Source organism: Capra hircus, chromosome 28, assembly GCF_001704415.2.
Source record: "Capra hircus breed San Clemente chromosome 28, ASM170441v1, whole genome shotgun sequence".
Classification (NCBI taxonomy): domain Eukaryota; kingdom Metazoa; phylum Chordata; class Mammalia; order Artiodactyla; family Bovidae; genus Capra; species Capra hircus.
In genome coordinates, this window is record NC_030835.1 from 3,085,713 (window position 1) to 3,374,070 (window position 288,358).

A 288,358-nucleotide genomic window follows, 5' to 3' on the forward strand; every position below is an offset into this window, starting at 1 on the left:
GTTAAATTTTTTTTTTAATGTATTTATTTTTATTTTGGCTGTACGGGGTCTTTGTTACGACACGCAGGCCTCTGTAGTTGCGGCGTGAGCTTAGTTGCTCTGTGGCATATGGGATCATGGTTCCCTGGCCAGGGATTGAACCCACAATCGCCTACACTGGAAGGCAGATTCTCAACCATTGGACAACCAGGAAAGTCCCCATTCTACCCTCTTTTACACAGTGTGTGCATTTCTCATTTGTCTCTGCTTTGTTTGTAGTAAATTGAAAATGTGGATACACACAGCTATATATTTAGCTCCTCCTATTCACATGTGTTGGAAAGTGTTGTCTACATTATGTGAAATAATCACTAAGTCCCCACTTTCAGTCTCCTTATTTTAAAAATCTGAACAAAAACCTGTGATGGGCAAAATATTGTTCTTCTGCTCAATTGCAGCTATTCAAAAGGTGATATTAGAGTTTTGCCACAAGATATATCTACTGAAGAAGCAGACATGGCAACATTCACCTCACACAGATTTCAGATATTTCCACCCAGTCTTTAGCTTGTGTTTTCATTCTCTTAACAGCACCATTCTGAGAGCAAACGTTTTGAATTTTGATGAGGTCCAATTTATCAATTTTTTCTTTTATGGCTTGTGCTTTTGGTATCAAGTCTAAGAACTCATTGCCTAGTCCTAGATCCAAATATTATCTGTATTTTTTCTAAAAACATACAGTTTGATGTTCTACATTAATCTATAATCCACTTAGAGTTAATTTTTGTATAATGTGTCAGTTTTTTTCATGATGGATCCAGTACTATTTGTTGAAAAGTCTGCCCTTCATCCATTCAATTACTATATTGGAAAGATGGTATTAACTAATTACTCCAGCCTTTCTATACATTTAATGCAATTTTCTTCTAGTCATAAAATAACTTGAAAAAACCATATGTGATATTTGTGTGAGATATTTGATTTTGATATCCAGAAGTCTCATTTCCTATTTGAGAATCAATATCTTGTCCCATTGGTTTTCCTTTACTAAGCAGCCTTTCATTGTGGTTATAAAGATTTAGAAAAATGTGGCACAGTGAGAATGCCCAGTCCATGAGTTTCCTAAGAAAAGCGTGAAAGAAGTCGGAGGAAGGAAAAAGAAAAGAAAGACAAGAGAGGGCCTGGATTTCAGCTTTGATTCCATCATTTTTTTCCTGGGTTCCCTTGGATTGTTTTCCTGCTTGTAAATGGGATCACCAGTTCCTCGTCACAGATTCCTTGTGATAAATGCTATCACGTACAGAAAGCATCTAGGTCCCGCTGCAGTGCCCTTCTCGCCCCAGGGGATGGATAGATGGACGAGCCAGACTCTCTTCTGGGAAGCCATGTCTCTTCCCGAGGCTGCAGGAGGCTGGTCTTAGAGGCACATGTAGAGAGCTGAGCAGCTGGCAAGTGGAGAGCTTGGATTAGCATGTTGGATAGAGGGATGGCGGGCCGTAATGTGCTCCCCACCCCACCCCCAACTCTGCACAGCCGCCCTCCGAGCTCAGCTGTGGAAGAGATCAGTGGCGTAAATGGATTAGGGAAAGCCTGCCTGGCCTCTTCCCACTGCCCCCGCACCTGGGGCTCTCCACGTTGGAGATTAGTGGGTGGCAGCTTTGCCAGGGGGACAGACATTTAAATGTCAGCTCTAACGGAGTATATTCAAGGAGAGAGGGAAGAGGAGACCCTCCTTCCTTGCCTCCTCCTCCCGCAAATCAGTTCCGCGCCTCCCTGTGAGTCTGCGCCTTTTCAAAACACAGGGCTTAGTATCTTCCTAGTGATTCTCGCCCTTCGGGCAGGTGCCAGTGATCGTTAGAGACAGGGCTGCTACTGGGGCCAAATCCGACTCTGCATGTGGCAGCCAGTGAGGAACGACGTGAATCACGTATTGGAGGCAAAAAAGGTTGTTAACCCACTTTTCCAGACGGAGAGGGGCGCAGGCGAGAGACAGTCCGCCGCGGGCAGCTCTCTGCGACAGCGCATGCCCAGCTCAGAGGGAGCCGTTCTCAAGGTTCGTTCGTTCATTCATTTATGGACTTAACCCTTAACTGGGAGTTAGTTTATTTACTGATGTGCTCATTCACTGAGAACGAGCCAAAGCCAGCCAGTCTCCCAGTGACCATTTCTTTAGCTTCTCCCGTGTGCCTGGCCCTGCGCCCAGACCTGGGGACACGTGGCAAAACATGGGGCTGTTCTGCAGAGGGGCTGGGCTGCGCATGGGCTGGCATGGCCACACAGGCTCCCGGACTATACAAGGGCTCGGCCGCACGTGTGTCTTTGCAGGTATGAGCCCGGCCTCTGTGACCCTGGCCAGTGCCCTCCAGGTCCGGGGTGAAGCTCTATCTGAGGAGGAAATCTGGTCCCTCCTGTCCCTGGCGGCTGAGCGGCTCCTGGAGGACCTTTGCGATGGTAAGAGAGTGTGTCTGGGGCAGTTGAGGCCCAGGGAGTTGAATGTGAAGCTTCCCAAACAGCTTTCTGATCTGTCATCCGAGGTGTTAGACTGAGCACGGGACACCCGCAAGCCTCCCCCATGGAGCTGCTCTGGGAGGGCAGCTCTGTCTCTTGGACCCATGGAATGCCACAGAGTTGGAAGAAAGTCTTTGTGCCTTGGAATGGCAGCCTTTCCAGGCATGGAGTTTAGGGAGAGAGAGGCTGGGAGCTCTGTGGGGCTCTCCCAATACCTGGGCAGCCTGGGCGGAACCAGAGACAGGAAAGAGGCAGGGGGCAATCATCATCCCCTGCCAGATGCTGCAACTGTTAGTAGACAGAATCCACACATTCAGTGGTCTAAATAGGGGAGGTTAATATGAAGAATTGTTAAGCTAAGATAGAGGAGTAACCGTCAGATATGAGGAAACTTAACATGGTCTCCTAGGACTGAGGGCATACCAGTGAGGGACAAACTTTGAAGGGAAGTCCCCTCTCCAAGTTGGGGTTCAGATCTGCTGGAGGAGCTGTGCTTGCAGGCCACGGTGATGGCGAAGTTCTCTGCTCAACCTGGCTATGGGTGTCTGCAGGCATCGCCTATAGGGGCAGGGTGACTCCCTGGATGTGGGCAGGCAGAGATGAGCCACAGCTCCAGGAGCGAATGCCTGCAGGAGGCCCGGAACCTGCGGTGTCTCTGGAGATAGGCTTGCGAAGCGATCACTTCACAAGGTCAGGCCGAGGGGTGGCCTAGGGACCCAGAGTCCAGTGCAGGAGCAGAGCGTCCCTCTTCACGCACACACCGCTAACCCCAAAGAAACAGCAGGAGAGCCCGCCTCCCGTAATGTCTCTCCAGCGCCCTCTGCTGAGAAAGCTGTACATTTCTCTCGCAGTGAAAGCGAGAGCTCTTGAAGGGAAAGGAGGGAGCAGGTATTGAAACATGGATTTGCAGTTTCCAGGCACTGAATTGATAACTGGGACAAACACCTGAGCGCTCACACTCAGATGTCCTGCCAGCCCGCGGTGGAGTTTCCCCATGTGGGAGATCACACATACACAGTCAGGGCGAGGACCCTGGCTGTGCTGTATGAAGGGAGGCTGTGCGCCTGTACTTTAGGGTCCATCTTCCTCCTGGTCTTCACTCCTCTTCCCTGCCCTGGAGGCTTTAATGAACAGCTAGAGTATGTTCAGAAGACCAGCTGCCTTGGTTTCTAAATTGACTCCAGAGAAATAAGACTTGTGCTAATTTCCAAGCCGATTTGATCGCTCTTTACGTTTTGCCTGGAGACTCTCGGGCCGCCTGTGAACTTGGATGCGCTTGCTAGTTTCCCACCCATTGCTGCAGCCACATTTTGTGACACATGCTCCCATGCCTGCATGTGTCAGGGTTGAATTCCTTCCACTCCCTGGGTCTTGCTTACAGTTCATCTCAGAGAGGGTTTTGGAAGACACCTGCTGGGCACACTCCCACAGATGGTGCTCCAGATGGTGGCCCCATCTCTACACCCCCATACCTGCCTTGGTTTCAGATTCCTCGAACTATGTGGTCTGCCCCTGGTCAGTCTTGCTTTCTCCGACCGGAAGTCTTTCCTTCCAAGACCATGTTTCCCATATAGAGGCAGCTCCTTTCAAGGCCCCTGAGCTGCTACAGGGACAGAGCGGTGATGAGCAGCATGACGCATCTCAGGTAAGACGCGTGGTGTCTTTGCGGCATCTGTGGGCCTGTCCTCTGGGAGAGGCCTGGTCATCCCCAGCTCCCAGCTCAGCCCCAAGGAATACTGAAGCAGAATGGATTTAACAAATGTTTTAATGAATTTTAAATTCCCAGGCTGTCTTGCCAGTAATTTATTAGCTCTTAGGTGAGAACAAGTCAACTTCTCTGAGCCCCAGGTTCTATATCTGTAAAGTGGGGGTAATATGACCTAATCAATCAGCTTATTATACTCAGAAAGAAGTGCTGGAAGAGCTGTAGGTAAGCGGTCTCACAGCAGGTGGCAAAAGCCTAACAGGACCCAACAGATCCTCAAATGGAGTGCATCCCAAGGCTTGAGGAAAGACCGAGGTAGCTGCACCAATGTTTATCTGTATTGTTGACGTTAGTGACAAATTGGAAACCAGCTAAATGTCCAGCGAGAGTGGAGATGAAACAAGACAGCATTACAATGAAACTGTAGAAACTTAATAACTTGAAAAGTAATTAAATATATATAATATAATTCATATTATGTGTATATATTTACACTTATGTGATGTTAGTTGTGTATACACACACACACACACACACACACACACCCCCCCAAGGTTCCAAAAATAAATGTCTGCATCGATTATTTCTGGATGTCAAATCAGTGATGATTTTTGTTTTTCCATGGAGATGTTATACCATGCTGCTTTCTGAGAACTTATGATGCGTTTTAATCAGGCTGAGTCATAGTATGTCATGTAGAGACAGTTTTGGCTACAAGAAACAAACAGCCTAAAATATAGTGGCTGGAACCACAGATGAGTTATTTATATAACAAGAAGTCAAGAGATTGGTCATCAGCTTCAGTAAATGTCATCATTTACTAAAGCTGGATATTTTCATTTTATCCTCCTCAGCTGTTGACTATTTGGCTTTATGCTTGTTGCCTCATGGTCACACGATGGCTGCCATGATTCCACGTATCACATCAGTGTTCAAGACAGAAACAAGGGGGAAAAGAATGGGACCAATGCACGTGCTCCTGTTGACAGTAAAGAACAAACCTTTTCAGAATCCCCCTACTTCATGTCTCTCACAAAAAATGAGTGTCGTGGTCATGAGACTTTTAGCCTCTAGAGTAAGACGCAGCAATGTTTAAAGGGGTTGCAGATGGTTGTTGGGCTAGGCAGCCAACAGTGTCTGCCACACAGGAAAATATGTTTCATTTACAGGACCATGGAATGACAGAAATGAGAGATCTAACTGCATGCTTTTTCTCTTGGATAGATGCATGTCTATTCTTTGGGACTGACTCTCTACTGGTCAGCGGGGTTTCACGTTCCACCAAATCAGGTCTGTGAACAGGATTCTCAAAGTCTTGCCAGGTGATGTCTTTGGATTTATTTAGTCTATTTTCCCAGGGCAGGGACCGCATCTGTTGAGCTATGCACCACCACGCTGTCCTCCTGGGTTCTAGGAAGAATTGCCAATTGATGTTAAAGAAGGGCTTCTGCTGAGTCCAGAAAGAACCTCAGAATCCTACTCAACATGGCACCCCAGGCAGCCACAGTTTGGGACTGGCAAGCAAGATAAGGCTTATATGCCACTCTAGTCCAGAGGAAGTAGGAAGCTAGAGAAATTCATAGAAGCTGAAGATACCAATGTATAGAAAAGGTCTTAAAGCAGCCCTTACTGAAGTGAGATGCTTCCATGAAAGAGGGTTCCGTGCTTAATCCATCTGGGAAAACGTTCCCTACAATGTCTTCTTCTTGAAGATTTATCAGAGTAGTTTATTAAAGACTCTGAAAAGGCTTAATGTGCAGAAACTTTTAAGCTTTATCATAGCATTTTATAACAATTTTGACTACAGAATGCACACGTGTCTGCTTGTAAGTGTAAATATTTGTCTGACACTATGACTGTTTTGTGGAAACTGGTGTAATGAGAGTACACGTTGGAGAACTCTATCCAGGCTGTTTGGCTTCTCTCTTTTCCTCCCTGCCCTCCTGTCTCCCTTCCTTTATTCCATCTCACCCCTGTCTTCTCCAATTCAACATTCCAGGGCTTCCGGTGCTCCTTCCAAAAAGAGACCTGGCCACCTTCCTCTCCTGTGGAATTATTCACAGCTCTCCACTCCCCAGGGGGTTACATTTCACTCCTCAGCACAGAGTGTGTGGCCTATGTAATAGCACACTGCGCTTGCAAGGGCCCCACACTTGACTTACTGCTCTGCATTAAAGTTCTGAGCCGTTTGAACAAGGGCATTGTCCTTTCGCCCTGGCCCTGGCTCTGCCCGTGGTCCCCTTCCTTCCAGGCATGTGCCGCCTTTGCCCCCACTGCTTCCTCCATCTGTGGCTCCCCTCCCACCTTTCTCCCAATCAACCAGAGTGAGCTCTGTGATGTTTCGTTCAAGCTCCTTCCCCATCTCCCTCCTCGCTCCCCAGCATGGGCTAAGCGCCTTCCTCTGGGTTATGACCTTGTCTTGTACTTCCCAAGATCAAAGCCCTTGCCACCCTGTGCTGTGCCTGTCTCTTTGAATGACCGTCTTCATTAGACTTTGAACCTCTTGAAGACAGGGACTGTCTCCCGCCTTATATCTCAAGTAGCTGTGCAGTGTAGGCGCATTGGAGGCCCTGGGATGTGCTGTATGAGTGTAGGACTCGGCAGTCTGCATACATATGAAGACAGAAATTCAGAGCTGGTGTTCCATGGCAGGAAATGGTAGAACAGCCTTCATCTGAAAAATGGCTTGCAGTGTGGATGAGTGTTAGGAAAACATCTGATTGTGAGTCTGAATTTGACACCCTTTCTATATAAATGGTGGCCTCTTAAACGCATGAGGAAAGTGTTTAATAAAATACCCATTTTTCCTTTTGCCTGATGAGTTCATGTGACATGAAGTTCAGTCAACGATTATTGACCTTATGCTGACCACTGGTGATTCCAAAGTGAAAAAGCCACAGTGCTTATGGTCTTGGAGCTCACATTCTAGGGGAAAGACCCAGTGAGAACCACCTAAATAATCTGAGAAAATGATAGGCTGCCCAGGTGAATGTGAGTTAAAGGCTGATCCTGGTTTGATCTGGGTCCTTGGCATAGGCAGAAATCCACTTTGTCAAGCACCCGTTTTTCGTAGGGATTTCAGGCATGTGTTTGGGCTCCCCAGGCACCAAAGGGCGTTCCAGATTAGAGAGCGGCACACTGCACACAGCTGGTGCAGAGATAATTGCTCTGCATTTTGTGGTCTCGGTGAAGCAGCCCGTGTCCCTCCCTGAGCCATGCAGAAGGAGCGGGCATCTGTCTAGTCAATGAGGACATCCGTTCTTGCTGCTCCCCGGGCACGCCTGACAGGGCACTGCCCTCAGGGGCTGCAGCTCGGCCAGCCTCTCACAGGGCTGCCCCGCTCTCCAGCCCCTGCAGCTTTGCCAACCCCTGCACTCCATCCTGCTGACCATGTGCGAAGACCAGCCTGGCAGGCGGCTGCCGCTGCAGTCTGTCCTGGAAGCTTGTCAGATTCATTGGGAAGAAGCGGCTGTCCACCCAACTTCTGCCAATCTCCACGTCAGACAGCTGGTCGGCTTGGTCCTGGGCACTATCTCTGAGGTCAGTGTGGATCTGTGCTTTTCAACCTTGGGGCCTTTCCCCGGCCATGTGCGACTATTAAAATTCAAATGAGCTATGTTATAGTTCATTAGAAGGAAATATAACATTTAATTCCCCAGCCGCATCTACCACACTCAAGTGCTCATTAGCCACTTGCAGCTGGAGAGGGCCATGTTAGACAGGGAAGACCTAGAACTTTCCTGGTATTGCAGTTCTATTGGGCAGCGCTGGTGAAGACCTTTGGGGGAGCCTAGATTTCTAATGTGGCCAAGACCTTTGGGATCTTTAGAAGAGCCTCTTTGCATTAAAATGATTATATATATGACCCATGAGTTAGCTCTCTTATCAAAATTCAAATCTAGGCCTGATGTGAGAACCTTCCCTGACTGTGCCTGCGAGGCCCCCGGTCCCTCCCTCTCCGCTGCGTCGTATGCCTGCAGAGGGCCCCCTTGCTGTGGTCGCCTCATTGTGCTGCTTGCCGCGTTGTGTGACTGCACCCCGCGTGTGCTCTCCAGCCCCTAACAAGGGGTCTGGCACGCACTAAGCATTTGGCTTAGGCTGGGATGCCGTGAAGCAAAGTCAGGGCATTTTGTACAAGAGAGAGAGTGATGGAAGGATGTGTGGGTGGGTCGAGCTGAGTAAGGCGGTGGTCTCAGGTGGAGACGGCCTCAGCCTGGTGTCATGGGCAGCTCCAGAGCAGGAATCGGACCAGCCTTGGTTCCCCTTGAGGCCAGGACAGAGCTGGGACTCAGGTGGGGCAAGTGGGGTGCCAGCTGTGCAGCGCTGCCCTTTAGCAGGGGGCGTGTTGGAGAATTGAGACCGAGACTAACAGGGAGCCCTGTGGGTGGAGAGCAGGGAGTAGCTGGAGAAGCTGCCCACAGTCAGTCAGAAACTGCCTCTGCCAACCTATCCTCCTGTTTTGAACTTCTCTCTTGGCGTGTAAACATGCTACTCCTGTGCACTGAGCCACAGGATTCAGTGGGGAAGGAGGGGCTCTTATTTGAAAAACACTAGAGCCTGTCACCCATCAGTGTGCCATTGTCCCCTGATGGACACTGCGATGAGGCTCAGCACTGTCGTCAGAAAACTGCAAAGTGATTTTGATCACGTATTCAACTCTAACTGGGGCACTGAGCTAGATGAGCTACAAGGGTGTGTAAAGCACATGAGGTCGCAGGCGGCAGACGAGCAAGTGACTTTGTTGCAACGTGGTGTAATAGAGGCAGATGCGAGTCAGGTGCTGAGGGGAGGTGATGAGAAGACACTCGTATCCGCAGTTATGAAGAGGGCAGAGGTGGAGAGGACTGGAAGTGGAGGCGATGTAGCTCTGAGTCTTGGAAGCACAGGGGCGATCATCAGGGAGCCCCTGGCCTGTGGTGGGGGCGCGTGAGCCAAGGCGCAGGTGTGCGTGAGTGGGCAGGTTTTGGGGGCTGGGGGCGAGTGTGTGGTCGGTGGGTGAGCGTGTGGGTGAGCTCGCCCTGGTGGCTACTGTTCTCCGTGCTGGACTCCCAAAGTGAAGGACAGGCTCCTCCACATTGACTCAAACTGACGGCCAGGCTGTCTGTCTTTATGTAAGCGTTCCCTCTTGACCTTGGGATGTGGATGTGTGATGCTCTTGGCCGTCAGGTGGAGAGGAGGGCCGTGGAGGAGAGCTCCTCTGGGCAGCGAGACAGAAGCCACCTGCTCAGGAACAGGCTGCATCGAGCGAGCTGTGAGAGCCAGGCGGCGTGGGCTCTGGGGTGTCCGCGTCACTGCAGAGGTGGGTGCAGCGCCCTGGCCTTCCCCGGGCAGGCTGATGGCATCCACTGTACCGGGTCCTGCCCCCTTTGTTGTTTCATGGCCCGATGTCCATGCTTGGGCTCAGAGAAAGCCCGGGCAAGCCCCATTCTTCCAGGTTGCCCCTGAAGAGAAGGGACTGAGCTTAGGACCCCTCCTGTGTCCTGAGGAAAGCTTCACTTGGAGATATAATTTAGATGAGTTATTTATAGCCAACATAGGTTCTTTTTATATTGGGTTTTTACTGTCCGAGTTGATAAAAACAAATTTAAGCAAACATCATGAAAGAAAAATTTTTCCTTTAATTGATTTCTAGGCGGAATGAAAGGAGAAGCAATTTGTAAAGATTGTTTTTATTGTTGCTCTAAGTGTGTTGGAAGAATGGCTTTTAGAATAATCTTCAAATCTTCTACTGTTCTCTACTTTTCAACTGAATGTGAGATTTGAAAAAGAAAATAATGTTGCTGTCTGTTGTCCCTAAAACAAAGTACTCTGTCTTGTTAGGCTTTATCTCTCCCAAACTCCCCCAGCCCGCTGTGACTGCTATTTCTGTTTATGTCTTTCGCATGAGGAAACAGAAGTTTCAAGCAGCTTTGTCGACATCACACGGCTGTCAAGTCGTGTCGCTGATGTCCGTACCCTAAGTTGCTTAATGCAAGAAAACTGCACTATTTGCTCCTGCCCGTGCCTTTCACTATGATGTTTGGTTAGTTTCAGAGAGAAGCACAGAGACCCAGAGCTCCCTGGAGCCCGGACTGAACACCTCCGCGCACGGTCGCTGTAGCGTCGCTGTGAACAGGTGGGCACAGTGCTGTGAGCTCGGGGTGGGGTATTGGCGTGGGAGCGGCTGAACCCTGCTTCTTCTCTTTTTGATAATTAATGAGAAGTCTCTTGCTTTTCAAGGAAAACCCGACCCTATTCCACTGGCAGGTGAAGAAGCCACATTTAAGCAGATATGGATTCAAGGTGATGAGGGGCCTGATGGCAGTTTGGCCGTCAGGGTGTTCTCTCTCCTCTTGGAACCAAGTTAGGCTCAGTTTGGAAACAGCATGCTGTTATGTAGAGACTGTCTACATTACGTGAGCTGCATGACAAACAACCACAAAACACAATGTTAAAAACAATGATTTATTTAGCTTTTGATTCTGTGCTAGGAATTGAGGCTGCGTTCAGCCTAGAGGGAAGCTGTTTCCACTGTTAACTCTTGCTTCTTCTCTGACTGCTGGCCAGCGCCCTTCCAACTCAAGATCCCCCAGACCTTCAGGAAGGCCGACGGCTCAGCTCCGGTTCTGCTCTCCCAGAAAACTCACGGCCGGCAACTCCTTCCCAAAGGAGTTTTTTGCAAAGAAAGGGAAAGGTGAGCAAAGAGGATTGAAGGGCACTGCCACAGGCGGTGTGAGAGAGAAGCCATGTGTGGCTGACACGGCAAATGAAAATGGGCAGGATCCTGCTGTGGGCCAGCCTCCCCGGGCTGAGACCTACAGAGCTGGACTGAAATGACCTCCAGCCTGGCAATTCAGGGCGACAGGTGTTATGGAGGGGCCTTGCTATAAACTCTGTAGGATAGCAGGTTGAAGGTGCCAGGTCCCACTGTTCAGGAAGTTCATGGCTGTTGATGTGAGGTGGGGACAGGACAAGGGAGGTGGTGAGAGAGCTGACAAGGCCGAACGTGCTTGGAAGGCGCCTTCTGAACAGGTGACGTGTGGAAACAAAGCAGTGGCTGGGGTAGTTGGCGAGAGAGATTCTCCAGGCTGGTTGGCACAAGAGCAGGAGAGTCGGGATGAGTGTGGGGAGCTGGGGCTCAAGAGTGGCAGGCCGGCTTGCCCCGCTGGGAAGTCCAGGCTGACAGGAGAGGCCATGTCGGGGGGCCCCTGCTCACGGCTCTGGGGACCCGAGACTCCTGGCAGGCAGTCTGGTCTCTGCTGAGGGGCCAGCTTGCTACACCTGTGCTGGAGGGTGAGATTGGGGTGGTCCCAGGTTGTACCTTCTGCCCGAAACAGCCCTGGCGCCAGCAGTCAGAGCCACTTCCAGTGTTTAGATAACAAGCGCCCCTTCCTCCATGGGTGATACTGGCATTAGCTGGAAAAATAACCACACAAGGCCACAGCGGCCACAGGGATAGGCACCCCTGGACCTGTGGCAAGCCCTCCAGAGCAGGCTGTTCACGGATGAGGCCGCCTCTGCCTGGCCTTCTGTTGGCGCATCAGGAGCCCTTTGGGAATGTCAGACCCTGAAGCCCCCAACAGGCTGTGTTTGCCTGTCTGTCTGTTGTGGAGAGATTTTCCTGATGTGCTCAACTAACCAGGGGTGAGCAGAGCCTGGCATAGCCTCAGGACATCCTCTCCTGCGCGGCAATGAGCGCCATATTCCGCTTCAGCCCCTGCTGCCCTCCAAGACCACTCTCAGGCCCTCGTGAGCTTGGAGGGATGGGGGTCGAATGCTTCTACAATACTGGCAACTCTCTCAGGACGTGCATTACCCCCGGCTGCACTTTTGGACTCTTGAGACAGAAGTCCTCATGGGTACCCTTGGGAGACACATTAGAAGGCCCACCTAGGGGCTTCCCTGGAGGTCCAGTGGTTAAGACTTCACCTTCCAATGCAGAGGATGTGGGTTTGATTCCTGGTTGGGGAGCTAAAATCCCACATGCCTTGTGGCCAAAAAAGTAAAACACGGAACAGTAACAACATTGTAACAAATTCAATAAAGACTTTAAAAATGATCCACATTAAAAAAAAATCTTAAAGAAAAAGGCCCACCCAATCCTGTGACTCACTGGTGTTAGTTTGGGTGAATTTCTTAACCTTTTGGAACCTCCACTTCTTGCAAAAGGGGCTGAGAATGTGCACCCCACAGGATGATGGCTGGGTATAAATAAAAATGGCATCAGGGCATTTCCTGGGTCACAAGTGTCCTATGAACATGAAGTACTGTGATACTGAGAATAAATACTCAGGCACGCTGCCGATTCAACATCCAGAACAAGGTAAAATGTTTACTTTGAATCTAAATCTCAAAGTATTTTTGTTTTCAAAACCTTGTCGCATATATTTATACATGCAACGTGTTGTATAATTTTGAGACATATAAAAGATTATATGATGATGCATGAATTACGGCACTTAAAATGAAGTGGGTGCTCAAATGAAGAGCTAGAACATCACCAAAGCCACACCTGCTTGTTTAAGACGTCTGCTCTGAGATGCCCAGCCTCACTAGGGCCTCAGCCCAGTTGACCCCATCTCATTGGAACCTGCTTCCTGCTGGTTTTGGGGAAGGGAAGGCTGATTGTGGGCAGGAGGGGGTGAAACCATGGGAGAAGCTCAGTTCTGAAGCTGGGGCTCCAGCCGTGTGGAGCTTGACTTTTATTTCTCTTCTTTACCGAGAGTAACTGCCTGTTTCCTCAGTTCTCCAGGCCGGAGTTTGCCCTGATGGCTGGAGAGGCCCCGGTGACCTTGTATTTGCCTGGATCAATTGTGGTAACCGCTGGGTTAGACTGGGTGGGGCTGAAGGGTGGTGAGCGGCCAGCTGAGCAGTACCCGAGCCTGATCAAGCTCTGAGGGGCTTACCCTCTCCTCCAGGAGCCTGCCAGCCCTTGCCAAGTCACACTGCTACTTGACATCCATCCTTTAGCATCCTCTTCCCCTTTTGGAAGAAACCTCTGTGACTTCTCACCAAGTCCTGCTTGTCCTTCCAGACGAGCTCTGTCTTCATCTTCCTCTTTAGTCAGGAAATACCGTTGAAGCATCTAGTAGGTGCCAGGCAATGCTCCACAGCCCAGATCTCTTGGTATGAAAAAAACAGATATTCCTCTTCACGCGAAGTTTGTGTTCCAGCATTATGCGTTTATTTTCTGGAGAGGAGAAGTCAGTCTCCCTTCCCTTGGTCTGTTGGCTCAACCCAGGCAGACCTGGATCGGGGGTGAGTGACAGGCTGTCTCTCCTGAGGCTCAAGGAAAGAGCTTTGGTGTTGTCAGTCCACTGTGGGTTCAGCCACTGCCCGCCTTGCTCTGAGATGTTTGACTGGGACCCTTCCTGAACCAGCACTCCGGGGAAGAGGGGAGAGATCCTGAGTGAAGGTTGGCAGAGGTTGCAGGGTAGGGAGGGGGAGAAGGAAACTGGAAGGGGCCTGGGCACTAGGGAACAGAGAAGCTGGCAGCCAAAACCCATTACCAGAGGTGGGCAGGCAGGACCACTGGGGATCCAAGCTCTTTGTGCATGCTCTAATGGACCAGAGGTGGGCAGGCAGGACCACTGGGGACCCAAGCTCTTTGTGCATGCTCTAATGGACGGCATTTAGAAAACGCACATTCAAACATACAATCATTACAAATTTCAAGAGGGCAACTGCAAAGCATTAAACTCAAGCGTGGGCAAGTGTGTTACACAGCAACAGGAGACACAGGTGCGGATGAGCGGGAACCGGAGTGGCTTAGAGTGTGCCCCGTGGCTGTGCCTGCCTGGGGTCACGGGGAATCCCACTCTCACAGGGTTCAGTCCAGTGCTGGGGAGTGGAGCCGCTGCTGGCTGTGGGAGGTCATGGTGTGGGGGCAGGCTTGGTCTCAGTGGAACTAAAGCCTCTGTGGTGTCCATCATGACTGTCTTTTAATGAAGACCTTCCTCAGGCTAGGCTTGGGGCACAGGGGGTGCTCAGCCCTCATCCTTAGGGAGCAGGGGCCCTGAACACTAGGAACCGGGGGAGGAGAGAAGGGTGTGGGTGGCTCAACCTCCAGGTTGCAGACGAGAGGTCCTGAGCCGACCTGGAAACCTGTAGGAACTTGCATGAGAGGATGGAGGGGAAGGGCACAGGGGGCAGGGGGCAGTGTGTGCAGAGATGCGGCGGACCAGCCTTTGTGGGGCGGACCGATGGGCTCTTCCGGGCGGCTCGGCGGAGGTGACAGTGGTCGGGGTGGGGCTACAGAGGCAGTTGTATCTGGAATTAATCTGAGCAGGGTGAGGGACAGAAGACAGATGCTGCTGCACTTCCTTGGGTGCACCTCTGCCGATCAGTTTCTTGGTTCACAGCGATCCGCTAAGCTCTAGCCCTGCCTTCTCCTTGGACAGGTGCCCACCCAAGTTCTCTCTGCCCACCCAAGTTGTGCTCTGTGAGGACCTGGGGTCAGTATTGCATTGTTCACTACTCTGGGGGTGTATGGTTCACCGTTGTGGCCCTGGGCAATCCTCTTGGGAAGTGGAGCCCCAGGAATTTTTGCAGGGGAGAGACATCTGCTACATGAGCGCCCCCCCCCCCCCACCCTGCCCCAGCCTTGCTGGCCCCTGCAGAGCCTGGCAAAGAGCAGGGATTTGAGTCCAGTTCCGCCGTTTACTAAGTGCAGCTCTGGGCTGGTCCCTTACAGTCTCTGAGCCTTGCTTCTCATCTGCTGAACAGGAATCATAAACATACTCATCTCTTAGGTTGTTTGTCAGTTAAATGAAAAAAGACGCATAAAGTAGTTAGCACAGTAGCTAGCCCGTGGTAAAGGCTCCATGTCTTTTAGTTAATGTTACGGTTTATACTGTTCTTATTTTCAGACCAAAAAAGCGAAGTCGTACTTGGCTCTCAGGGGCCTCTGTGTGGTGTTGCTGAGCGGGCAGTGCCTGGAGGTGAAATGTGACGTCACATCGACAGTGGGAGCTGTCTTTAGTGCCATTGCACCGTTTGCCAGTCTCGGGGAGCTCACCTACTTTGGCTTGGCTTACCTGAAAGGTGAGTGGCTCCCAGGCTGGCCTGACACCTCAGGTAGCCCTGGTGTCTCGGTGTGTGTGTGGTGAGCGTGCTCAGTCACACACTTGTGTCCGACTCTTTGTGACCTCATGGACTGTGGCCCACCAGGCTTCTCTATCCATGGAATTTTCTAGGCAAGAGTACTGGAGCGGGTTGCCATTTCCTACTCCAGCACGTCTTCCTGCCCCAGGGATTGGACCCCAGTCTCCTGTATTGGCAGGTAGATTCTTTACCCCTGTGCCCACCTGGGAAGCCCAAAGTCTAGGTCCCTGAGTTCCATTCCTTCTAACAAAACTGCTTGAGACTAGGACGCTGCACTTGCCCATGTAGATACAGAGCGCCTGGCCCACGACAGAAATGGAATAAATACTCAGTTCTGTGTTTTTTAATTTTATTTTTATAAGGTGGTCCCTGGGAGGCAGATGATAAGTGATATCTCCTCAGATAAATATTCATATTTTCTCTTCTGGGTGCTATGTTTCTTTTCACTGACACTCTCTTCTTTGTTCCCTCTTCTTGGCCCCTCATGGACCCAACAAAGGTCCCGTGGCACTAAATCCAGACAACTTGCTTCCTGCTGTCTCTCCTAGACTCAGTCGGCTCTTGACTCACCCTTCGGGCAGAGCTCAGGGCTGTGAGTCTGATGCGTGGCGCCTGCCCGGCTGCTTTCCCCTCTAAACACTCTCTACTTCCATTTCAGGTAAAGAGTTCTTTTTCTTGGATGCTGAAACCAGGTTGTGCAAAATAGCCCCTGAAGGCTGGAGTGAGCAGCCCCAGAAGAAGAGCTCCCCAAATACCTTTGTGCTCTTTCTAAGGATAAAGTTCTTCGTGAGTCACTATGGGCTGCTCCAGTGAGTGCCGCAGACTTCTTGGTTTGTTCCTTAGGCCGTTTATGTCTGTCCAGGCTGACATTAGAGATAATGGGTAGGCAAGTGCTTGGCAAATTAATGTGCGCAAACATTACAACAGTTGCTGTGTCTGATCTTCTTTTTGCTGGATTCCAATATGACAGAAGAGGGGGAAAAGTCAGTGTTTGGGGACAAGCCCTGGTCAAAATGAAAACTTTACCCTTTTGTTTCGAACATGTGCCAGTCAAGGTCAAGTTCTCTCTCCCCTGACCCCAACATGCCCCACCTCCCGGCAGCTCAGTGATGAGGATGGGAGGAGAGGGTCACTGCTTTGGGACTGGATCACTCTCTCTGTTCCTTTGCTTATTAGACATACCATCTGACTAAGTATTGGTTTTCTTACTTGAGTCACAAGAACAAACATCTCCATGGATATTGTGGGAAGTGAGTAACCCTGTGTCTTGGGCACAGAATAGCCCTCAGCGAGTGACAGGAGGCATGGTATGGATAAACAAGCTCACCCTTGTGTTACTGGCGTTGCCCTAACGCCAGTGGGTTCTACGCACTTGCATCCCATCTTCTCTCCTTTTTCTGCTTCACAGACTGAGGAGACCCTCTGGCCTTCGTGCTCTCCTCTGCCCTCAGCATGCCAGCAACCTTTATTCCTGCATCTCTTTGGCAGGCATAGCTGGACAAGGCACCAATTTTACCTGCAACTTCGGAAAGACATCCTGGAGGAGAAGCTGTATTGCAACGATGAGACGCTGTTGCAGCTGGGGGTCCTTGCTCTGCAGGCTGAATTTGGCAGTTACCCAGAGGAGGTAGGCGTGGAGATCAGAACCCCTTGGGTGGGCAGGTCACTGGAGAGGCAGTTATGGGACAGTGGGGAACTGTTGTAAATGTGGAGACAGCCTGTGTTCTCAGCACCTACACTGAGATGGGGTAAACAGCCTCTGCCCACCCCCCACCCACCCATCCATCCACTCATCCACCCACCCATCCACCCACCCATCCACCCACCCACCCATCCACCCACCCACCCATCGACCCACCCATCGACCCACCCATCCACCCACCCACCCACCCACCCACCCACCCACCCATCCACCCACCCATCCACCCACCCATCCACCCACCCCCCACCCACCCATCCACCCACCCATCCACCCACCCATCCACCCACCCATCCACCCACCCATCCATCCACCCATCCACCCACCCAACCACCCACCCATCCACCCACCCATTATACACTGTATGGTAGTTCTCATCTAAAGTCTCGCCTGCAGCCAGTAATGTACTAACTTACTGAGCTCGTCATCGCTTTCAGATGTTTTGTGCCATGACCCTGATTAAAAAAAAAAAGACAAACCTTATAACTCAACCTATACACATGTGTCCATGTAACAGAAGTGAGGCAAAAGTTTAGGAAATGAGGTGCACTTGTGTGATACATACTGGTATTTCCTGTTCTAGTCCAGTTAATTTATAAGTGTTGGTTATGAACCACTCACAGGTCACCCAAGGATTACAGGCAGCAGTTTGGAAACCATTTTTCAGGCTTCACCAGTATCTCACTCTCTTCCCAGCACATCTTCAGAAGTTGCCTCTGTGTCTGGAGCCATCTGAGCCCCTCTTTATCCCCTTGCATTTCTCACCGTCTGGTATGGGGTAGCCATTTCCTTATCAGTCTTGCTGTCAGTCTTCTCCATTAGAATGGAATCCGCCAGACGGTGAAGATTTTGTTTGTTTTTTTCTGCCATTTCCCTCACGCCAAAGCAGAGCCTCAAACACGGGGAGTTTGCTCAAGAGCAACTGATCTGAGGAGTGGGTGGATGAGCTGAGTACAGGCTCTTGGTGGGATAACACTGTGGATAAAAGCCATCCATCAGGAAAGTCGGCAACTTGCTTGTCAGGGAAATGTAGTTCAGTTCCCAACATCCTACCCTTCTCTGACCCTCACTTCCCTGCTCCCACTTCACCTACAGGGACCGAGACCTCACTTTCTTCTCTTGGCACGTCCCCACCCTACCCCCTGCCTGGGCAGGCAGTCTCCCAGGGGCAGCCTAACCCACATAACCCCTCCCTGCCCCTTTGACAAAACTCCAGGCCTGTCACTGCTTGGAGCCCCTTCGTGTCTCCTCGCCTCCAGAGCCGGAGTCCTAACCGTGCCTGGGCCTGCTCACCCCTGCCCTCGTGCTGCTACTTTGAGGGGGTCTTGGGAGGAGATAGATGGGGAAACAGCAGAAACAGTGTCAGACTTTATGTTTTTGGGCTCCAAAATCACTGCAGATGGTGACTGCAGCCATGAAATTAAAAGATGCTTACTCCTTGGAAGAAAAGTTATGACCAACCTAGATAGCATATTCAAAAGCAGAGACATCACTTTGCCGACTAAGGTCCGTCTAGTCAGGGCTATGGTTTTTCCAGTGGTCATGTATGGATGTGAGAGTTGGACTGTGAAGAAGGCTGAGCGCCGAAGAATTGATGCTTTTGAACCGTGATATTGGAGAAGACTCTTGAGAATCCCTTGGACTGCAAGGAGATCCAACCAGTCCATTCTGAAGGAGATCAGTCCTGGGATTTCTTTGGAAGGAATGATGCTGAAGCTGAAACTCCAGTGCTTTGGCCACCTCATGCGAAGAGTTGACTTATTGGAAAAGCCTCTGATGCTGGGAGGGATTGGGGGCAGGAGAAGAAGGGGACGACAGAGGATGAGATGGCTGGATGGCATCATGGACTCGATGGACGTGAGTCTGAGTGAACTCCGGGAGATGGTGATGGACAGGGAGGCCTGGCGTGCTGCAATTCATGGGGTCGCAAAGAGTCGGACACGACTGAGCGACTGAACTGAACTGAACTGGGAGGAGAACGGCCCAGGCCCATGGAGGGTGCTGTAAGCCTCGGGCGCCCTGGAGAATCAGTCGCCATCCTCGTTGCAGCCTCTAGTGCAGCCCTGTGATGGCCCCTACAGACAGGGAGTGTGGCCTCCCAGGGCAGTGTTGGGCTGACCTTAGCAGGCTCTATAGATTGAAGGAGTTTCTGAGTCAGACGGAACGAGGTCCAAACCCTGCCTCTTTTGTTAAGTAGCCACGTGGCATTAGATATTATTTCTCTGGCTCAGCTCTTTATCTGCAAAGTGGAAATCTGAGATAAGAGTAGGTCAGAACTACTGTAAGGGTGGCAGGTGGTGATGTATCTCCGAGGCCGTGCACGTCGCAACTGCTGTTTGTAAGTTTTCCTGCCCCACCCCAGACTCAGGAGTGCTCTACTGGAAAACAGAGACCAGCTTTCAGTCTGTGGATTCAGACATACAGCTTTCAACCTGATACCCTAGCTCTACTGCTGGGAGCTGACAGGAACAGTGGGCCAGGTCCACTGAAGGCAGCCGGGCGCACACAGGCCCAGCCCCTTCCACACGTTCCGCAGCCCGGGCCAGGGCCTCGCCCCGGGTCCCCCATGCCCGTCACCTGCCCAGTTCCTGACTGGCCTCACCCAGTTTCTGCCTCAGCCTGGATCTCATCCTTCACCTTCAGCTTCTACTTCAGATCCTGTCTCCCCTCCACCTCTGCATCTGCTCTGGCCTCCAGTGTGGTCCCTAGATATTCTCTGCTGCCCCCATGTGGCCCTTAAAGACAGACCTTTGCCCTTTCTTGCACGCCTGTGTGCATACATGTGTGTGTGTGAAAGCAACAGATTACACATACCCGTTCATTTGAGCATCTACTCGCTCAACCCGAATTTACGGAGGGCTTGCTCCTTGCTTGCATCATCTAAGCCTGTGTCAACCCTGCAAAGCTGGTGTTATTTCCATTGCATTTTATTTTAAAATTTAAAACATAATTTTATTTATCTATTTGTTTGTTTGTGGCTTTCCCGAGTCCCAGATGCTGTGCCGGCTTTGCTCTAGTTGCAGCGAGTAGGGGCTACTCTCTGGTGCACAGGTTTCTCATCGTGGTGGTTTCTCTTGGTGCACGTCACGGGCTCTCGGGTGCGAGGGCTTCAGGAGACTCGGCTCGTGGCCTCAGCAGCTGTGGCTCCCGGGCTCTACAGCACAGGCTCAGTAGGTGTAGCGCACGAGCTTAGTTGCTCCAAGGCATGTGGGATCTTCCTGGATCAGGGACCGAAACACTGTCTTGGGCTTTGGCAGGCAGATTGAAGAACTGTGCCTCTTTGAGGTTAGGTGAGCTAGTGAGAGCACAACTGGGACTAGGGTTAGGGTTAGGGTCAGCTGGGACTCATTTCTAGTGCCAGGCACTGCGGTGGGCACGTCAAAGGGCATAAGGAGGTTTCAGAGTGCAGGCCTCTCCCTGTATCTGGGTCACTGAGTGAGCAGAAGGAGGAGGCTGGCCCGTGCAGAGCGGCAAGGATTTCACGGCAGCCTTAGTTAATGGGCCTCGAGGCTGGGCAGCGCTGCCAGTCAGATCCAGGGAGGAACCTCGTGGGCCCTTCTAAGGGGTGGATATTTTGTCTGATAAATGGTTCTGGTGCCGGGGAAAAGAAACGTGATTTGGAAACCACTGCAGTGGAAGACTGGAGGCACTGATGAATTCTAAGCTGGGAAGTAAGTAACATGATTACATTTGCATTTTAAAAAGGGAGACAAAGACAGTTTGGTACAAAAATAAATCTCCTTAATCACATCATTGCCGCAGAACAAATTTCCTCTGGGTGCATTCTCTTCCAGCCTTTGATCACACTCGGGGATTTTATGCAGTTGTAAACGTTGCCACATTTGATTTGCATTCTGCTTTCTCACTCAGTAGTATGTCTGCCCCTGGCCTTCCTAATGAGCTTTTGGGATAACCGCGTGGTATGCCTCACTAGGGCTGGAACTTGGCTTTCTGATTTGTTTTCCCACTCGTGGGCATCACCTAGAGGCGCCACGGAAGTGCTCATAACCACTACCTCTATTGTTTCCAGTCGCTTCTCATTTTCCTTTTTAAAATAAATGACAAAGAAAGAAAAACTCGTGCTGGAGCTTTTTTAGTTTCATGCTGACTTCTGTTGATCTGACTTCTCTACTTCTAGCAAAGGGATGGCTGGGTCAAAGGTCCTAAATTTTTAAAAATGTTTAATGTCCTAAACAATTTAAAAACATGTTTAAAAAAATTAAAAAAAAAAAAAACATGTTTAATAGACTTCTGTTTCAGAACAGTTTGAGGTCCATAGCAAAATTGGGTGGAAGATGCAGAGCTTTCCTACGTGCCCTTTTCCCCCCACATACGCTTCCCCTACTATCATTGTCCCCACTGTCAATTTCAGTTTATTGCAGCTGATAAGCCTACACACTGATGTATCCTCATCTCCCAGAGTTCACAGTTAATATTGGAGTTTGCTCTTACTGTTGGACATTCTATACGTTTGAACAAATTTATACCGACAGATATCTGCTCTTACAGAATCATACAGAGTAGTGGTGTTTTTTTTTTTTTTTTTTTGCCACACCACGTGGCTTACAGTATCTTAGATCCCCTACCAGGGACTGAACCTGGGCCCTGGCAGTGGCCTAACCACTGGACCACCAGGGAATTCCCTAGAGTAATTTCATTGCCTTGAAACTCCTCTGTGTTCCACCCTCCTCCTCCCCTACCCCTGGCAACTGTTGATCTTTTTAGTCTCTGCCATTTCCGAAATGTCATGTAGTTGGAATCACATAGTATGTAGCCTTTTCAAACTGGCTTCTTTCACTTAGTAATATGCATGTAAGTTTCCTCAATGTCTTTTCAGTGTGATAACTTATTTCTCTTTAGTGCTGAATAATATTCCATTGTCTGGATGTACCAGAGTTTGTTTAGTCATTCACCAACTGGAGGACCTCTTTTGCTTCGAAGTTTTGGCAGCTATGAATGAAGCTGCTGTAAACATCCGTGTGCAGATTTCTGTGTGGACATTTCCAGCTCCTTTGGGTAAATACCAGAGAGATGATTGCTGGATCATATGGTACAAATTTGTTTAGTCCCATAAAAAATTGAAGAACTGCCTTTCCAAAGAGGCTTGACCATCTTGCACGTCCACCAGTCATTGAATGAGTTCTTGCTCTTCCATATTTTGCCAGCATTTGGCGTCAGTTTCTGGATTGGGGCCTTTGTAATAGCATTCTGAATGCTTTTTTGTGTACTGGCTTACCAAGCAATTTCTTCCCCTCAGTGTCTCTGAGCTGAGCTCAGAAGTGGCATGGGCCAGCCCTAGGCTAGAGGATTCTGTCTCCAGCCACATGGGGACTCCTGTGCCAGACCAGGAACATGGGGGTTTAGCGGATGCTCTGCTGTTCCTGTCAACCCCTTGTCAGACCAACGTGCCCATTCCTGGCCCTGAGAAGGCCAGGTGCTCCCAGTTTCCGGTTGCCTCCCTCATGGACAGTTGCCCTCAGCTTGCGTCTTGCCCAAGATTAGGCTGGTATTGGCTTCCTGAGACTAGGATGGGCTGATTCAGGAATACCAGGGAAGGGTCAGCTTCTCTATCTGCCAAGTTCTACCTTCCTCCTCCAGAATGTCTGTGTACTTCTCCGTGCCCCAGAGTCCACACCAGGGAACTCAGTACTGGGTAGTGAGTGATGACGAACCATAACTATCTTCCTGCAGCAGCTAGTGAGGCTGCAGCCTCAGGTTTCCAAAAGAGTAGCCGGTGAAAGCTCAGGCCTGGGGCGGGCTATTGGCGTCAGATCTTCTCTTGTTCGGAGGACGCTTATTGACCCCCTTGTTGTGAGGAGATGGTGCCACAGACAAGGCCTCCCTTGGGAGAGGGGGCCGTGTACTGGTAGCACGTGCAGATGGACGTGCAGAATGAACACAAAGAAACACAGCTTTAGAGCCAGGGTTTCACTGCGCCACTTGGGAAGTGGCGTGACATTGTGGAATGGGTGAGGGCTTTGCTTCTGTTACTTCCAAATGGTGTGAACTTAGCTCTGTTAAATGACTTTCTTTCTCGATCATTTGGATCATCTTGGCAATGACAACAATAGTACTGTCCTCTCATGATTACCTTGAGGACAGAAGGAGCTAGTATGTTCTGGGGACCTCCTGGCATACAAAAGGGGGTCAAAAACAGGTGGCTTCTTTCCCCTTTCCCTTCTGTTTCTGTTGTGTGGTTTGGCTCAATCTCTAATATGGTAGAATATGATATCCCAGTGGGCACTTCCAAAGAGCATCTTTTCGCTGGGGCCCTAACTGAGTTGTGACTGCAGACAGGCTTCTGTTCTGCTCAGAATCGTATAGAAGGTGTCTTGGCTGTGTCCCTTTCCTTCTGCATCTTTCCAGCAGGTAGAGAGCAAAGCCTATTTTCGAGTTGAAGATTATGTCCCTGCAAGTCTCATTGAGAGGATGACGGCTCTCCGGGTCCAAGTCGAAGTCTCAGAGATGCACCGGCTGAGCCCTGTGCTTTGGGGAGAGGATGCTGAGCTGGAGTTCTTGAGGGTGAGGCCTTTGGACTCTTGAGAGGGCACGCAGTCAGCAATACCCTCCAGAGATTTCTCTGGGGCTGGATGTGCTCAGAGCCACAGGGAGGTGCAAGCACAGGACTCGAGACCTTTGGAAGTAGATGGCATTAGAAATGATCCCCCAAATGAGTAGGATTTATTGGGCCAGGGTGGGTATGGCCGGCCCTTTCTTCAACCTTGAATCTCACACAGTCAATATTCTGTGAGTAGGGGTAGGCCACATTTCTCATAGAGGCATTTTTGACATCTGAAGTACAAACTTGAGTGTGAGCCACAAGCGAAGTCTCTTACGTTTGCCGGTGCACAGAGCCTCCAATGAATAGCTTTTGCTCAGTTCACAGCTTAACACCCTCAGTGGACCAGGCGCTACAGGAAACAGAGACAGGAAGGACGTGCTTTCTGCCTCTGGGGAGTTTAAGTTTTGTAGAGAGGACAGAAGGGGACGCAGAGGCGCGCAGCACTGTGATAGCTGAGAACTCCCCAGTGAGAGCAGCCGCGGTACTTCAGGATGGGAGGGGCTGGCCGCTCTGCCTGTGCAGCCAGAGCTGGGGGTGGGGGAGAGGCCCGTGGGAGGAGGACCCCCAGCACCCCAGGGTGGTGTACCTGGCGGGGCTTCTAGGGTTGGGGAGCAGTTTCAAAAGGGAACTCCAGGGTTTTTATATTTCTTCTTACAATGTCTCCTGAGACAAAAATATTCTGTGTTTTCTAGCTTTTGATAGAGACAGCCTTTTGAAAGCAGAACTGCTGAGGTGAGGGCTATCTCTTTTTTGGTCAGTCACTTGGAACTTTCTGCAGCACTTGGTACAGTAGAAACACTTGAGCGTTTCACTTGAGCAGCTCTGGCAGAAAGGCGCTCAGTGTGTTCCCTAATCCAGCCTTTGTTCCGGTTCCTTGCTAAGTGGGGGCAGCATTCCCTTGACAGTAAACAAGGGAGGACTTCAAAGCCATAAGCACACCTCTGGTGGAGAGAGGGTGCAGGACTGCAGAGCCAGCAGGGAGCCGAGGATTTGGGTCTGCAGGCCTCTGCGCAGCCCTGGCTCAGTGTGGCGGGCTCACTGTGTCCCTTCTTCCTCTCACTGAAGGATGACCAGTAGTTGTGAAGGAAGCCACCAACTCTAGGAAAAATGTGGAAACGTTTTTTGGGGGATATCTTTTTCAAGTTAAAGTAGTTGATTTACAATACTCCATTAGTTTCAGGTATATACAGCAAAGTGATACATATATATATATATATGGCAACCCACTCCAGTATCCTTGCTGGGATAACCCCATGGAGAGAGGAGCCTGGTGGGCTACAGTTCATGGGATTGCAGAGTCAGACAGGTCTCAGCGACTAACATACACACACACGCGCGCGCACACACACACACACACACACACACACACACACACACACAAATAGGCTTCCCTCATGCCTCAGACAGTAAAGAATCCGTCTGCAATGCAGGAGACCTGGGTTGGATCCTGGGATCACAAAAATCCTCTGGAGAAGGGAATGGGTATCCACCCCTGTATACTAGCCTGGAGACTTTCATGGACAGAGAAGCCTGTAGGGCTACAGTCCATGGGGCTGCAGAGTCAGACACAGTTGGGTGAATAGCACATTCACTTTTCGCTTCATTCTTCCCCGCTGAGACAGTGCAGTCCATTTGTGTATTTTCACCCTTCCCTCTTTCGTCTGTGCACTCACATGTGTACATGCATTTGTGTTTAAAATTGGATTTATAGTATATGGTCAATTTTGTGGGCTGTTTTTAAATCTCATCTCACTAAAATTTTGAAACTTTCTTTTGAATCAACACATGAGGTACCCAAAATTTTTTCTCAGTATCCTGTTGTTTGGCACATAAATTATTTTAAATATGGGACTATTTTAAACACTGAGATTCATATTTTTTTCTGCTTACGTCTTTAGCTGCATTTCTGCTTAATTTCTTAAGGATCGACCCTCATGAGTAGAATCACAGGGTCAAAGGTTAGAAACGTTTTATGCATTGTTGGCATATACTGCTGCCAGTCTACATCACAGACATTTCTGTTCATTTCTTGTCCCTTCTTCTAGGTTGTAAATGTCCAGAGGGCCTTGGATCCCCAGAACTCAGCACAGAGACCAGTTACTCCAATAAACATTTACTGGATTATTTAATTATAGCTCCTGTGGCTCCCTTTTCCATTATCAGATGACGCCTATTGGCCTATGCTTCACTGATGACTAATCCTGCTAGTTCATCAGATTTGGCAAAAGTCCATTTGGGTACCGCTGATGGCAAGGTTCACACCTATATTAGCATATTAGTCTCAGAACAACTTGCTCAAGGTTAACTTGGTGTTTTCCAAACCTCTTCAACCATGAAACCATTTTTCCACATAACTAGGGATTGCCATATGCCTTTGAAATATTTTCTTTTTGTTGTTGAAGTCATACCGATTGTACCTTGTATTTTTTCCCACTTAGCATTATAACCTATGCATTCCCCAGACGAATACAAATGCTTTGTAAATATCCTTTGTAAAGCTTGCCCAATCATCCCTTTTAAGGTAGTACCTTTGTGTTTAGCGGTTCAGTCGTGTACAACTCTTTGCGACCCTGTGGACCCACCAGGTTCCTCCATCCAGGGGATTTTCCGAGCAAGAATACTGGAATGGGTTGCCATTTCCTTCTCCGGGGGATCTTCCAGACCCAGGGATCAAACTGACATTTCTTGCGTCTCCTGCATGCAGGCAGGTTCCTTACCTCTGAGCCACCGGCTTCCCTTACCTTCAGGTGGTACCTTTTTAGGTGGTGGTTTAGTCACTAAGTCGTGTCTGACTCTTGCGACTCCACAGACTGTAACTAGCTAGCCAGGCTCCTCTGCCCGTGGGATTCTCCAGGCAAAAATACTGGAGTGGGTTGCCATTTCCTTCTCCAAGTACTCTATAAGGTGGTGCCTTTAGGAACATTTATTGCAAGGAACTAGTTTTCTCAACCCAACTCTGGAAGTCTGCACCAAACATCACTCTGATCAAAGGGTTTTGATCTTGGTCATTTAGTATATTTTCTTAAGACAGATTCCCAGAAGTGCAATGATAGGGTCAAAGGAGGGAAGGCCTAGGAAGCTAAAGGTTTTCTACAAATGAGAGGCAGGTGAAACAGACTGGATAGGGAAGTCTGTCCCAGGAAAGCCCCGTAGGGTCCTGCTCTGTTATAGAATGGCGCTGAACCATTTTAAGATTTGTGTGGCTCCAAGTACTTCAATATCATATCCCTTTCTATATAATTAACAAATTAAAAATTAAAATAAATACTAAACAATTAAAAAAATAAAAGAAAGTCTAATAGAGGCTGTTCTACTGATTAATAGTATCTTCTATTGATGATGAATATTCAATAGAATTCTATTCTATTGACTATTCTATTCTATTGATTCATCATCTGTTCTAATGATGACTATTTTAGTGCTTTAATTATTTTTTTTTTAGAAATATCACATCAAATTCTTTAGAAGAATTTACTCAGTTGTTTTGGGTTGGGCCTGCTCTGTCATACTTTAAGTACATGCTCAGTCTGGCCATTGGATATTTCAGCACTAATGTCCAGTAAATACTGTTTCAGATGATGATGGTGACGATGACAGGGTCTTTCCAAAGTTAAACAGCGAGATTCAGGCTCCAGAAATGTGATCAAGATCTTTGTGACCTATCTGCACAGATTACTTATCAGTAAAGGGAGAAAAGACAGAAAAGAGCCTGAGAAAGGAGCTCTCCAAAGCTGTAATTTGTCCTCATTTTTGTGGCCCGACCTGAGGATGAGAGAGACGGGGCAGGCGCTTGTCCCCTCTGCCCTGGGGTAGAGGTGAGCACCGGATCTCACTGCTGAAACCCTTCGGAGAGAGTTTCAAATGTGTAGAGAACACATGCACACATTTTGAGCCCACCTGCCTTGAGCCCGGGCGCACCGACCTTCTAGTAACAACTGGAGTCTACCAGGTGAAGATGAAGATGGCAGAGACCAGAACAGAGACGTGGTTACCATTCAGACATAAAAATATATATATTTATATTAGGTTTACGCACCAGTCTGTGACGATTTTGGTTAGCCTGATGCAGTTCCCAGCTCGGGCTGACCCTCAGGTCCCTGACAAAATTCTGTCTCCTAAACTGGTAAACTGAAGACGGCTCTTGGGCTCTGGGGACCCCACCAAATCACTGCCACCCGATGAGAAATGCCAGGGGTTGCTCCTTTTTTTCTGTAGGATGTTATCTTGCTGTAATAGTGCTGCTGATCATTTGGAAGGCTGCTTTCTGTGCCTGGGCCTCAGTTTTTCCATCTGTAAAGTGAAGGGGTTGTATCAGACAGTACTGCAGCAGGCTTTAGAAAAAGAAATCCCTGTGAGATGATTCAGAAGAGTCTGAATTCTACAAGCTTGTTCAGGATATGATTTTTTCTGGTATCACTTTCATAATTAATATCAGTGTTCCTAGTGTCTCAAGGTACTTCATTAGGGAAGGATTCCTTCATTCTATTAATAAAATAGAGCAACACTATCATATTAGAGGTGCAGAGAAATGCTGTAGTAAGGAGATATGTTTAGCTCAGTGTTTCCAAAACTTATTTGGCAATCTTACTCTTTTTTTCAGAACGTCTGTTAAGGTTTTTTTTTTTTTCCCCCCTCATGGAATGGTTTGAAATCCACTATTTTAGACCAGTGTGCCTGTCTCTTCTTAATTGGCCTTGTTCTCATTCTAGGTCGCTCAGCAGCTCCCAGAATATGGTGTGTTGGTATACCAGGTTCTCCCAGAGAAGACAAGGCTGGAAGGGGAAATGGCCTTGGGGATCTGTGCCAAGGGTGTCATTGTATACGAAGTGAGAAACAACAGCAGAATCGCAACCTCACGGTTTCAGTGGAGAGAAATTGAAAAGATTTTGGCTTATGTGAGTGTCACTCTGTTGACATGACCCCGGCTTTGTTTTCCTTTGATCTCTTACCCCTTTAAAGGTGACCTTCTCCAAAGAAAATAAGCTCACAGCCTGTCAGCTAACCTGTACTCTGTTGACTATGGCATGTTGGGAAGAAGTCTACCAGGGGATTTGAGAGGCCCCTGGAGGCCATTTCTTCTGCCATCTCTCCCCCAGGCCCCTGTCACCTCCCCGGGCAGCCACTAGCCTAAGGACTACACTTTGCCTCTGGCTGAAGTTCTTTTAGTTTGGGGAATCTATTGATTTTGAGAGCAAGGTTGGGAGTGACAGATGGGGAAGGAGAGTTCGAGGTAGGTGCAACGGAGTCTGCAACTTTTGAAACATTTCCCTTGTATTTTAATTTTCCCTCTGTACACACAGTGTGGAGGCATCTGGCCTGTCTCCCATGGACTACGGATGTGAAAATATTTGTCAGTCACTAAAAAAAATTACAATAACAACACACATATTAAGTGTACAGTTTTGAAATAACATTTGAACATCATTTATTTGAATTTAGTTACTATTACTTTTCATACTGTTCATGAGGTTCTCAAGGCAAGAATACTGAAGTGGTGTGACCTTCTCTTCTCCAGTGGACCACGTTTTGTCAGAACTCTCCACCACGACCTGTCTGTCTTGGGTGGCCCTACACAGCATGGCTCATAGTTTCACTGAGCTAGACAAGGCTGTGGTCCATGTGACAAGTTTGGTTGGTTTTCTGTGATTGTGGTTTTCATTCTGTCTGTCCCCTGATGGAGAAGGATGAGAGGCTTATGGAAGCTTCCTGATGGGAGAGACTGACTGAGGGGGAAACTTGTTCTGATGGGCAGGGCCATGTTCAGTAAATATTTAATCCAATTTTCTGTTGATGGACTGGGCCCTGTTCCCTCCCTGTTGCTTGACCTGAGGCCAAACGATGGTGGAGCTAGTGAAGATAGTGGCGACCTCCTTCAAAAGGTCCCATGAATGCATTGCTGTACTTGGTGCCTCCCGAGTGCAGCCTGAAGCAGGTGACCCTGAAGCAGGCCACTGCCGACCCACCCCTCCCCTGGAGACTCCTGGACTCACGGGCATATCTGGGTTAGTCTCTTGTGGGGTCACTGCTCCTTTCTCCTGGGTCCTGGGGCACACAAGGTTCTGTTTGTGCCCTCCAAGAGTCTGTTTTCCCCTGTTCTGTGTAAGTTCTGGTGGTTCTATGGTGGGGTTGATGGTGACCTCCTCCAAGAGGGCTTATGCCACACCCAGGCCTGCTGCACCCAGAGCCCCTGCAGCGGGCCACTGCTGACCCATACCTCCACAGGTCAGTTTTCACTCCAGTCCCAAAGAAAGGCAATGCCAAAAAATGCTCAAACTCCCGCACAATTGCACTCATCTCACATGCTAGCAAAGTAGTGCTCAAAACTCTCCAAGCCAGGCTTCAACAGTACGTGAACCATGAATTTCCAGATGTTCAAGGTGGATTTAGAAAAGGCAGAGGAACCAGAGATCAAATTGCCAACCTCTGCTGGATCATCAAAAAAGCAAGAGAGTTTCAGAAAAACATCTACTTTTGCTTTGTTGACTATGTCAAATTCTTTGACTGTGTGGATCACAACAAACTGTGGAAAATTCTGAAAGAGATGGGAATACCAGACCACCTGACCTGCCTCTTGAGAAATCTGTAAGCAGGTCAGGAAGCAACTGTTAGAACTGGACATGGAACTATAGACTGGTTCCAAATCGGGAAATGAGTATGTCAAAGTTGTATATTGTCACCCTGCTTACTTAACTTATATGCAGAGTACATCATGTGAAATGTCAGGCTGGATGAAACACAAGCTGGAATCAAGATTGCTGGAAGAAATATCAATGACCTCAGATATGCAGATGACACCATGCTTATGGCAGAAAGCAAAGAAGAACTAAAGAGCTTCTTGACGAAAGTGAAAGAGGAGAGTGAAAAAGTTGGCTTGAAATCCAACATTCAGAAAACTAAGATCATGGCATCTGATTCTATCACTCCATGGCAAATAGATGGGGAAACAGTGGAAACAGTGACAGACTTTATTTCTTGGGATCCAAAATCACTGCAGATGGTGACTGCAGCCATGAAATTAGAAGACCCTTGCTCCTTGGAAGAAAACTTATGACCAACCTAGACAACATATTAAAAAACAGAGGCATCACTTTGTCAACAAAGGTCCATCTAGTCAAAGCTATGGTTTTTCCTGTGGTCATGTACGGATGTGAGAGTTGGACTGTGAAGAAAGCTGAGCACCAAAGAATTGATGCTTTTGAACTGTGGTGTTGGAGAAGACTCTTGAGATTCCTTTGGACTGCAAGGAGATCCAACCAGTCCATCCTAAAGGAAATCAGTCCTGAATATTCATTGGAAGGACTGATACTGAAGCTGAAACTCCAATACTTTGGCCACCTGATGTGAAGAACCGACTCATTTGAGAAGACCCTGCGCCAGTCTATGTCTGACGCAGGATACAGCTTGCTTGGGGCTGGTGCACGGTGATGACCCAGAGGGATGTTATGGGGAGGGTGGTGGGAGGGGGTTCATGTTTGGGAACGCATGTACACCCGTGGTGGATTCATGTCAATGTATGGCAAAACCAATACAGTATTGTAAAGTAAAATTTAAAAAAAAATGAAAAAAAAAAAGAAAAGACCCTGATGCTGGGAAAGATTGAAGGCTGGAGGAGAAGGGGACAACAGAGGATGAGATGGTTGGATGGCATCATTGACACAATGGACATGAGTTTGAGTAGGCTCTGTGAGTTGGTGATGGACAGGGAAGGCTGACGAGCTACAGTCCATGGGGTCATAAAAAGTTGGACATGACTGAGCAACTGAACTAAACTGAACTGAGCAATAAATTTGGCATCAGAAACGTTTTATATGTCCCCATAGCAGAGAATGGTCCAGTAGCTAATCAACTCTCCTGTTCTCTGAGTCCATGTCCCATACCTTCAGCAATGATCTCATCATAAAACATGAAGTTATTTGACATGTGGCTCAGTGAATTGTCTTTTTTTTCTACTGAATTTTCTCTTGTGGTTTTCAAATTTTTCCTACTAACAAGATTTCTTTTTCATTTTCTGATTCTTTGGTTCTTATTTTCATCACCATTATCTTACGTTAGAGTTTCCTAAGTGGAACAAAGTGGGTTTTATTCATTTTCTCAGTGTTTTTTGCTTTTCTCCCATCTTGGCTGTTGAAGTTGACATTGTTAAAATGTGATTCTCAATAGCATTTCATAATAAAGTATTATTTTTACTTAGAAAAAAAGCTTACATCTAAAAATAAATAAGAATTGAGCATAATTTTTATTATTAAAGTGGCCTTTATGATATCAGAAAACTGACTTTTTCCTAAATATTTTTGACTTTATCTTTAAAAAAACAGTAATTGATATTTATAGTTGTGGACTTTTCAGAAATTTAATGACTCAAATGACTTGATTTCATTTGAAAGATTATCTGGAGAAACCAGTCCATTCTGAAGGAGATCAGCCCTGGGATTTCTTTGGAAGGAATGATGCTAAAGCTGAAGCTCCAGTACTCTGGCCACCTCATGCGAAGAGTTGACTCATTGGAAAAGACTCTGATGCTGGGAGGGATTGGGGGCAGGAGGAGAAGGAGACAACCGAGGATGAGATGGCTGGATGGCATCACGGACTCGATGGATGTGAGTCCGAGTGAACTCCGGGAGTTGGTGATGGACAGGGAGGCCTGGCGTGCTGCAATTCATGGGGTCGCAAATAGTCGGACACAACTGAGTGACTGAACTGAACTGAACTGAATTATTGAATGGGGGCTACCCTGGTGGCTCAGATGAAAAAGAATCTGCCTGCAATGCAGGAGACCAGGCTTTGATCCCTGAGTGGGGAAGATCCTCAGAAGAAGGGAATGGCTACCCATTCCAGTATTCTTTCCTGGAGAATTTCATGGACAGAGGAGACTGGCAGCCCACAGTGGGGTCGTGATTATTGAATATTCAATACTGTTATTACTTCCTATTTTCTCTATCTCATATTTGATTGTTCAAAGTTCTCAATTCTCAGTGTAATTTCTTTTGAAACATTTGTAGAAGTGCAGACAACCTACCAAGTAATTTTGAAAAATAGAATTTTTGAAGCCATGAATTTAACAGCTCCCTTAAGTATTTTATATTTAAGTTGGTTTAACTTTTACAGATATTTGTTTTTCCCATGACCACAAATAATGTCTTGTTTAAAGCTGGAAAGTCATCTGGTTCACAAAACAAACTTAGTAGCTTAAAAACACCCAGTGACTAATTAGGATTTCCATGTTCTGATGACCAGTCTCTTCCTCAACATAAATATCCCTTTTTATGGAAAAGTCATCATGGGAAGTAACATCACCAGCTGCTTGCCACAAACCCAGCATCTTACACAGAAAATGACTTGAACTCTTCATGCTACAACTTAGGAAGCTAGTTTCAAATTTGCTTAATTACTAGAGGAAGCCAGAATGCTTCAGACAATTGCTAACATTTGTTTTGTCAACCTGAAGAGAGGTAGCCAAGGAAATAGGAAAAAAACTGCCATTTTTCCAATGAATGTGATTTGTAGGTACAGTGGCAGCCCGCCTGTGATAGAGACATCGATTCAGAAGGTTATTCAATCACGAAAGCATTTATTGTGAGATGATTAACTTACCCATGCTAATAACTGTTCTTGGATATTAATAGTAGTTTAAAATGTCTGGAGAGAAATGCATGAAGCCTGGGAGGATTCAGCATTTGTAGGGCTCTCTTTAAAAACAAGGACACAAATTTCCAAAACAAACAAGGATTTAAAGTGACTGCTCATATAAAATAGAAAATAAATCACCACAACTCTTGAATTTTAAAAGATCAACTACTGCAAAATCCCCAAAGTAAAAAAGTTAATATTCTTATTAATTAATTTCCAGATAAACTCTCTAATTCTTTTTTTTTCTCTTTCAAAGTCTTGGTGGCATACACTCTGTACTTTTCCATAGGAGGATACTTTTGTAATATCTTTTTTTTTCTAGAGAGAAGAGAAATCTAGCAAATCTGATTGAAAGCTGTTTTTATTGTTGATGAGATCCATAAAACATGCAGCTTTGCGACAGAGACATTCTTGCTCTTTGAAGCGCCACTGCAGGTTTCTAGGCTACCAACACAGGAAAATCAGATAAATTTCATATTGTGTGATTCCCATCAAAAAAAGAAAAAGACAAAAAATGTGCACCATATTGATAAGGCAGCATGTGTACAGTTACAAAGTACATTCCTGATAGGATAAAAATTCCGCTTAATTAGATGTTTCTGAGAATTAAATTACAGGTTTTCATTTTTGATGACTGGAAATGTTTCCTGCAGACTGGCCTCTGGCTCTGCATTTCAAATCTTATTCCTCTCTGGCGCCGACCCCACATACTTCTGAGGCTGGTTATTGTAGGGCATATTCAATTTTACATGACTACTGACCCTGTGTCTTTATGCTGAGATTTTGGGTGAGTTGGTCCAATGGAAGGACTATTCTGGGATGGCTGGCAATAAACTGTTGCAGAAGAGACTGTAAATCACAGAAATAAATCCCATTAACTCTACATTGCAAGCAGCCCCATCCATTTCCGCCTCTCCTTAGTGGGGTCTGCGTCTCCATCATGCAGTGTTAGCTCTGGTGAGAAAAATAAGACTGAGTTCCAGCGGAAAGAAGAGCCAGTGATTTTAATTGATTGTGGTGAAAGCATCTTTCTTTCTACATTTTATAAAAACACATGAAGCTGTTGCTGGGTCCCTTCCAGGAAACGGCCTTCCCAAGTAGGGGTCTGGAGTTTCAACTTCCTTAGCTGGGCGCATCTCCCTCTGTCTGAGAGAATCTTATCCTGCAAAGATGTGTCAAGCCAAACAAATAAATGAGCCTGCAAAGGAACAGAAGCAACAATAAAATTCAGTTCAGTTCAGTTCAGTCGCTCAGTCGTGTCCGACTCTTTGCGACCCCATGAATCGCAGCACGCCAGGCCTCCCTGTCCATCACCATCTCCCGGAGTTCACTCAGACTCATGTCCATCGAGTCCGTGATGCCATCCAGCCATCCCATCCTCGGTCGTCCCCTTCTCCTCCTGCCCCAATCCCTCCCAGCATCAGAGTCTTTTCCAATGAATTTCTTCGCATAAGGTGGCCAAAGTACAATAAAGTTACTAGGGAAGAAATATTTGAAATGATAAAACATGCTTTGAAACAAACATGATGTTACAGAAACACCAAGTATTTTTGTTCTGTAACAAGACAGATGTAAATACACTTTTTGTGTTTGTGCTGAAAACCCTGAGATTCAAGTTACACATCATCTTATTCACAGAGCAGTTTGCTTGTGTGGAAGTTGGCTTGAAGACATGGATTTCCCATTAAACGATGTTATCAGAGTGGGAAAGAAAAATCTAAACCACTACAGGCAAGACTGTTTTCAGCTTCACGCCAAGAAATGAGATAGCAATTCTACTCTCTGGGGTGTTTAATACCTTAAGGCACTGGGGTCCAAAAGCACAAGAGTTTGGCAAGAGTTTATGGTCTGAAAGAAAGATGTGGTATATATGTGTGCATGTGTGAACAATTCTGTCTCTTTTTTTAGATTTGTTAAAGAAGAGTTATTCAATTTTTAAAAATGACATATGTAAGATTTTTAATACCTGAGTGAACTTAATATAAAATTGTCATGACTGTATACAAGGATATCAGTGCATACTGACAAAGTAGATGGATTCTAGGCAAATATTCAACTTTGGAAAAGTATGCATAAAATGATCAGCCAGTGGAATTTAGACATTATAATTTGAATACTGAGTAAAAATTAGTAAGGATAGTTAGATAGCATCTATGAATGTTTGAGAAAATGCGTTAAATAAAAAATACTAGATAAAATTCAATTGAATTCAAAATCCATTCACATTAGTATAGAGTCAACATTAATTTGTTAATAAAAGTAAAGGATATTTAGAGAATGCTTAAATTATCTGAAATTAGGTTAATGGTAAAAAAGAGTTTTTTAAAGGGGAAGCAATGAACAGTTGTCACCCTTTGTTAATATTTGATTGTGTGAATGGAGGTTCTTGGGAATGGCAACGATCAAAAATTAAAAGGGATTAGCCTTAAGGAGGGAGAAGGCAGTGACACCCCACTCCAGTACTCTTGCCTGGAAAATCCCATGGACAGAGGAGCCTGGTAGGCTGCAGACCCTGGGGTCGCTAAGAGTTGGACACGACTGAACGACTTCACTTTCACTTTTCTCTTTCATGCATTGGAGAAGGAGATGGCAACCCACTCCAGTGTTCTTGCCTGGAGAATCCCAGGGACAGGGGAGCCTGGTGGGCTGCCATCTATGGGGTCACACAGAGTCGGACACGACTAAAGTGACTTAGCAGCAGCCTTAAAGAAGTTCAGGAGTTTCAGAATGCCCTTTCAAGCATAAAACCTGTATTTATAAAGTTATCTTTATAGGAGCAGGCTCAAGGTTCTTATGAAATACCTAGAATAGAGATTTTATTTGGAAGTTATATATAAATTTGTATTTAATATAATTTCTATTACTGTATATTTCATTCTTCTTATTAGAGTTGCAAACATTTAAGGATCTTATCCTGGAAGCTCCATATAGATAGCCCCATATAGATACTCCTCTCCAGTTTATCTCAGTGAGCGGTACAAAAATTATCCCTTTGTGCATGGGCCTTGAAGGTATAAACGTTGAGGAAGTGTTTTGGTTTTATGACCTCAGTTCCTGCTGCATTCTGAGGAGTCTCCGCCTGCCTCCTCATCTGTAGAATAAGGATAATGAAGGGACTGCTCTCATTCTGTAGCTTCCAGGATGAAATGAATTAAGACACAGAGAGGATTTAGAACAGAACCTGGCACATAACAGCATGAAAATATGAGATTACTGATGTGATTTTATCTTTTCTATAAACCTCCTAGCTGAGATTTTGCCTTCCACGTCTGCGAGTTTGGACAATGCAAACTACACGTATATTTAATGGCCTTTCCCAATGCACATGGAAATTAACTTCTTGCTGAGGGCAATGCCTGTACTGAACTCATTTCATATTCTTTTCAGCAGCAGCAGCACAGTCCTTGGCAGACAGCAATTGCTCAATAAAGAAACATTTGATTTATAAATGAAGGGGGAAAAAAGAGGGACTGTATTGAAACTAAGAAAAAATACTGGGCCATAGTCAGACAACATCTGCCATGCTCTTCTGGATGCCTACTACATTGGTATCCAACTGACAGCTCCTGAATTTGCTTATTTTCTGGATAGTTGTGCTTCGATGGATGGGTGAGAAGGATCAGTATATTAAAGTCAGCGTTTGTTCCCCGCAGCGAAAGAAGTTCATCATCACAAGCAGCGTCACTGGGAAAAAGCATGTATTTGTCGCTGATTCAGTCAAGACCTGTAAATATTTGCTGGGCCTGTGCTGCGCCCAGCATGGGTTTAATGCTCAGATGAGTTCTCCTGGAGTTACAAGTGGTGAGTAGGCGCTATGTTCTCAACCTAAAGCTATTTGGGTTTGAAGGCTGTGTGTATCATATTTACTGTTGAGCTCTCGCCATTATTTCCTATTCATTTATAGCAGGGAGCGATATAGTATCGTGGTTTCACCAATCATATTCCCAGAGTGGTCTCTGCGTGTGCATCACCTGGGAGCCAGCTAGGAAGGCAGAACCTCAGGCCCCTAAATCAGAATCTGCACTTGTAAAAGAACCCAGGCGATCTGGATGCAGATGAACCCCAGGCTTGGAATGTGGATGCTGGAGTCCAACAGACTCAGAGCTATGCCAGTTACTAGCTGCGTGACTTTGAACACTCACTTGCCCTTTCTGGGCCTCGGTGTCCTCAGCTGAGCAACTGTCCGTCCAGCAGGTCCGTGCTGTGCCCCAGCAGGGTAGGCCGTGCTGCTTCTCACTCATCTAGAATGATGTTTGATGTTCACGGCTCCATGTGACTAGTTCCGGCAGTTCCTGCTTGAAGGGGTTTTGTTTGTCGTTGCTCAGTTGCTTAGTCGTGTCCGACTCTCTGTGACCCCAAAGACTGCAGCATGCCAAGGGGTTTTGTTTGGCACCAGTCAATTCACAGGGGAGCTGCATCACTGGGTCCTGGCATCCTGGGGTTGGGGATCAACCAGGAAACAAAATTATTGAGCATTCAGATGCAGAACCAAATACAGAATATAAAAGTGGCCTATTATTTTCAGCAAAACCAAATACATATATAAATATGTCTTTGAAGTCACAGAGTAGCATTTCTATGTTTCCAGGGAGCTAGAAATAATGACTGTAAATTATGTCTTACCTGCTATTGCTAAAACAAAGTGCGAGGCATCATCAGTATCTATTTTATTGCCTGATATCAATGAGCATAAAATATTTATGAAGACTCCATGGGCTTACTAGCAAAATTAGTCCTTTTAAGCCTGTTTTGCTCTTGATACACTGTTTTCTCAAACTACAAATTCTGCCATAATAGGGATTTTGGGAAATCTAATGTCTGCATGGCCTCTACTTGCCGTGCCCTTCCAGGCTCAGACAACCAAGATAAGTCTGATTCTCCAGGAATAAGTTCAAGGACAATCCGCTCCCTGCAGTCCTTGCTGGTTCACTGCCTGTGGCCTGCTCCTGCCTTTGTGCAGGCTCCCCCTCCTCACGTGCGGCGTTCAGCCCCTTTTATTCGGGATGTGTCTGCCTCCACTTTTCAGTGAGCTGGGAGTTCCCAGAGGGTAGGGAGAGGGCCCCTGCCTTTACTGTTCCAACATGAAACAGGTGTATCAAGTGGGAGATGATTACTATTAACGCATGTGTTTTGAATGAATGGATGGAAAATTGGTGTGGAAGTGCAACCATTTAATTAATTGTGCCTCTATTTTGATTTTATGCTTGCTTTCAGTTCCCAATATCGTAAATAATATTGCAGCAAACAATTGGGGAAGAAAATGATTTTGCATCTTGTATTATTTCTTTAAGCTAGATTTCATCTAGATCCGGGACACAAAGGCCCGGGCATTTTTAGGGCTTGTTTTCTGAGCGCCATTCCCATGCCCAGCACCACTGTGCCCGTTTCATTGCGTCTTTGCTGGAATAGATATTATCATGTTTATCTTTGTTCATTTATAGGGAGAAATGACTTCTTGGTGTTGTTTCACTTGACATTTCTTTGACTGTTGGGAAGTTGGACATTTTCCAAATGTTTCTTAGTCATTCTTCTGTGAATTGTCTCAATAAGCATATTACTTTATAGTTATATTTGATTCCCTGGGGCGAGAGAAAAATCACCGAGCTTCTACAAGTGCATAAATTCAGGATTAAATCAGAGAGCATCTGTCAGCATCGCCGAGGGGGCCCACAGGCCTCTTCTCATCCTTTCAGACAGATGGCCACAAGCCTCAGGGGTGCTGTGGCCCTTCCACAAGCTTGTGGCTGTCAGACTCCACACCAGCCACCGTCCTGCCCTAGTTCGCTTTCCAGTTTCCTTGTGGCTTCCTCTCTGGTGCACCAATGCTCTCCTTCTTCTGCTGGGGACAGAACTCTGCTGGAAACTCAGGCCCTTGGTGATCTTACTCCTCTGCTACCTTCTGGAGCCTTCCTCTCTTAGTGCACACCCCCTTCTTCCCGTACCGCCAACCTCTATACATAGGGTTCTTTGAAAGCCACAAAACCTTTCTGAGCTGAGTCCCTGTCATCACTTTCTTTCACTACAGTGTCTCCCTGTGGGTATTAAATATCCACCATAATTAGGGCTAAGGTCACTGTCCCCTTAGACCTTGGCAATCGGAGGGGGCTGGACATGCTTCAGATGACTCTCCTGTGCTGCTTTTATCTCCACATCCTCGGCACATCCATTTTCTGGTGTGGGCTATAAAGTCAGCTGAGTGAGTTTTGCTCTACCACCTACAAGCCCTGGGGACCTTAAGCAAATTGTCAACTCTCTCTTAGCCTCACTTTTCCTCATCTATAAAGTGGGTATAATATATCTAACCCACAGTGTTCTTTTGAGGATTAAATGAGTCAATACAGATGACATGCTTACCACTGTGCCTGGCATGTGATAAGCACACAGGATGGGCAGGCTGCTAGTGTGGATATCGCTATCATCGCTGCTCTATCACTTGGTGTGTGACGAGCACGCAGGATGGGCAGGCTGCTAGTGTGGATATCGCTATCATCGCTGCTCTATCACTTGGCGTGTGACGAGCACGCAGGATGGGCAGGCTGCTAGTGTGGATATTGCTATCATCGCTGCTCTATCACTTGGCGTGTGACGAGCACGCAGGATGGGCAGGCTGCTAGTGTGGATGTCACTATCATTGCTGCTGTATCATGTTCAGATCGCGTTCAGTCTTCTTTTCTTGCTTGCCTGTTGTTGCTCAGTTGCTAAGTCGTGTCTGACGCCTTTGCACCCCATCTGTCCATGGGACTTCCCAGGCGAGAATACTGGAGTGGGTGCCATCTCCCTCTCCGTCTCCGTTGCCTACTGTGTGTGAATGATGGTACTGAATGCCTCCTAGACACAGAATGTTCCCTCACAGTATTTTTTTAAAGACTACGTTGGGACTTCTCTGGCAGTCCAGGGATGAAGATTCCTGCAGGCAGTGCAGGTTTGATCCCTGGTCAGGGAATTAAGATCCCATATGCCATGTTGTGAGGCCAAAAAAAAAAAAAAAAAAGAGCTACCTTTTTCAGTGGGTGCAGTGCTGATAGTGAACCAGGCCCATTGTAGGTTAGGGGGATTGTCTACTGGAGGAAATAAATGCTCACAGACAAGCTCTCACTGAAGGCACCTCACTGTGCTTTGGATATGAGTGCAGACACACATGCTCACGCACACAACAGGAGCTACGCAAATGCCACGTGCTGAGCATTCTCTTCTTCTTGGTCGTAACAGGGTCGTACCATCTGTTGATAGTCAGAACATAGTCTTCATTTTCTTTTTTCCAATTACAAACTGGGCTTTGTATAAATCCTAGTTAATTTAAGGAATCCATCTATCAAATCCAGTTTCTTACGAATGACATAAAGAGTGACGTGGTGAGAGTCACTCACGTTCCTGGGCTCACGTCAGGGATTTCATCAAAAGCATCTGTTACCTCTTTCCGCAAGAAGGGAGGGAGGGCATTGTTAAAACTGGAAGACAACACATCTGATCTATTCATATTTCAGAAAATCGGATCTTAAATCTTATTAGTAAAGAAACTAAGCTGTGTAGAGATGAAAGATTGTGTTCCACAGGGCAGAGAGTAATCTTGGGAGCTCAGGTAATCTGCAGACCTATTTGTTAATGTTTGGAGGATGGTTTGTAAAGGCAGCAGGCAGAAAGGAGGGGGCGGCAGTTAATTTTGCACAAGGCTCTGCTGGCGCCATGACACTGCCGTGAACTGTGGCTCAAAGTCCTGTCGGCTGCCTGGGGCTGGAGGGTATCCTGTCTCTTCCTACCTGTGTGTCTGAGTTTCTTTCCTTAGTGAGTGCTAGCTAGGCAGACTTGGTGTTCTCAGGGCTCATCACAGCAGCTCCACGAGCCAGCATGAGGAAAGATAGGTCCCTCTGAAAAAACGGAAAAGCCAGGAGAGCACCTGGGGCCTGTGACGTGTTGCTGCCGTAAGAGTGATGGAACCAGCATCATTCTTGTGGGTATTTACGTTCATCTGTTTCTGCCACATTTCAGACTCTAATAAGTGTGTACAAATGGGCAGTCTGAGTCTTGCACACCTGCCCCAGTCCAACCAACTCACTTGGATTCAGAGACTGTCGTGCTCAGAAAACGCGCTGTTCATACCCGGGCTGGAGGATGCCGCAGGAGGCCTGCTGCGCAGGTCACTGGACAACTTCACCATGGACACCAGCAAGGGGACAGGGGCACAAGGACTCAGAGGCAGGTGGGTTTGACACGTCTGCTCTCTGGGCCTGAACCGCCATGTACTTGGTGCTCTGGAGCAATCCCTATGTGAAGACCTTGTTTAAAGGAGGTCAGATGTCTCAGGGAAGTATGCATTCATTGGGTAATTATCAATTAATTCCATAGAGATTTCCCAAAGGCTGTCTGTGGGCCAAATCGATGCTAAACACTCTAAGGCAGATATCCCGTGTCCCCCTACTATGTTGCTCTATCTTTTGGTGGAGAAAGAGCCAGGTGATGATATGAAATTGATGAAGACAAAATAAACAAGTTGTAATAGCCTTCTCGGGTTTGTCATGAACCAGGTACTGTTCTAAACACTGTACCCATCAAAGACTTTAGCCTTCACAACCCTACAAAGTAGTTTCTCCCATTTTGAGACTTGAACACACACAACTGGCCCTGGAATCTGCGCTCCTAACTGCTACACTGCTGCTTTCTTTGTTGATCAATCACTTGCAATGTAATTTGCAAGGCAAAATAATGAGCTTATCAACATAACTCTACATTATAACACAATGATCCATAAATTTTAAAATGGCCTATAAGTTGGATTGCACTAACATGGTAAGTTCTATAAATAGCACAGATTCACAGGCAGCATGTGATGTTATAGAAGCAATGAAGATGTTAGAGGAGCTGTTCTTTGGAATGAGTTATACATCTGTTTCAGCAAGAGGAAATGGTGGTTGATTTGGATTGTGATGCATATATTACATCTTAAAGCAATTCATAGAAAATTATGGCTCCCAAACTGTTGATGCAAATATGCTTCACCATATACTGCAAACCCAATCAATAATGATGAAGCAAAACTATCTATTACTGTGTAACAAGCAACTCCAAAGCACAGTGGCTTAAAATAACAAGCATTTTGTTATTCTATTTCACACTTTTCTGGGTTACAAATTTAGGGCAGGGCTTGGCTGGCTGCTTCTTCTCCTCTTGATGGTACTCATCTGGACTGGTCTGAAGCCTCCAAGACTGTGTTATTTATGTGTCCAGCCCGCTGGTGGGGATGACTGGGATGGTGAGCTCAGCTCACTTGATAGATTAAAAGCTCAGAGAAGCCATGACTGACTTGAGGCCATCTTGAGAATGTTTTGACTGCAAAACACCCTTCCAGCGACCTAAGAGGTGTACATGCCCATGAGGGGACTGGCAGTGTTGCATGGCAGCCAGCCTTCTCAACTGAAAGCTGAATCAGAGTCCTCAGCAATCTCCTCTACTTTTAGTTTATGAAAGCCAGATTTTCACAACCCTAATGACTCACATCAGTCAGTCAGTTCAGTCGCTCAGTCATGTTCAATTCTTTGTGACCCTGTGCACTGCAGCACACCAGGTCTCCCTGTCCATCACCAACTCCAGGAGTTTACCCGAACTCATGTCCATTGAGTCGGTAACACCATTCAACCATTTCATCCTCTGTCGTCCCCTTCTCCTCCTGCCCTCAATCTTTCCCAGCATCAGGGTCTTTTCAGATGAGTCAGCTCTTCGCATCAGGTGACCAAAGCATTGGAGTTTCAGCTTCAACATCAGTCCTTCCAATGAACACCCAGGACTGATCTCCTTTAGGATGGACTGGTTGGATCTCCTTGCAGTCCAAGGGACTCTCAAGAGTCTTCTCCAACACCACAGTTCAAAAACATCAATTCTTCGATGCTCAGCTTTCTTTATAGTCCAACTCTCATTCACATCCATACATGACCACTGGAAAAACCATAGCCTTAACTAGACAGACCTTTGTTGACAAAGTAATGTCTCTGCTTTTTAATATGCTGTCTAGGTTGGTCATAACTTTCCTTCCAAGGAGTAAGCGTCTTTTAATTTCATGGCTGCAGTCACCATTTGCAATGATTTTGGAGCCCCCTAAAATAAAGTCTGACACTGTTTCCACTGTTTCCCCATCTATTTGCCATGAAGTGATGGGACTGGATGCCATGATCTTTGTTTTCTGAATGTTGAGCTTTAAGCCAACTTTTTCACTCTCCTCTTTCACTTTCATCAAGAGGCTCTTTAGTTTTTCTTCACTTTCTGCCATAAAGATGGTGTCATTTGCATATCTGAGGTTATTGATACTTCTCCTGGCAATCTTGATTCCAGCTTGTGCTTCTTTCAGCCCAGTGTTTCTCATGACATACTCTGCATATAAGTTAACTAAGCAGGGTGACAATATACAGCCTTGACGCACTCCTTTTTCTATTTGGAACCAGTCTGTTGTTCCATGTCCAGTTCTAACTGTTGCTTCCTGACCTGCATACAGGTTTCTCAAGAGGCAGGTCAGGTGGTCTGGTATTCCCATCTCTTTCACAGAGGTTACTGATAACTTTCCATGAAAAGGGAATAACCAGATCAACCTTTGACGGCATCTATGGGTCTGCTGGAGAAGGCAATGGCACCCCACTCCAGTACTCTTGCCTGGAAAATCCCATGGACAGAGGAGCCTGGTGGGCTGCAGTCCATGGGGTCGTGAAGAGTCGGACACGACTGAGCGACTTCACTTTCACTTTTCACTTTCATGCATTGGAGAAGGAAATGGCAACCCACTCCAGTATTCTTGCCTGGAGAATCCCAAAGACGGTGGAGCCTGGTGGGCTGCCGTCTATGGGGTCACACAGAGTCAGACACGACTGAAGCGACTCAACAGCAGCAGCAGCATGGATCTGCTGACCAATAGAGCATGGGACCACCACACATACTCTGGATGGTGGGAAGTTGCCTCCCAGGGGCCTCTTGTCTAAACTTGTTGTCTTTCCCCACAGCCCCTGCCTTGGCCGAGAGCAGCTGGAGCGCCTCTGTTTGATTCAGAAGCCAACAACTTGTGACCCTCTCTCCAGGCAGCCTGCTCAGAGCACGCGCACAGGTACAGGCCAGCCGCTGGCCGAGCAGGGGTAAAGGAAACCGTACACGTTATGCTTGCTTTCAGCCTTTGGCCGTCACTTCATTTTGCTTCTCCAATAATGTTCACAGTCGTTTTGCTTTTCCATGAATCTCAAAACTACTTATGGTTGAGAAGAGCCCTTGTCCACTCGTGGCTTGCGCTGGGCACATTGATCTGAAATGTGTGAGCACTGGCCAAGATTCTGAGCACTCTGGTCTAGTGTGAGGAATGCCTGCCATGGAGAGGCGTGGTTAGAAAAATGCTGCATCCATTTTTGTTACATGCAGTCCCAGAATATCACCTCCCACTACTTACCAGAAAGGGGATTCCCTGGTGGCTCAGATGGTAAAGAATTTGCCCACAGTGCGGGGGACCTGGGTTCAATCCCTGGAAAATTCCCTGGAGAAGGAAATGGCAACCCACTCCAGTATTCTTGGCTGGATAAGTCCATGGACAGAGGAGTCTGGCAGGCTACAATCCATGGGGTTGCGAAGAGTCAAACATGACTGAGCAACTAACACTCTCCCTTTCTCTTACCAGAAAACACATACAGGGCAGGCAGCCTCCCCCTTTGTCATATAATCTCTAGGGAGGTCCCCAGTGGGACATAAAGGTTCCTGAGTTAGAGAAGATATTTATGTTGGATGAGCATTAAGCCTGGGGGCTGGATCTGGAATACCACCAGGTGGCTCTTTACACGACCTGTGTGCCAGTCCCATTATGGTGCCCTGTGGGCGGAAGGGATGTGGAAATCCTTGAGGGCTGGGTTACCGTTTGGAGATTTTTCCATGCGGTCTGTGGTCAGCATTGGAATGTCCCTTAAGGCTCTGTCTCGAGTCCCCTGCAAGACCCAAGCTGGGGGAAAGCTTGCAGGGTGCCTCCGCTGGACTTTGAGGCCACGTCACCCCTGGTGGTGAGGGGCCAGCAAGAGGAAGGCTTTGCTATCTCATCTCTGCGCTTCAACTCTAGTTTTAGCTTTCATTGTCAGCAAGGCAACACAGGCTCAGTGGCTCAGCCGTTTCCGACTCGGTGTGACCCCATGGACTATAGTCCTCCAGGCACTACTGCTGATGGGATTCTCCAGACAAAAATACTGGAGTGGGTCACCATTTCCTCCTGCAGGGGATCTTCTCGGCCCAGGGATCAAACCTATGTCTCCCGCATCAGCAGGCAGATTCTTTACCTTTGTACTCCCTGGGAAGCCCTGTCAGCAAAGTCATCTCTGCTCCCATTCTGTCTCATCCTAAGACCAGTGCAGAAAAGGAACAGCTGTATTAAGTCGTGCAGAACAGCACATGGCCCGCCCTGCCTTGCCGCTGCTTTTGAGGAGCCACTGCTGACCCAGTGGCTCATCTGTGTGTGCTCAGTGATCCACGCCCAGCATTAGGCGTGCGCACATGCGTATGTGTGTGAAATGCTGTTCACACCCTTTGCATCACATCTCAGATCATTTTGGGAAAAAGCACAATGTGGGGCTTTGCTTCCATATCCAGGATCACGAAATAACAGGAGAAGGAGCTTCATAGCTGAACCAGATGGAGAAATTGTGCACGTGACTCTGAGCCGGGACCCACACCGTGGTTTTGGTAAGAGGCCCCCCGGTAGAGGAGTCCCCGTCTCTCTCTCTCTGGGCAGAAAGGAGGTGTGTACCATCTTCCCTTTAGACTTTCCTACTCCCTTTTCCTGCCTGTCCCCTTCCAATTTGCCTTTTTTCAGTGATCACTTCTTTTTCTTCCCTTTAAATATCCCCAATGAGTAATGGGACTTTGGGGACAAAAGTTTCTTTTTAGATCCTATAAGATTTTGGAGTGCGTATCTTGAAATTCTAAGAACAAGGTAGAAGAACAATTTTTCACCTAACACCATTTCTTAGTACATTGAAATTCTTAGTGATGAAGAATAGACAATATTTTTCACCTCTTACAATTTACCACATTTGAAGACACCTAAGAACCTTATTATAACCTTACAAGAAATAAGGCACTGAGAGAAGCTGCTTGATTAAAAATCATCTTTTTCTTATCTCTGATTATGTACTGGAGCAAAATCCATGTGCATTGATAGGCTTTAGCTGTGCTTCTGAAAGGGAGACCATCTACCTTTCTCCGTGTGATGTGGCAGAGTAGAAAGAGCTGTTGGAAGATCCGAGGGTCTAGGTACAAATATCAGCTGCATAACCTCAAGTGAATAACCTAACCTCTCTGAGCTGCAAAATCATTATCATCTTCTTTAATGTAATTGGACTCTAGGTTTTGTGATTAATGAGGGGGAAGATGTAGGCAAAGTCGATCCCGGCATCTTTATATCTTCTATTATCCCTGGGGGACCAGCTGAAAAAGCCAAAAAGATCAAACCAGGTATGTCTTTTTAAATTGCCAGAGATGCTGCTTTAAGGAATTGCTCTTTTTCATTTTCTTGATGGGATGACTGAGATGTCTTATTCTTCCAGGAGGGCAGATACTAGCCCTGAATCACATCAGTCTGGAGGGCTTCACATTCGATATGGCTGTTAGGATGATTCAGAATTCTCCTGACACCATAGAATTAATCATTTCTCAGTCAAAAGGTATGTCTTCACCTCCTTTCAGAAGCTGGAGCGTCTTCTTTAGTCTCAGGAGAGCATCTTTACCTTCTGGGCATGGGAGTTTAAGTCGTGGAGGTCTTGTTTGTTTCTTTCCCCGTGGTAACGGCTTTGACACGAATCAATAAACTCCGCGATTTCAGGGCCAGCGCAGGCTCTGCCGTTGCTCGTCCTGCTGAGTGGGGGAAGCCCGCCTCAGCTCTTCATCAGACGCAGCCGTTGTGGGTTTTGCTGCCACTCTTCTTGCACGACAGGGAGGCTCTGCTTTGTGTCACCCAAGTCCTTATTGAAGGTGGCTGCTGCGGGGTTTCTGCATAGTTGGGGACACAGGTGTGGCAATCAGAAGGGAAGGAGATGGAGGTGGGGGGCTACTCACATAACAAGCGTTCTATTCTTACTTCATCAAGGCTCAGCATGTTACAGACCAATCAAGAGAGTACAGGTTTGTTTTTCTTTTTTGAAGATGTTTTTATTCATCCTTTAGGTAACTGTACGACAATTATCTACTATCAAAAAATAATATTGCTATGTTTATCTGGGGCAGATTTAGTGGGGGCTCGGTGGAAGTAATGGGGCGATAGTAACATCTCTTTCCCTCCCAGTTACCTAGGCCCTCCACTGCTTTTTGGTTGGATGACCCTGCAGTTTGCCAGCAGACTGCCTGCAAAGCAAGGCTCACACTCCAGGAGCTTTGCATAATCCCCTCTCATGCACAGCAATGCTTCAAGCCACACCAGCCAGCAATTCTGGGTCCTAAATGTCGTTGCCCCCTTTGCCTCGCCCACTGGAAAATCTCTCTCATTCTTGCGTGTGTGCACACCATCACCAGATGGCTTTCCCGGGTGCCGCAGCTCCCCCTGGTCCAGAAGCTACGGGGAGTGGAAGAGGGGGCAAAGCTGGGGCCTCAGGCATGTGCCTTTCATCTGTGTTTAGGGCTGACCTAGGCGCCTGCCCAGCCCTTCCAAAACGCCAGGCGCAACTCACTGCTTTAGTGGCTTTTGTACATTGCCACTGTTCTTCCCATGTTATTTTAGCTGTCCATGGCCTCCCTCTACACGCTCCGCAGGAAGGACAGAGAGGAGAAAGCAAACCATCCTTTTCTTAAATCGAGAAACATAATGCAGTTGAGCTGGAGTCATTTGTGTCGAGGGTGCCTGCTAGGATTGGGGGGGTGACCATAAGTGGCGCCCCCAAATCGGTGAGGCTCAAAATCACAGTCTCATATTAGAATTTTAGGTGATAGAGGACCCACAGTGCCTCTGCATTACATGTACTCTCATCCTGGGAACCTGTCACCTGTTAGTAACTCTGCCTGGTCACAGCTGGAGTTCCTCGACACAGCTGCTACCTTCGTTGGAGGAAGATGTTTTCACAGAGACTCCCGCTGCTCACTGTGGGCAGAGGCCTGATTGCCAGGAGTTTCTATCTGGTCAGGGTGCTATTGGGGGAGGGGCTCTAGATTGGAGGTCAAGAACAAGACAGATATCATTCCCTCAGGAGCAGTCAACACCATCTATAATAAAATGAGTTTTAATTACCCGTAGAAGGTCTGCTAGCTTGTATTTCCATTAGGCAGGACATACGTTGCACAGCTTGACATTTTAATGCAATCATAAGTCCTGTCCTCATCTCTTGTCAAGGGCAGAGAAGAAAATGCACAGATGCTTCCAACATTGCCAGAGGACAAGGACAGTAGAATCTGAGTGAAATGGCCAGAAATAAGGCATTACTGAATGGTGGCTCCACCACTCTCTACTGAACACCTTTAGGATTGAACAACTTCTAATCTAATTCATTAAATTAAGTTCATTCATCGGATTTGGGCACTTTCTTGGGTGGTAATGAGTCTGTATCAAAAGTCTTAAACTTACTTCTGTGTCTATATATCCAGATTTAAAGAAAATCTAACTGTGTTCCTTCCTCCTATACACTGGGATCTAGTTGAATCACTGATACTAACATATGAATAGTAAACACGTGGATCCAGGCTCTTAGTACCAAGTGCTAAGCTGTAATCTCTCTCCCTTTCTCTCTCCATATACAAACATCTTTCTCGGAATATAATCTCTAAGCCAACCCTGTGAAGTAGTTGATATTATTTCTATTTTAGATATAAGGAAATTGAGGTCCAGAAATGTGAGTTACCTTGCTCGGGGTTTTACCTATTGGCTCTTCTTCAGGTTCTTTCCTCTGCTTTATGTCAGCTTAAGGGAAGGACATGGGGTAAAAGGGAATCAGTGGCCCAGTCTTCACCCGAAAGGAGTCCACCATCAGTTCGTACAAAGCTGCTCCCAGTGACTGGGCACTTTGGTCTTTGGATCATAGGGTGATCACAGGTGCGATAGGCAGGGACCCTATCCTGCCCTAAAGCTGAAAGAGGCCGGCTTTAAGAGCGCCGCCACATGCTGGTTATGGGGTCTTGGCAAGATTTAATGCTTTTCATTTTGCTTTCTTATGTTTGAGCTGGGGTCACACCTTCCTGGCGGGCATGTAAAACAGATGGAAAGATACATATGTACGTGTGTGTTTGGTGCTCAATGCATGACAAGAGCTTAGTAAGGGGGAACTGCCATTATAACTGTCTTTTGCTCCTGCGTTTTCATAATTGGGTCACACGAGCTCTATTTAAGCTTCTAGAGCACATCCAGAATCCTCCCTTCCTCTACTCTAAATGCATCATCTTTCATGAGGTGCTAAACTCACACGGCTCCCAGCTGGTATGAAAGACCTCTCCATCATTGGAGGAACACATGGTGCCCCACGTAGAAATGCCACTGAGACGCCAGCCTTTTCCCAGGCTGTCAGTTTCCTCTTGGCTTGTGTTTCTAGGTGTTTGCGGCAATACCTCAAGCGAGGAGAAGAATAGCGCAGCCAATTCAGGGGTATTCTCTACAGACAGCCTGAGCGATGGGCCCCGGGGAAGTTTTTCATCACACACACAAGACCGGGAGAGAAACATCGAAGAACTGGAAGTGGCTCAGACTCAGAGCGTAATGCCCAGGTTGAGGCCTCAGCTGTCTGCTCTGCCATTCAAGGTAATCATCCTCTTGCTTCACTCTAGAACCCAGAGTAAAGAGAACAGGCCGTGGAGCCTAACAGCCTTGGCTCAAAAGTTCTTTGTTCTCTATTTGCCACGTCAGGCGGACAGCCAACACACCAAGGAGGAAGAGACAAGGGCTGGCTCTGGGATGCGGAGAGCTGTCTGCTTTAGCTCCCGGGCCGCCCCCCTCCCGCTGCGTCTCACTGATGGAAAGGTGTCCTTGCCCCTCACATCTCTTTCCCTTTTGCTCTGGGCCCCATGGAGCGGGGTCAGCTGCATGTCTTCCGGCTCAGTCCGCCTCAAAGCCCTGTGTCTAGAATGAAACTCTGTTCTTTCTCTCACACACCGCGCCCCCTGTTGTGTGGGTTTTCCGCATCAAGCGATTCTGACACTAATGGGCTGGAATTAGCACCAGGCCCCACAGGTGAAGGACCAGCTCCTCGAAACAGCTCCGCTTCAGACCACAATCAAGTCATTGGCCCCCAGGTTACCCACACTCCTGTCTGACTTGGCTGCAAACTGGAGTTCTCTGTAACCACCTTCCTGGGTTTGTTAATTTCCTAGAACAACTCACAGAACCCAGGAAAACAGTTTCATTCAGAAACGGTTCAGTTTCAAATGGAAATCAGCCATTGCTGATTTATTGTAAAGGATGTTTTTAATGGAAGCGGGCACATGAAGAGACGCACAGGGTGGAGTCTGGAAGGGTCCTGAGAGCCCGATCTTCTGTCCCTCCGGAGTGCGGGTGTGCCATACTTCCTGCGTAGATGGGTTTATCAACACAGCAACTATGAATCCCATACTTTCAAAATGTTTGTGGAGGCTTCAGCACACAGACATGGTGGATCATTAGCTCAACTTCCAGCTCCTCTTGCCTCCCCAGAGGACAGGGAGTTGGGTGGAGCGGAAAGTTCCAAGCTTCTCATCATGGTTTGATTTTCTGGTCACTAGTCCCCATCCTGAAACTGTACAGGAAGCCAGAGTCCACTCTTTAGAACCAGACATTCTCCTCACCCAGAAAATTCCAAGGGATTTGAGAGCTCTGTGTCAGGAGCTAAAGTCAAATATTAGCACCAGAGATTTTTCTTAGCTCACTTCAGCCTGTTCATCTTCTATGTGCTAATTGTATTTTCTGACAAGGCAGACCAAGAAGAAGCTAAGTCAAGGAGGCAGATAGGACAAAAGGCTGGGAGTATGTGGCCCCACCCTCTTGGCACAGTTCATTGAAAGATCCTTCCCCATTAGAAGTAGTTCAATATGGGCAAATGTGTCTTCTCACTGCCATCTCCCCAACTTCTACAGTACCTGGCATACAGTGGGTACTCAATTACCGTTGCATGGTTAGAAGGATGGCTCAACGTCTGCGTGTCACAGCGCTGAGCAGAATGCCTGGGGTGAGGTAGATGGTTTTCTCTTCTGTCCTTCCTCATGCACTCACTCACTGTGGAGTAGAGACCCATGCAGCTGCTGTCGCTCAATGGCTGAAGATCCTCCTGAGGTTTTCTTCTGCTGGGGAGGCTGCTATGTGTCTGGGATCCAGCATGCCCTCACTTGAATGGTGTCATGTGTGTAGGAAGCGTCTGAATGGCTTCAGTTCTCATAACAATATTTGCATCTCAAGTAGAAACAGAAGGGAATCTATTGAGTCCTTGTTAGGTGTTGGGCATCATTCATACTCATTGTTAGAAGGAGATCGCGCATTCCAGTTCTGTGGATTGGGAAACAAGGCTGGAGAGACCAGGAGACAAGTCCAAGTTTCATACAAGGAATCCTCTGTTGGCCCAACCCTGAAACTTACGATTTTTTTTAGCGTGTAACTTTTTCCCTCTCTCTACTGAGAGCGAGGCAGGGGTAAGAGATGCCATCCGCTCAGGCAGGGCCCGTGCCTTCACACTGTCTCTTTTCCTGTTCGTTTGTGGCAGGGTGCTGGTTCTTTCTGTCCTCCATCACCTTCAGAAACCACGGCCAGTGAAATTTACTTCGTGGAGCTGGTTAAAGAAGACGGGACACTTGGATTCAGTGTGACTGTAAGAATTTCTAAGAGAGTTTGAAAAGTAAATAGTTGAAAGATGTTCATCTGGAGCCTTGGTGGGCATTGCACTCATATGCCAGTCTCTAATAACCCAGTGCCCATTGGGTACAACAGCACACCAGAAGTGATGAACCAAGAAAATCTGTGGGAGCCTCAGTGGGGAATAGGAGTTGAAGGTGAAACTGGGGGACTAATGACAAACTTGGGATGAGCAGACACTCCAAGGAGCATGGTTGGAATTAAGGTTGCCCAGGACAATAAGGAAGGGTGGCGGGGCAGGGACTCAGGGACACAAGCCAAAGATGAGTGGGGTTGTCTCCATACATCCGCAGCAGGGACATAGTGGGGCTTCAGGCTCCCATGTCCAAGGCCAGGACAAAGTCAGGTTGGCAAGACTTCTGTTCAGGATGGACACTGCATTTGATTCCTGAGCTCCATCTGGCAGACCCTGGAGGAGTGAGGATAAAAATTGTACATAAATGGTATAGCCCCACTGAACCTTTATATGTATGTACATACATGCATGGAAAAATTAGAAGAAAAAGGGTTAGATCTTTGTCTAGTGACGGTACGGACCTTAGTGATCTATTGTTAAGTTAAAAGCATAGTAATTTGCGGAGCACTGTGTAGTTGAATTCTGCCTTTGCGTACGGAGATCGACACACAAGCGCGTGGGACAGGCCGGGCACCAGCCTTTTGGATCATAGCTGTATCCACCTTTGCTGGCCTCTGCTTATGGAGACACAAAGTGGTACATTGACATGATTCATTTCTGAGCATCTGCCGTGGGCGAGTGCTGGGCTGGGTACAGCACAACTCTCTCATCCAGCTCATATTGTTATACTTCTTATGAGCATCTAACCTTCCTGCTCAGTGGATAAGATAGCCTAAACGAACAAGTGAATATGTAAGATGGTGTCCCATGGATAGGAGGTGATAGGTAAAGTTGCACAGCAGATGGGGGCTCTCTGAGTCAGGGAGGTTGGGGAAGCCCCTTTAGGAGGGGAGCAAATGGCTGGTGAGTTTTTTTATTGTATTTTCCAGGGAGGAATTAACACAAGCGTGTTCTGTGGAGGTATCTACGTGAAATCCATTGTTCCTGGAGGGCCAGCTGCCAAGGAAGGGCGGATCCTGCAGGGTGAGGGATGGGCTCTGTGTTCTGTGGTGTGAGGAGCCCTGGCCTGGGGGTTGCAGCCTGCAAGCTTTGCCCAACTCTCACTCTGTTCCCTGTACAAATGATTGTCTCTCTAGCTCTCAGCCTCTTCACCTGGAAAAGATGATTTAGCCTGGCCCACCTACCTGACACGTAACATGGGGCTCAAAATACTTGGGAAACACAGGTGATTTAAAAATACAAGATTTTTAAATAAGCTTGTGGCCACTTGGCTTTCATGGGAGTAGTGCTCCAGCAAGCCTCCTATCTGCCCTTCCTCAAGCCCACTGCTCTGAAGGAAGGGGGAGGAGTTTTCACTGCTCTCCAAAATGGCCAGAATGGAGCTAAAAAATGCACTGAGATCTTACCTACATACATTTCCCCTAGAATTCCAGTGTCCCTGGCATCAACCGGGTCTCCCTGACCTTTTTTTTGGAATAAAAACTATCCCAGAGAGAGGAATGTTCCCTGTAGGAGACTTGCAAAAACTTTCAGAAATAGTCTCACAGGAGTTGAGAAAAAGCACAAGGCTGTGCTCGTTAGTTGGCTTAACTACTCTGTGCCAATGACAGAAGTTTCTAGACCACTGCGTGTGGAGGTGTTCACAAGGGGCCAGTACTCAGGCCCAGTCGGGGCTCCTCCCAGCTTAGCACCCTGTTCCTCCTTGAGGCTGCATGGAGAGGCGCTGGGCAAAGTCTCCCCAGAGAGTCCTTCCTGCAGCTTGAGGAGCTCGGGGACATGACTTCTTCCCCCTCCCAGGTGACCGGCTCTTGCAGGTGGATGGAGTGAGTCTGTGTGGCCTCACCCACAAGCAGGCTGTGCAGTGCCTCAAGGGCTCTGGACAGGTAAGTGCAACATTTCTGGTTACTGGGGAGCTTCCCATCCCTCCAGAGATTTCCTGGCAACATCAGAAGCTGCAGTTGCCTCTGGGTGCGAGACGGGTAGGCAGGAAACAAATGAGACTTTAGTTTCTGTTTGCTTTTTTTTTCCTTTCACATCTACCTTTTAGCAGCACTTTTCCCTGGAGGTGTCAAAGTCAGGAGGAAGCAGGCAGATGTTCCCAGGCAGGGAAGCTCACCTCCCGTAGAGAGCCCTGAAAATCTTGCTGTCACTTGCCTAGAGTCTGGAATCAGACAGTTGGGCTGAGCTGATGAAGCGAAGGGACTTCTGCCTGGCTCCGGCCGCCCTCTTACACCCTCAGCTCCAGCTGTAGCTGGCCAATGCCTCCATCTGCTCTCAGGGCCTCTCGGCACTGGCCTTGGCACGCACTGACACCCCACCACGGCCCAAGTTCGTGACAGTCCCATCACCTTGTGCAATTATAGGACACACTGCCCTGGGGGTCCTTTAATGACAATGACGTAGAACTCAGGATGCCCAGAGCATTAACTTTAAGTTCTCTTTCTGTGCGGTATGCAGGCAGCATCTGGATGTTATTGTTCTCTGTCCCATCCTCCACCGGGGAGTGGGAGCCTCTGCTTGCCACAGGGTCCTAAGCCAGAGAGCTGGGGGTCTCCCTCTTGGCAACTGAGCAGTTGGCAGAAATGCAGAGAACAAATAGAGGCAAGGAAGGGCCTCCTTTTGCTTCCTTACCCAAAGCATTCTTCTGGTTTGTGGTGAGATTTACTTGTCTTGGTGGCCATGGTTGACATATCTTGGAAACAGTCATCATTTATTAGTACTCTCTATTCTTTGGAACTTTGCTAGTGGGCATGCTTAGGGAATGTATCTGGCCAGCCTACTAGTGGTGATGACAGTAGCGACTGTCACTCTGGGGTCACAGGCTTGGTGCTGAGCAACCGTTGCTGCAGGAGGATGTTGGCAGGGTCGGGTTCCCTGAATGGAAGCTTAGAATCAGAAGCTTCCAGGTGATGGGATCGTGCCCTGGCTAGTGGGAGCATACGGTGTGGGGGAGGAGGGTGGGAAACTGAACCAGAAACCAAGGGGGAGGCCGGATCGACAGGAGCCCGGGATACTGTCCTGAGGGGGTTGAATTTTAGGTGATGGAAAACACTGGAGACTTTTAATCAAGAGTGTTGCACGTTCAACTCATATCTTATTTTAATCCACCAGTAACCTTGAGGGGATGAACTGAAGGAAGAGGAGGTAGGGTCCAGGACGTCAAGGGAGAGGGTGCTTGCCCCAGTTCTGCTGGCCATTGGCAACAGGAGGGGGAATGGAGAAGGGAACATTGTGGGGGATGTTTCTGGTGGAGAACATGCAAGCCTTGGAAGCCAGATGTGTATTTGGAGGGTGGAAGGAAGAGAGCTGGGCTGCTGCAAATGTGGCCCCTGGAGGTTAGCTGAGGGACAGGTCTGGGTTCTGAGAGAGCAAAGGCAACAATAGGAGTGTTTTAGGCAGAATGAGGAGGGGGCAAGGGAGGGTGAGCGAGACGAAGATGATTTGGCCTCGAATATACTGAAACGGAAGTACGTGCATTACTTCCAGGATCATTTGTCCAATAGACAGTTGGAGATGTGGCTCTGGACCCCAACAAATAGACTAGATTGGAGATTTTGATTTGAGATTCAAATGAGGCAGCTACTGGAAGTATCAAAAAAAATTATGAAGCATTTGCAGTGTGGAGGGAGAACCTCCTGGTTTCCATATGAGGTGTAAATTGAGTTCATCCACCCACACTTCTAGGTTGCAAGACTGGTCTTAGAGAGAAGAGGCCCCAGGATTGCACAGCAGTGTCCTTCTGCTAATGACAGGATGGGAGAGGAGTGCACGGCTGTTTCCTTGGCAACAGTCTCGCCTGGAAGGCCCGCAAGCAGTGTCTCGGCGACAGATGGTGAGAGGAGAGAGAATTGAGCGTTACTATTGTCATGTCATCCTATGCTGCTTTTGAATTGTCATCTCCAAAGGGAACGCAGGAAGGCTTCATCTGGGTTCTCAAAAGATAATGAGCAGTGGCGGCTATAATGGGGCCGACTTTCTGATGTGATGGAAGGCGAGCTAATGAAGTATTTCTGGGGAAAAAATGCATTGTCCAAAATATGATGACCAGGTATAATTCTGCCCCAAAGCCTTCTGGGGTTTTCTGATCAGCTGCTGGAATGCTTGTGTATAAGTATTTGGGGTTGAAAATTGAAGTGAAAGGGCCATGCCTTTTCTGACCAAATGTCCATATTTCAGCCAAGATTTTTTTTGGCAAAATCTGAGGAATGCTGGGGTGGGTGAGGAGAGGAAGGTGCTCAGAAACCTAGCCTAGTTATTAGCATTTAAAAAAGCAAATGCTAATACAGGGACACTGTAGCGCATCTTCTGATGGGTTGCCTTTCTGACTTCCCTATGGTTTTGTTTCCTGCTAGTACTGTTGCCTGGAAAATCCCATGGATGAAGGAGTCTGGTGGGCTGCAGCCCATGGGGTCGCTAAGAGTTGGACATGACTAAGCGACTTCACTTCACTTTTCACTTTCACGCACTGGAGAAGGAAGTGGCAACCCACTCCAGTGTTCTTGCCTGGAGAATCCCAGGGACGGGGGAGCCTGGTGGGCTGCCGTCTGTGGGGTCGCACAGAGTCGGACACGACTGAAGCGACTTAGCAGCAGCAGCAGCAGAAAGACACTTATTCCCTTAAAATATCATGATTTGGAGCTTAAGTGCTCTTCAATCCCTTTATGGAGATTTTTCTGAAGGCATAAGTCAGGGCGCATACCCGTGGTAGAGGGGGAAGGCGTGTGCGTGAAATAAGCCCGTCTGCTCTTCCATCGTTCCTCAGCTCAGTCCACGGGGGACCTTTGAGAAACTGACTGCAGAGTGAGCTACGGTGGTCAGATGCTGCTGCTGAAACTGGGCACGTGGCTTCCCCGAACCTAATTGCTTCAGACACTTTCATTCTTGCCCCAAATCCGAGTTTATAAATTAGAGCTCTGCCCCTCTATTGGGATGGTCCAGGCAGACTAGGGGAGGCCTAGAGACCTCTTTGGCTGCCAGACTATAAAAGTTCCTGAGTCTGTGTCCACCTTGGGTGCCCAGAAGGAGTTGTTTTGTCTATGGTCAGTTCACAGGGCCAAACAAAATGGCAGCAAAAACATTTTCATAGAGTTGGCCATAATTATTGTCATGATCTAGTTATTCCAAAAGTTTTTTTCAAGTACACTAAAAGATGACTGGGTTTCTAAAAGGGTAACAGGAATATATGAGATACAAGTTTTATTAAATGATATGGGTCTATTGTAGATGGCTATCCAAAATCACTGCAGATGGTGATTGCAGCCATGAAATTAAAAGACGCTTAGTCCTTGGAAGGAAAGTTATGACCAACCTAGAGAGCATATTCAAAAGTAGAGACATTACTTTGCCAACAAAGCTCCGTCTAGTCAAGGCTATGGTTTTTCCAGTGGTCATGTATGGATGTGAAAGTTGGACTGTGAAGAAAGCTGAGCGCTGAAGAATTGATGCTTTTGAACTGTGGTGTTGGAGAAGACTCTTGAGAGTACCTTGGACTGCAAAGAGATCTAACCAGTCCATTCTAAAGGAGATCAGTCCTGGCTGTTCTTTGGAAGGACTGATGCTAAAGCTGAAACTTTGGCCACCTCATGTGAAGAGTTTACTCATTGGAAAAGACTCTGATGCTGGGAGGGATTGGGGGCAGGAGGAGAAGGGGACAACAGAGGATGAGATGGCTGGATGGCATCACGGACTCGATGGACATGAGTCTGAGTGAACTCCGGGAGTTGGTGATAGACAGGGAGGCCTGGTGTGCTGCGATTCATGGGGTCACAAAGAGTCAGACATGACTGAGTGACTGAACTGAACTGATACATTGTATCTTTACATCTAACTTTGTTGGCTATCTATAATTACTCTGTCCAATATGGTAGCCTCTTGCCCATGTGGCTATTGAACACTTGAGGTGTAGCCAATCCAAATTGATAAAATACATACTCAAGTTTTAAAGATTTAGTTCATAAGAAGAATGTAAAATACCTCATTAATAATTTTGTTCACATTGATTGCATCTTGAAAAGGTAATATTTTAGACATGTTGGGTTAAACTTTGAAATTACCTACGTAGCTTGCGTATGCAGCTCACATCTTTCTATTGGATGGCATTGACCTATAAAATGTATAACAGACGCTGTATAAAAGTGAACAAAGTGAAATCTTTTAACATAAAACAGAAATAATTCATCTATTTGACAATCTGCATTTTGATGCTGGCAAATTTCATCTGTAATTTACTGAAGGATGGATCTCATTCACATCCCATGATACAGGCCCCAAGTTTGAAGTCAAGCTAAAAAAGAATGCCAGTGGCTTGGGATTCAGTTTTGTGCAGATGGAGAGCGAGCACTGCGGCCACCTCAAGAATGGTCTCGTGATGGTTAAGCGGCTTTTCCCTGGGCAGCCGGCGGAGGAGAATGGGGCCATCGCAGTAGGTGACATTATCCTGGCTGTGAATGGAAGGTCCACGGAAGGCCTGGACTTCCAGGTGGGAGGACGTGAGGCGTGCAGTCCTGTTTGTAGACTAAGGTTTGTGGGCTGAGGACGTTCCTTCCAGGGCCACCCTCCCTCAGGGAGGAATACTCTGGGCTCCTGGAGTCACACCTGGAGTCTGAGCTTGAATCACATAAAAAGAGAAACTGGCAGAACATCCTCATATTAAAATTTTCATCTCCATTCTGAAGTATCTGACCTTGAGGAAGCCTTGTTTCGAGTTAGGTTTGTAATGAAACTCAAGATAAAACTCTGACTTCTGTGCTGAAGGTCTCCTAATACTCACTCCCAGAGGTGGGCATGAATCAATGGGCCACTGTAGGTCCTTTTCTCCTCTCCTTCCCATTTCTCTATTAAATTTACAGCGTTGACATGTAGAGTTGTATAGGTTGTTGTGTTTATGATTAAAAAACATGGTAAAAAAGAGAGTAAAAAGTGAACACTAAAGGAGAAGAGGGCAGCAGAGGATGAGCTAGTCAGATGGCATCAATGGACGTGAATCCAAGTGAACTCCAGGACATAGTGAAGGACAGAGAAGCCTCACGTGCTGCAGTCCATGGGGTCACAAACAGTTGGACACGATTTAGTGACTGAACAACAACGATGTTTATGGCATAACATCTCAGTGAAGTATTGTACGTATCAGTCAGGGTCCTGGCAGAAATTGGACCATTTGAGAAAGCTTGATGAAGGTGTGGAGGTTGCTGGGAAACTCAAGGGAGAGTGTAGAGCCCTGGGGCTGAGAGCAGTGGGTGCAGTTATCTAGCCTCTCCCCCAAGTCCAGAGGGAGTGGGTAGAAGCAGTTACGAAGCGCAGAAACTGAGTGAGCTGGCGAAGTAGACTCGCTGACATGAGCTATGAAATTAGCTGAGGGGTATCATGATTCCGTGATAACCACATGGGCAGGAAAGCCAACCTGGACGTCCCCCTCTTCCTCAGGTCTGACCCCTGCTCACCCACTCGTTGGCTGAACCCAGCAGAAAGCTTCTCTGTAGCCCGCGATGCAGGTCCACCTCCAGGGGACAGAGCAAGGTGCATGAAGGAGGGACGGGGAAAGATGGAGAATCCTCGGAACGAGATTAGAGGGAGGATGTCTCCATCCATCCTGCACCCTTCATCTGATCCTGAACTGTCCTCTGAGAACTGCTGCTGGGCCAGCAACTGTATGAGGGACTGGAGACACACAGGCGGACAGTTTGTAGGGGCTCAGAACTCATGGGGCTGGTGGGATAGACAAGAACAACTCTCACTGCGGGAAGTACGTGAGAGAGAAAAGCCCCGCTCCACTGCTTGCACCAGGGGGCTGAGAAGGAGCCCCTCCTGTGGCTGTCCACTGTAGCTGGGGGCGCTGACCTCCTGTGGCTGTCCACTGTAGCTGGGGGCACTGATGGCTGTCCATTGTAGCTGGGGGCACTGACCTTCTGTGGCTGTCCATTGTAGCTGGGGGCACTGACCTCCTGTGGCTGTCTGTTGTAGCTGGGGGCACTGACCTCCTGTGGCTGTCTGTTGTAGCTGGGGGCACTGACCTCCTGTGGCTGTCTGTTGTAGCTGGGGGCACTGACCTCCTGTGGCTGTCTGTTGTAGCTGGGGGCACTGACCTTCTGTGGCTGTCCACTATAGCTGGGGCCGCTGACCTCCTGTGGCTGTCCACTGTAGCTGGGGGCGCTGAGTAGGATCCAGATCAGTGGTTCCCAGGTAGGGGTGAAACTGCCTCTTGGAATTATTTGGTGAAGCCCAGAGACGCTTGCGGTTGTCACAGCTAATGGTATCTAATGGGTAGACCAGAGATGTTGCCCAACAGCCTGCAATGCACAGGACAGCTCTGGCAACAAAGTTATTCAGCCTAAAGTGCCAGCAGTGCTGAGACGTTGAGAAGTCCTGGTCTAGTTAGGTAATAAGAGCTCCTCAGGCAACTTCACACCTGGGGCTTCGAGAGGATGGCTTGGAGCAAGAGGGTCACTATGGTGGGAGCTACAGATGTGGGGGCAGAGAGGAGAAAGTGGGAGAGAGGCAGCAGGTAAGACCAGGTTCTGGGTGCTGAGGGTGCTTATGCTGAGGGTGAGGTGAGCCAGAGAGGGGGTTCGGCAGAAGAACCTGATGATATCTGCATTTTGGAACAATAGCACATTAGCAATGTGGAGGAAGGGAGGGGGTGAGGGTGGAGGGGCCAGGGAGCAGACAGGAGGCCACTGTAGCGTCACAGGTGAGAAGTTCCGAGGGCCCGAGCTGAGCCTGGGCAGAAGCTCGGGGCTGACGGTCAGGCTTTAGAGATTGGAGTGGCGGCGTTTATGTGACCAATAGCTCCTGATATGAGCAGGGTAGAGAAGCAATGAACACTGAAATGGGAAGAGTCATTTGCTAGAATCACTCTTTTTCTCTGAAGAAGAGGCATCAGTATTGGCAGATGCTGCTGTGCAAAGGCCCTGAGCAGACCTTGGTCATTTAAAGCTCAGTGTTGGCTCATAATTTTGTGGCCTTGGATCCATGCATTTGGGGAAGTCAGGCCCACAGCAGTGCTCTCCAAAGTTCTCTGCAGCCAAGACACAGAACGAGGTAGGGAGAGGAGGGGCCTGAGAGATGGTGGGGAACACAGAGGAGGACGCCCCCACAGCCAGGCCAGCCCCACAACTAACCGTAGATTTTGGTTTCTGGTAGGAGGTGCTCCATTTACTTCGAGGCGCTTCACAGCAAGTCACGCTCCTGCTTTGCCGACCCCCTCCAGGTGCGCTGCCTGAGATGGACCAGGGCTGGCAGGTAAGGGGTGCTGCCCTCTGCTCTCTCCACTTGCATCATGTTCAGGCACCCCTTTTTTGTCTGGTGGGTCCTGAGAAGCCTAACTTTTGCCTTCAATAGGGTTCAATGCCGTCTTATTTCACTGGGGCAGGAACATAGCTCACTAACCTCAACTAGTCTGTGAGAAGCTCATAAGGCCCTCTCTCTCTCTTCCTCTCCCTCCTTCTGCCTCTCCCAATATTTGGGTCTTCCCATAGTTGGTTACATATTTAAACCTTGACTGTGAAACTTCTAGAGCTGGGTTCTCTGGCATCAGAGGCAGCCAGGCATCAGAGAGGGGAAACCAGGAACAAGGGGAGTGCATATAAAACCAGATAAAGGGGAGGTAAGAATTTCCATTCTGAAGAATGAAATGGAGGGGGAAATAGGATGGATCTAACTCCACCCTTCTAAAACATGGATTAGGCATGTATAGTCTGGTGCAGAGAAGATAGGCATTGGAATCTGGAAAATTCAGATTGTTATGTTGATGCCTGTATTAGGTTCTTGGGAGAAATATAACAAATAGGATATGTGTGTGCATGTGTGTAGAGAGAGAGAGAAGGAGACAGAGAAGAAGAGAGAGAGAGAGAGATTAAGGAACTGACTCGGGTAATCAAGGGGCTTCAGTTCAGTTCCGTCTCTCTGTTGTATCCGACTCTTTGTGACCCCATGGACTGCAGCACACCAGGCTTCCCTGTCGCGGGGCTTGACCAGTCTAAATTCCGTGGAAAAGGCTGGATGACTGGAAATCTAGCAGAGAGTTGATGGCACAGTGTGACTCTTAGGGCAGTCTGGAGGCAGGACTCATATTTTCTTGGGGGATCTCAGTCATTTTTCTCCTAAGGCCTTCAACTGACAGAATGAGGCTCTCTCACATTATTTGTGTCACTGAAAGTCTACTGATTTATAGACAACTCTCTCATTTAAAAAATACCTTTAGGGTCACATTCAGATTTGTATTTGAACAAATATCTGGGTACTCTCCTGGAGAAGGAAATGGCGACCCACTCCAGTACTCTTGCCTGGAAAATCCCATGGATGGAGGAGCCTGGTAGGCTACAGTCCATGGGGTCACAAAGAGTCGGACACGACTGAGTGACTTCACTTTCACTTTCTATGGCCTAGCCAGGTTGACGCTTAGCGTTACCCATCACATTGCCACCTGCTGAGCCTGCAGGACACAGAGTCTGTGCCAGAGCCTGGAGTGCCGGAGGTGGAGGGGGACAGCTCTTGGGAACCCCTTTGTGAGGGTGAGAGAAGCAGGGCTGGGCAGAAGGGGAAGTAAGTGAGCTTCAGCTGCAATAGGGGCTTCAGCTGAGCCCAGAGGGAACTCTGAAGCTGAGATGGCCCCTCAGAGCTGTCCTTAACTGGAACAAAAGAGCCTGCACCTTTGCTATCTGCACCAAACAGCACTGGGGTATGAGCTGCCCAAGGGAGGGGCCTAACTGGCTGAGGCAGTTCCCTTAAGCTGAACACAGTTCCTGGGAGGGGCTTGCTGTGAGCCGCCAGCAACCAGCAGGCCTCGCTCATGGAGGAGGGTCTGCATGGCCACCTGTGCACCTGTTCCGTTTGCTGCAAGGACCTCGGACACTCGCCTAACTTCTCTAGGTCTCGTGACTCCTCATCTGAGACGTGGATAAGCCGTGTCCACTGCTTATCAGTCACTTACCACTCATAGTCAGCCACTTATCACTGAGGGTGACAGTTGGTAGAGACAGCACAGGGACTTGGTGACCCACGTATTCTAGATGCTTGGACCCTAAGAGGTCATTTTATACCAACTTTGGTGAGACAAGAGCTATAGGAAGGAAATCAGAGAGCTGCTAGTTTGGAAAAGAAGGTAGATGATAGCAATTGTGTTAAGCAGGTGAACAGGGTGGGAGAGGGTCAAATTTCACACACTCAAAGATCATCAGGCCGAGGGGCTGGTACCCTGTGTCTTTGTCCAGATATCTGGTAAATGCCGAGGAAACAGTTGTCCTGTCCTGGGGAAGAGCTTCTGCCAGAGAACCCAGAAGTGTCCAATGGAGAGGGTTTGAGGCGAGGAATGGTGGGCATGCTTCTCTCCTCATGCCTGAGGGCCACATGGAAGAAGAATTTTCATTCATTCACTTGGCTCCAGCGGTCTGATTGAAGACCAAGGAAGGGAGACTTTGGTTTAGAATTAGAATGGTTACAAGAAGGAGGCAGCTATGCAAACATCTGGAGTTGGTCACTTCAGGCAGAAGGAATAGCAAGTGCAAACGCTCTGAGACAGGAAAGACCTGGATTTTTGAAGGACACAAAGATAAGGATTGTGCTTGGACGGTACTTAATGACGGGAACTGCAGAAGCGGGGGAGTTGTGGAGGGGTTGGGAGCTGCATCATGTAGGGCTTGTAGGTTTTGGTGATGTGCTGATTCCATCCTGGCTGCCATGGGAAGCCACTGGGCTGGGGAGGTGGGAGGATGAAGGGTGAAGCAGAAATATGGCCTCCTCTGGCCCGCACTTTGGAGAGGTCACTTAGGTTGCCGGGAGAGACGGAGTAGGACAGGTAATCTGGCAGGGGTTCAGGTAACATATTGCGTCTTAGACTCGGGCTGTAGCCAGAGAGCTGTAAGAAGGAGTCAGATTGAGGACACTCTGGGAGGTAGAGCCCATGGGATGATTTTTAGACTAGACATTGGTGTGAAGACCGGGAGTGGAGCTGGCTCAAGTGACTGAATGAATGGTGGCGCCACTTACCAAGACAGGATGTGCTTGGAGGGAGCAGTTTAAGGTCTGTGGAAAGAAGCAGTAGTTCTTGATAGCATGCAAACAAACGTTTATAGAGCATTCAATGGAGATATCTGCTAGGGCTGGAAAACGTGAATTCAAAATTACCAGCAAATAGTGCCAGTGAAAGCTGTAAATTTGATGAGATCATCTCGGGGAGGAATACCAAAAGAGTCAAGAAGAGGGCTGAGAAGTGAGCAATGCGACACCCCAACACTGAGTAGTCTGGTCCAAAGAAATGAGGTAATGCATGAGACCGAGAAGGAGGCTTGGAGGTGATTCGGATAAGGGTGGAGCTCAGGGTAAACTCAGTGTTTAAGTAGAGTAAACGAGTAAAGGACATTCTCAGGAAGGAGGAGGGTCCCATTATGTTGAACATTGCTGAGAGTTAGAGATGAAGACAGAGAATCATCTTTTGGCTTTAGAAAGACGTAGGTAACTAGAGATCCTAATTAGACATCTTTCAGTTGAGTGATGGAGACAGAAGCCTGGTTCGGGTGGGTGCAAGGAAGAAGAGGTGGACACAGAAATAGCGAGTCTAGGCACTCATTTGAAGAGCACGGAAAAGGGGTGAATTGGTACCAACTGTGGTACCAACTGGTACAAAAGCAACATTTAGATTTTGCTCAATGTGCACCATGGATCCAATAATCTGTAGTATTTCTTTCAATAGACACCTGTGCTCGTAGAAGACAAAGAATTCCCCAGGGCAGCATGCGCTGACTTGGAGCAGAGCCCCAGCCTGGATCAGGGGGACAGCCGGAGGGACAGTGCCTCCCCAGACACAGGGGAGGGCCTGGGTCTCCGGCCAGAGTCTTTCCAACAAGCCACCCAAGAGGCACAACGGGACCAGGACACAGAGAGACCCTGGGCCACTTCCTTGACTGATCCTCGGGATTCCTTCCCTCATCTATGCAGACTTCACCAAGAAATGGAGGCGTCAGCACTGGCTACCTCTTTGGAGAAGGATTTGAGGCAAAACTGTGATTCAGTTTGTGATATCGGGAGACTTGGAAGGTAAGGCTCAGTCCGTTTGCAGACACATTGTAAATTGTATGCATGTCATCGTTAGAAATTACAAGCAAACAATTAATAACATGGCTCAGATGCTTGCTGGGCCAGGAGGGTTCTGGGCATCTGAAGGGGAGGATGAAAGAAGAGGAACAGGAAATCTGGAGCTGAGGTCATCACAACTTGTGAGAGTTTAGGAAAGCAAACCCCACCCCGTGGTCCTCCAGTATCCTTGGAGACTACAGACGGCAGGCCTTGGGATTTCTTCGTCGCATACAAACCTTTGTTCTGCATCCCTCATGGCCTCTTGAAGCTTTGTGATAAGAAAGAGTTTCCCTTGTGTGCACCATCACTTTTATAGCTAATATGATGCTTTATAATCAACAGAAGCTTAAAAGAAAAAAACCACACCTTCAAAACCAGACTGAAGCCTTCATTGAAAAAAAAGATTATTTAATAGCATTTTTTGGCTGTGGTGGATCTTTGTTGCTGTTCGCAGGCTTTCTCTATTGCAGTGAGGCAGGGGCTACGCTTTCCTGCGGAGCGCAGAGCTTCTCATTGCAGTGGCTTCTCTTGATGCAGAGCACGGGCTCTGGACACTCGGGTTTCAGTTGTTGCAGCTCACAGGCTCCAGAGTGCTGGCTTGTAGCTGTGGTGCCGGGGTTTATTACTCTGAGGCATGTGGGATCTTCCTGTATCAGGGATCAAACCGGTGTCCCTTGCACTGCGAGACAGATTCTTAACCACTGGACCACGAGGGAGGCCCTGTAATGCTCGTTTTAATAACCACTTGTTTTTACCTTAGTCTGCATTTTTGTGCTCATCCACCCCTGAGTATTTCCACTTCTCAGTCCTGTTCTGATGGAAAACAATCTCTTTCATTCAGTTTGATGAGTATTTACTACACATATCCAAGGTGTTTGGAAACCTGTTAGGAGCAAAGAGAGGGGTACGGATATGGAGAGAGGGTACGATATTGCCCCTAGGCATGGTGTTTAGTTAGATGCATGGGCACAAAGCAGCCAAACAACGGCGAACAATGTTTCATGTTTGACACTGTATAAACCCACTGACATTAAGTAGCTCTTAACTGTTGGCATCCTAGAAGGCTGATAAGGATAAATCTATAGGGACTAGTAGGTGGCACGAACTATAAAGCAGTTGGGGTAATGCAATTAGACAGCGTTCGATCTGTGACAGACAGAAGCCAGGCATGTTTCCCAGGAGCATCCAGATAGAATTTTTTAAAAGTATGCTGTATTGTGCCGGCCAAACAAAACTAAACTGCATCAGCTTCTCTTCCTTAGAACCTTAGCTTGCACTTGAAGCTCATATAGTTGGTGGCTTCCCCCTACAGGAGGGAAACCATGGCACATGACCAGCACTCTCTGTTCCCCCAGCTCCTGGGCAGGGTCAGAATTAGGATTCCAGGGTGGGGTTGTGGTTCTTTGTGGATCTCCCTTGAATGTCCGCAGTTCAGTTCTGCGGTGACTGCCCCAGGTAACTGCCTCATTGCTTCTGGCATCCGTGAGTGAAGTTTTCTTTCAGTGGTTTAGATCAAAAAGACCACTGACTTCTTGATCATATAGCCTTGGTTTCAGCTCTGCTACTTACTAGCGTGTCTGGCGAATTGATTTCTCTGAGCTTGAGGCTTCTCAAATGTTAATGAAGACCTTGGTAACTCCAAAGTGTGCTGTGGCCTTCGAAAGAAATAACGCATGCAGAGCGCCAGCCCAGAGCCTGGCACACAGCAAGAACCCTACACAACGCAGTTTTCCTTCTCTTTCCTCAGCCATTTCCAGCTAAAGACAGATCCCAATCAATTGAAATGCCCAGCAAACTGCCAGATCTTGCCACCTACCAGGTGGTTCCTTTCCACAGTCAAGTGGCTGCAGCACCCTTGCAAACCCAGAGTGTTCATGGAGGAGATGAAACTCTCCTTTTCTTGCCCTGTTCTCTCTTTCACCGCGCTGTGCACATCCTCCTGCCATATAGCAGTAGATCCCTGCCAAACATGTAGGAAAGCAGCACAGTGTTTGTCTTCCTGTGTCTCTTCTTGCCTCACCCCTCTTTCCCCACATCCGCAAGCAAACCCCAGGTCAGAGCTCCAAGAGCAGTCGGGAGCCTGGGTGGGAGGGTGGATGGAAGGGCGGTGATTCTTCCTGAGGTAAGAATGTCACCAGAATGGCCAGAATGTCACCCTGGAGATCACTAACCCTTCTCCAGACACCCAGCAGCTTTGCTTCTTGCGTCTCAGGCTGATGGCTTCCCTGGATCTCTCTCCTGGTGGGGCCAGCAGCTAGAGCCCCAGATCCAATCTGGAGAGCATGGAGATTATTAGAAAGATTGGAGGAGCACAGTCGTGGAGGTGAGGTGTGGACAGCCAGGCGTTATCCTGTTGCCACCTGCTTCTTGGCAGGGAAGGTGGGACGGGTTGGCTGTTGAGGGGTTCGGGGAGGGGAACAGAATGGGCCTGGGCACCAGGCTGGATTTCCTGTCCTTTGGTAAAGCTTCCACGATGTTCCCTCCCTATATTTACAAAGAAACACATTTTTCTACACAATTTGGTCGAGTAGTTTAAGGTTTCAAACCAATTTCTTACAGTGATTAGCGATTTTAAAATGTTTTCTTAAAGTGAATGTCCTTACAGAATAGAGACCCTTTTTAAACACAGGACTGTGTGCATATTGACATGAAATGCACACTTGCTTGGACCCTGTATCTCTCATGAGCAGAAAGAGTGTCTCTGTGACAGCAAAACTCAGGTTGAGACAGCTGCTCTGGCTGTGCCAGAAGGAGGGCCACCTGTACGGGTGTTTGGGAGCTCTTGGCTACAGGGAGTTGCCAGCGCTGATTTTAAGGGGAAGACGTATTGCAGGAAAGGGAAGGGGAGGGCAGGGGATACTGACAAAGCCGACCTGTTGATATGGGGGTGGGTAAGGAGGCTGATAAACAAGGACCCGTGTATTTGGTGCAAAGATCAACCTGTGTGCATTTCTTCTAGATTCTCCTGCTCATCTTCTCTAACCAGACTCTCTACAGATATTTTCTGAGTACCTTCTTTGCATGTTGGAAGCCCCGTGCAAAATGCTCTGTCATCTTCATGAACTGCTCTTTCTAATCAAAACGGAGTGTGTGGTGACTTTTGGAAACCCCTGGAAGCCTTATTCTTTTGCCATTGCGTCTGCATCTTCGTCGCCAGACGATGAGCCTCGCCGTTCACCTGCTTCCTACGTCACGCAGGGAGTAAATGTCACTCCAGCTAGCTGCCTCTCCAAATAAGCACTTTTGAAATGCTCAGAAAAGGACCTGATATTTGCACAAAGTGCCTTGAAGGTCGCCTGCTTGAGTTGTTCTGAGCCTCTTGCTTTGGACCTTTCCATCTAATTCCTCTGTTGAAAGAACTATGATCGTAGTAGTTACCACGAACTCCTCCATTTACTGAGAACTTACCCTGTACCAGGAGCCTGGCTGGCTGTATCAGAATTATTTAACTTAAGCACTCCAACACTCCTATAAGTTTCGTGACCTTCCCATTTTTTCGGATGAAAAAACCGAGGCTCTAGAGAAGTTAATAAACTTGCCTGAGGTCTGACTGTCTTCCCATATGAAGCATGGGTCAGAGCTCTGCTTTTGATCCGTGTCCTCTGGCGAGTCCCCCACCATCTCCTGGACTCAGCAAGGAGCTTGCCCACTCTCATAACATTCTGTCCTGTAGCACTAACTACCTGACTGTAACATCTGTTCACTGCTCACTCTTCCCATTAAATCATGGACTCCTCAAGGTCAAGGGCCGCACCCTGTTCACTGTTCACCTCCTGGCCCCAGAGGGGTCTCTGGCAGGAACTGTCTGATGCCTGGCTGGCTTGCCTGCGACATGTCATGACGGCATCCTGAAGGCAAGGGAAGGTGGGGAGTGGGGTTTGTGATCAACCCTGGAAGACACGTGGGTTTCTGGTTTCTAGTCCTGAACTGTACAGTGATAATGAGGAACGTGACATGCACCATCCACCTGGGACCCTTTCTCCTACCTCGGAGGATGGAGTGTATCTTACTATCAACCCTTCACTGGGAGACCGGCTACCCTGTGGAGAATGTTTGGAGGCAGGTTCAGGGACCATTCCCTTACCACAGTTCTGTTTCTGGGGTTCTTTCTCACAGTCTTTGCCTCCAGGAGTGTCCATGAGAGTGACAGCGAGTGGGAAGACATCGAGGAGGCTGAGGACACAGATGATGGCCCCCTCAGGTGGGTAGCACTGTGGGTGGAATGAAGCTGGGCTAGATTCTTCTAGAGGGGGTCAGTGTCTCTACTCTGGCTGGGTGGTGGTCCATGGGCATTACAGCATTCCCCGTGCTTCCCCTCTGGGGTCACACCTCTTCATGGGACTCATCATATTCCCTGTTCCAAGGCAACCACCCTATGCCCTGACACTTCACGCTATACCGATGGCGCATTCAGGACTTTCCCAGGGTCATCAGTAAGTAAGTGATGGAGTCGGAATCCAGCCCCAGGTCTCCCACTTCAGGACCCCTTCATGGACCTCCGCTGCCTGCAGCACGCGGCCAGGCCCACTGTCTCTCCTCAGCGCTCGCTCCGTGGTTACTTTGTGCGGTTCTGCCTTCCCGTGGGCTAAATGTATTTCAGAGAAGAGTCTTGATGACACGTGGTGTGGCGCCTCTCTAGAGCCCCTGTGGTTTTAACACAGTGAGCTCTTTCTTGATCAAGAAAGCCAAACTGTTCACACGAACTGCTACCAGAAGCTGGGATGACCAGGCTGGAGTCAGATCAGACTGATGAAGACACGGGAGGAGTAAGTGTCACAGAAACTGTAAGACTGCAAGTGGAGAGGGTTACACTCTCGAATTCTGTTCACGTGCCTACAACCCAGGTAGTTCTGGTATTTGAAAAACGCTGAATGTTCAAGAAGCTTTCGCATCAACGTGTTTTCATGACACACTGAAACTTACCGAGGCACTGGCTGTGCAGATTCAGGTATAATTGAAACACGCTCTTTCACTTTCATTTACATTGTGTCCCAGCTACATTTTCATCACAAATGACTGAACTGGACTCTCAAAGGACAGTTGCAGGCAAGCCGATAAGGTGGGTGGATATTTGAAATTCAAATATGACAAATGGGCTGGCTCTTATCTGAAATAGGAAGCAATGCGTTAATAGAGAGGATGACACGGAGGCTTTGAAGACCCTGCATGTCATTTATGGGAGAGTTGGACACTCTGACAACTTTAGAAGTGATGCATTACAGGTTCACAAAAGTGTAAAGCAAGCAGAGAGCAGCTTATACGTGGAGGGCAATCTTCCTAGAGGGGGCTCCTCAGGGCTGGAGAGATAAAAGAAAATAGGGTGAGCAATGCTTTGGGGATCCATGGGGAAACAGTTAAGGACCGAAAGTGTCAGTACTTACAGAACGTCCTAGGAGATCTGCAGGACCCTGAAGGGAGGAGGCAGAGATCAGAGTCACGAGAGCACAGCTCCAAGCTAGGCTCCGCCACTCACTGACTAAATGACCTGCAGCAAGTGACTTTTTAAACCATCTGGTGAAATGAAGTGAAGTGAAGTGAAAGTCACTCAGTCATGTCCAGCTCTTTGCAACCCCATGGACTGTAGAGTCCATGGAATTCTCTAGGCCAGAATACTAGAGTGGGTAGTCTTTCCCTTCTCCAGGGGATCTTCCCAACCCAGGGATCGAACCCAGGTCTCCTGCATTGCAGGCGGATTCTTTACCAGCTGGGCCACAAGGGTAGCCCCTTTAAACCATCTAAGATGCAGCTAACTGACTGCCCTGTGGAGATAATGAAATCCACCTCATGCTGTTCCTGGGAGTGTTAAATGACAATCTGTGTCACGTGTTTAGCACACTCTGTGGCATGTAGTAAGAACTCAAAAAGTGTTAGCTACTTTTAATCATAAATCATAAAGGAGGACATTACAGCAGTGAGATGATGCAGCCTTATTAATGCATTCAATACACTGTCTTTCTTTTTTTCCTTGTAGACAAAGAGCTTGTGCCCAAGCATGGGGTGTGAGGTGGGGTGAGGAGAAGCACTGGTTCGTGGCAGAGATGTCAAGATTCAGGGTGGACTGAATAGCCCTCCGATGGATGATGGTTTGGGATGTAGTTAAGCTGAGTCCTGCCATGGTCCCTTATTCTCCCTGCCGACAGCAGGTGGGCCTGTGGGCGGTGAGGCTCAAGGCGTGAGTTCCCAGCCTGGGCTCCATGGAGCTGCCCACAGATGTGCTTCGAGGCAGGTGGGGAGCTCTACAGTTAGAATGTTGACTTGGTGCATCTTTTGGAAAAAGTAACTTTTAACATTCTTCAAGTTCTCCAGGAGAATAAATCTCCCAAAGGTTAAGGGCCTCTGTTGTATACATTTTCTCTTTCATCCTGGAAGTACGGAGCCGTTTTGGAGGGTATAATGGGACTTTGCTTATGGATGTAGTCATGCATCCTTTAAAATTGTGTAACAGACTATTTTATTTGGTTCTTTCAGATATTAAGACAGTAATAGTATATAGGTACTTTCTATAAATGACGTCATTGAATCTTCAACTTTGAGTGGCATTCTTATTCCTCTTTTCTAAATGGAGCTTAGAAGGGATTTAATTTGTCTGAGATCACGCAGCTATGAGGGGCAGGTTCACACCGCTGCTGTCTGATTACCCTGCTGGTGCATTTTCACATTTCCCCTAGAATGTGCCTGTCCACGTGGACTTGTATAACACACACGTCTTTCCATCACATGTCATGCGTCCTCCTGCTTCTCTCTTCTGAGGCTAAGACAACCACTGCTGCCCAGTAAGATTAAAAAGACAATTGAACTGTTCTGTTTAGGGAAGGCTGCTGGCCAAATGGCAAAGCAATCCAATAAAAGCTGCTATTGTGTTAGGTGAACAGAAGAAGTGGGACAATCTCCAGAGGCAGAACCTGAGGGTTTCTGCCTGGACATCCTTCTGACCCTGATCACATGGAAGAGCCTCAGATGTTGGTCTAAAGAATGTACCCACATACTCTACGATCAGGAAGGAGGCCAGTGGGGCTCTGAGAAGGTGACCTGGGATGGAAGGTCTGGCCCACTTAAGAAGCAACTTCAAAAAAAAAAAAAGCATGCTTGTCACTTCTGAAACTCATTTTTTGTGACCCTCTTTAGTTCTGGGGTTTATGTTGAATAAAGCTCTGCGTGTGTGTGTGTGTGTGTGTGTGTGAATGCAGGCGCATGCATGGGTCCCTGCGAGCTCAACGTGGGACTTCCTCTGGTGGAAGAATTTGAGAATCAACCTCTCACGTCAAGATAAACCAATAAAGGGTACATTCTCACTGTACCAGAAGTGTGCAGTGGTCACACTTTCTGGGACACATGCTTTGTTGCAGCTGGTACTTTTGGGTTCTCCACTGGTTGAAGGAATTTCCATGGTATTCAAAGTGCCCCCAGATCCCTTGCAGAAATCTGAAGAGAGACTTGGCTCAAAGGCTATGGGAGTAATATGTTTTGTTATCTGTCTGGGTTTTCCCCATGCAATTCCAAATGGTAATACATTCTTTTAAGAATATTTTCCTTTTTGGGCTCTGATTCTAAAAATTATAGGAAAGAAAAATAAGATGGACCCTCTAATAAAAAAGGAAGAGTGAAATGGCGGATCCACTATTACCAGATAGCCACCACCAGAGCAAAAACTAAAGTCCTAAAACTTGGAGCTACCAAGCGTACACAGGAAGCAGGCTTGGTGGGCCGCAGTGTGAGCCAAGGAACACCAAGTGCTATATGACAGGGGCTTACGGCAATGAGTGCGGGGGAAGAGGCCAGCTCCGTAGGCAGAACTGAAACAGCTGGAAAAGATGACTTAGGTTCCAAATTAACTTCATCCACTAAAACTACATAGAGTTTGATTAAAAAAAAAAAAAGCATAGGAAAACTGGAAGAAAATAGACTCTGGTTTTATCAGATCTACAGAGGCGTAGTAACTTTCTCTGGTAGCCTGCAATAGACAAAGCGTGTAACAAGCAAGAATTGCAAAGTTGACAATATTGGAAAAGTTAAAACTTCTGTTTAGTAACAATGACAAAATTAATGTAAAAATAGGAGCAGTGGATAGGGAAACATGTACATAATTGTGAATACAGATTAATGTCTATAATATTTAGAAAGGTCATTATAATTTATAATAGAGCAATAAAGTATTTAAACAGACAATGTATATGATAAAAATACAAATGGTAGACACATTCTAATAAAAAATAATGAATGCTAATATATACATTTGCATCTACCACATTTGCAAAATTTAAAAAGTACTATCCAATTATGGCAAAATTTTGGTGAATTTGGTATTCTCAGAAATACCAAAAGCCATAAGGATACTTATGCCCAATGACCTAACAGTGATATTCCCGAGAATTTATCCCAAAGAAATAATTCAGAATAAGAAAATATCTGTTTAAGATGTTTGTCTCATTATTCTTGAGTAAAACAGCAAACTAAAAATGGCAGGAATGCCTTGGAATATATCAGTAATAATATTAAAAATTATTTTTGGTTAAAAAAAGAATAGAATAGAAATGGTAATAGGATAAAATATGGTAATACTAAAGACAACATGGTGAAAAAGAGCAGTTCTAGTATATTAGCACTATTGAATATTACGCAGCCAAGGAAACAAGTAAAGTAAATACTGAAAAGTCACAACTTAGGAAAATGTTTGACATAACAACTCCAAATTGTATGCTAGTTGAATAAAAAGCAACAGAAAAGCGTGTATGCACACGGAGGAATACAGTGAAGAGCAGGGAAGGTGAGCCAATGGAATATTAGTAGAAATTGCCCAGTGTTCCGGTGATGGAATTAGGGGAATATTTTGTTAAAAATTCCTTTACTTTGTATATTTGTTACTTAAATAATGAATTTTACACTGAAAATTAAAAAAATTGAAACAGCAGAGAGAAAGAACAAACAAAAAGTCAGACACGACTGAGTGACTTCACTTTCACTTTCTTTTATAATAGAAAAGTCTGAAAGGTTATTTGGAAAGAAGTTTACAGGCATCTGAACAGTCTTGTTTCCAACACTCAGGGCTGGAGTCAGCTCCCTCGGGGCCCCGTTGCACAGTTTCATGGCCTCAAGTTTAGGGGATTAATCAAGTAGTCAATGCAGTGAATAAATAACAGTTATTTACAACTTTGCAGCTGCTTGCAGTCCTCTGAACTCTGGTTTCTTATTTTCTCTGGAAAAGAAATGGGTGGCTACAGTTTCTAAATGAATCCACTCTTTCTCCTTATAGGAAAGGACCTTCCCCCTCCCTCCAGGGCTGTTTACGCATTTTGAGCCATATTTCTTGAAGGACTTGTTCATTTGCCTTAAGTGAACTTGATTTCAGCTGCCACTTCCTTTGTTTCAGGGCAAATATCAAAAAGAACAGTGTGGTCCTAAGGGGCTCAGCTCATTGCCTGCAAACTGCTTCCAAGTTTCTGTATTGTGTTCTCAAACCTGACTGTACCTGAGGATCAGTTACAGAGAGTGTTAAAAATAGAGGTCCACTGGCCTCAACCCTGGAGAATCTGAACCAGCAGGGCCGGCTGAAGTGAAACCCAGAAATCTGTACTTTTCCTGTCGGCAGAGGATTATATGTGTGGCCAAATTTGGGAACCACTGATGCAAGCTTTTCAAGATTTTGCCAGGCTCTCCCATCCTTCCTTTTCACCAAAAATATTTATTAAGCTTCTATTATCTGCCAGCACACTATTTGTATTAGGTTGCTCAAACATACACACATTCATCACTAAACTGCAGAGCAAAAATGGCCTTCCCAACTCAACATAGTAAAGAGGTCAATTCTCCCCAGATTAATTTACAGGCCTAATGTGATTCCTATCAGATTCCCAAGAAAGCATGTTGTAGACATCGATAGGCTTATTCTAAAATCCATTTTATAAATTTTATTTTATATTTTTATTTTTAAAAATGTTCTGAAAAGGTGAAAACCCTAGAATAGCTAAAATAATCTTGAAAAAGTAGACTGAAGGGAGAAGAATCACTGTACTAAATAATAAGGCTTACTATATAGCTACAATGATCAAAGTATAATCTATCCTTTGTCAGTATAGTCTATCAGAGGGATAAACATATAGTTCAATGGGACAGAATAAAGAATGCAGAAATAACTCTGCACAAATATTCCCAATTAATGTTTGACAAAGGTACAGAAGAAATTTAATGGGAAAAAAATGGCCTTTCAATAAATGAACATACATACACACACACACACACACAAACCCACAACGAAACAACAACAGAAATCCCCCATTAACCCTACTGATTTTACACCTTAAACTGCCGGGGTCCAGCCCCGGTGGATCCAGGGAATTTGAAGCGTGGATGGCATTGGCGAAGAAAGACTTGTTTATTTATTAATATAAGATTAGATTAGGAAGAAATAGTGTAGTAGGAGAATTAAGTGGAGAAAGAGGGCTGAATAACTTGGATTATGCAGAAGACCAATAAAATTCCAGACAAGGAATTTGCACCATCTACCTTGGGCCACCAGCGCTTGCTTGAATATCTAAGGGTGCCTCACCTTAGGCTCCCTTTCGCGTGAGTCTTAACAGCCAGGGCAAGTAAGTAGACTTGGCAAGCCTCTGCGCCCCAGATGGGAATTCAGCCTGAAATTAAAGTAAAGAGCAGAGGGAGGGAAAGGGAGAAAAGGAGAGAGAGAGACACGGGGGAAACCAGTCCAGCGACTGGCTCCGGCCCCTATTGTTCAGAAGGCCTTTTATACCTTTTTTTGATTGTACATAGAGATCAATGGGTAATACAAAATTATGCAGTGTTAGCAGTCCAGACTCTTATCAAAACCAGGCTTTTCTCTCTGCATACCTAGTTGTATACACAAGTCTTAGGTAACTTACATCATCTTCCAGCCAAAAGGGCCAATTAACATTTTACAGCCTTTTTTCTGATAAGGGTTTGTCAACCAGAAGACTTATTTGTGTTGATCTTCCCAAAGTCTGGTGCCACTCTCAGAAAGCACTAAATAAAGTTACATTCTTACATAGTAAGGACACAAGAGGAGTGCAGTGATATATAACAAAGAGAAAAGTAATTAACTCAAAAGTCTAGTGTTGTTAACATCAAAACTACTATATATCTTTTTCCATATCTTGTTTACATTGATTAACATCCTCCCAGGTGCCTAAAAGATAAAGAATATGGAGGCCTGGCAGCAATCATTGAGTCAACAGTGAAAACCCATCACCAATATGATTTTTAACTCTTTAGAAAAGGCTCTGTATCTTTAAGACGCTTTTAAGCTTTGTGCCTCTCGAGGTTGGGGGGCTGTAAGCAACTCACAAGCTGTAAGAGGTCTGGGGAATCTGTTGGGCAAGCTAGAGAGCTATCAGAGGGGGTTTAACGGAAACATCCCTTTCAAATGCAGAAGACTAAAGCCCTGAGAGTTGACTTTTTTCCAGAGAATATCAGAAGAGTGGAAAAGCAGGCAGATTCTTATTTTTTGGGGGGTTGGATGCTCAGGAAATGCCAGGGCGAACTCCTGAATTCTGATCAGACCTTGTGTATGTCAGCTTCCTTCCTCATGACCTTGTCACGGGCGGAATTCCTCATGCTGGCTCCCAGCATTAAACTGAAACAAACTCAAAATGGATCACAGACTCACATATAATTGTAAAGCCATGAGAATTTTAGAAGAATAAAAGGAAAGGACTGGATCTTGTGTTGTTGCTTTGCGTGCATACTCAGTCGTGTCCAGCTCTTTGCGAGTTCATGGACTGCAGCCCTCCAGGTTCCTCTGTCCATAGGATTCTCCAGGTAAGAGTACTGGAGTGGGTTGCCATTTTCTCCTCCAGTGGATCTTCCTGACCCAGGTATCAAAGCTGGATCCTTTGTGTCTCCTGAATTGGAAGGCAGATTCTTTACCACTGTGCCACCTGGGAAACCCTGGATTGGGTTCTAGGGCTAGGCAATGAGTTCTTACACTTGACATCAAAATCACAATCCATAAAAGGAACAATGAAAAATCTATCCTTTTCTCTGTGAAAGTTTCTATTAAGAGGATGAAAAGACAAACTGTAAACTGGGAGCAATTATCTGCAAGCTATGTGTCCAACCAAAGACTAGGATCTAGAATGTAGCTCTCAAAATTTAAGAGTAGAATACCAAAAATCCAATTAGAAAACAGCAAATGAACAGATATTTCACTGAGGATTATATATAAATGACAAGGAAGCATATAAAAAGGTGTTAAATCTCATTAGTGATCAGAGAAATGCAAAGTCAAACCACAGATATCTTTATACACCTATCAGAATGGTTGAGTAAAAAATAATTACAATATCAAATGCTGGTGAAGATATGGATAAACTGGTCATTCATACATTGCTGATGGAAATATAAAACTGTACAGTCACTCTGGAAGACTGGCAATTCCTTATAAAAATGATACAATTACCATAGGACTTGGCAACTGCATATTAGGCATTTATCTCAGAGAAATGGAAACATATTCACACAAAAACTTGTACATGAATCTTTATAGCAACTTTATTTGTAATAGCCAAAAACTGCACATAATCTGGATGCCCTTCACGCAGGTGAATGGTTAAACAAACTTTGGTACATTCACACCAAGAGGAGTAAACTATTGATTCAGGCTTGAATGCATCTCTAGAGAATTATGCCGGAAAAAAAGTCAATCGCAAAAGTTTTCACAGCATGATTCCATTTATATAGCATTCTTAAAATGACAAAGTTATAGAAATGGGGAATAGATTTGTGGTTACTCTAGATTTAGGAGGAAGCAGGGGAGGAGGGCGGAGAAGGCAATGGCACCCCACTCCAGTACTCTTGCCTGGAAAATCCCTATGGATAGAGGAGCCTGGTGGGCTGCAGTCCATGGGGTCACTGAGGGTCGGACACAACTGAGGGACTTCACTTTCCCTTTTCACTTTCATGCATTGGAGAAGGAAATGGCAACCCACTCCAGTGTTCTTGCCTGGAGAATCCCAGGGACGGGGGAGCCTGGTGGGCTGCCGTCTATGGGGTTGCACAGTCGGAAGCAACTTAGCAGCAGCAGCAGCAGGGGAGGAGGGGCAGGTAGGAGGGAAGTGGGTGTGCTTATAAAGGGGCACCATTCTTATGGTGATAGACTGTTTCATATCTTGACTGTTGTGGTGGATACACGAACCTACTCCTGTGATAAAATTATGTAGAACTTTTTCAAAAAATTGAAACACAGCTGATGTACAGTATTATGTATGTAAATTTTAAGTTGTAGAGAACTGAAAATACACACATAAAAATGAGTACAAGTAAAAGAAATCTGAACAAGAGGGATGGATCCATCAATGTCAATATCCTGGTTGTGATGTTCTGTTAGTTTTGTAAGGTGCTACCATTGGGGCAGACTGAGTGAAGAGCACAGGAGACCATCCGTATTGTTTCATATAACTGCACGTGAATCGACAATAATCTCAAAATAAAAAAGTTTAATTTTGAAAAGTGATCTTCTTTACTCTGCTTCAACCATGCCATGACTGCTCATGTATTGGCAGGGCGTGTTCTGTAGGAAGTTTCAGAATGACCTGAAGGCGGCCCTTTCGTCATTTGAAAAGAGGGAGGGCATTGTAAACAACTGGCGAATGGCAACATCGCCCAAGCCATGGCGCTGCCCTTGGAGGTATCTCAAAAAGAATTCTTGAGGAAGTTCTTAGGGTAAGCCCAGGATTTTCTCAGGACAAACAGTCAGCAGAGGGCCCTGTGTTGGATTCCAGATGCAGAGGTGTCAGATGCTGGGTCTGGAGGGTAGAATGTGGGTGTGAATTTGGGTAAGAAAGGAGAAACTGAAGTGGCCACTTCCTATGCCTATTTCTAGCCCAAAGCAGTCCTGGCCTCAAGACAGAGAGAGCCCAAGAGTTAGATAAGAAGTCAGAGGGAGTCTTACACTGAAAAGGACTGTTCTGGGTGCTCAAAGTTATAGACCTGCCCAAGGTTTTATATGCAAGACGCCCGGGGAAAAAATGCATCTGAGCATTGAGTTTGAAAGACATTAGAAAAGAACAAAGACGTTGCCTTCTGCATGCACCCTATTCTGTCCAGCTAATAAGATGCAGTAAGATGGCAACATCTGGATTTTTGCTGCAAAGCACAGGGCTTGGCACAGACCAAGAGGACCAAATATATGAGGCCTGAAAGGCATGCGTCCAGCTCCTCTCTTAGAATTTGGCAGTGTTTGCAATTCACTTTCTGCCACATCATTATTTGACTCTTAATAAGCAGAGCTGGAAGTAGAAGGCAGGGCATTGTGGCAGGCTCCCCTGCCAACTTAGCAACTCTCCCATCAAAGCCTAAGGACTCTCTCCTTAGGCTTGTGTGTGTGTGCAAGCAGAGCAGTAGACCGTTGCTCTGCAGATGGGCGAGCAACCAACTAATGGATCGATCAATTAATATTTATGGGGCATTGACCATGTGCTAGGCCCAGAAACTAGACAGCTGGGAATCCAGAACGAGGTAAGTGCATGTTCTTTGGCTTCTTAAATAAACTAGTGTTCAGCTTCCACTGGGATTTTTATTGGCCTTGTACTTTCCACAATTTATTTTTATGGAGTCTTTTATGTGAAGTATCTTAAAACTGAACAGAGAGAAAGAAACACACAGAAGAGGCCCGGCAGCTTCTTCCAAGCTTGCAGTCCCCATTGACTCACACTTGGTAGTGCCCGTGTGAAGAGCACCATCCAAAAATAAACCAGGCTGTAAAGCAGAGGTCTGTGCCACGACGAAGCCTGTGGAAGGGTAGTGTGGCTGAAATGATTTTTTTTTCTTTTTGTCAGTGTTGCTTGTTCTTAATTATCCACTCTTCCCTGGCCCCAAGAAAGGCTTAGAAAATCCTGAACTTGAACATGGGCCTTGGGGGCTGTGAAGACATGACTTGGGGTCCTGAGGTTCTGGGTGCAAGCTGTTTCCTGGGATCTGGGAGGCCCTCAAGGGTCCTCTTTGATTGTGTCTGGAGACTCACAGCTTGAGATGAGTGGCCATTTGGGCAGTAAATTCTTGCACTTGAAAGGAGCAGATGCGTCTCAACTCAATGGAGAGCAGAAGTATGCCTGGCTCTCAGAGTCCATCCTGAGGGAGTCTGGGTGCTCAGACCAGGGTCAAGAATGCAGACTGAGGTTCCAGAATCTGCATCACCTCTGTGCTGGTCACTGCTGCTACACTAGTTGAGCTTCCCCAGGGATCCACCTGGAACCGAGCAGGATATAGAAAGGTGGTGTCTGGGGGCAGCAGGGAGGGGGCAACCAAGCCACTCCTCAGTCAGGCTAGAAAGGGGACTTCTCAGTAGCAAAGGAGGGACTTAAATCTTGGCCTGCAAGACTGCTTGTAGTACTGGTGATAGCAAGACTGCCAAAGAATGGCAGAAATTTTGATGAAAAACTAACTTTATAATTCTTCAAATTTTTCACTGGTGAAAACAGAAGCAGCCTCTTGGGTATGTAACCACTGGGAATAGGATATGGTTTAAGAGAAAGTTGAGGGACAGGATGAGACCTCAGGGACCACTTCCACCACGTGTTCATTCAGTGTCCATTCAGTGATCTCCCTGTGCCACGGGTGACACTTCTGTGTTTCCCCATGACAGCCGCGTAATATGTAGGGACACATCAATAGAACATTCTGATTCATCTGTGCTGCTCAGATTTGCGAAACAGTGATGGTGCGCAGACTTTAGGCATGAGACGCTATGAGAACTACAGAAACATCAAACAGGAGCCCAGCTTTTAAGGAGGAATCCTATCCTGATTGGAGGAAGCCGTGGCTGCTGAGGGATGGCCAGGCCTCTGGTGGAGAGTAGACAGCTGTTGTGACTCACCAAGCAGGAAATTGACCCCTATGCCTGGACAGAGGGCGACTGGTTTTGCTCAGTGCCGGCTCAGTTCAATGATCGGGCTCCCCTGGACCAGGCTGTGGGCTAAGTGAGGCAGGTCTCATCATGCCTTAAGGGAATCAGGTTAACGGGAGTGGCTCTGGTCAGGACCAAATGAAGACAGGCGCTCTTGTTAGGATGAAACGATTCTGGCTTGTAGTACTGAGACAATGGCTATACTGAATTCCCCTACACTGACCACCCTAGCTGAAACTGTCTCACTCGACTTAGCAGCTAAATGACCTCGCATTCTGGCACAGGCTAGTGACTCCTTTTGCCGTAGTCTATCCTGCTGGAAGTGCCTAAACACTGCGTGCCTTATCTTGACACTGCAAACCAGCACCCTATCCCGGCTCCTCTCCAATTCAGTAGGAAGCTTAGGGGCAGATGTGGACCAGGCGATCACCCCCGAGAGAACACAGTCCTCAGTGGTTCAGTGGATGCGGCCATAGCTCAGAGAGTTGCTGGCAGTGGGAAGGAGCATACACAGGGCAGTGGACCAGGGACCACAGGAAATCCACCACCCGGTCCGCGGGGATCGCGGCAGTGCTTCGGAAGGCCAGCAGAGGGCAGCACTGCGAGCAGAGGGCTCTGGGGCGGGGCGAGGCTCCGTGCGCAGGCCCACGGGAGCCCCCAGGATTGGATGGCACCGATCTCGCCCGGCCTGAAGCTCCCGCGTGAACCCAACCGGCAAGGGAGGGGGCTGGAGGCGGGCGGGGCGGTTGGGGCAGGCGGGGCGGGGCAGGTCCAGGTGAGGAGGGCCGCGGGGGCCAGGTGGGACGCGGGGGAGGGCAGAGGGGCTGCTGCACAGGAGCGTGCGGGCAGGCTTGGGTCCAGCCATGGTCTTGAGAGGAAGATGCCGCTGGTGCCCACTGAAGAGTGGACTGTGGCCCCAGCCACCACAGGGAGGTCTTGGGGCGGGATTCGGGCAGGCCCTGGGCAAAGTGAGGTCAGGGGCCGCTGAGTCCTTGGGGGAAGACAGCCTGGGCAGTGTGAGGCCCAGCTGCGCTGTGACGTGTCACGGGTCCTGTGTGTCACAGGTTTGGGGCAGGAGTCACGTTGGTTCCGTGGTAAAGAAAGGCGTTGAACTCTCGCTGACGAGCGTGGAACCGCTGTGATTGGTGAGAAGCCATGATCGGGTCTTAGGACAGTTTTTGCTCCCTGGGCTGGGGCGGTTTGGAGGCCAAGAGCGCCATTCTCACTCAAGGACTAGCGAGGCTTGTAGGACTTAGGGAGAAACAGAGCATTAATTCATGATTAATTCCACAGGTATTTTTGAACACCTCCTGTGTGCTAGGACTTTGCTAGATGAACAGCGTCCTTGCCTTCATGGAATTATATTCCAGGTGGGAGAGAGCCACTCAAGGCTGAGTTTTGGGTTTTGCCTTGCCTCCTTTTGCCTTGCTATTTAATGAGATGGGAGAACGCTGTAAGTGGATGGAATCAAAGATTTTTTGAATATATTATGTTGAGACTCCTAACATAATATGTTAGGGTTATGTTGGGGTTTTTCCCCAACATACAACATATGAACTATATACTTGGAAGGATTTTACAGTGAATATGCTTACCACCTAGACCCTATTATTATTTAGCCATGCTTGTTTTTCATCTCTCTGTCCTCTATCTGTCAATCACCTGGTAGATTTTTTTAATTGTGGTAAAACATATATAATATAAACCACCTAGTAGATTTTTAAGTTGGTATGTCAAATATGCCATTGGAAATTTAAGTCTAAAGTCCTAGGGGATTTTAGGGCTAGAATTGGTCTTTGGAATCATTAGCACATAAGTGGTATTTAAATTAAAGGACTAAGTGAAACCACCTAGGTTGAGAGTGTAGATAGAGAAGAGGAAGGGAAGCCAGAGGGAGATGGTGGTCATCCATGGTGAATACGTGAGAATAGTTTGGCAATTAAGAGGATTTTCATCATTTTAACAATAAAAACTTTGGTAGAGTAGAGGGGTCTTAAAGTCAAGTGGAATTTTCTTTTAAGATAGGGGAAACTAGAATATGTTTATGTGGTAGTGGGATTGAATTCAAAAAAAGGGGAAAATGGGAACATTTCAGGGGAAGTACTTGAATACCTCAGAGAGGAGACCCCAGTGCTGGTGAGCAGTTGGCTTTGAAATGAATAGGAACATATATTCCATTGTATCTAGAGGGGAAGCTGAGGAAAGTACAGATGCAGACAGGTGGTAGAGGCACCATCTGTCTATGAAGGCAGCCACTGGCTGAGAGTAAGGGCAGCGGGGGAGAGGAGAAGAGGCGTTAGGAGATACCTGTGACATAGTCCTTCTGGAGAGTGGGAAAGTGAACTAAGGGAAATGGAATTGGATTGCTAGGCAGCGCTGAGTGCCTGCTTGAGATGTGTAGTCATGAACTTAAAAGTGAGATTAACCCAGTGGGTTGTTGGCTTCCTGTGGGTGGGAAAAGTGTTGTGAAGATTAGGTGAGGTAATACATGGAAAACGTTTAATACAGTCACAAGCATATGGTGTGGAGAAGGCAATGGCACCCCACTCCAGCACTCTTGCCTGGAAAATCCCATGGACGGAGGAGCCTGGTGGGCTGCAGTCCATGGGGTCGCTAAGAGTCGGACACGACTGAGCGACTTCCCTTTCACTTTTCACTTTCATGCATTGGAGAAGGAAATGGCAACCCAGTCCAGTGTTCTTGCCTGGAGAATCCCAGGGACAGGGGAGCCTGGTGGGCTGCCGTCTATGGGGTCGCACAGAGTCGGACACGACTAAAGTGACTTAGCAGCCAGCATATGGTGACTGTTACCTGTTTGAATCCTTACTTTGTTTTTCTTTTGTTTATACGAACGTGACTGAGGAAAGTGATGTTTACCACCGGAGGGGAGTCTTCTCCTGTGACACATTCTCTAACCAAAGTCCACCACAGTCTGCAGCTACTTCAAAGTCTAGCTCCTGGTGCAGTTACATTTCTACAACTTGATACTTGAGTATGTTTTTCTAAAAACAGCAGAACTATAGCAAATAGAGCTTTCCATTTCCAGACTGACTCATAGTCTTGGACTGGAGGGGCTGGGGGTTTTCCTCAGTGACAGTTTAAGGTTTTGTGAATTATCTGTTGTTAACTTGCTTCGTTTGCTCTGCTGTAATGGGAGTCTACAGATCTAAGATCAGCAGGGAACATTTTCAGCTTCATAGGTTTTAATTTCCCCCTGACTGCTTGGGCCGATACAGATAATAATAATGGCTGACACTGACCGCTCTTAGACGTGCCGGGCACTGTCTAGAAGCACATTATGTGCATGGTCTTGTTGAATTGTCACCTCGACTCATCGGGGCAGGTACTATTATGATCTCTGTTTTTCAGATGCAAAAGTAGGCTCCGAGGGGTTAAGTAGCTTGCCCTAGGTACACATGGTCTGATATCCAGTTTCTGCTGCAGACTTCAACTTTTTTTTTTTTTTAAGAACTTAGCCATCACTCATCTCTATGCTGAAGTAGTGGAGTAGGCAAGATGATGGACTGAAGCAGGTTGACTGGATTCAGAAACTGCCACCTACTAGCTATGTGACTTTGGGCAAAATATTTAACCTCTGTTCCTTTTTTCTTTTTATCCATGAAATAAGAATAATTATAATACCTATATATAGGGTTCTTGTGAGGATCATATGAATTAATATACTTAATAAATCTAAATTAATGCCTGGTTATGTGAACACTGCACTACGATCTGCCTGATAGCGCCGCCATGGTGGTGTGTCTTCTGACTGATTGACACCCCTGAAATCATTTTCTAAGGTTTTTGCTGCTGGATTTAGGTTGAGTTTGGAAATGCTCTTAACTCAGGGATCATCTTTGTTTTCCCTACTTTTATGACCTCTCTGAGGGAAGCAAACAGATCAGTTTTTTTCTCAGTGCAGAAAACAACTTGGATTTCACTCAGATTCATTTGACCAGTGATATTCATTTAATTTGTCCTGGCATTGCAATACCATTTAGAGGGAAATAAAGCTTGGGGAGTGATATGACTCCATGGTGTCCTTACCAGACCAGCAGCCGCTCACAGGGATTTGGTTAGAAAGGACCATGGACTGTATAGCTAGTGCTGGGCACCGTGTGTGGCAAATGATTGGGTCAAGGGGCATCACATGAACGTGTTCTAAAAAGATCTGTAAAATCAAGACCTGCTGTGATGCGTCACTTCATCTGCTGACTAAGAGCCACTGAGCAGGCTTGGCACAGGAGGCCAGCGGAAGTTCTAAGTGATGTTTTCTGGTGGACAACAAGGAGACTGAAAGCATGGCGTAAAGCAATGGTTCCCAGTGGGTCTGCACCAGAATAATTGGGGGAGTTTTATGAAGCTTTGCAAAATGATATGGTTTACATCCACAGATTGTGAATCAGTAAGTCATGATGGGGTTCTGGCCTCAATCTGGTTTTTAAGAGCTCCCCGAATGACTCACATGTGCAGTTAGCATGGGATATCATTAATGCAAATCAGTGCTTTTCAGGCCTATGTTTTAAAATCACTGTTGAGTTAAACTTTTTTAAAAATACTGATGTTCTCTCTCACCCCAGAGATTCTAAGTCAGTTGACTTGGGCTAAGTCTGGACATTTGGTATTGATATTAAAAAAAAGTCTTGTTAGGTAATTAACCTACAGGCAGGTTTGAGAATCATGTGGCTTCAGACATCATCTTATCAGGAGAGTAGAAAAAGTTTGTATTTCTAAATGTACCAATGCAGATGTTCAATCTGATAATCAAGTAAGAAAGAAAAATGTGAATTGATTGTTGCTGTTCAGTTGCTGCGTCGTGTCTGACTCTGCGACCCCGTGGGCTGCGGCCCACTAGGCTTCCCTGTGCTTCATCTCCCAGGGTTTGCTAAACTCACATCCATTGAGACGGCGATGCCATCCCACCACCACACCCTCTGATGCCCCTTCTCCTCCTGCCCTCAGTCTTTCCCAGCATCAGGGTCTTGTCTAATGAGTTGACTCTTCACATCAGGTAGTCAAGGGATTGGAACTTCAGCTTTGGCATCAATCCTTCCAAAAATTATTCAGGGTTGATTTCCTTTAGGATTGACTGGTTTGATCTCCTTGCAGTCCAAGGAATTCTCGAGAGTCTTCTTCAGCACTACAGTTTGAAAGCAGCAATTCTTCAGTGCTCAACCTTCTTTATGGCCTAGCTTTCACATCCATATATGACTGCTGGAAAAACCATAGCTTTGACTATACGGACCTTTGTTGGCAAAGTGATGTTAACTGCTTTTTAATATGCTGCTTAGGTTTTTCATAGTTTTTCTTCCAAGGAGCAAGTGTCTTTAACTTCATGGCTTCAGTCACTGTCTGAAATAAGTTAATGATTGAACTAGCATTTATCACTGGGCAGTGAAAATTTCATCGTTTTCCCTGGGGAGGAGAATTAACATTTACTGAGAACTTTCTCTGTAGTCTTAATTTTAGGCAATGACTCCGGGAAGTGTATATTGTTTCCATTTTGTAGGTGAGAGCTTTGGGGCAAAGGGAAGTTAAGTGACTTGTCCCAGATTTACACCCAGATGCATGCAGCTCTGTAGCTTAGGTTCCGTTTCCTCAATGGTTCTCAACTCGATTTGGTGTAGGGATCGGCATTTTGCAGAGCTCTCCGGATAACTCTGACATGCAGCTGGAATGAACGGTCTCCGCATGTAGCCTTCTGGTGATCTAAATCCATTTTCTTCCGTAGCAGCACGCTGTCCCTCTGTAGCGTGCCGTGACTGCGTCCCTCGCCCCACGTGTTCACTTATCTTAGCGTCCTTTCCTTTCTTTCCCGCCTCTTGATACGTATGTTTTGAGTGCCCAGTTTGTGCCATCTTTCTTGGTGTGGACATGACAAAAATGGTAACAAGACTGACCAAGTCACCAGCCTCATGGTCCTTCTATTGGTTGTGATACACAGTAAACATATAAGCAGATAAATTTAGACTTATTCCATACACACGCAAGCAAATTTTAAGGTAACGACAGGTGCTTCTAAGAAAAATAAGCAGGTACTACGTGACCCAAACAGCAGCAATGGGCACTCCGGTCGCTTCACATTGTCGCCAGGACTGCTCTGCGTTGCTTTGTGCGTGCATGCTTCGTTTCGGCCGTTCTAGCAGGGATGTGGTGATGCCTCAGTATTGTTTTCTTTTGCATTTTCCTGTTGGCCAGGGGTGATGAGCATCTCTTCATTTGTTTGTGTACCATTTGTATTTTTCCTTTGTTAAGAAAAAAATTTTATTTTAAAATTTTTTTGCCCGTTTGAAAAAGCATTGGGTTGATTTTCTTTTTGAGCTGTAAAACTTTTTATATGTTTGGGATATGCTCTTTTTTTCTAAGATTCCCCTTTTCTTTCCAACCCCTTTGCTAGAATTGCCTTTAACATCTGTATTTATATATTTAATTTTTAAAAATTAAATTTTTTTTTTTTTGACCATGCCACACAACATATATGACCTGGTTCCCTGACAAGGAATCGAACCCAGTTACCCTGCATTGGGAGCGTGAAGTCTTAGGCACTGGACTACCAGGGAAATCCCTAACATTTGTATTTGCATCAGTAGTATTTTTAAGGCAATCTAAGTTATTTCTGTACCTCAGAACTCTTCCATCTTCTACCCATTACCTAATTCTGCATTTTTAGGTAATTATTACATCAGCACAACATTCTGGTGCCATAATATATATTACTTTCCTAGGTTTTCCATAACAGAATACTACAAACTGGATGATTTTAAAAAAGAAAAATGCATTCTTCCACATTTGGAGGCAAAATTCTGACATTAAGTTGTCAGTAAGCCTTGCTGGCTTTAAAGTCTCCATGAGAGAATCTTTCCTTGCCTCCCTCTTCTCATGATTGCCAGTAATCTTTGAGCTCCTTGGTCTGTAGACATTTGACTCCAATTTTCGCCTCTGTTATCACATGGATTTCTTCCTCCGTATCTGTGTCCGAATTTCACTTGTCTTTTAAGGATATCAATCATTGGGTTAGAAACTCATCCTCACCTGGTTATACTGGGAAATGCCCTGTAAGTTCACATTCACAGATACTGGAGGGTAGGACTTTAAAATAGCTCTTTAAAGGACACAGTCACATAGGAGAAATCTAGATGACCTTGGTTTTGGCAATGAACTTTTTAGACACAACACCAAAAGAAAGAAGGAAAAACTTACAAACTGGACTTTATTAAAATTAAAAATTTCTGTGAAAGATATTGTTAAGAAAATAAAGACAAGTTGTACACTAGGAGAAAATGTTTTCAAAACACATATCTGATAAAGGCTTTATAGAGTTGGAATCATACAGCCAATCTGGAATCCTACCTTTTCAGACTGGCTTTTTTCCCAGAGCAGCATTCACTTAAGATTCCTCCATATCGATTTCTGGCTAGATAGCTTATTTCTTTTTATCACTGAATAATATTTCATTGTGGACGTACCATAGTTTATCCATTCCACCGTTGAATTACATCTTGATTACTTCCTTTTTGCCGATTATGAGTGAACCAGCTATAGTCATCTGAATGCATGGTTTTGTGTGGACATAGTTGCAGATCAGCTGAGCAAATAACTAGGAGAACAATGGCTGGATCACATGGCAATACTAGTCTAAGCTTTGTAAGGACCTGCTAAATAGTTTGCTAGAGTGACTGTACCGTTTTGTATTCTCAGCAGTGAATCCACATTCTTGCCAGCAGTTAGTGTTGTCATGTTTTTGAATCCTAACCATTCTGACAGTTAGCTCTTAACATCTTCTTGTAGTTTGATTTTGCAATTCTCCAGTGACACACGCCGCTGAGCATCTTTTCATATGCTTGTTTGCCATTTGTGCCTTTTTTTTTTTTTTGGCCATTCCGAGTATCATATGGGGCTTAGTTTCCTGACCGGGGATCGAACCCCAGCCCCCTGAAGTGGAAGCATGGAGTCCTAACCACTGGGCTGCCAGGGAATTCCCTGCCATCTGTACATAGTCTTGGGTGGAGTGTCAGTTTCGCTTTTTTTTCCTATTTTAAAATTGGTTTGTTTTCTTATTGATTTTTACAAAAATGCTTGTTTATTTATCCCACTCCTGGGCATATATCTGGAGAAAACTTTTAATTTGAAAAGATACATGCATATCAGTGTTCATAGCAGCCTTATGTACAATAGCCAAGGCATGGAAGCACCTAAGTGTCTGCTGACAGATGAATGGATAAAGAAGATATGGTATATATAAACAATGGACTGCTGTCCAGCCATAAGAAAGAAGGAAATAATGACATTTTCAGCAGCATGGGTGGACCGAAAGATTATCACGTTAAGTCAGACAAAGACAAATATGTAATGTCACTTGTTTGTGGAATCTAGATATACAGATGAACTTATTTATAAGACAGAAACAGACTCACAGACATAGACAAATTTATGGTTACCGAAGGGGTGACCATAAGGCAGGGATAAATTAGGAGTTTAAGATACAAACTACTGTATATAAAATGGGCTTCCCTGGTGGCTCAGATGGTAAAGAATCTGCCTGTAGTGTGGGAGACCTGGGTTCATTCCCTGGGTTGGGAAGATCTCCTGGAGGAGGGCATGGCAACCTGCTCCAGTATTCTTGCCTGGAGAATCCCCATGGACAGAGGAGCTTGGTGAGCTACAGTCCATGGTGTTGCAGAGAGTTTGACATGACTGAGTGACTAGGCACAGTGCAGCGTTTATAAAATAGATAAGCAACAAGCTTCTATGGTATAGCACAGAAAACTAGACTCAAGTCCTGTAAGAAGCTGAAATGGAGAATACTGTGTGTGTGTGTGTGTGTGTGTGTTTATATATAATTGATCACTTTGGTGTATACCAGAAACTAACACAATGTTGTAAATCAACTGTAGTTCAAACAAATTTTAAAAGATTTTATCATTTAAAATATTTTCAGTCATATATTTGGGAGGTAGAAGCTTGGGCATCATTATTGGTGGGTTTTATTTAACAATAAGATGTTTGACTTTTCAGTGTTATTTCCAGAGGAGGCTCATCACTTACGTCCACCACCTCAGTATCAGTCACAAGGCCACTGCTGTCCTTTTATTATTTTTTTGGCTTTATGGCATGTGAGATGTTAGTTCCCTGACCAGGAATCAAACCCATGTCCACTGCTTTAGAAGTGTAGAGTCTTAACTACTGAACTTCTAGGGAAGTCCTGATGTCCTTTTAAAAAGAAGAAATCTACCCCCTCCTTCATAAAAGTAGAATTTTCAAAAAACTTAAAATGTAACTCATTAAAATTTGAAATGAAACTGTGTTAAGGATTTTATTCATTTTATTTATTAGTGAAGCAGCCGGGAAGGTGACAGAGGTGGTTCTGAGATCAGTTTGAGGATCTAGTTTTTTATACGTATTTTGAACAAATGTTAAAGAAGGTTGCTAGGTCAGATTTTAAAAGCCTGGTCTTTGTCCAACAGGGCAATAAATTATAATCTTTGGTATTATCTTTCTTTTTTATTTTTTATTATTATTTATAAAATTTTTATTTTTACTTTATTTTGCTTTACAATACTGTATTGGTTTTGCCGTACATTGACATGAATCCACCATGGGTGTACATGAGTTCCCAATCCTGAACCCCCTCCCACCTCCCACCCCATGTCATCTCTCTGGATCATCCCCGTGCACCAGCCCCAAGCATCCTGTATCCTGTATCGAACATAGACTGGCAATTTGTTTCTTACATGATAGTATACATGTTTCAATGCCATTCTCCCAAATTATCCCACCCTCTCCCTCTCCCACAGAGTCCAAAAGTCCGTTCTACACATCTGTGTCTCTTTTGCTGTCTTGCATACAGGGTCATCGTTACCATCTTTCTAAATTCCATATATATGTGTTAGTATACTGTATTGGTGTATTTCTTTCTGGCTTACTTCACTCTGTATAATAGGCTCCAGTTTCATCCACCTCATAGAACTGATTCAAATGTATTCTTTTTAATGGCTGTGTAATACTCCACTGTATATATGTACCACAGCTTTCTTATCCATTCATCTGCTGATGGACATCTAGGTTGTTTCCATGTCCTGGCTATTATAAACAGTGCTGCGATGAACACTGAGGTACACGTGTCTCTTTCAATTCTTGTTTCCTCAGTGTGTATGCCCAGCAGTGGGATTGCTGGGTCATAAGGCAGTTCTATTTGCAATTTTTTAAGGAATCTCCACACTGTTCTCCATAATGGCTGTACTAGTTTGCATTCCCACCAACAGTGTAAGAGGGTTCCCTTTTCTCCACACCCTCTCCAGCATTTATTGCTTGTAGACTTTTGGATCACAGCCATTCTGACTGGTGTGAGATGGTACCTCATTGTGGTTTTGATTTGCATTTCTCTGATAATGAGTGATGTTAAGCATCTTTTCATGTGTTTGTTAGCCACCTGTATGTCTTCTTTGGAGAAATGTCTATTTAGTTCTTTGGCCCGTTTTTTGATTGGGTCGTTTATTTTCCTGGAATTGAGCTGCATAAGTTGCTTGTATATTTTTGAGATTAGTTGTTTGTCAGTTGCTTCATTTGCTATTATTTTCTCCCATTCAGAAGGCTGTCTTTTCACCTTGCTTATAGTTTCCTTTGTTGTGCAGAAGCTTTTAATTTTAATTAGGTCCCATTTGTTTATTTTTGCTTTTATTTCCAGTATTCTGGGAGGTGGATCATAGAGGATCCTGCTGTGATTTATGTCTGAGAGTGTTTTGCCTATGTTCTCCTCTAGGAGTTTTATAGTTTCTGGTCTTACATTTAGGTCTTTAATCCATTTTGAGTTTATTTTTGTGTATGGTGTTAGAAAGTGATCTAGTTTCATTCTTTTACAAGTGGTTGACCAGTTTTCCCAGTACCACTTGTTAAAGAGATTGTCTTTAATCCATTGTATATTCTTGCCTCCTTTGTCGAAGATAAGGTGTCCATAGGTGTGTGGATTTATCTCTGGGCTTTCTATTTTGTTCCATTGATCTATATTTCTGTCTTTGTGCCAGTACCATACTGTCTTGATGACTGTGGCTTTGTAGTAGAGCCTGAAGTCAGGCAGGTTGATTCCTCCAGTTCCATTCTTCTTTCTCAAGATTGCTTTGGCTATTCGAGGTTTTTTGTATTTCCATACAAATTGTGAAATTATTTGTTCTAGCTCTGTGAAAAATACCATTGGTAGCTTGATAGGGATTGCATTGAATCTGTAGATTGCTTTGGGTAGTATACTCATTTTCACTATATTGAGTCCTCCTATCCATGAACATGGTATATTTCTCCATTTATTAGTGTCCTCTTTGATTTCTTTCATCAGTGTTTTATAATTTTCTATTTATAGGTCTTTAGTTTCTTTAGGTAGATATATTCCTAAGTATTTTATTCTTTTCGTTGCAATGGTGAATGGACTTGTTTCCTTAATTTCTTTTTCTACTTTCTCATTATTAGTGTATAGGAATGGAAGGGATTTCTGTGTGTTGATTTTATATCCTTCAACTTTACTATAGTCATTGATTAGCTCTAGTAATTTTCTGGTGGAGTCTTTAGGGTTTTCTATGTAGAGGATCATGTCATCTGCAAGCAGTGAGAGTTTTACTTCTTCTTTTCCAATTTGGATTCCTTTTATTTCTTTTTCTGCTCTGATTGCTGTGGCCAAAACTTCCAGAACTATGTTGAATAGTAGCGGTGAAAGTGGGCACCCTTGTCTTGTTCCTGACTTTAGGGGAAATGCTTTCAGTTTTTCACCATTGAGGATAATGTTTGCTGTGGGTTTGTCATATATAGCTTTTATTATGTTGAGGTATGTTCCTTCTATTCCTGCTTTCTGGAGAGTTTTTATCATAAATGCATGTTGAATTTTGTCAAAGACCTTCTCTGCATCTATTGATATAATCATATGGCTTTTATTGTTCAATTTGTTAATGTGGTGTATTACATTGATTGGTTTGTGGATATTGAAGAATCCTTGCATCCCTGGGATAAAGCCCACTGGGTCATGGTGTATGATCTTTTTAATGTGTTGTTGGATTCTGATTGCTAGAATTTGTTGAGGATTTTTGCGTCCATGTTCATCAGTGATATTGGCCTGTAGTTTTCTTTTTTTGTGGCATCTTTGTCAGGTTTTGGTATTAGGGTGATGGTGGCCTCATAGAATGAGATTGGAAGTTTACCTTCCTCTGCAATTTTCTGGAAGAGTTTGAGTAGGATAAGTGTTAGCTCTTCTTTAAATTTTTGGTAGAATTCAGCTGTGAAGCCGTCTGGACCTGGGCTTTTGTTTGCTGGAAGATTTCTGATTACAGTTTCAATTTCCGTGCTTGTGATGGGTCTGTTAAGATTTTCTATTTCTTCCTGGTTTAGTTTTGGAAAGTTGTACTTTTCTAAGGATTTGTCTATTTCTTCCACGTTGTCTATTTTATTGGCATATAATTGCTGATAGTAGTCTCTTATGATCCTTTTATTTCTGTGTTGTCTGTGGTGATCTCTCCATTTTCATTTATAATTTTATTGATTTGATTTTTCTCCCTTTGTTTCTTGATGAGTCTGGCTAATGGTTTGTCAATTTTATTTATCCTTTCAAAGAACCAGCTTTTGGCTTTGTTGATTTTTGCTATGGTCTCTTGTTTCTTTTCCATTTATTTCTGCCCTAATTTTTAAGATTTCTTTCCTTCTACTAACTCTGGGATCTCCATTTCTTCCTTTCTAGTCACTTTAGGTGTAGAGTTAGGTTATTTATTTGACTTTTTTCTTGTTTCTTGAGGTATGCCTGTATTGCTATGAACTTTCCTCTTAGCACTGCTTTTATAGTGTCCCACAGGTTTTGGGTTGTTGTGTTTTCATTTTCATTCATTTCTATGCATATTTTGATTTCTTTTTTGCTTTCTTCTGTGATTTGTTGGTTATTCAGGAGCGAGTTGTTCAGCCTCCATATGTTGGAATTTTTAATAGCGTTTCTCCTATAATTGAGATCTAATCTAATGCATTATGGTCAGAAAAGATGCTTGGAATGATTTCAATTTTTTTGAATTTACCAAGGCTAGATTTATGGCCCAGGATGTGATCTATCCTGGAGAAGGTTCCGTGCGCTCTTGAGAAAAAGGTGAAATTCATTGTTTTGGGGTGAAATGTCCTATAGATATCAATTAGGTCTAACTGGTCTATTGTATCATTTAAAGTTTGTGTTTCTTTGTTAATTTTCTGTTTAGTTGATCTATCCATAGTTGTAAGTGGGGTATTAAAGTCTCCCACTATTATTGTGTTACTGTTAATTTCCCCTTTCATGCTTGTTAGCATTTGTCTTACACATTGCAGTGCTCCTATGTTGAGTGCATATATATTTATAGTTGTTATATCTTCTTCTTGGATTGATCCTTTGATCATTATGTAGTGTCCTTCTTTGTCTCTTTTCACAGCCTTTGTTTTAAAGTCTATTTTATCGGATATGAGTATTGCTACTCCTGCTTTCTTTTTGTCTCTATTTGCGTGGAATATCTTTTTCCAGCCCTTCACTTTCAGTCTGTATGTGTCCCTTGTTTTGAGGTGGGTCTCTTGTAGACAACATATATAGGGGTCTTGTTTTTGTATCCATTCAGCCAGTCTTTGTCTTTTGGTTGGGGCATTCAACCCATTTACATTTAAGGTAATTATTGATAAGTATGATCCTGTTGCCATTTACTTTATTGTTTTGGGTTCAAGTTTATATAGCCTTTTTGTGTTTCCTGTCTCGAGAATATCTTTTAGAATTTGTTGGAGAGCTGGTTTGGTGGTGCTGAATTCTCTCAGCTTTTGCTTGTCTGTAAAGCTTTTGATTTCTCCTTAGTATTTGAATGAGATCCTTGCTGGGTACAGTAATCTGGGCTGTAGGTTATTTTCTTTCACCACTTTAAGTATGACTTGCCATTCCCTCCTGGCCTGAAGAGTTTCTATTGAAAGATCAGCTGTTATCCTTATGGGAATCCATAAGGATATTTGTTATTTGTTGTTATTTGTTGTTTTTCCCTTGCTGCTTTTAATATTTGTTCTTTGTGTTTGATCTTGGTTAATTTGATTAATATGTGTCTTGGGGTGTTTCACCTTGGGTTTATCCTGTTTGGAACTCTCTGGGTTTCTTGGACTTGGGTGATTATTTCCTTCTCCATTTTAGGGAAGTTTTCAAATATTATCTCAAGTATTTTCTCATGGTCTTTCTTTTTGTCTTCTTCTTCTGGGACTCCTATAATTGGAATGTTGGAGCATTTCATATTGTCCTGGAGGTCTGTGAGACTGTCCTCATTTCTTTAAATTTGTTTTTTCTTTTTTCCTCTCTGATTCATTTATTTCTACCATTCTATCTTCTATTTCACTAATCCTATCTTCTGCCTCTGTTATTCTACTATTTATTGCCTCCAGAGTGTTTCTGTTCTCACTTATTGCATTATTCATTATATATTGACTCTTTTTTATTTCTTCTACGTCCTTGTTAAACCTTTCTTGCATCTTCTCAATCCTTGTCTCCAGGCTATTTATCTGTGATTCCATTTTGTTTTCAAGATTTTGGATCATTTTGACTATCATTATTTGGAATCCTTTCTCAGGTAGATTCCCTATCTCTTCCTCTTTTGTTTGGTTTGGTGGGCATTTATCCTGTTCCTTTACCTGCTGGGTATTCCTCTGTCTCTTCATCTTGGTTATATTGCTGTGTTTGGGGTGGCCTTTCTATATTCTGGGAATTTGTGGAGTTCTCTTTATTTTGGAGTTTCCCCACTGTGGATGGGGTTGTATCAGTGGCTTGTCAAGGTTTCTTGGATAGGGAGGCTTGTGTTGGAGTTCTGGTGGGTGGAGCTGGATTTCTTCTCCCTGGAGTGCAATCAAATGTCCAGTAATGAGTTATGAGATGTCAGTGGTTTTGGAGTAACTTTGAGCTGCCTGTATGTTGAAGCTCAGGGGTGTGTTCCTGTGTTGCTGGAGAATTTGCGTGGTATGTCTTGCTCTGGAACTTTGGGTGGAGCTTGGTTTCAGTGTAGGTATGGAGGCGTTTGATGAGCTTCTATCGATTAATGTTCCCTGGATTCAGGAGTTCTCTGATGTTCTCAGGATTTGGACTTAAGCCTCCCGCTTCTGGTTTTCAGTTTTATTTTTACAGTAGCCTCAAGTCTTCTCCATCTATACAGCACCGATGATAAGACATCTAGGTTAAAGATGAAAAGTTTCTCCACATTGAGGGACACCCAGAGAGGTTCACTGAGTTACATGGAGAAGAGAAGAGGGAGGGGGTAGTTAGCCATGACTGGAATGAGATGAGGTGGGATCAAAAGAGGAGAGAGCCAGCTAGCCAGTAATAACTTCCTTATGTGCACTCCTCAGTCTGGACCGCTCAGAGGTATTCACAGATTTATACAGGGAAGAGGAGAGGGAGGAAGTAGACAGAGGTGGCCAGGAGGATAAAAGAGGGAAATGAAAAGGAGAGAGAAACAGATCCAGCCAGTAACCAGTTCCTTAGGTGTTCTCCACCGTCTGGAACACAGAGATTCACAGAGTTGGGTAGAGAAGAGAAGGGGGAGGGAAGAGACAGAGCCACCTGGTGGAGAAAAAGTAGAGTCCAAAGGAGAAGAGCATGGTCAAGCCAGTAATCTCGCTCTCAGGTAAAATTGGGTACTGAAGATTGGGTTTTTAAATGTACAAAATTGACAACAAATACCAAAAAGCAAAGATTAAAAATCTAGAGTAGAGGTTGGATTTTCAAAAATACAATATTAAAGAAAAGAAGAAAAAAAACAGTCACAAGAATTATTAAAAAACAACAACAACAACCACAAAAAAATATATACGGCATTTGCTTTAAAAATAGGGTCTTTTTTTTTTTGAAAAGTAATGGTAGGTTATAAAAATAAAAAAGGAGAAATAGAGAACTTAAAAATTTTAAAAAGTTTAAAAAAAGAAAAAGAAAAGAAAAAACAATCAACAACATCAACAACAACAAAAAAGAGAATGATCATAAAAATAGTAAAGATATTTCTGGGACTTTCTCTGGTGCTGTGGGCAGTGTGGGGTCGCTTCCAAGGCGGTTTCCTCTGTTTAACTTCTGTTTGCTGGTCTCTTCAGTGTCTGATTTCTGCCCTGTCACGGGGGGGCGGTGGTGGACCCTTTTTTTTTTAGGCTCACTTGTTCAGTCGCGCTGTCGGGGGGGAGGGATGCTGCAAGTGAGCAACACTGGCATGTGCTCGCAGTGTCTCAGCTCCGCTGGGCCTGCCCCCGCTCACCGCGCACACCACTCAGGCTCTAGGTTGCCCGGCCGGGAGCTGTCTGAGGCCGGCCCCAGGCTGCATGCGCCTCCCCAGTCTAAGCGCTCAGGCCCGGCTCTCAGGTAGCCCTCAGAGGCGCAGACTCGGCTGGGCCTGCGTTTTGCGCCCTCCCCAGGCCGAGTGGCCCAGGCGTTTGGCGGGCGCGGTCGCTGCGGCTTAGCGCCCGTCCCTGCTGCTCAGTGTTCCGGGTGGACCGCTGGCGCCCCTTCTCAGGAGGATGGCGACTGTCCAGAGCCCAAGAAGACTTAGCAAAGAAGCCTGCTTGCGGTTTGGTAGGTAATGTCTCTCTGGGCCTCGATTGCCCCCTTCCAACCCTTACGGCTCTGGCTGCCTGTCATCGGAGGGGGATGGTCTGCAGCTGGCTATGTCCGATGCGTCCTTTGTCCTGTGCGCGGTCCTGGTGGTATCTTACGTTAAAGCTTTTTGTGTGGTAGCTATCCCACAGTCTGGTATGCTAGCCCAAGTTAGTTCACTCTGGTTCCATTCGGGGCATTCTGCCCGATTCTTAAAAAGCACTGCAGGCCGCGCCTCCCTGCCCAGCCCCCACTTGCTAGTGGCAGATGCAGGCGTCTGCACTGCTTCTCCGCTGGGGGAGTTACCGCTGGGCTCGTAATCTGTCGGTTTTAATTATTTATTTATTTTTCTTCCCTGTTATGTTGCCCTCTGTGCTTCCAAGGCTCGCCACAGACTCGGCAGCGAGAGTGTTTCCTGGTGTTTGGAAACTTCTCTCTTTTTAAGACTCCCTTCCCGGGACGGGACTCCCTTCCCGGGACGCAGCTCCCTCCCTACCTCCTTTGTCTCTTTTCTTCGTCCTTTATATTTTTTCCTACCTGTTTTTGAAGACAATGATCTGCTTTTCTGGGTGCCTGATGTCCTCTGCCAGCATTCAGAAGTTGTTTTGTGGAATTTACTCAGTGTTGAAATGTTCTTTTGATGAATTTGTGAGGGAGAAAGTGGTCTCCCCGTCCTATTCCTCAGCCATCTTAGGACTGCCCCCATCAGTATTATCTTTCTTTATCCAGATGGAAATTATTTATATCCCTACAGAATGAAAATTTATAGGTTAACATGTATTCTTACTAAGTCTAGGACTTTTAATCAACAGTAAATAATGAGTTGTACAAAGTACAATCCCTTTATATTGTTAATCCTTGGGAGGGCCTTTTAAATACCATTCTCATATAACATTGAAAGGATACACCACCTATGATTTTGCCTTACTTCCATGTTTTAAATAATCATTCTTAACGTACTGTATCACAAAGTTTTAAAATATATGTTTCAAAATAATAACTTTTAGGTTCAGTTATAGTAACCTTACTTCTGTGGTGTAATGGTAAAGAATCTGCCTGCAGTGCAGAAGATAAGAGTTCGATCCCTGGGTCGGGGAGACCCCCTGGCATAGGAAATGGCAACTCATTCTAGTATTCTACAGAGGAGCCTGGCAGGTTATGGTTCATGGGCTAGCAAAGAGTCAGACATGACTTAGCAACTAACACTTTTACTTAATTTCATTTGCAAGTAAACTAATGATAAAAGTCTCCAGACCAAAACAAAACAAAACTCTCTAAATTTTAACCAATAGGAACAATATAACATTATCTTACACTCCTACTATGGCAAAGATTAGAAGAGAAAATGTTTATCCTATGTGAGGACTGTTCTATAGGTTGAAGATGAGCTCCTTGAAGACAGGCTCTGAACTTAATTTTTATCCTTCAGTAATGAGTCCCCAGCACCTAATTCAGAATAAGTTTGGCATAAAAGAATTAATTCGCTGAATCAGTTCAGTTCAGTCATTCAGTTGTGTCCAGCTCTTTGTGACCCCATGGGCTGCAGCATGCCAGGCTTCCCCGTCCATCACCAACTCCCGGAGCTTCCTCAAACTCATGTCCATCTACTGAGTCAGGGATGCCATCCAACCATCTCATCCTCTGTTGTCCCCTTCTCCTCCTGGCCTTCAATTTGCTGAATAACAGTGACTAAATAAATGAGTAATAATACGTTAAAACTGTGAGAACTCGAGTTGTCTAAAATTCCTTTACATTGTATGTTTGACCAGGTGAAAAACAATTGTGTGCCAGCCCCAGGATATTAATTAGACTGTCTGTCTAACTTTCAGAACACGAGGCTCAGTACCTGGAGAAAACTTTCACCCATCTCTTTTGGGAATGAAGACATGTCTTCACTGGAAAATGCTGCGGCGGAGTCTGGTAGGTTCTTATGCACTTTGCACTGTGGCGGGTGTGGGGAGCAGGAGAGTCAGGGCAGTGCTTCTCAGACTGCAAATATGTAGGACCCATCTGTGAATTTGTGAACCTGCACATTCTGATTCACTGAGTCTGTGGTGGGGCCCAAGGTTCTGCATCTCTTAACAAGCCACTGTGCTGAGAATAGCAAAGATTAGACTCTTGTGTTTTATTTTACTCTGATTAAATAATGTTTCCTTCTGATTGTACGTGTAATATATATGTATTACAGAAATACCTATGTACTTTAGAAAGTATGTAAAAGCACAGAAGCACAAAGAAGGATTTTGTGTATAACACTAGCGCAGTGTTTTAATTAGATGCTAACTGTCCCCGGCCGACCCGTGTTGTCACTGTCGTGCATGCCTCCCACGCTAGGAGCTTGCCATCAGTTTTCAACATTTCTCTTGTACCTTTGTTCATTCCTTCCTTGTTCAGCTTAGCCCTTGGTTGCTCTTCTACGCTGCCCCCCTGTGATCAGTGTGGATGTTGCTCCCTCCACCTAGAGGTTTAAGCCAGAGCTCTACAAAGGGCGTTCCCTGCCAGGCTGACCTTCTAGCCTTGCAGGTCTGACTCCAGAAGTATTCTGGTCCTGTTTGCAATCTGAAAGACCTGGAGGCCGCTTTCTTTCTCACTTATTACTTATCCATAACATGTATGTTGTTTCCAGTTTTTGTTCCCTTTGATTATAAATACTATTATTGATTTATTAATAACATTTATAGATTTTGTTCTTTCATTGAATTATTTCTTTAGGACGTGTGCTAAGTTGCTTCAGTCGTGTCCAGCTCTTTGCAGTCCCATGGACTGTAGCCTGTTAGGCTCCTTTGTCCATGGGACTCTCCAGGCAGAAATACTGGAGTGGGTCACCATGTCCTCCTCCAGGGGATCTTCCTGACCCAGGGATCAAGCTGCATCTCTTACGTCTCCTGCATTGGCAGGCAGGCTCCTTACCACTAGCGCCCCCTGGGAAGCCCAATTTATTCTTTAGGATAAATTCTCCAGATGGGGATCCTTGAGCTAATGGATCTGAATTTTGTATTAGTTTTTATTATTAGAAGAGTTTAAATCACATTGCCAGCAATATATTGGTTATACTATAATCTCACCATATTTGGTGTTATCCTGGCAAAAAGAATTGTGGTTAATTTACTTGTTTTGAAATGATGCCTTGAGCTTCCTTTAATTTACATTGCTGTGTTTACTGTCCAGGATCATTTATTTCCTTTTGTGTAATCTGATTTTAAAAAAAAATCTGCTTGATACTTTTCCCATTTTAAGCTAACTGTGCACTAACTGTTCTATCAATTATCTTCTGACCTTCTATTTGAGAGCCTGATGAAATTTAAATTTTAAAGGAATCTTTTAAAATATAATTTGACTCAGCTCTTTCGTATTAAATCCTATACACTCCATGACTTTGTTTTAGCATCTGGGCAAAGAACAAAAAACGGTATACAAAGAATATTTGTCATTAATTTTCTTAAGACACTTGCAAATTAATATGCAAGTGGCCCGACTTGGGTGTGCTTTCTTGAAGAAGTTAAAGTAAAATTAGCAATTCTCATATTTTATTGGTAGAACTTTTCAGATTCTGAATGTATTTTTCTATATTCAGAAAGAACTACATTATGTTATAGTAATTTATAGTTTTATTCTTTATTGCCACTTAGTGAGTTGTCTCTTTTCTCAAGGAAAGAGGATGCTTTGTAAAATTGAAAAGTTAAACATATGGATGAATTTAAAATCCAAAATAAGAGAGATGAAGCAAGAGCCAAACCACTTTATTATTTTAAAAATTTTTATTGGAGTATAGTTGATTTACAATATTGCGCAGTTTCAGGTGTACAGCAAAGTGAAGCAGTTATACATATATCCATTCCTTTTTAGCTTCTTTTCCCGTATAGGCCATTACGTAGCACTGAGTGGCGTTCTCCATGCTATACAGTAGGTCTTTATTAGTTATCTGTTTTATATATAGATTCTGTATGTGTCAGTCTCAATCTTCCAATTTACCTCTTCCCCCCACTCATCTCCAGGTAACCATAAGTTTGTTTTCTACATGCTCTATTTCCATTTTGTAGATAAGTTAATTGTACCCTTTCTTTAGATTTCACATATAAGCAATATCATATGATATTTGTCTTTCTCTGTCTAATTTCACTCAGTATGATGGTTTCTAGGTCCCTGCATGTTGCTACAAATGGCATTATTTTGTCCTTTTTTATGGCTGGTAATAGACATCCTGGAATGTGAAGTCAAGTGGGCCTTAGAAAGCATCACTACGAACAAAGCTAGTGGAGGTGATGGAATTCCAGTGGAGCTATTTCAAATCCTGAAAGATGATACTGTGAAAGTGCTGCACTCAATATGCCAGCAAATTTGGAGAACTCAGCAGTGGCCACAGGACTGGAAAAGGTCAGTTTTCATTCCAGTCCCAAAGAAAGGCAATGCCAAAGAATGCTCAAACTACCACACAGTTGCACTCATCTCACACGCTAGTAAAGTGATACTCAAAATTCTCCAAGCCAGGCTTCAGCAATACATGAACTGTGAACTTCCAGATGTTCAAACTGGTTTTAGAAAAGGAAGAGGAACCAGAGATCAAATTGCCAACATCTGCTGGATCATGGAAAAAGCAAGAGAGTTCCAGAAAAACATCTATTTCTGCTTTATTAACTATGGCAAAGCCTTTGACTGTGTGGATCACAATAAACTGTGGAAAATTCTGAAAGAGATGGGAATACCAGACCACCTGACCTGCCTCTTGAGAAACCTATAGGCAGGTCAGGAAGCAAGCAACAGTTAGAACTGGACATGGAACACAGACTGGTTCCAAATAGGAAAAGGAATATGTCAAGGCTGTATATTGTCACCCTGCTTATTTAACTTCTATGCAGAGTACATCATGAGAAACAGTGGGCTGGAAGAAGCACAAGCTGAAATCAAGATTGTCGGGAGAAATATCAATCACCTCAGATATGCAGATGACACCACCCTTATGGCAGAAAGTGAAGAGGAACTAAAAAGTCTCTTGATGAAAGTGAAAGAGGAGAGTGAAAAAGTTGGCTTAAAGCTCAATATTCAGAAAACGAAGATCATGGCATCCGGTCCCATCACTTCATGGGAAATAGATGGGGAAACAGTGTCAGACTTTATTTTTGGGGTCTCCAAAATCACTGCAGATGGTGACTGCAGCCATGAAATTAAAAGACACTTACTCCTTGGAAGGAAAGTTATGACCAACCTAGATAGCATATTGAAAAGCAGAGACATTACTTTGCCAACAAAGGTCCATTTAGTCAAGGCTATGGTTTTTCCAGTGGTCATATATGGATATGAGAGTCGGGCTGTGAAGAAAGCCAAAGAATTGATGATTTTGAACTGTGGTGTTAGAGAAGACTCTTGAGAGTCCCTTGGACTGCAAGGAGATCCAACCAGTCCATTCTAAAGGAAATCAGTCCTGGGTGCTCATTGGAAGGACTGATGCTAAAGCTGAAACTCCAGTACTTTGGCTACCTCATGCGAAGAGCTGACTCATTGGAAAAGCTCTGATGCTGGGAGGGATTGAGGGCAGGAGGAGAAGGGGATGACAGAGGATGAGATGGCTGGATGGCATCACCGACTTGATGGATGTGAGTTTGAGTGAACTCTGGGAGTTGGTGATGGACAGGGAGGCCTGGCGTGCTGAGATTCATGGGGTTGCAGAGTTGGACATGACTGAGCGATTGAACTGAACTGAACTGAGTAAACGGTAATAGGATGTAATGAATATAAGATGTGATAAGTGGTGATAAAGATGGTGATACTCCGTCTTATACGTGTGCCTCATGTCCTTTATCTGTTCCTCTCTTGATGGACATTTATTGTAGGTTGCTTCTTGTATTCCTTTTAAACCACAGAAATCTTTCATTCAGCTCCTTTCCTAGATTTTCATTTGTTTTGATTATACTTTAAACATATCACTTTAAGAGACTTTGTTAATGCCAACATCTAGAACTCCTATATGTATGTTTCTGTTATCTGTTATTTCTCTCATTTCAGTGTTGAGGATGTATTGGATGGATAGTAAGTGTGAAAAGAGCGGGCTTATTAAGAGGCAGTGGCACTAATTAAGACAAATGGTGACAACTTGGACAATGGTAGTGGCATCAGAAGAGGAGAGCAATATTCAAGAGGTCAAAAAATAAGGCTGCTCCCATAGGTGGGAAGGGAGCAAGAAGCTCTGCCTCCTAGAGGAGGGAGTAATATATGTATATTATTTGGGATTACCTTATAAAGATTTGTTTCTACTCCCCTACTTATTTATTTATTAATTTGCTTATATCAGTATCAGAGAAGGCAATGGCACCCCACTCCAGCACTCTTGCCTGGAAAATCCCATGGACGGAGGAGCCTGATAGGCTGCAGTCCATGGGGTCGCTAAGAGTCAGACATGACTGAGCCACTTCACTTTCACTTTTCACTTTCATGCATTGGAGAAGGAAATGGCAACCCAGTCCAGTGTTCTTGCCTGGAGAATCCCAGGGACAGCGGAGCCTGGTGGGCTGCCGTCTATGGGGTCGCACAGAGTCAGACACGACTGAAGCGACTTAGCTGCAGCATATCAGTATGGACTCATGCATATGTATTTTATAATTTATATTATAATCTAGTTATGTTATTTACTTTGTTCCAGTTGTTCTGGGCCTTGGGCGCTCTTTCAGGTTGACTCCTGTGTCTCTTTGACATAACCCATCCTTTTGTTTTCTGAGCATATAATGGCTTGATCGCGTGATAAGATACTCCAGGCTTATCTTACAATATCTGAAAGTTGCTGTCACATGTACTTTTGTCCTGTTTTCTGGTTGTGAATAAGTTTTGCAGCACTAAATCCCTCATAGGCAGAAGTGAAAGTCAGCGGCAGGTTATTCTAATTTTCATTCCTTTATTAACTGATGGTGGACAGTTTGTCATACATTTATTAGTGTTTAAGTATTCTTCTTCTGTGAATTGCTTGTTAATAAGTCTTCTAGACACTTTTTTCCATGTAACTGACCTCCATAGCATTTGAAGCTCCTTCTTAGGTTTGCAGAGCTCACTGTTCTTTAAATCTTGATATGAGGCAATAGTGGCAGTAATATCCAATGTCAAGGGCTTTAGGAAGCTATGGTGCAATTTTAACATTCATTATCAGGAGTGTTAGGCTTGTATCCCACAGCATTCAGAGCACCGTATCTTATTGCTCAGTTTTTTTTTTTTTTTCTAGTGGTTAAAGGAGTTTCCCAGAGGACATGAGGTAAATTTTCTCTATTCTCAAGTTAGTAATATTTGGTTGCTCTTCTTATTGAATTTTAAGAACTCTTTATATAGCCTAGATAAATTTTGTCATCAGTTATATCATTTCCCTTAGTAAATGCTTATTTTTTGATACTATCTTTTAAATGAATATTCAAATATCAGCTTTTTCTTATATAAACATTGCTTTCATGATTCCAAAAACTGTCTCTACTCTAAAATAATAAAAATAGTCTCTTTTCTTCTGTATATCTTGATTTCTGCTCTTATGCAGCGAGGAGGGATATGGTCTTTCTTTCATGGCAGGTAAACCAATTGCCACAGCCTCGTTTATTTTCCTGGTGTGCAGCCTATACTTTATTTTTTTTATTTTTATTTTTTAAATTTTAATCGAAGGCTGATTACTTTACAGCATTGTGGTGGTTTTGCCATCCATTCCCATGACGCCATGGGTGTGCATGTGTTCCCCATGCTGACCCTCCCTCCCACCTGCCTCCCCATCCCTTCTCTCAGGATCGTCCCAGTGCACCAGCCCTGAGCACCCTGCCTCACGCGTGGATTTCTGGGTGTTAATTTTATATCCTGCAACTTTACTGTATTCATTAATCAGCTCTAGTGGTTTTCTGGTGGAGTCTTTAGCGTTTTCTATGTAGAGGATCATGTCATCTGCAAACAGTGAGAGTTTTACTTCTTCTTTTCCAATCTGGATTCCTTTTATTTCTTTTTCTGCTCTGATTGCTGTGGCCCGAACTTCCAAAACTATCCTGGATAGTAGTGGTGAGAATGGGCATCCTTATCTTGTTCCTGACTTTAGGGGAAATGCTTTCAATTTTTCACCATTGAGGATAATTTTGCTGTGGATTTAGCATATGTGGCTTTTATTATGTTGAGGTATGTTACTTCTATGCCTGCTTTCTGGAGAGTTTTTATCATAAATGCATGTTGAATTTTGTCAAAGGCTTTCTCTGCATCTATTGAGATAATCATGTGGTTTTTATCTTTCAATTTGTTAATGTGGTATATCACATTAATTGATTTGCTAATGTTGAAGGATCCTTGCATCCCTGAGATAAAGCCCACTTGGTTATGATGTATGGTCTTTTTAATATGTTGTTGGATTCTGATTGCTAGAATTTTGTTGAGGATTTTTGCATCTATGTTCATCAGTGATATTGGCCTGTAGTTTTCTTTTTTTGTGGCATCTTTGTTTGGTTTTGGTATTAGGGTGATGGTGGCCTCATAGAATGAGTTTGGAAGTTTACCTTCCTCTGCAATTTTCTGGAAGAGTTTGAGTAGGATAGGTGTTAGCTCTTCTCTAAATTTTTGGTAGAATTCAGCTGTGAAGCCATCTGGTCCGGGGCTTTTGTTTGTTGGAAGATTTCTGATTATGGTTTTGATTTCTGTGCTTGTGATAGGTCTGTTAAGATTTTCTATTTCTTCCTGGTTCAGTTTTGGAAAGTTGTACTTTTCTAAGAAGTTGTCCATTTCTTCCAAGTTGTCCATTTTATTGCGTATAGTTGCTGACAATAGTCTCTTATGATCCTTTGTATCTGTGTTGCCCCCATTTATTTCAGTCCTGTCCCCACTCTCATCTGCGCACTGCCAGTGTTATCAAATGGCAGATGCTCTTACCCGCTTGAGACTGGTTCTGAATCTCGGTTCCTTTATATTGACCTGCTTTTCCGTCCTCACACCAATTCACACTGCTTTGGTGACTTCAGTCTGTAATAAGTATTGCTGTCTTATGGGGCAGGTACACCCAGTTTGTTCTCCTTTTCCAGAACTGTTTTTCCTGTTCTTAGATTTCTGTTTCCTAGTTTGTTTATACACACACACACACACACACACACACACACACACACACACACGCAAATACCCCCACACATCCTACTTGAATATTTATCAGATTTGCATTGAATCTGTGGTTTGATTTAGAGGATACTTGCCATTATTATGACAGGAGTTTTCATTTGTATGAAATACAGGTTATTTGTTCTATTTTTGTAACTTTTAACATAATTTTGCAATTTTCACTATATGTGTTTGGTTTGGTCTGTTTCTGGTTACTGTGTATTTTTATTGCTATTGTGAATGACGTATTTTCCTTTGTTGCAGTATCTGGTTGTTGGCCTATGAATGATCCTAATTTATTGATCTCATGTCAACTCCTCTGTCAGACTTTCTTATTATTACTAGTATTTGACCTTGGAGTCTCTTTAATTTTCTATGTGGACAATTACAATATTTGCAGATAACAATTTACTTGCTTTTCCCCCAGATTATGTCTTTAATGTTAAATAAGTAGTAGGCTTTCTTATATATTCTTTAAAACAATGAGAATGTGTCTAAAAAGTTTTGCCATTAAGGATACTGTTGGTTCAGCATTTTGATTAAATAAACTTGTCTATAAATTAAAGAAGTTTTCTTCTGTTTCTACCTTGAAGTACTTTTGAATTTTTCACACGATTTTTTTATGTTCAGATGATAACAGGGTTTCTGTCCTTTCTTTTGTTAGCAGCTGTCACTATGCCGGTTTGCACAGACGTTTGTGAGCCTGAGCGTGCTTTGCACTCTTGAGATGACTCTCCATCTGTGCGTCTTTCCCACTGCATCGTGTCGCAGTGTTTCATTTAGGGCTTTTGCAACTGTGAACTTGGCTTATAATTTTTCCTCCTTGTATTTTTACATGCATTGTTTTCATGTCAGGATTTGCTAACCTTTTAATATAAATGAAATATCAGTGCTTAAAATTTTTGTTAAAACAATTTGCATAAGAAGGAGATTTTTGTTCATTGGAAATTTGATAAAATATCATCTGGGGATCTGTTTGGGTCTAGATTCCTTTTGCCTCCAGGGTGTGAGACTTTTTATTATTGGTTTAACTTTCTAAATAGTTATACTGTTCAGACTTTCTGTATGTTCTTGAGTAGATTTTGATAATTTATAATTTTATAAAAGTTTCCATTTAATCAAGTTTGTCTAATTGAATTTTCTTCTTAGTTCTTAAAATGATAGTTGGATTTGTGGTTGTGACTTTTTTTTTTTTTTTGCTATTATAAGGTGTAGTGAAACAAGTTGGTATATTTTTAAGTCTTTGATTTCAGAGAAACAGCTTTTGATTTGTTGATTAGTCTGTTATGTTAGGTTATTTTCTATTTGTTATTTTTCTTTATGATATCTTTCTGTTTTGCAAGATTTCCTCAGTTATTCTTGGCCCTTGTTATTGAATACAAAACACATTTTTGTCATTTCTTCTGTCTTTTAAAAACTGTTTTTCAAACTATACATTTCCCCATTAAACAGTTCCTTAGCTACTTCACATTAGTTTTAATACCATTGATATTTCTTAATATATACTTAAAAATTAATTCATGTTATAGTTCACAATTTCTATTTGATTTCCTTTTTTGACACATTCAGAAATGCCTTTTTCCATCTCTTCAGTACTTGTTTACTATGCTTTACTTTTTATTGTTGATTTTTTAATATGCTATGTTATAAATTTCTAAATCATAATCTTTAAGTTTACCATGATACAAGAAACAGTACTCTGAATGCTCAATTCTAAGGTCAGAGAAAAATAACTCCCTTGGTTTCTATGAAAGGTTCTGTGGAGTAAATTAACAGAGTAATTACCAAAAATCTTAAAATAAAGCCAATAGTGAGTTTCCTAGGGATGATTCAAATGACATTATTCAATAAAGTCTAAAACAACTTTCTATGTACACTAACATATTTCTGATTTATTATTAACAATTCAAAATGTAAAAGGAGACTTATATAACACACTATTCTTTATCCAAGAAATAGACTCTGAGACACAGAAGAATTGAATGCTATAGATCCCGATGCATAGGCTCTGTAGGTGGTATATGTTTAGAATTTTCCTGAAGAGTACTTTACTGAGTAATATGAAAGCAGGAACAAAGGGACTGCTCAAAAATCCACTTTCTGAGGAAAATCCTAGAGGTAGGCTCGTGTTTGCTAAGTTATTTTTTCAAAGCAAGTTGAAAAGTGATTAATTAGGAGATTAAGATGAGGTGACTCTAAAATGGAAAAGCAGATGAAAGTTCCCCTCATGTAACCTGACTTTTCTCACTAAGTTTCAGCCTGTCCTCTGTAACCCTTCACATTTAATCAGTTCTTTCCTTTTCTTTGTTCAGGAGAAGATCAGAAAGGAAAGGACTCGGATATGAAAAACCCGAATGTATCTTTGCCTGTATCACCTCATGATGACCTTGCCTCATCAAGTCATGAAGACCTGCATTATTCATCATGTCATGACCACCTGCACTCGTCAAGTCAGGAAACAACACCCAGACTAGTGAATTACAAGGCAAGCCTAGAAGAGGGGTCTCTGCTAATTGGCTATGTTGTTGTTCAGTTACCCAATCATGTCTGACTCTTTGCTGCCCCATGGACTGCAGCACATCAGGCCTTCCTGTCCCTCACCATCTCCTGAAGTTTGCCCAAGTTCATGCCATTGCATCAGTGATGCCATCCAGCCATCTCATCCTTTGACACTCTCTTCTCCTGTGCTAGACCTTTCCCAGCATCAGGGACTTTTCCAATGAGTGAGCTGTTCCCATGAGATGACCAAAATACTGGAGTTTCAGCTTTAGCATCAGTCCTTCCAATGACTGTTCAGGGTTGATTTGATCTCTTTGCTGTTCAAGGGACTCTCAGGAGACTTCTCCATCACCACAGTTTGAAGGCATCAGTTCTTCAGCACTCCGCCTTATTTACAGTCCAGCTCTCACAACCATATGTGACTACTGGAAAAACCATAGCTTTGACTAGACCTTTGTTGGCAAAGTAACGTCTCTGCTTTTTAATATGCAGTCTAGGTTGGTCATAGCTTTTCTGTAAGGAGCAAGTGTCTTTTAATTTCATGGCTGCAGTCATCATCTGCAGTGATTTTGGAGCCCAAGAAAATAAAGTCTGTCACTGTTTCCATTGTTTCCTCTATTTGTCATGAAGTGATGCGACCAGATGCTATGATCTTAGTTTTCTGAATGTTGAGCTTTAAGCCAGCTTTTTCACTCTCCTCTTTCACTTTCATCAAGAGGCTCTTTAGTTCCTCTTTGCTTTCTGCCATAAGGGTAGGGTCATCTGCATATCTGAGGTTATTGATATTTCTCCCAGCAATCCTGATTCCAGGTTGTGCTTTATCCAGCCCAACATTTCTCATGATGTATTCTGCATATAAGTTAAATAAGGAGGGTGACAGTATACAGCCTTGATGTACTCCTTTCCCAATTTGGAACCAGTCCATTCTTCTATGTCTGGTTCTAACTGTTGCTTCTTGACCTGCATACAGGTTTCTCAGGAAGCAAGTAAGGTGGTCTGGTATTCCCATATCTATAAGAATTTTCCAGTTTGTTGTGATCCACACAGTCAAAGGATTTGGCATAGTCAATAAAGCAGAAGTAGATGGTTTTCTGGAATTTTCTTGCCTTTTTGTGATCCAGTGGATGTTGGCAATTTGATCTCTGATTCCTCTGCCTTTTCTAAATCCAGCTTGAACATTTGGAAGTTCTCAATTCACATACTGTTGAAGCCTGCCTTGGAGAATTTTGAGCATACTCTGCTAGCGTGTGAGATGAGAGCAACTGTGTGGTAGTTTGAGCATTCTTTGGCATCGCCTTTCTTAGGGATTGGAATGAAAACTGACCTTTTCCAGTCCTGTGGCCACTGCTGCATTCTCCAAATTTGATGGCATATTGAGTGCAGCACTTTCACAGCATCATCTCTCAGGATTTTAAACAGCTCACCTGGAACTCCGTCACCTCCACTAGCTGTGTTCGCAGCAATGCTTCCTGAGGCCCACCTGACTTCGGACTCCAGGATGTCTGGCTCTAGGCGAGTGATCGCACCATCGTGGTTGTCTGGGTTATTAGATCTTTTCTGTATAGTTCTTCTGTGTAGTCTTGCCACCTTTTCTTAACATCTTCTGCTTCTGTTAGGTCCACACCATTTCTGTCCTTTATGAAAAGGGGAATACATTTTCATCTCCTGGGTGCCTTGCACTTTTTTCTTATCTGATCTATTGGAGCTTTGGGACTTCAATCATGTTTCTGTCCTCATATTCACTTCCAGTAGGTTCCAGAATTAATAGAGATAAAAATCAGTACCCAGAGCAGGAACTGTCTCCTCCACTTTCCCAATTTGATTGCCACTGCCACCCAGGGCTGACAGGTGTGCTCCTGCGTTGAAAAAAATCACTGTAGCTTGATTATTCTCTCATGTAGAGGTCTGTCCATTCCTCTGTGACATGTAAGCAAAGCAGCCATCACATTTGTGGCTGGCAGTCTTTCTTGGTGTATTCCAGGGTTCTCAGTTCTGCTGTTGATACTTTTCTCTGATCTGAATGATTTTCTATTTGGAGAAATATTTGGAAGTGAGAAACTTCATAGGATGTCTTGAGTAGATCCTTTACATAACTATACTGACTGTCTCCTAGAACTGAGTATATCTTATTTTTTAAATTTTTTTATAAGTTATCTATTTAGAGAAAACATATATGATTTTTTTTTGAGGAACTGAGTATATTTTATGGTTTGGATTTTTCCTCTGTATTTTATGACTTGACTTTCCTAGGATGAGTTATGATACTCTTTAAAGTTTCCTTTTAGAAAAGAATATCTTAGAATACTTCCAGGTGTTTTTAGAATATGTTGTGAAAATCAGCTAGTTTTATTAGAATTTGCCTTGCTTACATTTCATGAATTAATTTGGTGTTATAGTCACTTGATAGCCTTTCAGTTATGATGCTGTCCCTAGGAATTGTCTAGACTTCATAGACTTGTGTGTTGATGATTAGATTTAGTAGATAGATAAATAAATTTTTATTCCAACACTCATTTTAAAGGTGAAAAAACTAAGTCCCAGGGAGCTGAAATGATTTGTCTGTGATCATATAGCTCTGCAAGTCACAGAAAAAAGACTAGAAGCCAGGCTTCAGTCTCTTAGCATGACTGTTGTCAAGTTTCACTCATAAATCTCTGGCATACGTAGTGCAGAACAGTTGACTTAGGCTCCTTGGGAAAATGTACCCAATCTTTTCTTTGATATTAATTTGACAAAAAGAGCACTCTCCAAAAGACCTGGCATCTTGATAATTTAAAATATTTCTCTTTGTGCCTTCTTACCATTGTTAACCAAATCACATTTCATTCCATCAAAGACATGTTAGAGTCCTGAGTGGACCTTATTTGAATTACAGCTATCTAGAACAGTTTGCTTCTTTGATAAATATAATCTAGTTTATTTTGAAGCCTGGCTTGAAGTATATCTCAGGTTTAAATTATGCTAGGACTTCTCACTCAGGTGATGTCACTTTTTCTCAGCAAATGAGTTGTATACAAATGGTTTTTTAGCATGTCTTTTTGGAGATGAGAGGGATCTTGTCAAAGTGTAAGCATGGCCCCATTTCTTTTTTTGCATTTCTTTTTCTTGGGGATGGTCTTGATCCCTGTCTTGTGTACAATGTCACAAACCTCTGTATGTAGTTTGTCAAGCACTCTATCAGATCTAGTCCTTTAAATCTATTTCTCACTTCTGCTGTATTATCATTAGGGATTTGATTTAGATCATGCCTGAATGGTCTAGTGGTTTTTCCTACTTTCTTCAATTTAAGTCTGAATTTGGCAATAAGGAGTTCATGATCTGAGCCGCAGTCAGCTCCAGGTCTTGTTTTTGCTGGCTGTATGGAGCTTCTCCATCTTTGGCTGCAAAGAATATAATCAGTCTAATTTCAGTGATGACCATCTAGTGATGTCCATGTGTAGAGTCTTCTCTTGTGTTGTTGGAAGAGGGTGTTTGCTATGACCAGTGAGTTCTCTCGGCAAAACTCTATTAGCCTAAAGAATAGCAAGGAGAGATAAGAAAGCCTTCCTCAGTGATCATTGCAAAGAAATAGAGGAAAACAATAGAATGGGAAAGACTAGAGGTCTCTTCAGGAAATTTAGAGATACCAAGGGAACATTTTATGCAAAGATGGGCTCGATAAAGGACAGAAATGGTATGAACCTAACAGAAACAGAAGATATTAAGAGATGGCAAGAATACACAGAATAACTGTACAAAAAAGATCTTCATGACCAAGGTAATCACGATGGTGTGATCACTCACCTAGAGCCAGACATCCTGGAACGTGAAGTCAAGTGGGCCGAAGGAAGCATCACTACGAACAAAGCAAATGGAGGTAATGGAATTCCAGTTGAGCTGTTTCAAATCCTGAAAGATGATGCTGTGAAAGTGCTGAACTCAATATGACATCAAATTTGGAGAACACAGCAGTGGCCACAGGACTGGAAAAGGTCAGTTTTCACTCCAATCCCAAAGAAAGGCAATGCCAAAGAATGCTCAAACTACCGCACAATCGCATTCATCTCACATACTAGCAGCGTAATGTTCAAAATTCTCCAAGCCAGGCTTCAGCAATATGTGAATCATGAACTTCCAGATGTTCAAGGTGGTTTTAGAAAAGGCAGATCAAATTGCCAACATCTGCTGTATCATCAAAAAAGCAAGAGAATTCTAGAAAACCATCTACTTCTGCTTTATTGACTATTCAAAAGCCTTTGACTGTGTGGATCACAATAAACTTTGGAAAATTCTGGAAGAGATGGAACTACCAGACCACCTGACCTGCCTCCTGAGAAACCTATATGCAGGTCAGGAAACAACAGTTCGAACTTGACGTGGAACAGCAGACTGGTTCCAAATAGGAAATGGAGTACATCAAGACTGTACATTGTCATCCCGCTTTATTTAACTTATATGCAGAGTACATCATGAGAAATGCTGGGCTGGAAGAAGCACAAGCTGGAATCAAGATTGCCAGGAGAAATATCAATAACCTCAGATATGCAGATGACACCACCCTTATGGCAGAAAGTGAAGAACTAAAGAGCCTCTTGATGAAAGTGAAAGAGAAGAGTGAAAAAGCTGGCTTAAAGCTCAACATTCAGAAAACAAAGATCATGGCATCCGGTCCATCACTTCATGGCAAATAGATGGGGAACCAGTGGGAGACTTTATTTTCTTGGGCTCCAAAATCACTGCAGATGATGACTGCAGCCATGAAATAAAAAGACCCTTGCTCCTTGGAAGGAAAGTTATGGCCAACCTAGACAGCATATTGAAAAGCTGAGACATTACTCTGCCAACAAAGGTCCATCTAGTCAAGGCTATGGTTTTTCCAGTGGTCATGTATGGATGTAAGAGTTGGATTATAAAGAAAGCAGAGCACCTAAGAATTGATGCTTTTGAACTATGGTGTTGGAGAAGACTCTTGAGAGTCCCTTGGACTGCAAGGAGGTCCAACCAGTCCATCCTAAAGGAAATCAGTCCTGAATGTTCATTGGAAGGACTGATGTTGAAGTTGAAACTCCAATATTTTGGCCACCTGATGTGAAGAGCTGACTCATTTGAAAAGATCCTGATGCTGGAAAAGATTGAAGGCGGGAGAAGAAAGGGATGACAGAAGATGAGATGGCTGGATGGCATCAGCGACTTGATGAACAAGAGTTTGAGAAAATTCCGGGAGTTGGTGAGGGATAGGGAGGCCTGGTGTGCTGCAGTCCATGGGGTCGCTAAGAGTCAGACATGACTGAGCGACTGAACTGAACTGATATCATATTAATGGATAATAAGACTTAATATAATGAAGATAACAGTTTTTCTTAATTTAAAATGCAAAGTTGATTTAACCTAGTTTTAATACAGATTTCAAATTTTGTGTGTTTGTAGGTGAGGGAGAGAGAGATTTAATCAGGTGAATCAAACTTGGGGAAACAGAAGGGCAAAATATGAAGTATGAGGAAAGGAAGGCAAAGTGTGTATGTGGTGGAATGAGAACTGGGATAACTGCAGATTATCAAGACTCATTATAAACCTTAAGAATTGAAGAAATGTGGTAGTAATTTAGGAAGTGGCAAATAAGACAGATAAAACTGCTTAGAGATTACAGAAGATGACCTGTGTATATATGGGAACTTTTTCTGTGACAGGTGGCATTGTGGATAGAATGGTCTGTGCAATTTATGGTGTGGGTACAATTGGTTATTCCAAGAGGAAAAATAGTGCTTTGAGCTGCTAAGACTAAAAACTCATATACAACAGCTAGACAGTGGTGATAGGTTGTACTGAAAGGGTGTTTTTTTGAAAATTTAGGGTGAAGGTGTGGCAGAAAAAGGTTAAGTCCCATTTACTAATGAAATCACAGTGCGACGAATTCAGGGACTGGCTAGCGATGCAGCTCAGTTGCTCAGTCGTGTCCGATTCTTTGTGACCCCATGGACTGCAGCACGCCAGGCTTCCCTTGCCGTCACCAACCAGACCAGCTTGTGGTTTATCCAGTCTGGCATTTGCCCATGATGTCCTGTGCATATAAGTTAAATAAGCAGGGTGACGATAAACAGCCTTGTACTTCTTTCCCAATTTTGAACCAGTCTGTTTTTCCATTCCAGTTCTTACTGTTGCTTCTAGACCTGCATACAGGTTTCTTAGGAGACAGGCAAGGTGATCTGGTATTCCCACCTCTAAGAATTTTCCACAGTTTGTTGTGATCTTCACAGTCAAAGGCTTTGTGTAGTCAATGAAGCAGAAGTAGTATTCTTCTGGAATTCTCTTATTTCCTCCATGATCCGACGAATGTTGCCAATTTGATCTCTGGTCCCTCTGCCTTTTCTAAACCCGGCTTGTACATCTGGAAGTTTTCAGTTCATTTATTGTTGAAGCCTAGCTTGAAGGGTTTTGAGCATAACCTTATAGTATACGAAACGAATACAATTTAGGGTAGTTTGAATATTCTTTGGCATTGCCCTTCTGACCTTTTCCAGTCCTGTGACCACTGCTGAGTTTTGCAAATTTGCTGACATATTGAGTGCAGCACTTTAACAGCATCCTCTTTTAGGATTTTAAATAGCTCAGCTGGGATTCCATCACGTCCACTAGTGGTTATTTATGTGAAGTTAAAACTTAATAAGTTATATGTTTTGACTTATACTGCAAAATGAATGTGCTTGATAAGAGTTCTAGGTAGTTATTCCATTAATATGCTTGCATTTAAAATTGACTGTGCTTGGGTCCCTGTTCTAGAATGTCAGCTGTATATATGCCCACAAGCATATATATACCCACAAGAAGTATTTCAAGTCTAGGAAATTTTGTGGAATTAAGCAAAACACATACACATGGATATGGAGTAAGACGAGGGGAAAGGATGAATGTTTCACAAAATAAGAATCATCAAAAGAGATGATGCTTCAAAAGAGACCACAAGACATAACACAGTGGATGGCTGGAGATGCTGCCTAAGAAATAGCTGGGAGCTGAGGGTGGAAAATTAGGCAGGGGCCAGACCGTGGCAGGCCTTCTGGACTTTGGACCCGCTGCTCCTTTTGCCCAGGATGCTTTCCTGTCTCTTTGTCTAACCTTCCCTCTACCTTTTTGGCACACGGTGATCAGGTATCACCGTACTTTGTTACCGCATTGTTGTTTATCACAGGTGTAGCTTTTATACGTTTGCTTGTGTATTTTCTCTTTCCCCATGAGAATGTATGCATTCCATAAGGGCGGAGCACATCATGCATCTTATTCAGTGTGTGGCACTTAGAACAGTATTTGCTTGTATTTATACCCCAGAAAAGAACTGTCAGATGAGTGGGTTAATTGAAGCAGAATTGAGGGCAAAAATATTGATTACTGAATCCTTATTTCAAGGAGTTTTTTCCATTTAATTATATTCAGTTTATCTACCCGTGGTCTGGGTACTATACAGGACAGTGCAAAGTCAACAGTGTGGACTAAAGCCCATTTAGTAGCACAACATCTCATGGCAGAGACATTCCTAGAATCACTGGATTTAATTACACAAGCACTGAAATAAAGATGAATGATCTATATTTATTAGTGTGTTAGTAATCTTATATTAACAATAAGCTAAATGAGATAAGCACTCATTGTAAGAATCTCCTCTGGGCTGCAATAATAATCTTTTTTTTTTTTTAAAGAAAAATAAGCTTTATTTTAATGAACTTTTGGAAAATAATTTGGATGATTAAAACTTGGGTGATTCAATAGAAATAATTTATATGTGCATGGTACTCTACATGCTGTTTTGATGGATTGGAAAATATTGAAAGGGAAATATACATTTCAAGTGATTTTCTAAGAGTAGAAATCACACCATGACTGTGATTTCATTCTATTATTGACGATCTTACTGCTCTTCTTGAGAAGCTATAGAAATCATTTTCTCTTAAACTATTGATTCCTAAAATATAGCTATAATTTTTTTCATGTGCCTGTAGGTTTTTCAAAATGAAGTTAACTCAAGGAAGCTAAAAGTCTTTTTTCGAGATTTCCAACATAATGATGATTTTGAAGATCAGTTTAAAGATGAGGCTGAAAGGTATAACTCATACTTATTTAGTAAGTTTTCTACTTATTCATATTCATAGCTAGACCTTTGAGTGAAGGCTGAATAATGGCCCTCAAATGTTTGATTGATTTTAAAAATATAGTACTTTGTAGTAAGTACAATCTGACTTATCTAGAAATAGGATGTATTTATGATCTCATAAATATGATATTAACACAAGAGAAAGGTATTCCTAAAGAATTCAGTTTCTCTATCATCTCAACAATTACCGTTCCTAAACCTTTGTAAGTGTGTGTACTTGAATTAAGGTAAAGCTTAGTACACAACTAAGTCCTATAAGACATTACATGTTTCCAGAAAGAAAATAATGTATACTAGAAATGGAACTATTAGCATGGTGAATACTATATATGAAAAAAATTTAAAAACTCGGAGAAAAAGTAAATTTCCATTAGAAACAAAGGAAACAGCAACTTTAATGCTTATAAAATATTCAAATTTAGGTGTTATGTAAAAATACATTAAGAAAATATTTTATTAAGTCATATTTTCTTAGAGATTTGTAAGTGATATTAGCTACAGTCAATGGAAGAGCACTGCATAATAATGTGTATAGTATACAGCTGTATAAACAACTTTCAGAAGTGCATTAGATGAACAAGAAATAACATTAACTCAAAAGTGTTTTGAGATAATGTTACTAATATATACTAATTATTAGATACTAATTACATGCTAAGCACTGTATAGAAAGTGAAGTCGCTCAGTCGTGTCCAACTCTCAGTGACCCCGTGGACTGCAGCTTACCAGTCTCCTCCATCCATGGGATTTTCCAGGCAAGAACACTGGAGTGGGCTGCCATTGCCTTCTCCAGTGCATGAAAGTGAAAAGTGAAAGTGACGTCGCTCACAGACGGAGCCTTTTTGCGTCTTCCTGTCTGTCTCTGACTCCTCCATCTATCTGTTACCTGTCAGGAAGGAGGCTTGATGGTGAAAGGGAGCTGGTAGGAAATAGAGAGCAAGTGGATGTTTACAGTAACTCAAGAAAAGGGGGAGGAGCAAAGAGTGAGAAGCCTGGTATCACCCACAGAAACAAAAGGGAAAGGCAGTTACTTTGTTGAGGCTGAGGCGTAAAGTACATAAAGGAAGTTAATAGAGATGAGGACAGAAAAGTAGGCAAGGGTGAGACTGTCAGCCTCCTGGATTTATGAGTTCAGGGAGGAGCCTGAGTTTATCCTGAGGTTGGTGGGCAAGTATAACACTTAAATTTTCATTTAGGGGAGAATTTTCTCAGGAATTGGAGAGCAGACCCAGAAGTCAGATTAGGAGCCTTTTGCTAAATGGGGTTGCGAATGAAAGTGCAAAAAGAGCCAAACTGATAGCGCGAGTGAGTAAACTGAGTAGTGGGGAGTTGGAAAGGAAGCAGGAAGGAGAAGTGGGCTAGTATTTGAGAACCTGTTAGAGTGCATAGAGCGGTATTTCGATGGAGATAGAAAGATTAAAGGGTTTCCTGTTTTTAAGGTGAGAGAGAATCAGTTGATTCATATTTATTCTTATGGAAGAATTTGTAGGTAGGGAGAAATTAGTTATGTTTAAGAAAATATTCAACATTCAAAAAACTAAGATCATGGCATCTGGTCCCATCACTTCATGGCAAATAGATGGGGAAATAATGGAAACAGTGACAGACTTTATTTTTTTGGGCTCCAAGAGCACTGAGGATGATGACTGCAGCCATGAAATTAAAACATGCTTGCTCCTTGGTAGAAAAGCTATGACCAACCTAGATAGCATTTTAAAAAGCAGAGACATTACTTTGCCAATGAAGGTCCATCTTGTCAAAACTATGGTTTTACCAGTAGTCATGTATGGATGTGAGAGCTGGACTATAAAGAAAGCTGAGTGCGGAAGAATTGATGTTTTATAACTGTGGTGTTGGAGAAGACTCCTGAGAGTCCCTTGGACTGCAAGGAGATCCAACCAGTCAATCCTAAAGGAAATCAGTCCTGAATGTTCATTGGAAGGACTGATGTTGAAGCTGAAACTCCAATACTTTGGCCAGGTGATGCAAAGAACTGACTCATTGGAAAAGACCCTGATGCTGGGGAAGGTTGAAGGGAGGAGGAGAAGGGGATGACAGAGGATGAGATGGTTGGATGGCATCACCGACTCAACGGACATGTGTTTGAGCAAGCTCGGGGAATTGGTGATGGACAGGGAATCCTGGCGTGCTGCAGTCCGTGTGGTCGCAAAGAGTCGGACATAACTGAACAACTGAACTGAGGTAAACTGAACTGAAGAAAACCTAATTTTAGAAAAATGTCTCAGAGGAGACAGCATAGAGTTGAAAGCCTGAAAGGATTAATTCTGAACATGGAGAAAACAAGGAATAATGAAGAATGTCGATGCACTTAAGTATACATTTTTAAAGAGAGTAAGCTGAGAAAGTTCTTACTTTCTGGCTCACATTTCACAGAAGGGGCTGCACTGTTACTAAAGCAGAGCATCGGGAAAGGCAGTACATGAGGATGGTAGCTCAGAAACTAGGGATGGTAGAGGAAACGGGCTAGAAACATACCAGTGCTTTCCAGATGGTTCTCTGCTGACACTAGAAAGCCCAGTGACCCCAGTACTTTTCTTCTACCACAGCCTAGATAAAGGACGAAAGAAATGAATAGGGGGATTGATCTAAGGTGGCTGGTTGGCAAGCGAAGTGAAAGCTGAAGTTGGAGTTTGTGATCAGATGTTGGGACTTTGAAATTCTCTCTTTGAAAGTGGGCCGTTTCCTGGGGTTGACAATGGAAACGGGTGGTTGGACTGAAATGGAGGTGAATGTCAATTGAATAGTTAATATAGATTATCAGAGATTCTCTCTTAAATACATATGCATTCTCTAAGCCAGGGACAAACATAAATTTCTTTTCTAGTGAGAATGACGGCACCTTGCGGAAAACCAGTGGCTTCTTTCTAAAGCAGAAGTTGAGCAGCGAGGACGAAGAGCTTGCAGGGCCTTCCCATCCTGAGATTCCTACACTTCAGGGTATGACCTCATCCCACTTCATTAGCAGATTCTTGATGAGGCTATGTTTCAGAGGCATGCACAAAGAAATTTCTAATAGTGATGCAGGAAAAGAGCTAGGAAAAACTTTTTCGAAAGAGAAAAAGATGATGTTCTAGGATTTTCCTTTAAAAATGAAGAAACTGTTCCATACCTCACATTAATAAAGGGTACACTTCTATTCTTTCCCTGTCCTCCATCATCTCCCTGAGCTTGCGCAAACTCATGCCCGTTGAGTCGGTGATGCCATCCAAATTACTTACAATTGTATATAGCATATAGAGATATATGTTATGCATTTAGTTTAGTGCTATCAGTTATATAGATCCTCTTAACCCTAGTGATGTGTGTGTGTGTGCACAGGTGCATGCTTGATCTGTTTTAGAATTAGTTAGAGGGGTGTCAGACTCTGTATATCCTCTCATCTCAGACTCCAGGGTCCAGGGGCTCCTAAACGCTTGGTCCCAGAGAGGACAAAAGTTCTTTCTTGTTCCCACCCATGTCCTGTATGTGTTTTGTTTTTGTCCAGTCACTCAGTTGTGTCTGACGCTCTGTGAGCCCATAGACTGCAGCATGCCAGGCTTCCCTGTCCTTCTGTATCTCCCCGCTGCAGACAGATTCTTCACCATTTGAGCCACCAGGGACACCCTCTGTATCTCCCAGAGTTTGCTAAAACTCACATCCATTGAGTCAGTGATGTCATCCAACCATCTTATCCTCCATTGCCCCCTTCTCCTCCTGCCCTCAGTCTTTCCCAGCATCACCGTCTTTTCCAATAAGTCAGCTCTTTGCATCAGGTGGCCAAAGTACTGGAGCTTCAACTTCAGCATAAGTCCTTCCAATGAATATTCAGGACTGATTTCCTTTAGGATGGACTGGTTTGATCTCCTTGTTGTCTCAAGTCTTCTCCAACACCACAGTTCAAAAGCATCAATTCTTTGGCTCACAGCCTTCTTTATGGTCCAACTCTCATATCTGTACATGACGACTGGAAAACCCTAACTTTGACTGTAGCAGCAAAAGCAATGTCTCTTTGTCCCCAAAGTAATGTCTCTACTTTATAATGTGCTGTCTCGGTTTGTGGAGAAGCACCTTTTAATTTCATGGCTGCCATCACTGTCTGCAGTGCTTTTGGAGCCCTCCAAAATAGTCTGTCGCTGTTTCCGTTTTTTTCCCATTTATTTGCCATGAAGTGATGGGACCAGATGCCATGATCCTCGTTTTTGAATGTTGAGTTTTAAGCCAGCTTTTCACTCTCCTCTTTCACCTTCATCAAGCAGCTCTTTAGTTCTTCTTTGCTTTCTGCCATTAGGTTGGTGTCATCTGCATATCTGAGGTTATTGATATTTCTCCCAGCAATCTTGATTCCAGCTTGTGCTTCATCCAGCCCAGCATTTCGCCTGATGTACTCTGCATATAAGTTACATGAGCAAGGTGACAATATACAGCCTTGACGTACTCCTTTTCCAATTTGGAACCAGTCCGTTGTTCCATGTCTGGTTCTAATTGTTGCTTCTTGATCTGCGTACAGGTTTCTCAGGAGGCAGGTAAGGTGGTCTGATATTCCCATCTCTTTAAGAATCTTCCACAGTTTGTTGTGATCCACACAGAGAATTTAGCACAGACAATGAAACAAAAATAGATGGTTTTCTGGAATTCCCTTGCTTTTTCTGTGATCCAACAGATGTTGACAGTTTGATCTCTGGTTCTCTTGCCTTGCTTGCCTTGGCATAATTGTCAGTATATACGCTCAGTCACATTATACAACAGATCACTTCTCCGTCTATCATATCTATTTATAACACAGTAGTTTTTTCTAAGAATTGTGGGTTTTGTGTGATTTCAAGGTGTATAGTCATGATTTTTCCAAAATAAGGACCCTTATTATTAAAAGTAATAATAGACTCTTCACCTCTGGAAAAATAAAATTTCATTAATTCTTAAATGGCTGGATCTTTACTTAAAAGAAAACAATAAAAATAAAATCTCCCTTCACACATATATACGTAACTTAGAGATGTGAATTTTTCTCTTTCTTAGGTATGGAAATTGTTTCTGAAAAGGAGCTAGCTCAGTTAGCTCTGGTTCGACCATTAATATTCAATACACAGGAGCAATCAACCATCAGGGATTATTTTAAAATACTTACAAAAAAAGTATCAGAAGATGAAATCACCCAGGAATTTAATGTAAATATTTTGGTTTTAACCAAGGTCTATATGTGATTTATTTTTCTACTTCTCAATCAGAGAATATCTGTTCTTTTCTTTTCAGGTTGAATATATTGTTTTTATTTTTAAATATTAAATTTGTTTCTAAAGTACTGGATGTACATAGTAAAAGAATAAAATAACATAAAATGTTATAAAACAGATAAAGTCTCTTTTACTCTCTTGATTCCCTATACCACTATTAAATCTGTCATATAAACTTTCAAAAAAATTGCTAACATGTACTTTATTATTTTGCTCTTTCCTTTTATAAAGAATTCCAATAAATAATTCCCAAATATATTATGAGCATATATAGTTCTATCTCATTCTTTTTAAGTATTGCATGGTAGTTATATGAATGAAGACTTTTTTTCTTTAAATAGTCCTCTATGATGAACATTTAGTTTATTACAGATGTTGTTATTATGAAAAACATTGCCCCTCTTCATTCACGTTCCTATGCATAGTCTTCAGAACGAATTCCTGGAAAGACAACCAGTATTTTGTGCTGTCAGATTTTTGGGCCTTTACTCATCTTTTAAGTGACAGATGATTTTCTGTTGATGTTCTAATTGGCATTTCTTAATTTGAGAACAGATAGCTTTCCATATGCTTTTAAGCCTTTCATATTTATTTTCAGTGAACTAATTCCAGTTGTTTGCCTGATTTTCTATTTATTCCTTTTCTTATCCATTATTAACTCTTTATATAATGAAGAAATTATCCTTTTTGTATGTGTTTTGTAAGTATGGTAAAATTTGCCACTTTGTTTTTTGTGTTACATGTGTTTGCATATACATTTACTGTGAAGAAATAGCTAATTTTTAATGGTTGAATGTCATTCTTTCTTTGGGGGGCTTCAGGATTTTCTCTATCCTTTAGGGATTCCCCTTTCATTCTAGGAACATAGCAATTATTTCTTGCTTTTTTCCCTAATATTTTGTGATTTTTTTCAATGCCTAAATCTTTCATCCAGCTAGCATTAATTTGTTATAAGATATTTGGTAGGGATCCAACACCCTATAGCTAATCAGTTGTTCAATGATCCTCTTGTCCCAACTTCTCTTCAGTGATGTGAAATGCTACTTTTTCATATACTGAAGCACCACGTATATTTTATTTTTGTGGTTTTTAAAATTGATTTGTTTATTCATGTACCAAACTTTTAAAATTAACCTAGCTTTGTATTATATTTTACCATCAATTAAGACTCATCTTCCCTCATTACTCTTCATTTATAGAATTGTTTTGCTTCTTTCTACAGTTGCCTTTTTCTAGACTACTTTTAGAATTGGTTTGTACAAGATTAAACTGTAAAAATAGGTGTGGAAATTGTTTCTGAAAAGGAGCTAGTTCAGTTAGCTGTGGTTCGACCATTAATATTCAATACCAGGAACAGTCAACCATCGGGGATTATTTTAAAATACTTACCAAAAAAAAGTATCAGAATATGAAATCACCCAGGAATTTGTGGTAAATATTTTGGTTTTAACCAAGATCTATATGTGACCCTGATATTATCTTATGGCTTAAAACCTGGATCCTCATTCTCCATTGCAGTAGTGGCCAGCATTAACTTATGGTAGTGCCAAGTTGGCTACCCAAGAGCTACTGAAGAGTTTTTAAGAAGTATGCACCCTCAGGCTTTATCCGCAATCGTTCAAATAGGGCCGGGCTGGACACGCATCAGTCCCCTTTGAGTGTGGGCAGGGCTGGACGCGCATCAGCCCCGTTTGAGTGTGGGCAGGGCTGGACGCGCATCAGTCCCCTTTGAGTGTGAAGCAAGGCCTTCCTGGTTAGTTTCAGTCCCTTGTGTTCTGTCTTCATGTGTTCTGTGCTGTTGTTACCATACTGTTCATTGTCTTCCAAAGAGGACTGTATACGTCCATGCCTTGATTACTGTTCTCCTACCTGGTGTGATACCCATTCACCTCTCCTTTCCTTTCCCACACAGCTTTCTGTGCTGCTAACCTCTGAGCCTCGGGAAGGCTCAGTTCAGGTGCTGCTTTCCCTCTGGGAGCTTTCCTTCCCATGCCTTCCAGGACAATCTAGTGCTGTCCTTTATGCTGGTGTGTCTCTACGCTGATCCCTTGGCCACCTCTCTAGCTGCTGTAACTTCTTAAGTGTAAAGCCATTTTCAGATTCATCTTTGTATTGAAGAATGTGCAACAGTGATGAGTACATGCTGAATGTTCACTTAATGTCGAATTCACAGTTGGTAATAAGGTTTTTGAAAAGAAGAATTCTTTAGTGTTCTAACTCTAATTTCTTCATGGGGCAAGGAGTAAATTGTGAGAGTTTATATTTTTGTTTCTGTTAGTTTATTATTTTCATTTATAAAGTGAGATTAAGGGGTTGGTCCTAAGAAGTTAATGTTCTGCATTGGCTTTCTAATTTTTTTTTAATGAAAAAGGAAAAATCTTGGAGTTCAAGGGAAAAAGTGTCTCCGGAGAGTTGAGCATTTCCTTATCAAGCAACTTGTTGATTGATTCACATCTCAAATCTGAGATATTTTATATAGGATTCACATCTCAAATCCGAGATATTTTATATGGGACTTTTCTAGTGGAGTTCTGACTTCTTTACTTACCATAGAGCACATTTAATATCCGGATATGTCACAAAGGGACTTGAGAATCATGAACACCACACAAAGACAGATATTTTTTCTCTCCTTTTTTTTTCTGTCATAGTAAATATATTACTTATATTTCTTACCTTTTAAAGGCTTTGAAAGTTAAGAATCTGCCTGCTGTTTTCCACTCTGGGAATGAACTACACAACAGAGACAAAAATAGATATCGAGATATTCTTCCATGTAAGCTAACAATGGTTTTAATTATTTTCCTATTTACGTTTGATAAAAGGTAAGAACTGGGTTATATGGCTTTCAGTACTAGCCATTTTGACCTGTGACCATGATGAAGACTCTGGAAGCTAGCACTGTGTGACCTGGGCACATTCTTGGTTATCTTAGATCATGAAGAAGGTCAAGTCTTCTATCCCAGGTAAATCTTCTACTCACTGTCACAGGATTCTTTTCCCAAGTCCTTCAGCCCTGTTCTTATGCATTACTGCTTCTAAAACATTGTATGCATTGTCGCATCTAAAACAGAAAGTTTAATACCCTGAGACATGTTTCACTTTTGCTACCCTTACCACCTTCCCTGATCATTTTGTTTAGACACACAAATACAATGGTACTATTTATATCCTTTGTCCTGAACAAGAAAGCTGCCAATCTACCCTCCAACAGGAGGCTTCCCTTTGATTGTTGCCGAAGACTTTCTCATTGCTTTCCGGGGCTAGTCTCTTCCCCACCCAGTTACAGATTCATCTGGCTAAGACCTTCCAAAGAGCAGAAAGAAAGCAACACAATTTTACTCTTAGGATGGAAATCTCATTTTTATGCCTCACATTCCTTTCAAAGTCAAAAAAATTTTCCCAAATTAAATGACCATTTTTCTTCCTACAAAATGACCTTTTTCTTTATCCTGTATCTTGTTTAGTTTAACCACTCATTTGTTCAAGCCAGAGAACCCGAGTCACCTGCAGTATCCAAAGTGGTCACAAAGTCCTTTCAATTCTGCCTTCTTAATACCGCAAGAATCCTCGCACATCTCCTGATTGCCACTGCCGCCAGCCTAGATCGAGCCTGCTCTCGCTCTCGGCCAGTCTCCATCTTCTTCACTGCCTCTACTCCCATCTACTCACAGTCGCTGCTGAAATAATTCCCCTAAAAGCTCTGAAGGCACCAATAAGTTACATGAAGTGGCCTTCTGCTGCATGACCTTCCCTTTCCCAGCCTGCGCCTGTGGCTTCATGACCGCCTCCCTATGGTCAGTTGACCAAGGACAGGAAAACAGGGCCCGGGGAACAGATGGATCTGTGTGATGTGCAGGCACCACCCAGAAGTAGATAGCAGCTGCACCACAGTGCCTTTTCTGGGGCATGCCTGAAAGACAGTGGTGAAGGGGCATCCTCTCAGTTGGTGGAACTTTAAGCAGTGTACTTGGTTGTTCATTTTGCTTGGAAGCAGAAATGGCCAGAGGTACAAGTCTTTATTAATTCATGGGCTGCAGTCAGTTGTTTGGCTGGATTGTCAGAGACTTAGAAGAAACATAACTAGGAAGTTGATCACAAGGAAATCTGCAAGAGATAAGTGTGTATAGATCTCTCTGAAAGGACAGAAACATGAATATATTTGTGTCTTTTGTGAACGTTCATTGAAGGGTGATTTAAGAAGAGGTTTTAACAATCCAGTGGATAGGATGACCTATTCTGTGGATACTAGTCAGCCTCTTTTCCAAATACTCCTGTCATTTCCCAGTGGATTAATGGATAAGGTAGACGTGCTGGCAGGAATAGAGGCTGTGCATGGACTCATCAGCGTGGACTTCTCCTCACCAGGCTGACCTCGCTATGGCCATTTCCCAACGCCCAATCTGCCAGTAGCAGAGACCAACACTGAGGCCCTAATATGACACCATTTCCAGGCATGATCGGCCCCCCAGCTACCTGATGACTGGTTGATTACATTGAATTGCTTCTGTCACGGAAGGAACAACGCTTTTTTGCATACTAAAACAGATACAATATGGATTTGCCTTCCCCGCATACAAACTTCTACCAAATCTACCCGTGGACCTGAAGAACGCCTTACCACCAACACGGTAGTCCACACAGCCTTGCTTCTGACCAAGGAGCTCACATAGAGGCAAATTATTTGTGGCAGTGGGCCCAAGATCATGTAATTCACTGGTCTTGACACACTCCTCATCATTCCGAGGCAGCTGGCTTGATAGAGCAACGGAATGACCTTTTGTAGACACAGTAACAGTGCCAGCTAGGTGGTAGTACCTCACAGGGTTGGAGCAGTGTTCGCCAAGAGGTTATATTTGCTCCAAATTAGGGTCCGATGCATGATGCTATTTCTGCCACAGCCAGAAGTCAGGAGTCAAGGGATGGAGATGAGAGTGGCCCCAGTTACTGTCACCTCTGAAGTGAAAGCAGGAAGTGAAAGTCGCTCAGTTGTGTCTGACTCTTTGTGATTCCATGGACTGTCACGTGGGTAGCCATTCCCTTCTCCAGGGGATCTTCTCACCTCAGGGATTGAATCCCTGTTTCCTGCATTGCAGGCAGATTCTTTACCGTCTGAGCCACCAGGGAAGCCTCACTGTTGCTGCTGCTGCTGCGGCTGCTAAGTCGCTTCAGTTGTGTCCAACTCTGTGCGACCCTATAGACGGCAGCCCACCAGGCTCCCCCGTCCCTGGGATTATCCAGGCAAGAACACTGGAGTGGGTTGCCATTTCCTTCTCCAATGCATGAAAGTGAAAAGTGAAAGTGAAGTCGCTCAGTCGTGTCCGACTCTTCGCGACCCCATGGACTGCAGCCCACCCGGCTCCTCCGTCCATGGGAGCTTCCAGGCAAGGGCACTGGAGTGGGTGCCACTGCCTTCTCCACACTGTCACCGCTGGCGATCCACTAACACACTTTTTGCTTCCTGTCGCTGTGACCTTATGCTCTGCTGGTCTCAAGGTCTTAGTGGCTCTCTTCATTAATGGCATGTGGCATTTGGTAAGGACTTTCTACCTGAAAACTTGAGTCTTCCTTGAAGGGCAGCAAATCATGGAATTATTTGTAGATTATGGAGTCTAGAAGAATTGCTGCACAATATGGAACAAATGACTTAGGCGCTTTGAATAAAGATTCCTTATCTGAAAGGCATGGATAATAATATGACTCTTCAAAGGACTGTTTTGAAGTTCAGATGAGGTGATGCATGGCTTGCATGCTTGCGCTAAATTCTGTTTCTGAGGGGAGCTGAGACTGAACCACCGCCACCTTTCTCCTCTGGCTGCCAGAGCTATTTCTTTCCTGCTAAACACAAGCATGCCTGGTTTTATAGTGCTACACGTTATTGTACTTTGCAGATACTGTGTTTTTTTAATAGATTGAAAGTTTGTGACAACTCTGTGTTGAACACCCTTTTTCCAACAGCATTTCTTCACTTCATGTCTCTGTGTCATGTTTTGGTAATTTCTGCAATGTGTCAAACGTTTTCATTATTGTTGTATCTGTTACAGTGATCTACTATCAGTGATCTGTGACATTACTATTGCAAAAAGATTTAACTTGCTGTAGGCTCAGATGATGGTTAGCATTTTTTTTTAGCAGTAGAGTATTTTTAAAATTAAAATATGTACTTCGTTTTATACAAACATAATGTTATTATTGGACTTCCCTGGTGGCTCAGACGGTAAAGTGTCTGTCTACAATGTGGGAGACCTGGGTTCGATCCCTGGGTTGGGAAGATTCCCTGGAGAAGGAAATGGCAACCCACTCCAGTACTCTTGTCTAGAAAATCCATGGATGGAGGAGCCTGGTGCAGGCTACTGTCCATGGGATCGCAAAGAGTCAGTCAGACACGACCGAGCGACTTCACTTCACTTCACTTCAATGTTATTATTGCACATTTACTAGACTACAGTGTAGTGTGAACATGACTTTTATACGCTCTAGGGGACAAAAAAACTCATGTGGCTTTCTTATTGCGATAGTCCCTTTGTTGCGGTGGTCCGGAACCAAACCTGTGTGGTCTCCGAGCTATGCCTGAGTTCCATGGTTTGTTTCTGAAATCCTTCCCCTTTTTATATTCCCTTTGTATGTCCTGCATCCTTCAGTGTTTTAATAATTATTGTCCTTTTTTTCATCTTTTATTTTTTTGGTTCTGGGACAATTCCTTAAGCTGTTTTCTAAATCACTAATTTGTTTTCCTGTTTTCTTCTCACTTTAGGGATTTTTAATTGATAAATTGTGGTTTTTATTTGAAAGCAAGCTTTTATTACTTTAGATTGTTTAATTTTTACTTATTAAATTCCCCCTTTGACAATAAAAAAGTTACTTCCTACTACAAAATGGTACATCTTCACTGTAAAAATTTAGGCAATAAAACAGTCCCTACTAGCGTTTAGATAAACGCTGTGCTGTGTTCTGCTGTCGCGTCGGACTCTTTGTGGCCCTTGGACTTCCGGTAGCCTGCCAGTCTCCCCGGGGATTTTTCAGGCAAGAATACTGGAGGGGGTTGTCATCTCCTTCTCCAGGGAATCTTCCCCAGCCAGGAATCGAACCCTTATCTCCTGCAGTGGCAGGCAGGTCCTTCACTTCTGAGCTACCAGAGAAGCTCTTATATATGATATATATGTATATGTACATCTATATGACGGAAGATCTCACTGTAATGCTCTTTTACCTCCTTCGTAATTTAATAATGTAACAAATTTATGTCAATAAACAGACATATATATGTATATCATCCTTTTAAATAATAAAATAATGTTTGCTCAGATTTCATTTAAAATACCAATAAGCATTTTTAAAGTATTCTTCTCTTAAAGAAAGGAAGACGTTTGCTGTGATTTCTCAGAATGGCATCCTTTTGTGGAGTACTAGGTATCTTTATATATATAGTGATTGTTTTGTCTATTCATACTTACAAGGAGAGATTTGTGTTTGCTATTTTTGAATTTGAGAAAGGTTCTGTCAGAACTGGTGTAAGCCCTGTTCCGAGATCTTTGTCATAGTGTTTTTGGTAGACGAGTGGGCCTCCTGACTTGAGTACTAGGGACGAGCTACTGGTGAGACCACTGCACGGCAGGGAAAGATCCACTTTTTATTCTCTCTGTGGGAGCAGTTGTGGAACCAGAGCTCCAGATGTCTATGTAAAGTGAAGAGAGAGTTCCTGGGCCACTGAGCCACGTAATTGGCTTTTCCCCTCTCATATTTGTTAATAATAGTCCATATTTTGAGCAAATCCCCTTTGTAGCATCTTTTTGCCACAATACTTTTGCTTTGATGAGCATGCTACTTCACCAGGTGAAAGCTGAGAATGGACGTAAAAGATGGCTACTTTGTGTGCAGGGAGTTGATAGAATTCTAATAATCCTAGAATTGTATCTACTAAACTATCCCAGTCTTTTTTCTTTTCCCAAAAACATTTGTTCCTTTCTGGCCTTTGCTGCTCTGAGCTTCCGGGTTCTCTGGATTTGCAGGAGAAGGCCAGTCATCCACTCGTTCCTTCAGAGGGCTCCTCCTCTGCTGGGTCTAGTTATAGGCTAGGAGATATCTCCCCTGGCCTGTTCCTACTTGGGTCATATGTAACAGCAATCTCCCAAGGTGTCTGGATACTGATGGCATTCTTCTCTTTTTAGTAGAAACTGATTTTTTTTTTAAACCTTACCCTAATTGTATATTTCTAGAAACTCCTATGCCATCTTTTCTATTAGTCAAAGAGATAAATAGATCTACTTTTGTGAAATGGTTTCCTGAAATCTGCGTGTATCGCATATCCTGCTTTTCCTTTACTGTATGTTTCTGGTTTTGTAATAGATGATTCAACACGTGTTCCTCTCGGAGAAAACAAGGACTACATCAATGCCAGTTATATTAAAATAGCCAATTCTGGAGCAGAGTATTACTATATTGCTACCCAAGGACCACTGCCAACTACCACGGATGACTTTTGGCAAATGGTTTTGGAAAATAACTCTAATGTTATTGCCATGATAACCAAAGAGAAAGAAGGTGGAGTTACCAAATGCCACCATTACTGGCCTATTTCTATGAAGAAACCTTTGGAATTGAATAGCTGTCGTATCTTCCTGGAGAACTATCAGATACTTCGGTATTTCATCATTCGAATGTTTCAAGTTGTCAAGAAGTCTGTAAGTTAAAAAGTAAAATCAGCGTTAGATATATATTTCCTTACATATGCACGCATGTCAGGATAGGAAGTTAGGAGGAAGGTGGGCCGCAGCTGGGGACACTTGTTTAAAGTAACTTGTTTTCACTTCTCCCTGGTACCAGAAACTAAGACAGCGCCATTTCTTCTTCTGCCTCCAAACTCTGACTGGGGAGATGCAATGACTGAAAAGGGGAGTCAGGCAGTTGAGAAAGAGTACTGGAAGGCACCTAATCCTGGGGTGTACTTTGGCTACCTCTGCTGAGAGGGGCAGATACGATGAAGTCCTTGAGACATGCTGAGAATCACTGGGCTAGGCATGGTAGCAAACTGTTCGGTGTGCTCACTGGTACTTGAAGTTACTGCGCTCAGTGGATGGTAATATCGAGATGTGTATGGGGTGCAGAAAGGAGGTTCTCTTTTGGTTTGGACAGAAGATTTGCTAGAGGAGGTGACATCTGAATTGAGAATTTACCCAAGTGAGAAAAATGAAAATAGTACGTAGATGATGAAGGTATAAAATAGCATGGGGCAAATGTACAGAGAGATGTAAGTAGTTAAGAGTTTCTGGAATGTAAAAGTTCAAATGCCAGGGAGAAATGAGAGATGAGATGGCTGTAGAAAATAAGCGGAGGAGGCAGCGGCACCCACTCCCATACTCCTGCGTGGAAAATCCTGTGGGCGGAGGAGCCTGGAAGGCTGCAGTCCATGGGGTCGCTAAGAGTCGGACACGACTGAGCGACTTCACTTTCACTTTCCACTTTCATGCATTGGAGAAGGAAATGGCAACCCACGTCAGTGTTCTTGGCTGGAGAATCCCAGGGATGGGGGAGCCTGGTGGGCTGCAGTCCATGGGGTCGCTAAGAGTCGGACACGACTGAGCGACTTCACTTTCACTCATTGGAGAAGGAAATGGCAACCCACGCCAGTGTTCTTGGCTGGAGAATCCCAGGGATGGGGGAGCCTGGTGGGCTGCCGTCTATGGGGTCGCACAGAGTTGGACACGACTGAAGCGACTTAGCAGCAGCAGCAGCAGAGAAAATAAGTAGAGAAAGCTGGAACATGAAATGTTTTGGATTTCAGCTAAGGAGCACAAACTTTATTGTGAAGATAATTAGGAGACATTGAAGAATTTTACTAAGAAGGGTATATGATCAACTTAGGGCAACTAGCAATTCAATAGAAAGCAAAGACTTTGATGCTTTTCTGATAAAATTGGCAGACTTTATATGACTTATGACTTGTGACTTATAAGGAGTGTTCAGAAATTATGCTGTCCAATGTGATGGCCACATTTGACTGTTTTAGATTTAAGTTATTTAAACATATAAAATATCAAATTTAGCTCCTCACTTGCAATAGCCATACTTCTAGTGTTTAATGACATATTACTAGTGACCACCATATGGGCAGCACAGATACAGAGCATTTGCATCCTTGTAGAAAGTAAGATTGGGAAGTATTGGTCTAGAATAATCCATAGAACAATTCATTTCTTGCTCTAACAGACTCAGAAAATAGCAAAGGAATGATTTATAGGAGAAAGTGGTGTTACGTTGCTCTAAGTGGATTTGATTAGCAAGTAGGTAATACATGTGTTCTATAGGAGTGAAGGAGGTGGGAGTTAAACTGGAAACTTGAAGAGTGATGAGATTTGGAATCATCACCAAAGAAGTTGGTTGGAGCACAGGCAATGATCAGGAAAAGGTTGCTGAAGGTGCTGAGGTTGGAACCCATAATTTGCAATAACAATAAAATATGCAACTATGTGATATTTGTTTTCCTAACCATGGGATTCCTGAATAGAGATTATGGGACTGATTCAGGGAGGGATGTTGCTCAGGATGTGTGGCAAGATTCAAAGGGTGAATGGAGTTGACAGTTTGGTAAGAGAATGATTTAGATAATCAGTCATAAAGTCTAAACTTAGGGAGATGAATGGAATCAGCAGCCAGGCGGAAATAGAGGACGGCAAGGGCAGAATTCCATCTAGCCACATTGGTGGAGGCGACGCACAGATCAAGTGGCAGCGTAAGAGCTTCTGCTCAGAAAATGATGTTGGGATCTAAGAACTGGGGGCTTTGGATACTGGCCATTATAGGTGATGGTGAGTCCAAGGAGTAATCACATTGTGAGGACTAGAAGACACGAACGGTCTCCTCTGTGAGAGAGAAATAAAAACGTGAGGCTAGAGAGTCTGTCTGGCTGTTGAGATCCCAAATTTGCCGTCGGAATCTGTGGTAAGGTGATAGTGATGAGAAGACAAAGTTAACAGGCGTGAAACTTGAAGGGGAGTTTTTGTGCAAGGAGAAGAACTAATGAATTGGAACCCGTGTTGGGCAGCAAGGAGTGTGCAGCTAGTCTCTAGACTCTGTAGTGCCTGGAGCACAGAACAGGTGGCCTGGGTTAGAGAGAACTGCAAAGTGCAGTACCCATGGAGGCAAGGCAAGGAAGTAGAGGAAGCCTTTAGGGAAGTGATGATGCCTTCCAAGAGTGTACTGCAGCATGGGGGCCTGAGGAGCACACCAGTCCATCCTAAAGGAAGTCAGTCCTGAATATTCACTGGGAGGACTGATGCTGAAGCTGAAATTCCAATCCTTTGGCCACCTGATGCGAAGAACTGACTCACTGCAAAAGACCCTGATGCTGGGGAAGATTGAAGGCAGGAGGAGAAGGGGATGACAGAGGATGAGATGGTTGGATGGCATCACCGACTCAATGGACATGAGTTTGAGCAAGCTCAGGAGTTGGTGATGGGCAGGGAAGCCTGGCATGCTGCAGTCCATGGGGTGGCAAAGAGTCAGACACAACTGAGCGACTGAACTGAACTGGGGGTCTGAGTGAGAAGGGGGATGTTGAAAAGATAAAGTCGGGAGAGAGACAGAAAGATAGAATTGAGGAGTATGAGGATCACAGTACACGGTGGTGTGACCAGGAAGGCCAATAATAATAATAATGTTTAACACTGATGTCGGGCTTGCTAGCTGTGTGTGAGGACCTGTGTTTGCTCTGTACACCCAAGGATTTGCCTGATGCCTCACTCTCCTAACACTTGATTCCCTGATGTGAACCAAGTACTGTGTCAGATGCTGGAGACAGGAAGCAGACACAGTCTCAGCTCTTAGAGTACTCACAGTCTAGTGGGGACGGAAGACACCAGCTCTAAATGGCATGTGATATGCGCTATGGCAGGAGAAGGGGAGCATGCTTGGAGAATATAGGTCAGGTGGGAGGCCCAGAGGAGTGATCTGTCTGAGAAGATTCAAATGCTCAGGTCCACCTGTGGAGTTGGCAAGGGGGTCCAGAATGGTGGCCTTTGGGCTGATGTTCCCAGACCTCAAAACCATGGGGCTGACGTTTGAAGAGTCTGCCTCATGGTACTGGGTCAGGAAAGCAGTGATGCCCACCTTTGTGCAGATTCTCAGTGGTCAACAGTGTAGGAAAGATTTAATTCCTGAAATATGTGATGAAGTGAGACCTATCCTCAATTTGGTTCCTTCACACGATTTTTAAGCGTCATTTGCCTCATCCAATTTTGTGTACCAATGATTCAAACTTGTGTCTTTCTATTTTCTAACACCATAGAAAGTGGTATTTTTATTTGGAATTTAGGAAAAAAAAAAGTGGTGCATTAGGGAGAAATAGAGAAGGAGTGAGAAATCCTTCCTGAATTTTCCACAATAGTGCCCGGTGAAGTAAAATGAGGGCTCCACATTAGGGAAGGGGTGAACCCTCTGGAAGAATGATGGGTAAACTCAAAGCATCTTACCTGTCAACCCCAGGGAGAGTTCCATAACTCCACTTTCAGGGGGCTCAGCGAAAGAATAAGGACCAAAGTCTACTCACATTGTCGTTAACCACCCTGCCCTGGTTGCCAGAGGAGGTTGCTTCCCATCAAACCCTGATTAAGCAACTTGACAGCACCTACCTGTTTTAATTAAACTTAGTATCGTATTTGGGCTTCTCTGCTGGCGCAGACTGTGAAGAATCCGCCTGCAATGCGGGAGACCTCGGTTATATCCCTGGGTTGGGAAGATCCCCTGGAGGAGGGCATGGCAATCCACTCTAGGATTCTTGTCTGGAGAATCCCCATGGACCAAGGAACCTGGCAAGCTACAGTCCATGGAGTCGCAAGGAGTTGGACACGACTGAGTGACCAAGCACAGCACATCATAATATTGAAACCAAGATATATTGCTTTTCTATATTATTCCCAACATGTTAGCTCATTTCCACTCTGGTTTGGATTCCTGGTTTGTTTGCTTTCTTCTGCATTCTCACGGTGCAGAAGACAGATGGTAGCGTTAAATTTGGAAGGACTACATTATTGCCCCAGCTCTAAACGTATGAGCCTCCTGACCTAGCATACATCTATCAGTCACTCAAATTCTTACTTTTTCATCTGTAAAATGAGGATAACACAGTGTCTGCCACCCCAGGGCTGATGTGAGGATTAAATGAGATAATGCGTGTGAAGTCTTTAGTACTGTTCCTACAGAGCAAGTCCTAAACTCATGTTACCTTTAGCAGCCTTATTTTTACTACTGTCTTACCATATAGCCATTATTATCACTATTTGTGGCATATTAGAAATTAAAAGAAGATCTCTAATATAAGAAGTTGATAAATCTCTCTTCTCTCTCTCCCCTTACCTGTCTTTCTCCCTCCCCACCCCGCCCCCACAGACAGGAGCTAGTCACTTTGTAAAACACTTGCAGTTCACCGACTGGCCAGACCATGGCACTCCTACTTCAGCAGAAGGTTTTATAAAGTATGTTCGTTATGTGAGGAAGAGCCACCTTACAGGACCCATCGTTGTTCACTGCAGCGCAGGCGTGGGTCGGACAGGGGTGTTCCTGTGTGTGGATGTTGTATTCTGTGCCATTGAAAATAACTTTTCAGTAAGTGTGTGAATTAAGCAGATAAACTGATGCTGTTAGTAAACACTGTATTTTTAACAGTCTTCTCATAGCTGGAGACTAATATTCGGCCTTCAAGAGCAACTGAGTCAATAGGAAGCGTGTCAGCTTTGGATACCTGCTTCTGACTTAGCTGCTGCAGGTTCTTGGAGGTGGTTCTGAGGATTAAACTAAACAGATAATGCGAATGAACGGCTTCAGACAACGTCTGGAGTGCAGGAAGTACACAGTGAATGCGAGCTCATCTCTCTTTTCTTGCTTCTTGCACATGCACAGCTTTTAGAGCCTTGTTAAAGAATGGCAGTGCTGTGCGCCTGCCTGGTTTTGGCTGCACTGCACAGCATGCAGGATCTTACTTCCCTGACCAGGGCTCAAACCTGTGCTCTTTGCAGTGAAAACATGGATTCTTAACCAGTGCATCACTGGGGAAGGCCCAAAGTGTGTCTGTTTTTAATGAATAGAAATACATGCATGTGAGCACGCTGAGGGAAAAGTAGACCTCAGAGCTAATGAGAGGTCCCTGGCTCTGACTGCTAGTTTGCCACACTTTAGATTTTGGCGACTTTGTACAAACTGCTCATTTTCTCTGAAATCTAGTTTTCTCTTACATAAAATATGGATAATAATATTGCTGGGTTTGAGTCAACCATTAACAATTCTTTACTTTCTTCCTAAATTTGGAACCAGCTAAGAGATAGACACAAGAATTAGACATGTAGTGATTGCACTGTTACCTTTATAGTTGATTAATTAGGGAACATGACTTTAGATTTGTGCTGCAGAAGCCCTGCCTTTCCTGAACTGCTTCCCTGTGCTGCAGAAGTGAGGAGGGGAGGACATTTGTTTACTTAGCAGGCACTTGGGTTGGGGAGGGTGGTGCCTCTTACCCTGTCTCTAAGGAATAGGAAAGTCCACAGCTCAGTTGTAAGGCAACAAGGGCTGGGAGGCTTTTGCCCTGATAGGCAAATTCTGCGGTTATCTTATTATCAGCATAAATGTTAAATCACTGCTCTCTCAGTCTATACATAGTTATACCCCAACACTGACCAGGTCTCCCCTGTGACAACAAATTGGTTGCATAAATTCTACGTGTTTACACCCTAAGGTCGCATTATGTCGGGGATAGAAAAATGGCCTCTTCCAGGGAATTTCTAAAGGACAGAGGTGGTCTCTTCCTCTCAGAAGCGTGAGCCAATATCTCCCAGCATTTCCCTGTTTCTGGTTCAGTTATAACCCTTCCCTTAAACTAACCACTGTGGGGGATACTGGTCCATGAAAGTCAGTCAGGACTACTCCAGGCTATAAGGTTGAGAATAAAAAAGTAATGGTTTCCCAAAGCAAACTGAGAGTTTTATTACAAACAATGAATTTAAACTCAGTGGTCAAAAAAATGACAAAAATACTAAAAAATGCTGAAAATTTCAGTAGCATGAATCTGATGTTACCTGTTCCTGTAATTAATGTTGTTTTATCCTTTTAACAGAAAATACATTAGCATAATTTTTATTTTATATATTCTTCATAATTAATTTGTTTATATTTGTTCTTATTTTATATAACTTATAGAAATTGTAAAAACTATAAATATTGTATTTTATGTTTCTACGGAGCACTTTCCCCTGTCGTTATGCCTTTTATAAACTCAAAATGTGCTTTATAATAAGTCATCTGTCAGCTTAAATAACTGTTTTTCTTAGCAGTATGTAAAATAGTGATGTATTTTACAGTTAAGGGTGCTTAGATTTGATGGTTCAGAGATAGGAAATGCATCCATTGTTGCCTTATTGGCTTTCCATAGAGGCTTGAGATGTCCAGCATCCTTACTGATGCCCGTCTCTACTCTTTTCAGAAATTTTGTTCACCAGAGCTACTCAAAGTATGGTCTTGGACCAGCACCAATCTGTGACTGTTTGTTAGTTGCAGAGAGATAAGTTTTCTGAAATTGAGAGTAAGCATTTAGAAACTTTCAAAGCAGTTTGACATATTTGAGACATCCAAGAGCATGGCAGTGGGCTGGTCTTGGTAAGCAGGATGCAGACCAGTGTGTGTGTGTGTGTGTGTGTGTGTGTGGAGCTCACGCAGAGAGTCTTCCATGCTGCAAGCTGCTTCTCAGCCATATGTGACTGACACTTTAAGATTAGGCTATCAATTATAACTCTAAAGGGTATGAAGATCTGAGAAAATATAATGATTTATTTCTTTTTCCTGTTATTTTATAGTCAGTTTTATTTATTTATTTTTAAATTTTTATTTTTACTTTATTTTACTTTACAATACTGTATTGGTTTTGCCATACATTGACATGAATCCACCATGGGTGTACATGAGTTCCCAGTCCTGAACCCCCCTCCCCCCTCCCACCCCATGTCATCTCTCTGGATCATCCCCGTGCACCAGCCCCAAGCATCCTGTATCCTGTATCAAACATAGACTGGCAAATCGTTTCTTACATGATAGCATACATATTTCAATGCCATTCTCCCATATCATCCCACCCTCTCCCTCTCCCGCAGAGTCCAAAAGTCTGTTCTATAATCTGTGTCTCTTTTGCTGTCTTGCATGCAGGGTTATCATTACCATCTTCCTAAATTCCATATATATGTGTTAGGATACTGTATTGGTGTTTTTCTTTCTGGCTTACTTCACTCTGTATAATCAGCTCCAGTTTCATCCACCTCATTAGAACTGATTCAAATGTATTCTTTTTAATGGCTGAGTAATACTCCATTGTGTATATATACCACAGCTTTCTTATCCATTCATCTGCTGATGGACATCTAGGTTGCTTCCATGTCCTGGCTATGATAAACAGTGCTGCGATGAACATTGGGGTACACGTGTCTCTTTCACTTCTGGTTTCCTCGGTGTATATGCCCAGCAGTGGGATTGCTGGGTCATAAGGAGTTCTATTTGCAGTTTTTTAAGGAATCTCCACACCGTTCTCCATAGTGGCTGTACTAGTTTGCATTCCCACCAACAGTGTAAGAGGGTTCCCTTTTCTCCACACCCTCTCCAGCCCAGGTCCAGACGGCTTCACAGCTGAATTCTACCAAAAATTTAGAGAAGAGCTAACACCTATCCTACTCAAACTCTTCCAGAAAATTGCAGAGGAAGGTAAACTTCCAATCTCATTCTATGAGGCCACCATCACCCTAATACCAAAACCTGGCAAAGATGCCACACAAAAAGAAAACTATAGGCCAATATCACTGATGAATGTAGATGCAAAAATCCTCAACAAAATTCTAGCAATCAGAATCCAACAACACGTTAAAAAGATCATATACCATGACCAAGTGGGCTTTATCCAAGGGATGCAAGGATTCTTCAATATCCGCAAATCAATCAATGTAATTATCCACATTAACAAATTGAAAAATAAAAGCCATATGATTATCTCAATAGATGCAGAGAAGGCCTTTGACAAAATTCAACATGCATTTATGATAAAAACTCTCCAGAAAGCAGGAATAGAAGGAACATACCTCAACATAATAAAAGCTATATATGACAAACCCCCAGCAAACATTATCCTCAATGGTGAAAAATTGAAAGCATTTCCCCTAAAGCCAGGAACAAGACAAGGGTGCCCACTTTCACTGCTACTATTGAACATAGTTCTGGAAGTTTTGGCCATAGCAATCAGAGCAGAAAAAGAAACAGTGAAAGTGAAGTCGCTCAGTCGTGTTCAACTCTTTGCGACCCCATGGACTATACCCTACCAGGCTCCTCTGTCCGTGGGATTTTCCAGGCGATAGTACTGTAGTGGATTGCCATTTCCTTCTCCAGGGGATCTTCCCAAACCAGGGATTGAACCCTGGTCTCCCACATTGTAGACAGACACTTTACCATCTGAGCCACCAGGGAAGTCCCTGAAAAAGAAATAAAAGGAATCCAAATTGGAAAAGAAGAAGTAAAACTCTCATTGTTTGCAGATGTCAGTTTTATTTTTAAATAAGCTTGCTTAAAAATCCTTAAAACACTGGGAACAAGCTGGCTCTTCTCTTGACGAAAAACTGAGATTGTTCTGTAGTTGAAACATTCTTGATAGAACTTTCCCCTCTAACCATCTTCAGCATACAGCAACAGTTAAATATCAGTTACCATATTATTATGTAATGAAGTGAATAGTCCAAAATTTAACACATTAACCTTCACAAAATCCAAAAATACTTACCATATCACTAAACACACTGTCTGGTTCATCTGGAAGGGGTTCTTTGGCTTTTGTTTTGCTTTTTTTTTTGGTAGTAAGACTGTTTTTAAAAAATTTTAATTGGAGGATAGTTGCTTTACAATGTTGTATTGGTTTCTGACATACAACAACATGAATCAGTCATAAGTATACATACATATCCTCCGTCTGGAACCTCTCTCCCACCCACCACCCCAGACCGCTCTAGGCGGTCACAGAGCACCTAGTTGAGCTCCCTGCCTTATACAGCAACTTCCCATGGAGCTGTCTGTTTTGCATATGGTAACTTACATGTTTCAGGGCTACTCTCTCAGCTTGCCCCAACCTCTCCTTCCTTCGCTGTGTCTACAAGCCTGTTCTCAGTGTCTGGGTCTCTGTTCCTGCTTTGCAAATAGGTTTATCAGTACCATTTTTCTGGATTCCACGTATATGCGTTAACACATGATACTTGTTTTCCTCTTCCCGACTTATTTCACTCTGTGTACCAGTCTCTAGGTTCGTCCACCTCACTAGAACTGACTCAGATTCGGGGTAAATTCTTTAATCTATGTAACTATCTCAGACTGCCTTCTTGTCATTGCAGTTCTACGATCAGAACATAATCCTACACAAAGCAAGCTCCAAACTACATTTGATGACAATGTAGTACTTTGTAATTTCATGCCATTTAAAATTAGTTCAGTTCAGTCGCTCAGTCATGTCTGACTCTTTACAACCCTATGGACTGCAGCACGCCAGGCTTCCGTGTCCATCACCAACTCCCTGAGCCTGCTCAAACTCATGTCCATTGAGTCGGTGATGCCATCCAACCATCTCATCCTCTGTCCTCTTTTCCTCCTGCCTTCAGTCTTTCCCAGCATCAGGGTCTTTTGCAATGAGTCAGTTCTTCGCATCAGGTGGCCAAAGTATTGGAATTTCAGCTTCAGCATCAGTCCTTCCAATGAATGTTCAGGACTGATTTTCTTTAGGATTGACTGATTTGGTCTCCCTGCAGTCCAAGGGACTCTCAAGAGTCTTCTTCAACATGACAGTTCAAAAGCATCAGTTCTTCAGTGCTCAGCTTTCTTTATGGTCCAACTTTCATATCCATACATGACTACTGGAAAAACCATATTTGTGAGCAATTTTGTGCTGTTTAAAATTAGTTAGTTGTGATTGCCAGTAATAAAACGGAAAACGAAAAATTCTTCATACCACTTCATGTTCGAATCACACATATACTGAGTCATCATGTTAGCAGTACCTGTTATTCAGTAAGTTGCGATGCTGAATGCTTTGCTGCTTTTGTTTTGTGAGTTGGTGCTGCTCTGCGTCACTAGCCAGTCCCTGAATTTGTCACACTGTGATTTCGTTAGGAAAGTGGGACTTTATCTTTTTCTGCCACACCTTCACCCCAAATTTTCAGTAAAAAACTTTCAGTATGACGTCTGTCACCATTGTCTGGTTGTCGTTTATGTGTTTTTAATCTTAGCCGTTCAAAGCTCTGATTTGTAAGTCTGCAAAGTATTTATGTTTCCTGTGAAATATTGAACATGAGCTTTTAAATTTAGTATTCTTTAAAATAATTCTTTTGTCTTGGAGCCTATTTCTTTTGTTCTGTATGCGACAAGTAAATTTTAATTGTTTCTTTGCTATGTTAGCCAGAACATCTTTGCGATTAATACAAGTGTGGTTTTAGCAATTCAAACTCAATAATGGCTCTAAAACTCAATATATGAGGAATCATAATTCTAGGTAAAATTCACACCAACTCTCTTGGTCTTCATTTCCTTGCAGTTCCTTCCATTTTTATTGTTTTGGCCACTAAGGCCATGTGCAGGAAAGCTGCGTTTTTCTTGAGATGACAATCCAGTGGCACTTCTTTTGCTATCAGTAAATTAAGGTTAAAAATGAATAATACAAAGTTATTTCCACAATTTGCCTAATCTTAAAATATAAACTATAAAACAGACTTTCAAGAAACAATGGACTCTAAATTCAATGAAGTTGGATTTTTATCGTATTTCCCTTTATGGATCATTCTTTTGGTGTCAAGTTTAAGAACTCTTCACTTTGCCTAGGTCCTAAAGAATCTTCCCTGTGTCATTTCTTCAAGTTCTGTAGTTTCATGCTTTATCTTTAAGTCTGTGGTCCATTCTGAGTTAATTGTTTTTATAAGGGCCGAGGTTTAGGTCAAGGTTCACTTTTTTTTTTTTTTTTTTTGCCTAAAGATGTCCAGCTGTTAAGTTTCCTTTGTTGAAAAGGCTGTTCTTCCTCCACTGAACTGCTTTTGCACCTTTGTCAGAAATGATTTTGAGTGTTTGTTTGGGGCCTCTTTCTAGTTCCGCATTCCGTTTCCCTGATCTACGTATCTCTCCTTCTGCCATTTCCACACTTGGGACTCCCGTAGCTATACAGGAAATTTTAATACAGGGAGAGTGATTCTTTCTCTTTCAAAGTTGTTTCAGCTATTATAAGTCTGTGCCTTTCAATATAAATTTTAAAATTAGCTTTTCGATGTTAATAAAAAAAAGCTTGATGAATTTTGATAGGATGAATTTTACTATGTTGGATCTTCCAATATGAATGTGGCATGCCAACTTACTTAGGTCGTCTTTGATCTTCTTTGATTTCTTTGATCAGCATTTTGTTATTTTCATCATACAGCTTCTGTACGTGTCTTGCTAGATTTATCTTATTTCATTTGCTTTCAAGCTGTAAATGGTATTGTGTTTTTACTATCATGTTCATTGTATGTACATGTATATAGAAGTGCAGCTGATTTTTTCATGTTGATCTTGTATCCTGTGATCTTGTTGAACTCACTTATTGGTTCTAAGAGGGTTTTTTGCCCAGTTTTGTTCTGTTTTTAGATTCTTTGAGATTTTCTACATAGATGATCATTCCAGCTGCAAGTAGGAACACACATCTCTTCCTTCCCAATACATTTGTTTCTTATTTCTTTATCTGGTCTTATTGTGCTACCTGGAACTTCAAGCATTGTATTGAAAACAGGTAGTCAGAGCATACATTCTTGCCATCACTAATATCAGGGAGAAAGCAAATTAAGATCATTTGTTATGTGAAAGACCCTATGAAGTAGATGAAAAGACAAGCTACAGACTTGGAGAAACTGTTTGAAACCACATGTCCAACAAAGGTCTCACACCTAGAATTTGTAAAGACCTCAAAACGTATAAGTAAGCAAGCAATTCAGTTAGAAAATAGGCAAAAGGCATGGAATTTCAATGATAAGGATGTTTCAGTGACAATCACATGTAAAGAGGCTCAGCCTCAGTAGCCTTTAGGTAAATGAAACCAAGGAGATTTCAAACCAGTCAATGGTAAAGGAAATCAACCCTGAATACTCTTTGGAAGGACTGATGTTGAAGCTCAATGCTTTGGCCACCTGATGCGAACAGCTGACTCATTAGAAAAGACCCTGTTGCTGGAGAAGATTGTAGGCAGAAGAAGAGGTCGACAGAGGATGAGATGGTTGGATGGCATCACTGACTCAATAGACATGAGTTTGAGCAAACTCCAGGAAATTCTGAGGGACAGGGAAGCCTGGCGTGCTGCAGTCCATGGGACTGAGAATAGTCAGACACAGCTTGGCAACTGAACAACAACCAGAGAACGAAATTAAAACCGTGATGAAATATCACTAGATATTGATTAGAAAGGCCAATATGAAAAATAATGACAGCACCAAATGCTGGTGAAGATTTGAAAAAAGCTGGATTAGTTATACGTTGCTTATGCTTCCCAGGTGGCTCAGTGGTGAAGAACCTGCCTACCAATGCAGGAGACATGGGACTGATCCTTGGGGCAGGAGGATCCCCTGGAGGAGCAGTGGCAACCCACTCCAGTATTCCTGCCTGGAAAATCCCGCGGACAGAGGAGCCTGGGGGGCTACAGTCCATGGGGTCTCAGAGCCAGACACCAGTGAGCAGCAGCAGCATGCATCACTTATAGGAGTGAGCGTGAAATGGTGTATCCAGTCTGGAAAATAGTTTTAAAATTTCTTAAAAAACAAAACAAAAGCAGAACTAAACTAATCTTACCATATAATCCTAGCAGTAACACTCCTGGGTGTTTATTCCATGGAAATGAAAACTTCAGTTCACATAAAAACCTGTATGTATGTGTTCATAGCAGATCTATTTATCACCACCCCAAACTGGAAAACAGCCTAAATGTCCTTCAACACATCCATACTGTGGGATACCATTTAGTAACAAAAAGGAATGAACTATTGATACACTCAAGTTGCATGAATCTCAAAGCAATTAGCAATGACAAAAAGTCTCCTAAAAGTTGAATATTACATGATGCAAGGAGATCCAACCAGTCCTTTCTAAAGGAGATCGGTCCTGGGTGTTCTATGGAAGGACTGATGCTGAAGCTGACACTCCAATACTTTGGCCACCTCATGCAAAGAGTTGGAAAAGATTCTGATGCTGGGAGGGATTGTGGACAGGAGGAGAAGGGGACGACAGAGGATGAGATGGCTGGATGGCATCACCGACTCAATGGACATGAGTCTGAGTGAACTCCGGGAGTTGGTGATGGACAGGGAGGCCTGGCGTGTTGCGATTGATGGGGTCGCAAAGAGTCGGACACGACTGAGTGACTGAACTGAACTGAACTGATTATGTAATCTGCTTGAAATAACAAAACTGTAGAGATTCAGAACAGATTACTGGTTGCCAAGGGTTGAGGATTGGAGTGGGTGGGTAGTTATAATAGATAACAGGAGGAAGGCTTATGGTGGTATAGTTATGTATCTTGGTTGTGGTTGCAGTTACATGAATCTTCACATGTGATAACTTCGTATACACTAATACATGTATGTCTATGCTGACGAATGATTGCATGTAAAACTGCAAAATCTGAAAAGGCTGGCAAATTATACCAATGTCAATTTCCTGGCTTCAATATATTCTAGTTGTATAGGGTGGTATAATACTAGGTGAAAAGATACGCAGTATCCCTGTACATTTTTTGCAACTTACTATGTATCTATAGTTATTTCAATATAAAAATATTTTAAGGATTAATTAAAATTTTAAGTTATAGTAACAAAAAGTGGTAAAAATAAAGGAACGCTTAACATTTCTCTGATTTGTATGTGCTTTGGGAGGATAGTTGACAGTTGACAAACCTTAAATTTCATGTGGTCTTACTGCACATGACTGGTCCTCAGCTTGCACCACATGTGACTTTTCAAGCCAGTTGAACAGCACCTGAGCTGGTCTGTGTCCTGTTCCACTGATGAGGCTGCTTGGCGCTGCACCACTGTCAGATTGCCATGAAGATTTTCTAAACACTTATTACCGGTTTCTGGACTTAGCTCACGTTGGTCCAGCAACAGCCTTTTGCAGACCTGCAGCAGCTCAGTGGCCACGCTGGGTAGGGGTGTTCTCCACGCACAGGTGCAGAATCTGGGGCTGGGCCAACTGCTGCTCAGGGTCTCCATTTGAGCTGAGAGGGCTCTTTATATGAGAAACAGCTGTGTTACTGTTGTGGCCAGAAAAGGTTCCTATGCTTCAGACTCTTGCAGAATCACAATGCTGCTTTAAGTTCTCCCTTTGGAGAACAGAAAAGTACACACAGGGGCAAATTTGTTGTTATTTCTTTTGGAGAACATTTCTTATTATAAATGATTGCTTCCTGCTTTTTCCTGGAAACCCATTTGAACAAGTCTTCCTTATCCACTAGACTAGGTTAAACATAGTACATGTTCCTATGACTGGAAACGAGAACTTGCTAGTTAAATCTTGAGATATCTTTTACTGGAAAGAAGTATGGCGTACTCCTTAGGCATCTGGGGGTTTTGTGTTCTCCCCCTGTCTGAATAATACAAAATTACTGTCATCCTGTTACAGTTCAACATCATGAATATAGTGGGCCAAATGAGAGAACAACGTCATGGAATGATCCAAACAAAGGTAAGTCACACCACATAAATTCTCTTAAGAACGATAACGATATAAAGATGAGTATTACATTGTAACATACATTGTATAGCACATTGCAATTTGTAAAGCTCTTTTACCTACACAATTTCATTGAATTCTCACTGTTTGAGGTAAACATAAGTTATGCTCTGACATTACTGATGACGTACCTCAAGTTCAGAGCAATGAAGTTTGTTTTATCAGAGAGCAAGTGTAAGAGCCAAATCTGAAACTGAAGTCTCCTAATGCCCAAACACATGCTTAGTCCATAATGTCATGTTATTCAAGTAACATATCTAAAGTTATTTTCCATAAATTTATGAATGGCAATTTTAGGACATTTATTTGCCACTAAAGTATCAGTCATTGGCATGTCATAAAAAAGAAAGCATAAATATCACAGGTAATAGTTATACTAATCATTAAAGGGTCGAGAGAATATGGATAATGGAAACAAACAGCTACCCCTAAATCTTTTTCATGGTTTTTTAAGGCTGTGTTCAATGATATGAAGTATTTCCTTTGAACGAGGGTTGCCTAAGAGATCTGAGGCTGCATCTTAAAAAAGTTTAAATTTGATTCATCCAATGAAGATATAGAGAGACTGATGTTGAGCCAGATTCCCCCCTGTTCAGTTAACTAATTCTAGACCAAAGACTATATTATTATCGTTTATCTTCCTGATGCTTTAAAGAAGTTTTTGGTTAAACGTTAACTTCTTTTTAGGTTAAGGCACTCTTTTTAGGCACTTTGTGGTTAAAAAGTACAAATGTCTTTTCTGAAAGTGGATATTGGTATTCAATTAACATTCCATTGTTTTTCACATATGTGTGTGTTTAGGAGCAGTATATGTTTTGTTATAAAATTGTGCTTGAAGTTCTTCAGAAGCTTTGGACTGTAAAGTAAGAAAGACTTCTATTGCCTCACACTTGAAATTACTAGCAAGTGGCTTGGAGCCTCCTCTTAAAGAACATGTTTGAGCTGTGCTCGAAGGGCTTTGCTTATACAAATGTGCTTTCTTGGTATATCATTTGACTTTCTGACAATTCCCTGAAGGCAGTACCATTTGGTTTGAGGTAAACGGTGTTTACCCACTGATCTTACTTAGGTAATATCAAATACCTTCCCATATTTTCCCATGAAATGAAAGTTATGTAAAGCAACTTCCGTCTATTTGGTTGAAGAGATTACAGAACCCAGTAAAGGATTTAAACTGTATTATTTAAGATTTTATTTGGAAAGACAGCTGGAGGGAGCTGAGAATTTTCAGGATCACAAGATGGTGAGATTATATCATGATTTCTTACAAGCATTTTCAAGACAGATACGTATCCATGTTTTCTAGCTAGAGTCTGTACTGTTAGGTGGTATTTGAACAGCTTAGGTCACTCAAGAACCCCGTTAGAGAGGGTCAAATTGGATTCCCTTCCCCTGTGCTTCTCTACTCCTGTGGGGCCCCAGGGACCTCAAAGGACAAGCTGCCTTTCTAGAGCAGCTGGATAAGGTCTGGGAATTTTCATGGGTGGGCAGAGTTCCTCCTCTCCATCACTGGAGCACACTGGTGAACAGTCCAAAACTAAAATAGATGTTTATGTAGAAAGTCCAAGAGGAAACTTTTGCCCGTTCTTGAGTTCTTTCCTATCCCACCCTAACACTTAACATATTAGTCTGCTTTGTTAAAAGCAAACATTACATTTTACTTGCCTCTTAATCTCTGCCCTTTAGCTTTAGAGGGCAATAAACTTTGATATAAGCTTTATTACGTACTTCTAGGTATCTGTTACGCCAGATATATTTTTCAAACTAAAATCTATGATTATTTTTTTCTTCAGCGTTCCATTAAATCATTTATTTCCATTACTGCCCCACCTCTGCCATGACATTTAGAAGTTGGCTTTGGGAACCAGATTTTGGAGAACAAAATTTATAGTTGTGAAAATGACAACTTCCATATTCTGTTTTTGAAAAGATGTGGCCATTATTAAATTCATCTTATTGTAGGACTTTGCCTCATACAGTTACAGTGATATTTTTGTCAAGGAATTTTAGTGACCAGTTATACTTGATTCTAAACTATAAAGCAAGTGATACATGTCTTTGTGTGATATAATTCAGTTGAGATCAGAGTAGTCTTTGCATTGTACTGAGAAAGTTTCTAATATTAATCCATAAGTCTTGAATTTTTAAGAGCTTATTTTGTTCCCTTAGCTGAATGAACACTTGAATAGGTTGAATTAAAATTGATACTTCTCATTTTAAAAATAATTAAATGCTGGAAATGTAATTTATATTAAATGAATTGATTTTACCTATTTATATTATTTTTATAAATAATAATCTGTGCTAAACATTAATTTTGATGATTGGCTTTTAATGTTTATATTACTAATTTCCTTTTCTGTCATAGTAAAATAATAAATATAATGTACAATAATATTTCTGAAAAGGATTCTATGCTATTATTTAAATTGAAAGATTTACTGTGTATTGCCTGAAGTATTTTTATTATTTGGACCTTGAAATGTTCTTATAAAGAAAATTTCCACAATTCTTGATGGTAAACATGTCTCTTCTTTAATGTGTGCCTTGTATTTTTATAGCTGGACTAATTTTTAGTTTTTCAGGAAAATAAGTAAATATGAAAATACTAATTGCATTTGTTTTTATTTCATTTTGGGGAAGTGAATCCCAAATTGAAAATTTTTGACTAATTGAAATACTAAGATTTATACCAATAATAAATCAATTTTTGCCTAGAATATGAATATGAAACCCCCACTAACTTCTATATGAGTATATAAATGCTTATTTAGAGGAACTTTTACAACATTTAAATATAAGCATATATGTACATATTAGCTTTCAACTTTAAATACATAGTTTAAATCATATGCTCTTGGTGAATTTATATACTGGACCCAACCTTTTCAGAAATAAATGTAGATTGTATGCTCATGTAAGCCTTACCAATTTATTTTTCTTTTGGACCTTTCACCCCCAATTTGTCTAAAGGACTATTGAATTTTCAATTAAGTAAGTTTACAATTGTTACTCAAAGATCATTTCAGTGATTTATTTACACTGAAAAATTTCAAGGAAAACACCTTAAATAACTTCAAAACAAATGAGTTTCATTCTACTTATTTTTTCTTAATCTCCAGAAAAAATTAATTTTCTTCAATGTTATCTTGAAGTTCAAGTAACTAAACCAGAAGATTGGAAAGTATTCATTCAATAGCTCAATGATGGGATGATGAATTGTTCAGTGGAGCACTCAGTTTGTCTACTGCAACAATGAAAAACTAATAACTAATGATCTCATAATGAAACAATTTGAATTAGAAGGAATTTAAAAAGATATCTGATGCAACCATCATATCTGAAACCTCAACATTTTTTAAATACTACTAGCAAGCAACATCATATTTGGAGATGAAAAAATAGTCTTCTGATTAATAAAACAGAACTTCCTGTTAGCCCATAGGTGAGCACTGCTCTACAGTTATCCAGCCAATGCAATAAGATTACAAAATGGTATAATTGGCATAAATGTTAGAAAATTGGAACATATAATCTTTTGGATATTTTGCCCACCTAGAAATAGTGAACTCAAGTATAGTATTAGAAAACTCATTATGAAGTGTGGATAAAAAGATATCTATGCACCAAAAATTAATCTTTCTCTATATCAAGGGTCCGGAGAAGGCAATGGCACCCCACTCCAGTACTCTTGCCTGGAAGATCCCATGGATGGAGGAGCCTCGTGGGCTGCAGTCCATGGGGTTGCCAAGAGTCGGACAAGACTGAATGACTTCACTTTCACTTTTCACTTTCATGCATTGGAGAAGGAAATGGCAACCCACTCCAGTGCTCTTGCCTAGAATCCCAGGGACAGGGGAGCCTGGTGGGCTGCCGTCTATGGGGTCGCAGAGTTGGACACGACTGAAGCGACTCAGCAGCAGCAGCAGCAGCATATCAAGGGTCAGCAAACTAGCCTGCAGCCAGATCTGACCTGTTGCCTATTTTTGTGAACAGAGTTCCAGGACCATCTCTTTGAATATTGTCTGCAGCTGCTTTTGTGCTGCGATGGCAGTGGCAAGGTGACAGAGATCATAGGGCCCACAGAGTCTGAAATATTTATCATCATGGCTCTTTAAAGAAGAGGTTAGCTAACCTCAGATACGTATCTCTAATGGGAAAAGGATCTCTGAGCAATACGGACCAGTTCAGTTCAGTCGCTCAGTCGTGTCCGACTCTTTGCAACCCCATGAATCACAGCACGCCAGGCCTCCCTGTCCATCACCCTCCCGGAGTTCACTCAGACTCACGTCCATCGAGTCGGTGATGCCATCCAGCCATCTCATCCTCTGTCGTCCCCTTCTCTTCCTGCCCCCAATCCTTCCCAGCATCAGTCTTTTCCAATGAGTGAACTGTTCGCATGAGGTAGCCAAAGTACTGGAGTTTCAGCTTTAGCATCATTCCTTCCAAAGAACACCCAGGGCTGATCTCCTTCAGAATGGACTGGTTGGATCTCCTTGCAGTCCAAGGGATTCTCAAGAGTCTTCTCCAACACCACAGCTTAAAAGCATCAATTCTTCGGCGCTCAGCCTTCTTCACAGTCCAACTCTCACATCCATACATGACCACAGGAAAAACCATAGCCTTGACTAGGTAGACCTTAGTCGGCAAAGTAATGTCTCTGCTTTTGAATATACTATTTAGGTTGGTCATAACTTTCCTTCCAAGGAGTAAGTGTCTTTTAATTTCATGGCTGCAGTCACCATCTACAGTGATTTTGGAGCCCAAAAAAATAAAGTCTGACACTATTTCTACTGTTTCCCCATCTATTTCCCATGAAGGGATATGTAACATATATATTTTATAAAATGTATAAAATACTGAAGATCAAACTTACCGGGAACTTGACCAACCAATGCTGATATTCTGAATGAATAGTAAATGCATGAACCATGATATTTTGTAAAGAAAAATAGTGAGGGAGAGGGTTTGCCTTAGCAATAATCAAGCTATTGTCCAAAGTCACAGTAATTAAAACAATGTGATACTGGTATAGGGATACATAAATGGTTCAGTGGAACAAAATAGTCAAAAAATAGACTCCATAGACTCATATAAAAAGCATCACTATGAACAAACCTAGTGGAGGTGATGGAATTCCAGTTGAGCTGTTTCAAATCCTGAAAGATGATGCTGTGAAAGTGCTGCACTCAATATGCCAGCAAATTTGGAAAACTCAGCAGTGGCCACAGGACTGGAAAAGGTCAGTTTTCATTCCAATCCCAAAGAAAGGCAATGCCAAAGAATGCTCAAACTACTGCACAATTGCACTCATCTCACATGCTAGTAAAGTAATGCTCAAAATTCTCCAAGCCAGGCTTCAGCAATACGTGAACCGTGAACTTCCAGATGTTCAAGCTGGTTTTAGAAAAGGCAGAGGAACCAAAGATCAAATTGCCAACATCTGCTGGATCATGGAAAAAGCAAGAGAGTTCCAGAAAAACATCTATTTCTGCTTTATTGACTATGCCAAAGCCTTTGACTGTGTGGATCACAATAAACTGTGGAAAATTCTGAAAGAGATGGGAATACCAGACCACCTGACCTGCCTCTTGAGAAATCTGTATGCAGGTCAGGATGCAACAGTTAGAACTGAACATGAAACAGCAGACTGGTTCCAAATAGGAAAAGGAGTACATCAAGGCTGTATATTGTCACCCTGCTTATTTAACTTATATGCAGAGTACATCATGAGAAACGTTGGACTGGAAGAAACACAAGCTGGAATCAAGATTGCCAGGAGAAATATCAATCACCTCAGATATGCAGATGACACCACCCTTATGGCAGAAAGTAAAGAGGAGCTAAAAAGCCTCTTGATGAAAGTCAAAGAGGAGAGTGAAAAAGTTGGCTTAAAGCTCAACATTCAGAAAACGAAGATCATGGCATCTGGTCCCATCACTTCATGGGAAATAGATGGGGAAACAGTGGAAGCAGTGTCAGACTTTATATTTTGGGGCTCCAAAACCACTGCAGATGGTGACTGCAGCCATGAAATTAAAAGACACTTACTCCTTGGAAGGAAAGTTATGACCAACCTAGATAGCATATTCAAAAGCAGAGACATTACTTTGCCGACTAAGGTCTACCTAGTCAAGGCTATGGTTTTTCCTGTGGTCATGTATGAATGTGAGAGTTGGACTGTGAAGAAGGCTGAGCGCCAAAGAATTGATGCTTTTAAGCTGTGGTGTTGGAGAAGACTCTTGAGAATCCCTTGGACTGCAAGGAGATCCAACCAGTCCATTCTGAAGGAGATCAGCCCTGGGTGTTCTTTGGAAGGAATGATGCTAAAGCTGAAACTCCAGTACTTTGGCCACCTCATGCGAAGAGTTGACTCTTTGGAAAAGACTCTGATGCTGGGAGGAATGGGGGGCAGGAGGAGAAGAGGACGACAGAGGGTGAGATGACTGGATGGCATCACTGACTCGAAGGACGTGAATCTGAGTGAACTCCGGGAGATGGTGATGGACAGGGAGGCCTGGCGTGCTGTGATTCATGGAGTCGGACACGACTGAGCGACTGAACTGAACTGAATACCTGTGTGTGCATGCTAAGTTGCTTCAGTCATGTCTGACTCTTTGCAACCCTATTGATGATAGTCCCTGCCAGGCTCCTCTGTCCATGGGGATCTCCTGGCAAGAATACTGGAGTGGGTTGCTATGTCCTTCTCCAGAGGATCTTCCTGACCCAGGGATTGAACCTCCATCTCTTAAGTCTCCTGCTTTGGTAAGTAGGTTCTTCACCACTAGCACCGTCTGCATGTAATACATGTTGTATGTGAAAAATGGCATTTCAAATCCAGAGCTTCAAAATATATGAAGCCAAAAACTGATAGAACTGACAAAACTCGAAAGATGGAAAAATCTTCAAGTATAGTTAAAGGTTTTACCTCTTGATAGTTGATAGGAATAAGTAGACGGAATATCAGTGAGGATGGAAGAGAGCTGTGGAGCAATGTCAACCTGCTTGACCTAACTGACGTTTGTAGAGTACTGTACCAAACTAAGGCAGAATACACACTTTTTAAAGTGCATGTGGAATATTCACCAACAGATTATATTTGGGGTTCAAAATAGTCTCAATATAATCAAAAAGAAAAGAACTATATGTTTATGGAATTAAATGGAGATCAGTAATATAAAAGTATTTTGAAAATTCCAAGGTATTTGGAAATTTAACAAGGTACTTCTAAATAACTTATGAGTCAAACAAAAAAAGAGAAATTAGAAAATATTTTGAAATGAATGAAAACAAAACAATATCAGCTTGTAAGATGCAGTGAGAAAGTTTAGAGGGAAACTTGAAAACCTTGAGAGAGCTAGAGCAATATTTAGAGGGGAGTCTGTGGCCTTAAATACATATGTTAGGAAAGAAAGGGCAAAGTTAGTAAGGTAAACAAGCATTAATCTCAAGAAGGTAAAGGACAGCAAAATTAGCCAAAGTAACGTTGGAGGAAGTTAGGCCTAGAAACGAATGACGTAACCAATGTATAATAAGGGGAATCGATATGGCTTGATCAACACTGATTCTATTAATAGTGAGACATCTAGAAAGCTGAGAGAAGGCACAAATAATGAAGCGCATGGATGGAAAAAGATTATTATAGAATCTGGAGACTTCATAGAAAGAAAATGCAGCCTCCACGCAAAGGCAACAAAAGCAAAAACAAAAGTGAGAACGTATCAAACTAAAAAGCTACTGCACAGCACACTGTCAACAGAATGAAAGAGGCACCCTATAGGATGAGATAAAATATTTCTAAATCATGCCTGAAAATGAGTTAATGTCCACAATTTATAAAGAACTCATACAGCTCAAAAACAACAACAGTAACAGCAAACAAAAAAGGAAGCTGATTTTTAAAAAATGAGCAGATCTGAATAGACATTTTTTCCAAAGAGGATGTCCTACTGGCCAAGAAAAGATGCTCAGCATCACTAGTCATCAGGGAAGCGCACATCAAAACCACAGTGAAACAACACCTCACACCTGATAGACGGGCTGTTATCAAAAAGATAAACAAGTTTCGGCATGTGGACAAAGGGGAACCTGTGTAAAATATTGATGGGATGTAAACCGGTGCAGCCATCACAGAGTACACCACGGAGCCTCCTTAAAGTGAAAGTCGCTCAGTCGTGTCTGACTCTGCGACCCCATGGACTGCAACACACGAGGCCTCCCTGACCATCACCAGCTCTCGGAGTTCACTCAGACTCATGTCCGTTGAGTCGGTGATGCCATCCAACATTCTCTTTCTCTGTCGTCCCCTTCTCCTCCTGCCTTCAATCTTTCAGTGTCAGGGTCTTTTCAAATGAGTCATCTCTTCACATCAGGTGGCCAAAGTGTTGGAGTTTCAGCTTCAGCGTCAGTCCTTCCAATGAATATTCAGGACTGATTTCTTTTGGGATGGACTGGTTGGATCTCCTTGCTGTGTAAGGGACTCTCAAGGGTCTTCTCCAACACCACAGTCCAAAAGCATCAATTCTTGGCTCTCATCTTTCTTTATAGTCCAACTGTCACATCCATACATGACTACTGGAAAAACCATAGCCTTAACTAGATGGACCTCTGTTGGCAAAGTAATGTCTTTGCTTTTTATAAGCTATCTAGGTTGGTCATAGCTTTTCTTCAAAGGAGCAAGTGTCTTTTAATTTCATGGCTGCAGACACCATCTGCAGTGACTTTGGAGCCTAAGAAAATAAAGTCTCTCACTGTTTCCACCGTTTCCCCATCTATTTTCCATGAAGTGATGGGACCTGATGCCATGATCTTAGTTTTCTGAATGTTGAGTTTTAAGCCAATTTTTTCATTCTTCTCTTTCACTTTCATCAAGAGGCTCTTTAGTTCTTCATTTTCTGCTTAAGGGTGGTGTCGTCTGCATACCTGAGGTTATTGATATTTCTCCCAGCAATCTTGATTCCAGCTTTCCATTGCAGCATTTCTCATGATGTACTCTGTATATAAGTTAAATAAGCAGGGTGAGAATATACAGCCTTGACATACTCCTTTTCCTATTTCAAACCAGTCTGTTGTTTCATGTCCAGTTCTAACTGTTGCTTCTTGACCTGCATACAGATTTCTCAGGAGGCAGGTCAGGTGGTCTGGTATTCCATCTCTTTCAGAATTTTCCACAGTTTATTGTGATCCACACAGTCAAAGGCTTTGGCATAGTCAATAAAGCAGAAGTAGATGGTTTTTCTGAAACTCTCTTGCTTTTTCTATGATCCAACAGATATTGGCAATTTGAACTCTGGTTCCTCTGCCATTTCTAGATCCAGCTTGAGCATCTGGAAGTTCATGGTTCACGTATTACTGAAGCCTGGCTTGGAGAATTTTGAGCATTACTTTGCTAGCGTGTGAGATGAGTACAATTGTGCAGTAGTTTGAGCATTCTTTGGCATTGCCTTTCTTTGGGATTGGAATGAAAACTGACCTTTTCCAGTCCTGTGGCCACTGCTGAGTTTTCCAAATTTGCTGGCATATTAAGTGCAGCACTTTCACAGCATCATCTTTTAGGATTTGAAATAGCTCCACTGGAATTCTATCACCTCCACTAGCTTTGTTCGTAGTGATGCTTCCTAAGGCCCACTTGACTTCACCTTACACAAATCCTGGCTCTTGGTGAGTGATCACACCATCGTGATTATCTGGGCCATGAAGATCTTTTTTTGTATAGTTCTTCTGTGTATTCTTGCCACCTCTTAATATCTTCTGCTTCTATTAGGTCCATACCATTTCTGTCCTTTATTGTGTCCATCTTTGCATGAAATATTCCTTTGGTATCTCTAATTTCCTTGAAGAGATCTTTAGTCTTTCCCATTTCATTGTTTTCCTCTATTTCTTTGCACTGATCACTGAAGAAGGCTTTCTTATCTCTCCTTCCTATTCTTTGGAACTCTGCATTCAAATGGGTATATCTTTCCTCTTCTCCTTTGCTTTTCGCTTCTCTTCTTTTCTCAACTGTCTGTAAGCCCTCCTCAGACAACCATTTTGCCTTTTTGCGTTTCGTTTCCTTGGGGATGGTCTTGATCACTGCTTCCTGTACAATGTCATGAAACTCTGTCCATAGTTCTTCAGGAACTCTGTCAGATCTAGTCCCTTAAATCTATTTCTCACTTCCACTGTATAGTCATAAGCGATTTCATTTAGGTCATACCTGAATGGTCTAGTGGTTTTCCCTGCTTTCTTCAATTTAAGTCTGAATTTAGCGCCACAGTCAGCTCCTGGTCTTGTTTTTTCTGACTGTATAGAGCTTTTCCACCTTTGGCTGCAAAGAAGATAATGAATCTGGTTTTGGTGTTGACCATCTAGTGGTGTCCATGTGTAGAGTCTTCTCTTGTGTTGTTGGAAGAGGGTGTTTGCTATGAACAGTGCATTCTCTTGGCAAAACTCTATTAGCCTCTCCCCTGCTTCATTCTGTACTCCAAGGCCAAATTTGCCTGTTACTCCAGCTGTTTATTGACTTCCTACTTTTGCATTCCAGTCCCCTGTAATGAAAAGTACATCTTTTGGGGGTGTTAGTTCTAGAAGGTCTTATAGGTCTTCATAGAACCATTCAACTTCTTCAGCATTATTGGTCAGGGAGTAGACTTGGATTACTGTGATATTGAATGGTTTGCTTTGGAAACGAACAGAGATCATTCTGTTGTTTTTGACATTGCATCCAAGTACTGCATTTTGGACTCTTTTGTTGACTATGATGGCTATTCCATTTCTTCTAAGGGATTCTTGCCCACAGTAGTAGATATAATGGTCATCTGAGTTAAATTCACCCATTCTAGTCCATTTTAGTTCGCTGATTCCTAAAATGTTGACCTTCACTCTTGCCATCTCCTGACCATTTCCAGTTTGCCTGATTCATGGACCTAACATTCCAGGTTCCTATGCAATATTACTCTTTACAGCATTGGACTTACTTCCATCACCAGTCACACCCACAACTGGGTGTTGTTTTTGCTTTGGCTCCATCCCTTCATTCTTTGTGGAGTTATTTCTCCACTGATCTCCAGTAGCATATTGGGCACCTCCTGACCTGGGGAGTTCATCTTTCAGTGTCCTATCTTTTTGTCTTTTCATACTGTTCATGGGATTCTTAAGTCCTAAAAGACTTGTATCGTTGACATAGACAGGTACTACTTCTTTATTCCATCCTAATGATTGAATCATAGGTGGATCGGGAATGTATGCCCAAAAAGCCGCAGCCGCCCCGTTTTGTATCTGCTGTAACAATAACAATAACATGATCAGTATATTGGTAGGCGTCACCGGAGGTTGTACACGAGCCTCATTCCAAGCATATCGCATCAGCGCCTCAATCTGCCTTTGGGTAGGCAGCTCACTCGTGGGCTCGCCCAGTGTCATGTGGTGCATTTGACAGGGAGTTCCTCCGCCGCGCGTACCAGCCTCTCCGGGATCCAGCGTGGCGCTTCGGCATCCTGTGGAAAAACACAAACATGCTCTCGTCCCCATATTAATACAGGGTCTGGCCCATACCACAGATTGGTAAGTGGATCTTTCCATTGTACAAGTGGTTTTTTGCATGAAGACCGTTCTCCCCAAAAACGTTGGGCTGCTGAATTGCCTTCTGCGTCTAAAGTTAAAAAGTTTAGAACATAAAGAGCATGATTTAAGGCGTTATGCGGTGAAAGGCTATACAGTTCATTCCCCTTTTTTAGTTTTAATAGTTGATGTTTAAGGCATTGATGGGCTCGTTCTACAATACCTTGTCCCTGTGGATTATATGGAATTTTTGTCTTATGATGAATTTGGAAAGAAAGACAAAAACGTTGGAAAGAACGGCTAGTATAGCCAGGTCCATTATCAGTTTTAAGGGTGTGTGGGATTCCTGAAATGGAAAAGCAAAAAAGTAAATGTTGAATACAGTGACGAGTTGATTTTCCAGTATGAAGGGAGGCCATGAGAAAATGGGAAAAAGTGTCGATGGAGACATGAACATATTTAAGACGCCCAAATTGAGGAATGTGAGTGACATCTGTTTGCCAGAGATGATTAGGGCGTAAACCTCGAGGGTTGATACCATATTGAGGGAGAACAAAGAATTGAGGACAGGTAGAGCAAGATTTTATGATTTGTCGTGCAGCTTCACGGGAAATCTTAAATTGTAACTGTAAAGAATGACTATTTTGATGATGTAAGTTATGAGATTTTTGGGCTGCATCGATAGCCGATTGAAAAAACACCTGTTTAGTAAGAACGTCCGCAGTGTGATTGCCTTGTACCAGGGCACCAGGAAGGGTGGAATGCGCACGAATATGCCCAAAGAAACACGGGTATTGACGACGGTGAAGGGCCTGTTGAATTAATTTAAATAAATTAAGAACTTCAGGAGAGGTTGTGCCGATAATTGGAACAATTTTAATCATCTGTAAAGCACCGACCACATAGGAGCTGTCTGTAAATAAATTGAAGGAAGTGGGTACAGTTAGCAATGCTTGATGGACTGCAAATAATTTTACAACCTGGGCAGAAGAGAAACTGGTATGTGCATAATAAGTTTGATGGTTAATAATTAAAGCTGCAGTACCATTAGAAGATCCATCTGTAAATATAAGTGTCGCTTCAGGAATGGGTTGTCGGCAAACTATTTTTGGAAAAATAAAGGTATGAAGGCTAGCAAATTGTAACAATTTATCAGAAGGATAATGATGAGTAATCCGTCCCGGGTAATTTGCAAAAGCTATAGACCAATTATCTGAAAATTGAAAAAGCCAATCTTGTTGTTCTAAAGCATAAGGAATACAAATGAAAGGGGGTTCTATACCAAAATATTGGATGGCCTCATGACGTCCTTTTGTTACAATTTTTGCAACAAGCTCATAGTAAGGGAGCAGATGTTTAGTTGGAGTAGCAGATAGATATATCCATCGCAAAGGTTTATCTTGATAAAGAACCCCTGTGGGTGCTCGAGGGGTAGGAAGTATATACAAACCCCATGATCGTTGGTAATCACAATAAGTAATCTGTTGCTGTCTAATAGCTTCTTCTATTGATTGTAAGGCTGATCGTCCTTCTAAAGAAAGTGTTCGGGGTGACGCAGGGTCAGAGTCACCTTTAAGGATGTCAAATAAAGGCTGCAAGGTATAAGTGGGTAGTTTTAAATAAGGACGTATCCAGTTAATGTCTCCTAGAAGTTTTTGAAAATCATTTAGAGTTTTTAAATGGTCAGTCTGTAATTTTACTAATTGGGTATTATAAACGCGAGGATATAAGGAGAAGCCCAAATAATTATAGGGAAAATGAGTTTGGATTTTTTCATCAGCAATGACGAGACCATTAAGACTTAATTGTTTCTTTAGAACAGAATAGGCTTGATACAATAGATGTTTGTCAGCATGAGCTAGTAATATATCGTCCATATAATGAACTAAATATAACTGAGGAAAACATTGATGAATGGGAGCTAATGCTGTAGCAACAAATTTTTGACATAACGTAGGGCTATTAGTCATTCCTTGTGGGAGGACTCTCCATTGATAGCGTTGCATAGGCTCTTTAAAATAACAGAGGGCAAACTAAAGGCAAATCTTTTACAATCTTGAGGTGCAAGAGGAATAGTGTAAAAACAATCTTTTAAATCTATAATAATGATATAGGATTTGTCAGGTATAGTGGAGGGAGTGGGCAACCCAGGTTGTAGGGCTCCCATATGCATCATCGTTTCATTTACCTTACGAAGGTCTTGTAGCAATCTCCATTTTCTAGACTTCTTTTTAATAACAAAAATTGGGGAATTCCACGCAGAGGTGGAGGGTTCAATATGCCCAAGTCTCAGCTGTTCTTGCACCAGCTGTTGCGTGGCAGAAAGTTTCTCTTGTGTTAGGGGCCACTGATCGACCCATACCGGTTCCTCAGATTTCCAATCAATAGGATCGGCATGTGTCACAGGAGAATCAGAGGTTGCGGGGGACTGCCCGTGAAGGGTTAAGTCTTGGGAGCTGCTCGGCGTTATGCAGAGCCTTAGGCACATCCCTAAGCTCCCTGTCCCGCCCCCCTGAAGAATTTACTATCCTTAAGGCTCCGGGCGTCTCGGTCTTGCAACATTTCATAGAAGATAGATTAGCTTATTGATAGAAGATAGATTATCTATTTGTGATCTGCACACAATGGTAAGGGTCTTGTGATTGTATCTGGAGATTAATATACAATCTTGTGAATGTCAGAAGTCACGTACTTTATCCTATATATACTGCAGCACAATAAAGGAAGGCATCAGCCATTTTGGTCTGATCCTCTCAACCCCATCTTTTGTCTCTCTCTTATTTTTCTTAGCGGGGACGCTCTGTTCTCTCCCTGTGCAGGTGCGACTCTTGCTTGTGCTGGCCGCGGCAAGAGGTCCCTAGGGAAAACACCCCAAGCCCTTTCGACTCTGATTAGATTTTAAATCAAGGGGTAAAATGATGCCTTGATGTTGTTTACCCAAACCTTGGTTTGGGAGTAAGCCCTGATCTAACATCAAATCTGTTACGATGGGTGAAGGACTATATAAATAAACACCCATTTTGCTTAATATATCACGCCCCCATAGATTAACTGGAAGATGGGGCAGAATATAAGGTTTAAATTGGCCTGTATGGCCATCTTTATCCTTCCAAGTAAGAAGGGATGAACTTTGTTCTGGATTGGTAGTTTGGCCAATACCTTGAAGAGTGGAAACAGCTATTTGTTTAGGCCATGTAGTAGGCCAGTATTTTTCAGAAATAATGCTAATATCGGCCCCTGTATCAAGCACTCTGCAGAAAAGCTTACCATCAATGCGTAGCTCAAGTTCTGGTCGTGCCTCGGTAACATTTTGCACCCAATAGGCGTCACAGGACCCAAAACCTTTTTCTTGACGATCTCGGTTAATGGTTTTTCCTTGTATAACTAATGGAACTAAAAGGAGTTGAGCTATACGTTGTCCTGCATTGATTACAATAATTTTTTTAGGAGCGGAGGCTAATATTTTTATCTCTCCTGTATAATCAGAGTCAACCACACCAGGATGAATAAGTATTCCCTTTAAAGACGCACTGCTGTGCCCCAAAAGCAGTCCAGCAGTCCTGGAGGTAAAGGCCCAAACACTCCTGTGGCAAGGGTTTGAACCCCCATCTCGGGGGTTAATACTGTGTAGGAGGTGGCACAGAGGTCCAATCCCGCGCTGCCTCTTGTGGCTCGACAGAGGTCTGCAATGGTTCTTTTGGAACTTGCAGTGTTGCCCCATAACATTGTTTCGGGGACAGCGGCTGGCCCCTCACCCAGTTTCCCGAAACCGGGGGTAAAGGATTACCTTGAACATCCGTTTTAGAGCGACAATCCCGGGCCCAATGCTTCCCCTTTTTACATCGTGGGCATAAATTAGGAGTATTAGCAGGGATTTGTCGTTTTTGAGGGCACACTGCAGCCCGATGGCCAGGCTGACCACAAACAAAGCAACCCGAATTACCTGACTTTTGATATCCTTTCTTGTTCTTGGCTTGTTGCTGAAAAAGTGCCTCTTTAATGCTTTTTCCTTGTGATGCTGCTGCCATAGCAATGCCTTGCATGTAGGAGGGTCCAATGTCAGCACAAATGCGAATGAAATCAGACAGATCTCCCTTTTTTCTATAAGGTCGTAAAGCAGCTTGACAGGCAGAGTTAGCGTTTTCAAAAGCCAATTGTTTTGCGAATACCATCCCAGCCTTTTCATCTGACATTATCTTACCTATAGCGTCTAAGAGCCATGCCACGAAGTCCTGATAAGGCTCATCAGGCCCCTGTCGGACTTTTGAGAGATCTTCTGTCTTAATACTAGAGCTAGGAAGTTTTTTTCATGCCTGTCGAGCCGCATTTGAAATTTGTGCATATGCACCAGGTAAGAAGTTAAGTTGGGTATTAGTAGCCTGGAAAGCGCCTTCACCAATCAACATTTTGTAAGAGGTCTATATACCTTGTTGCCGATTAACATCGGCTATATGAGCACACTGTTCAGCATATTCAGATTTCCATAGTAAATAATCTCCCCCCGAAAGACAGGCCCTAGCTATTTGTTTCCAATCATTTGGGGGTAGATTTTGAGTACCCAAATTTTCTATCATAGCAATAGTGAATGGAGCGGTAGGACCGTATTGTGAGCAAGCAATCTTTAACTCTTTCAATTGTTTGAAAGGCAGCGCTTCATAAAAACGCTGGTTATTATTTTCAAAAACAGGAAAAGCAAGAGAAAAATCGGAGACAACCTCACCAAGTCGTTGTGCTTGTCTCAATGCCTTCTGCAGCGGAGACACAATTTCAGATGGAGGAGGAGGAGGAGGCCCCGGAGGGGGATCGAGACCTGCTATAACGGAAGGAGCATAGGCAGGGGGAAGAGGTGGAGCAGAAGGAGATTTAGAGTTGTTACTAGGAAGCTTAATTCCTGAATTCTGTAAAGCAACAGTGAGGTTTTTTAAACATTCAACCAAATCATCTTTAGATGTTGACGCCCCCTTTTCTTGTGCTAAAAAACCCCAATCTTCTTGATGGTATTTTGCAGCTTCTTCGTCTAATTCTGCTTCATCTGTGGGTGAAAGTGAATCATCATTATCTGAAGGACGCGATAATTTAGAAAACGGAGGGTCGCCTTCAACTCCCTCGGGAACAGCATACCTGGGTTCCGAATCAGGAACATGGAGAGGATTTTCTTCCTGTTTTAATAAATTTCCTAAACGTTTTAATTCATCATTATCAAAGTCCAGACAATCACGAATTAGTGTCCAAAAGGATAAAGTTTCAACAGGGACTTTTTCAGGGCCATGTAGAGTATAATGAGCCCGAATTTGTTCCCCTACCTTCTTCCATGTCTCTAAATTTACTGTGCCTTCTTTGGGGAACCAAGGACAAACTTCCTCAATAAATGAAAGAAAATTGATTAATTTAGGTTTGGAAACAGTAATTCCCCGATGTTTCAACATTACAGATAACATGTGTACAAACAATTGACGACTATGCGTCTGTCCCATATTTATACTCTCAACTATATACCTTACTACTCCTCCTCAATTTAATTCACTTGTATACGTATATACTCACTCTTTTTAGCTAATAAGAGTAGTGGCGAGGAAAACTATCGAATTCGAGCCCCATGTTGGGCGCCACCTGCCCCGGCCAGCACAAGCAAGGAATCGCACCTGCACAGGGAGAGAACGGAGCGTCCCCGCTAAGAAAAATAAGAGAGAGACAAAAGATGGGGTTGAGAGGATCAGACCAAAATGGCTGATGCCTTTCTTTATTGTGCTGCAGTATATATAGGATAAAGTACGTGACTTCTGACATTCACAAGATTGTTTTTAATCTCTAGATACAATCACAAGACCCTTACCATTGTATACAGATCACAATAAGATAATCTATTTTCTAACAATAAACTAATCTATCTTCTATGAAATGTTGCAAGAACTAGACGTCCTGGAGCCTTAAGGGTAATAAATTCTTCAGGGGGGCGGGACAGGGAGCTTAGGAACAAGCCGGAACATGCCTAAGGCTCTGCATAACGCCGAGCAGCTCCCAAGACTTAACCCTTCACGGGCAGTCCCCCGCACTTAAGGTAAGAATACTGAAGTGGTTTACTATTCCCTTCACCAGAGAACCACGTTTTGTCAGAACTCTCCATCACCCAGACCCATCCGTCTTGGGTGGCCCTACATGGCATGGCTCATAGTTTCATTGAGTCAGACCAGGCTGTGGTCCATGTGATCAGATTGGTTAGTTTTCTGTGACTGGTTTTCAGTCTGTCTGTCCTCTGATGGAGAAGGTAAGAGGCTTATGAAATCTTCCTGATGGGAGAGACTGACTGAGGGGGAAACTGGGTCTTGTTCTGATGGGCGGGGCCGTGCTCAGTAAATCTTTTATCTAATTTTCTGTTGAAGGGCAGGGCTGGGTTCCCTCCCTGTTATTTGACCTGAGGACAAACTATGGTGGAGGTAGTGAAGATGCTGGCGACCTCCTTCAAAGGGTCCCATGCAGGCACTGCTGCCCTCAGTGCCCCCAGCCCTGCAGCAGCCCCCGCTGACCCACACCTCCACCAGAGACTCCTGGACACTCCCGGGCAAGTCTGGGTCAGTCTCTCGAGGGGTCACTGCTCCTTTCTCCTGGGTCCTGATGCACACAAGGTTCTGTTTGTACTCTCCCAGAATCTGTTTCCCCAGTTCTGTGTAAGTTCTGGTGGCTCTATGGTGGGTTAATGGCGACCTCCTCCAAGAGGGCTTACGCCACACCCAGGCCTGCTGCACCCAGAGCCCCTGCCCCCGCAGCAGTCCGCTGCTGACCCAGACCCCACAGGAGATACCCACACACAGTTCTGTCTCAGTCTCTGTGGGGTCTCTGGGTCTTGGTTTGCACAAGGTTTGTTTGAGCCCTCTGAGCATCTCTGGCGGGTATGGAGTTTGATTCTAAATGCGATCTCGCCCCTCCTACCATCTTGCTGGGGCTTGTCCTTTGCCCCTGGACATGGGGTATCTCCTTCAAGTCACTCCAGCGCCACACAGCTGCCACTCAAGCACCATGCAGCTGCAGCTCCAGCCGCCCTGCCGCTCCATGGACTCTACAGTCCATAGCATTCTCTAGGCCAGAATACTGGAGTGGGTAGCCTTTCCCTTCTCTGGGGATCTTCCCAACCCAGGGACTGAACCCAGGTCTCCTGCATTGCAGGCGGATTCTTCACCCGCGGAGCCACAAGGGAAGAACTTAAGGAGTTAAAAATAGAGCTACTCTGTGATCCAGCAGCTCCACGCCTAGGTATCCATCCAAAGAAAATTGAGCACTACCTGGAACAATATATGTGCCCTCGTGTCCACAGCAGCATTATTTACTATAGCCAAGATATGGAAAGAAGCAGTGTCCATCCATAGATGGATGAATGGATATAGATGTGAGATACACACACACACACACACACACACACACACACACACACGGATCCACATACACACAATGGAATACTACTCAGCAACAGAAAAGGAAATCTCGCTATTCACAACAACATGAGTGGACCCTGAGGACATTATGCTAAGTGAAATAGGTCAGAGAAAGACAAATACTACATGACCTCACTTAAATGTGGAATCTGAAAAATGAAGCAAAACGAAAACCAAGCCCAAGGATACAGAAGACAGACTGGTGTCTACTAGAAGCCATAGCTGGGGGGTGGACGAAATGAGTGAAGGGGGTCAAAGGTACAAGTTTCCAGTCAGAAAATAAGTCATGGGGATATAATATACAGTTTGGTGACCAGTGATAATAATATGGTCACCAGTATAATATCTGAAAACTGCTAAGAGAGTAGATATTTAAAGTGCTCATCACAAGAAAAAAAATGTAAACTTGTATGGTAAAGGATGTTAACTAAAGACTTATTCTGGGGATCATTTTGCAGTGTATACAAATATAGAACCATTATGTTGTCTACCTGAAAACTTATATAATGTTATATGTCAATTATCCCTCAATAAAAATGTTCAAAAAAGAAAATGAAAGCATATCAATAAGTTTGTGCCAATACACTTGAAATGGACAGATTCCTAGAAAAATACTAAAACTAATAATCAAAATAGAAATTCATAGTAAGTAGGTTTAAAATGTCATAGAAACGGATTCCTAATTAGAACCATTCCTCAATAAAAACTTCAGGTAGGTAGCTTCACTGGCAAGTTCTAAAAAAAATAATTAGAAATTTCTCCAATCTTATCCAGTTCTCCAATAGAAAAAAAGTTTAGCATAACGTTGCTAGCAAAACCCAGAGAGGAACTATGAGAACACACCAGGTCAGTCTGACGCATGAACATATATGCACATATCCAAAGTGGCAGCAAACCAAGCCCAGGAAAAAACTGTTAGAAGACAGTTTTAAAGACAGAGTAATTATTACTTTAATAACACAAAATATACACAAGTCAAAATTTGTGTTTATCTTCTCAATTAATGAGGGAACCCCTAACCTAGTTCTCAGGAAACATTAAAAAATCATTCATAATTTAGTAAAATATAAGCTACAAGAATAAATTTATAGTATAGGGTACATAGCCAATATTTTACAATAACTATTAATATAAACGGATTATAACCTCCATTGAGAATACCAGGTAATCCTTTTGGTCCACTTCAAAGCCTTTCACAAATTTTCATGGCAATATAAAGAGAATCAGCTATCATGATCAAATTTGGCTTATTCTAGAAATGCCAAATTGGTTTAACAATGTAAAATCAATGAATGTGATTCATCACATAAATGGATTAAAAGGGAAAAATCCTACACACACCTCAATAAATGCAGGAAAAAAATTTGATGAAATTTTATATCCACTTTTGATTTTTAAAAAGAAAGCTCTTAGCAAACTAGGAACCAAAGAGAATTGCTTTAATCTGCTAGCAAACAGCTGCGGCAAACTTACAGGAAATGTTCATTTAATAGTGAGACATGGCAGCCCTCCGACAAGTCAAGGGCTGTTTTGGACTTGTCTTCTCAAATGTTGGGTAGCTGTGGAACTGGGGAAACTGAGTCCGCTCCACAGTCAAGCTTGGATAGTAGCTCCAAGGAAATGACTAAGTGTCCCTTCAGGTAAGAGATCATGCCTTCCTTACCGCTGATGATTCTTGAGTCGTTTCTAGATGTTGAGGGCTTCGGCTAATTATACACCATAGAACACCTTCAGCATTCTCAAACGGTATCCTTTCTGCTCAGGATCAGCACTTGGGATGTCAGCAATCCAGAACCAATCTTCTCACAAATCCAACGTAGAAAACTTACTTCACAGAAATGCCTGTTAGTATTTTTATCCTCTCAAAAAATACATCTGAAGAGCTCAGTACTCTAGTGTTAAAGCGCTTGTTTACAGGGAATTCCGCCTGTACGAAGCAGAAAAAGCAGAACATTAAAGCTGTTTGCGACAAAGGGCCAGATCAAAGAGACGCAGCAGTCCAGAGTCTGAGCAGTTCTGGCCCTACAGAACAAGCTGGTGCGTGAGTCCCTTAGTGACTCTCCAAGCTGGCTTGCCACTGGGCATTGGGGTCTGTTGTGGCCTGCCCGGGATGCCTGAGCTGGCATACTTATGTGAGCAGCTTTTTTTAATGAGTGTTCTAATGACCTCTAAGGGGAGACAATGTCTCTGCCCACTGGCACTAACTGCTACCCTCAGAGCTGAGTGATGGCATTTGGCCACAATGGCCAGCCCTAGGTCCTCTGATCAAGTCCTGTGCGGGTAGAGGGGGCAGAGAGACTGCCAGGCTCCTGCCGGAGCCAAGGGGCCTGAGTGAGGCATTTGTAAGGGAGGACTGGGGTTGAGCGGGGCCACTCACATCTCCCCTGGCTCTTGACCTTCAGGGGAGGTATGTTGATGGAAAGATAAGCTATAGAAGCAAGTCATAGAACGCAGTGCAATAATAACAGATAATCTGGAAATACACCTTTGTGGGGATTCATTAAGTGAGAAGAAAAGAGGCCTCTGCTCATCACTGCAAAACGAGGCCAGGACTAGACCTGTGCCTGTGGCCAGGACGGTGTCCCACCCGGGAGGAGTGCGGGGGAAGTGCAGCCACCTGAGCGGCAATGCTGGGGGACAGCGAGAGCCTCCAGATCTGTGGGCAGGGGCACCCTGGGAATCACAAGTGTGCACTACTCGTGCCCTCTCTGTCTGCTCTCACTCCCAAGTTCCCTAGTCGTCCACACCCAGATACATGCGTAGTCGCGCAGGTGTGACCTCCTGCTACTTCCCTGCTTTCCCCTCCACCCACCTTTCTTCTGAGCAGAGCAGGAGGGGACAGTGTCATATTCCACTTGAGACCCTCTCCTTGAAATAGGCGCAGACTTATGAAGCAGTATACACTTTTTTCACTCTCACCCCTAGACTGTTAGAGTGATTGTAACTGTTGATGGGTGACTTTCTTATGAGCTGTCATAGGCTCAACTGCGCTTTCCTCTGCTTTGAGTCATTATTACCAAGTGCGATGCCTAAATGGAGTAAGTTCTCATGAAAGTTAGACGAATGGAGAATGGATGGACGGCAAAGCTGTCATTGCACACCTATCATGGAATCTCACTATTTGGGAGCAATGTTCGTATCATAGGCATTGGTTTACGACATGGTCATACTACCCAGACATGCTCAGGCATGTTCCACAGAAACCAGTCCCACGAGGGTCAACAAGAGGAGAGTTCCTGGGACATACTGCATCCCACAGGCTTCCTGGTGGCTCAGAGGGTAACGAATCTGTGTACAACGCAGGAGACCTGGATTCGATCCCTGGGTTGGCAAGATCCCCTGGAGAAGGGAATGGCTACCCACACCAGTATTCTTGCCTGGAGAATTCCATGGGCAGAGAAGTCTGGGGCGCTACAGTCCATGTGGTCGCAAAGAGTCGAACATGGCTGAGTGACTAACTTCATTCTGTGGGAGCTCCATAGTACACATTAGCATGCTAGCATCAGACAGACCAGGAGAAGGACTTGGCACACAGAAAATGCCATCTCTCTTGATCTTCGGTGTGAAATTATGATTACAGGAAGAAGGACGGATGAATTAAATATTGGATTGTAATAGAAAACTTACTTTTGTCTCTTTAGTGGTTATATAGGAATTCTATTGAGTTTATTAGTGTTTATCCTCCAATAGCTTTTCCAAAAGGAGCTCCTGAGTTCTATATTCCATGTCTGGAATATTTGAAAATGCCTTTCTCGTGTAGTATGACGTTTGTTAGGCTCTGCATAAAATTCACATGTCGTTCTTTTCTCATTTGGAGGGTTTTGTAGATATTGTAGGTATTTGTAGACATTTTTCAGATATTCACTTAACCTCATAGCATTGAATGTTGTTATGGAGGAAGCTGTTGTGTTGAAAACATAATTCTCACGCAAACAGACAGGTAACATATTTCATTGTTCCATTTAACTTGTTAATGGCCAGACCAGCAGGAAGACAAAAGGGCTGGCTGGGTTTAAGAAACAAGAAATTTTTCCCCAAGCACCATATACTCCCGTTTACACCTCTGTTGTCCTCCCATGACCTGTTTCTTCCCCTCCTCCGTCTCTTTGAGGGCTTCTCTCTCCTTTAATTCTTGTTTTGCGGATCCGTAATTCTCATCTGTCGAGTATTCTTCAGCTGCTGGCTGTCTGTTTCCTCTCCTCTGATGTTTGAATAGTTCTGTGGTTGCTCCTTTCCACTCGGACAGGAAACCCTTCTGTCTACAGTGAACTCTCAAGGGTGGCGTGGGTATTGTCAGGGCTGGAAGCTTGGACTTCCCGCTGCTGCCTCTCAACTTGTCCTTATCAGCGCTGATTTCTGCATATGTCCCTGCCCCTCAGTTTCGAGTAGTTCATATATTTGAATGACTGAATGAATATCCATATCTTACTTTTCGGGTGCATTTTCCCAATGCTTTGGTGAAGCCAGCCACCACAAACGCTCGTTTACTGTTAGAGAAACCAAGTGAATAAGCAGCTTAGTGCTGTCACAGAGGGCCCTCAGGAGTCCTCCTTCTTCATGAAGCAAAAAGAGACTGCCTTCTCACGCTGCAGTGCTGAAGACTAGAAATGTTAAGTTGACATTCTCTCCCAGACCATCTCTCAAGAGAGACAGTCTGGTAACAATGAATCACCATCTTGATTGCTGTTGCTGTTTGTATAAGGCATTTTCGGAATCACTGTTAAGCGAATCCTTCTGGACTTGGGGATCCCCTTTTGCTTAGCTTTTTCTGTTGGTAATAGGTAAAGCAAAGGTTGTTGGCTAAAAATAAGTCAGTGTTGGTCAACCCCAGATTCTTCTCTCCACAGGCATAGTGCTTAGATATGTTGAAAGTGCCTAAACCTGTGTGTCCCAGAGACAGGGGGAAGAAGGTGAGCTTCTGATTCAGAGACCTTTCACCCTGGTACCTAAGAAGACATGACTCACTCACAGAGAATGATCAGAAGGAAAACAAGGAGGGAAAGTGACAGTCGTTGAATCAGACCCGGGGCTCACCAGGCCCCTTCAGAACCCTGCCGCCGGCTGTGGCTCTCTGTCCATGCTGGCCCGCCTGTGTGCGTCTGGCCTCGCACAGGCGCAGAGCACGGCGTCCTCTCGCGTGGGTGTGGTCTGTACGTGGGTTCCTCCTGCTACGAGAGGAGGATCACGACCATCTTTTAAGCGGAAGTGGTGGCTCATCTTCCACAGACTGTAGTGAGACCCTGAGGCCTGTTCCTTGTGCTGACTTTTCCTGGCTCGAGAGATCCACATTGAGAACAAGCCATCACTGTATTCCAGGCCGCTGAAAAGGAAGGGTGGGTACCAGAATCGGCAGGCCCCAGTTGCTGGGATCAGCAGTCATTTGTCTCTTTCTTGGTTGTATCCCAACTTCTTTCTAACTCAGGGTCCCTTCAGACAGGGTAGGTCAGCACTGGGTCAGGCTTAGAACAGGCACAGCTCCTCTGAGAATTGTTACACTCTAATTTTCCATGTGATTTTTCTCTTACAAAACAATCCATCCCACCTGAGGAAAGAAAAAAAAAAAAAAAACCAGACCACAATATTAAAAGTTTATTGTTGGAGTGATAATTTACTACTCACCTCTGGATTAACCTTGGTCTAACGCATTTCCAACTTCATTGTATTCACTCTGTATTGTTAGTGCTTAAAGTATTTTCTGTGCCCCGAAGCGTTAATTAAATGAGTGGTTACAGAAATGACAGAAGAGGCAGCAAGGTGAGTCTATTCTACCTTTAAATGTAGTTGAATGCCTGTTGTTTTTTGACGGGTCGAGGAGAGCGGCAACAGCCACCCTGGGGTGTGAGAGCAGTGCCTCCTTGCTGAGCAAGATCTCAGCAGAGTGGCTGCTTCGGTCTGTTACCCCATCTGAAGCTCACAGGAACGCCCGATTGGTCTTTGTTGGAGAGGCGGATTCTAAGTCACATGGAATTATACCCAGAGCTGGCCCCACAGTTCTCCATCCCTCTCCCTGAGCTCTTCAGTGGGGCTCAGGGTTCCCCTGCTTTTCTGCTTGGATTTGGAGCTGACAATGAGCCTCTCTTTGGACAAACACAGCCACACTGACGCTTCCTGTGTGGGCTGATTTTTCACTTGCCAGCAACACTGCCCCCAGAGCCCACAGTGCCCAGGGCACCTATTATTTTGAACTCAGGTGGCTTCTGTGGGACGGGAAGCCCCAAGTTCTCATCCCTCCAGGCTGCTCAGCCCGCTCCCTGGTAAAGACTGATCTGGAATGAGAGGCAGTTTCTAAGTTATCTTTGAGAGGGTGGGATGTGCTCTATCAAGGAAGGTGGGAGGCCGTTGGGTCAGTGTTTGCCGGGACCCTTTATAACCACCTCGAAACGGTTTCCTGCCACTAAGGCAGCCCACCTTTGTTATCCCCCCACCACTGGGCACCCACTCGCCTCTGCCAGCAGTCATAGTGTGTGCCCATCTAGGAGAGTCTGTTACCTCTAATGAGATTACTCTGCTCAAATCCTGGCCTGGCTCCCCTCCATGTAACCAGAGAGCTCCAAACCGGCTGGGTAGGCCAACTGTGAAGCCTTCTCCACTGGCACAGCCTCTGCTTCCTGGGGAAGGAAAGTGGCGGACAGCAGCCCTCGCATCTCAGTCTGGAAGTGGGGAGCTGGCAAACCCAGTCTGCTCTGAGGTCGCCAGGTCAGCCTCCAGGACAAACAGGCCCTACCTAGCCGGGGCCCAGGCACTGAGACGGGGGCCAAGCCGCACGGGCCCCAGGCCAGGAACAGCTGCCCACGGGGCCTTCCGCTCAGGAGGCCGTCGCTCAAGCCAAAGAAGCGCCATGAACCAAGGCCAGGCTTGGAGACAGTCCCAGTGTGTGGAGAGCCCTGAGCCCACAGGGGCCTCAAGCTGAAGGGTCTCCATGGAGGTCGTACCTGCTGAGCGGGGTGCGGTGCAGTACCCTGGCCCGGCCTCCCCTCTCGGGCTCTCTCGTGCAGCTGAGCACGCTGCTGGCACTCAGCAGATCGTAAATCACCGTCCTGCAAGGCCTTCGGCTGGGATAACTGCACAGCTGGAGGAATTTTCTTTTTTTCCCCCCGAACTTAACACATCATAAAACACAGCCGTTTAGGGAATGAGAACAACCAGGAGGTGTTTTTGCCTCAGAGGCTCTGTTCTAGGAAAGCTTGAAAGGTGAGGTTTGGAGTCTGATACATCTCCACTCCCAGTCAGCCTTACCGGAGAGCGTGAGAATGGCCATTTCCACAGGCCCCAGGCGTCTTCTGAACTGGCAGGCTGGCTGCCTGGCCAGGGCCAGCCAGACCTAGGGCAGAAAGAGGCCAGGGCGCTCTCTCCAGGGCCATCTTGGGTTCGTGACAGGGGGGTTTACTGTAAGCGAGTATAAATTTGTCCCCAAATTTGCTCCTGAGTCTCCTCATCCCATTCAGTCTGTCGGCACTTGACCCTGGGTTCTGCCAGCCAAAGACAAGGCCAAGTCCAGAGGAGAGCTCGGAGGTGCCTGGCTACAGTCTGGTTAAGGAGGGAGTCTCTGCCAAGCCACAGCTTCTATTTCCTATCAGATCAAGATTCTCCAACAAGGGTATTAAAGACTTTACTTTCATTTATTAATTCATCGACTTACTCGCTTTTCCTTTTCTTTCAGGTCGTAAATATTATTGAGTATTTCTTAAGTGTCAGGGGCAACCTAAGCAGCAGAAGCAGATAGGTGCCTGCTCCCATGGTGCTTTCAAACACTTCAGGAAGATTTTAATGCCTATAGTTTAAACATCATCTCATGATGATTATTTGAGGAGATGTAAGGTATGAAAGGAAGCAGGTGCCTGGAGACTATGACAGAGGAAGGGGGTCTGTTCTTAGGGTTCAGGGCTAGTGACCAGGGGGCAGTGACGTCTGAACTGAGATCTGCTGGGCAAACAAGAGTTAGTTTGCTGAGGGCCCACCAGACATGCCAAATGGCAGAGACAGAGCTGCCTGCAGTGGGCAGAGACAGAGCTGCCTGCAGTGGGCCTGTGCAGGGGGCGTGGGCTACGTCCAGGAAATCGAGAGACCAGTTCAGCTAGTCAAGCGAGGGTGGAGGGTGAGAGCTGAGGGAGGGTAGTGGCTGGGCTCAGGGGCTCATCTGGGGACTGTGTACCAGACAGTTTCTCCTGGAAAGTAGGGGCAGTGTCATCTGCTTGGAGTGAGAGGGACTGTACGCAGTGGGAGAGTTTAGCAGGAGAGCAAGTTGATAAGAAAGACATGGTGGGTGTGAAGTACAGGACTTTGGGATACTGAAATGTGGGTCCATAGCGGAGTCCACTTTCTCTTCCTTTTCTGAACATCTCCGTATATATGTGCACCTCAAACTTCATATATATGGTTCTTTATACAGATGAACATATGTGATTATATATATTAGATTTTATGTGTATTAGGATTATGCTCTTCATATATATGTATAATTATTTTTTTAGTTGAAGCAAGTAGTATGAGAAAGGTGCAGAAGAGAAAAATGTGTTGCATTCTGGAAACTGCAAGCTGATCAGCTTGACTGGAGCCAAGGATGAGGGGGAGGGGCTGGCTTAGTTTATGTCCCTGAGGGTAACTAAAGAGAAAGAACAGATGGGTCATATTAGCTTCTCAGGATAGAGGTCACCTTAATTGGAGGCTGGGGATGACTGCACGCCAGTGATATAGGTACTGGTCCAGCTGATGTGGCTTGCGGGATGCAGGAGGACTCACCTGCTTGTGCACAGCCTCCTGAGACAATTGCTCTTAGACTAGAGTGCTTTTCAGAATCATCAATCCCATGAGTCTGAGAAAAATGGCCAAGTAAATTACAAACAAACAAAAAGGAAAAACAGCCTCCAAACTCCCTTTTTCTCTCCTTGGGAGGACTGTCTTTATTAAAGTCTCCTTGGAATCTAAAGCTGTGAGAAGTGCCGTAGTTCAGCAAAACTGTAACTGTTTAACCCAGAGCCAAGTCATTGATCCTGTCTTTCATCTTCTGTATTCTGATGCTTGGGCACCTTGGGACCTTGCTGCCAGTTCCTAAAGGTAGTAAACAGCCCACCTGAGAGTATGTTTTTCAACTGCAAACCAACCAATCCAGGGCCCATACCCCGACTACCTCCTTTAGTGGTTCTCACACTTTGGGCCAATATCCATCTGCCTTAATCACCCAGGGCCACATACTTGAAACGTGCCCCAGAAGTACTAAAACTGTTCAAACTAGCCAATCCTAAGCAACCTCATTCTGCCCTGTCTAATCATTCCCATGAAAACCACAATAAAAGCATTTGCCCACAGTTTCCCCCTTCCTCTGCCTCCTGATTGACGCTGGTGGCCCTACATGGCAGGCTGTGTCTCCTGTTTCTAGGGACCCGTGGATGTAACAAAGTCTTTCAAGACAATCATTTCCAAGTCTGCATGTCTTATCATACCTGATTAAAACAAATCCCAGTACCCTTACACAGCCCTATGGGTAGTCTGACCAGGACAGTCCTTCCTGACACCTATTGCTCTACGTAATTTCCTTAATTCTCCAAAGTGTCCCAGTCTGGATGGTAAGTTTTAAAGGGCCATGTCTCCTCGTTGAGAATCCTAGGTGATACGGAGCAAAAGAGGAGGGTCCAGGGCAGAATCCTAGAGATTTGTGGGAAGGAAATGAGGGTTAATGTGAAGTGGGAGAACTTGTCACATCAGAGAAACTGAGACTTGGAAAGTCACAAGAGTAACAATTCGTGAAGAAGCCAAAGGAAGTGAGAACCACGAAGGAGTCCCTGCACCCCCTCCTCCGGGGGTGTGTGTGGGGCGGGGCACAGTGCTCGTGGGCCGAGGGGGCGGGGCACAGGGCCCGTGGGCCGAGGGGGCGGGGCACAGGGCCCGTGGGCCGAGGGGGCGGGGCACAGGGCCCGTGGGCCGAGGGGGCGGGGCACAGGGCCTGTGGGCCGAGGGCGGATGCATGGCAGAGTGGGAAGTGGTGACTGCGCAGCTCACTGCCCAGCTTTACAATCAAGAAGAGAAGCTGGGATGGAGATGGGCAGGAATCCGAAAGGCAACAAGCCTAAGAACATGGTTTATTTTAAGGGGATAAACTCGGTTTTCCTGAATTTTGTAGAGGAAGAGAAGTCACACGACAGAAAAACATAGTGAGAAAGGATCGTCTCTTAAAAAAAATGGTGCTGGGGAAACTCCATATCCACATGCAAAAGAATGAAATTGGACTTCTATTTGACACCATAAATAAAAATCAAAGCAAAATGGATTAAATATGTAAGTATAAGATCTGAAACTATAAAGTTCCTCAAAGAAATCATTGGTGGTGGTGGTGGTGGTGGGGTAGCTTCTTAACATTGGTCTTGGCAATGACTTCTTGGATTTGATACCAAAAGTACAGGAAATAAAACCAAAAATAGACAAGTGGGACTATATCAAACTAAAATGGAAAGGAAACAGCAAACAACAGTGAAATGGCATCCTATGGAATGAGACAAAATACATGCAAACCATCCATCTAATAAGGGGATACTATCCAAACATAAATATCTCCTTCAACACAATAGCAACCCCCCATAATCCAATCAGAAAATGGTCAAAGGGCTTGTGTATACATTTTTCCAAAGAAGGCATACAGATGGCCGCCAGGTGAATGGAAAAGTGTTCAATATCCCTAATCATCAAGGAAATGGAGATCAAAACCACAGTGGGATATTACCTCATGTCTGTTACGATGATAATCAGCAAAAGCAAAAGATAAATGTTGGCAAGAATGTGGAGAAACTGAAATGCTTATACAGTGTTGGTGGGAACGCAGAATGGCGCAGCTGCTGTGGAAAACAGCACAGAGGCTCCTCAAAGAAATTAAAACCAGAGCTACCATATGATCTGGCGATCTCACTTCTGGGGGTATATCCAAAAAAATTGAAATCAAGAAGTCTAAAAGATACCTGTATCCCCACATCCACTACAGCATTACACACAATAGTCATGATATGGAAGCAAATCAAATGTTTATCAACAGATGAATGGACAAAGAAATGATATGTATCATATATATATACATATATATACACACACACGTGTGTGCTGAATCTTTAAAAAAGGAGATTCTGCCACCTGTGACTGCGTGGATGACCTGGAGAACATTATGCCAAGTGAAGTAAGCCAGTCCCAGGACACATACCGCCTGATCCCACTTATATGAGCCTTCTATAATAGCCAGCCTCAGAGAAGCAGAGAATAAAACGGTTGTTGTCAGAGGCTGGGCTGTAGGAGGGGATGAGTTGTTTTCAATGGGAATAGAATTTATTATACAAGATGAATAAGTTCTAGAGATTTTGTTATACAACATCTTACCTGTTAGTTAACAATATAGTGTTGTGTGCGTGCACGTGTGTGTGCGCGTGCTGCTGCTGCTGCTAAGTCACTTCAGTTGTGTTCGAGTCTTTGCAACCCTATGGACTGTCGCCTGCCAGGCTCCTCTGTCCATGGGATTCTCCGGGCAAGAATACTGGAGTGGATTGCCATGTTCTCCTTCAAGGGATCTTCCCGCCCAGGGATCTAACTTGGGTCTCCCGCATCTCCTGCATTGCAGGCAAGTTCTTTACCACTAAGCCAACAGGGAAACCTCATAGTATTGCACTCTTCAAAATATGTAAAGAAGACTGATCTCATGTTATATTCTTACTTGAAAGTGATGTATATTTTAGTGCCTTGGTGCTGTGCTTGTGGGATGGTGTCATAGGAGTATGCATATGTCCAAATTCATCAAGATGTATAAATTAAATATATGCACGCTTTTGTATAAAAATTATATCTCAGTAAAGCTAATAAAAAAAAAGTTATAAGACAGAAACATGGAAAGAGGTCAAGAAGGAATCAGGAAGGTGAGGGATCCAGAGTCCAGGAGGAAAAGTTTGTCTTGAAAAGAGGAAGACTATTTTTCAATAAAGACCCACTGGGGGAAGATAGAGACATTCTGAGGCAAAGGGGAGAGAAAGTAAGAACGTCATTATCAGATGAAATCTCAATAAATTACGAAGCTCATTCCTCAGGAAGTGGGGGTGGGTGTGTGGGCTTGGAGAGAGGAGAAAGATTGGGAACAGCTGCTGGAGGAACCTGCTGGAGGCCAGCAAGGGATGAAAAACTGGGTTATGCAGCAGCCCCAAGGGGCGAGGGGAGGTTTGCAAGGACTGGCTTGTTGAGGAGCTGAGGCGAGCAGTTCCATAGCCTCCCTCTCTGCGTTGCACAGACCAAGCGGCAGAGGGGAAGCGAGGGGCTGGCTCCTCTGGTGTTGGAGCCTGGCAACGTGGGAATGGCAAAATGCCAGGAGAGCCAGGGACTTTGAACCATATGTGAGCTTAGAGTTGAAAATGATTTCTAAAGGAACTTGTGGGATGAGAAAATGGGTGGTCTTTAGGGAGATAAAGAGCAGATGAAGGAGGGCTGGGGAGAGATGGAATTGGGAGCAGATTGTGGTCAATGCGGGTTACGTCAGAGGGACTGGCGATGGAGTGATTCTCAATATTTAAGCTGCTGTGCTTACCTTGGTTTCCTCTCCCCCGAGGGTCCCTTTCAGCCCATTCTTGCTCTATGAAAGTGCATGTAGCCCTCACTTTGCATGGGTCTAATATGCATGAATGTCTGTTACCCGGCTTTCAAGATTTCCTTTTTTTCAGTTTCCAGATGTGTTAGCATCGAAATTGAACAGGACACTTTGTGACACTCTTGGGTATAACAATACTTCCCCCCAACCACGTCCCCTCTCCTGAAGTAGAAGCCTTTGCTTCAGGCCTCCCCCGAATCTCCAAAGGCTCAAGAGTTCATGGTTAGGAAAATGTGAGCATGTAGTACTAAGAAGATCTCTTGGGCTGGGAAACTGGTAATAATTTAAACAACACATCAGTCATACAGCATGGAACCTGTAACGCATGTCAGGATCTATAATGCACTTTTGATTATAAAAATTGAAGGTCATATTTTATATCTCAGGATAAGAGGTAAAACTGACTTCAGACAAAAATAACAAATTGAAGACAAGGGCTCCATGGCTGGGTGGCTGAGCCTGGCAAGATCCTTATCATACTTGAGAGGAAGGATTGAGATGATGAATAACAATGCAGATTATTCTCAGCTCAAAGGAGAAGGTAAGTCAGGGACACAGATTGGAAAGATCAGGGTAACAACTGCAAGAACAGAAAAATGTAATCATTTCAAAACCATCAATAAAGCAAAAATTGCCTGTGCAGGAAAAATATAAATAAAAAGAGAAGCAACGGAAAGGTATGGAAAAAAGAAGCTATAAAATAAGATAGCTGAAGTAAGTCCAAGTTACATCAGTAATCACAAAAAAGCAAACAGATTAGCTTACTTATTAAAAGATAGATGCCATCAGGTTAAAATTTTTTTAAATCCATCCATATGCTGTTACAAGCGACAGAACTGAATAAAATTATGCAGAAAATTAAGGGATAGAAAAAATACATATATCAGGCATGTGCAAACCTAAATAATGATGGTGAAGCAATATTAAGCACAGATACAATAGAATTTAAGGCAAATGGCATTTGGGGGTAATGGGAATTCACTATCCTCAAAAGAATTCTCTGCAATTATGAGCTGTATATTCTTGAATAGCATAGCCCTGGACTATCTAAACCAATATTGTATCAATACGCATACGGCAAAAACCAACAGAATGATAAAAAGTGCAAAGCTATAACCATAATGGGAGATTTTAATTCACTTCTATATAAACAGATAAGAAAATCAGTTAGTAGAGAATCCAAACACTATCCCCTTGCATAATCTGATAAATAAATATACCACCTTGGAATCATTGTTGGGGCAGTTCTCTTAAAAATCTGGTGGACATCCAGGCTGGCACTTCTTTCTGATGGAGACGGCTCCTTGGTAATAGAAGACAAAAACCCCTGTCCTTCAAAAGCTAAGAAGCAATGGCCCCGACGTGAAGTGACTAGGAGCCTCTGGGCGGCAGGCTAAGCGCCATGTGCGGGGTTAGTGCTCTGAGCCTCAGGATTCCCATCTGGAAAATGGGCATGGGAGCCATGGTGTGGTCTGCTAACTGGGAGTACAGACTGGCAAGGGGAGGGGAGGAAAGGAACAGGCTTTGAGCCCATTAAGTCCCATCCATGTGCCAGTGTCCTGATGCTGTGAGATGTTCTTGTGGATTCAGACCAGAATGCTACTGGGTTCACAGAAGGTTTACAAGACAAGTCATGGCTGGATTAGTTAGACAGGGCGCAGGATAAATCAGCCATATGAAGAGTTTGAAATTGGTCCTTTGGGAGGAAAGTCTGGTTTGAACAGGGAGCTATTATTGTCCTGGAAATGAGGGAATTGGGAGTGTCCAGGTCATCAGAGCCCAGCTAATTAAGGCTGGGCTTAGTCACCCAAACAGGAAGTCTGGGAGCCTGATAGCTGGAGGCCAGTGGACTTGATGCTACCCTCCCCCGAGGTTCTGCCAGGCCACAGAGGCTTGGCCCTGGGACACTAAGGGGCTCCATCCTGTGCCCACGCTTGAACCCACTGATGTGTGGAACCACTTACTACTGAGAGCTGGTTCAGGGGCCCTGGTTCAGGCTGTAGATCCCCACCCCAGCCAATGCTTGAAGGCCTACATGACACTCCGTTTTCAATGAAGAAAGAAAGGATACTTCCAGGGAAGGAAGAATCTGGAAGCTAAAGGAATGAGGTCATATTATCTATGCTGTGTAACAAGCTACAAATTTAGCAACTGAACACCCAGTTATCATATCTTAGTTCTTGTAGGTCAGAAGTGTAGGTGGACTCTGCTGGGTCACCTGCCTAGGGTCCCATGAGTCTGAAATCAGCAGGCCAGAATCTTATCTGGAGGCTCTTGGCGGATTCTGCTTCCCAGTTCCCTCAGGTTGATGGAAGGATTTAGGTCTTTGTGAATTTCGATCTGAGGTCCCTGTGTTCTTGCTGGCCGTGATCTGGGTTCTTCTTTAAGCTTGCAGTAACCATCCTCAGGTCCTGGCCCCCTGCTCCTCCCTCTCAGCAAGGGAGCTCCTCCTTCATGCCTAAGCCCCCTGACATGTCAGACTTCTGAACGCCTTGTCTCCCACCAACCAGAGAAAACCACATTTTAGAGGTCCCAGGCAATTATGTTAGGGTTGACGAGATCCCTCCAAGTCTCCCTGTCTTGTCACCGGATTAGCAGCCTCAACGCCATCTGTGAAGTCCCTCTGCCATATAAGTAACTTCATCGAGGGAGGGATATTTCATCATAGTCACAAGTCTTACCCACACTCAAGGGACGGAGGTTGTACAGGGCAAGGGGATTCAGGCTCACCTCGGCCTTCTACCCTTTCCACAGGGCTTGGAGGTGAAATGCACTCAGGTTGGGCCAGAAAGGAGTTTCCTGGCCCCTGGTGAGCTGGGGAGTTTGATTTTGGGGATATTCCTGCCATGCTGGGAATCTACAGAAGCCTGGATCTTGCTGTCGGCTGAGCTCTGCACACCACTTCTTGCTGTATCTGTTACTTAAAGTCACCCTGAACCTACTGGCTTGAAGACCGATGTCTATTCAGCTCGGACACTGCAGGGCTGGCTGGGACAGGACTCCACATGGAGGTGTCAGCAGGGGCAGCTTGACTTGGGACTAAGGGTCAGCTTCAAAGGAGTCTCACTTTGTGGCTGATGAGCAGCTGCTGGCTGGTGGCAGGGGCTGGGCTGCAGCTGAGGGCCGGGGTCTTGGTTCCTCCTTGTGCTTCCACTCAGCCTTCCTCACAGCATGGTGACTGAGTTCCAAGAGCAGCATTCCAACAAGTGGAGGCTACCAGCTCCTTGCAGCCCACCCGAAGAACTGGCACAAGATTGCTCCTGCCCTGTTCTCTTGGTTGAGCCATTCCAGGACCAGATTCAAGGAGAGAGGGCAGAATCCCAGCCTCTAGGTGTCAGGAGTATCATAGAATTGGGGGAACAAAGAGTGTTTAAGAAGGGCCACCCATGCTGTGTGGCCTAGTCAAAGACTCTGAACCTCATCTAGAAAATAGGACAGACACTTTCTCCTCTTGTTAGGAGGAAGGATGAAGCTGGCACAAGCCCAGTCTGGGAGCCTGGGACTTGCACTTTGCAGAGCTGTGGCGCTAGTGCATCTGACCTAAGGGGCCCCAGGAGAAAAGGGGCTGGGCTAGGCTCACACAAGGGGAGGCCCCATGGCCCACCTTGAACACGGCTCCCAGGGCCTGTTTTGGAGAGCCAGATCCCGGGATGCCCGCAGAGAGGCAGCAGTCGGCGCGCCAGCGGGCTGCTTCAGAGCGGCAGAGGTGGGGGCTGGGAGGCCTCCTCCCCGACTCCCACTCTAGCCAGGAGGACAGATGGAGGGGCTTGGAGGCGCCCGAGTGCAGCTGGGCAGCAGCAGCTGGACAGGCGCACCTCCCACAGCTGTGGGTGGTGACTGAGTGCATCCCTGGGCTCCCTGGGAGAAAGGCAGTCAGCCCGCTATTGGGTTAGCACCTGGTCCAGAGGACTCCCAGCAGCCGTCAGAGTGCTGGAGCCCCGGCCCTCTCCTCATCCTGGAGAGGGCCCTGCTCCCTCCAGTAAGGGCAGAGGTCAAGGGCGTCTGTGGCTGGGGGCAACCCACAGCCCCACTCAGCAGAGGGAGGCCCGTGCTGACGCCATCAGATCTGCTCTCCCGGTGGCTGGGCTGCCAGGTCCTGATTCTCCAGAGATGGCAATCTGCTCTCCGGCCGCCAGCTGGGAAGGGGTGGGCTCTCCATCAGCCTCCAGCCTGCAAACAGGGTCTGACTTAGGGTTTTCCATCACTTCAAGCTGTTTGGGGGAGGGCTACACCAAGCCAGGCTCCGGTGTGGAAAGGAAAAAGGAAACTTTTGTTGAGTCTCTGCTTTGTGCCAGGCACTGTGCTAAACGTGTCCTCTGATCCAATGCCTATTTTATAGCAGGGAAACTGGCACTCAGAAAGGCAAAGGAAAGGTCCAGGTGTTAGTTATCTAAGGCTGCACGGCAAATTACTCCAAATTTGGCGACTTAAACAACATCTATCACCTCACAGTTGTGTGGGGCAGGGATCCAAGTGTGGCTTGGCTGGCCCCTGGCTGAGGTCTCTCACAGGCTTCATTCACGTGTTGCCGGGGGCTGTGGTATCATCTCCAGGCTCGACTGGGGCGGGCCTGCCTCCAAGCTTGCCCAGTGATGCTGGCACCCTTCACTTACATGCTGTTTGTTGGCTGAAGCCCTTCTTGAGAGGTTCCTTGTCACATAGGCCTCTCCATAAGGTAGCTCAGGGCCTGGCAGCTGGCTTCCTTCAGAACAAGTAAGCGAGAAAGCAAGAGTGGGCACTCAGGATGGAACCCAGAGTCTTTTTTGTAACAGTTTTGGAAGTGACGTCACATCATTTTCCCATATTCTCTTCATTAGAAGCAAGTCACTAGGGGCACCTTCTGTTCAAGGAGAGGAATTACACAGAGGAGATGGGATACCCAAGGCCAATTTGACCCCACCCATCTCTGACTGCAGCCTTTGTGCCACAAACCCCACCCCACCCTCCACACACTCATACCACACACTTATCACAATACTGCATGTACACATATGTACACACATTCAGAGGTACACAAACCACACACACACACACACACACACACACTCTTACCAAACCACATACATGTACATGTACACACTCACACTCACACCCCATTGTCAGGAGGAGGCTGAGCACAAGGTAGGGTTAGCAATGGGCATTGAGAACTGGGGTTCTGTTGTCACTTAGAAAATCATCTTGGGACCAAAAATAGAATGCTGGGCCAAGCACAAATAAAAATATTAATTTCAGAAGGAAGTTACAGGCTCCGTAGCAACATTCTACAAAATGCAGTAGTTTGTGGATCTCAGAGGAGCGGGCATCCGCTCAGGGCCTGGGGTTTGGAGCCCCTCCCTGGACGGGTGGGCTTGGGCAGGTCGTCCTTTCTGTGCGATGGTGACACCTACGTCACGGCCTGAAGCCTGGCAGCGCCAGGCCCGTAGCGAGTGTGACCTCACCCCATTTCCCTTTCAGACAGTTTGGCTGTCCCCACAAGTCCCAGAATCAGTTTTGGGACAGAAAAAGGAAGCATTGTTTTACAGCTGCTGATGGCCAGGCCCAAGGCGAGACCCAGCAGCGGGGAGGCTGGGAAACATCTGTGTGTGGGTGCAGGTGTGGGTAAGGGCTGTGGTAAGTGTTCGCTGTGGTGTATGTGTGCCTGTCACGCGTGAGAGAGGTGGGATAGGAGGGCGCAACAGGACGCCCACCCCGTAAAACTGCGCACTGATTCGCGGCGTCAGCTACATCCAGTAGGTGGCGCTGTTTGCCCGCGCAGCCGCAGGTCAGCCCCGGCGCCGGGCGAGCCCTGACTGCTGCGCGTCAGATCTGCGCTCCCAGCTGCGCTCCCAGGCAGAAGTCTGTGGCCAACACATGAGCCTCATCTGGAAATTGCTGCCACCAGACCCACCCGAATTCTATTTGAGGATGGGCTTAACATTCCACTTCCCAGCGCTGCACTTGTTAATTTCTGGGAGGAAGGAAGCCTTCATTTGCACCGTGAAAGCACTTTTCATGCAATACTGACTTGGATCTTCACAAATAACCTGTCCAGTGAGGACACTGAGGTTTAGAGGTTCAGCAACCGCCCAGGGCCACACAGCCGGGAGGAGAAGGAAACCTGGAGTGCCTTCATTCCTTGCTATGGGCCCACCTTGGTCCTGCCCTGGGCTCAGTGGAGGGGGCTGTGCTGGGGGCAGGGCAGGGAAGTTGTGGGTGCATCAGGGGTCGCGGACCAAGAGAAGACTGAGGCCAGATGGTGGAGGGGCTTGTGTAATCAGGGCTTTGCTCGTCCTCTGTCTGCTGGGGTGGGGGTGACTGTAGGGCTTGGGAGCCCAGAGCAGAATGAGCGGACATTGATGGCCTCTTTCTTGAAGGGGAAGAAGCCATGGGCATGGCCTGGGGTTGCCCAGCTTGTTCCTGCAGCTGCTAGTTCCTGCCATGTGGGCTGCCCTTCGAGCCCCTGACACAGTTCTGAAGTCCTGAGTCTAGCCAGGCAGGACCCTTTCCAGTGGGACATGGGCAGACTGGGCTCAGAGGCCATGGAGCTGGGAAGGAGCTTTTGGGGAGTTTGGGGGGGGGGCTGGGGCAGGGGGAGAGGCAGGCTGATCCCTCTGCGTTTCTGAAGACTCTGGAGTCCCCTAGTCAGGGAATCCAGGCTTCCCCTCAGTTGCCTGAGATGACCAAAGGTGGCTGGATGGGGAGGTGACCAAGACCCAGCCCGGGCCTGAGCAAGCACCACTGGGGGAGGGGGAGGGGACACCTGATCTGCACCCACCTCTGAGCCAGGTGTGCAGGGCACGCTGCCCGGCTAACTCCTGCGAGAGACCTGATGACGAAGCCACCTTACCCCAGGAAGGGACAGCATAGGAAGGGCGGGGAGGGGGCCACCCAGGCTCCCTCGGCCAACAGAAGATCACGTGCTGCTCTGGGGGCTCAGGCCTCCATGTGAGGGTCTCTGTTCCCCTGGCCCTGTCCACCCAGGCTCAGCATCCCTTTTCCTCATCCTCGGCCTGGCTGCAAGGAAGCTGCCGCTGCCACCCTTCCTTTCCCACTTCTGTGTCCCCAGGGCCTGTCACAGAGGCTCATACTGGATACCCGGACGGCCCTCTGCCTGCGCACCCCCGACAGTGTTAGTCCAGCTATGCCTGGCTTTCTGACTGAAACACTGCCATCCCTTCCCTCTCTTCCCCACCGCTCTGCCTGAACGGGGGGACGTTTCCCTAGTTGGTGATCCCTCTAGGATCACGTCTCTCAGGCTTCAGCTGCCCAGTTCCACTCACGAGAGCTTCAGTGGGAACCTGCTCTGAAGCCATGCTCCGTGTTCCCACAAGGAATGGTCCCCACGCAGCAGGAAAGAGGCCTTTCTGCACTTGCAGCACCTCTGTTCCCGGGGCTGCTTGCCACTTAGAATCTAAAGTGGGGGTGCCTTAGCGCGTCTCTCCAGGCCCCGAAGGCCCAGGCCCTCTGGCCCCTGCCTGCCTCTGCAGCCTGCGCCCTGCCCCAGCATCCCAGCAGTCTGGGCAGTCTGCGTCTGAGCCGTGAGCCACAGTGGGGCTCCTGCCTCTGCTTTGGATGGGCCTTGTCAGGGGGTCAAGGAGTGGGAATGTGCAGGCTGTGGGTAGGACCTGGGAGGTCACCTTGCAAGGGAAGGAACCCCACTACATTTGTCTTTGGGGCCTTGAGGTAAGATAAATTTGGACATACATTTGGACTTTTCCCCCAGTTCCTGGCACACAGCTCTAAAACCTTTGGAATTTCCTGAGCATAGGAGTGTCTTTGGTTATTTGTAAAGAGCATCTTGACCGTACCTGACATTATGTCTCAGAGACACATGGCACCCTGGTGGGCCCTCAAGACAGTTTCAGGATGGTGAGGGGGTGGATGGCCATCAGAAAGACCAAGCAAGAGATTAGAGGTTGAGAACTTTCAGTCCTATCGGTTCTGACACCTGGAGGGTGGGCATGGGGGGCTGGGCAGTGATTTGCTCAATCTCTCTATGTGATGAAACCCCAAGAAAAGATCCTGAACCAAGGCAGCCTGAAGGGTTTGTGGGCGGGTGAACATGTGGATGTGTTGGGAGGGACCCCTGGCACCCCTGCGTCCCCCCACCCCGATCTTGTCCTATGCTCTTCTGCTGGTTGTTCATTTGTGGCCTCTGTAAACTATATTAGTCAGCATAGGATTTTCCCAAGTTCTCTGTGTTGTTCTAGCAAGGTATCAAACCTGGGGAGTGGTTCATGAGAATCCCCAATGTGTGGCCTGCTGAGCAGAAGTGTGGGGAGCCTAAGGACACCTGCCAACTTGGGGCTGGCATCGAGAGCAGAGGAAGTCCTGGGGGACTAAGTCCTTATCGTGTGGGGTCTGCTCTGACATCAGGCAGTTGGCATCAGAAATGAATTGAATTGTAGGCACCCAATCAATGTGGAGAGCTGGTGTTGGAATGGTGCAAGCCTGCAGCCTTCTTCACCTCCTACATTCATCCCCTCCATGACGATGTTCCAGACGCACTGGTGTGTGATCCAGGTGCCATCCTGAGGCAAAGTGAACTCCCAAGCATTAGGGAAGAAAAAGCAGAAAGCCCAGGGGCGACGCATCCTTCTGTGGTGGAGTCATCTGGAGTTACCCGGAGGAGGGAGAGTGGACTGAGACAATCCCCTGGGGAGGGCTTCCCTTGCCCAAGTGCTGTCTCAGGTTCTCAGTCACTCAGTCATGTCTGACTCTTTGTGACCCCTCTTTGTAGCCCCCCAGGCTCCTCTGTCCATGGGGATTCTCCAAGCAAGAATACTGGGCGGGGGCGGGGGGGATTGCCCTTTCCTACTCCAGGGGATCCTCCCGACACGAGGACTGAGCCTGCGCATCTTGCTTCTTCTGCCCTGGCAGGCAGACTCTTCCCACTGCTCCACCTGGAAGCGCCCTTTGCCCAGGGTTCAGCACCAAGTCTCAGGCCGGGGAAAGGGTTCCCACAGTGACTGCTGTGTGGCGCCCAGGGGACATGCTGCCGTGGACACAGCAGCCACAGCCGCACAACCTCTGTGAAGTCCCAGTGGTTGGCAGCGCCTGGAGTCAAGGTAAACTGAGGAATGAGATAACAGGTGTTCCTCCAGTCAGGTTCACTGCTTCACAGTCAAAGTGGACCAGCCTGGGGCTCAGGGCATGTGATGGACGAGTGAAGCAGGGGGTCTTGGTGGCTGGCATGGCTGTTCTGGACACTGAGGTCTTGTTTAAACTGATCTGGCAGGCATGGTGTCTGCACAGTTCCTGCTTGTCTGGTTACAGGCTGGCTCAGTAAAGAGCCTTGTCTGGCATTTTCTGGGTCTTTCACATCCTGTTTTCCATTCTGCAGACTCCCTCCATGAGAAGGGACTGCTGTGAGCATTTGAGAGCTCTGAGGCTTGCTGGCTTTTGTCCTCCAAGCTTGGCAGTGGACTGGAAATGGGAACAGGACATGGTAGCAGGAATCAGGGCTATTGGAAAATCACAAAAACGTGTTTTGACGATGCTGTTGTAAGCGCTCCAGTCTATAAAGAATTCCAAATGGTGTAACGGGGATGCAGTCACAGACCCCAGGCCTAGACGCTCCGGTTCCCAACCCTGCGCCTGGGAAAGATGCTGACTCCCCCAGGCACACAGCGAGGCTCCAATCGTAGAGACTCAGATGGGCCCTCCAGAGTGTGGAGAGGGCAGGATGCAGTTAGTCTCTTTTAACTTATTCAGAAATTCCACCCGAGATCACTTATACATGTAAGACCTGATCAATAGAGTCCTCGTGATAGATAGGCTGAAAAACTTTAGTTGGTCAGCGTGTACGCAACCCATTCGCTCAACTGACATTTGCTGAATCACTGCAGATAGTGATTGCAGCCATGAAATTAAAAGATGCTTACTCCTTGGAAGGAAAGTTATGACCAACCTAGATAGCATATTCAAAAGCAGAGACATTACTTTGCCGACTAAGGTCCGTCTAGTCAAGGCTATGGTTTTTCCAGTAGTCATGTATGGATGTGAGAGTTGGACTGTGAAGAAGGCTGAGTGCCGAAGAATTGATGCTTTTGCACTGAGGTGTTGGAGAAGACTCTTGAGAGTCCCTTGGACTGCAAGGAGATCCAACCAGTCCATTCTGAAGCAGATCAGCCCTGGGTGTTCTTTGGAAGGAATGATGCTAAAGTTGAAACTCCAGTACTTTGGCCACCTCATGTGAAAAGTTGACTCATTGGAAAAGACTTTGATGCTGGGAGGGATTGGGGGCAGGAGGAGAAGGGGACGACCAAGGATGAGATGGCCTGATGGCATCACTGACTCAATGGATGTGAGTCTGAGTGAACTCTGGGAGTTGGTGATGGACAGGGAGGCCTGGCGTGCTGTGATTCATGGGGTCGCAAAGAATTGGACACGACTGAGCGACTGAACTGAACTGAACCGAGTCCTTTCTGAGTGTTCGCTGAAGCCCTGGGGCAGTGCTTCTATAAATGTGGCCACCAGCATCATCACTAAGAAGATTTAAAGTTGGAAATGCAAATTCTCAGATCCTCTCCAGACTCACTCATCAAAAACCGTGAACGGCAGCGACCCCAGCATTGTGCTTCACCAGATCCTTACAGTTGCTTTGGATGCACCCTTAAGTTTGACGCTCATTTTCCTACAGCATGCTCAGCGGTGGGGGTGGAGGGCAAAATGGGTCATAGAGAAATAAAAAGAGAGTTAAGAGTGCAGGAAAGCGGAGAAAGGCACCAAGTTAGGGAAGCAGGCGCAAAGCCGGGTTAGCAAGTTTACTTTCCTTGAAATGTATGGGAAACCACTGACGTTCATGTTGGACATTTAGGAACAGCTTCTTGAGTACTGTGTTGAGGGTGAATTGGAAGGGATCCAGATTAGAATTCAGCCAGTTAGAAGGCTGGTACATGAATAATCCAAACCAAAGATGATGAGAGTCTGAGTTAGGGGAAGCGCAGTGGGAAGGGCAGCGGGCAGCTGGATCTGAGAAAAATTAGGTAAATGTGAACTCACTGGAGGGGTAGGCATCTCAAATGAGTCCCAGGTTTCTGGCGAGGGGACTGGGTGGTGGTGATGTCATTCTTTGGAGCAAGGAACACGAGTGAGTTTGGAAGACCCAGTAATGAGTTCAGTTTGGGACATGGTGAGTTTGAACTGCCCTTGGAACTTCTGGATTGAAATGCAGGTCTGGTGCCAGAGAAGGTGGGGCTGGAGATGTAGAGGGAGGTGGGAAGGGCCCCCTGGGGAGTGTCAGGGATGAGCTGCGCAGGGGCCCCTGGCAGGGCCTTCTATAAGCACAGCCCCTAAGACCATTGCATGCCACCAAATCTACTGTGGCTTGAGTTCAAGGATGTGAAAGGGTCTGGGGAGCAAGGCTCTGCTACTCCGATTGGGTGGGGCCGGGGGATGAAGACAAGGTTCAGTGTGAATCAGGGCTGCCAGAAGCCCGCTCCTCATGCTGGCTGTATCCATAGAGGTGGAACCACTCGAATGAGGGCATGGGGCCTCTTCGGGGCTGCTCAGGCCCCACAGAGGTGGTGTCCCTAGAAGAGCCTGAGATAAAAGGAGAAGGGCCCAGAACCCATCCAGTGTAGTGGTTGAGTGGATGGTTCTGCCCACATAGCAGGGGTAAAGGGAGGGAGCCGATGCATCTGTTTCCTGGTGGCACTTCATCTGGGTGGCTCAGACCTGTACCTCCTGGAGTGAGGCAGCCAGAGGAGGGGGCTGCCAAGACTTTGAAGGAGCCTTCTGACTGTGGAGTTGTAGTCCCTCCCAGGACCCTGTGCCCCAGGGATGTCTTGAGAAACTGGACTCCATTTAGGGGATAATACAGAAGTGGCCCTTCTTACAGGAACTGGTTCTGATGGATCTTGGAAATCACCTCTGCACTGAGAAGGGGGTGGTTCTGTGGCTCATTCCCAGGCAACTGTATACCAAGTATTGGTTGGCAAGGTGGTCAAGGTTATGGCCTTGGTCACGGTGGTCATGGACAGGTTACTGGATGTCACTTGGCTGAGAGGACACCCTGCGACATCGCTCCCTGAATGAAGCGTGGTAAGGGTTTCAGACTTGATTCTATTTTCTTTTCATTCATTTGCTTCTTTGTTACGGTTCTGGTTCTACAGAGGGGGCCTTTTTATTAAAAGGAAATCAGAAGCTGGGAGGTAAGCATCCCGTGACTATTTTGAGGATGAAGAAGGGGGCACAGGCAATTCCAAAGCCATTCATACAGCTTTGAGGTGAACCTGCTAACAAACACGTGGCAGCGTGTGATGCCAGGGTGGCCGAGGGCGAGCCGGGAGCCGGGAGCCCCGAGAAGGCACGCGCCGAGACGTGAGACGTGCGTGCGTCTCAGTTCCTGTATTGGGCCCCTCTGGACTGGTGGTGCTGAGAGACACATGGATGCGGGAAGCAGCAGGCAGAAAGCATGGTATTAGGGTTGGTGTGGTGGATGCATTGAGGTAGGCACAGAGCGCCTAGATATCAGCTGATAATTGATGGATAAATAAAAGCAGTAAGATCCTTCCAAGCCAGGGAGTAGCTGGTGTTGAGGCGTGCAGGTGGTGGAGCAGGCAGGTTTGTGGAGTTTCCAGTGGTTCAGTGCGACTGAAGTAGCCAAAGGAGGCCAGGGGCGAAGTAAGGGCAGAGGTAAGTTGCCTTGCCCCATGCCCTGAGAGGCTTCGCTCTGCTCGGTTGGAGACAAGAGCTCTCAAACGACTTTCTGCAGGGAAATGACACGGCCTGCATTTCAGCAAGACTGCTTCAGGAGCAGTGGTCTAGATAATGTAAGGAAGGTACAACTAGCTCAGTGGAAATGGCTTAGGAGAGGAGAGGGTGGGCAGAGAGAGGAGGTGGGGCCAGTGGTGCTCTGAAGCTGATGGGAAGCTTAGCTCCTCATGCCTGGAAGATTAGAGAAAGCTCTTCATGCCCTCGGTGGTAGAGTTGAGCCCTGGGGCTTCGTTCCTGGGCATGGCTCTGAGGCAGGTGTTAGTCAGGGGGTGAGTTGCCCAAGGTCACAGTGTTGAAAGCAGAGCTCTGCCTCCAACCTGTGTTGCTCCCAGGAATCATGACATTTTTCACTCATTCCACAGTCTTCCCAGTGTTCACGCTCTAAATGCAGCGACACACACACACACACACACACACACACACACACCCTAACTACACTGAATACACTCAACAATTAGCTTTGTTTGAATCAAGTAACTAACGGTTGGTTGAGGGGACAGCTTGTGACCAGAGTCACCAAGCACCCCTGCTTCTCTGCGACGGCACAAAGCAGCCCCACTGGCCCAGGGGCCACTTTCTGGCAGGAGAAGATGAGGGGCAGGGTCAAGTGCTCAAGGCTTTGAAGCCGTTTCAGTTGGGCTTCCAAGCCGAGACATACGGCTGAATTTGTCCGGGGAAGTGCTCGTGCACCCGTCTTCATTTCCTTGGCTATAAAATGGAAGGAGAACCCAAGAAGCTAGTCCCACCGAGTTGGTGTGGGTGTGGCCTGGGAAGAACTGGACCACACGATGGCCACGTGACCACACCTGGTCACGGCAGGTGCCCCTGAAGGGACAGGGCTCATCGGCATTGGCGTCGGTGGCCTCTTCCTCCTGTCATCATCACCGTCATCAGCATCATTGCTGCCATGAACCTCCCCACCTCCTTGCCTTTGCAGCCTTGTTCTCTACGTAAACCTAGGGACAGTGATTGGGGCGAACAGTAATGAATACGAATTGCTCCCTGGCCACCTCGGAGGCTGTCGTTAGCATCTCGGCCTCCCAGTGCTAAGCGTCCTCATCACCGCCTGAGCAGCCGCTGTCAGAGCACGGGAGCACAGGCTTGATGAAGACAGATGACGCCTCCTCTGCCGGGCCTTCGCCTGGGGTAATGGTGTGCAAAAATGGGGCCGAGCATTTATTCAGAACTCTGCTCTCTGCCCAGAGCCGAGTAATTGGAGGCAGGTGCTAACTGCAATTTAAATAAAATGTTGAGTTAATCAGGTCAGGCTGACAAGGACGTCACGAGTCCCCCTTTCAAGTTTCCAACAGAAATTTGAAGGCAACTTGGAGGCCTGAGGAAGTGTGATCATTTCTTAAGTTTCACTGCAAAGACAAGTTAAAGGAATTCATTTTTAAAAGCCTATTTGTTTTCACTTTTGTGATATAAAAATGAGGTGGTTAGAAGACCAGCAAATATATCTGTCTAATCCATCACGTAACTATGTGACGTACTCAATGTGGAGGTGTCACGCTCATCTTTTGGGGGAGCACCCCAAGTGAATGTAGTCAAAAGCCAATAGACCCAGATGCCTGGCCTTGGACAGCAAAATCAGTGCCGTGGGTTCCCAAACTTAGAAGCCAGAATGCCGCCCTTCCCCCCACCACAGTGTCTGGACAAGAGCAAGAGGAATGACATAAGGTCCAGACCTGTCCAGTCCACACAACTTAGGCTCAGAGGGTTTAAAAAAAATGTCTGAAGTCCCGGGACTCCTGGCGCACAGGGGCCCTGCTGGGGTGCAAGCAAGAGGCACTGTCTCATGCAGCCACTGCGGCCTCTGCCCTCGTCGCTCTCAGCTCCCGACCTGCACCACCCACCCCGTGGCCAAGCCCTGTTCATGCTGCTCTAGGACGACAGCAAGCCGCCGCAGGCTCGCTTTCTCCATGCTTTGTCCTGGTCTCAGGCCCTCCAGGAATCCGACCCCCTACTCATCTCCTCCGTGACTGTTGCCCATGGGTGAGGCTGCCTATCTTGAAGCTAACTGGTACTTTCCAAGCCCATCCCTCCTTTCATCATTCCAAACATGATTAAAAATTCCATTTTTATTTCTGGAACCTACCTGGTAGTCCAGAAATTTGACTGTGTTTCCTAAGAAGTCAGGAGTTAGGTCAGGAGGCTGCCCTGAACCTGAAAAGCCTTGTTAGGGAGGCCTTGGCTGGGAGCTGAGCGAGGAGGGGCATGAGACAGTCCCAGCCTTATCTGGATGGTGGCCGGTTCCTAGGGTTCTAAGATAAGCGGTGTGACCCCTTGTGAGGCAGTGTGGGCTAGAGGAAAGTCACGGTCTATTCAGTCCAGAGAAGCTGGGGGATTGAGTCCCAGATCCACCTGTTACTATTAGTGTTGCTTTGGAGGGACATCTAATCTCTTGAAGCTGTTTCTTTGCAGACCTGAGTCAGCTTCAGCAGGAGTTGAATTTATTGGAAGAGATCAGGCCAGGGCTGAAGAAGCCTGGTGCATGGGCTTGGAGAACAGGTAGGAATCAAGGCAGGTGTGGCTGCCGAGGTCAGTTGGGAGGGTGTGGGCCCAGGCTGCTGCCGCCGCCATGCTGGCCCCACTGCCCTCTGCGCCTCTGCCCCCTTCTCACTGCTGGCTGGAGGAGTGCAGGGCACGGCCTGCTGGGCACAGGAGAAGAAAGGCTGAAGGGCTGTGCGTGCACGGCTCAGCTTCGACAGCAATGTTGTGCCCTGTGTCGCCTGAGCCTCAGGCCAAGGCCAGTTCTCCAGGCATGAAAGGGCATTCCGAGGCTTGGCAGCCAACAGAGAGAGTGAGAGGCAGCCTAGTGCCAGTCCATATGTTTTCTGGGGAACCCTAGTGATTAGATAAGGTCCCAAGCTGCAATCAGGACTGCCGGGAGAAATATCAGTCACCTCAGACATGCAGATGACGCCACCCTTATGGCAGAAAGCGAAGAGGAGCTAAAGAGCCTCTTGATGAAAGTGAAAGAGGAGAGTGAAAAAGGTGGCTTAAAGCTCAACATTCAGAAAACGAAGATCATGGCATCCGGTCCCATCACTTCATGGGAAATAGATGGGGAAACAGTGGAAACAGTGTCAGACTTTATTTTGGGGGGCTCCAAAATCACTGCAGATGGTGACTGCAGCCATGAAATTAAAAGATGCTTACTCCTTGGAAGGAAAGTTATGACCAACCTAGATAGTATGTTCAAAAGCAGAGACATTACTTTGCCGACTAAGGTCCGTCTAGTCAAGGCTATGGTTTTTCCAGTAGTCATGTATGGATGTGAGAGTTGGACTGTGAAGAAGGCTGAGCGCCAAAGAATTGATGCGTTTGAACTGTGGTGTTGGAGAAGACTCTTGAGAATCCCTTGGACTGCAAGGAGATCCAACCAGTCCATTCTAAAGGAGATCAGCCCTGGGATTTCTTTGGAAGGAATGATGCTAAAGCTGAAACTCCAGTACTTTGGCCACCTCATGTGAAGAGTTAACTCATTGGAAAAGACTTTGATGCTGGGAGGGACTGGGGGCAGGAGGAGAAGGGGACAACCGAGGATGAGATGGCTGGATGGCATCACTGACTCGATGCACGCGACTCTGAGTGAACTCCAGGAGTTGGTGATGGACAGGGAGGCCTGGCGTGCTGCGATTCATGGGGTCTCAAAGAGTCGGACACGACTGAGCGACTGAACTGAACTGAAAGGTTCTGGATGCCCTTAAGGCCCTTTCTCCATCAACTTCCTCAGGCTGAGTCTCGTGGCCCATGGGGAATCCTCTGATTTTCCCGGAGAAGATTTTGAGGGGCATGTGGCCTAGCCTTACCCAATTGGTTTGGGGTCCAAATGCCTAATATCTGGATCAGAGGGAAACGGAAAGCAGCTAATTGATTGACTGACTTTTATGTCACAAGCCCATGGGTAAAAGGAGGGGCTCCGTCATCTGGGTGATTAATTTGGGCATCTTGGGAGATAATTAGGAGGTCATTTATCTTCTTCTTTTAATTAGGATTTCCATGAAGAAAAGCTGGAGTCTGCTACCAGACATCTTGCTGGTTTGAGAGCCATAGTTCTAGCTGCCCAAACAAGACCAAGGCAACTGTTCACCCTCAGCTTGTTCTACCAAAGACACAAAATAAAGCCAAGTGCCAAGAGTGTGGTGGATTGAGGCTTGTGTCCCCTCCTTACTAACCGTGGGGTTTACTTGACTTTGCCAGGCTTCAGAGGCTTCTCTCCAAATAGAAATCAGGGTCTAGTGTTCAGGGTGACTATGAAGATACAACAAAAGCGTTATTGTAAACTTCCAGGAACAAAAGTTGGCAAAATTTCTCTGTTAAGAGTCAGATAGCAATGGCACCCCACTCCAGTACTCTTGCCTGGAAAATCCCATGGACGGAGGAGCCTGGTAGGCTGCAGTCCATGGGGTCGCTAAGAGTCAGACATGACTGAGCGACTTCACTTTCACTTTTCACTTTCATGCACTGGAGAAGGAAATGGCAACCCACGTCAGTGTTCTTGGCTGGAGAATCCCAGGGACGGCGGAGCCTGGTGGGCTGCCGTCTATGGGGTCGTGCAGAGTTGGATACGACTGAAGCGACTTAGCAGTAGCAGTAAATATTTTGGGCTTTGCAGGCCATACGGTCTCTGTTGTAAATACTTAAATCTGACGTTGTAGCCTGAAAGAGCCCAAAGACAAAACATGGACCTGGTTGTGTTCCAATAAAACTTTACTGACAGACAGTGGGTTGAATTCAACCTGCAGGCCTTAGCTGGCTGAAAATAGTAGGTGTTCAATAAAAGTGAGGTCCCTTCTATCAGAGGAAGCTGAATTGGATGATAAAGAAGTTGAATAACATGTTCAACAAAAGTGGGGCTTGAGAACAGGCAGGAGGAAGAGGAAGGGGCTCAGCAGGTTTCCTCAAGAATGACTGGATTGTGCCACAGCGCGTCTGCCCTGACACATAAGCAACACCAGCCACAGGCAGGCCTAACTTGAACACTCTCTCTCCTACAGGGGTCTAGAAAGAGGCTGGAGAATATCCCGGCCCAGTAGATGCAGGCCGGCCACATGGCTGCATAGAGCGGGGATAGTCTTGGGCCAGGGCTGACCATCCTCCAAAATGGAAGTGCCCCCGCTGGGAGTCCTGACCAGAGGACAGTGGGTGGGGCAGGGGCTCCGAGCTGGACCCTTCCCCGTGCTTCCTCGTCCTGGAAGTTAGCATCTTTGCTCATCCTTGCTTATGCTCTTGTGGACATTTTCTGGGTCCATAGGATGCTTTAGAGCTATTTCCTGAACATATGAATACTTTCTGTGCAGGAGCTCATGCCAGCTCTCTCATCTAGGCTGATATTGCCAGGTATTAACTTTAGTGGTCTCATATTTATAGCCTTTGTTTTGCAATCAGCAAAGGAGTCTTCCGTCCATTTGTCCTCAGCTGGGATCTGGAGCAAGATAAGAGTAAGATGAGAGCAAGGGCTGGGAGCTGGGAGGAGGCTCGAGCAAGGGCCCCCGGTCACAAGGACTGAGTGAGTTTGGGAGGCAGAAGTAGATATGACTGATAGCTGGGTGTATTATTCACCCCTCGTGCAAGGATGTGTGCTCAGCAACTGACTTGGCCCCAGGCTTTCACCTTTCACCTGCCCTTCTTGGCTATAGGAGCAGAGGAAGATCATATTGCTGGAGTTGCTCATGGTCTAGGGGGCTGAAAGTGAAAGTGAAGTCACTCAGTCGTGTCCAACTCTTTGTGACCCCATGGACTATAGCCTACCAGGCTCCTCCCTCCATGGGATTCTCCAGGCAAGAGTACTGGAGTGGGTTGCCATTTCCTTCTCCAGGGGATCTTCCCAACCCAGGGATCGAACCCGGGTCTCCTGCATTCCAGGCAGACGCTTTAACCTCTGAGCCACCAGAGAGTCTTGGAAATAAACAAAAAAAGAAGCCATTTAGGATTACGTTTTTATTTCCCCCCTGCATGTTTGGCTAGTTCCCATTATTCAGAATTGTCCTTGAATTTTAATCTGTTTTGTTTTTAATGACAGCAATATAGACCCTCAGAATTATCCCAAGTATCCTTCTCCTGCTGCTGCTGCTAAGTCGCTTCAGTCGTATCCGACTCTGTGCGACCCCGTAGACAGCAGCCCACCAGGCTCCCCCATCCCTGGGATTCTCCAGGCAAGAACGCTGGAGTGGGTTGCATTGCCTTCTCTGCCACGTATCCTATTAGGTCATAAACGTGTTGAGATCAACATGAGAATATCCCTCAGGGCCACTCCAGTCTCCCCGCACTGAAAGCAGAGGGCTGCTGATGGTGGTGGTGTCTGCAGCGTGTGGCTAGGCTCTGGCAGCGGCGCCCTTTGTGACCCAGGCATGGGATCCAGGTAGGAGAACCCGGCTTCTGGACTTGGTGAAGGAAGACCTGTCATCTTTCCTGAGACACAGCAGGCTGCATCACCTTTTTATCTCTCTCACTTGGCAAAGTGGGCTTTCTTAGTCTGAAGCCCCAGCTGTGTTTTTCAACATCCCATTAGCAGAGGGACTGAGGTTGAAGTCTGGTCCCCTCCTTGATGCTTGACCCTGGAGTCCTTAATTAGTGTGTGACACCAATTGTCCATGATTTCCGCCCAAGCCCTGCTATGATTTCTCCAGCACAAACATGGCTCGGGGACTGCTGATAAGGGGCAGTAGGGCCAAAGCAGAAAGCTCAGCATTTCTTGCGTCCACGGCCAAGGCATTACACAGCTGATGTTGCTAATCCCTTAATGAGGGCCTAGTGGCTGCTGAGGGCAGGGGTCAGGGAAGCAGGGAGGGATGGAAGAGCACAGCCTGGACTGCACAGAAGCCCCAGGAATGCCTTACATTAACAAACCTAGCTCGTGGGGCAGCTGTTCCCACCTCTTCTTGTTGCTTATGGAAACTTGTGCTAATTATAGACAGCAACGTGGCTCTGGAAAGGAAGTTCTTTCTGAAATCTCATGGCCTCCAGTGATAATATTTTAGAGCTGTGACATGAACATCAACGGTCCATTGTAGGTGGCCAGGATGAGAACATGCCGGCCCAGCACAGCCTCTGTACCCATGCCTGCCAGATGGATGCCCGGGGGAGCACCGTCTGGCTGTGCACCAAAGTGGTTCATAAGTGCATTTTTGAAACCAGACAACCTTAGGTTCAAACCTCACTTCTGCTTCTACCCACTGTGGGTTTGACCTATGGCGCATTTCTTATGGGCCCAAGAGAGGGTCTCCTGGCTGAGTGGAGACCTGCCCTTCAGCCTCATCATTGCAGCCTGCACATTCAGGGCATCCCTGCCGTATCTCCTGAAAGATGCTGCTGCTGGATTACAGAGAACCTGAGTGGTTCCTTCTCTCTTTAACCCCAAAGCCCACAGCAGTTGGCAGTTTCACTATCTGCTCACAGCCCTGGGATTTAGCGACAGGTGCCTTGGAACGTGTGCCCCACAGCCCATCCTAAACAACCCATTGAAAATAAGGAAAATAATTTGTTCCCTCTTCCAAAAGAGGTGTAGAAAAATATAGGCCTTATCTTAGATGCAAGCCAGCTTTCTTCAAATTGATCTGTCTCGAAAGAAGTGAGAACGTGCGGGGGTTTTCTTCCTGGGGAGGAGGGGAGCGTGACAAGAGCCTGGAAACTTGGCAGGGATGCCCTGGATCGCAGCTCTGGCATCGGTCCACTTGGCCGTGGGCAAGGGAGAAAACTTCCCGTTGTCCGGACGCAATTCCCTCCTCAGCTTTAGATGAGGCAGGCGCACGTGTGGGTGTGGCACAGATGGGACTCGAGCCAGCAAGGGAGGTTGCACTCCTCCACTTGACCTCACGTCGGTGGACACTTCCCAGCATTTGATGAGCACCACTGCGTGCCAGGCACTCACAGGTGGTACTTCCCAGGGTGACAGGTGACCCGGGAGGAGCACAGTTTTCTAGCCTCTCGCAGGGCCTCCTGATTCTGGCTAGGTGGGGTGGGCTCAGAGGTCCTGGGACCAGCCAGGCAGGAATAGCCTGGCTATGCTCTTGTGAACAGCCACCCATGTGGCAGGCCTGATGGGAGGAACCGTTTCAGAGAAAACTTCAGCAGGTGGCCCTGAGCTCTCGGCACCTGGATCCTGAGCCTCCAAGGACCACAGCAGCCAGGCCTCCATGTAATCAAGGACTCAGGGAGCCCAAGGACCCACTGGGATGGCTAGGCTACAGCTTAAATGGGAAACAGCTATGGGAGATGGGTCCCGAGACAGCAGGGAGGAAGCATTTCTCCAAAAGGGCCAGGGGACAAGAAGGCTGAGTTGCTAGTACTTTCTGGGTCCCCTCTCCTTACGCATCTGTGTGTCAAAGGCCCCCACCTTGCCCTCTGCCAAGCTGTTGCTGAGGCAACCTGGCCCTGCTGAGGGGCTGGGTGTGTAAAGGTGAGACCTTGGGGCTGGAAGCAAACCTGTCAGAGGAACAGTGAGGGCTGGAAGTCCCAGGTGGCCAAGTGGGGTGGGGGGACTGGAGCAAAGAAGTGGGCTCAGAGTGGGGACACAGAGGGCCAGTGTCTAGTCTTGCAGGCCAAGGGCAGTGGGCATTGCAAGGGCTGAGGACACAGCCTGCCCAGTGTAGCCGGAACAGAGCCCCCAGAGGGGAAAGCGAGAGAGCAGCCCGTTCCATCCGGGTGTGGGGGTCTCTGAGTGCTGAGGATGCTCAGATTTGGGCAAGCAAATATCTGAGAAGGGGCGCTCGCTGGTGCCAGGTGCTGCTCTGGGGCCTGTACGTGAGACTTCTCTCTGAATCTCCACCTGGGCCCTGCAGCTTGCTTTAGTGGGGAGAGTGTGAGGAGACAGGGCAGGAAAGGTCCCCTCGCTTGACTGGGGTCACACAGTGGCTTGGAAGGGACCCAGTAGTGTGGACTTTCGCTCTGTGCACCCCTTGAGCCCCATGCAGGCTGAGGTATCTCTTGGTGGTGGGAAGAGGTGGTCTGGGGGCCAGAAGGATCTTCACAGAAAGGACCACCACCATCCAGGAGCCCGGCCAGGTCGCTAGACCTTCCTACCTACCCACCTCTTCCAAGCCCTCCCTGCTCTGATGGACCCAGTGCCAAGGCCAAGCAGGCTGGAGGCAGGCGTTGCTGGGGAGGCAGGGGGGCTTGGTACAACGCCCCAGCTGGAAAGCGATGTGGGAAACTTCTGCTTGAGGAGAGCTGCTCAAATGGGCCCCTGGGCCTCTGGGTTCAAGGTCTCGTTTTCCCACTGCCTCTACAAATGGGAAAGGGGCTCCAGCAGCCGAGGCCTGAACAATGGTCCTGCTGACTGCCCGGCTCACCACCAGGACGCGGGGCCCCGGCGGCCAACCACTGCCCTCTGAAGGCAATGCCTTTGAAAGTCTCCTCCTGGGAAACTGGGCACTAGGGCCTGGGACCTTCATGCTGCCCCATGTTCCTCCTTTCTCCGCAGAGCGCTGAGCTCACGGGAGAGGCTGGGCAGGAGAGAGGGCGTCAGGGAAAAGGACTTCTGGGAGCGGGGGTCTTATGCAGAAAGGTGAGAGGAGGGGGGACGCGCATGGCACAGAGTGGGGAAGAGAAACGGTGTAAGCCTGTCTGTGGGCAGGAGGGCTGGGGGCTGTGTGGGGCACATCAAGTAGGCATGCCTGGCAGGCGAGGTGGCAGGCGAGGGGTGCCTGGCAGGAGAGGGGTGCCTGGCAGGAGAGGGGTGTCTGTGAGGTTGTGGGTAGGAGGCGCTCTCAGGAAGCAGGGCTGCGCTTTGAGTGGAGGATGGATGGGTGAGGGAGCAGGAAGCAGGTAAGCAGGCTGGTCTCAGGACCCAAGGCTTTAGTTGCCACAGGGGAGCCCTCCAGGTTTGGGAGGAGGCCACGGACGCCTGTGGAGCGTGGGGGGCAGTGCAGGAGCACGCAGAGGCAGGGTGACTAGTCGGGCCCCAGGCCCTCCTTCTGTGAGGCATGATGGCCTGAAGGAAGAGCTGAGGGCCAGTTCTGTGGGGCGGGGTCACTGGAGGAGGGCCCGGGGACTCCATAGCAAACTGAAGACATGGCGAGTCTGGGGCAGTGTCTGCATGCAGTCGGTGCTTATAGACTTGTTGGCTCTGTGACTGGTTGGTTTGTGGTGCCAGTGGGCACAAGGGTGCTCAGGAGGGGCATCAGTGTGTGTGAGACAGAGTGAGTGAGGTGGTGTGTGCGTGCACCGCTCTTGTCTCTCCGTGGCAAAGTTGGAGCGTCATCTTCATCGTGACCAGCAGGGGGAGCTATGGCACTGAGTGGCCCCTCCCCCCACCCCCCTTTCCTGGAAACACTTCCAACAGCTGAATACATATTTTTACAGTTTTGAGTGGGTGCCCATCTCTGGCATTGCTTCGATGGTAGTCTGACTCCGGTCCTAGCTGGCAAGCCGTCCACACCTCGCTGCCTCCTGTGCTGATAATACCGCAGGATGTCACGCGCGGGGCAGCCTGGGGTTCCTGGTCCCCTCAGCCCTTCTCAGCCCTGAGGAAGGGCAGACAGTCCCCGCTGAAAGGCATCTGGAGCGTGTATGAAATAAAGTCAGAGAAAGGGAAGGTGCCCGGTCCACCCAGGAGGAGCAACAGGGAGCCTGAAGGCCAGGGGCTTCTCTGGAGCAGCACACCCGGGCCTCTGTCCTCCCAGGTTTGGGGGCCTCAAGGCTGCCTTGCAGGGTGTGTTTTTCTCGGCAGTGGCAAACAGTAAGAACAGGAGCCCTGGGAACGCTGCTGGGACCCCCAGGCCACACCTGGAGGGGCCGCTCGGCCTCTGCTAATTTTGTACTCACTGTATTGTGAACTCATGCAGCAGGGAGAACGCCCTAACAAGGCAAGGGTGGGTGCCAGAGGGCCCAGAGGAGGGGTTCACTTCGGCTGGGGGTTGGGGGAGCTGCCAGGCTCAGCTTCGTGGAAGGTTTGTCTGAACTGTGCTCTGGAGGATGAATGAGTTGGCTGGGCAGTGTTCCATGGTCAAGGCCTGTGTTGTACAAGCAGGAAGTATCAGTTGGGGGGCAGGTGGTAGAAGGTCACATTCTGTGCTGAGAGCTGAGGCCAACCACCCCGATGGGGAGCTCAGGCAGCTAAACTCACACATGTTGGACCCCGGAACCAATGGTAGATTCTCAGGGAGGGGCTCACTCCTAGGACAAGGGGTCTGGAAGGGATGGAGATTGATCACTGAAGCCAGGAGGGGTGGTCCCGAATCCTACCTGGGTATTTTTAGAGTCAACATTAAGACAAACTAAACTTTCAAATGTGAGCCTTTCCAGGGACAAATAGCCAGCTTCTCTGGAGCTGGGAATTCCAACTGTAAAAGGGAAATGAGGGTAGGGAGGGGCGATGATAAAGCCTGATAGGGCTGTTGCGAGGGTTAGACGAGACATTCAAAGTCACACATCAGCACCTCACACACAGCAGGGACCAACAAATGCTAACCATTATTATTATTCCAGGGTTTCTGCAGGTTAGGAAGTTGGGACGAAATTTAAGTATGGTATTTAATTTTGTGTCTTTTTATCTAGCATGAGTTTTATGGATGGAGATGAAGGTCAGTTGAACTTAGTCACTTGCCCTTGCCACTCAGCCTTAGCTCAGCAAAGCTGGTAATTGACCCAGACACCATCGCCTCTCACCACCTGAGGGGTAGGCCTCGCTGGGGCCAGCCGTGCTCGGCAGGACCATCTTCAGGTGCTGTGGGACTCAGCACCTGGCAGGCGCTCAGACCTGGTTGCCTGAGTGGACACAGAAAGTAGCTGTGTGTTTAAACATCCTCTTTTGTGGCAGCAAAGAAGGGGAAAGAAACCCAAGCAGCCTAGCCCTCCAGGGACCCCCTGTGGCCTGGACCATCCTGCTGCCTTGGATTAGTTTGTGATCGGCCAGGCTGGGTGAGAGGCAGTAGGAGCAGCCCAGGGGTCTTCAGGCCAAGGGCAGGTTGAGCAGCCTGGAGGCTGCAGGCTGCGCTGGTCCCTGCGTGGGGAGCATCTGAGTACCTCGATGGCTCTGGGGCACAGGGCATGTGGCCCAGGTGGGGGCAAAGGAAGAGTGTGGGATATGTGAGGAGCCTTCCTGCCAATCCTCAGGGTGGTCTAGAGGTTAGGGGATGGGTGTTAGGGGGTACCAAACAGAGGTAGGTCATAAATGTGGTGTGCAGGTCAAATTTGTCCAGTCAAGGTATTTGATTTCACTTACAGTGTGCTTCTCAAAAAATTTTTTATTATGTCCCACCCAGCATTTTGCTATTAAAAAAATCCAGGTTTGAAGTTTCTCTCGAAAAAATGGAGGATCTAACCGCACTGTGAGAGAAGAGACAGCCTGTGTAGGTGGGGAAAGGGCTACTGCAGACCCCACTGCCCTCTGTACTGCCCCTCTTCACTGCTTATGTGTCCCCCGCTGGACCACTCTGTTAGCAGCCCCCACCATGGATGGGGATGTCCTCCTCCAGCCCTCGGCCCCTCCCCAGGACCCTCCATCTATGATCCTAGTTGCCCTGGAGAGGAGTATGGGAGTGGTGACAGGTGCCCAAGGTCATCAGTCTCAGCAGTGCAGAGTGGAGTAGGGAGTAAATGGGGGAGCAGCGAGAGGGCTTCCCCACCTCAGAACTGATGATTTGGGTTTGGGCTGGAAACCTGATGGCAGGGACCACCCCAGGACCCTGTGAGTGGCTCAATCTCTGATTCTCTCATTCTGGGGGAGAGAAGTCTGGAGCTGAGTGACCCCAGTCACAGTGATAGGGAGGAAAGCTCCACTCACTCTGGAGAGGTGAAGGGAAAGGGCAAAAAGAGGCTCCTCAACTTTTCAGAAGCTTCCAGATAGACCACAAGCTTCCAGGACAGACAGCAGACAGGGGAGCAACTGTTCTTAACCCCAAGCTGAGGGGGGAGGCAGGGATGTGGAGAAGAGGCTCCACAGTTCCCTGGGGCAGGCATGCCTGGGAGGAGCTCCCTGGTGTGAGGACCAGGGGCGAGCGCCGGGTCAGCCTGGGCTGAGCAATGCAGCGGGACCCGCCATGGCAGGCCCCCAGGTGACCCTGGGCACCGAGATGAACCTGAAGATGATGGGGTGGGGAGGAGACAAGAGAGAGACACTGAGCCGGAAGGGGAGAGGGAGAGAGACAGAGAAACAGAGACAGACCCAGGTGAGAGATGGAGACAGCGAGACACAGATGTAGAACAAGAAAGAAAAGGAAGCTGGATGAGCCTCTTGCGACCTGTCGGTTCGACCTGACTTGGGACCAGCCGGGGGCCCACCCCTCTGCACTGAGACCTGAGAACAGCTCGTCCTCTCGTCTCCCCTCCAAGGCCTGGCTCGTGGCCGTGTCAGGGCTTGTCCTGTACTAGTGATGCTGGCGCGCACCAGGTGTCCAAGAACTCTCCTTATCACAGCTCTGTCTCCTGCTAGATCCCTGCCCTCCAGGGAAAGCACACCAGGGAAGCTTCAGCCAGCCTGCAGACATCTGGGAAAGGACCGCGAGGGCTGTGTGGGTTCTGCTGATGCCCAGTAAGATCGGGCGAGGCCAGCGCTATCCCCAGAAGCAGCCGGGCCGGGCAGGAAGGCTCGGCAACCTGTCTGAGCCCAGCCTCGGGCCTCAAGCCCTGCCCGCCGAGAGGGGCCTGTTGTCGAGGACCCACGGACAGAGGTTTTGGGAGGCACTGATGACAAAATTAAAACCATATTTTTCTGTGTTGGAAGACTGAGCTGTGATAAATTTGGAAAGTAATAAATATCAGAGCTTTGCAGACCATTTCCCGGCATCTCACAGCACACCAGCCGGAGTGGCACGCCCCCAGCTGCGTGTGGCCTGGACCAGGGGCTGCTCCAGTCGGTAAAGGTGGGGCCGTGCTCGGGAAGGCTGAGTGCATTTCATTAGATGCTGGTGGTGGGGTGCTTCCAAGTGGATGGTTTGGAAGCCCACGAGCAGGCCATGTTGGGGCGGGGGAAATGCCCTCTTGGGAGTTGTGGCCAAAACAGACCACGGTTACTCACAGTGTGGTTTCCAGCTGCTTCCAAGTCTGCCTTGGCCAGCTGGGACTGTGTGGTAGGCCTCCCCCCGTGGATCTCAGTTTCCCCAGCTTCTCCAAGACATCGGCCAACCTTCTGTGATGCGGACGTTCTTCCAAGCAGGCTCGAAGGAGGCACCCAAGGCTTCCTGGAGGTAGAGCCTCTGCACTGGATGGTTCCCTGTGTCATGAACCGGCCTGAGTAACACTGAGTAAAGCATCAAAGAACTCACAGGCATTGGAAGGGCTCTGCTTCACCTCATTTCTGTGGCTGCTCATGGCCTTTGCTGGCTGGATAGATATATAGAAACTCCTTTTGTATGAATACCAGGATAAGGGAGATCAGAGGGTGTGGGTGCAGAGCCTCTGGCAGGACAGTCTCGGGCCACGCCATGTTCAGGTACCCACTTCAGGGGGCTGTCCTCCCCAGCTGCAGCTGGCTGGTGGCCTCAAGGTGCCCTGAGCCCACTCTGCCCTTGGGATTTCCTGGCTTTTCTCTGTACCTGGCACAGAGCTGTGCATGTAGCTTGACCTCTCCGGGCCCCCCTTTTTCCCTCTGGAGCCCTGATTGGGCCCCAGGATTCCCCTGATCCGTGAAGACTTCCTGTGGCCCTGAGTCCCATGAAGAATCTCCTCATGGGTGGCCCTTGCACAACGGCGCCCGTGGCAGGAGCGGCCAGTGGCACTAGCTCCGCCCCTGCTCTGACCACCGTGTTTGCCCATCTCCTCCCTGGCTTCAGAGGCGATGACCCAGCTCACGGGCTTGTCTCACGCGTGCACAGGCGCCGTGCATGGACCAGGCACACAAAGGCATATAGTATTTTTGCCTCCCTTCCCCTTGCTTGTTTCTGTTTAAAAGCTTATAACTGTACAGCATGCTTACTTTATATATTGCCATAATCCCAGCCTTATTTCTAAAGGCTTGAGCAGCCTAGAGAAGCTAGTTTGAGTTTGGGATGAATAACATTGAACCATTCAAGCTAAAATGGAGCCATGAGAATCCCACTGGACGGGGCGGAGTCTGTGCCCTTGCTCTGCAGCTGCCTTGAGGCACCGCTGCGATAGCAGTATCCAAAGGGGCAGAATCAGGCTCCCGGAAGTAACTCAGTCCCTCACGTTACACAGAGGGGAAGGACTTCCATCACGTGGGCTCTTGTTCTTTTTCTGCTTCCTGGTCTCTGTGAGGTTCGGACACCACAGCTGAAGGACATTTTCTGATTATATTCTCTTAGACATTCCCGCCCAGGTATGCCCATAACTCTTGGGACAGTGATGACCAAGGGTACTGCCTGGGGGGCTGCGTTCCATAGCCTACCTACAGTGGGGAAAGCCCACATTAGAATGCGAGGAATCTTGCCAAGAGTGGCTCCTAACTTACCTGAGTCGCTGAATCAAAGTGTCTGGGCAAAGGCTACAGGTATCCTGGAGAAACGAGGTGGGTTTAGTCATCATTTTTTTGATGACTAAAGCAATTTATTTTAAAGAAGGACTGATGACGGACGTTCCTGTGGGAGCAGGTGTGTAAGTCACTTAGAGTAGGTGTCTGATTTCCTTCTATGACTGGTTCATTTTAATAAAGCATGTTCTTCTGATTGTCAAAGTTACCTATGCTCATCACACACACACACACACACACACACACACGGATAAAAAATAAAAAAGAAAACAACAATCACAAATGGCAGCGCTCAGAAGCATTTTAGCAATATTCTGGCAAATTTCTTCTAGTTCTAGACACCTAACTGCACACAGGAGAGGAATTTCTTTAAACACTGTCGCTATCACATCACCATTGTGCCGTATTATGCCATGGGAGCTTCTTTTTGCAGACATATTTGCCTGCATTTCTGATCATTTCTGTTCATAGATTCCTGGAAGGGCCATCACGGGGCTGAAGGGTGTGAACATGTTGACTATATCTTGCCAATTTGTCTTCCAGAAAGTGCGAGTCTCTTTGTTTTGTCTCCAGGAGTGTGATAGTACCCACCACCAGTCTTTAGGAAAGGATCAGGGCTGGAGATGACTCAGAAGGGAACCTGCGCCCAGTTATCTAGTGACCTGATGCCAGCGCAATCCTCTCGTGACACAGAGCTGCCTGGCAGGGGTCCTTCTGCTCAAGTGTCAGGGACAGAGAGCTGGCTTCCTGTAGAAAAGCCTACACTTCTGCAGGTTCTTAGGTTGGCTCTGTGTGCCTTTGGCTACCAGGCAACTTCCCACAAAAGACTGAGGCAATGGCGAGTCTGGTGGCAAGTGAGCCCCATTCCATGCCTGTCAGTCCTGGTAGACCTAGGTTCTAGTAGTTCTTCTTCAAGTTGGGAAACTTCTTTAAGAAAAAAACACCGAAGTATAAACACAAAATTAGATCTGAAAAATGAACATTTCCAATGTGGCCAGAATCACAATAAATCAGACATTTTAAAAAGGTGATAAGTAACATAAGTATCATTAAATCCTTCAAACACATAATTTTGACTCACTTCCAGCCGTACTCCTATAACACTTTCCTTACATTTGGCTGAGCATCCTTTGTTCTCTTCATGTGACGATGATTTTCTACAGCCATAATAAAAAGATAATTTAGTCTTTCTTCAGAGCATGGCTGATCAAAAATAGCAAAAGTGTTTGAGCAGTTTAGAAAAATTGCTTTCAATTTCATGACTCACTGGGAATGACATGTAAATTATTTTTTAAATTAAATTTTGGGAATATTTGCTTTATGTTTCTGTTTGTATCTGAGGAATAAAATTTTAGGGCATTTCAAGCTTTTGCATGGTTTTTATCCTTAAATAGTCTTTGAATGATGATATTCACATCTTTGTCCATGTTATGGTGGCATTTCTATATTTTGTGTTTTTTTCATTGTCAGTTTTAGTGAATTCAGCAAGAAATTTAAATATCTTCCCATTATCTTCCTGGGAGTCACTGCTTTTAATTCACTCCTTTCAACTTTCCAAGACCCTTTTTATTATTGTCATTAGAGAATTAGCTCTTCCTTTTCGAGGTAAAATCTGAACATTTAAAATTTTAATTTGATTAACAATATTTTTTTGATTCCATTGTACATCTTTAAAACTTGTCATATTCCACTGATGTTTTTCTCAGTTTCTTTTTTTTAATTGAACTCTAGTTGCTGTACAATTTTATATATTACAGATATACAATATAGTGATTCACAGTTTTAAAGGTTATACTCCATTTATAGTTATTGTCAAATACTGGCTGTATTCCCCATGCTGTCTGATAAATGCATCCTTGTAGCTTATTTTATGTTTAGTAGTCTGTGCCTCTTACTCTCCTACCTCTTGCCCCTCCTTGGGTTCTTCTTCCCACCGGTAACTACTGGTTTGTTTTGTATATTGTGAGTACGCTTCATTTTTAAGTTTCTTAATTAAAAATCTAAGTACAAAAATTTATTTGTACAAATAACTTACTTGTTTTATTGCAACATTTTAAGATGACTTCTTAAATTATAATTTAAACAATATATTCCCAACTGACTCTCTCCTTAGCTGGATACGAAAATGCCTGGAGTCCCACCAGCGCCACATAATGGGGGTGGGGATGTACATGACAGAGGGTACCCCCAGCACAAAGAGAAAGCAATCTTACGTTTTGTATTGGGCTTCCCTGGGGCTCAGATGGTAAAACTATCTTCCTGTAGTGTAGGAGACCTGGGTTTGATCTCTAGATTGGGGAGATCCTCTGGAGAAGGGAATGGCTAACCACTCCAGTATTCTTGCCTGGGGAATTCCATAGACAAAGAAGCCTGTCAGGCTGCAGTCTACAGGGTCACAGAGCCAGACGCAACTGAGTGACTGACACAGGGCTTTGAAAGGGGCCCCTGCAAACTCAGAGCCTGGCTTGTAAGTGTCACTAGCTTGAAGGTGAGTCCACCCGTGGCATCAATCTTGGATTGCCATCCCTCTGCACTTCGGAATCTCTATTCAAAGGACTTGCAGTCTTTCCAAAGCCTTAGCCTGAGCTGATGACAGTGGCTTAGCAGCCCAGGTGAGATGGACTTGACGAAGTTCATTATTCAGCTTCACCAGGGGAGCTAAGAAGACATTTCTGTAACTCCTGACAGACCTGCTCTCTCATTTGAGGAATACCTACCAATCTGTGTTTGTGCTTGGGTTCAAGAGCTAGGAAGAAGGCCTGGATATATTTTATGGATCTATCTCTCTTATAAATTCCTTAAAATAGCTTCAGGTTATTTTTGTCTTTAAAAATCAATATAATTCAAGAAAAAGAAAAAACAAGCCTTTGACTGGAAGCCATATCTAATAAAAGACTTATATAGACTCTACAAGGAATTCTCACAACTCAACAGTAAGAAAATGCATGCCACTGACTAGGAGGAAATGTTTTCAAAAGACACATCTGATAAAGGACTATGTCAAATACACAGAGACCTCTTAAAAGTTTACAGTAAGAAAGTGAACAACTCAAGTGAAAATGGGCAAAAATTTATATATACCATGTGATTCTAACCAAGTGATATCCTAGAAGAGGGAAAGTAATATTGAAGAAAAGGGGATAGTAAAAAAAAGATCGATAATTGTCAGGGCCTTCTGAGGAGAGAGGGGTGAATAGGGGAAGCACAGAGGATTTTTAGAGCAGAGAAGACCCTATGACATTACAATGGTGGATGTATGTCATTACAGGCAGAACTTGGAGATACTGTGTATTCAGTTCCAGACCACTGCAGTGAGGTAAATTTTGCAAAAAGCAAGTCACAAATCCTTTGGTTTCCCAGCACATATAAAAATTATGCTTACATTCTACTGTGGTCTATTATGTACACAATACCATTATGTATAAAAAACAATGTTCAGTTCACTTCAGTTCAGTTCAGTTGCTCAGTCGTGTCCGACTCTTTGCAACCCCATGAATCGCAGCATGCCAGGCCTCCCTGTCCATCACCAACTCCCGGAGTTCACTCAAACTCATGTCCATTGAGTCGCTGATGCCATCCAGCCATCTCATCCTCTGTTGTCCCCTTCTCCTCCTGCCTCCAATCCCTCCCAGCATCAGAGTCTTTTCCAATGAGTCAACTCTTCGCATGAGATGGTCAAAGTACTGGAGTTTCAGCTTCAGCATCATTCCTTCCAAAGAAATCCCAGGGCTGATCTCCTTTAGAATGGACTGGTTGGATCTCCTTGCAGTCCAAGGGACTCTCAAGCGTCTTCTCCAACACCACAGTGCAAAAGCCCCTTAATTAAAAATGCTTCATTGCTAAAAAATGTCAACTATTATCTGAGACTTCAGTGAGTCAGAGTGGTAACACCAAAGATCACTGGTCTCAGATCACCACGACACACATAATGAGGAAGTTTGAGGTATTTCAAGAATTATCAAAATGTGTCAGACAAGCAGTGAGCAAATGTTGGAAACAGAATGGAGCCAATAGGTGTGCTCACTGCAGAGTTGCCACAAACCTTCCTTTCGTGGGAAACACAGTATCTGAGAAACACAGTAGAGCAGGATACACCTGTGTCCATTTGCCCAAACTCATGGAATGTATCGCACAAGCATGAACCCTGATGTAAACTGTGGACTTTGTGTGATAGCTGCGTTAAGTACAGGTCCATCGATTGTAATGAAGGTACCACTCTGCTGGGGTGGGTATTGATAACGGGGATGGTATGCACATGAGCGCAAGGACACATGGTCGATCTCTGTATTACTCTCAGCTCAATTTTGCTGTGAACCTACCTCTCTAAAAAAATACAGAGCTGTTAAAAACAATATATTCTGTGAGTTTATACTTTAATCGCCACTTCTAAGTAATTCATTCAATCCATCTTTATTAATCAATCTCTGAGGCCCAAGGGACATAGTCAAGAAACAGGCTGAAGAGATTCCTAGGGTCACAATTTAATTCTGCAGAAAGACCATCATCCGGGAATGAAAATAACCGAAATTATAATAATAGCCGTGAGTGGTTTCTTCAGTCATCTGTATTTCACAGAAATAATGAGCGAGGTAGGGATGGGGGTGGGGGCACGAAATAGTCTACAGGGTGAGGGCATTTTTCCCAAGGAAGTGACACCTGGCCTGAAGGGTGTTTGGAGTCACTCAGGTCAAGAGAGTGGCAGCAAGAGGCCAGGGGAATAAACACAGCTGGAGGAGGCCCTGAGCAGGAAGGGGCCGGGGTGCTGAGGCACAGAGAGGAGTCTGGCTGCAGCTCAAGTTGCAAGGGGTTGACTGTCCAGAGCGGGTGATTGTGCACGGGGCTCTGCAGAGGGGGCAGGGCCAGCCCTGCTGTGCCAGGGGGCCTGCACCAGGGCTCTGCTTTCTCTCCAGATGGATCAGAAATATTCAGAAGGCTTTAGTGAGGGGTGGACAGGATTGGACTGTGTTTCGAAAATGTTATCCTGGTTAATGCCCAGAATGGGTCAGGTAGGGGAAAGAGTGGATATGGAAGACTAGTCAAGAGACACCGTGGTGACCGAGGCAGGAAAGCATGTTGGCCAGTGTGGTGGGAGAGAAATGGACACAGCCAGGAGAGCTTCTTAGACTGGAGACAGGGGACAGCATCAGAGAGATATGGGGTTCTATCCTGAGACAGAGGATGCTGGAGTGGAGGAGACCTGGGCATGAGGATGAGGCGGCCACTGTGGATCTGCCGAGTGCGATGGGCTGCCTGCAGCCAGACACCCACACGCCGTCTGGGCTGGAGGCATAACTCTGAGCAGATAGACAGTGATTGGAGCCATGGGGCGGATGAAATCATCTAAAGGGAACGTGTGGGCTGAGACGAGCAGGGAACAGGGCCCCCATGGCCGCCTCCATCCTCTGTCAGGACATCATCAGTTCTTCGGCAACCAAAGCTGGAGCCTACATTTGCTCCATGCTCTCCAGGTGACAAAGGCCTCACATCAAACCATGTTCCCGTGATTCCTCACCAGACCCTTAGAGGCAATCGTGCTTGTACCCACCGGGAGGCTTTGCAGTGCAGAGGAGAGAGAGCAGGGCTGGGAATCACAGAGGCCGAGGCTCTGATTCATGGGGTCCTAATCCTGACCCCTGAGAGTCGCGGAGATCCAGTGACATGCTGCATTTATAAAGCACCAGGCACTGCGCCCGACACATGGCTGTTGAGGTTTTAAGGGACTCATAAATAACACCCCATTACTCTCCTCCTCTGCTCACATCCAACTGAGAAATGAGACACTGGGGCCAGGGCAGCTGAGAAATGGATGCGCGACGGCATCCTTGCGGCCCTGCTGATGGACAGCAGGCTTGGCTCTGCAGTCCACGTGGGCGCTCACCTCTCTGCACCTGCCAGCATCCTCCCCATCACATGGTCACATTGAGGGGCAGCCCACCTGAGAGGCTATGCGGGCCAGCAGAGCAGTCAAACTCAGCCGAGAGCAATGGAAGTATGCTCAGACATGTCACTCTCCCTGGGGGGCAATCCTCCAGGCGCCTGGAGCTCCCCTGCGCCAGCCCCTGGACCTTATTATGCTGAGCAAGTGTCTGTCTCTGTCATCCTAGACTGGTGTGTTCCTGACTCAGAGGAAGAGGAGAAAGAAGAAAAGAAAAAAAAAAAAAAAGATCTTCCACATACTATAAAAACAAGCAGGGATGTATCATGAGGGAGAATGAAACTTGTGCATGAATTTTAAGGATTATAAGCAAGACTTCAAAGAATTTTCTGATTGCTGCTTCTTTCTGTCTGTGCCCCAAATGCCCCAAATGACTTCTTTATTCACTAGAGATTCTTTGGATAAAAAGTTCGAAATGTGCTGACTTCACCCATTTAATCATTTCCTTGTTGTTTCTTTGGTAGATTTTTTTTAAAATTTATGTTTATCAAAGTCATACATGTACATAGTTTTAAAAGTTAAAGGGTTCTGCATGACTTATAATGAAAACCAGCATTTCCCTCCCCCCCGCCGACCCTCCTCCCCAGAGGCCATCGCTTTGAATCCTTCTGGTGCTTTCCTTCTAATTTTAAAATAACATGCTTAGACTTGCATTTCTTGATTTTCCAGTTTAAATGTTATTTGATGAATTCTGAATATGGAAGAGGAGGACTTAGCACTCTAAAGCCACCCTCCCCCCACCCCCCCCCATGCAAATACACACTCTCTTCACCCTCCCGTCATGGTAGTTTATAGTGTGATTTTTGGCCAAATCAATATTCGCTTTTACGTAGTTATGACTATGTTCATATTATTCACAGCTAAACCATGTAGAGCACATTTCCTATCTAGTACAGCATTTTGTTTTGCTTGGAATAAAGAGTTGCCAAGTTTTCCCTTTGTTTAGGGTTTGATTACTAGTCATTCGTAGGCTCTGGGCTCAAGGAGGCTCTCCTTGCCCTTAGCACAGATTCATAAGCTCTCCAGTGTGGACTGGCCACTCCTTGTACTGATCCCCTCCACCTCGTGGTCTTGGGGTCCTGGACACCCCTTTGACTTCCCCGAGTTGAGTCTCTTGGTTTTCTCCTGTTTTGATGAACTGCCTCCTCCAAGAGGTTCCTGAGAAATGTTTTATGTTAATACCATGTTTTGAGAGTTTGTACAGGCAAGACTTAGCCATTCTACCCTCACGTTTTATTGGCAGCTTGGGTGAGATGCTTGACCCTCAGACTTTGAAGCCGTTGCCCACTGCCTTCCGGCTCACAGAGCTGCTGTTGAGAAGTCAGATTCAGGCCAGTTTCCTCTCTGAAATCTTTCAGACATTTCATTCTTATGTTGCTCGGGTGTGGGGTACCATTTTACATGGGGGTTTTCAAACTGGAGGCTCATGAGTGTTACTCACAATCTGGTAAATATTCTTTTATTATTTTCTACCCCTCCAGCTTATCCTCCCAATCTTTTCTCCTTGGTTCTCATTTCGAACCCATTCTGCCTTATAGTCATGGACCTCCTGAGCTGATTCTCTAGAGTTTGCAGTTTTTCTCTCCTGTGTTTCATCTCTTTGGTTGTGTTTTGTCTTTTGAAAGATGTCTTAACCTTTCTGTTGAAGCTTACTGTATGCTAATTTGTTTTACATACCTGCCACGCTAATTTCCAAAAACACTTCAAAAATTCTGAACGATTCTTTTAAGACTGTCTTTATTTTGTCAGCATCCTGCTCACTCATTCCATGGATCCGTGAATTATCTTCTTGTTTCCTGGATATAGCACTTGTAATTTACATATATTAGTCATTTTTCTCTCCCCCACTCTTTGAGGTGTCTCTGTTTCCTCTAAGTTATTTTTCTTCTCTGACTTGATGTAATAGTAAGGCTGTAACAAACACATTGGAAGCTCTGTGTGTCTGGGTGGGGCTTTGTTGGAGAAAGACTAACCTGGACCATTTTACTGGGTGGGGGTGAGGGATTGAACTGCCAGTTCTGAATAGATTCTATTGGGCTGGCCCAGTATCCCCAAGAGAAAACTCATCTAAAATCCCACTGAGTTCTTAGTCCTCAAGGAGAAAGAGGTACAGGGTGTGAGTTTCAGCATTCAGCACGTTCACTTTATCTCTGCGGTCAGCCTGGTACCCTCACGTGCATCTGCGCCCATGGTTCCTGAATCCAGAGCCCCCAGTACCTTCTTGCTAGAGAGCAGAGCCCCATCTTCCGCCCGATAACGGGGAAGTATTTCCTGACCTGTACAAATCAGGGCAAGGGACCATGGGCCGAAACACTCTCAGACTGATTTTTAACTAGCCCTTTGTTTTCAGCTCCACTCACATTACCACCTGCAGAAGTACTTGCCGCTTGCGATCTTGACCCTTTTCTGGGGGACTCTGCTCTGCTTCCAGGCTCCCCCTGTCACCCGGGTAGGCTTCCCGCTTCTCACATCTGCTCCGTCACGGGCACTCAGGCAGCTGCTTTCCAGGCTCCAAGCTCTTGTCGCCGTTGCTTCCTCTCCATTTCTTTGTCCTCACCTTATTTTCCCTCCTTCACTGTCATTTAGTAAATGTCCAGGAGAGACTGGATTAGCACCCTGGGTAGCCCACGGATCTTTCTTTGCCTACTCTCTTCTGGAGACTCCTGCCATCCCACCCTGCCCTGCCCCTACCAGCCCAGGACCAGTTCCCTGTCTCCCTCTGCCTCGCAGATGGGTGGAAGATGAGAGATTAGAAAATCAGCAGGCTCTGAGCCCAGCCTTTTGGCTCTGGGGGGTAGTTGGCATCCACTGTGCTGTGCTTGACCTTTGGAGTCGGGACAAACCAAGAATGAAGGAGCCGCGCTGGGGCAGCCAACACCACTGCCTTCATCTTAATGGTCTCTTCCAACCCTTTACCCATTTTTCCATCAGACTGTTTTCTTTGTGTGATTTGTAAGAGTTGTTTTTGGCTATGAATCCTGTGCTTGTTAGAAAATTCCAAATGCTTGTTGTTTTTAAAAAACTTTCTTTATGATGTGTTTTAATTTTTGTGAGATTAAATCAGTTGTTTCCTTTATGGATTCTGGGTGTTGCATCTTCCTTTCTGTGGAACGGAACCCCCACCCTAAAGTTGTATAAATAATTCTCTCCCTAAAGCTTTCAGGGCTTTTTCATTTAGCCTTTTAAAATATTTATTTTTCATGTCAAAGAATGCATCTTAATGTAGCCCAATAGTCAACACAGAGACGTCTCACAGGATAAGTTAACAATCCTTCCCTTTTTACTTCCAGGCCAACTTCTTCAGGTTACCAGCCTTAGCAGTTTGAGGTCATTCACACCCCTCTTCTGAGTGCTAAGATGCTGCAGTCATGTCCGCATCTTGTTGCGACCCTATGGACTGTAGCCTGCCAGGCTCTATCCATGGAAATCTTCAGGCAAGAATACCGGGTGGGCTGCCATTTCCTTCTCCACCCCTTCTTTTATGCTCATTCAAATGCACATTCAGATTTATGGGATTTAATTTTGCTTTGTTTTTATCAAAATCGGAAGATAGCACTTTAATATCTCTGAAACTAATTTTAAAGCTTTATTTATTATAGATTCTGCTGTTGCACTTTAAGAACATTTTTTATAAAAATTTTAATGGAGATAGCTATAGATTTACATGTACTTGTAAACAACACTGCGTCTCTTCCATCCATTTTCCTGCAAACCTGTAAGATATCTTGTAATATCTTACAAAACTGTAGAGATATCTTGTGATATCTTGTAACATCTTGCAAAACTGCTCAGTGTCACAGCCGGGGTAGTGGCTCCAGGGATGACCAGGGGCCCTCTCCCCAGCTTTATTTGGGCTTCTGTGTGTGTGTGTGTGTGTGTGCGTGTGTGCACATGCACAGCATTATCATGGGGGCAGGTTCGTGTATTCACCACCACAGTCAAGACACAGAACAGTTCATCACCAGCAGCATCCTTTTCTGTCTCCCTTTTATGAGCACACCCACTTCCCTCCTGCATGCTCCCTGCAGCAACACTTCATCCGCCTTCCTCCCGTCCCTAACCCCTGGCAACACTAAACTCCTCTATTCCTATAATTTTGTCATTTCAAAATGTTATATAAATGAAATCTGTAGTGTAATAGCTTTCTGGATTGCTTTATTCATCAGCGTAATTCTTTGGATCATCCAGGCTATTGGGTCTCCCGATAGTTCCTTCCTGTTTAGTGCTGAGTAGGATTCCATGGTATGAACAGACCACTGTTTGTTTAACATTCACCTGTTAAAGGACATCTGGTTTGGATTTTAGTTTCGGGCTACTGTGAATAAAGTTACTACGAATCTTTGAGTACAGGTTTCTGTGTGAACACAAGTTTGATTTCTCTGGAAAAATGCCCAGGAATGAAAAGATGAGGGTCATATGGTAATGCATGTTTAGTTTTATAAAAATTTGCCATTTTCCATTTTCCAGACTGTGAAACTATTTTTAAAAATATTGTTTGAGACCCTTTGGGGCTCATAAACTCAGATCGAGCCTTTTTTGTTTCCACAGCTCTAGCACACCTCATAGAGTGGATGTTGCGCAATCGAATTCACCATCCCGGCGGCCTTGGTCATTTGGCCACCATCAGTGATGTGTGACGCACTTCCTCTTACAGAGAGTCTCACATGCTGGCCTTGGTCTCCATAGGCTAGAGTTTCAGAATTGATAGATTTAGTAGATGTGGCATATTTCTTTCCAAAAAAATTATGGGAATTCAGTCTCGCAAGCGATGTATGAAACTGGCCATTTCCCCACTTCCTTGCTAGTAGTGTGAACTGTCGGTCTTGGTTTTATTCTAATCTTTTATTTTTTAAGTTATTTAAATCCCTGTGGGACGTACTTTGGAGCGCATTATAGACTAGAGGTCTAACTTTATCCTCCTCCCCTAACGTCTTCCAGTTAGCTATTATTGCACGGCAAGCTAATCTCCAAACTTGGTGGCCAAAACAAATAATTTGTTACTATTACATCTTCTGGTTATGGGATTAGAAATTGGGACAGGGCATAGCAGCAATGACTTCTTGGTCCATAATGTCTGGGAACTCAGCTAGGATGCCTCATACGGTTGGGGGCTGACCCAGGACCTTCCTCCATCTCTCTTTCCCATTGACTGTCCATGTGGTGAGCTGGGACTCCCTCACAGCATGTCTGCCTCAGGGTATCAAACTTCTCACAGGACAGCTCAGGGCTCCAGGAGAGAGGGAGCAGCGTCAGCTGTCTCTTAAAGTCCGGGACTAGAGCTGACATGGTGTCACTCCTGCCGCCCTCTAGAGGTTAAAGCAGTTAAAATCCACCCCAGGTTCGCAAGTGGAAGCAGACTCCACCTCTCAACAGGAAGAGTATCAAGGACCTTATAACCGTCTTCGATCTGTTGCACAGGTATTGATGCCTAATTCTGCTAGTTCTATTTATTTCATTATTCTTTTCTCATTTATGGGCTTCCCTGGTGGCTCAGATGGTAAAGAATCTGCCTTCAACGCAGGAGACCTAGGTTCAATCCCTGGGTCCCCTGGGGAAGGCAATGGCAACCCACTCTAGTGTTCTTGCCTGGAGAATTTCATGAACAGAGGAGCTACTTTTTTCTTGGACTCTATTCCCTTCACTAATTTGTTTTTTCCTCAGCTAAAGCTGTTATGTTCTGATTCCTACAGCGTTATAATATATCTTGATACCTAGTAAGATTTGTGCACCATTATTGGCTCCCCTAGCCTAGAATCAGCCCTCATACAAGCTGATCATTTTGTAAATTTGCCTTTCCAGGTTCCCTGCTGCTAGGCTATATGGCCCAGCATCACTTGTCTGACATCCTAAACTGGGAGCCAGTGATGTAAAGAATCAGGGACAGTGCAGAATTATTTCCAGAAGCAGTAGCAGCAGGAATGTGGAAGTATATATTCGAGCGATGTTTTTTGCTTCGGGATTTGAAGACATGTATTTTCCCCTTTGAGAGATGGCTAGTGCGGCCTGGTCTGTCTGTTTACCTGAATGGGGATCCCCTGGACTCAGATACTGGCATCAACTCTAAAGTGTGGACCAGGGCTGAGGGAGAAAAGAAAGTTGTTCATCCCAGTGAGAAGAACTACAGGGCCTCCTGCCTCGGAAGCTTCAAACAATCAGCATTCACACAAGGTGTGGTAAGTGCTCTGAGCACACAGCAGGCTGCCTCCCCTTCATTATGGCTTATTGCTGTCGTCCTTTAGTCCCTCAGTCATGTCCAACTCTTCTGAAACCCCATGACTGCAGCCCACCAGGCTCCTCTGTCCATAGGATTTCCCAGGCAAGAATACTGAAGTGGGCTGCCATTTCCTCCTCCAGGAGATCTGCCTAACCCAGGGATGGGACCCACATCCCTTGCAAGTCTCCTATATTGCAAGCAGATGTTTTTACCGCTGAGCCACCGGGGATGCCCTCATTATGGCTTACAAGCACACTGAATGTCTTTTTGGAAAGGTTGGTGTGTGAGGGAAGGTTAATTTGGGGCAAATGCCTCAGATGTGCAGGAAGACTCTGAGTAAGACAACCATCGCAAGAAACACGCCAGGCACTATTAAGCCACCTCAAGGCCAGTGAAGGGAGGGAGACCCAGACAGAAGTAACGCTAGCTGCCTCGGACACGTGCTGTAGTGTCCGTTTCCTAGATGTAGAAATGAAAGAGGAGCTTAAGAGAAGAAGCTGTCACACCTTTGCATGGAAAGCTGCAGGCTCAAATTGTGAACCATTGCTTCTTTCCTTCAAAGGACTGAGCAATCAGCGCTGCTTTGGTTTTGATTTTCCATGTGAAAGAAAAGGGCAGAAACATAGTTTTTTTCCTGAGAGCTACTGTCCACAGACAGGAAGCCTGGGGAAGATTAGAGGGAAGATTGATGTGTGACATTTTAATACGGGGTTTGGGAAGGATTGCTGTTTTTTTATAAATCCATTTCTTTTGTCCATAGTCTCAATAGATATAGATTTGCCACTGGTGATAATTTAACCATAACATAACCTCAGGCAAAATCCTGTCTGCCTTTAATGAGAAGCCTCTCAATAGCCCATAGCAAAATCGGCATGTGTAAGTCTTCCTAGATGGTGAGGGACTCACTTTACCTATTTCCAGGAGCTGGGGAAACATGTTATGGCTGCTAAGATGGAAGACAAGTTTCAGCGGCTATCTGTCTGGATCTATAGAGTGATAAGTCACAGTCACACTTCTAAGGGGACCAATAGATGTAAATATCATCTATAAAACGTTAGTAGACGACTGTTAAATTGGGCCGCTGTTCCAGGGCATGTGGTGAGGAAGACCTGTGCTGTACTACACTCTGAGCACTGAACAAGGATAAGGGTGTCCCTACTTTCAGCTTTTATGAGTTGGAACAAACAGTATTTACCAAGTAATAGAGCAGAGAGCTAGATTGAAAGAAACGGTTCTGTTTGATACAATGGGAGCACAGGGGCCTGCAGGGCCTACGTGTAGCACACTTGTTGGGTGTGGCCATGTTAGCTGGAAGGGCCAGCTTTTCTGCTGACTGTTCGGTGTCCATGCTGAGTGCATTACTATGGGATGAAGGGGAAACAGACATAGAGAGACCTTGTCCTATTAGACCCCCTCCCTCACTTACCTCTGTAGCCTCCGTGAGTTTAGTCTCTCATCTGTCATTGGCCTCTAAGCAAATTCTCAAGTTTCGGTTCCTCCCTGCATCCCGCTCCTTGGTTTAGGACATTCACACACACACAGGCACACAGCTCCCTGTGCCTGCAGAGCTTTCCCACGGCATTAGCCTGGGAACACCTGGCTTTGTGCTTTCCATCTACTACCTGGGCAACAGTCAAACCCCAACAGGACACAAACACGTGCTGCTGAGTAGGTCTCCCCTCTGCCCAGGTGCCCGCTCCCTCAGATCTCAGCACAGTGGCGCTGCCTCAGGAGGCTTACCTGCTTCCCGTAACTCAGTTACACTCTCCTGGGAGGTTAATCTTGGTTCCTAGGAAAACTGTTAAGTATAGATTTATTCATGATTATTTATTTGGTGTCTGTCTTTCCCGTATAGTTGTACCAGGAGAAGAGAAACACTGTGCATTTTGTTAATCACTTTTCTCAGGGTCCAACTTAGACGCTGATGCTTGGATGTTCCATCAAAGTTGGTTGTCTATGCTCATCTTGCTGCTTAAAGAATAAAGAATGATGTGTCCAAGTTGGTTGTCTATGCTCATCTTGCTGCTTAAAGAATAAAGAATGATGTGTCCTTTTCTTAGGGTGCTGAAACAAATCATCACAACTGTGGGGCTTAAAACAAGAGGAGCTTATTCTCTCCCAATTCTGGAGGCCGGAAGTCTGCTGTCAAGGTATCATCAGGGCTGTTCCCTCTCAAGGTTTAGATACTGTCCTGCTTCTCGGTTTCTGAGGTCATTGGCCACCCTTGCCACGGCTCGGCTTGTAGGAACACCACTCCAGTCCTTGCCTCCATTGTTAGCTGACATTCCTCCCCTACGTCTATTTGTATCTCTTCTTCTTCTTGTAAAGAAACCAGTCATATTGGATTAAGGGCTCACTTGACACCAGTATGACCTCATCCTAAATTAACTAACTATGTCTGCAATGGGCATACTTCCCAATAAGGCCACATTCAGAAATTCCAGGGAGGACATGAATTTGAGGGCCTACAATCCGATCCTTCGCAGCTGAGGTGTCTCCCTTTCAGCCTTCAGCTGTTGCTGGGATAATGCTCCTGGTGCGCTCTCCTCACTAACGGATCTGTCCTGACTTCCTTGGGCTCCATGAAGGAGCAAGTTGGTACCTTTCAATCTATGGCAGAAAGTTGTGGAGGGGCAAGGAAAGGCCAAGGGCTCACTCCTGAGAGAGATCCAGTCTTTTACTGACAGTCCAGAGAGAAGGATTGGATTCAAATCCAGGTTTCTCAGAAGTTAGTAAGCACTTGTTTTTCTGCATACTCTGCAAGCCACTGTAGCGTCTGCAGGCTGGGAGGCATGGCTCCTCAGCATCGAGAATGAACTTGAGGTCTTCCTTGGTGAGGACAGAGCATCTTTATAATAAGACATTGGTACATTCTTCTGGGTTCTTCCTAAATCATGAGGTTTGAATTACACATCATCTGGGTAGTGGGATCCAAATCCATCCTGGGTTTGCCAGCTCCAGGGCCTAAGTACCTGACCTTGGGCATGACATATTTGAAGTCTAGAACACATGGGCCAGAGCAGTGGAAAGTGAGCCTCAGACAGGCTCTCCTCACACCTTGGGGTCAGACATGTTCTTGGGCAACTGACAAGCCCTTGCCTCTAAAAGACTCACACTCCATTACATTTTGCCATTGCCAACATAGAGGGTGGATGGGCTTGGTTTGGTTTCCAGGAAGCAAAGAGAATAAATACAAAAGCGTTTGTACTATAGAAGACAGTGGCGTGGAGAGGTATGGGGGGAAGAAAGAAAGTGAAGTCGCTCAGTCGTGTCTGACTCTTTGCGATCCCATGGACTGTAGCCCAACCAGACTCCTTGGTCCATGGGGATTTTCCAGGCAAGAATACTGGAGTGGGTTGCCATTTCCTTCTCCAGGGGATCTTCCCGACCCAGGGATTGAACCTGGGTCTCCCTCACTGCAGGCAGACACATTACCATTTGAGCTCCCAGGGAAGGTGATTTGAGGGGAGTTGGAGCATTTTGTCTAGTTGGCTCTCAAGTACAAAAAATCTGTAGCAGGATTGACGAAGGCATAAAAGTAATGACCTTGTCAAATAAAACCATGGATATCTTTACTGAGCTATAATTCACATATCACACAACCACCCCCCCTCCATTTAAAGTGTACAGTTTGATGATTTTGATACATTCACAAGCTGTGAAATTTCAAATCAATTTTAGAACATTTTCATCACCCCAAATAGAAATATTTCATTTTTTAGCTCGAATTCCTCCATTCTGCAAGCTGTAATAAAGTACTGAGCTACTTTCTGTCTCTGCAGACTTGCCTATCCTGGGCATTTCACATAAATGGAAATATGCAGTACGCAGACTTCTGTGACTGGCTTCTTTCGCTTCCCATCATGCTTTTAAAGTTCACCCACACTGCAGCATGTGTCAGTATTGCGTCCCTTTTCTGGCTGGATAGAATCCATTGTATGGATATACGGAATCTTGTTTTACCCATTCATCTTTTGATGGACATTTGGGTTTCACCCCTTTTGTCTATCATGAATAATGCTTTAATAAATTTACATGCAAATTTGTATGTGGGCATATGTTTTCATTTCTCTTGAGTGTATACCCAAGGGTGAAACTGTTTGGTTATATAGTAACTCTATTTTTAACATTTTGAAGAACTGCCAGATTATTTTCCATAACAGTTGCACCATTTTACAATCTTATCAGCAATGTTTGAGGGTTCTAACTTTGCCAACGCTTGTTATTATCTGACTTTTTGATCATAGCGAGCTGAGTATGTATGAAGTGGTGTCATGGTTTTGATGTGCATGTCCCCGATGGCTAATGTTGACTCTCTTTTCACGTGCGTATTGACCTTTTGTATGTCTTCTTTGGAGAAATGGCTATTCAGATCCTTTGCCCGTTTTCTAACTGGGTTATCTCTCAGTTTATTATTCAGTTGTAATAGTTCTTTGTTTATTTTGGATGCAAGTATCATATAAAATATAAGATTTGTAGAAAGTGTCTCCCACTCTATGTGTTGGTATTTCACTTTAATGATGGTATCCTTTGAAGCACAAAGCTTAAAATTTCAACGAATTCTAAAATATCAATTGTTTTCTTTTGTTGCTAATGCTTTTGGTGTCATATCCAAGACTCCTTTGCAAATGACAGGCCTTGAAGAGTTAGGCCTATGTTTTCTTCCAAGAGCTCAGTAGTTTTATCTTACATAAGGTCATTGATTCATCTTGACTTAAAAACCACAGATATGTTTTACAATAATGAGATGTTTGGAAAGAAAATGCAGGACAACTTACCCAATGACCAATTTGTGGTCTTTAGCAAATTTATCTACTTGACCTACTCATTTCTGTGTGCTCATTTATTTACACAAACATATAATAATAACAGTAATACAACAATAATAGCTATTGTAGCCACAGATTAAATGGTGTACTAATCTCCCTCACAATAGGGACTTGGTAGTGAAGGGTTGGGGGCTCTCAGTGCATCACAGCCTCTACCAGAAAATCCTGCAAATTAGCCCTTGACCTAGAAAAGTAACCGTTTAATTCAGCTTTGAGGACCAATATACAAAGGCTGTGCTCATGTTTTCACTCCTCTTATGACCAAGAAGCTGCCACTACTTTCCAGAACTTCTGCTGTACTTCTACCTGCCCCCAGCAGGGGCAGTCCAGGATAAAGGGAAGACAGTGGCGGCGTCATGCCAGCGGGACTGTTCTCACTCTGGATTCACTATGGGAATAAGAATCCCCCATGCTGGTCTGTTCAGGGCATCTGGAGTTGGAAAAAGCAGACGGAAGCAAGGCCAGTTCCCTTGTAGACAGCAAGCAACAGCCAACAGACGCTTAGCCAGAGAGTGGGAGCCAGACAGAGGGCTGGCTAGTGTCTGCATTTGGTCTATCTGGAGGAAGGCCCAGGAAAGGCCATGCCAGGCAGGGTTCTTTTTGTTAGTGATACAGATACAGAAATCTAACTTCTCAGGGTACCTGGAACTGTCTGAGCACAAAGAATTGACTAAAAATAAACAAGCTGTTAAGATATTGATGATAATTACAATAATGGTGGTAGTGATGATGACGACATAGCTAACATGTGCTTTGGAACTTCTTTGTGCCAAGGTCTAGGCTAAGTAGTTTGCATAAACTATCTCTACCAATCTTCTTCATAAACCGCTAAGGTAGATACTATTTTTATCCTTTGTAAGAGAAAACTTACCATGAGTAGGCTGGGTAAGTTCTTCAAGTTACATAGCCAGTAACTGGTGAACCATTATTTAAACTTAGCCAATCTTACACTAGAACCTACGCCCCTCTCCTAGTCTTCCTTTTCTTGTTAAAGGGTGCCATCCTTCACTTAGCTGCTCAAGCCAAATCTTCTAGGAGTCAGCCTTTAGTCCTTTTATTTGCAAATATTCTATAACTAATTTATCAGCAAGTCTCATAAATTTTGCCTTGAAAGTTTCTCTTCAACGTGACCAATTAGCCTTATTCCCCAACCTGCCACTGCATCAGTCAGAAAGAGCTAGGTTATGCCTCAGTACCAAGTAGATCCTAATTCTTGGTGGCTTAAAATAACAAAAGTTTTCTTGCTCTTGTTCTACATGCATTGCTGGTTGATAGGGCTCTGCTCCATATTATCTTTACTCAAGGAGCCAGGTTGACAGAATTTCTAGGATTCAGAAGGTATAGCAAAGAGAGGGCAAGGTGTGTGCAAGCTCTTAGAAGTATCTTCTCACATGTTTTGGCTGAAGCAAATCATGTGTCCACGCCTAATTTCACAGGACTGGGGGATGCTGTTCTATCACAGACCCAGGGGAGCCCTAGAGACCCAGGCGAGCAGCAACATCACCGCCACAGCCACTGGGGACCCAGTCTGCACTCTGTCTTACACAGAGAACTTGAACAGCCTCAAACGCCCTTGCCCTCCAGGTCTTTCTTTGTGTAGAGATGGAATGATCTAAAACATAGATCAGATCACTTTCCTCTCAGGCTTAGAGTCCTAAATAGCTTCCGCGACATTAACAGTAAAAACCAAAGTTCTCACCCTGGCCTACAAGGCTCCAAAACAAGGGTCAGCAAACTACAATCTTCTGACCAAATCTAGTCCACTGCCTGTCTCTGTCAATAAAGTTTTATTGGTACACAGCCACACCCACTCATTTACATATCTCCTGTGGCTGCTTTCATGAAACAGCAGCAAAGTTGAGTAGATATGACAGAGATTGTATGGCTGCAAAACTTAAATATCTAACTACCCCCTTACAGAGATAGCTTGTTGACTCCTATTGTGAAAGACCTGGACTCTGCCTCCCCCGACCCCCAGTCTCTTCTCTTCCCCCTCCCTGTGGCTCACTCCCTTCAGCCATACTGGACTGCCTATTATTTCCCGAACTGTCCAGGCCCCTCCCACTTCAGGACCATTGCACATTCCACCCTTCTTCCTGGAAGCCTCTTCCTTCACTTTTTAACACTATTTTGTTCCAAGAATGAATGGCTGATTTCTTTTCTGATGGCACCTTCTCAGAGGGTTCTGCCTGATCCCCCCTGCAAGAGCAACCCCTCAATCTTGTCACTCCGTTACTTCTCATATTCCTCTCCGCTTGACATTGCAATACGGATTTTATTCATTTATGTCTTTCCCATCTTCTTCCATATTTAAGTTTGTGAGGTCTTAAAGTTTTGGGTTGAGGGGCCTGGAATTGTCTCGGTACCTGGGTAATCTCTTACAATCTATGCCTTCTGTGTCTCTCATTCTAAACTGATCAATACCCTCCTGAGGAAGGGATTTTTAATTTTTGGCCCGAGCTCTAAAGACAGTACATTTCCAAGAGATTTTCAAGATCTTTTGATGTTTGAGGATTTTAATTTTTGCATTTGAGGATCAAGGACAATGGTGGTATTATGATGCCTCTATAAAAACACTTCAAGCAAATTCCGGCCATCTCTGGGAGGCAAACTTTGAACATCTCTGCAGTCACCAGGGAGAACAATCTTCTGTAACTTTGAAGCCAAATAGGATTTCTGAAAAGGAAGTTACAGTCAATTGAAAACTCTCAGTGGAGCATGAAGAGCCCAGGGTTCCCTGTGGTGGAGCTGCAGCTGGGCCTGCCCAGGCTGGATGTGCCCTTCTCGGCTGGAGGGAGACCGCACAGATGGCGCGGTGGGCAGGCTGGAGAGGGGATGAGTCTTGGATTTGACCGTGTGCTCAGAGACTGGCTTAGAAGATGAACTATGCTTTCCTCGACCTTGTTGTGAATGTGGCCAGCTCAAATGAATTTAGGTGACTAAGACAGAGACGACAGAATAAAAACAAACTGAGACTGCCCTATTTTTCCTCAGCAGAGATACACTGGAATGGGGTGCTCAGTGGTAACGAATCCACCTGCCAAAGCAGAAGATGCGGGTTCAACCCCTTGGTCAGGAAGATCCCCTGGAAAAGGAAATGGCAACCCCATCCAGTATTCTTGCCTGGGAAATCCCATGGACAGAGGAGTCTAGCTAGCTACAGGCCACAGTGTTGCAAAAGAGTCAAATAGGACTTAGCTTAAACAACAACAATACACGGGAATATATCAGAAACAAAGAACGGAGATTACTGAGGGCTGGGTGAACGTCTATGGGGGAAGGTGGTCCGGAGAACCCTTTGCCCAGTCCTCCTGATAGGAGCTCCTCACACCACCCCTTCCTGCCTGGCCACACGGAAGGAAATGCAGGGGCGCCGAGAGGTTCCGCTGCCTTCCTGGATTCCGGCCACTCTCATATGATCTCCTGCCACCCACACCCTCGTCTGCCTGTTCAGGGGCTGGTGCTCTGGACCATTCCCTGGAGTACCCGGGGGTCTGCCCTGCCTCACCCCAATGATAGCCTTTCCTCCTGTTGATCAGCAAATTCCAAGCTTAGCTGACCATTCCAGGCCATTTGCAATCTGTGTCCAAGATCACCTCCTCTTTCTCTCTGCCATGGACTTATGCTGTGTTTAACCAATTCAGCCTCCAGCTATTTCTCAATGATTCCGGCACTGTCCTGCTCCCTACTTTGGTTCATGGTTTTCCAAACTCCCTGGTATCTCCTACTTCTGTCTACAGGAGTGTGTTTAGCCTCCAAGGCCTTTATTCCGAAGGCCTCCTATTGCATCGGCCTCCCATTTCACCTCACCCGTGACATTCCATCTGCTTCCTGTAGCCCTGTCACGGGCATCCGTGCCTCTGGCATGGCAGCTTCACACACCTCCCTTCCACGGAGCTCCATAGAAACAGACCATGGCTTATTCATCTTCATTCCATTCCCTTTTGCTGGCCACCCAAGGGACCTGGTGCAGACAATGAGTTAGAGGGTGTTTAGCAGATGAATAAATGCTCTAAGAACAGGGACTAGCACTATAATTCACATTGGATTTACATGTGGCTTTCCCAGAAAGCTTGGCATCTCTGAGGTAGTGGGTCAAGGTGGAACAGGGCAAGATACTGTGAAAAAGCAGAAAACCTAAGCCAGAGAAGGCGCTGGGGCTGTGGCTCGCGTGCAAGGCTGGGTGACTGATTGCAGTGAATGACTAGGGTGACTGGTTGGAGCAAGGACTGGAGTAACTGGTCAGGGTAAGCGATTGGGATTATCTGCTGAGTCCTGCGCAGGGGGACTGAGAGACTATCTGGCTCTTCCAGGGCAGGTTATGGAGTGCTGACTGATGTAATCCCAGTGGAACATACATGAGTACTCACATCTCTGTCAAAGGTGCGAGTCTCAGAGGAAAAAAGAGGAAGCAAATCTCAGCTTCAGGGATCAGATGAGCTATGCCTTTGGAGGCTTTGACGCTTCTCCTGCGGTGCCCTCTGATGCCCTTAGAAGCACCTCCAGGCGGACCGAGCTGCTCTCACCTGGATGTGTAGGGGAGCTTGTCCTTGCACCTGTGCAGTCGGGAAGCACAGCCCTCACCCCATCCTGGCTCCTTTCTGTGTCTTGTCGACCCTTGGCCATGCCCAGGGTGTCAGCCACACACATAGCCCAGACCTAGACAGCACTGGGGTCCTCTCCTCACTCCAGCCCTCTCTCTCAAAGGTCAGAAACCCCCACAGGCACCATGCCGCAGTCGGTCATTTCAGAAAGTTCACTTTGGCACGGTTCAGACAAGGGCTATGGTTGGCAGGTGGCCTGGTTCCTATTCCGGGTGCGGACTAATGCCCTACCAAGAAACCCGTGTTCTACAGAAAGGCCCAGCAGGTCCCTGGATGGGTTCAAAGGCTGCTCCCCTCCAGGGGCTGAGCAGAACAGCTCCACCCCAGAGGCCGTGCTGGACGCCAGGAGCTGCAGTGCCGAGGGAAGAGAAGCACTGTTCCTGGAATCAGGATGGCCACCGGGGCACGGGGATGGAAAATCTGAGGGTAGGAATCGGATGAAGGGGAGAAGCCACGACAGGCAGCTGTGGAGGAGAGCACAGTTCAGGGCAGGCCAGGCCCACTGCCCCGCCGGATGGGTTTAGAGTCATCTACTTCCCAGCAGAAGAAGGCTCAGAGGCCAGTGCTACCCCCCGGATTGCCTCCATAATGTGGACAAAAAAAGGCAAGGTCAACCAGTCCATTCTAAAGGAAATAGTCCTGGGTGTTCATTGGAAGGACTGATGCTGAAGCTGAAACTCCAATACTTTGGCCACCTCATGTGAAGAGTTGACTCATTGGAAAAGACCCTGATGCTGGGAGGGATTGGGGGCAGGAGGAGAAGGGGACGACAGAGGATGAGATGGCTGGATGGCATCACCGACTCAATGGACATGAGTTTGAGGGAACTCTGGGAGTTGGTGATGGACAGGGAGGCCTGGTGTGCTGCGATTCATGGGGTTGCAGGGAGTCGGACACGACTGAGCGACTGAACTGAACTGAACCCCCTTTTCCATTAGCAAAGTCACATTTGTTTCCATATCTTTGGGGGAGGGTCAGAATAGGGGCAAGTGTGATATAGCCAGGGTGGAAGAGTCCTCATGGCTCCCAAAGACACAAGGTGAAATCTATCCTTGTTTTCTAAAGATGTCACCTCACAGCCGTGTCCTGAAACAGCCCGGAGTCCTCCTGGGCCCACTGAAGCCCATGTGGCCGCCGCCCTCCCATCCTGGTGAGTGCCACTTTTTGGTTGCCAGTCCCAGCTCTGCCCAGCTTACATCCTTATCTCTTCTCTTACCACCTCTCATGAGAGCTTCTTCTGCCGTATTTCCCCACCAATGCTCCTGCCACATGGCTTCTGGGAAGGTCGCTCAAGGTGGAAATCTGTGCACACGCTACGCCTACTTTCTGGAACACCCTTCTTGTGCCCTGCTTTGGGCGAGGGCAGGAGTGATGGGGAGGAAGTTAGGATATCTGGGAAGGACTTGGGGCTGGATCCTGTTGTCTGGTGATTCTCAAACTTGCTCATGTGGTAAAGGTCCTGGAAGACACGGGCTCCTTCTTCAGAAAACCGCAGACCGCTGGTAGATTTCATTCTAGTGTGACCACAGGAAGGCACAGATTGAATTCAGAGATGGTCCTCGATACGCAGGACTCTCACATTCCTTATGCACATGCAATTCATGACACATGTATGATGTGTTATTATTAAAACACATTTCCAAGGTTTTCATACCATGTGCACTTGCAATTTGCACAGTCACTTTCCAATATGCTTGGTTTAATAAACTAGAGCATGTGGCTGTATACATCTTATCACCTTGCTGAGCCCTGAGCTGCTTTACCTACAAGGTGAGCACAACAGCAGTTCCGCAAGGATTCAGTAGATGAACCTCTAGTGCACCCTGGAGCTGCTCAGGACAGGCCGGCAGCCTTTTCACTGCCACTTTTCCATGCATACCGCTGGCCCCTCTACTTGTGACCTATGGTCCCAGCCGGGACCGTGGTCTCTTTCAAAAGCACATATTTAATCATTTTTCCTGTCCAATATCCACTTATCTTCCTCATCCCAATATCTCTGTGGGGAATTCTCCTCCCTCTGGGTGAAGGGTTGAAGAAATTTAATGCAAACTACTGGCCTCCCATAGGCTTCCCTTGTGGCTCAAGGGTAAAGAATTCGCCTGCCAAACAAGAGATGTGGGTTCAATCCCTGGGTCAGGAAGATCTCCTGGAGAAGGAAATGGCAACCCACTCCAGTATTCTTGCCTGGAGGATCCCATGGACAGAGGAGCCTGGGAGAGTCTACAGTCCATGGGGCTGCAAAGGATAGGACACAACTCAGTGACCAAACAACAGCAACAGATGGCCTTCCATCGAGGCGGCAGGGCTCCTTTCTGGACGCTGCCAGGTGGGTCTGTGGAGGGAGCCAGGCTTATTCCCGAACTTATCATTAGAAAATTCTCAGGTTGTTGTTGCTTTTTCTCCATGTGAAAGAAAGTTGTGGGAACCACTGGGACCCAGGATCTCTGAGGCCCGTGTGTCATAGATATCACTCTGACCAGTGAGAGAGGTCCCAGAGGTACGTGATCCAGAACGCTCGAGTTCTCACAGGTCACTGGGAGGCAGACAGGTCAAAGGTCTGTAAAGTTTTGCAGAAAAGGGCTTATTTTGGTTCCTGAGAGACTGGGTTCTCTGATACCACACACAGAGGAAGTTCACTTCTGCCACCCAAGGGGCAACATGACTGCTCTTACCAGCACGGAAGAGCCATTGGAAGCCAGGCAGAAATCCTTAGCAGAAGTCCAGGGTGTGCTGAGGCTGGGGAGCTGCAGCCGTAGAAGCGGGAAAGAGAAGCAGGGGAGACTCCGGAGCATCAGTGTCCGCTCCCCTTGCTCCCCCAGGCCAGGCGCATCTGGTTCCACTAGGTCTGCCTGAGATCCTCTGTTTCTTTGTCTAGAAAGTGGACACACTACTTGCCTCCTGCCACCATGGAGGTTAAAATGAAATAATGTATCAGAAATGCCTGGAACATCGAGGGCCTTCTCCCTGTGGCAGATAGCATCAGAGCAGGCAGAGGAGGGCTCCAGCACGCGCCAAGTTCACGGTATCTGCTTTGGGCAGGGGACAGAAGGAGCAATGTCATTGTATCTTCCATGATTAGGGACCAGAAATTACAGCCAGGAGAAAAAGCGTTTGTGAAAATGTTGGTAACGAGGGTGGGGAAGCCCAGGAGTAGCATAACAGGATTTGAACCACAACATGGGGACTGACCATAGACACAGGACTAAAGACCAAGCCTGAGTTCAGCCCCTGTGCATTTATTCCCTGAAGCTGATGGCTGTGTGAGCAGGTGGGTAGGTGTGAGTACGTTATGAATGTGTGGAGATTGCTAGTCACAACTAACTCATGCTGGAAAATTCTTCTCCTAATTAGTCATTTCTGTTGAACTTAAACTGCCCAGCAAATCTCATTTTGAAGTTTTTCCAAGATGTGATTATGTTCTTTCCATATAATCTCTTTCTTTGAGAGTCCTGGTAAAAGAAGGCTAATTGGATGCTGTTTGTTTGTAGTAAGAATACACAAAACCAGGTGGAACCAAGTGGCCTTGTGCTTCCTGCTGTGGGGCCAAGGCCAGGACCACGGCCCTGACTGGGTCTGTTCATCCATGACCCACCCCTGGGAGGGAGGGCGCTGGTGGCGGGCAGTCCTGAGCAGGACCAGAAAAGTGAGGAGGACAGAGGACTCCTCTCACTCACACTCTGCCCTCCTCCTGGGAGTCAGCAGCCTGCCCTCAATCAGCTTTTGGCCTCGCTCTCAATTTCCATTTCCCTTTCTGACAACACAGGCCAAACTCCCAGAAGAAGAAAGATGAGTTTCCAATGCAAAACAGAATCTGTTTGAACCAAGCTCAGGATAGTTTCCTGACTTTCATGAGGAAGGGGAAGAGCTTTCAGGTCAGGAGACCAGAGGTGCTGCTAGGCGTGGAGGCATGGAGGTAGTGGGGATGAGTGTGTTTAGGTTGGACAGGAAAGCTTGGGAGCAAGCTCTGGGCATTAGGGTGGGCCTGCTGGGGGAGAGCTGGGAGAATGGAGGCCTTTCATCACTGTCCTGACCCCCATCGTGCAACCCCTTTTCATTCTGCCAGAGGCCCTCTTGACCTGCTAAAATTGAGGTGGGGGCTGGTGGTCTCCAGCATCCTAAGGGACATACCATATTCAGTCCTCAGGGGAGGCTGTGGGGGCCAGAGGAAGAGGAAACTGGCCTCCACCTGTTGCAGGGCCAGTCCTGACCCAGGATGTCAAGAGAGAAAAAAGCTGGGAGGGGAACAGAGTAAAAGAAAGGCAGAGAGAAGCCTGCCACAATGACCCAGAACACAGGGTCCTCCCCGGCTTCCCTTGGCCTCACCCTGGAAAGGCAAAACACCCGGGTTCCCCAGTGAGGCAGCCTGAAACAGGACCCAGAGTGGGTGTGGACTTGAGAGCTCAGTTTCTCCAGCAAGCAGAGCCAGTGTAGCTGAAGTGATGGCCAAACCCTCAAGAGCTAAGCTCCCCTGGAAGGGGAGGGAGCAGAGAGAAGACACTGCCAAGTTCCCCAAGTTTTCTTTCCTCCTTTGCACTCCCCACTCTTCACACACACAGGCCCACAGAGTCTTGCCCGTTTCCCCCTCTTGTCTTTGGAAGTTGTGAGGTGGCTACTGGAGAGAGATGGATGAAGTCGAGTGTACAACCCACAGTCCATGTGGCTCCTCTGGATGTCAGTAAAACCTTCATCGAGCTGGGGGGAAGCTCAAAGGTTTGCTCAGATTGCTAGAGGTATCAGAAATCCAGGCTCACGAGCCACAATAAAACTACGAAAGAAAGCGACAAGCCTACCTACCTTGTGAGGGTTGCATGCTGGCCCAGATATGCCTTTCTTCTGACAAATCTGCAGAAAATGCAACCCTCTGACTGCAGTTCATAGGGGAAGAAAGACCTCAAACTACATGGCGAAAAGGTCAGGGAGATTTATCCATACTGGGGTGTGCTTAGTCACTCAATCGTGTCTGACTCTTTGTGATCCCAAGGACTGTGGCCCACCAGGCTCCTCAGTCCATGGAATTCTTCAGGCAAGAATACTGCAGTGGGTTGCTGTGCCCACCCCCAGGGGATCTTCCCAACTCAGATATCGAACCCAAGTCTCCCTCATTGTGGGCTGATTCTTTACCATCTGAATTTGAACAAATAGAGTATTTAGAGAAAGCCCCCATATAAAGCATGGGAAGGATTTAACAAATGTCCAGGCACCAATACAAACATACTTTAGCAAGAAAATAAGATGGAAGGAAAAAAATAACAAGGGAAGGAAAGAAGGGAGGGAGGGGATAGAGCTTGGAAAACATCGATGAGAAAGATATTCTGAAAGAAAATGTCATCCAAGAAAGAAATTCCTTTAGGTACATCTGTTTGTCCGCTGAGCATTCTCTATCCTCTACCAGGCCCTCTTCTGCACACAGACATGCATCACTTCCCTTAACTCTTATAACACTTATAAGAATTAAAGTGTTATGGAGGTAGACCTCATTATAAACCACATTTTATAAGCCTCGAGTAAATTGAGGCTTTTAAAGAGAAATGAGAAAACAGACACAGAGAGGGTAATTAACTTGCCCAAGTGGCAAGTCTAGTATTCAAAATCATGAAAATCTACATAAGTTACATGATTACCCAAAATCTTGACAAATGCATAAAGGTACAAAAGAAAAAATAATTTGTAATTCTACTGCCAAAAGTTAACAACATCTTCCTGTCGGTTATCTATTTAAATTTATTTTTATAGCAGCTCTTAGTGTACTTTACTACAAAAATTTTTGAAAAAGAAAATTTAAAACTACTTAAAATCTGTGAATTGAAATTAACCTTTCCACAATATCTGCTTTCTTCTACCTCTATGGGTCTAACAGGAGAAGGCAGATACTTTACCACGGAGACACCTGTAAAGCCCATATTTGCTATTGTTTAAAAACACTGCTCTGGAGCAGTGGCTGCATGGTGCTGGAGTGACTGTGAGGAGATACCCCACGTCTAAGAGCAGATGGGAATGGTGGCTGCGCGGTGCTGGAGTGACTTTGAGGAGATGTCCAACGTCCAAGGGCAAAGGAGAAGCCCCAGCAAGATGGTAGGAGGGGCGAGATGGCGTTTAGAATCAAACCCCATACCCACCAGAGACACTCAGAGGGCTCAAACACACCTTGTGTGCACCAGGACCCAGAGACCCCACAGACTGAGACAAAACTGTGTGTGGGTGTCTCCTGTGGGGTCCGGGTCAGCAGTGGACCACTGCGGGGGCAGGGGCTCTGGGTGCAGCAGGCCTGGGTGTGGCATAAGCCCTCTTGGAGGAGGTCGCCATTAACCCACCATAGAGCCACCAGAACTTACACAGAACTGGGGAAACAGACACTAGGAGGGCACCAGGACCCAGGAGAAAGGAGCAGTGATCCCTCGAGAGACTGACCCAGACTTGCCCGTGAGTGTCCAGGAGTCTCTCAGAGGGCTGGGTTGGCGGTGGCCTGTCACAGGGTTGGGGGCACTGAGGGTAGCAGTGCCTGCATGGGACCCTTTGAAGGAGGTCACCAGCATCTTCACTACCTCCACCATAGTTTGTCTTCAGGTCAATTAACAGGGAGGGAACACAGCCTCATCAACAGAATTTTATTTAAGATTTACTGAGCGTGGCCCCGCCCATCAGAACAAGACCCAGTTTCCCCCTCAGTCAGTCTCTCCCATTAGGAAGCTTCCATAAGCCCATTATCTTTCTCCATCAGAGGGCAGACAGACTGAAAACCACAATCACAAAAAACTAACCAATCTGATCACATGGACCACAGTCTTGTCTAACTCAACGAAACTATGAGCCATGCCATGTAGCCACCCAAGATGGATGCGTCATGGTGGAGAGTTCTGACAAAACGTGGTTCACTGGAGAAAGGAATGGCAAACCACTTCAGTATTCTTGCCTTGAGAATCCCATGAACAGTATGAAAAGGCAAAAAGATAGGACACTGAAAGACGAACTCCCCAGGTCAGTAGATGCCCAATATGCTATGGGAGATCAGTGGAAAACTAACTTCACAAAGAATAAAAAGATGGAGCCAAAGCAAAAACAGCACCAAGCTGTGGATGTGACTGGCGATGGAAGTAAAGTCTGATGCTGTAAAGAGCAATGTTGCATAGGAACCTGGAATGTTAGTTCCATGAATCAAAGCAAATTGGAAGTGATCAAACAGGAGACGGCAAGAGTGAACATTGACATTTTCGTAATCAGCGAACTAAAATGGACTGGAATGCGTGAATTTAACTCAGATGACCATTATATCTACTACTGTGGGCAAGAATCCCTTAGAAGAAATGGAGTAGCCATCATAGTTAACAAAAGACTCCAAAATGCAGTACTTGGATGCCATCTTAAAAGCAACAGAATGATCTCTCTTCATTTCCAAGGCAACCATTCAATATCACAGTAATCCAAGTCCATGCTCCTATCAATAATGCTGAAGAAGCTGAAGTTGAATGGTTCTATGAAGACCTACAAGACCTTCTAGAATTAACACCCAAAAAAGATATCCTTTTCATTACAGGGGACTGGAATGCAAAAAGCAGGAAGTCAAGAAATACCTGGAGTAACAGGCAAATTTGGCCTTGGAGTACAGAATGAAGCAGGGCAAAGGGTAATAGAGTTTTGCCAAGAGAATGCATTGGTCATAGCAAAAACCTTTTTCAACAACACAAGAGAAGACTCTGCACATGGACATCACCAGATGGTCAACACCGAAATCAGATTGATTATATTCTTTGCAGCTAAAGATGGAGAAGCTCTATGCAGTCAGCAAAAACAAGACTGGAAGCTGACTGTGGTTCAGATCATGAACTCCTTATTGCCAAATTCAGACTTAAATTGAAGAAAGTAGGGAAAACCACTAGACCATTCAGGTATGACCTAAATCAAATCCCTTATGATTATACAGTGGAAGTGACAAATAGATTCCAGGGATTAGATCTGATAGACAGAGTTCCTGAAGAACTATAGACGGAGGTTTGTGACATTGTACAGGAGACAGTGATCAAGACGATCCCCAAGAAAAAGAAATACAAAATGGCAAAATAGTTGTCTGAGAAGGCCTTAAAAAAAGTTGAGAAAAGAAGAGAAGCAAAAAGCAAAGGAGAAAAGGAAAGATATACAGATTTGAATGCAGAATTCTAAAGATTAGCAAGGAAAGATAAGAAAGCCTTCCTCAGTGATCAGTGCAAAGAAATAGAGGAAAACAATGGAATGGGGAAGACTAGCAATCTCTCCAAGAAAATTAGAGATACCAAGGGAAAATTTCACGCAAAGATGGGCACAATAAAACACAGAAATGGTATGGACCTAACAGAAGCAGAAGATATTAAGAAGAGGTGGTGAGAATACACAGAAGAACTATACAAAAAAGATCTTCATGACCCAGATAATAACAATGGTATGATCACTCACCTAGAACCAGACATCCTGGAATGTGAAGTCAAGTGGGCCATAGGAAGCATCACTACAAACGAAACTAGTAGAGGTGATGGAATTCCCGTTGAGCTGTTTCAAATCCTAAAAGATGACGCTGTGAAGGTGCTGAACTCAATATGCCAGCAAAGTTGGAAAACTCAGCAGCAGCCACAGGACTGGAAAAGGTCAGTTTTCATTTCAATCCCAAACAAAGGCAATGCCAAAGAATGTTCAAACTACCACACAATTGCACTCATCTCACATATTAGCAAAGTAATGCTCAAAATTCTCCAATCCAGGCTTCAAACAGTACATGAATCATGAACTTCCAGATGCTCAAGCTGGATTTAGAAAAGGCAGAGGAACCAGAGATCAAATTGCCAACATCCGCTGGATCATGGAAAAAGAAAGAAAGTTCCAGAAAAACATCTACCTCTGCTTTATTGACTACGCCAAAGCCTTTGACTGTGTGGATCACAACAAACTGTGGAAAATACTTCAAGAGATGAGAATACCAGACCACCTGACCTTCTTCCTGAGAAATCTGTATGCAGGTCAGGAAGCAACAGTTAGAACTGGACATGGAACAACAGACTGGTTCCAAATCGGGAAAGGAGTACATTAAGGCTATATATTGTCACCATGCTTATGTAACTTATATGCAGAGTACATCATGAGAAATGCTGGACTGGATGAAGCACAAGCTGGAATCAAGATTGCCTGGAGAAATATCAATCACCTCAGATATGCAGATGACACCACCCTTATGGCAGAAAGTGAAGAGGAACTAAAAAGCCTCTTGATGAAAGTCAAAGAGGAGAGTGCTCAACATTCAGAAAGCAAAGATTATGGCATCCGGTCCCATCACTTCATGGCAAATAGTTAGGGAAACAGTGGAAACAGTGGCTGACTTTATTTTGGGGGCTCCAAAATCACTGCAGATGGTGATTGCAGCCATGAAATAAAAAGATGCTTACTCCTTGGAAGAAAAGTTATGACCAATCTAGACAGCGTATTAAAAAGCAGAGACATTACTTTGCCAACAAAGGTCCATCTAGTCCTATGGTTTTTCCAGTAGTCATGTATGGATATGAGAGTTGGACTATAAAGCTGAGCTCCGAAGAATTGATGCTTTTGAACTGTGGTGTTGGAGAAGAGTCTTGAGAGTCCCTTGGACAGCAAAGAGATCCAACCAGTCAATCCTAAAAGAAATCAGTCCTGAATTTTCATTGGAAGGACTGATGTTGAAGCTGAAACTCCAATACTTTGGCCAGGTGATGCAAAAACTGACTCATTGGAAAAGACCCTGATGCTGGGAAAGGTTGAGGGCAGGAGGAGAAGGGGATGACAGAGGATGAGATGGTTGGATGGCCTCACTGACTCAATGGACATGAGTTTGGGTAAACTTCTGGAATTGGTGATGGACAGGGAGGTCTGGCATGCTGCGGTCCATGGGGTCACAAAGAGTTAGACACAACTGCGCGACTGAACTGAACTGAACTGAACTGTAGTACTTGGTATATATAACTTGATTTTTGTTTGTTTCTCGGATTGAATTATTTCTTCGTTACCCATTATACTTCATTTCTTAAGAAAGGTCTGTTTAGATTGTCATTATTTTGTCTGTTATACAATAGGTACTTTTATGTGCAGATTGAAATTTTTCTTCACTTCAGTAAACTAGAAACATTTGTATCTTCAAATACATGTTTTGCTCTTATATTATGATTCTCTGAAATATCAATTTCCCCCTGTTGTATTGTCTTTATGTCTTTGTATTTTATCTTCTCTTAACAATTTTTATCTGCTTTCAGGCAGATCTGTCTTATATGTCAGTTGTTTGACTTTTAGTTGGATGCACTACAAAATTCTTACCACTATTCTCAGAAACATTCAAAGAATATATTAAGATACTTCATCCCAAAACCATGAAAAATATTTTCTATGGAAGGTTGCTTAGCAGAGAGCATGAAAGTATACACAGAAGTTAAAATAATAATATTATTATCCCGATGTCAAAATCATTATATAATATACAGCTTGGTGACTATATTTAATACCCATATTGCACATTTGAAAGTTGTGGAGAGAGTTAGATCTTTAAAGTTCTCATCTTAAGAAAAAACATTTTGTGTGACCATGTATGGTAACTAACATTAACTAGACTTTTTGTAATGGTTATTTCACAATATATAAAAATGTCAAATCATTATATTGTACAGCTAAAACTAACATAATGTTGCATGTCAATTATACCTCAATGAAACAAATTTTAGAAGACTTACAAAAATTAAAACATATACATAAATTAAAATAATATTATGTATTATTATTCCCAAATTTCAAAATTCCACATAAAGCTTAAAAGAAAATCTCCGAGGACTTGGAACAATGTAATAATAAGGATGCGGATGTGTTAGAGAAGAGCAAATGAACTGGAAAATGAAATGTTGAAGAGCTGCCGCCTATCAGTTCCAGGAAATGAGACAGAGAAAAGGAAGGGAAGCAAGTCAAGAAGCCATAGTGTTTCCATCGTCTAAACAAACATCTTCACACTAACAGGAGCTGCTGAGTGCTAAGCAGGAAAGATGGGGGAAGAGGGAAGGGAAAGTCGAAATCCTTCTAGAGAGAACGAAGGAGAAAGCTACAATGAAGGAGGATCAAATAGGACCTCTGGCCAACATCACCGCAAACAGGAATTAAAGGCAGAGGGGACGTCAGCGTCCTAAAGGAAAATTACTGTATGCTTCTGACCCTGACAATTAGATGTAAGAGTGAAAGTCAGATGTTTCCAGTCTTAACAAGGATTCAGGAATTTTCTCTCCCATATGTCCTGTCTTAAAAAGAAAAAAAAAAAAGGCAACCAGATTCTCCAGACAAAACAAAAGGCTTGAAAGAAAGTCATGGTACAAACATGAGACAAGCTAAAACTTGGCATAATTTTAAGCAAAGAATGGCATTTTTAAAAGGGAATCTATTTGACTTTAAATCTTAGAATATTCTCAGTAGAAGAGCAAAGATTCAGTGACCTAGGAAAACATTCTTGTCCTTATGTAGATGTTTGTCTAATAAAAATAGCTGGCTGAACCACAGGAAATTGCCACATTTTTGGGAGGTAAAAGGAGATTGAATATAAGGAATTTCATATGGTTCATATGATTCAACTGAATGCATAATTATACTGTCAAAAGTTCTATTTGTTGGGCTTTGACGTTCAGAATCAACATATAAATAAAAGCTGAGACACAATGGCAGTTTCAGAGCAAGATATAAATGATAAAAATTTTGAAAATGTTAAAAGCCATGCTCTGTTTAGGAGGTGGAAGTTGGAGGAAGGTAGAAAGAAGTTCAGGGACACAAAATCCCAAGGATACTGGAATCCCAAGATAGGGATTATACTTAGTGAATCAAGAAATAGAATGGATATTATAACGTAAAACAAATAGGTACATACATTAATACAGAGAACTAAGATTTTCACTATATGTCAAAGGAAATATGGGTTAAAAACTAAAATAAAAACCCTATTTCATTAAATTTGACTTGGAAAATCACAACAAATTCATAATTTTATGTGTAGCCACCTGTCAGTCCATCCATACAGCTTCCCTAGATCTGCCTGAAGAAATGGCAAAATGCCAGTAACAAGAGACCTATATGGTGACCCATAGACTACAGAGGAAGTGACATTATGGGACACCTGAGCTAGGCTCTAACAAAACCCGGCTCTTCTTCCTGGTTCTTTTGGTGTTATTCACTCTTGGAACCCATCCATCTCGTTGTGAGAAGGCCTAAGTAGCCTGTGGAAAAGCCCCCATGAAGAGACCCCAGCCCACAGTCCCTGCTGAACTCCTAGCTGATAGCCAGAGTCAGCTTACCAGCCTTGTGGATGAGCCATCTTGACAGTTGACCTTCTAACCCCTAGGCTTATGCCAGGGAGAGAAATGAGCCACCCTGTCCAGCTGAACTGATTCATGAGCAAAATAAAGGACTGTTGTTATTTTAAGCCACTATAGTTTGAGAGCAACTTGCTATGCAGCTAGAGACAACTCATATGAAGCTCATCTAAGAAAAAGATATAAACTGATGCAGGGTTCAATAACTGAGGCACCTTAATATGAGGAGATGCCAGCCCCAGCCCTGACTGTCAGCTGACAGCCTTCTCTGAGCAAACCGCTCTTACCATTCTGGCAAGTCTGGAGCATTAGAAAACAAGAGTGAGAACCACCTGCCCTCTGTCGGATTTCCAAGTTAAAAAAATTGTGCCTCTGTCACCATATATAAACATTTTTGGAAAAGCGTAAAAAGTGTTCTTGTGGTAATACTGTGTTTGAATTATGGGATCCACTAGAGCTCCAGATAACTCCTTTGCAAATGTCAAGGGTTTCCCCTATCATCCAGGTTTATAAAACTCTTTCTACACAGCTTGTGGGAAGCGCTGGGCTGTCAAGAGCATTTAATGAGGGTTTATAACAATCTGAACATTATTCTGCTGCCTTTCGTAAATCATGTCCATCCCTGTGTCAACGAAGTTGGTGCCTCTCAATCCCCTGGGGGGTCGATTCAGCAGCTGTAGGTGGTCCTACCAGTCTATACACCCAACAAGGTATGCCCTTGAGAAGAAAGTGTTAGGAAGGGATGATGCTGGTTCAGATCACAATCCATCATGTCCCTGGGGTAGATGTAAATTCAGACAATGAATATCGAAGCCTTAGGCTAGTTTGGCAACCTTCTAATTTTACTGAGGCTCCTACTTATTTCCTATAGGACGAGCATGAGTTTGCCAGAGAAAGGGAGGATCCTGTGCCTGGTAGCACTCCGAAGTCCTTTCTGCACTATAGTTAGCCAAATGGAGGCTGAATCTATCTGTCTACTGAGTTGAGGCAGCCTGTCTCTAGCCCTGAACTCATATCCCCTCAGTGTGTCTGTCCTTGCAGCCTGAACTAACCCAGGAAACCTCTTGGGAGATAAACCTCACAGCACCCCCACCCCCCACCCGCCCCATCATCCTCACACTTGTTATACTTGGAATACGGGCAAGAGGTCTGCCCATGGAGCTAGGCACGTCTAAGTCAGCAGCTCAGCTCTGAGCCCCCTACTAGCTGAGTGATCACTGTGAAGGTCCTCTTTCTTGTAAACTTGACTTCTTCATTTGAACGATGAGCCACGATACCCTCCCAAAGGCCCATGTGATAATGGAACTACAGCAGTTACTTAACAGAGTGCCACACAGGACACGTGCCTGAAGGGGGAGCTAGGTGACACAGCTTGGGAATCTGGGGATACATCTCATTTAAACAAACTTTCAAGACGAGGACCCAAGGTCTCCACTGACCTGTGACCGTCAGAGATGACTTGTGACCTGAGAAGTGCTGGCTGAATGCATTGTTTTCTCTGCCTTGCACAAAACACCGCTCTGTTTCACACTTGAACACACAGCGGTTGGAAACCAGAGCCCCCCGTGTGTTTTATGGACTCCCCTTGCTCTTGAATTCAGCATTATAAAGAGAATTTTCTTGGCCCCCAATGTCTGCTTTCCCCATAGTCACAATTCCCCAGTTTCTCAGTAAGCCATCTGCAAAGCCTGCTATCATATGTCATATTCCCCGATGCTTCCTGTGGCCAGGATTTTTGGGCTCCCCTGAGACTGTCCCAGGCCAAGCCTGTCAGCCCTCACCTCTGTGACGACCCCTCCCCCGCACCCCTCCCTCTACTGGGCTCTTTGTCCTGACCAGGGTTCCCTTGAAGAAGGAGAGATTTGCTCTCTCCCTGAGACCTGATTTCCACCCCTTCCTCAGTCCCCACCCTGCGTGTTGGGTTGAGTCATGAATTTTGTTTTTTATGAAGTACAATTTGTCTCAGCAGGCTTTCCAATCACGCTTCTGTCATTTAAAAGAACTTTTATTCAGATTATGTGGACTGGTTTATGTAGCTTTGTGGTCAGGACTATTTTTTCTTAAATTTTTATTTTTTATTGTATATGAGTTTATTTTTCCCTACCATATAAATATTAAGATTTGCACACAGTAAAATTAACTCTTTTGGATGTATAATTCTTACAGTTTTATGTACGTAAGTGTACGTAGATAGATTCTTAAAACCATCGTCACGTGGGGGATACAGAATAATCCCAACATCCTGAAGAATCCCTGACCCCTACTCCAACCTCGGCAACTATTGATTTATGTTTTTGTCCCTGTCATTTTTCCTTTTGCAGATTGTCACATAAATGGAATCATACACCTTTTGTTACTGGCTTCTTTCAGTTTTTGAGTATATACTTAATTATAAGACAAATGCCACAAGGATGCTGAAAGCTAGGCAGAAATTTTTTTCCTGCTGCAAAATCAAAGTGATTGAGCTGCTACTTAGACCAGGTAGGAAAGCCTGGGTGTGGGGGTCCCGTGGTGGGACTGAGGCCTGCTGTGGGTGCCAAGCAGGCGCCCAGAAGGGGACGATGGTGCTCAGTGACTGATGGCCCGCTCTGTGCTGGCACAGCCTGGGGCCACACTACATTTAATCTCCACGCGAACTCTGCATGTCCTGTCTTCTTCAATCTGCTGATGAGGAAAAACAGTCAAAGAGGCTAATATGTTGTACAAGGTTGTGTGTCAGAAGCAGGTGGGGCTTAAAATCAAACCCAGTCCTCCCAATTCTTCTCACTGCATTCCCAGGGCCAGCTCTGGGTCAGCAAATGCCTCCTATTCACACTCTGGAGACAGATGGTTCCTGAGAACCTGTCTTAAAATTGACATTATGAAGAAAACGCTCCTGGACACCAGTGAATTTAGCTCCAGGACTTAGAGACCTCTGCCAGTGGAGAATCCCTGACTTCCTCCCAGGGCCTCGGTGCCCTCGTTGTGTAAGGGGCTGATGCTGCGTGCTGCAAAGTGTCCTTGGAGGCTCCAAAGAGACGCTGCACATGCTGCTCAGGGCATCTTTCTGACTGTTCTGCAGGTCCAGGTGAAATGGAATCAGAGATGGCTGGCCATGCGGCCCTCCCCATGCCAGGGCCCAGGGGAGCCCGCCATCTTCCAGGCCCTTTCTGGCCCTGGGCTCTCTAGGGCAGGCACTGTCAACCAAATGCCTTGCAGTCATTCTATGGAGCAGTTCTGCTTTCCTTTCCAAGGGCAGACCATAAAATGGCTCCTTTTCTTTTCTTCCTACAGATTCTAGGGGATTCTTATCTATATGGAAAATGTAGCAAACAGCACAAACTTAATCTGCTTAGTATGAAATTGAGGTGCTTGAGCTCAGCTGGCTCTGGGCCTATGGTCCTTTTTAGACTGTTTTGGAAATAAAAAATGTGTTAGGGTCAGCAAATCCTTTCCCTCCAGACCGCCTCTTAATTTTTAAACCCCTTTGTACTTCAAGGGAAATGCAAGCCTTATGTTTCCAACCCATTTACCCTTCAGTCACTAAAGCTGTTGTGAAAGAGTTATTGAAGGTTTGGACAGTTCTTTTCTCAGGACAGGAAGTTGCGTTGGTTTCCTGTGAGCAAGCTCTGATTTCCAAAGATCTGAGAAACGGCCAGAACCCCCAGTCCAGCAGGATTTCAACAGCCAGAAGGAGGGCCTTCTTTAGCCAATACTTACATTTTGGTTCTTTTCGATTCTATGTCCCTTTGAAGAAACAACTCAGCAAGGATCATTAATTTATTTTTCCAAAGAGCCATTTCAAGGCCAAATTGCCAACACAATTCAACAGAGGTACATAAACGTTTTTGCAGTAAAATCTGAAATTGGGCAAATTCCCCCTGTCTCATGTTTCTTTGTGGGTTTAGAATTGGATTAGAAATCAAGGCAGGCTCTGACTTTTTCTGTAGCCTCCAGTGATCTGCAGCTGTCTTAGTGTTGCTGGGATGGTTTTCAGATTAGTCTGAAACAATCAGAATAAGAGAGGAGCTTACCTAAGAAAGGGTCTGGGGTCTTAGGGGTAAACCCAACTGTAAAATCAATGGAGGTCTTAGTGACAGTGGTTCAAAGTTATTGATTTGTGCCTCAGGTTTTCTGAGTAATGGGCTTCAGGTTTGGTTCTGGTTTTATTCCACATGTGAGTTACCTCTTCCTTCTGGCCTTCCCATGAGGGAAAGAAATCAGCTGGCCTGTGAGGTCCAGAAGGCCCTGGAGGGGCCCTGTCTATTTTGTTCCTATTGTATCCAACTTAGAACCTGGAATACAGTTCTAATTTGGTATATCTGTTAAAAGGTAGAATGAAAGAATGCCCGACGCCCCTGCTCCTTTATTTCCTGTAGTAAAGGTCTTAGGTAACTAAGCCTCCTCACTCTTCAGCTCCCCTCTCTGGTGTGGTCCCAGAACTTCCCTGTCCGGCCTTCAGACTGCTATAAATCATGCCTCCATTTGTAAGTCAGCTACGAAAAGTATAAAAGAGCTATTGAGTTTGAAATTCTTAAAACTTGTTTATTGGCTACTTCCAGGTTCCCCCTGGTACTTACATGGAGACAGTTTCTTTATTAGCTGCACATGGAGGGACCACGTATGACAGACATGTCCTAGGTCTATAATTTCACCTGCCAAATGGGGATGGGGAGACAGTGAGGGTTAGTGGGGGTGGTGTGGTGAAACTGGCTTTATAAGAAAAACAACAGGCCCCAGTGACGTGGCACAGCGGGCATAGGCAGCAACAGGCAGACCATGAGGGGCAGGCCTGGCTCCCATATGCACGAGTCTTAAGAGCTAGTGTATGATGGCTGTCCACGGGGTGGCCGGGGTGGGTGACATTTAGACTTCCAGGAAGGCTGGGAGGTGGTAGGCTTGTGCTAAACCCCTAGCAAGATTCAGAGTTAGGTCTCCAGTCTGGGGGGACTACTCTCTCGAGCCAAAATTAGCTCTAACTCAAGAAGAGCTGGGATTCATTGAAAATCATCTTTTATGAAGCAGTTAGAAACTCAGTTGCCAGAAAGAGAACACAAGGCCAGAGCTAGACCAGCAGCAGTTGTGACCCTCAACACAGCCCTAAGTGAAGAGTTAGGACTACCGAAAAGCCCCTACTTGACATCAGGACTAGGGTGTGAAGAGCAGAGGGGCAGAGGCTGACTGAAACAGGTCGGGCACACCCTTCCTGCACCCAGCTTCCCTTCTCACTTAGGTGATTATGACTTAAAACGCTTGACAGTTTGGAAATGAAATCAGAGCACAAGAGAAAGACCACAGCTCTTCTTGGAGAAAGAAGGTCCTTTCTGGAGAAAGAGGATTTTCAAGCTGCGCGTGGATTGCCTTTCGCTCTATCTGCAAACTCTGGATTCCCTGCCATGGCATGGCTGGGTCTGCTCACAGGCTTCTGCTTTGATGAAAACAACCACTCAGCCTGTGGTTGTGGATGCTTTACTCTCTTTCATCTCCAGTTTAATGCTTATAAGATCCCTGAAGGGTGGGACCCCCTCCCCCACCCCACACTCACTATTTACGTGTGGGAATACAGACGTAAGTCAGTAAATGAGAAGACGCGTGACTGGTCAGAGGCCAAAGGCTTGGCCAAGCCCTTGCTCATCTCTGTGGATTCCCAGGATGACCATCTGCTCCATGGGAAGCCCACGTCATCTTTGCCACTTGAACTCCCCCCCAGAATCCAAACACTCAGTTCCTAATCACAGTCACAGTTGCCCCAGGTCATCTGCCCACAGTCTGCAGAGGGATCCAGGCTTCTGAGGCTGCAACCACTACGGCCTGGCCTCTTCACTCCCCAGTGGGCATGTCCTGGTGGCTGCTGCCTGGGGTGTCCAGCCCTGGCTTGGCCACTACTATGGCCCCAGCATTGCCTGGTGGTTGTCCTACCCCTTTCTCAGGAGGCTTAATGCAACTGGGACAAATTCACAGGGAAGTGGCCCCCTGCCATCCAACATGAAGTGGTGAAGGCCAGAGGTGGGCTCTGCAAGGGATTAAATGTGCTGAAGGGAACTTTCCAAGAAGTTCTCAGAGCATGCATTCTAAGCCTCAAACAATAAACCTGGAAATAAACAGAAAAGCCAGGACCTAAAAGTACCTAACCACAAAGGATCTAAAAATAGTTTCCTAAATATCAACCAAGCAGGGAGGAAATTCAGAGAAAGTAAGAGCATTTGACAATATAATTAAAATTAAAATAACAAAGTGTGCAGACTCAGACCACACCATTCTCAGAGGGAAAGTCATTTCTTTAGATGGCAATTTGAAAAAAAAAAAAAAAATGCTAAAGGAGCTTTAATGACCTAAAAAATTAACAAAGAAACAAAGATGTTGATTCACAGAACAAAAGGAGGGGTGGGGAAGAAAGATCAATGGCACGGAAAAAACTGAACTAGAAAGAGAGAGAGCAAATTAATGTGGGTTAATTCCTAGAAAAAATGTTTAACAAAGCCACAAGGAAAGATTTTTAACAGAAAATAGAAGCTGACATACTTAGAGATGAAAAAAGGCTGATGAAAATTCGGAGTAATTATAAAGGTTTGAGGCCACAGCATACACTTTCAGAAAGTAAACAGAACCCCCGGGGATGGGGGTGAGGGAGTGGGGTTGGTGTAGGGGGTTGGGGGGAGGACCGGGGTCGGGGGTGCCTTCAGAACCAGACTGCTGGATCTGAATCTTGTTGCTCCAAGCTACTTAACTTCCGTTCTGCCTGGTTCCTTCCATAAAATAGGGAGGATAATGATAGCCTTCCTCTAGTGGGTTTTGCAAAGTTTCAGTGAGTTAATCCAGGTCACCTACGGGAACATTTCAGGGAGAGAAGCTGTCTGAGTGCCACATGATGCCAGTCACGGAGCTCAAAGCAGTCCACAAGGCCTGCACGATTCTTACCCTATTTTACAGAGAAAGAAGCCACTCAGGGTCATGTAACGTTCTTAGAAGGATTTTTCCAAGTTGGGGAAGGATCGTAGAGCTGTCACAGGGTTGAGAGAAGACTCAAGGGGGCGTGCCCTGGGGAATAGCTGACGTCACAAGTGGGAGCTAAAGGGAGGGACATTGTCATGGCTAGTTTTACATGTCAAATTGACTGGGCTCAGGGATGCTCAGAGAGCTGCTGCTGCTGTGTCCGACTCTGTGCGGCCCCATAGATGGCAGCCCAGCAGGCTCCCCCATCCCTGGGATTTTCCAGGCAAGAGTACTGGACTGGGGCGCCATTGCCCTCTCCAGCTCAGAGAGCTATACAGCATTATTTCTGGGTGCATCTGTGAGGAACAGATTAGCATTTGAACTGGTGAAATGAGTAAGGAAGACCCACCTGCCCAATGCAGGTGCATCATCCAATTTGCTGAGGGCCTGAATAGAAGCAAAAGGGGGAAGAAGGATGGATTTGCTTTCTCTGCTTGAGCTGAGACATCCATCTTCTGCCCTTCAATATTTGTGCTCCTGATTCTCAAACCCTCAGGTTTAGACAGTTTAGACACCACTTTACTGGGCCTTCAGCTGGTGCCCGGCAGATCATTATCTTCTCAGCATCCATAATCACATGGGCCAATTCCTTACAATAATCTCTTTCTCTGTGTGCAGGTCAAGAAGCAACAGTTAGAAATGGACATGGAACAACAGATTGGTTCCAAATCAGGAAAGGAGTACATCAAGGCTGTATGTTGTCACCCTGCTTATTTAACTTATATACAGAGTACATTATGAGAAATGCCGGGTTGATGAAGCACAAGCTGGAATCAAGATTGCTGGGAGACATATCAATAACCTCAGATATGCAGATGACATCACCCTTATGTCAGAAAGTGAAGAATTAAAGAGCCTCTTGATGAAAGTGAAAGAGGAGAGTGAAAAAGTTGGCTTAACTCAACATTCATAAAACGAAGATCATGGCATTTCGTCCCATCACTTCATGGCAAATAGATGGGGAAACAATGGAAACAGTGAGAAACTTTATTTCTGGGGGCTCCAAAATCACTGCAGATGATGACTGCAGCCATGAGATTAAAAGACGCTTGCTCTTTGGAAGAAAAGCTATGACCAACCTAGACAGCATATTAAAAAAGCAGAGACATTATTTTGCCAACAAAGGTCCATCTAGTCAAGGCTATGGTTTTTCCAGTGGTCATGTATGGATGTGAGAGTTGGACTATAAAGAAAGCTGAGTGCCGAAGAATTGATGCTTTTGAACAGTGGTGTTGGAGAAGACTCTTGAGAGTCCCTTGAACTGCAAGGAGATCCAACCAGTCAATCCTAAAAGAAATCAGTCCTGAATATTCATTGGAAGGACTGATACTGAAGCTGAAACTCCGAAACTTTGGCCACCTGATGTGAAGAACTGACTCATTGGAAAAGACCCTGATGCTGGGAAAGATTGAAGGCGGGAAGAGAAGGGGATGACAGAGGATGAAATGGTTGGATGGCATCACCGACTTGATGGATATGTTTCTGAGTAAGCTCCTGGAGTTGGTGATGGACAAGGAAGCCTGGCATGCTGCAGTCCATAGGGTTGCAGAGTCAGACATGACTGAGTGGCTGAACTGAACTGATGTATCAATGTATCTATCCTATTCTGTTTCTCTGGAGAATCATGACTAATACATTCAACTCAGTATAAGTGTGCTAATTTAAATGTTTGCACATTTAACCACCAATGTCTGTTTTCTTGAGTATTTTCCCCTTTCTCTCAGCTTCCAAGTTTGGGAGCAATGAAGAAATGGCTTGACTTTAATGTTTCTCAAAACCTTAGTCTGTTATAGAAACAATATCTTGTGCCTACGAGAAGAAGACTGTTACTGCTAAGGAAGAAAAGGGCTTCTTCTAGAGGCTAGAAAAGATCTTGATTGGTGATATAGGCATGGAGGGAGTGGGCACATGGAGAGACCAGGATGCATGGTGAGAATGGACATGCCTACTTCCTGGGCAGAGACTGCTGGAGTTTCAAGGAGGCAGTGAAGCCCCCAAAGAGTAACTGAGTGCTTGGAGGCATGACAGAGAATGTCACAAGCTTCTTGTGCCCAGGACGCGCCTCAGAGGCACAGGCAGACTCCGAGTGATGGGAGGCACAATGATGGTGCAGGTGAGCTGAGGGCAGCTTGAGGTCTGCAGGAGCCGTGGCAACAAGCAGGAGGGGCCTCTGTGGGGACCGTGGAGACCCAAGGTCAGGAACCGATGAGACTATGCTCATCTTGGCAGACTTCCAAGAAGACAGAGAGCTCAAGGGCTGTGCACTGCTTAGCTTTTAGTCTCCTCTTAAACCACCACGACCTTGGTGAGGGAAAGAAAGGACAACTGATGAAATTTATTTTTTTTCACAAACTTAGTAGCATGAGACTTTCAAATAGAAATTAAGTAGAATTGGATTTGTAGACTGAGAGTCTGCCTTCTATGTTAAGAAACAAATCCACCCCACCACCCCCCGCCCCACTGGTTCCCTGGTGGCTCACATGATAAAGAATCCTGCAATACCGGAGACCTGGGTTTGATCCCTGGGTTTGGAAGATCTCTTGGAGAGGGAAATAGCTACCCACTCTAGTATTCTTGCCTGGAGAATTCCATGGACAGAGGAGGATTGTGGGCTACAGTCCACATGGTCAGAGAGAGTCAGACATAACTGAGCAACTAACACTGATTCTGCTAAGTCGCTTCAGTCGTGTCCGACTCTGTGCGACCCCATAGACAGCAGCCCACCAGGCTCCCCCGTCCCTGGGATTCTCCAGGCAAGAACACTGGAGTGGGTTGCCATTTCCTTCTCCAATGCATGTAAACGAAAAGTGAAAATGAAGTCGCTCAGTCGTGCCTGACTCTTCGTGACCCCATGGACTGCAGCCCACCAGGCTCCTCCGTCCACGGGATTTTCCAGGCAAGAGCACTGGAGTGGGGTGCCATCGCCTTCTCCGAGCAACCAACACTAGAGGTACTGAATGTAGAGGTCCTCTGTCACTGAACTGTTTCAGAAGGGACTGGATAAACCTCTGCTGAGGACACTCAGAAGAAATGCATACAGCGTCCAGAGACTGGCCCACCTAGAAATCCTGTGATTGTATGAATTCAATAGGTAGAAAGATGACAGCTGCCAAGAAAGACTCCGGGGGAAGTCTGAAATTTTCTGACTCCAAAATATCTCCTTCTGTTGCAGGAAGGAGGACCCCCTCCAGGGCCCGAAACTGGGCTCTTGTCTAACAGTCGGACATGAATTGTCCGAGGAGACACGTGTGCTGACAAAGCAAGAGATTTTATTGGGAAAGGGCACCTGGATGGAGAGCAATAGAGTAAGGGAACCCAGGAGAACTGCTCTGCCACGTGGCTCACAGTCTCAGGTTTTATGGTGATGGGATTAGTTTCCAGGTGGTCTTTGACCAATCATTCTAATTCAGAGTCTTTCCTGGTGGTGCACACATCGCTCAGCCAAGACGGATGCTAGCGAGAGGGATTCTGGGAAGTGGATGGACACACGGTGTCTCCTTTAGACCTTTCCCCAACTCTTCCGGTTGGTGGTGGCTTATTAGTTCCGTATTCCTTACCAGGATCTCCTGTCATAAAACAACTCATGCAAATGGTTACTATGGTGCCTGGCCAGGGTGGGCGGTCTCAATCAGTGTGCCTCCCCTAACACTTCTACCAACTAAAACTCATGATCATTGATCCATTTCTGATGGAAATAGTCATAGAATATATGAGGTTGATGAAGGGAGATATAGAATTTGGGAATAGAAGATGGTGATGCCAAAGCGAGGTTCTGTGCGGGTCATTGAAAGGGAGTGGCCAGCATGAGGACAATGCTATACCGCACGAGTGACTAAACGGGGTTTGCACGGTTGAGGGTGCTCGCGGGTGTGTGCAGCAGATGTGCCCCAGGGGAGTGATGGCAGGGTGTGCACACGATGAGCGTGACTGGTGGCATTGTGTCAGGGGGTACAGGGTATGGGTGCCCACTGGAGAGGAGGAGTGGGGTATGCAGCTGGGGGCTGACTATGTGTAGAGCATAAGGCGGACATCCTGGTGGGCGTTGGTTGGTTCAGCGGTCTTTCCTCTGTGAGATACCCTTGTGGGTACTTGGAATTGCACCAGATTGATTTTTAAAAAATGATCTAACTTGGCCTTCTGTAAGCTTTTTCTTCAATTCTAGAATACTATCAGCTATTATCTCTTTAAATATTGTCTCTCTTGTTTTCTTATTAGAGAACTCCTGTTAGTTGTGTGTTGAAGATTCTTAATCTATCCCCCATGGTCTTAACTTCTTTGTCATATTTTCCATCTCTCTCTCTCTCTTTTTTTTTTTTGCTTTTTTTTTTTTAACTAACTAGCTTATTAAAGATTTTTGAGTTTGGTTTTCTCAACCATCACTTGTCTTTGATTCTTATTTCTCTGTTAATCTCTTCTAACATCATTTCTTTTTGTTTCAACAACTCTACTTTCTGCTTTCTAATTTTTTTTGTATGCTCCTATCCTATTGTATAGTCTCTGCTGTTTGACTCATAACCTCCTATTCTTATTTTATGAATGTAAATTCTTAAAAGTTACATTTATTCCTTCCTTTGTCTCTAGAGGAATTTTAAGCTTACCAATTTCAAAGTCCTTTTCAAATGACTTTGTTATTTTCATTTTCTCTAGAGGTTCATTCTCCCATTTATTGGATTTGTTAACTGTCATTCACAATGTTAAACTTTCTTGTTTGTTTCATACTTTTGGCTTTGAGGCTCATCTTGCTGTGGGTTTTATTTTTCTGGTTATTATTTTTAAAGTTTTCTTTCCAAATTCTTTTCTTATTGCATGGTGGTTTTCCAAATTCAGCCAGCCTTCTTGTGGTCTGTATCTCAGAACAAAGTCTTATGAAAGGGCTCAGGGTTCCTACCCTTTGGGAAGAGGAAGTCCTGGTCCCTGGGCCTGTGAATGCATCCAGTTGCACAATCCTAGGGACACCATTTACATGGAATAAAATGTCAACAGGGCCTGCTAGAATTGTGCAATAAGATGGCCCTCATGGTAACCCATTTCCAATCTTGAGATGCCCCTTCTCTTGTCTTTGACTTCTTGCAAGTACCACTTTTCCGAGGCTCAGAGAAGATACATCTCTTCCTTAAGGAAATTCATCAGGGAGTGGGCCAATGCCCATGCATTTTTCTGCTGCAGTGTGGTGCGACACAGAGCTGTTAAAAAATGTCACAGAAAGTAAGAGCGTCTTTGAAATGTGGCACTGAAGGTATGTCTAGGATCTCCTGAAAATAGGTTACTCACATTTTCCCGCATGTGCACTAGTTTGTGGAGAAGGAGGATGATGAGAACACACTAGCTGGAATTTCACTGCCTCCAGACTGTCCCATGTCTGCTATAGTTGCTGGAAGGACTGGATCCTGAGAGGATATCAGAGGTGGGACTATGTTTGTCCCAGGAGACTTGTCTGTGATTCTTGCAGTTCCTTTCACCGCTACTGAGATTGAGAAGGGCTACTCTCCTCCAGTCAGAACTCTCTCTGGCTTTCAAACAGCCCCAGGGTTGTGTTGCACAGATATTGGATGTGATTTTCCAAAACCACACTTCACTTTGAGTTTGTATCACTGTCAGGCAGCCTTCCCCACTGCTTCAGAGGGGGAGGATGGAGCCCAGCTGAAGACTTAACAAATATACACATAAGCCTTTGCACATTTCCTTTCTGATACATGACCTAATGGGTGCAGTAACCCTGGAAATATTTGATCTTTATGCCATGAGTCCCCAAGGTCACTGGTTTACTGGAGACCAATGCTTGAAGTCTCTCCTGCTAAAACCCAATCACCAAAGGAAAAAAAAAAATCTCAGGGTTACCATGGGAACTGACATGTTCAACCAATCTGATTTCAGGAGACAGGTTCAAGCCCCCTCCTCTGGGCAAGCCTGTCATATGGAGTGGAGGGGCTGCCTGGTTGGCTTCACCATGCTTAGCAGGTGCCTGACGCACGGATGGCTCTTGGTGACTAAAGGGATACCCTTGAACCCGTGATAATAGGCCTATCCATTGTCACCACTCAAGAACGGCAAAGGGGAAAGGAGCAAAATAGTTCGTTTTCAGTGGATCCAATCCAGAAGATGACAATCTGCATGCAGTCTGGGTTTTCAAAGGAGATGAAGCTGCTTTTCTAAATGTTTTAGGTCTGGAAAACTTCAAAGGTACTCGGCCAAGAAAGTCCTGTCTTAATTTTTAAATCCTGGTCTATTTTAAGAGAAATGTAAGCTGCCTGTTTCTGATTCACTTATACTTGATTTGTCAAAACACTCTTGTTTTAAGAGGTATTTGTTGTCCAAAAGTCCTTGTGACCCCTGCTGGAAGTACTGCACCCTAAGTCAGGAATTGGTTCTGGGCAATTGCCCTCATTTCAGATCCACGTCTCATCACCCTGGAGGGCTCCAAGGTCCTAAATAGCACTGCCTGTCTTCCCCCCTCTTTTAGACGTAGACAGGGACTTTAAAAGAAGAGGCTGTGGCTGGTTGTCCTCAGATCCCCACCCAAGTCTTAGAGGTTTGGCTAAAAACCTTGAACACTCTTCCCAGAGGAGAGTAAATAGAGCCTTGTAAAAATACAGCAGTTGTGTGCCTTTGACTTTACGAAGTTTATGTACTTGAAGTGTAGCATGATAAATGAATGTGTTTTTCTGTGGTTGCCTCTATTTGGTCTGCTGTATAAGAGTCTGCATTCATTCGAAGGATATCTAGAATGACAAATCGTCCTTTTAAAAAGTATTTTTAAATTGAAGAAAAATTTACATGTAGTTAAAGGTACAGGTCTTAAGGGCATAAATACAGGCTATCTGACAAACGTATACACCCATATAACCAACAATACAGTCACATTATCCAGTATTTCCATCATGCCAGAAAGTTTACCTCTGCCTCCTTCCAGTTAATTCCATCATCTGTAAGCAGCTGCTTCAGCAACAGCAGCTGCTGTTCTGACTCCTGCAACTGTGGCGGCCAGCTTGTAAGATTGCCTCCCAAAGACGTCCATTTTGGTATTTATGCCCTGTGTATCCCCTCCAGTGATGTATGTGTTGCACCAAGTGACGTCTTACTCCTTCTGTGGGTAGGGTGGGTTATAGAGACTACGACTTCTGTGTTTGTTGCACTCTCTCCTGGACGCCCATCTCTGGAGGAAGCCAACTGCCATGGGACAGGTCCCTTAGAAGAGGCTCATGAGGCAAGGGACTAATTTCACCAGCCCACAACCATCAAATACCTTAGGTCTGCCAACAGCCACGCCAGTGAGCTTGGAAACAAACAGTCCTCAAGTAAAACTTTGAGATGACTGCAGCCCTGGCCAACACCTTGAAACAGCCTGTGAGAATCTAAACTCAAGACATCCTAACCCTCAAAAACATGAGATAATACATGCTTGACAGTTTAAGCTAATAACTTTTGGCATAATTCGTTATGCAGCAATAAATAACTAACGTAATCACTGTTGATTTGTTTTGCTCTTAAAGTTTAAGAAAATGAAATTGTACAGTCTGTATTCTTTTATGATCGGCTTCATTTGTTTACCAGAACACCTGCAGGATCCATTTGCACCCTTGTGCAGATCAGTGGTTCGTTCTTTTCCAGTGATGAGTAAATTTCATTGCATGAGTATGTGACAGTTTATTTACCATGTCCTATTGGTAAACAGTTGGGTTGTTTCCAGTTGATGCTTTTTGGAACGGAGGTGAATAAAGCTGCTATGAACATTCTTATATAAGTCTTTCGTTGAACATACGTTTTCGTTTTCTTGGGTAAATACCTAGGAGTCCAATTGCTGAGCCATTGCTGATTAATAATAGAAGACTCTTCAAAATGGGTTCCAAAGTGGCTGTACCATTTTGAACTTCTTTGTGCAAAAGTATCTACTGAAGGCTTCCTCCTACTTACTTTTTTATACTTTTTCAAGTTTTTAAGGTAGAGACTTAGATTGCTGACTTTTAAATCTTCGTTCTTTCTAATATAAATATTAAAAGATATAAATTTTTCCCTAAGCAGCAGCAAGAGTCTCCCAAATATATCATTTATGCCTCCTCAGCTCAGTGAAACATCCTCTGTTTGAGTTTCGTCTCCACCTCCTTGTATGATGGCTAAAAATTGCTTCTAGGCAGAAAACCAGGGTGAATGTGGAGCTCACTCTATGTGACTCCTTTTTTTAAAAGATCACAGACCTGTCTTTTCCTTGGCTCAATTTTCGAAAACATTTTCCTCATATATTTTGTGCAGCCTGATAGTTATTTTCATTAGGAGGACAATTTTAGAACCAATTACTTTGTGATGACTAGAAGCAGAAATCCTGACTGATCATTTTTACATTTTGGTTCAAGGGCTCAATCATTTCTTTTCTAGTCATTTACACTTTCCTTTCAGTTTTGGCTCATTGACATCTGGTTTTGGAGAGCAGTCATTGACGAGCTCAGACATGAGCTACTGGAAAGGTAGTCAGTGTTGTGGAAAAACATGGGCTGTGGGAAAACCTGACTTCAAATCCTAGTAATTTTAGCAAGCCTACAACTTTAGGCTAATTGAACTAATCAGTATGAGCTTTCTCATCTGAAAATGGGGATAGTAATATGATATGAATACTGATGCTGAAAGATAACATCTATAGAATGATCACTCTGGGCCAGGAATTTTGCTAAGGGTTTTCAGCTTAAAGTTTCTTTGTGAGGATAGACATAATGATACATGCAATGGTCAAGTGGGCCTGGGGCATGGAAAGAGAAAAACAAAAGATTCTGGAACTCAAGCAGATCTGACTGCCCTAACGACCAGTCTTTGCCTAAGCATTATCAGCTGGTCCTCAGTCCTCATTATGGTGATATCATTTTGTCCTCACCATCAACAAGGGAAATGATAAGCCTCATGGAAGCATGAGTGACCGAATGACTCCTGGATGTTAGTTGCTAGATTTCTCCATGAATATATTGGTAATGGGATTATATCCATTACAACTTCTCAGTAATATTTGTAGTGCAATTAAATGTTTGAATGATTAAAAGTTTAAATAAGTTATGGAAGGGAGGACTTAGTTAATATTTTATTGCGTCGTTGAGTTCTGTTTTCTTATTACTTAGCAAAGTAGAGAGTAGCAGCTTTCTTGATCAAGACTGTTAAGTAAACCTCAAGGGTTGTATCAGTCAGTATGGTCTAGGTTCCATTTTAATAACAAACAGTTCCTAACTCTCAGGGAGTCAGTGCAACAGTCTGTTTCTCACTCTTGTTACATGTCAAGTTCGGGGCATGGAATTCAGCTCATTGTAGTTTCTCAGGAATATGAGGTTATCAAGGCTACTTTTCTGTGTGTGCTTTCATAAGCTTTGAGACGAGGGGAAGGAGTAGAGAACCCACTTAGCTGTCAAGGGCTTCTGCACATTTCATCAGCTAAGCAAGTCATTTATTCATACATAATAAATAATGAGCAGGAAAATTTTAGTACATACCCAGGGAGGTAGGCCCTATTGACTACACTATATTTTTATGTTTCACCAAGCCAGCTCGAGCCACTTCAGCCACACTTTCATTTGGCAGCACCTGGTATTCACAAGTGTTTTTGCCAAAGAACCATCATGACTTTAAAATGATTATTTGTCTGTTAGACACACGGTACATGTTTTTCCTTAAGACTCTCATAGCTGAAAAGACTGCCTTTCAGTCAGGGTCCATGTCTCACTCCATCTTTTATAACAAAGGTTTTCAAAACCATGAAGTTTCATTTTAGCCAATGAAAAAAGATGTATCAAGCATAAAAAGTTAAAACCTCTGTCACTAAATCAGGACTGTGTGCTTTCCTTGGTTCCTAATTACTTTTGAAACTTTCTTAAATTGACGAATGATTACAATATCATATAAATCTTAATTCATTTGTATACCAGATCAACAAACTTTTTCGGCCATTAACAACTGTCATCAGATTTTCTTACATTGCATATGTGATAGAAGGATTAAGAGAGGTCAAGCCTATTGGTCTGTAAGATTGCAGGGAACATACAGATATGTATATGTATATACACACACACCAGTGCAATAGACTGATGCATGTGTGATGCGATACATTGATGCATTTTTGTCTCCTTTTTTTTTCTTTTGAGTGACAGCACATATTCACAAGCTTTACAAACACCGTGGGGGACAGTGGGGTTGTGTTGGCAGCACCAGCTTTACGGCCATAGTACCCATCCAACCCCACTGAGCCCTGTGCTCAGAAGGGCCTCGTGTGTAGCTTAATGCTCTGGCGTTTCTGTCTTGAGTTTCCTAATAATGCTTTAATAAGGGGCCCCGCATTTTCCTTTCACACAAGGTCCTGCATATTTGGCAGCCAGTCCTGTAGATGGGGCGCTGACTATTTGTCTAGTTTCCTCATTGGCAGATGTAAAGACTGAGGTTTACCAATGCGGCCACGACCTGCAATTGGGAAGTGGAATCAAACCCAATGATCCCCATCAAGCAGATGCTCAGTCTCCAATCGGACGGGACTGGAAGGGAGGCCCTTATTCCAGAAGCATCCCAGTTCACCTCAGGATAGCCCGGACAGTAAGAAAAATCTTCCTTACTGTTGTAACTTTGGAAGATGTCAACTTGGATGAGTCCAACTCCTTTTCTCAGAATTCATTTTCAGCTATGTTTCTGATTAGCGTGGGTCACACGAAGATTCTTGGGAGACTAGGAGGGTTGACAAGAGGCTCCTTGGAAGAAAAGCTATGACAAAACTAGACAGCATAATAAAAAGAAGAGACATTACTTTAGTGACCAAGGTCCGTCTAGTCAAAGCTATGGTTTTTCAGGTAGTCCTGTATGGATGTGACAGCTGGACCATAAAGAAAGATGAGCACTGAAGAACTGATGCTTTTTAACTGTGGTGTTGGAGAAGACTCTTGAGAGTCCCTTGGATAGCAAAATCAAACCAGTCAGTCCTAAAGGAGATTAGTCCTGAATATTCATTGGAAGGACTGATGCTGAAGCTGAAGCTCCAATACTTTGGCCACCTGATGAGAAGAACTGACTCATTGGAAAAGACCCTGATGCTGGGAAAGATTGAAGGCAGGAGGAGAAGGGGATGACAGAAGATGAGATGGTTGGATGGCATCACCGACTCAATGGACATGAGTCTGAGCAAGCTCCGGGAGTTGGTGATGGACAGGGAAGCCTGGCATGCTGCAGTCCATGGGGTTGCAAAGAGTCAGACATGATTGAGCAACTGAACTGACTGACTGAGGAGGGTTGATGGGGAAGTAGCAGCAGACACTTGTTGCTGACTAATGATTTACCAGAATGGTATGAAGCCATAACCTGATCTGTTCCTCTAAATTCAAGGCCAAATATATGTGTTTAACCTCATGATGGAGGGACCAGCTTCTGCAGGTTCTTGTCACCAGGGCAGAGACACCAAGAGGGGACACATTTTTAGCCCAGCCTCCCACCTGTAGGTTCCAGCCTCCTTGTGATCGTCCCTCCCTGACAGCCTTCCCTGTGGACTGCAAGCTCCAGCATCAGCCTGGAGGACAACAGCCATGCAGAGACTGCTTAGCCAAACCGCCTCCCGTGACTGGGTTAGAGCGGTTCCCTACAACGGAGCGTAAATGTATATGGATATAAAATCTCCTATTGGTCCCACTTCCCTGGGTGAACCCCAACGTCACACTTAGGTCACACTGGAATTGAGGATCCTTTAACTTGCGCGTGTAGGCTCCAACTTGACTTTTGGATGCCATCAGTTAAGTTCAGTCAATGGCTCAGTCATGTCCGACTCTTTGTGACTGCATGGACCGCAGCACGCCAGGCCTCCCTGTCCATCATCAACTCCCGGAGTTCACTCAAACTCATGTCCATTGAGTCGGTGAGGCCATCCAACTATCTCATCCTCTGTCGTCCCCTTCTGCCCTCAATCTTTCCCAGCATCAGGGTCTTTTCCAGTGAGTCAGTTCTTCACATCAGGTGGCCAAAGTATTGGAGTTTCAGCTTCAACATCAGTCCTTCCAATGAATCTTCAGGACTGATTTCCTTTAGGATGGACTGGTTGGATCTCCTTGCAGTCCAGGGACTCTCAAGAGTCTTATCCAACACCACAGTTCAAAAGTATCGATTCTTCGGTGCTCAGCTTTCTTTACAGCCCAACTCTCACATCCATACGTGTCATAAGGAACAAGTTTTCTTCCCTGTGCGTCAGTCCTCTGCCTGCATTTGCTCTTCTCCAGCTGAGAGATCCTCAGTAACTTCAGGTGCGCTGCTCTGGAATGCATGAGCCCTTTCCAAAGCTGCCGCTCTTATGTCTAGTCCTGCTGTCTCAGCAGGACACGTAGGACTTGACTAGACTGTCCAGATGAGACCTGCGCTTTATTAAGTCCTTATTACAGACCCTCACACAGGGCTCAGACAAAACATGTTTATTAATGACCCCTAGTTCTTGCCTGAGTTCACAAACACACTTTGTTTTTTTCTGCCTGCAGAAGGGAGAGATTGGCCCTGGGAGAAGCTAACCCACTCTGGGTTTGTTTGGTTTTCTGCCTGGAGACTAAATGCCAGGCCAGGCTGAGCCTCCTCTGTCTCCTTATCACTCATCAGACATACCAGGCTTGGTGGGCTTCTGTTAGCCTCAGCACTGCGCCATGCAGGGGTTTCGGCTGCAAGAGGGCTTCAAGGGCCTGGCAACGACATTGCCTCACTTGTGCAGTGCCTGCTCACCCACACCCTCACTCCCAGAATGGACATGGAGTGAAGCCACACTAGCTGGCTAAGGTTTTCCACTTGATTCTCTGTAGCTAACTGGCTTCCTAAGTCATCGAACATTCCAGACCCTCACACCCTCCCCCTGCCCCAGTCTTGCCCCATGACTCAGGTCTCTGACAGACAGATGTAAAAAGAGGACTAGAAATGGACCCATCTTTTTATATGCTTCTTTACTACTGTTATCCAGGGCCTGCGGTTCTGTCTTTTGGCCTCACTTATCTGTCCAGAAAAATTGTTCAGCCCTCTTTCAGACTTTTTCATTATAACGATGTGGCAGTAAGACTAAGTAGTCGACCTCTGGATCCCTGAAAAAAACAGCTAACCCCCAAATCTAGGCAGAGTCCAAACCCCACTTTATCCTTGGCCCACCCAGATTCCTTAATTTCTAGACACATATGTACACTGTCTACAATTGTTAAGCTCTCCACTGCTTACTCCTATGCTTTTAATGACTCTCATAACCTTGGAACAAAAATATCTTTCAAGAGAGACGATCCCAAGAAAATTCATAAGATATTTCTGAGATCCCAGAGGAGAAAGACAGAGGGCAGAGCTGAGGTCTTAGAGGTTGACTTATGTATGTTTAGTATTACTATAAGCTCTGACCCTGCATCAGGCATTGCCAGGATAGTCATTCAGAATGACTGTTGCTTCTATGACAGTGTATTTCTGTCCCTAGACAATTACTATGGAGATAATTAAAGGCAGATTTGGGCTTCCCTGGTGGCTCAGGCGGTAAAGAATCTGCCTGCAATGTTGGACACCCAGGTTCAATCCCTGGGTCGGGAAGAGCCCCTGGAGAAGAACTGGCAATCCATTCCCCTGTTCTTGCTTGGTGAATTCCATGGACAGAGGAGCCTGATGGGCTACAGTCCACGACATCGCAAAGAGTCAGGCACAGCTGAGCGACTACACACACATAGAGGATTTGTTTATAAATTTCTGTGAGCTTCTAAGACCTGGGTGAGTTTGAAGGACTACATCTCAGAATGGAACTGACATTCTCTGACTTCTCTCAGCTAGTCTGGGAGTGAGCAGGAACTCACCAAGTCATGGAAAATGCCATTTTAGGTACCTTCTGGGAGTTCTTGTGGATGTGAAGTGAAAGACCAAGAAATCAGTTCCTCTTATTTCTTCAGCTGAAGTTACATTCTCCTGGGATGGCAGTCCCCACTTAGGGCTGGGGAACTGAGTTCAGGAAGCTATGCCACCAGGGAAGACCCATCAATTTATTACCCTCCACATTCATCCTGGGTTTCTCTGGTGGCTTAGATGGTAAAGAATTCACCTGCAATGCAGGAGACCCAGGTTCAATCCCTGGGTTGGGAATATTCTCTGGAGAATGGAATGGCTACCCACTCCAGTATTCTTGCCTGGAGAATTCCGTGGACAGAGGAGCCTGGTGGGCTAGAGTCCATCAGGTCGCAAAGAGACATGACTAACACTTTCGCTTCCTTTCACATTTATCCGAGCTTCTACTCTGCACTCTGTTGGGAGAATCAGGAAGAATGGGCAGGACACCACTTCCTACCTGGGCCCTGCCAGGCCACCCAGGGGACCTACTGGGGCCAGCAGGACAGCAGCTGTGATGCCGCCTTCTTTCCCATCACTCTCCCGTGCCTCCCTCCAGCCTCCCGAGCCTGACCCCTTCTGAAAGGCAAGAGGAGTTAGGCTTCAGCTTGCAAGGCTCCCACTCCACCTCACTACACTTGGTTTGCTGCCTCATACGTCCTGAAAAAGATGGTTTTCTCAATCAATTTTTCTTCTTCCCACACCAACCAGTGGACCTCTTTCATGAAGGCACACTGTTTGGGTCACATCTAGATTTGATTTGACCTAGATTTGAATCTAGGTTCTCTCACTTGATAACTGGGCTCCTTTGCCAAGTGAATGATACCTTCATGTTCCAAGTAAATGGAGACAATCATGGCCGTGAGGAAGGTCCCTGGTAGAGTGTGGCTCCTTGTGGCCACATTTTGTACATATAGGACTCCTCTTTTCCCATTCTTATCCTTCTAGTTCAACCACAGTCACTCAGTAATTACCTCCTCATGCCCCTGACCAAGGATAACTGCTCTCTTTTAAGCAGGGGAGCCTGGGACTCAGTGGCCTCAAGCTGCAAGACCATAGGTTCCTGAGTGTGTAGCCCAACTGAAATTCCCTCCCCAGGAGGCTGTCAAAACAGTCCATGCCTCCTAAAGCAATTCTCCCAGGAGGTGCTGTAGCTCCAGAAACAACTTACCACAGTTCATGGGAAAGTTTATCCTGTAATCAAACTGTAAGAAACACAACAGCCTCTTCTGCCCCATGCTGCTGAAGCTTATGATAGTAACTCAACAATTAAAAAATATATATATTGTGTTGACATATTTCTATTCCTGGCCAAAAAAAGAAAGGAGAGAAAATACAAGTGCATTTTATTTTTTTTACCCATGTTCAGGAGAAAGCATGCAGCTGTGTTCGTCCCACAGCAGGATTTCTGGGCTGTGATGTTTTGTCCCAAGGAAGGCAGGGCTTCCGCAAGGCTGGCAGAGGGCTTTCCAGTACCCTTGACTTTGGTGAAAACAGTGCAACAGGGACCAAGAATAGGCATGGATGAATGCAGACACAGGATGCTGGGAGTGTCTGTAGCTGGAAGGGCCCGGCGCTAGGAAATGAGCCCTGGGATCTGCTGAGCCCTGCAACTGATACGTGTGTGGCCTGGAGCAAGTGACAGGTCATCTCTGATCCTCTACTTTCCCTACTGTGAAAAGCATCACAACCCCAGTGAAAACTGACAGGCAGGTGTCTGGGCTCTCTCTCTCCTTTGTCCCACTGGTGAGGATGGGGCCCAGATACTGTCTCTGCCTTGGAGGAGTCTTTTTCCTGCCTCCTGCACTCGCAAGACCTATGGTATCCTGGGCACCTGCCAGCCTTCCCCTGGCAACGAGAGCAGAGTACCAGCAGGGGTCAGCCCATAAAGCTTGCAGGATCTTCAGAGGGCAGTGAGCTAGCAGGGAGAGGCCTCCCTCAAGAATAGCACAAAAGGCCACTGTTTATCAAGCTCATGCCCTGTGCCAGGCACACACTTCATCCTCACAACAGCCCTGTGAGGGCAGTATGGAAAATGAGATCCAGAGAGGTTTGGTCACATGCCCCAGGCATCCAGCCAGTGGACCCAGAGGGCCATAACCACCTCTTAAGCTCCCTACTTGGGAGGGAGCAGAAGGCCCATTCCAAGAGAGATCCTGCAGATGGTATATGGGTGTGCTCTTCACTGCAGACAAACTTTCTCTGTCTCCACTCTGCTTTGTTCCACCTTCCCTGGGATCAGAGGCTATGGATGAGAAGCACTGTGGAGTCCCGATGAGTCCATTGTCCAGGATCTGCAATCACTGGGGCCCTGCCTTCTCTAAGCCTTGGGCAGGAATCTGTATGGATATCTATAAAGGACCAGGCACGATACCAACTCCTTATTCCATGACCTGCCCATTATGCAGATTGGCAAACTGAGCCTCAGAGATCAATAACAGTTTAAGCTCACCCAACATGTGACTACACTTCTCTGCAAAGCTGATGGTCGGGTCATCCCAGCCTTCTAAGGTGACAATGCTGACTTCACCCAGCCACTAAGCAACCAGGGGATCCCAATCAGCAGGATCGCAGCAGCAGCTCTCACCTCATCCAACTGTAGAGAAGATTTGTTAGGATAAGCAGAGAATGTAAGCTATGCTTAAGAATCCTGATCTCCGATAGACAGAAGACTGCTTTCTTTTCTTTTACTTCTTGGATCCTAATCATTGTTGTGCATGCAAACGCATGTGTTCTGTTTTGCATTGTAGAAATAAAAAACAAACCACCAACCCCTAAAAGGCACCTGAGAAATTAGGAGGGAACTAAGACATGTGTTTGGTTGTCTCATGCGCCAGGCTCTGTCTTTGGTGCTCTGGATACTGACTCCTCTCAGCATTTCATTTCTGTGAGAGAGGTACCATTGCCATCTCCATACCACAGAGGGGGCGCCTGAGACTCCGAGCAGTGACCTGGCCTGCAGTTCTGGGACACTGGGACTGGAACCCCAGGCTCCAGCTCCGGTTGGTGGGTCCCATGGCCTTCTCATCCTCTCTCGGAGCCTGGAAGCAGAGCAGAGGGAGGAGGGAGGCCCAAGCTGGCAGATGTGAAGAAAGATCTTCCGGGGCAGAACGCCACGAACTGTGGGAGGGTCTGGAGGTGAGAGGATGTAGCGAATTTTAAACCTGACATATTTCACTTTTAACATCCTCCCCTGACAGTCTCCAGATGCAGGAAGTGGTGAGAGTGCACATTCTTCAAAAGCCATCCCAGGCGAATAACCTGACCCCGAAGCAGAAAGGGAAGCGGGTTAGGAAAGCGGGGCGCGGGGCGGAGGGGGCTTACCTGGTGTGCAAGGCCAGGTCGCGCACACGACGCCTTCACGCGAGATCCGGGGAGGCCCTCCTGGGATGCTCTGGCCATATGGGCTGGTCAGACAACGGCACTCTCGTGGTGTGGTTCCCAGACATGAAGGAAGGGGCAGGGCGAGGGGCCACGCCCCTCCTCCCTCCCCCACAGGACTAGAGTGCCTGCCACGACCTCTGACGATGCCTTTCAAGAGGGTGTGTTTTCTAAACAATGTCCAAGAAATCATAACTCCAGTTTCAAATTCTCAGCCAAAAAGCATCCCAGTCTGGCCTGGGTCTCTTGGTCCGGGACCCCTGCCTTTCAGCCTCTTTCACTGAGGCTGGACTATATGAGGGGTCAGTGTGCCACCCTAGCCTCCAGACCTAGGTGGTCAGTGCCCAGGCTGTGGCTCACCGGGCCCTGAGATCTGTCCTGAGTCTTCAGGATCGGGAGCTAGAAAGGCCTGTTCTTGCCAGGGTCCCGCACACCTCCCTGGGGGCAGTGTGCTGTGCGGACAGGAGCCCCAGAGCCGCGGCTGCGTGGCTGGCTGGACTTACTAAGGTCACAACTTGGCTGGGCCTCAGTTTCCTCATTTGTCAAGCAAGGATCATGATTTCTCCCTGGAGGGCTCCTGAAACGCTGCTCTAGGGGCAGAAGAGGAACTGGGAACCCAGATGGTTGTTGTCTTGGAGAGGAAGGAGGCAGCGAAGAAGGAGGGAAGCAGAGATGGGAGAAAGTTCTTCCGTCAGAGTTAACAGTCTTCACTGCTGAAGCGAAACCAGTTGGAGAAGTGTTTTTTCCCAAGGTCGGTAGAGGGCGCCACCATCCACAAACAGGTGCGCCGGAGACCGCCATTCACAGCCTTTGCTCTCCTGCCCGCCCCCAGCTTTGAGCCATGCGTCGCTCCAGCCCTCCAAAGCCGTTCACCTCCCTCTGTGGCCACCCCTGGTCTTGGGCCCACACCCCCTTCCCGTGCAGCAGCCATACGCCTGTTCCATCACTTCTGAGTTTACCGCTGCTTGTGGGATGGAGGCCAAGGCTTGGTCACTTCGGGACTGGCCAGAGTCCATGTGTGAACAGCCCTGCCTTCCTTTCTCGCCTCCTCCCTGGCGCTGCCCGCCTCAGACACCCTGGGCTTTTCCTTCCTGAACCACCCGCCGCACCCTCATCTGCCCCAGAGCCTTTACACACGCCGCTGTGGTCCCTTAGTCTGTTTTCCCTCTCGTTTCACGTGGCTTTCTCTTTCATCCTTCAGATACTGGGTCTTTGCGACTGGCAAACAACCCTAAAGTGCGTGGGTGTACACACGCCGCAACTATACTTTTTAAAAATTTTCAGCGGGAGAGTCCCTTCCGGTATCACAGTTGCCTCCCTCCCATACTAGACGGTGATGTTCATGAGGGCGGGAGCCTTGGTACCCCAGGGCCTCGGGCCAGAGGCAGGAGCATGTGCTGTACGCTGGAACGCCAGGCCCATGGGGATTTAGTTAAAGCACTCAGATTCTAGAATTTTCTGTCATCTTAGAAGGGTGGTTTTTAAGTATTGTAGCTATAGTGTTTCCCTGGACTGTGCAGGGAGTCAACACTTCTTTGTTCTGGGTGCACCTCTCAGTGTCCAGAGAAGATGTGAGGATTCCTGGTTTGTACCGGAATCGAAACAGAAGCAGGAGGCCTTCCCTGCATCACACCACCTGTCAGGGCAACGTATCCACCCGTCTGTGACAGTGTGCATGACAACCCCTGAGCTACACCTCATCTTCTCCCTAAAGCAGAGCCTGAGCTATAACCTGGAGCTCAGATTCCAAAACCAAAATGCCACAGTGGGCCAGCCTGCCTTTAGGGCCTTTGACTTCCTTTGGCTTAGTGAGTAGGGAAGTAGACCAATAGTGACCCCCACTAGCTCTCTCTGGAGAGAAGGGACAGCTCACGCGAGTTCCAATTAAAAATAATTTTTGAACTTTATCTTAAAGCAGAAGGACAGTCTCTGGTAATGGTTCAGGGCTGCATTTGGGAGGGGTACGAGTAAAGGCCCAGAGGGTGGACAAAGTGGCATATTCAGGACATCATGATTGGTGGCCTTCAAGGAGAAGAGGCTAAGACTGTGGTAGCAGCAGAGGATGAGCCCCTGAAGGATTTAAAACAGACTCTGCTGCAAGAAAGATGACCTTGGCAGCCATAGGGAACTCTTCCTGTGTGGGGAGGAGAGGCCTGGAGTGGGGAAAGGAGAACAGGCTGTGGCTCCACTCCAGCAGGGAGAGGGGAGGCTGGATCAAGGCCAGCCCGCAGGAGGGCAGCAGGGACAGAGAGGCAAGACAGAACCCAGCACCCGGCTGCCACCTGCCGCAGAAGTGACCGAGCCCACGGCCTGCTCAGGACCAGGCAAGCCTGCCAGCAGGGCCCGTAACTGCAGCACTTCTGCTCTGGTTCTGTCCACTAAGCGCCACCCTCTGGGGTGGCAGCGGGCAGGGACCACACAGAAAAATGACTTAACAAACTGGTACGTGTAGGGAAGGAACGGAAGAGAGAAAAAGATGGGAAGATGGGGTCGGGTGTGGGCAGAGGGACTTATTAATAATGAGACTGAGAATCAGAGCGGAATCTCCAAGCAGGTGACTTTAAGTTGAATTCTGAGAAACCAGTAGGAACTGGTCGGGTGAAGAGTCTGGACAAGTCTTCAAAGCAGAAAGAACAGCACAGACCAAACCTTTGAGGAGGTGAGTCTCGCCAGCCTGGAGGAGCGGGCAGTGCAGAATGGCTACACCATCCCTGAGGAGCATCAGGAGTGGAAGCTAAAGAGCAGTGAGGCCTGGACGGCCCTAGTGAGACCCCCACTAGGTCTGGTGGGGCCCTGAGGAGGTCTAGGGAGAGCTTGCTGAGTTGGGTCCCCAAGAGTGGGGTCAGGTGTCTCAGGGTCCAGCCCAGGCTTCCCACACAGCACAGCAGATGCCTGGTGACTATCAGCCTCACACAGGAAGGGGCGATCTTCTGGCCTCAGCACCGTGGGTCCTGGCAGCTCCTCCCTGGGGGCCGGGGTAGTATTCTTTGGAAGGTCCAGGCCTTGTCTGCACCCTTGTTGGCCATGCCCTACACACTCTGGCCCGCCTGAAGCAGAAGGACCCCCAGCGGGCAGCACAAGCTCTTTTTCTTTGCTAATTACTACCTGACATTTTAATGTTCACATTTAATTACGTTCTCCACCCTTTGGTACAAAAAACCAAAAACGCATGAAGCCTTAGAGGCCTATAAACCAAATAACAGAACTTTTGTAAAACCCTTTGAAGTCCCTGCTGGAGCCCAAAACTGCTTTCCCTTTGAATGTGCCGACTGTGTGCTGGGGCTTTTGAAATGAGGAAAAGGCTCTGGGATCTGGGGACACATTCACAGCAAAATGTGCTCCCATGGATGCGTGCACGTGCACACACACACACACACACACACACACACACACAGACAGTCTGGAGCCACCCATAAACATGTCACTGCCTCTCAGGGACTTCCTGAGCCTCCATGAATTTCTTGACTCTTTCCTGGGAAGCTGCACCCATTACCCAGAAGAGTATCACTTAAGAACTGAAGGTTCAGAGCTCACAGTCTAGCCTACCATCCCTCACGCGTAACCTGGGCAAATGACCATGTTTCTCCCTCCTCATGGAATAGGCAGTGGTGATGTCCAGGAGCTAGCGCTTCACACAGGGCTTGGGGTGCGATCTCATCCCATCTATACTGGGTTTAGGAAGGTGACTTGTTATATGAACACCAAATCGTGAGGTCACTTTATAACATCTTAAAAGATTTTCTATGAGAATAAATTCACCTTCCTCTGGACAGAGTGTTCAAACGAAGCAGGCCGGGTGGGGGGCCTGCTCTGAGCTCCTTCAGGTAAATGCTTACGAGCTCCCCAATGACAGCTGTGCCATCAGGATATTCTAACACAAGGTCTTTTTGAGGTTGGTCCACAGAACCCATAAGGCAGACTCATCACTCCCACTTCATCTTCTTTCCTAGTGACTCTGGAAGCAGAATCAAGTGGTGACAGGGTGCACTTTCCAATGAACAGCTTCTGTCCCATTTAGAATTCTGTGGTGAGACTTTGCTGGCCCCCCATAAGGAGGTAGGGGCTTCCCAGGTGTCTCAGTGATAAAGAATCTGCCTGCTAATGCAGGAGTCTCAGAAGACGTGGTTCAGTCCCTAGGTTGGAAGATCCCTAGGCTGGAGGAGGAAATAGCAGCCTACTCCAATATTCTTGCCTGGATAATCCCATAGACAGAAAGATCCTGGCAGTCTGCAGTCCATGGGGTCTCAAAGAGCTAGACATGACTGAGCATGCACGAACTCATAAAGATGTGGAGGTCAATCCCCCTCTATTTTGAATCCACGCTGGACATAGTGACTTGCTTATAACCAATACAGTGGAACACAAGTGAGGCTCCCTGGCTTGGTGATGGGTTAGCAGAGGTCCTGTCTTGCAGTTCCTGTCTTGTTCTCCAACCCTGCCTCTTGGAACATTTTTTCCTGGAATCCAGATGCCATGCTGTGTGAGAAGTCCAAACCCAAACAAAAGGCAGTTGACGGTTGCACAGCAACCAAAATTTACGGATTTGGCAGCCCCGCCTTCTAGTCATCTCAACTCAGGCACCGCACACAAGGGAAGAATTCGCCTGGTGGTTCTAGCCCGAGCTGAGTCCCGGCTAGCAGGGAGCATAAACCACTCATAAACTCCTTTCTGCCTTGTCCAAATTCCTCACCCACAAATTTGTGACCATAATTACACAGCTCTTGTTTTACACCACTGAGCTTGGATGGTTTATCAAATAGCAAAGGAAAATGGTGATAGCCACAAAGATGTTCAGATAACGCAATGCTGAAGGTCAAATTGGGAGATGGGTGGTGTGATCATATAATTTATTGTTCAGCTTGGAATGATTTTAAAAGAAAGAGGGAACACTATTAATATGTATGTCAGAATAATGAGCATAAACTGGAGTTCTTCTGGAATCCCAGTCACCGTGGTGATGGGACTGCTTCATCACTGATGCTCCTTTCCTTCTCTTCCTATTCTGCAAGGGAAAAAGTCTAAGCTTGGTTTTAGAATATCTGAATTTATGTTCTTGCTGTCACTTTATCAGCTGAATGACATTAGATATATCATCTAGATAATCTTAGATAACCTTCTAAAACCTTCGCTTTTCTAGTCAGCAAAATGAAAACAATAATTCCTTTCTTTTTTCAGCCAGCCTGCAAGCCATAGCAATTTAATTTTTTCATCCTATGGCATTGAGAAAACTGTCCTAGAAGAAGTCCTCAGTGACTGGCTCACAGACCATCCAAAAAGTTCTGCTCAGTTCTCACCTTACATGACCCCTCGGCAGCATCCAACGGTGACGGTTAATCTTGTGTGTCAATTTGACTTGGCCATGGGGTACCCAGATATTCGGCTAAATATTATTCTAGGTGTATCTGAGAGGGTATTTCTGAATGAGATTAACATGTGAATTAGGAGACTGAGTAAAGTAGATGTTTCTCTAGGCAACTTTACAGTAAAAGAATGGAGAAAAGATATAGCATGCAAGCATTAATCAAAATCGAGTAGGAGTGGCTATATTGAGATCACTAAGACTTCATAGCTAAGAACATTTCTAGAGGTACAGAGGAACACTGTGTAATGATAAAAAGGATCAGTCCTGTAAGAAGCTAGCGCACGAAAATACAGAAGGTCACATCATGTGTCTTGAGGGATGCCTCATCTGAGAAGACAGACACGAGTGTATCTAAACAGTGGGAGTGAAATAAGCAAAAACCCTGCATGTAATTAGCGGACTGGAAGAGAACATAGACGAGAATGGAGATGAGGTCAGAGGAAGAGCCAGAGGTGGACCGTCTCTGATATCACCCTAAAGGCCCCTCTAAACATGTCAGCATGCATCTGTAGCTGCCAGAAAGCATGGAGGCCCATAGGCTTAACAGTGGCATTGGGCCAACGTACTCCCCACTCGACTTTTTCAATCGACTCTTCCTCCTTAAAATGCTAGTTTATGAACTAATCAAGATTGACAGTAAATGAGTTTGTGCTAGGTTTTTATGTCCTAATCTCCTGTAATTCTGAGGAAGAGCAGTGGGCAGCTCAGTTTGTCTGGCACATATTAGACGCTGATGAATATTTGCTAAGATGAACAAAGTGTACTTTAATACAAACTGAACTAAACTCAAGCCCTTTGGGACAACTTTGGAACACAAATGCTTAAGGAAAAGTGTTTACCCTTAATGAACCTTAGGTGACCTGCAAATTACTCATATTCAGTTCAGTAATTGGCAGTTATTTAGCTAAGTCTTGATTACATGTAAAAAGCCAGAGCTGGTCAATGGATAATGCTGCAGGTATGTTTCACCTCCTCCCCATGCCTGGACATCCTTTTCATGAAAGGACACCTTGCTGTTTGTACAGCAGTCGGAGGTTCACATGTGAGTTCTTTATATGCCCTGCAAGCAATCCAAGCATCTGACTTCCATTCTCCACTCACAGCTGGGGCAAGTGCGAGAAGTCAGCAGAAAGCTGGAGGTTTGTTAACAGGGGGTTTATTTTGGCACTCAGCTGCAATTAAATCCAGTGGGTTAAAAGCTTCTGAATGCATTACCCTCTCTGAAACAGGGCACTTTTAAAGAGTGTTTCCACAATGAACAATATTCATCACCAATGTTATATATGGCTGTCTTTCACCCTCAAATAATGCTTTCTTTCCTTGGAAGGAAAAGCAGCTTTCTCATCATCATAATTGAATCCAAACATCTGTCACCCACAACAGCATGGTTTTAGAGGTCGGCTAATGGATATCTGGCTCACAGAGCACCCAGAACCACAGTCGTTTGCGACACATTTACACCCACACCCACATGTGCGTGCACACACCCTGAATGCATTACTCCAGAAAATTATACTTTTTCACTATCGTTTCTCTGAATTAAAGTAAGACACGGGTGAATGTAGTCGGAATAGTAAAAGGAGCAAAGGCCTTGGGGATAGGAGAGCCTGATTCTGCCTTCACATCAGCATAAGCGCTCTAGCCCTCAGTTTCCAAACCTGTGAAAAATGTGAAAGACGAAGCCATCTCCGTTTATCTTATAACCCACCAATGGCCTTATGGGTTCACGCATTTGGCCATTGGTATGAAGGTCCCTCCACTAGCTGCGTGCTACTAGGCCCTCGTCATTCTTCAAGACTCGGCAATGATAATGCTGCTTCCCCAAGCGAGCTCGCCGTGGTTCCCTCACATGGAGTGGCCAGCTCACTTGTCACATCCCAGAAACCTTGCAGCCGGTTGCACTTCCGTGTTCGTTGCGTTCTACGTGCCGGTTTTGCAATCTAAACTATTAATCCACAGAGAACAGACCAGGTTTTATTCTCCATTTCCCTGATGGCAAACAAAGGATTAGCACAACGCAGGTGCTAAGAAAAGGCTGAAGGAATGAATAAACAGCTGGATGAGTAATTACGTGAGTGGCACGGCACCTTAAAGGCAGCATCACATGAGAAGACCTGTCTGCTGGCCACTGGCCCCTGCCTCTGCATGATGAGGAGAAAGTGGTCTTGCAGAACCCAGTGCTTGTCACAACTCATCTATTGTCACTCCAAACAGTCCCCCTTCTCCTTTCCCTCTACTCCTTACTTCTGGAGCTTGCATTAAAGAAATGATGGAAGATTTTCAATGCCCTTCTGTATATCTTAACCTCTTTTTCAAATATCCACACTTTCTACTACACTGTTCCCGTTTTTATTTTATTTTTTTATGGACCTCAGACACAGAGCTCTGATGTCTCTTCCTTTTCCTAATTCATGACATCGGTTGTAATGGATTTGTGCGTGTGTGTGTGTGTGTGTGTTTGTGTGCACACGCGCGCACACTCAGATGCTCAGTCATGTCCAACTCTTTGAGACCCCATGGACTGTAGCCTACCAGGCTCCTCTGTCCAGAGAATTTTCCAGGCAAGAGGACTGGAGCAGGTTGCCATTTCCTACTCCAGGGGATCTTCCTGACCCAGGGATCGAACCCAAGTCTCTTGCATTTTTTGCTTTGGCAGGCAAATTCTGTATCACTGAGCAATTGGGGAAGCCCACAAAGGATCCCCCTTCTGATGACCTACTGAAAGGTCCTGTCTCTAAACACGATCAGATCGGGGGTTTAGGTTTCAACGTATGGATTTAGGGAGACACAGTTCAGTCCATGGCCCTTTTAGTGTGACCTGTGTCTGAACCAAACAGAAACAAGCAGTGCAGAAAACGGAGATGCGTGCGCTTGGTATTTCTCTTCTTTTCGCCCATGGTTTTAGCAACAAGAATAAAATGCTGGCTTTTGTGATGCAGAGCTCACAAGCACTGTCTCTTGCACGTGTCCCGGTATTCTCTTGAGTCTCTGTTTTATGTTATGAGTGTATAGGAGAGGTTGTCCGGTGAGGATGAGCTTTAGTTTGTCTTAGTGAGATCCACTACCGGCTATCAGTAGAGACACCACATTACCTTGGAGCTGACTTTCTTTGTTCTTGGTTACTGGATGGTAGCAAATAAATGCTCTCTGCTTATGTTTATTGTTTTGCATTGAGAAGGTCATTCTTCTCAGTATTATTCTTGGTTCTGGAAGACGACAAGCTCCTAGGCTCCTTTTTTTGAGGTTTAATGTTAAAGAGTAGATTTAGGGGCCCCTGCTGGTAGGGCTGACGGGAAAGGATAGAAGAGTTCCTAATAGGAGAGGCACTGTGCGGGCAGAGAGGGTAGAACTGGTCACGCTGGCCCAACATAGGACCCAGGAAACGCTATGGCTGAGGCTGGACATCGTCTTGTCAGGCCCACCTGAGCATGTCTCGGGAACATGTATGGGGTGCACGTGATTGTGGGTGTTGTGTGCACTTGTGTGTACGTAAGTCAAAGCAGCTGTCTATCTGAGTAACTGAACATGAGAGGTCCAGATCCACCAAATACGGATCCACTGTGGAGCATAGGGGAAAAGCCCCTCCCTGCCTCCTGCCCTGACCTAGTGCTCCGTGTCCCCACATCACCAGACTCATGAGTTTCTGCATCCGACAAGGGTCTCTGAAATGGAGAAAAGCAGCAAGAGCAATGTCCAGAAGAGAGTATTACAAGGACAGACTCGGGGGAAGTGGCCAAGCGGACCTGGAGCTGGGCCAGCCTCCCTGAGTTCTAAGAGTGGATGATGACCTGATCCCAGGAGAAAGGAAGCTTCTTGGGGAGGGAGAGAGGAGGGCAAACACAAGCAATTTTAAAATGCAAATATTAGAAGCAGTAAGATTTCATGTTATACACCAACCCTATGAATTGCCTCCATTATTTTGAAGTCAAGGAAACCATCGCAAAAATATACATTTATGGATCAAATACATGCTTATTAACACGTACTTTATGGCAAAACCAGAATTAGACTTTGGGGATGCAGAGAGACTCAGTGCTGATCCACCTGCAAGGGGCACCTAGTCGGGGAGGAAGCACTTCAATCACCTTTGCTGACGCCATGTGATCCGTGTAGAGTGATCATGCCTGGACTGATTGGAAGGAAGACTTCTCAGGGGAGGTGCCCATGGGTAGTGCACTGTAAAGTGAATGAGAGCTTGTTCGGCGTAGAATGAGGTGTCAGGTGGTGACCAGCTGTCTTTATTTCACGTTTTGTGAAAGTAAGAGTCTTCCATCCAGGGGGTGGGGCTGAGCCCATCTGTGACCACAGATGGTTCCAGGGAGGAGCTGGCCATCAGGGACGTCTAGGGGTATGAACAACAAGTTTTAGCATTGGAACTCTCCGTCCTGCTCTTGGTGTGTTCCCCCAACATGGAAACACAGGAACATTCCCTCTGCATCTGGCCAGACTGGAGCTGGTGCTGGAGACGCAAAGACCTCCCCAGCCTGGCGGGCCCCGCTGCCCAAGTGGAATGCTCCCCAGGAGGAGAGCCATCAAGCAACTCCTGCCTTCATCTGCTTTCCATCATCCTCCCTTCGAAGCACATTTTCGCAAGTTAACAAAACAGTTTTGTATTCACCAACTGCTTAATGCTGGGTCAGGAAGCTCACCTTCACGTGGGAAACCTGAAGGGTGAAGCTCCTTGACCAAGCCCTTAATTAAATCATAATTTATTTAGGTCTGGGGGTGTGGTCCTGGTGCTGGCAAGCCCCTCACCATGCCTCTAATTCCCAGGGTGATCTGGATAACAGCTGAGCAGTCCCCAGGCCACAGCTGGCTGTAGGATGCTCTCTGGCAGAGGTCTGAGTTCTAACGAGGCTCTGTTTGTCTACAGATCACATTTTGGTACCTGTTAACAGAATCAGGGAGCATCCGGGATCCCTCATCCCACAGTTTCTTAAGTTGCTGTCAATAGAACTTTGGCTCAACTTACTCCTCATCTCTCCAAGTAAGTTACGGAAAGAGCAGCTTTCTGGGCCTTTATACATGTCAGCAATCAAGTGACAGCCCCCAGGAGGCCCCACGCCCCCAGCTCAGGGTATTGCTGGTGAGGTGGTGTTGTTTGAAGCCAGGATCTCAAAAGCATTAGAATGGTTTGGAAAGGGAGGAATTTTGCCATCACTGCTCCACTGTGGAATTCGTACACACTTAAGGGGCTTTCCAAGAAGCAGGGTCATGGATACAGAAATGCGCAGCACAGCAGGTGACCTTCCTCCCCCTCCGTGGCGACAATAGCAGGGATCCTCGGGCACCTGGGAAAACAGGTGGAGATGTGACTGGCAGTGTTCTGGGCCTTCCGTGCTGTTTGTATTTTGTGGAAATTGCTTGTGCTGATTTCTGTCATCCAGAATCTCACTGTGGACAGAATGGGTTTTCCATGATTGCATATGTTTCCCTGGCACAGAGACCCGGCAGAAAATAGGTCTAGCCAGGTGGAATACAGGGTGCATTCTTTAATGTGGACTGTGGCCACTGGGGACTTTTGAAATCGTGTCAGTTCATTTCAGTTCAGTCGCTCAGTCGTGTCCGACTCTTTGCAACCCCATGAATCGCAGCACGCCAGGCCTCCCTGTCCATCACCATCTCCCGGAGTTCACTCAGACTCACGTCCATCAAGTCCGTGATGCCATCCAGCCATCTCATCTTCTGTCGTCCCCTTCTCCTCTTGCCTCCAATCCCTCCCAGCATCAGAGTCTTTTCCAATGAGTCAACTCTTCGCATGAGGTGGCCAAAGTACTGGAGTTTCAGCTTTAGCATCATTCCTTCCGAAGAAATCCCATGGTTGATCTCCTTCAGATGGACTGATTGGATCTCCTTGCAGTCCAAGGGACTCTCAAGAGTCTTCTCCAACACCACAGTGCAAAAGTATCAATTCTTTGGGGCTCAGCCTTCTTCACAGTCCAACTCTCACATTCATACATGACCACTGGAAAAACCATAGCCTTGACTAGACGGACCTTAGTCGGCAAAGTAATGTCTTTGTTTTTGAATATACTATCTAGGTTGGTCATAACTTTTCTTCCAAGGAGTAAGTGTCTTTCAATTTCATGGCTGCAGTCACCATCTGCAGTGATTTTGGAGCCCAAAAACATAAAGTCTGATACTGTTTCCACTGTTTCCCCATCTATTTCCCATGAAGTGATGGGACCAGATGCCATGATCTTCGTTTTCTGAATGTTGAGCTTTAAGCCAACTTTTTCACTCTCCTCTTTCACTTTCATCAAGAGGCTTTTTAGTTCCTCTTCACTTTCTGCCATAAGCGTGGTGTCATCTGCATATCTGAGGTTATTGATATTTTTTCCGGCAATCTTGATTCCAGCTTGTGTTTCTTCCAGTCCAGCATTTCTCATGATGTACTCTGCATATAAGTTAAATAGGCAGGGTGACAATATACAGCCTTGACGTACTCCTTTTCCTGTTTGGAACCAGTCTGTTGTTCCATGTCCAGTTCTAACGGTTGTACCCCACAATAAACTGTGGAAAATTCTGAAAGAGATGGGAATACCAGACCACTTGACCTGCCTCTTGAGAAACCTATATGCAGGTCAGGAAGCAACAGTTAGAACTGGACATGGAACAACAGACTGGTTCCAAATAGGAAATGGAGTACGTCAAGGCTGTATATTGTCACCCTGCTTATTTAACTTATATGCAGAGTACCTCATGAGAAATGCTGGGCTGGAAGATGCACAAGCTGGAATCAAGATTGCCAGGAGAATTATCAATAACCTCAGATATGCAGATGACACCACCCTTATGGCAGAAAGTGAAGAGGAACTAAAAAGCCTCTTGAAAGTGAAGAGGAGAGTGAAAAAGTTGGCTCAAAGCTTAACATTCAGAAAACTAATATCATGGCATCTGGTCCCATCACTTCATGGGAAATAGATGGGGAAACAGTGGAAACAGTGTCAGACTTTTTTTGGGGGGGGGCTCCAAAATCACTGCAGATGGTGACTGCAGTCATGAAATTAAAAGATGCTTACTCCTTGGAAGAAAAGTTATGGCCAACCTAGATAGCATATTCAAAAGCAGAGACATTACTTTGCCGACTAAGGTCTGTCTAGTCAAGGCTATGGTTTTTCCTGTGGTCATGTATGGATGTGAGAGTTGGATTGTGAAGAAAGCTGAGTGCTGAAGAACTGATGCTTTTGAACTGTGGTGTTGGAGAAGACTCTTGAGAGTCCCTTGGACTGCAAGAAGATCCAACCAGTCCATTCTAAAGGAGATCAGTCCTGAGTGTTCTTTGGAAGGAATGATGCTAAGGCTGAAACTCCAATACTTTGGCCACCTCATGTGAAGAGTTGACTCATTGAAAAAGACTCTGATACTGGGAGGGATTGGGGGCAGGAGTAGAAGGGGGCAACAGAAGATAAGATGGCTGGATGGCCTCACTGACTCGATGGACATGAGTTTGGGTGAACTCCAGGAGTTGGTGATGGACAGGGAGGCCTGGCGTGCTGCAGTTCACGGGGTCACAAAGAGTCGGACACGACTGAGCGACTGAACTGAACTGAACCGGAAGTATAACTTTAAAAGGCTAAACTGAGTTGGGGCATCTGAAGGGCAGCTGCAGTTAGATCCCCGTTGACCACTAGGCACGCAGGCTTGGGGTCCTAGATGTGCCGAGTGGGGTCATAAGCATGGGAGATGGGGGGGCCAAGTGACAGGTGGAAGGGGGGTCTGTGTTCTGGGGCTTCACTAACATACATTTCTGCAGTCACCAAAAGGCTGGCTGAGAACCATGGACACACTGCTGCTATGATTAGAGGGGTAGGAGGGCAGGGAGAGAGCGTTTTAATGGTACACAAGCCACATAAAATTGGTATCTGTGTCCTTTCATGTTGGCATCCCTGGCTGCCAACCTTCCTTTTGAGCTCCAACTCATAGTAAGGAGCGCAGGAGAAGCAGCCTGGAGAAAGGCCCCCCGCTGTGTGAGTGAGGGTTTGCAACTGAGCCCATGCCTAGAGAGGGCAGAAACCCGAGCAAAGGGAGAAGCCCTCTAATAAATACAGAAGCATGAAAAGCTAGAGGGAGCTGAGGCCCCAGGTCAAGTTAAAAGTTATAAATACTGAGAGGCAAGAAGAGATGCCAGTGGCCAAGTGAAGGGCACAGGAGTCCAGAAATCCAGCAGAGATGCAGTTGAGTGAGCTGTTCAGTTGCAGCTATTTTTGTTAAGCTCATTTCCTATGGTAGATTACAAAATGGCTCTGTAACTTACAGCTCCTCCATCCATTGTTGGAGTCTTTCTTCAGCACCTTGAGCTGGCCTTGAGACTTTTTTTGGCTAGTGGGATAATAGCTCGTGTGAGACAAGCAGAGACTTGCTTGCCCTGTAGTGCTCCCCTTCTGCTGCTCTTGGACCTCCACTGCCATGTGACTACATCTGGAAACCTCCTGGATAATGAGACATGGAGCCCAGTTTCCCCTTTCCCCCTTCTACCCCTCTCCCCGTTCCCTCCTTTCCTCCTCCTCCTCTCTTCTTCCTTGACTTTTTACTGTTAAGTTTTCAGAGTTCTTTATATAGTCTAGATACTAGTTCACTTTTGGGTATGTGTTTGCAAATATTTTGTCCCAGCCTGTAACCTTTTCATTTTCTTAAGAGAGTATTTTTGTGGAGTAAAGTTTTTGTATTTACAAAGTCTAATTTATCAATTTTTTCCATTTATAGATTGTGCTTTTGCTAAGTCTAAGAACTCTGTCTAACTAGCTCCTGGAGGTTTTCTTGGGTGTTTTGGTTTTTTTTTTTTTCTTGTTGGTTTTTTGTTCTGTTTTCTACATTTAATTTTATCATCTGTTTTGAGTTTGAGTTAATTTTTCTAAAGTTGTAATACTTAGGCTTAAGTTCTTTTTTTCTTTTCTTTTCCTTTTTTGTAAAGGGTGGCTGTGAATGTCCAATTGTTCCAGCTATTTTGTTTAAAAGGCTATCTTCCAAAAAAAAAAAAAAAAAGACTATCTCCCACTGTTTTTTGCACTTTTGTCAAAACTCAGATATCCATATTCTAATGGATTTGTTTCTTAGTTTTCTACCCCATTCCACTAATATCTCTGTATGTCTGTCCCTCCACTGATATCACACGATCTTGATAACCGTAAGTATGTAGTAAGTTTTAAAATCAAGTAAACTAATTCTTCCATTGTATTATTCCTTTAAAAACATTTTTTTGTTTTGTTTTAACAATTCAAGATCCTTTGCCTCTTCATATAAATTATGGGATAATTTTGTCTATATCCACAAAAAAATCTTGCTGAGACTTTGATAATGTGTCATTAAACCTGCATGTCAACTTGGGGAGAATTGATACTCCTACTACATAGTTCTTAGCATGAAAGTCCTATATATATTTTGGTAGATTCATACCTAAGTATTTCATTTTTTCTGAGCAATTATAGATGGTATCACATTTGGTATATTTATTTTAAAATGGAAGTTTATGTTTGTTATTCTGTAAATGAAAACCAGGTATCACCTGCCATAAATAGAGAATAATCACAAAAATACAATCATACTTCATTTTCATTGTGCTCCACTTTATGGTTCTTCACAGCTATTGTGTTTTTTACAAATCAAAGGTTTGCAGCAACTCTGCATCAAGCTAGCCTATTGGCACCAGTTCAATAGCATTTGCTCGCATTGTGTCTCTGCGTCACATTTTGGTAATTCTACCAATATTTCTAACCTTTTCATTATTGTCATGTTTGTTATGATGATGCGTAACTGCAGACGTGGCAGAAATAGCAAAAGAGCTAGAATTAGAAGTGGAGTCTGAAGGTGTGACTAAATCGCTATAATCTCATGATAAAACTTCAGTGGTTGAGGAGCTACTTCTTATGGGTGAACAAAAAGAGTGGTTTCTTGAGATGGAACGACTCTTGGTGAAGATGCTATGAAGATTATCGAAATGATAACAAAAGATTTGGAATGCTACATAAATTTAGCTGAGGAAGCAGTGAGAGGGTTTGAAAGGGTGAACTTCAATTTTGAAAGAAGCTCTATCGTGGGTAAAGTGTTATCAAACAGCATTGTATGCTACTGAGAAAAGGTTCAAAAGCAATTGCCCCCCTAGTCCTTTCCTGAGGGGATCTGCCATCCTCTCGCCCTGGGTCTGCCTGAGCAGCCTGGAGAAGAAACCCTTCCTTCCTGGGCACTTCCCTGGTGGCTCAGATGGTAAAGCGTCTGCCTACAATGCGGGAGACCCGGGTTCAATCCCTGGGTTGGGAAGATCTCCTGGAGAAGACAATGGCAACCCACTCCAGTATTCTTGCCTGGAAAATCCCATGGATGGAGGAACCTGGTAGGCTATAGTCCATGGGGTGACAAGGAGTTGGACACGACTGAGCGACTTCACTTTCTTTCTTCCTGGGATGTTTGTTTGCTCAGTTCCACTTATCCAATGAGTGTCTTTGAATAAATAGTCTGATCTGAACCTGGTTGGGAAGGTGAGGGAGCTAAGAGGGAGAGGGGTCAGGAAGTGTAGGGCAGAGAAAAGAGTACACCTGAGTTCACAGTTCAGACCTGCCACCCCAAGAAAGGAAGCAGTTTGTCTAAGGATGGCACGTTCATCAGATGAGAGCCAGAATTTAGATTCCAGGTCTGCCTGGGCCCTTTCCTTGCGCCCCCTCAGCCTCCAACAGAGATTCAGAGGAATAGGATAGAGCAGCTAACAAGGCTGACCACGCAGGTGATCCAAGAGCAGGAGGGGCTGGCACGTTGTCCCCCAGGTCAAGGGGAGAACGTGTGTCTTCCTTCTGCCCCAGACAGTGCCCTGCTGGGGCACACTCTGCATCCTTGGAGCAGACAGAGGCCTCATTCCAGCTTCCTCCCCAGCAGGGCAGAGAGCACTGCAACAGCTCAGCTCTCCCAGCGAACCCCGTGTGAACCCTCGGGGGCTTTATTTTCATTTCTTCTTGGCAGGACGTAACTTCCTGCTTCTAAGAAAAACATCTTTCAGCAGAGTCACGAACCAGTTCCAGGGTGTCCGCACATCCCCCAGCTCCGACTGAACAGCAACGTGATGAGCTAAATGGAGCACGATTGGAAGCACATGGAGCCTGTTTCCTTTCAAAATCCCTGCGGATCTTGGGGCTGGAGGAGAGAGGTGTTTGATAAATCATGTTGGAGCTTTTATCAGGTCCAGTGTGCATGAGGAGACGCCAGGCAGGGGAGGTGGAGACCAAGGGCCCCACTCGGGGAGGACTGAGGCGCCAGAATTGCCAGGCTAAGTTCAGGACCAAACCGGAAGAAGAAACTGTTATTTATTGAACACCTACTATGTGCCAGGTTCTGGGCTAATCCAGAGCCAGAGAGAAGCAAGCCGAGTCCCGTCACAGCTGGTGCAGAAAGGCTTCCCAGACCGTAGCTACAGAGCACAGAGGGGAAAGAGTGCGCGCGGACGTGCACCCGGTGCACCGCGATGCCAGCCTGGGCGGATGCTCTGTCCTCATCCTCGCCTCCGTCGGTAAAAGGGAGGTGTATTCGCCAGAGCCGAGGTGAACTGTCCTGAGTCACTCCTCTCTCTTCCTTTGTTGCAGGCAGATCCGTTGCTTTTGAACCATTTCTTAGCACCTTAGGGAGCTCCACACGAGGACAGAGAAACTTGAGGTAGGGCAAGGAGGGGAAGTGAGGAGCAGCAGGCGGGGAGCTGCTGAGGGCCTGAAGGTCTCGTAGTGGGGAGCCTGCTCCAGCACTCCCTAGGCGGAAGGGTGTGCTCCGTGTCTGACTCTCGCCAGGAAGAGCACCGCAGCTTGGTCATACCGGGGCCCACACAGACAACTGGTCTTGCTGACCATCATGGTCAGGATGGAGGTAGCGCACAGAAGACACCAAGCTTGTCACTTAGCTTTAGTGGCTTATAAGCAAATATCCTTTACAATATAATATTCATCACTCATTTCCTTGCAATCTCTGGGAAACAGAATTGCTCCTAAGAACTTTACAGGTGCTCTTTCTTATATGACAGGAAAGGGTGCTAAGACCACTGGACTTGGGGATGCTACAGCAACGATTCTACTGGTACCTTCTTGGCAGACTCAATCTTCAATGATCAGTTTCCTTATCTGTGAAACAGGAACAAGACACTCACCTTATGGATTTGGTGTGAAGGTTATTTTTGTTATTGATATATCCTTTTTGTTATAAAACTATTAGAGCTTCTTGGGATACATAGGATAGACTAAAATGGTATAGAAATAAAAGGGAGAAGAACGTCAAAAGAGAAGGTAGAAAATGAATTCAAGAATAAGGCCAACACTCACATTCCATAATGATAGTTGACTTTCTAAGGGTGAAGAGTTCTTTTCTGTAAGCATTCTTGCCACATATGAAAATAAAACCAGGGTTTTTTTCTGCACTTCATGTAGGTCATAAGATGATACAGAAGAATGTCAATAGTTCATGGTACCCAGATGAGGTAGCCATTAAGCCTGGAAGTGTTTTTTAAAGAGAACGCAGTGTGGGGTAGTGAATGATGTCCTGGGGAAATAGTATCAGTTCTTACATAGGGCAACCTCTCAGGCTAGATACATAGCATCATGCAACAGAGCAATTTAGTAAAAGTGATTGCCTGCGCACTCCAGGTGCCCAACTCCTGGCTTAGCTGGCTTGGTGTAAATATAGATTTCACAATACTGGGAAGAATGACATAACTAATGATCTTTCAAGAAATTATCCCTATCACATGTCAACAAATTGAAGACTGTCCTCTCCAACAGCTACAGAATGGGCAGCTGCTCTCAGCTGCTGATTAAATGCAGACCCCATAAGCTTTGGCAAGAAGTTGAGCAGAGGAAGTGTTGGCCTCCTCCCGGGAAAGCTGAGATGCCCAACAATGAGTCAGGCCCCAGCTTTTGCTTGGGGGAGGGTGCGCATGTGTCTGTGTGTGTGTATTCCATAGTCCTCCGTAGAAAACTAGTTTGCATCCGCTAGAAAATGCAAACTTTAATGAAAGATCAAGGCCCCAACATACATGAACCTTATTAAATGGACACAATAGTTTTAGTCTTGAAAATACTCAGAGCTAGTGAACTCTATTCATCAAATAATCAATCAAATAATCTCATAAAGTATTCCAAACTTGAGGCTGAACAATGCTGTTTCCCAAGAATTTTTAGTGAAGTGAATTATTTATTTAAAGAGAGTCTTGTTTGTAAACCACTTAGGTTAAGAATTGTCTACGAAAACTATAACTTGAGTTTTTGAATAGTTGGTTCTGCTTTCAAGCAATGCATAGCTATAACACATAGTCATCTGGGCCACAGACAATAGGAGATACTACATCTCACCAGCTACATAGAGGAGGATGCATGTATTTACATTATTTACATCCTGTATACCAGGCAGTTACATGTCCATCTTTCCTGGGACTGTATAAGATAATGGATAAGTAAGTTTGGAAGTATATTTTCCAGTGCTAGAATGTATTTTTCTAAAATTTTAACAACAGTGATACACTTAGTAGCAAAAATCCAAACAGTGCTGAAAAATATAGAAAAAAAACTCTCCCTCATTTGCTTTCCTTATGCAGCTCTTTAAGGGTAATCACTTTTCAAAGATTCTAATTTTGATTTTCTTGGTTGTGACCTCAACGCTCTCAATAACATGTTCAAAGCTCTATTTCTTTACCTGTTAATTCTCAACAGTGTCTCTTGGCTCCCCCTATTTAAAAAACAATAGAAAATTCAAATTAATTACATAAGATTTTACTCAGCCAAAGCTTTATTTATATTATATATAATTATAGTAGCTCTCTGTTAGCTCTTTTAGCTTACCTTATGATTTAAAAATATGCCCAAATGGAAACATACACATTACCATATGTAAATTAGATAACTAGTGGGAAGTTGTTAAATACCACAGGGGGCCCACCCCCTGTGCTCTGTGACAACCTAGAGGGATGGGATGGGGTGGGAGGTGGAAGGCGGGGGATGTATGCATACCTGTGATTCATGTTGCTGTATGGCAGAAACTGACACAACATCATAAAGCAATTATTCTTGAATTTAAAAAATACTCAATTATTTCTTAATCTCTATTTTCCAGGGCACCTTTTTGAATCTCCATCATGTAAATTAAAGAAATTAAGACTTCTGCTTTCCCTGCTCTTCCCCATCTCGTTTTCTGTCATTTCTATTTTTACTTCAAAGTGTTAAGGTTTATAACATTTTCTTTCTCCTCTGTCAATATATAAAATTTTATTGCATATAGTATGTCATCAGTTCTATGACACAAAATGGTTTTATATTCCGTTAAGTTAAAAAATGCTGCCAATGAGATTCCATTTTTTAATGGTGTCTTTTTATGAATTTATGAAAGATGGTAGTCTCCTGTGTTTGCTGATCGATTAATCCTAATAATAATAATGAACTACTTTTATAACGTTATTATTGTGTAATATTTCAGTTGGCTGATTAGGACTATAGAGAAGTTTTTGTCACTATATCTGTGCTACTCAAGTGGTATTGTCCCATGTTAGAGAGGTTCTCTTTTCTTACTGTTCATAATTTTCCTCCAAATATACAACATTTTAGTGTTCCTCATATGACTATATTATACACCTTTTCTGGAATATTTATTGTATATATTTTTCTTATCATTTTTAAAAAAGAATGTTTTGACTCACCTTATCACTAAGATTGTCTCGTCCCAAAATCATATTGCTGGTGCCTGGTGCTCAGGCTCTCAGTCGTGTTCAGCTCTATGACCCCATGGACTGTAGCTCACCAGGCTTCTCTGTCCATGGAATTTTCCAGGCAAGAATACTAGAGTGGGTTGCCATTTCCTTCTCCAGGAGATCTTCCTGACCCAGGGATTAAACCCAGATCTCCTGAATTGGCAGGTGGATTCTTTACCACTGACTCACCTGGGAAGCCCATCCAAAGCATATTATATATCGTAAATCTGTTTTTCCCCGAAGACCTCTGGTTGGACCAGTTCGTTCCTAGACCCACCACCTACATATCTTCTGTCCTTAGATTTTTCTCAGCATTGAGAACTGGTTTATATCTTCAACTTCTCGAAAGCATACATCTTCTCCTCTTCATTAGATCGCTTCTTCATTATTTTGTAACATATCCTCAGGTAATTTTTTTTCAGAAGAGTGAGAAGAAAGTGTCTTTCCAGATCTGCAAATACTCCAAGAGAGTTTCTGACTAAATACGTTCATTTATCTCTGCTTCCTCACCAAACCCTGTTAAAATGATAGTCATTTTTTTTAAAGCACAGTGTTTTAAAGATATAAGGGAGTAGTTAATGCCAACAGAATGTTGGAAGTTACAAAGGAAGCTAGAAGCAGTAAATGGCTGAGCAGAACCTCAAGCCACAAATGCCAAATGGCTCAGCATTAAGCCTAAGGGCCAGTCCACCATTGTCCGCTGCAGACTCAGGACCTGGTGACTCATCTGCCTCTGGGATTAGGATTCACAGGGGTTTTGCCAGCAGTGTGTTTAAGCTGGTTAATATTTTCCTCAAGGATCTGACAATCTTTGGTTGTCTGTTCCTCTTTACGATCGAATCGTGATGATAATTAAAGAGTCAAGCACAGTCATTTTTAATCTGCTAGTGCGTACTCTTCCTATTCTCACTCTGTCGTGAAATTTCCCCGTTCTGCCCTCCTTCATTGTCACTGCACAAGAAATGGAAGGAGCATCAAAGATAATAACAGGTGGGCAGGCAGGTAGCGGATAGGCAAACGACAGATAAAGTGAGCAGTCAGTCACTTTGAATTACTATTATTGCTGGAAAATCTTAACATTTTTGCCAAGAGATGGCTCCTCTTGATTCATGCTGCAGATCTTATAATCTTGATCCGTGGTTCAAAAGAAAAACTCTTTGCTGACCTCATACAGTTTTTGTCCATGACCAAACTACATCAATAAGTTAAAGGTTGCTGAAGGTTAATGAAATCCACCAATAAGGGAGCATGATGTTCCCTGTGGTAAACAGTTGTACATTAGGCTATATGTAAGGTCCTCTGGCTACATCTGGAAAACACTGCCTTAAAAAACCCCGACCTATAGTATGTCAACCAAGAAACAGAAAGACATTTGGATACAATGTTGTTAATTAAATTTTCAGGTAGAAATGAGGGGTCTTTTTAAAGACAGAGTCCCCTTTCTTAAACCACATGGGACCATATCTATAAAGTTAAAAGTGAGTGAGGGTTTCAGAAGGAAAGCCCGTCCCACTATGCAGCCCTCTGTGGCCTGGATTTTTAACCAGCCCCTCAAACGAGGGACCGTGTCCTCGCTGGAATGTGTTAGTCCACTAGGGCTGCCTTAGCAAATACCGTAGGCTGAGTGGCTTAGGCAATAGAAATTCATTTTCTCACCATTCTAGAGACTGGAAGCTGAGGTTCCAGCCAGGACTGGAATCTGGTAAGAGCTCTCTTTCTGGCTTGTAAGCAGTTACCTTCTTGTTGTGGATGGTCAAGACCGAAATCAGATTGATTATATTCTTTGCAGCCAAAGATGGAAAAGCTCTATTCAGTCAGTAAAAATAAGACCAGAAGCTAACTGTTGTTCAGATCATGAACTCCTTATTGCCAAATTCAGACTTAAATTGAAGAAAGTGGGGAAAAACACCAGACCATTCAGGTATGACCTAAATCAAATCCCTTATGATTATACAGTGGAAGTGAGAAATAGATTTAAGGGACTAGACCTGATAGATCGATTGCCTGATGAACTGTGGATGGAGGTTTGTGACATTATACAGGAGACAGGGATCAAGACCATCCCCACGGAAAAGAAATGCAAAAAAGCAAAATGGCTGTCTCGGGAGGCCTTACAAATAGCTGTGAAAAGAAGAGAAGCAAAAACAGGGAGAAAAGGAAAGATATAAACATCTGAATGCAGAGTTGCAAAGAATAGCAAGAAGAGATAAGAATGCCTTCCTCAGTGATCAATGCAAAAAAAAATAAGGAAAACAACAGAATAGGAAAGACTAGAGATCTCTTCAAGAAAATTAAAGATACCCAGGGAATACTTCATGCAAAGATGGGCTCAATAAAAAAGGGCAGAAATGGTATGGACCTAACAGAAGCAGAAGAGATTAAGAAGAGGTGGCAAGAATACACAGAAGAACTGTACAAAAAAGATCTTCATGACCAAGATAATCACAATGGTGTCATCACTCACTTAGAGCCAGACATCCTGGAATGTGAAGTCAAGTGGGCCTTAGAAAGCATCACTACGAACAAAGCTAGTGGAGGTGATGGAATTCCAGTGGAGCTATTTCAAATCCTGAAAGAGGATGCTGTGAAAGTGCTGCACTCAATATGCCAGCAAATTTGGAAAACTCAGCAGTGGCCACAGGACTGGAAAAGGTCAGTTTTCATTCCAGTCCCAAAGAAAGGCAATGCCAAAGAATGCTCACACTACCACACAATTGCACTCATCTCACATGCTAGTAAAGTAATGCTCAAAATTCTCCAAGCCAGGCTTCAGCAATACGTAAACCATGAACTCCCTGATGTTCAAGCTGGTTTTAGAAAAGGCAGAGGAACTAGAAATCAAATTGCCAACATCCACTGGATCATCAAAAAAGCAAGAGAGTTCCAGAAATATATCTATTTCTGCTTTATTGACTATGCCAAAGCCTTTGACTGTGTGAATCACAATAAACTGTGGACAATTCTGAAAGAGATGGGAATACCAGACCACTTGACCTGCCTCTTGAGAAACCCATATGCAGGTCAGGAAGCAACAGCTAGAACTGGACATAGAACAACAGACTGGTTCCAGATAGGAAAAGGAGTACATCAAGGCTGTATATTGTCACCCTGCCTATTTAACTTATCTGCAGAGTACATCATGAGAAACGCTGGGCTGGAAGAAACACAAGCTGGAATCAAGATTACTGGGAGAAATATCAATAACCTCAGATATGCAGATGACACCACCCTTATGGCAGAAAGTGAAGAGGAACTAAAAAGCCTCTTGATGAAAGTGAAAGAGGAGAGTGAAAAAATTGGCTTAAAGCTCAACATTCAGAAAACAAAGATCATGGCATCTGGTCCCATCACTGCATGGGAAATAGATGGGGAAACAGTGGAAACAGTGTCAGACTTTATTTTTTTGGGCTCCAAAATCACTGCAGATGGTGATTGCAGCCATGAAATTAAAAGACGCTTACTCCTTGGAAGAAGAGTTATGATCAACCTGGACAGCATATTCAAAAGCAGAGACATTACTTTGCCAACAAAGGTCCGTCTAGTCAAGGTTATGGTTTTTCCTGTGGTCATGTATGGATGTGAGAGTTGGATTGTGAAGAAAGCTGAGCACCAAAGAATTGAAGCTTTTGAACTGTGGTGTTGGAGAAGACTCTGAGAGTCCCTTGGACTGCAAGGAGATCCAACCAGTCCATTCTAAAGGAGATTGGTTCTGGGTGTTCTTTGGAAGGAATGATGCTAAAGCTGAAACTCCAGTACTTTGGCTACCTCATGCGAAGAGTTGACTCATTGGAAAAGACTCTGATGCTGGGAGGGACTGGGGGCAGGAGGATAAGGGGATGACAGAAGATGAGATGGATGGATGGCATCACCGATTTGATGGACGTGAGTTTGAATGAACTCCGGGAGTTGGTGATGGACAAGGAGGCCTAGTGTGCTGCGATTCATGGGGTCTCAAAGAGTCAGACATGACTGAGCACCTGAACTGAACTGTATCCTCACATGGCACAGAGAGAGAGAGATCTGCTGCCATCTTCTCATTTATAAGGACACCAAATCCATTGGATCCAGGGTCCACCCTATGACCTCAATTAATCTCAGCCACCTCCTTAACGTTCCATTTCCAAATGCAGTGACATTGGGGGTTAGACTGTCAACATATGAATTGGATGGGACACAATTCAGTCCATAGCAGTGCCTCGGGCATCAGGCGCATGGAGACCAGAGGCCATTATTCATAGATGAGAGTAGAATACATCTCACACATGTCCCTGATCTGGGACTCTTTCACCTCACTGGGTGT

General features: G+C 45.3%; 2 protein-coding genes and 1 long non-coding RNA gene across 4 annotated transcripts; all 3 read left to right on the forward strand.

The window, feature by feature from the left end:
• Positions 2,205-69,322, forward strand: FRMPD2 (FERM and PDZ domain containing 2). Its single transcript, XM_018042153.1, has 29 exons — positions 2,205-2,430; positions 3,975-4,132; positions 5,417-5,482; positions 7,541-7,732; positions 9,359-9,491; positions 10,220-10,307; positions 10,739-10,865; positions 12,916-12,987; positions 15,040-15,214; positions 15,933-16,083; positions 16,763-16,901; positions 23,343-23,495; positions 28,245-28,430; positions 36,816-36,960; positions 37,540-37,551; positions 41,149-41,359; positions 44,142-44,242; positions 45,754-45,846; positions 46,510-46,617; positions 46,710-46,826; positions 49,671-49,876; positions 51,804-51,908; positions 52,958-53,051; positions 53,826-53,911; positions 55,713-55,860; positions 58,292-58,506; positions 61,167-61,265; positions 64,714-65,057; positions 69,226-69,322. Exons 1-29 carry the CDS (start codon positions 2,205-2,207, stop codon positions 69,320-69,322), a joined length of 4,047 nt encoding a protein of 1,348 aa, XP_017897642.1.
• Positions 81,972-109,224, forward strand: LOC108634139. Of its 2 annotated transcripts, none has more exons than XR_001917390.1 (3): positions 81,972-82,115; positions 99,379-99,469; positions 108,946-109,224. It is a non-coding gene; the product is annotated as an uncharacterized LOC108634139 (long non-coding RNA). The 2 variants fall into 2 exon arrangements; XR_001917391.1 differs by lacking the exon at positions 81,972-82,115 and adding an exon at positions 82,261-82,340.
• On the forward strand, positions 121,921-147,984 carry PTPN20 (protein tyrosine phosphatase, non-receptor type 20). Its single transcript, XM_013975687.2, has 6 exons — positions 121,921-122,419; positions 125,171-125,261; positions 130,832-131,166; positions 135,869-136,084; positions 146,165-146,227; positions 147,077-147,984. The coding sequence occupies exons 1-6, from the start codon at positions 122,273-122,275 to the stop codon at positions 147,140-147,142; spliced, it is 918 nt and encodes a 305-aa protein (XP_013831141.2). The 5' UTR covers positions 121,921-122,272; the 3' UTR covers positions 147,143-147,984.

Bases quoted from the DNA above. Each gene is read 5' to 3' on its own strand.
- PTPN20 (XM_013975687.2), top strand. From the start codon at position 122,273: ATGGAAATTGTTTCTGAAAAGGAGCTAGCTCAGTTAGCTCTGGTTCGA. The intron at 136,085-146,164 runs GTAAGTGTGTGA...ATCCTGTTACAG, and splicing joins CCATTGAAAATAACTTTTCA to TTCAACATCATGAATATAGT. The intron at 146,228-147,076 runs GTAAGTCACACC...GTGTGTGTTTAG, and splicing joins ATGGAATGATCCAAACAAAG to GAGCAGTATATGTTTTGTTA.
- FRMPD2 (XM_018042153.1), top strand. From the start codon at position 2,205: ATGGGGCTGTTCTGCAGAGGGGCTGGGCTGCGCATGGGCTGGCATGGC. The intron at 4,133-5,416 runs GTAAGACGCGTG...TCTCTTGGATAG, and splicing joins AGCAGCATGACGCATCTCAG to ATGCATGTCTATTCTTTGGG. The intron at 61,266-64,713 runs GTAAGGGGTGCT...TTCTTTCAATAG, and splicing joins AGATGGACCAGGGCTGGCAG to ACACCTGTGCTCGTAGAAGA.